Source organism: Mastacembelus armatus, chromosome 8 (assembly GCF_900324485.2).
Source record: "Mastacembelus armatus chromosome 8, fMasArm1.2, whole genome shotgun sequence".
Lineage (NCBI taxonomy): Eukaryota > Metazoa > Chordata > Actinopteri > Synbranchiformes > Mastacembelidae > Mastacembelus > Mastacembelus armatus.
This window is the reverse complement of record NC_046640.1, coordinates 5,632,463-5,865,851: the sequence shown is the minus strand read 5'-3', so window position 1 is coordinate 5,865,851 and position 233,389 is coordinate 5,632,463. Positions and strand designations below refer to the sequence as shown.

The following is a 233,389-nucleotide window of genomic DNA, read 5'->3' as shown; positions in this document are numbered from 1 at the left end:
AAGAGATATCTTAAATATGTTTTTTGATATAAAAAAAATATACTGCTAATATATTAGCAGTCACAGTTCCATTGTAGATATCTTAAGTGTGAATTCTGACAAGTCAAAAATGCATTGTAGACTTAAATGTGAGTTTTGACTAGTTAAAATGTCACAAAGGCTAAACAGACACACTAGTGCCTGTGATGTTATCTTGAATATCTAAAAAGGAGTCCACTAAAGATATCTGTAATTCAGCTTTTGACTAGTCAAAATGAAATTATAGGTATCTGAAAGTCACATTGTGGATAGTCATAATTCTGTTGTAGATATGTCCAATTTTGTCCCCCATTCAAGTCAATAAACAATTCTTGCTATAGTCAAAATGTAATTGCAGATATTTGAAATTGCAATTTTGACTAGCCATGAATACATACAGATAAATGTGAATCCTGTCCATCTATATAATGCTAAAAGGGCTTGCAATAGGCAGCAGCATTCAGCTGAGCCAGCTGGAGCAAAGGGTATTTGTATGTGCATGCCTGTGTGAGTAGTAAACTTCAAGTAGACACAGTCAATACATACAGCTTCCCTCTTTCCAAGGTGCCTAACTTTTCATATTTTTTGTATAAGAAATAATTGTCTGTTCATCCTTCTGTGGCCACACAATAATTTGCAATGGGAGGGAAATGGTTTTACTGGTAAGACTTATGCCACGTTTCCATTATACAGTTTTAGCATTACACGGCTCTACTCTACTCTACTCGACTCGCCAATCGCTGTTGGTCATTCTCCATTACAATTGAGTACCAATTGACTGCAATGAGCAACTTCTTCCTGCTTCATCCTTCATGTACTTTGCTAAATTACTGCCGTTCTCTCCGACGCTGTAATTAATTCTGCTTCGCTCCAAAACCAGTCCGTGACCTTAGAGTTAACTTAGTGTTAGTGTGAACCTTTGATAGGACCAAATATGTTCGGAGGCTGAGCCCAAAATATTCAGGGCTAAAGCCCCGAATGATTATGCCTAATGACGCCACTGGGTGGGATTGTTTAAAATGGATAGTTAAAAATAAACTGTTGCAAATATGGTATACCTATATGGTTCACTTACACTTCACCACCCATTCCCACAAAACATGCACACATACACTTAAAAAACATGGCTTCCCCTCCCTCATAGGTTCATTCGTGCAGACTGGTTATGTAAGGGAGTTACCCTCCTCTCCTGACAGACATGTCCTTGCATCACCTTTATGTATCAGAGCAGGACAGAGATGAAGAAAGAAAGAGAGATAGAGAAAAGCATTTTAAAAAATTCATAAGAGGGCAAAAACATGGAGAAAATGTCAAGGAGAGGAGAAAACATCAAGGACGTATGTGTCATGATTCCCTCTTGGGACTTCCTGTCAGGAACCTTTAGGTTATATTGACTTCCTTTTTCCCTGCACTGGTCCCCGGAAGCTTTGCGTTGGTTAACCCTTATTAGTTTCACCAGGGTTCAATTACCCTTTTGTTCCTTCTCCCCATATGTGCACTGCTTCCCGTTGTGTGTTGTGGAAGTATTGTTAATGGTTATTGTGAGTATTGGTTCTCTGTTGTTGTGAATAATAAACTATATTTATTTGTATTTTTCCTGAGCCCTGGTGTTCCCAGGAGGAATAAAGCCTTGCTTCTTGTCCTGCATTTGGGTTCTACGCCTCTCTTTCACTTCTCTCTCCAGCACACCACTGTCACATAGCAGAATGCTTCTGCCTGATAAGGACCCAGCAGACTCGACCCCAGAGGACCTACTGATCTCTGGTTTCCTGAAAACCCTGGCTGATATCATCCAAGACGCCCAGGGATACACGTTGATATTAGAATTTTGCTCTGTGTTAACAAGGAGCTTCCTGCACCCGGCTAGGTGACAAAACAGAAGGCTGACCAAATGTTATCCCTCGTGGCCATTGTTTGCTTGGTGATGGAGGAGTGTCAGCACCAGTGGTTTTCCATCGGCATAGCCTGGGGGCTGTGTGCTCTCGCTATTTTTCAGGCTTCCCCGCTGGCTTTTCCAGCCTCACCACCAGCTTCCTGGGCTTCTACCCCAGATCCTCGATCACTGACGCCGGGAGAAGCGCATCTGGCAAGAGTTGAAGGCTCAGCCCCTGGCTCCATGGGACTTCGCTCCCGTCGCTGCTGGTGGCACACCTGCGGCTCAATGACGCTGGCGACACCCTCAGTCTGAGTTTTCTGTCGCTCAGCCTGAGTTTACTCTTTTTCAGTCAGGGTCCTCACTCCCTCAGCCTGAGTATCCTCTCCCTCAACCTGAGTATCCTCTCCCTCAGCCTGAGTATCCTCTCCCTCAGCGTGAGGTTTCTTCCCCTCAGCCCGAGATCTCTCTCCCTCAGCCCAAGTCCTCATTCCTGTCTCCCTCAGCCCGAGTCCTCACTCCCTCAGCCCAAGTCCTCACTCCCTCAGCCTGAGCACTTGGATTGCAGCGTTGCCACCACCAGCGGTGCGGTCAGAGAAAGGTTGCCGCATCCCCGGTCCTGCAGCCAGAGCCCAATACTGTTTCCTCACCGGAGCCCTGTCCTGCAGCCTTGACGAAAACGACATCGCCGGCATCCGAAGAAGCAGGTTCCAGAACCTCAGTGTGCCGACAAAGCCGTCCCCGTTGTGGTCCCTTCCTTTCAGCCACATGGGAGCTGGTTCCACAGGAGAGGAGCTTGATAGCTAAAGGCTCTGCCTCCCATTCTACTTTTGGAAACTCTGGAACCACAAGTAGACCTGCACTCTGAGAGTGAAGTGCTCTATTGGGATAATATGGTACTATGAGGTCTTTAAGGTATGAAGGCGGTTGATCCTGAAGGGATTTGTATGTGTGGAGAAGGATTTTAAATTCTATTCTGTATTTTACAGGAAGCCTATGAAGAGAAGCTAATATAGGAGAAATATGATCTCTCTTGCTAGTTCCTGTCAGGACTCTGGCTGCAGCATTCTAGATTAACTAGAGGCTTTTTATGGAAATACTGGGACACCCAGATAGTAATGAGTTACGGCAATATAGCGTTGAGGTAACAAATGCATGGACTAGTTTTTCTGCATCATTTTGAGACAGAATGTTCCTAATTTTGGCAATGTTGCATGATCGTATCTAAAGTAGCGATAATTTTAGAAAAGCTATTTCTGAAGTTTTTAGGCCCAAATACAATAACTTCTGTTTACTGGTCATCCAGGCCTTTATGTCAATTAGACACGCTTGAAGTCTGGTTAACTGGTTTGTGTTAACAGGTTTAATAGTTAGATACAACTGAGTGTCATCTGCATAGCAGTGGTAATTAATAGAGTGCTTCCTAATAGCACTGCCTAAAGGAAGCATGTACAGGGTGAACAGAATCGGTCCTAGCACAGAGCCTTGTGGAACTCCATAACTAACTTTTGTGCATGTGGAAGGTTCATCATGGACATGAACAAACTGGAATCTGTCCGATAAATAGGACTGGAACCATTTTAATGCTGTTCCTCTGATAGTAGTCACATGCTCCAGTCTCTGTAATAAGATGCTGTGGACAGTAGTGTCAAATGCAGCACTACGGTCTAGGAGGACAATTATAGAAACAAGTCCATTATCTGAGGCTAAGAGAAGATCATTGGTGACTTTTAATAGTGCTGTTTCTGTACTATGATGTGCTCTAAATCCTGATTGAAAATCTTCAAATAGTTCATTCCTGTGTAAGTGGTCTGATAGCTGCTTAGCAACAGCTTTTTCAAGGATTTTAGAAATAAATGGTAGGTTGGATATTGGTCCATAATTAGCCAAGACTCCTGGATCAATACTAGGCTTTTTGAGTAAAGGTTTGATTACTGCAGTCATAAAGGCATATGGTACATATAGCCTGTTCTGGAGATAAATTTACGAAGTCTAATAAAGGTGAGCTAACTAATGGCAGGGTGCCCTTAAGCAGTCTAGTCAGGACGGGGTCTAAGAGACACGTTGATGATTTAGATGAAGCAACTACTGATGTGAATTCAGAGAGATCTACAGTGGGTACGGAAAGTATTCAGACCCCTTTAAATTTTTCACTCTTTGTGTCATTGCAGCCATTTGCCAAAATCAAAAAAGTTCATTTTATTTGTCATTAATGTACACTCAGCACCCCATCTTGACAGAAAAAAACAGAAATGTAGAAATTTTTGCAAATTTATTAAAAAAGAAAAACTGAAATATCACATGGTCGTAAGTATTGAGACCCTTTGCAGTGACACTCATATTTAACTCACATGCTGTGCATTTCTTCTGATCCTCCTTGAGATGGTTCTGCTCCTTCATTGGAGTTCAGCTGTGTTTAATTAAACTGATTGGACTTGATTAGGAAAGGCACACACCTGTCTATATAAGACCTTACAGCTCACAGTGCATGTCAGAGCAAATGAGAATCATGAGGTCGAAGGAACTGCCCAAGGAGCTCAGAGACACAATTATGGCAAGGCACTGATCTGGCCAAGGTTACAAAAGAATTTCTGCAGCCCTCAAGGTTCCTAAGAGCACAGTGGCCTCCATAATCCTCAAATGGAAAAAGTTTGGGAGGACCAGAACTCTTCCTAGACCTGGCCGTCCAGCCAAACTGAGCAATCGTGGGAGAAGAGCCTTGGTGAGAGAGGTAAAGAAGAACCCAAAGATCACTGTGGCTGAGCCCCAGAGATGCAGTAGGGAGATGGGAGAAAGTTCCACAAAGTCAACTATCACTGCAGCCCTCCACCAGTCGGGGCTTTATGGCAGAGTGGCGCAACGGAAGCCTCTCCTCAGTGCAAGACACATGAAAGCCCGCATAGAGTTTGCCAAAAAACACATGAAGGACTCCCAGACCATGAGAAATAAGATTCTCTGGTCTGATGAGACCAAGATTGAACTTTTTGGCGTTAATTCTAAGCGGTATGTGTGGAGAAAACCAGGCACTGCTCGTCACCTGCCCAATACAATCCCAACAGTGAAATATGGTGATGGGAGCATCATGTTGTGGGGGTGTTTTTCAGCTGCAGGGGCAGGACGACTGGTTGCAATTGAAGGAAAGATGAATGTGGCCAAGTACAGAGATATCCTGGAAGAAAACCTCTTCCAGAGTGCTCAGGACCTCAGACTGAGCCAAAGGTTCATCTTTCAACAGGACAATGACCCTAAGCACACAGCTAAAATAACAAAGGAGTGGCTTCGGAACAACTCTGTGACCGTTCTTGACTGGCCCAGCCAGAGCCCTGACCTAAACCCAATTGAGCATCTCTGGAGAGACCTGAAAATGGCTGTCCACCAACGTTCACCATCCAACCTGACAGAACTGGAGAGGATCTGCAAGGAAGAATGGCAGAGGATCCCCAAATCCAGGTGTGAAAAACTTGTTGCATCATTCCCAAGAAGACTTATGGCTGTACTAACGCAAAAGGGTGCTTCTACTCAATACTGAGCACAGGGTCTGAATACTTACGACCATGTGATATTTCAGTTTTTCTTATTTAATAAATTTGCAAAAATTTCTACATTTCTGTTTTTTTCTGTCAAGATGGGGTGCTGAGTGTACATTAATGAGAAATAAAATGAACTTTTTTGATTTTGGCAAATGGCTGCAATGACACAACGAGTGAAAAATTTAAAGGGGCCTGAATACTTTCCGTACCCACTGTATCTAGGGTAGATGATGGATGGATGGATGGATGGATGGATGGATGGATGGATGGATGGACCGACCTTTCTACTTCCTGGGGACATTACATCATGGTTAGACTGCCATCTTGATAACAATGTCATCTACATCCAGTATGATGGTTATGATTGTTGTTTTTTTAATTAATATACAATAATGGTTATGACAAATATGACTTATGGCAAATGAGATTAAAATAATAACGTGATGACTTCCTGGATGTCATGGTGCATATAAATGTGATTGTTTTGATATTTGGGATAGACTGTACAACTAGAATGAATGTTTGGGGTTTTGTCCATAGTCCAAATCTGCCATCTAGTGGAAACTGTTAGTATGTAAGAATACAAATATGCTGTACAGTCAGTTGGAAGGTTGGTAATGTGGTAATGTCAGCATTAAATATTCAGTTATGTCAGTAAAGTCATATAGGACAATAAAACACTCCCTTCAGTCAATATTATGCTTAGTTTGCCTGGAACTCATTTCATGCTAAATGACACCTCAGTAATTGTTTTAGACACTTATTAAAATCAGTCACGTCACAGTTTATTACTGAATGCATGAAAAAGAGCAACAAAAATCACCAGGGTCATTAGATAAAGTGCACTTCATATAAGCAGTGTGATGATCTGTAAGACTCAGGAAAGCCTACTGACAGTTATTCTCCTATTCAGTAATGCACATGATGATTCACATCACAGGCTCAGAAACATACATTGTGACATATAATGTACACTATGACTCAATGATATACAGAGCTGTGCTAAAGGAATGTAAACAATTTGACTCACGTATATTACAGTGCATGCTCCTGTACAATTTGCAAAAATATATACTGATAAAAACACTAATGTGCAAAAGTGTCAACTGAGAAGTTTTTCCAATAACATTTAAGTTATTGGAAAGTCTGCCTCACATTTTGAAGTGTTTAAATTACAATCAGAGACTTTTGGTTCCTTACACTAGATGGTTTGATGTAAGACCTCAGGTTATTCACCCTCAACAACCTGACAAGGCATTTGTAAAAAGTAATAAAATGCTGCCTTAGTGTCGACATGTGAGACACATAAGCTCCAAAGATGAAATTAATTGGTGAAATATGCTTATTTATTTTCTTGCCAAGAGTTAGATGAAATAATTAACTCCACTCTGATAATTAGCATAGCTTAGCATAATGACAGGGAAAAGAGAGAAACAGCTAGTCTGGCCACGTAATAAAATACATTTACAAATACAGTGCGTCTAAAGCTTAATAATAAGCATGTTAGACCTTGTTTGTACAAAACAGGAGTGTAAAAACTCTATGCTAAGCTAATTTAGCTGGTTATTACATTGTCTCTAGTCAAGAAAGTGAATCTGCATTTTTTTCCCTAAAATATCATTTTTTTACATTTTCTTTGCTGGTCCATTTATATCAGACTAGATTAACAGTTTTACTAAAATCAACCTATACTGTAGTTTAAAATTGTGTAAAAGTCCTATAAAACAATTACCGCAAGACATATTTTTGACTAAGACACACTTCTGAGGCATTTGTCTAGACATGAGTGCAATATAGGTCACTCTTAGGGCTAAAATTGAATAAAATAGGTAGTATGAAATATACTGAGGTCAGTATAGGTCAATGATTATGCTGGTTTCATACAGATACTAAACACATTAGACCAATATAATATAACACTTTAACTTGAAAATATGATTTAAAATGAAAAAAAAAACAGTGTCTACTTTAAATCTCTAGTGGCCACAGCTGGTACTCAGAGTCTGGCAGTGTTGGTACAAGTGAGGTCAAGATAAAGGGCATAATGCCAGGAGACAGGAAGAGTGGAGAAGAGGGGAAAATGAGGGCTAAATGAGACGAGATAGTAGCAGTATTAGAGCACAGATCATCATCAGATTACAATATTTTTTAACCACTCAATGAGGCACATTAACATCCCTGTTATGTTCAGATATTGTTCTCTAGAAGCATGAGCAGCAGGAAAACACACTGAACTATACAAAGCATGACAATCTGATTATTCAGTGTCACTTAGACCTGACCCAAGATAAATATTCAGAATCTAAGTGATAGTATTGTATGTATACATGTTTTATGCAGTGTACCTGAATTTACACATTACATTGTATGATCAGCAAATGGTATCAGCAGTGTCTCTTGAAGAATTAAAATACTGTATCTGCGTGTTTTAGTGTAAGATGTGTTACTGCGTCAGCTTCAGTTTACCACAACATTCCCTCACAGATCTGCGGCAGTGATGTGCATTTTAGCAAACTTTTGTTCTGCGCTACAGTCTGTGCACTTCATTTTTCCCAGAGCTTTCCATCTGAAGCCAGCTTCTGGTTTAGCAGACAGAGCTGCCGCAGGAAGCCATCATTGGGTCCAATTTCTCTTTTCTGCCGCACCATGGCCAGAGCAGTGTGGACATCCATGTTTTGGCGAAGCATCAGGTAGGCTATGACTAATGTTGGTGAGCGGCTGTAGCCTTCCCTGCAATGAACATACACTCTCCCTGCAGGAGAAAATAAAAAGTTTTAGTTCCCATAAAATCAGAACAGGCAAAGCTGGTATATTACCCTTTGAGTTTAAAGCTACATTAATTGATTTTTGGTTATCTTGTGCCACCTGTAGCTAATATTGCTGCTGAATTCCCTGCTGTCTAAGAGCTAGTTGCTAGATAGTGCTTGACAGTGGCAGCTGTAGCTAAGGTGAATAAAACAAAGGGTACCATTCACTGTTTATCACCTTAAAAGGTGATAGCTATTATTTTTATTCAAGCTGCTCACCTGACAAAAGTAAATACAAAATTCTCTTTATTTTTAGGTCTGGACAGCCACTTTTTGGAGTATACGTCACTTGTCGAGTGCAGACATGCAACATATTCTAAACCTACTTAGCATTACAGTATACTTACCATAGGTGCAGCTACAGTACAGTATCTTTCCTCCACATTGTGTCTTAATACATCTTGATATAATAACAAGGCTTAATACATTTGGGGTTTTTGTAATGTCATCATCACATAAATTAGTTTTATTTTTGAAAATGTTTTTTGAGCGTGCTTTAAAGCTTAAACTTTAAATAGTAAATAAGACCTCAGAGAATGAATGTGTTTTTTCAGAGCCCACACTACCCAACACACAGGATTTCAGCTTCACTTCATATCAGCTCTGCTATCCTCTGACCTTTTCCATTTTTGTATGCCAGCGCCTTCTCGATAAAGTCTGCTGCCTCTTCAAAGTAAACGCTGATATCGAAGTGGTCGGTGTCGCTGGCTGGTATTCCATGATATGTGATGCCTGTGCCTGCGTAGAACTCAGCGTTGGTGTTGACATGCATGAAGGAGTTTCCCTCAGCTGCATTCAGGATGTGGGTGACACCCAGACGCTTCAGACGCATCACGTTTGTCGCCACAAACCTGCATTATGTTGGTAAGCACAACAAATACTCATTAGCAACCTTTCAGTATATCTGCATTTGGACAGAACTCTTGACTACTGCTTGGGTCTGTTAACAGATCTTTGTGAAATTTCTGATTTAGTGCTAAATTCAGTGAATAATTGAATTTTAGCTGTTTAATTTAGTCGCTCACAGATTGGTTTTAGAGGCGAAAAGTGAAGGGTGATTATAACATAAAGTTAAATCACAATTTTTCTGAATATTTAAGACAATGTTGAGAGAAAAAATATTTTAATGGTCTGGAATATCTAAAATTGACAGTGCACAGCATTTAATTTCACATGGCTGTACCATGATGATTTAATATTGCACATCCATAAAGTTAGGGGACTTACAAGAGACATTTTTAAGAAAACTGTAAAGTCGCAGCACTGGCTGAAAGTTTCCATCCATCATAAGAGTATATTTTTTAGAAAGCTTCTCCAACACCACAGGAGACTATATACACATACTGTTATAATTACAATTCAGCCTCACAACCTCTCCAGAGCCTTTGTATTTCCAATCCAGATAATCATTCCACACCTTTCTACCAGCTGCCCTCACAGTTTCCTGCCTTTTCCAGCCATCTCACTCTGCACACCTGTCCCTCATTCCCTGTTAACCCCACAGTATACATACCTGCTCAATTACTTCTGGCTGTTGCCAGATCATTGTGTATCCTTCTCACCTCCAGCCTGTGCTTTCTGACTGCTTTCTGCCTTAGCAGTTGTATTTGTTTACTGACCACTTATTCAATTATAGTACCTTTAATTCTATTACATATAAAACATTTATTTAATAGCCCCACATTACACAGTTTATAATTAAATAAAAATTATCCATACAAAGAAATGCAGTTTCATTGTAAATATTGATTGCCTTTGTGGAGGACATTATTTCTGGTTTAATGAAGTGATGAAGCGTACTTTGAATATGAATTATGGTGGTGGGGTATGATTGTGGCGAGGATAAAGGGGGGAGCTGTGGAGCAGCGGCTGTTATGGTATATGGGTGTATGTGATGAAGAAGGAGAGGAGAGGACCCAAGTTCAGGACACAGCTCTTTATTATCAGCCTGGACTCACCAGGCTCAGGCACATGCATAAAACTCCACCGCTCAGCGTTACAGGCAAGCTCTCTTCCTTACGACTACAGTGAACATAACGCAAATGTAACGACAAGGAACAAAGGAATTCAGGGGGTATAAATAGACACAAAGCAAAGGATAATTAAACAAAGTTGGAACTGATCATACTAACGAACATAAAGCTACCCATGATCAACACAGGGGATATAAAGGAACTCAGATACCAAAATAAAAGTCCAAACCGGAAATCAAGATTCACTCCATGACAGCACACATATATAGGAGGCGGAGTTACGAGGACAGGTAGACAACCTGGAAGGAGAAGGTGAGGAACACTGCCGCAGAGCAGGGAACGTCCGACGGAAAAGATCTCTAAAATAAAGTATTGAACAGTAAAGGCTGTGTGAGTTTGTGTGACTAGATCAGCTAGGGATGGCTCAGTTTATCATGACACTGGATTTAACCAAGGGCTACTGGCAGATTCCCTTAACGCCAGAGTCCATGGGAAAAAAAGACCTTCTCCACTCTGTACGGACTGTACCAATTCGTCATGCTTCCATTGGGGTTGGTCGGTGCCTCCGCCACATTCCAACATCTTATGGATGGGGTGCTGCAGCTGCATTCAGAATATCTGGATGACATCATCATTCACAGGGACACCTGGGCCGAGCATGTACTGAGGGTGGCTGCGGTGCTCGAATTGCTGAGGCAGGTGGGGCTCACCGCCAACACACGGAAGTGTGCAGTTGGATGGAGGGAGGTACAGTATCTGGGGTACCAGTTAGGATGCGGCCATGTGCAGCCACAAGTAGAGAAGACCGCAGCCGTTGCATCCTGTCCCTAGCCCAAGACCAAAAAAGAGGTGAGGCAGTTTTAAGGATTGGCTGTTTACTACCGGTGGCTTGTTCCAGGGTTTGAAGACCTAACCGCCCCATTGACCAACCTCACCTGCAAAGGTGCCTCAGATCTGGTCCAGTGGACAGAGCAGTGTCAGGTATCGTTTGAGAGACTAAAGAAAGCTCTCCATGGGAAACCGTTGCTTCACACGCCTAATTTTTCTCTACCTTTTACCCTGCAGACTGACACCTCAGACAAGGGGCTGGGGGCTGTGTTGTCCCAGCAGGTCAGGGGGGTTGACCGCCTGGTGCTGTACCTCAGCTGGAAACTCTCAGAACGAGAATTGAGGTACAGCACCGGAAGAATGCCTGGCCTAGAAAAATGCCAACGTGCAGATCACCCATTGGTATCTTGCTCTCCAGCCCTTTAAGTTTAAAGTGGTCCATAGGCCCAGGGCACAGATGGTGCTGGCCAACTTCTTCTCTGGCAGTCGCCCACTCCCCCTGAGTGGGCGGGGCCGGTTGGCTCCCTGGCCTAAATCAGGCCTTGGGGGTAAACTAAACTTGGGAACAAATCTTCCTCTTAAGTCTGTCTGCATTTAAAAGGAAAATATATTAGTGTTCACACATGGCCATCCTTTTTTCTATATATAAATATCAAAACTCTAATGGAGGAAACATTTCAAATGTTACTAGTATATTATACATTACATTACACTACTGACACCAGCTTTGAGAAAGTGTCTGTTTTGGCACTACTGTGCTAAAGACAGTTGTGCTGCTTCTCACTGTGAGTCTCTTGGTATTGCTGTAACACTTAGCACCTCCTGCCATTGGACATGTAGAGCTACAAATCAAGTAGATGCCCATTGGTGCTAATAGTGAATGCAGCATCATGCCTCCACAGAAAGTTTGCCAGGCTTTCAGACTACACATAGGAACCAGAAGAGAAACATGGGGGGAATGACGTGTGGGTGTATGATTTCTTCAGCAGGCTTCAGAGTTTGTTCCAACTGCCTCTCTATAGGTTCTCTCCTTCAGAGAGGCAAGGGAGGTTTTTCTAACCAGAAATTCACTGACATGACATCACTGATAAAAAAAAATAAGGGTTTCCTTTGTAAAACTTTTAGATCTGACCTCACTTGTTAGTGAGCATGATCTCCATCCATCCAGGTTACACCCTGGACAGGTCACCAGTCCATCACAGGGCCTGAAATACTCTCTTCCCAATTCAGAATACTCTTAGCACCCAACAGGGGTGTTTTTAGCAACAGAAATGATCAGGGGCTTATACAGTGTGAAGAAAATTATTTTTTGTGCGGTAAGCTCTCTTTGCGAATGCATATTCCAGCTTGAATGCAGCTATTTTGGTACCTCTGTCTTCCAGTTTAACTTTGGTGACCAATATATACTTTCATACACAGGGTTTCTTCAGGGTTTGTGAAGCTCTGCAAACAGCAATTCATTAAAGACTGAATATTTTCTCCTTTAACAGCATGTGTTTGTTATATGATATGATGTACTTTTGTGATGCAATGTATGACAAATTGCAGGATTATCTGTTTAATGATAGCATCATTACAATCTGGGGACTAGGACATTAACAGAGTTGTCCCTAACCCACTCCTGTGTGGTGTTGTCTTGGCTTGTGCTTAGGGTTGTTGTAACTTTCCCTCAACCCTGATCAGTCTCACAGTCCCTGCTGCTGAAGACTAAAATTCTGTTTTCACTTTGTCATTATGTGGCACTGAGTCTAGATTAAAGAGCAAAAAATGAATTTAAACAATTGTAGTATCAGGCTGCAACATAATACAAGTTTAAAAAGTGCAGGAAGTCTGAATATTTCCTGAATGCACTGAATAACAGTTGATATTCTGTAGCCTGCACGTATGTTATGGATGTGTCAGTGGGCTGAACATATGTTTATTTTCAGACTGACTCCCCCCAAAAGTTGCCAGGACACAAAGATGTCAGTAGTGTTAGCTGCCGAGACTGACAGCATGCCTCACAGGATATTTTAATTCAGCACGGGGCTTATTCAGCAAAGGCTATTTTCAGATCTTCTATTCCTACCTCCAGCTTCAGTTCACTACATGCCTGTGGGCAGATCTTTTTTCTCAAACAGGAAAATAAATTGCTATTATGAACATATATAACACGAATCAAAATACCCCCTATGAAGAATGAGTGGTTAATAATGGCAGAGCAGCAATAATCTTACTGTGAGCCATGGCGCTCATTTTCTAGGACAGAGATTGTTCTGGAGCTCATATCATATTCTTTAAAACAAACAGGCGCAGTGTGTCTAAACAGCAATGGAAATGATTCCAGCCACAATCCCTGATTTTAATCCGTCTCCTTATGGCATTGGCCACCAATCCAAAAACAGATTCTAAGAGAGTAATTATAGGCGGAATTGTTAATAAGACAGAAGACAGTATAATGTAAATCATACTTTAACATCCCTAGGTGAAAAATGAGGATTTCAGACTGTCAACACGATCACAACAATCACTCACGCATTGCCGACGTAAATCCTCGGGTAAACCTCATGGAAGTGTTTTGTCGGCCAGCTGTAAAATCCGCTGTCGTCCGTTAACAGGTCATTGAGCTGCTGGAGAGACACTTCGAAGCGCGACATGTCGAGCCGCTCCCAAGCCGCTGTCTTAACCTGCTGATTGTGTTTGCCCTTCATACCCGCCGAGCGACCACTCAGCCTCCAGCTGACAGACAGGGGGGAGAGGTCGGTGAATGTAGCGGAGGCGTCGGTTCACCGGGCTGCCACAGTGAGGAGGGATCTCCCCTCAGAACGACCAGCTGCTTGGTGCGACAGGTAAGGGGACCCTTAAGGAAAGCTTAAGTTAGATTACAAAGCCACCTAACCCACTCTGTTTCCTGGATCTTTCATTGCTGTTTGGAACCCACTGTCAAATCTGTGAAACCTTTAATTTATTTATGATTTCATGATGAATGATTTTTTTCCCCCCCAAAAAAGACACCAGGTCAACCTACAACGTCAGGTCCAGACAGCGTTAAGGGTTTTAACAAGATGCGAAACGCTCGTTTGCAACAGTAAAGTGCTGTAGTGAACAGGGTAAGTGGATCTCTAAGGCAACTTAAGTTTCCCTTAACCTTCCCCTTAACCTTCCCCTTACCTGTCGAATCGGGCTTTAGTGTTGTCTGAAAACCAAACTCACATCCAAGAAAGATGTTGAATCATAGTTTGTTTATTTGTCCTGTATGGAGCCAGAACAGTGACAGTTAAACACTGGCAGTGAAAAATAACACTTGGCACCAATCCAATTCTAGGATCCATCTTTAGGGGGCTCAGCCCTTCAGTAGGTGACAGTGATCCTTAAGATGAGAGATGTGGTGACCTGGTATAAAGCCCATATTAACAAAAAAAATCTAATTGAACAAGGATCTCTGATGATAAGTGGATGAATCTTTTTTATGGAGTCTCTGTCCAGCTATACATATGGATGAACTGCACTGGTATTCAACCCCCTGTGAAATCTGTAATTTCTGTGGCTTATATGTTTTTACACTTCTACATAGTGGTTAAGAGTGAGCAATCACAGATAACAGTAGTAGACAATTGTTTTAGAAAGGACCTTTTCTAAATGTTTGTGAATGTAAGATGAGAGGATTAAGTCATAATGACTCAACTATCTAAACTAAGTAAAACATGAAATTATCAACTTACTCATTTATTCTGTGTGTATGTCTCTGGGTGGTGATACACCTGGTTCTTCCAGGCCTTGCTCTCTCTCTTTGTCCTCTCCCTCTCTATCCTTCTCGCTCCCTCTGTGCACTGACAATCACATACAAATATATTGTAATCAGCTAGAAAATACTCATTAAATAATTAAAGCAAACAGACACAGTAGGACAATTTATGAGTTAAACAAATGCAAGAGGTTGGAGAGAAATTACATTTATACATTAATAACATGTAAACACACTGCTTATGTAATGTTAGTAATTTACTACACAACACCTCAAAATCTCATAGAGTCAGCTGCAATAAATGTGGGCAAATAGGTGCTTATGGCATTAGTATCTAAATGTTCCTGACCATCTATCCACATTCTCACCTGGTTCATCCTCCTCTCTCTCTCCCTCCTTTTCTCTGTCTCCATCCTCCCCTCTTTGCACTATCATCCAAAAAGCAAAGGTAACAACCAAACGGAGAATTCATTATTGCTGCTCAGTGCACTGCGGTTATGTTATTATAGGTTGCCTTACTGTCTCACATGAACCTGTCTGTTTTTTTTTTTTGTAAAAAATAAACGGATGTCCATCTGTGGGGGAGAAAAGAAATTTCAAATGGGTCTCGGTTTGTTTTTACAATATTTCAATTCACTATCTAAACACGATGGGCTATCTTCAAGCCTCATACTGTCAAAATAACGTACCTTCAAACTCGCTGTAGGCTAATCGTCAGTAAGTCACTGTAACTAAGTCTGCAGAAATAGACTACATAATAAATAAGATAATCAATAAACTGTTTACAGAGATGTTCCTTTACATTTTATTTTGCCATCAGTTCTGATCCTTCCACATTAACTCAAAGTTACAAGTGTAGGCTAACAATTTGAATTTTGAACAGTCAGTTGCTCAGACACCCACCAATCAGAGACACATCCGACTCCTGTACATAATCTCATTTATTTTATTGGTCCATTTGAACCTAAAAATGTTTATTCCATCTCTAAAAAGCAAGTCTGCATAATCTAAGGTTTTAGGACTACACAAACTCACAAAATCATGATGATCACTTTATATTTCAGGGGTGCTGAACTGAGATTGGGGGGCTTTAGCACCCCTAAAAATAGCTTCTTGAATACTGTTGGGTGTTCCTTTATATATTCTGATCACAAAAAACCCATCCAGATATGCTCTCCATGTACTGTTTTATTGAATGTTTTTTCTTATATTTGTGTATGAACATTTTTGTTTCTGTAAGAGACCTGTCAACAATGTTTGGTGCAGTCTGGGCATGTCCAGGTATGGAATCAGTAAGCTAGATGCTATAGACGTTTTACAGGACAATTGGTGTCGGTCGATATGTCTCATCAATGTCGTAACAGCTGCCATACTTTCTGCTATATCTGTGCCTCAGAGACCCTCAATGGCTGATCATGAGCATATCATCTGTACTTTGGCTATAAAATTGGTGATCAAGACATTTGTTTTGAGACGTGCTGTCTGTCTGTCTGTCTGAGAGCCTGGCTCAGAGCCACTCAAAAGACAATGCCGTCTGGTTTCTCTGCCAAAAACAAGTCAATTGAATACCCTAATCTGCCTTCAGCATTGAGACCCGTGCCACATGATGACAGTCTTCCAATTCCGAAACCATCAGAGGAATGGACCTTTGATGAACCAGATGAAGAAACTGCAATGTAGGGAACTGGCACTGACAGTGATCCGGATTTTGAACCATGCTCATCAGGTGATCCACATAACACTCAGAATTAAACAATCTGGTCAGAGATGTGGGTCTGTCAAATGCAAAAGCTGAACTGCTAGGATAGAATTTCTGTTTTTCAAAGCCGCCAAGATTATATAACCAAATTTTTTGCACAAGCTGACAGTCTTAGTTTCTGTGTTGACATTGAAGGAGTATTCTCTGCATTGTGACCATGATCCACAAGAGTGGCGTCTCTTTATTGACTCATCAAAGTTAAGCCTCAAAGCTCTTCTGCTACACAATGGCAGCGTTCACCCTTCAGTACCTGTTGTCTATGCAGCACACATGAAAGAAACCTATGAGAACATGAAAATGTTGCTGAAGCACATCTACTATAGCAAGTACAACTGGATTATCTGTGGAGACCTGAAAGTCGTTGCTCTGTTCCTGGGACTGCAGCTCGGCTATACAAAGTACTGTTGTTTCATCTGTGAATGGGCCAGCCATGCCAAAGAGTCACATTATTCTAGACAGAGTTGGCCACTCCATAAAATTTAGTTCCAGGACAGAAAAATGTGGCGCAAAAATTTGCTGAAGTAAATGTTGCACTTGCTTTTCTTGGTAGACCATTATTGCTGAATTGTGTACTGGACAACAAAAAGCAAAACACAGAGAGAACTTTACTGTGCAAGAGAAGACTTTTACTGACAAATAGATTTTAAAGAAATATTTCAGCTGATAGATTTTGCATTCATAATACATTCAAGAAAGTGTAATTAAATCTAAAGTGCAAATGCTGCTGCTTTTCATCACTCACGTTAGCTAGAAAAAGAAAGTCATTTTCCATTGAAGCCCTGTATCCCTGTGTTTAAAATGACTTGAAGAGAAGCTGGTTGCACCGATTTCATCTGTCACATCACAGCTGGACAAGTCAAAGTAAGAACTACCTGCCACTAAAAAAGCTCTTTTGCAAACTTGGCTCTGAGGGGATGCTGCTTCAGTAGAAGGAAAACATGAGGAGGAGTTACAGGATATATACCTCACAAAACTTACCACTTTTTGTGGCCACAGTGTGGTCAGTTAATAATAATAATGCCAGACCAGCTGGAAGCATCTGGGGAAGTGTCCAAATATTCATTTCCATGAGTGGAAAACAGTATGAGCCTTTATGCCATCTGGACCACTCTCTTATGTCTGTCTCACTTTATTTCAAGATGAAGCTGTTCAAAATGTAATCCATGTTTGGGCCACAGTGATGGCTAAAAGTGGTCTCATAAAACAAAAGATCATTTGACGTATTCTCTATGTAACTCCACCTCATCTTCACCCTCTGGAAGCTCAAAATGCATACTACTTTGCACTTAGAATATTAGCTTTGATAAATTTCTCAACTGTGCTAATCTATAGTTAGTAGGAAATGCAAGCTTTCAGAGAAACATCCTCTCAGAGTCAAGCTGACCCGATCACTCTTTAGCACATCTCAGGTTGCATCTTTGCTGCCCGGCAGCGTAGGACTTTCAAGAAGCTGTCGATCTTGTGGGAGTCTCTCCGGAAACAGGACAAAAGGAAATGGAAGTTGGTAAGTTTAGAGATCTTGTCCTGACCGATGTCATTGCCACCTGTGTAGGGCAGTAAGGAGATGGTCTGAGCTAGAGGACCCATCTAGGAGACAGAAGAGTCAGGAAAATTGGAGGAAAGGGTTAGAAAAAAATGAAAACTGTTTATATTACCATTTGAAATGAAATGAAATGATTCAAAAATGTTTCATCTCACACTTGCACACCTTGCCAGATAATATATCTAGGCCCTCTCCCAAGCTCTTAGAATGCTCCTGCAGCTCCTGGATCTTATTGGATATGTTGTTTTGGGCTGGATGAGGCAGGGTGTTAGCAGAGATGGACAGGACTACCAGAGGGTCCACCCAGGCTTGGAGCAGAGAGCGAGCCAATGACAACAGTTCTGCCTCCTGGAGGACAAATGAAGATGTTGTAGTTCTAATGTTTTGTCAACAGAGATTAGTCAGTTTTGCAGATTTTTCTAAAAGTCAGTGTCACAATGAAATTAAAATACATATTCCCTAATAGCAATGTTTTCAAATCATATCATTTCAGTTAGCAATAAAGTCAAATTTATTTTCAATGTAACATTATGAAATGGGTGGCACAGCTGTAAGGTGGTTAGCACTGTCGCCTCACTGCAAGAAGGTTTCAAGTTCAAATCCTGTTTGAACCTGGGGTCTTTTGGTTCCAAACATCTCGGAATCATGTAAAGCACTACAATATGAGCTTGTTTCCCATTCAATACAAGAATTTATACTTTAGATCAGGAGTGTCCAAACTATGACCAGCGGGTCAACTGCGGCCCATGGTCCATTTTTAATTGGCCCACAGCTAAAAATATAATGAAATATGGTGCACACATGAAACTTGTTCTTAAAGACATCGTTCTAAATGCTCTATTTTCTTCAAGGACATTGAATTATAAAGCATAATTTATGAATTTCACTGAATGCTGTAGTAGATTGTTGGAATATTAGGGAGGTTGCACTGATTTGTTGTATGAGAAAGATAAATATTAGGATCAAGAAATGACTCCATAACTTACTGATACTTGAAGAGCCTGGTCCTTGTCATTGGGTGTCTGAAGAGAGGAGGTGTGGCACATCGAGGGGCGGGGCATTATCGCCCGGCCTATAGGAGGGAAACGAGAGTCCTGGGACAGGCAGACAGAAAACAGTTATCTTCTTGTACTGTACATTCACAATTAACTGCTTAACTAGCAAATAAATAAATTACAATATAAATATTAGTGGCTGGCTGGATAATTGGAAATTGATATAAAATATAATGCAAAACAGCTGGCCTGGCTCTTTAAGCAAATGAACAAGCTTTAACCAAATCAACTAAGAATCTAACCAAGAATAGTTGCTTTCCTTTGTCATATAGTTTCATTACTGCTGTTTTGACAACATATAAAAAGTAGACTTGCAAACAGGTGTAACCACATCCATGCAAATCGAACTGTATATTCCAAATAATAAGATCAACTTTATTCATCCTCAAAGGGAAATTCATGATAAATAATAGTGCTTTCACTGGAGGTTTAACACACGTTGTATGTTTGGTCAACCTGAGGATGACCTCTGACAGCAAACACTAAAACAAGTACTGACCAGTTCTTGAGTGAGTGTTGTGCTGAGAGAGTGCAGTTTGTCAGAGCGCTGAGAGGCTCGGTCAAGCAGGTCACTGATGGGGACGGCGCTGCACGCTGCCACCATATACAACACTGTGGAGTATGGGGACGCGACAGAGAAGATGCAGACTTTTAGTTTTCATTTAAGTCTAATCAAAAGTATTTGTGGATAGAGTGGTAGAGATCAGCGTTCAGTGTGTTCAATAATGCTAGCACTACTTTTACATTACAAGAGGTTATTTAATAAAATGTTAATAGTAAAATAAATAAACTCACATAACTAGCTGCTGTTAAATATTTATGAGCCTGTATCAATACAGCATTATATTTGACCACCTACTTTCTACCTCTTTTCTAATGGATTTAATGAATTATTGATTAAAAGGTTTAATAGGTCAACCAAAGCCACAGTATTGAGGTCCATGCAAATATCAATATTTTAGAGTTGACAAAATCTGGCATCCGACTTGTCTGACAGCTGAGCTGATCCGATCAACTAATTGCTTGACTTTTTTGTTGTACATAAAACCATAACCTTATTCAGCATATCAGAGTTAAAATTGATGTGCACGCTTGCTAAGACATTTCATACAAGGAAAATGAGCATGTCAGAAATCTGAATAACAAGACAATGTTTAAATGCAAAAAATGATATTTTGGTTAAAAAAAATATTCAGTGCGTGTTGAGACTTTTGCACATACCCGTCTTTTTATTTATTAGAAATTTATGAACATTGTAAAGATAATTTCTATATGTTTTGTGTCAATAATAACATTATATACATCACAGACAAAGTAATGGAAATTATTTCAGATTGATCAATAAAATAGACGAGCTGAAATCATCTCACCCATCATGAAGAGCTTGCTTTCAGTGGTTTTTCTGTGAGCCATCTCGCTTCTTTTCGTTAGTCTTCACTTCTCGTCACTGCTTCTTTTGCTTTGTTTTGCCTCCGTTTTATACTACCCTGGCTTCAACACTTTGGTTATGCAGCAGCAGTGTGAGGGTCAGCTAATTGGTTGGAACTTGTTTGGTCCAGTTCATAATGAGAAACATTTGAATGGATGCAACAGGATGCAGTAACAGGTCAGCTGTCTTCATTCATTACAGCATCGTTTGAAGGTTAAATTACTGATGACCACGTAGGTCTATAACTCACCTGACCTTTTCATGGTTACAGTGTGTGGACATTTCCCCACCTGCTCCCTTTATTTGTTTTCTGTAGTGGGACTGAGATTATAACTGTTTTCAGACCGCGTATACGGTGAATAATCCATCAATTATGAAAGAAAATGTATTTGATGATGTAAAGGCATATCCCAATCCAATCTGAAAGATAATGATGATAATGGGGCCAATCAAGGCATTTTTTTATCTGATTGGTATCTGCTTTATTGAGTTGAACCTAAGGCTGAACTTTTGTTTTTAGCGGTCAGAAATATATTTAATACTACCAATTTGAAATGACTCCTAAAAAGTAAACACTCTACATAATACTGTGAGCTTACCCATCACATTTTATGTTCTAGTTTCACTAAAACAATGCTGCAGTAAGTAGAATGGTCATAAAAACCATATAAAAATGTAGTTCTCATACGATGGACAAATGCAGCCTTGTCCATCCCAATAAATAGAAAAAAACATTCTGACACAGACTGTGTTTTCTCTTAATAACATCTGCCAAATACAGAATCCTAATTTTAACTCAAAAGCCTAAAGCATTGTTATTGCATCAAATGACCTACAAATATTTCATGTTTTATGGGCTACTGATAAGCTAATCATTTTGTTTGCCAAAAACTCATTGAGACTATGTTATACTACCTAATGACCTTAGTTTAAGTTTGGGGTCAGTTAGGAAGGTTAGAATGTGAAAAATATGTGCACCTGGCCTGCAGACATCATTTGTGGATAAACAAACTTAACGTGTGGAGGGCAGATGACTGATCAGCAAATGCACAGAGATGGGAACTCAGTAGGGATGTCTGGTGGACAGATGTGTAGTAGTCAGTGTAAAATGATATTCAAGATGGCCTTAACTGTGGAACCAGATGCTAAGAGATAGGAGAGAATTAAAAAATTCTCTAAGCTGGAAGCTGCAGAACAATTCCATCTTCAAGTTTTTTGTTTTTTTTTTTTTTATTTATGACTTTAGGAGTGAGGTTACTGAGCATGCAGAGGTAGGTAAGTTGTTCCATGATCATGGGACCACTGAGCTGAAGATCTTCACTTGAGATCTTGTGGTGTGTGGTGTAGGGATCACTAGACAGCATTCACTGGCTGAGCACAGTGGGTGAGAAGGATTGCAGGCCCTGAGAGTGTTCAGGGACGTAGGTGCTGTTAAGTTGAGGCGAGTGTCACATAAGCTGTGGAGTGACTCATGTCCACAATGGTTGATAAAAATCTCTGCTGCATTTTGGATCATCTAGAGAGGATTGCTTGCGATGATCTGATGTGGTTAGTAGTGTGTTGAGTGTGTATGTTATTATGTCTAAGTTGGTGAGCAGAGTATTTTATAGTATATGTATCCAGGAGGCGTAAAAAAGAAAAAAAGGAAAGGTATAACAAGTAAGACCCTTAATGAAAGAGAGCGACAAATGCACAAACCAAGAAATCGTTTTCTACTTTACAAAGTTTTATTCATTCAACCATCTCTCCATTCTCAACAACGCTTACTCCAATTCAGGATTGCGCTGGGCTGCAGCCCATACCAGATTTTGGATGAGACGCAGGGTACACCCTGGACAAAATATTTACAGTAAATACACAATGTTTTCACCCAATATAATAAATCAACCAACTTAACTACACTCTGTTAGACTTCTTATGAACAAACATGATAAAACATCAATATTAAAAATCCAAAATAGACTTTCAGAATTTCAACGTTTAAGTTGTGACACTGAAAAGCGAATGCTCACACTAATCGCATATAATAATTCATAGTAGTTAATCTGGTTTTACTGCCTACAGAAGTAACATACAACACCAGACTTCAGAAACATCTGAAAATCCTGTTTGTGAGCAGTTTAAATAAACATGGAAAAGTTATGTCAAGAATGAAGTTAATGAATCTGTTTTTCAGCAGTTAAACAGAGCAGCAAGCAAAACCTGAATTTCTTTGTGTCTTACAGGTAAACCTCTGCACAACCTGTCACATCAGCTCTCCTTTCAAGGTCATTGCATGTGAAGTATCTGTACATTCTTTCACTGTGAAATAAAATGTAGCAACCGTTGACACAGTCTTTCTTCAGGAGACGACAAGTCATTTATATAATGTACTGTATAATGCCCAGGACACTCTGCTTTAAACCCCCCCCCCCCACTACATTAAATCTACATGTGCAAACATGCACAAGTGAGTTGACTTTCAAGGCTCCTCCTGGAAATGACCCACTCCAACACACAGAAACAAACACACACACCAACACACAAGGGCTGCAAGCAAATACCCTCAGCTCAGGAGAATGAGTTTATGTTGCTAGGTGTCTTAAAAATAAAAATGAGGGCGGAATGATTTGGGAGTTAGAATAGTTATAGTGTAACTTGTGCAGAGCCAGCATGGACCCTGAGAGTCATAGTTATGTAAATGAGTAAGGAACCTGGTGTACAGGTTGAGTAAGGAACCTGGTGTCAGGAACAGGTAATAAGATAAGAAGACCAAACTGTCCATTAAATGTTACACATGTGGCATGACATCTCAGACAACAGGGTCTTCTTTTTTTGGCCTGCCTCTTCTTTTAAATTGTTTCTTCTTCTTTCCCCCTCCCCGCTTTGACTTTTAGCCCTGGGCTAGTGCACACATGGTGAGTGCACACATGCAGACACATGCACAAACAGCAACAAAACAGAGCTGCACACCCACATTTACTGCTCTTCTGCATTTTCTGTTGATTCCTGCACTCACTTTTTCAGCTGTCTAAGTCAGGACCAAGACGTCCCATCTGCAGATAGGTAGGAACAAAAAGCTTGTTAATGTATGAAGGCTCATGTGCTGGGTTTCTGAAGGTCAGTTATGTTACTTTGAGTACATGGTGTTCTTTCTTGTCCTGATGCCCTACATGCACTCACAGGGAGGTGTACAGTGGGCTTTATATTGAAGCACGCTTCTGAGGACTTTAAAGAAGCTTAAAGAAGTTTAAAGCATAATCATTTCATAATATCTGTATTATGTAGACATGTTGTGAATTATTTTGTTTAACTTTATGGTACCATTAGGTCACCATTGGTACCTGGTTTCTGGCTCATGTGATAAATTTTATGCATGAGAAAGTATTATTTCTGTAACAGGAGGTGAGAAGGTTTTTCCATCCAGGGAGGTAATATGTTCACATTTGATGCTAATGTAATTTAGGCACTGCACACTTCTTTCTTCTTTGTGAATAAGAATGAGGAGCTGTGCTGTTTTATGGAAGAGCAGAGACCAGCTGATGTGGATTGTCCTTGTGTCACACAGAGGTTTAAAATTAAGGGAAAGAAGAGATAACAGAAAGAGGGGGAAAAAAAACTTGCATAACTTTTTTGCCTTGGTTATTCTGTCTGAGGGTTTGAAGCTCACGCAGTGATGTACATTCGGGACTACATATCCCATGAGCCACAGTCGCGTGTCAATTATAGAGCGTTATCAGGTAGGCACCAGGCGCAAGATTAATACGCACGGATCAGGTGAGACACGACAGAGGTGCGTATTTAAATGAAGTTAGAAAGTTTATTTTACAAAGAGTTTGGGGGTTTTAAAAGGGGATAACAATGTAATCTCTGCTCAGGACAGATTTCTAGGGTCGTGTGGGCAAAAAATTCTTCAAACGGGCTAGTACGGGTAAATCAGACGGGGTGCAGAATTGTGCAGGTTGTTTCACGTCTTAGGAGGACTCGTTACATGATAATATGGCCTGTACCTGCGGCTATAATGTTATTATTATGAACCAGTATTTCATGATGATTTGCTTCAGAGGGGAGTAAAAACTAAACCGCTTTGTGGCTTTTGGCTTGATAATGTTTTTTCGTGGATGATGAGCTCAGATGAAAAATCTGGAATTTGTAGGTTTAATGGAAAAAAAACTTCAAAAGTAAAAATTCTAGCCAATTGCTCTTCCGCAGTTATCTGGATTTAAATTAGAGCTGAACCAATGAATTGACTAATAGATAACTAAAACTGGGAGAAAGACAATAGGATAATCAGCTGAATCATTTTAAAGGCAAAACAATGATTAAAAGCCAATGAATCTGTAGCTCCTGTTTCTTTAAATGAGAGAATTTCCTGTTTTCTCGGTTTTATTTACTTTTGTATTTTTGCTCATGGTAAACCCGAATGTTGTTGAGTATGTCAAATAAAACAACTGGTATAACAACTTTTTACTTTTGACTTTCGACTAACAATCAAAAAGTCTTTGGGTTAATTGATAGCAGACATAAATTTGCTGCAGCCTCAAAAGATAAAAGTTAAATTATATTGAGCTCTCACTGTGACCTGAAAACTTTGTTTCTGCAAGGACATATGCCTCAGTGTTCACTCACTTTTCCTTGTCTGGATGAATAAAGATATACAGTATATACTATATGTATAATGTTTACAGATTATAAAAGACACTAATAAAAGATAAATGTCCTCTAACTTCAGCCCCCAAACATTTAGTTGCTATTCACGTTACATTCCTTGACCTTGAAAGCATCGCTGACGTGCTGAAACTCAACAGGCTACAAGTTTCTGTGACTTTTGCACAAAGTTGCCACTAGGTGGCACAATTTAATAGATGTTTTTAATTTAATAGATGAACTGTCTGTCATTATCCCTGTTGCACACAATGTGGCTGCTTTTCTGTATATCTAAACTATGCAGTCATCTATAGTTCCAGGAGGAGGAGCGCTATTTCAGATGCCCATTATACTTTTTATAGTCTGTCTCAACTGTTAGGTGCAACACTTTCATTGCTAAAAAGAAGAAATGCTGCTCACTCAGAAAAGACTAAGGGCTCCCTTGAGGGCTCTCATGTGGGTTAATAATCACTGCAACATCAATAACCTGCTGCTTATTTTGCAACTGTGTGGTTCATTTGCTTGCACTGCTGTGTAACCATCACATATAACAGGTTACATTTGTTCCATGCAAACATCAACATGTGATCCAACACCGAGGTATTTCATAAACCCTTGGATATTATAAGCCATCCAGTGGTCAGGAAGCCTGTAAAGATGCAGTGATCTGCACTTTAGATGTCACTGATCTCCTGAGCCAGTGTATTTAGATTATTTCTATAAGTTATAAATCCAGATGTTTGCTCTTCAAAAATATCACACTGTACAGTTAAGTCCGTATATACTGGGATAATAAGCTTTTGGCCATTTGGCCTCTGTACACCATCACATTGATTTTGAATTGAAACACTCAATATGTGAGCGAAGACTTTCAGTTCACTTTAATTCAAGGGGTTTTACAAAAGTGTAGCTTTAACTATTTAGGAATTAAAGCCACTTTTATGCCACTTTTATGCACCCAAATTTTTGGTGGCTCATAAATGAGACATAGCTGACAAGAAGTTTCATGGCCAGGTATGGCCTGTTCCCCCGTAGTTCAGGACAGATTAAAAAGACAGAAGTTCTAGAGTTGGTTCTGAATGTTACATTGGATTTGGTAGTCACTGAAACACTCAACGTGAGGTCCAACAAGGTGTCTGTACAAGTACATGAGGCTGAAAAAACAAAATAAACCAAACAAGGAGATACAGCAGTAAAACATTGGGAGTGGCCAAAACAACAGTTTGGAACATTCTTAAAAAGAAGAAATTCACTGGCAACCTCAGCAACAGCTAAAGGTCTGGACGACTACCGAGGACAAAGAGATGACTTCATGATATAAATATGGAGGCTTCACAAGGTGCAAACCACAGGTAATGTTCAAAAACAGAAAATCTAGATTGATCCAGGAAACACCTAAAAATGCTCAGTTTTGGAATAAGATTCTTTGGACTGATGAAAACAAGATTCATTTGTATCAGAATGATTCAATGGGAAGAGAAAAGTATAGAGAAATGAAGTAACAGCTCATGATCTGAAGCAGACCACATCATCTGTCAAATATGGTGGAAGCAGTGTTATGGCATGGACATGTGGAACTCAGCCACTGATGACTATATGTAGCAGAATGAATTCAGAAGTGTATGGGGCTATAAACTACCCAGTCAGCCAACTCCTGCAAATCTGAAAGGACACCACTGTCCTGCAGAGGGATAATAAAAAAAACATATAACATAACCCAAGAGTTTTTCAAGGCAAAAAATTAGATATTCTGCACTGGCCAAGTCAACCACCTGATCTCAACCCAATAGAGCATGCTTTGCTTTTCTACTAACTGAAGGCAGAAAGAAACACAAACAAGCAACAACTGAAGGGAGCTGGGAACTGCACTAAAGACATGGCAAAGCATCTCCATCCATCCGTTATCTATACCCGCTTATTCCTAACCAGGGTCACAGGGATCAGCTGGAGCCTATCCCAGCTCTCTTTGGGTGAAAGGCAGGGGTCCACCCTGGACAGGTCACCAGTCCATCACAGGGCCACATAGAGACAAACAACCTCACACACTCACACTCACTCCTATGGGCAATTTAGAGTCACCAATCAACCTGACATACATGTTTTTGGACTGTGGGAGGAAACCAGAGTACCTGGAGAAAACCCACACAAGTACAGGGAGAACATGCAGACTCCACACAGAAAGACTGTGAAGTAACGGTGCTAACCACTGTGCTGCCTGGCAAAGGATCTCAGAGGAGAAAACTTAGCATTTGGTCATGTCCATGGGTTCCGGACTTCAGGCAGGTATTGACTGAAATGGAGTTTCACAATTAAAAGTATTCAAAATAAGCCTTATATTTGTAATTATTTTACTTGGTTCCATTATTTATGAACCACCAAAAATTAGACTGTAAAAATGGCTGTAATCCTTAAATGGTTAATGCCACACTTTTGTCTAACCCTTTGAATTAAAGCTGAAAGTTTTGACTTCACTCACATATGAAATGTTTCATTTCATATTTTGTGTAGTGGTGCACAGAGGCTAAATGGCAAATAACTCATTGGTCCAATAATGTATATGTGAACTTAATTGCATGTCATTTAGCCACAGTGTTGTGAGTGACCTGTAGTGCAACAGGTTATGCTGTGTTAGCAGCAGCAGTGCTAACAAGTGGTCATTTGGCATCTGTTTCAGCAACATTTTGCACAGAAACACAACTTAGCATTTGACAGAGGTTAATGCTGAGGTCACTGAGTATTGGATCTGACCTCCCTGCCATAACAGATTCAGACTGAAGGTGCAGACATGACCCTGCACATACTAGTTAATTCATTCCATCTCACTGTTTCCCACTGTTCCTCCTCTGTATAGGAGCCCAGGTCACTGCCCCTTCGCCCTTGTGCCTCTCTACCCCCACCCATTCTGTGCACATTTGCTGCCCTCTCACATGTTTTATCTCCTCCCACATCCTCTTGTGCTCCCTCCCCTTCCACCAACTCATCTCTAATATCTCTCTGTGTCTCTCTCTCTCTCTCTCTGTCTGTGTCTCGGTCGGTGGCTCTGGGATCCATAGGTGTTCAGAGGACAGGGACAGGACACACAGCAGCACCATAGACATGTCAGACTCAGAGACCACCACTGCCCCCGCCGAGGCCCCCGTCCCCGCTGCATGTGCCAACATAAAGGCTAACCTGGATAAATGGTAGGTGTTGGTGTGCATGTTGGAAAGAAGTGTGAGAAGAAAGCATAAATGTGTTTCTTCTGCATTTTGTACAACCTACAGATGTGAAGAACAGTTGGTCATCACAACACTTAGAGTGACAGTGAGCATTGCAGGGAGATCTTACAGCCATTGGTCCAGTCGTGTATTTTCAAGATCTCAACATTCCTACATGAAGGGATATTATTTTTATTATTATTATTATTATTATTATTATTATAAGATACAAGAATCCTGAGCAATCAAGTGATTATTTGAATCATCTGTGATGTGCTTTAATTATACCCAATGAGCTGCCCAATGGCTGCAACCATCCAAACTTAGAACAAAAAGTGCTCTAGCCTATGAGTTGATATAACCTTGCATAGGTCTAACAGAGACAGCAGCATCCTAAAGTGCGCCATGCTAAAATGGAGTCTTTTCAGAGGAGGCTGTGGTTAGCAATGAAAACTGCCAGCAGAGAATGAAGTTGAAATGTGACTGAATTCGACATCTAGGCAGGGAGCGAGGGGTGGGGGGTTATGAAAACTTGGGGTTCCCTGTGTGGTGAAGAGAGATTTGGAGCTTAATGATGTGTGGCAGGAGGTAAATGCTGGATGCTGATCCGTATGCATGGATGAAGACTGGGAATCTGCTTGCGTCACTAGCCTTCCTTTTCCCACAATGCTTTGAGTTAGCATGTCCGGTTTGTCCGTGCTGTGTCCTTTTGCCTTTTATTTTCAAGGACATCTCATATTTTGGTAGGTTTTATTACTTGTTTCAACAGCAGACACAAAGCAACATGGATTAACGGTGTGCATGTGTGAGGCTGCGCGCACATGTGGGTGTACATATGCATGCACGTGCACATATGTGCACACTGTTCCGTAAGAAATGAAGTGACACTTTGGTACTAATCTTCTTGGCTTCTGCACACATCTTGTCCTGACAGTCCATTCTGACAGTTGGGGATTTGCTGTGAATGTTTGTCAATTTGCCAATATAATGAATAACTATGTTTTTGAAGTTTAGTCATTTTGTGTTGTTTCTTAGAGTAAATGCATTTTAGTCATAGTTAAGTCTCTTCTCAGCCAGAGTGTTGGGTCTTGATAAGGTGGTGCAGGGTGCATGAACCCTTTAGATAAGACAGCCAGGTTGAGGAGGAGGAGGGTGGGCCTGGCAGGTCAAGGCTTGGGAGGTTTGCTAGTCCTGATACAAGCAGGACAAGTATTGTGTCTGAGGACAGTGTTGTGTCTTAAATTAATTTTCATAGTTGATAGTACGATATACAGTATTAAATTTTTTTTTCACACAGTTCTATGTTTAGGTTTTATAACAATAGTGTAAGTCTGCCATCAACAAACAGCTTGCTTTTGTGTTCCAGGGCCCAGTGGAGCCATGTTTTTTTTTTTGTTTTGTTTTTTGTAACATCTGGGTCTATGCTGGGTGCAGGTGAGCATTCTGCAGGGTGTTTTAAAACCACAATAGACATGTAGTGATGATGCATTCTTTACACATGTGTAACATCTCATGGTTTTGGGTGTTCTCTGATGTGAGCCATTGCATTCAGCGGAACCTGAACCCATGATATTGAATGTCAGCTGTCGTCAGCTCTTGGCAGCTCTTAATCAGAGGTACACAGTGACCCCTCAAACTATACACAGCATGCCAGTCTTTTATCCTTCAGACAGACACAGTTAACAGCTCACTAGCAAACACAGCTAAAGAGGTACTACAGAGATCATGACTACAAGCAGCCGAGATGACTTTCCTTTATCGGGTGGCTGGGCTTAGTCTCAGCTGAGGTGGTTTAAGCATCCTTACAGAACCTGCTGCCACCACAACCCAGTTGTGGATAAGTGGCAGAAAATGGATAAATGGATGGAAAGATACTTCCCAGATTAAGAGACCACAACAGGAGATTAAGAAACCAAAAGCAGAGAAAAGATAGTGAATACTAGACTAACATCTGCAGGCCAGATCAACAACTTCAAATCAACGCTGGATGTGTAAATAAGAAACTGTACAATAACAAGTTTATCATATCAACGGAAATGGTCATGTCAATGTTGAGCTCACAAGTAGTTTTCACTGCCCACAAGTAGCCTAAAAAATAATGATTGCACATTCTGCAAACAGACCGTGTGTAAAAGTACTGCAGTTTCCCTTTGAAGTGGCCAACTTAAACGTTAAGGTCCACTTTTCATCGTTGTTCACATAATGCCAGTCTAGTCAGAAACACCTGAGCTACACTTTTTCACTTTTTCACCCACATTTTCAAGCGGACTATGTTCCCAATATTCTTTAGTTACAAGTGATTGTTTGTAAATTGATCATGCTGTCACTGACAAGTAACTTGCCTGAATGTTTTAATCCAGGCTTTGTTTCTCTTCTATTATTAGGTTTTCTTAAGGGAAGGTGTTCAGATTTCACTTAGCTCACTTGTGGATTCCTGTCTCTGTATATGGCCATAAATATGACAAATGCTACATATTACCAGCTCCTTCAGCCTGTCTGGATGACCCATCGAATACAAAGCTACACTTAAAGCCAGCTGTAGGTTCAACATGGCAGTCTGTGTAAGGACCCCAGACCCTCTGTTTATTAATAGATAGAGATGTGTATAAGACATTCTGTATGTGCAGGATGCCATGCCATGTTCCCTGCTATAGATCACATTACTGTGCCACCTGACACCTGCTTCAGACAGCCAAATAAGTCAAAGCAACAGCTCACATTCACTCAGTCAGAAGCACATGGAGGTGTCCATGTTGGCCCTCTGTGGTGATCTCTGCGTGCAAGATCAAGATCAGATCAGAACAAGATTTCTTTATTGTTTAATTAGATATTTTTATTTTTTTAACACATTGATACACTTTCTCATTCAGTTTCACAAGAAAATGTTTCCAAACATTTTACTGGAGCTATACAGTGTGTACGGAAAGTATTCAGACCCCTTTAAATTTTTCACTCTTTGTGTCATTGCAGCCATTTGCCAAAATCAAAAAAGTTCATTTTATTTCTCATTAATGTACACTCAGCACCCCATCTTGACAGAAAAAAACATAAATGTAGAAATTTTTGCAAATTTATTAAAAAAGAAAAACTGAAATATCACATGGTCATAAGTATTCAGACCCTTTGCAGTGACACTCATATTTAACTCACATGCTGTCCATTGCTTCTGATCCTCCTTGAGATGGTTCTGCTCCTTCATTGGAGTCCAGCTGTGTTTAATTAAACTGATTGGACTTGATTAGGAAAGGCACACACCTGTCTATATAAGACCTTACAGCTCACAGTGCATGTCAGAGCAAATGAGAATCATGAGGTCGAAGGAACTGCCCAAGGAGCTCAGAGACAGAATTGTGGCAAGGCACAGATCTGGCCAAGGTTACAAAAGAATTTCTGCAGCACTCAAGGTTCCTAAGAGCACAGTGGCCTCCATAATCCTCAAATGGAAAAAGTTTGGGACGACCAGAACTCTTCCTAGACCTGGCCGTCCAGCCAAACTGAGCAATCGTGGGAGAAGAGCCTTGGTGAGAGAGGTAAAGAAGAACCCAAAGATCACTGTGGCTGAGCTCCAGAGATGCAGTAGGGAGATGGGAGAAAGTTCCACAGAGTCAACTATCACTGCAGCCCTCCACCAGTCTGGGCTTTATGGCAGAGTGGCCCGATGGAAGCCTCTCCTCAGTGCAAGACACATGAAAGCCTGCACAGAGTTTGCCAAAAAACACATGAAGGACTCCCAGACTATGAGAAATAAGATTCTCTGGTCTGATGAGACCAAGATTGAACTTTTTGGCGTTAATTCTAAGCGGTATGTGTGGAGAAAACCAGGCACTGCTCATCACCTGTCCAATACAATCCCTACAGTGAAACATGGTGGTGGGAGCATCATGTTGTGGGGGTGTTTTTCAGCTGCAGGGACTGGACGACTGGTTGCAATTGAAGGAAAGATGAATGCGGCCAAGTACAGAGATATCCTGGAAGAAATCCTCTTCCAGAGTGCTCAGGACCTCAGACTGGGCCGAAGGTTCACCTTTCAACAGGACAATGACCCTAAGCACACAGCTAAAATAACAAAGGAGTGTCTTTGGAACAACTCTGTGACCGTTCTTGACTGGCCCAGCCAGAGCCCTGACCTAAACCCAATTGAGCATCTCTGGAGAGACCTGAAAATGGCTGTCCACCAACGTTCACCATCCAACCTGACAGAACTGGAGAGGATCTGCAAGGAAGAATGGCAGAGGATCCCCAAATCCAGGTGTGAAAAACTTGTTGCATCATTCCCAAGAAGACTCATGGCTGTACTAGCTCAAAAGGGTGCTTCTACTCAATACTGAGCACAGGGTCTGAATACTTATGACCATGTGATATTTCAGTTTTTCGTTTTTAATAAATTTGCAAAAATGTCTACATTTCTGTTTTTTTCTGTCAAGATGGGGTGCTGAGTGTACATTAATGAGAAATAAAATGAACTTTTTTGATTATGGCAAATGGCTGCAATGACACAAAGAGTGAAAAATTTGAAGGGGTCTGAATACTTTCCGTACACACTGTAGTTGCTATGGTTATGGCTATGGTGATGGCTATGTTATGGTTATGGTGATGGTTATGGTTATGGTTATGGTTGTTACACTTGCAAAGTCACACAGGGGTGAAGTATGAGCGACAATATGGACATGTACACCAATAAAGCATGCTAAGCCTTTTAAATGTTACATGTTGTGCTTTTGTACCTCCATACTAGTTGTTTAGATTTGTAATTACTTACAGTTTTGTATCTTCACACCACAGCCACACATTTTTAGAAATTCTTTGAGAAATTCATTTATATTGGTTTAATTTAAATATTGTCTTTGTAGTTTTTTCACGTGTTTTAAGAAGATAGAATGTTATCACTAAGGTGTAATCAGAAAGTAATGTAGAAAATAAATATGCAGTGTGTTAATGCTTTCTTGCGAAGAGTAAACTTTCTTCTTCCACTTCTTTTATGAGAGCATGTACCCCCCTTCCTTTATAGCTGTGACATTTGTTGTCACAAAAATACACAAAAAATACATTACCTGACGCTTTACCCTAAATTAAATGCCTAACCCAAATTAAATGCCTAACCCAAATCAAATGCCTAACCCAAATCCGTAACCAAACCCCAAACCTGATCAAACCTGAACCCTGAAACGAAGTTTCAACCCTCAAAAAACTTTTTGAAGTGAGAATCTGGCAAAATGTCATCGCAAAGATGAAATCCATCTAACATTTGTCCACAGAAACACACACACTCACTATCTTGTGTCTTCATACTGAATGCCTGTGCAGACATGCATGTACATTCTCGTCTGTGGAAACCGGACTGGTTTTCATTTTGGAATTTGGTGACTGCGCAGAATTCAGTAATCTGAGTGCTGTACTGTTGCGTCAGACCGGGCACCGGCCCCCTTCCTCTCTACTCGCCTGCCCCCCCCCCCCCACCTCCCCCGTGCACCATCCATCACAATACTTTGATCTTCTTTACTTACTCATGTGACACTTGAGGAATTTTGTCAACATGGAAAGAAATCATTCATAGGAGATTTACAAAAGTTCATAATTGCAAAAAATTTCTCATACGTGCAAGAGACTCCAGTCCTGACTTGAATATTATACTCCCCAGGTCTTTTAACAAATTATTCAAACCTAGCAAAGACAAAATATTTTTGAGCTCTTCGTAATTGCTAGACACAGTATTGTTTTAAGGAGTTGCAAACCAAAACCAAGGGGAAACAAGTCAAGGCACCCAGTGGATACTTTAATAATTGCTGCATACCAAGGAACATGACATGTTCAGTCTATTCTCTCAGCTAATGTCTGGCCTCTAGCTATAGCTTTGGCTGCTGCACCTGCTTGATGATCCGTTATTCATGTTTGTCTCAGGGGACAGTCTACAGCCAACTCCACCTAAATAATTCAGCCTTCATTTCCTGATTGTGTCCAAGATGGTCGGATGATGTCACTCTTCCAACCAGCCTGAGTGGCGATCAGTCAGACGTGGACATGTTGAGATCAATGCATCAGGATGTTAACTAGTGCTTGACAGACAGAAGTTTGTTTAGTTTACAAAGTGTGCTGGTCATGCTACTGTTTCACCAAGTAAATGTACTGCTTCATATACAGAATATTAGAAACTTTGCTTTTATGTTGCTGTAATTGTATAATATCATGTAATATATGCATAAAGTGTGGACTGGCCCATGTTCAGGCCTGAGATGAGAGATGTGGCTGGTTGCCGTGACAGCCCAACTTTGCCCCATGACCCTGTAACATGACCTCACTCAGAATCATGCTTTGTCTCAGGAGATTGCATAATGGTTGCCATGGTAGTATGCCATTGGTCCTCTCCCTCCTCTGCCTGTGCATGATGCTATCTCTAACCCCTCTGTTTAATGTGATATACATGTATGCATTCTTATCAAGTCTGTGTGGGTTTAAATATAGAACAATTTTATAGCATAGTCAAGTAATGAATGTGAATGATATTGCCTTTAATTTAAACAGCCATGATTTTATTTTAATGGAGTACAGTACAGTCCCTCCAATCTCCCTCAGTTCAGTTGGCATTTTCTTCCTGCTGATATTGCATGTTGTGGTGAACTGATGGTGCTGTGGTAGAACAACATGTCCCCCGGGTTTAGATACTACGTCGCTCTGATGTCGGGTCACCAGATCAGCGCATCAAAAATATGCACTTATTGACTCTGTCAAAGCAGTTATACACAGTTCCAGTCCCCTACTAGTATTGCATGCTTGCAGTGGCTCACATTTCCTCACACACCCTTCATTTCATCCATCCTGGCAAAGTAAAGTGCTGTCTGATAATCTCCAGCAGTCAGCTGTGTGTTACATCACTAATAGGCAGCCAGCTTCAATACAAACAGATAAAGCAGCAGAGAAGGCCCTGGTCAACTGCTATATTAAAATCGATGTGGCACTGTGATTTCCAAAATAAATTCATTCCACTGAATAGTCTTTATTTGTTGTTGTTGGATTACTTAAGTAGTCTCGGAGTCTTGTCGTCAGAGACTTCAGAAGGTCACTGTTCCTGCTCCTGCATGCACTTAGCTTAGCATAAAGACTACACATATCATTGTAACTCGACACATTTTTGGAAAGATAGAGTTGTTTAATATTAGCTTTACATAGTTTCTCAGTTTACTCTTCACAAGAAAGCTAAATTGCATAGTTGTTAAGACAAGCTACCATTAGCATGACACACTATCATAGTCTCAGGTCTGACTTGGTCAAGTTGCATTTTTTTTTTTTTGTTTTGTTTTTTTTTTTTTTACTCAACGCATGTAGTAAAAATTATATTATCTCTGACTATGCTCTGTCAAATCAGATGTTTTTTGTAAGGCTAAACAGAGTACTATTAAGATTGCAGCCCTGGTTGTACAGAGCATCCTTGACTCCTCACCTTTTCATGTGATGCAGTAGCAAATGTTCAGTTTCAGTTTTATTTGTATAGTGCCAAATGACAATTCAATCATCTCAAGGCACTTTACAAAAAACAAAAAAACCCAACCTGGTAGGGTTTTTGACCACTTTAATAGGGTGATCACTAAACAGTGATACTGAATAAAAATTGAGATAATATTACAAACAGTACAGCTGTACATGAATACATAGTTTTCCTTCAGTCCTTCTTGCACTCGCATGTAATCTGAATGATGTGCAGGAAATGTGGGCTCTGATATTAGCAAAGAAAACTGCTAGAGTGAGTTAATATCAGTGTTGGGTTTGCTATTGCTTATTGTGTAGAAAGGAAAAAATACTGTCTTCAGAAAAATTAGACAGGAAAAAAAGACGGGTGGTGAAGGTGATGTTGAGGGGATGAGTTGAGGAGGAACTGGAGGAAAATCAGAACAGACGGGATGTTAGGACGTCATGAAGTGAAAGGAGGAGTCAGAGGATAGGTTTACATTTATGTAACGTGAAACCCCGCCTCCTGTGAGCTCAGCCTCTTACCTCTGCCTTATCATCTCTGCATTATCACACAACCAGCCTCCCTTGTGTCCTATCAAACAGATAGGATCATCCACATGGCTTTCTGGATCCTTCACTCTGCCCCCTCTGTTTCTGTGCCTCTTTTCTCTCCCTCACTCTCGCTCCATCGCACTAATGCACTGTGGCACTGTCGGCTGCTACATTTGCTCCTGCATGGAACCCTGAAATAATTTGTTCTCTCTCTCACTTTATTCTGTCTTTGCAATTATGTTATTGTTGCTATTTTTTGTTTCTACTAAAACCAAGCATATTTCTTGTCAAAAGAATTAGATGGACTGGGACTTAGTCCACTACTAACAAAGGCTCACTAAAACCTCTGTCTCCCTCTTTGTGTCATTCCTTTTTCTGTTTTCTATTTCAGGACACCTGACGTGTGTGAGAAATTGACATACAGATACCACCATGCTTTGAATGAAAGTTATTAAATTGTGGAGTTTTTTAAAACTGTAATCTAATTGTCATTAATGTTTCCTCCAGTGTGGCAGAGAAGGGGGCCGAGGGCTGCAAAGATCTGATGGAGGCCTTTGCTGCTTGTGTGAAGAGTGCAGCTGAGGGGACATTGTGAGGAGTCTCCCTCCAACTGCAAATGTAAGTATGTTACATAATCACTCATGGCTTACTGGGACAGTTGAATCTATCTATCACAGAATGACTTCTAGTCATGTAGTTTCCACATTGTGTCGCAGTTTTCCAAAAATACATGTTAATACATGTGGAACACATTGTGGTGTGGCTCTTACTGAAATAATAATATCGACTAGCTCTTTCTTTCTACTAGCTTCAGCAAACCCAACAAAAGCTACAAATAGCAGCAGTGGTTCCTTGCTAAAAGTGATTTTAAAATGGCCTGAGCCACGTTTTGATAACCTGCCAGCCATGCTACTTTGCATACTGAGATCCAATCATAAGGCATAAAAAGAAACACTTATTTATATCAGATGTAAATAAACCCTAACTTCGATCCCTGCCTTCCTCTATGTCATCTCTCCCTCCTCTCTTCCAGGTCCACTGTACTGAGTCCTCCAGTTTCCAGCATTTCCCTCTTCATAGCAGCACTGGACTGAATATGGTGTGACAAACTGTGTTGATTTGGGCTGAGATTGGGATCTGGCAGCAGTAGCCATTGTTTTTTCCCCTGTCCTCCCCTGTTTTAGACTCATCGGGTATCCTTCAGTCTTACCATGATTCTCCTTTTTTCCTATAAACCTGACATTAACTTGTAGACAATACTAGTAATCCGATGGGCTGTATTGTAAATTGTTGACTTAAAATGAATACTTATAAATGGAAATAAAGTCTAAAATAATTCCGTATAAAAACATGACTTTTGAACTTGTTTGTTTTGATCAGCTGTGTACTTTCTTGAAGTATAACTATATGATTCCTCATGATCATAGTTTTACCTTGCACTGGAGTACACATAGTAGCAATGGCTGAAATATTCTTTTAAAGTCTAAATGACCAAAAGTCTTTATTTAATCACATTACTAGACAGTGATCTTGAAGAACTAATGCCAACAACTGACACTTGAACAATTTGACATTTTGTGTTCTGAGAAATAACATCAAATAACTGCCAGACATCTCCTCAACAATTTGTTTTCTATCTGCTTCTTTCATATTGGAATTTTTTTGGCAGTGCTAGAAATTAAATTTACACACTTACAGTAAGTGCATATACAGTATGTTGTCTTTATGAAGGAGCGTAAAAATAAGTCTTGGTTATATATTATGTATTGGTTTTTCTCCTTTTCTTATTTTGTTACATGTTTGCGGCTTGAACAGTTTGAGATATGTATGCTGTATGTTTCTAAAAATCTTAATCTGAAAAATAACTCCCAACTTCAGCTGTAAAAAATGTTTTAAAATGAAATATTATCCTCAAATTAGAAGAGTAGAAGTATAGTTTGAAATGGAATAACAGGAAGTAAAAGTTTTACTTGGGTAAATGTATTTAGTTATTTTCCACCAGTGCAGCTCAGCAGGCTTTCGACTTTATACCGGCAAAAATTAAAAAGCAGTCTGCATAACATAATGATTATGTTTAACAGAGAAAGACTGAATGTACTGACTGCATTACTAATAAAATGTCAAAATAAAGAGGAAAACAGCACCATCATGTGGTTAGCAGTTACATTAGCAGCTGCCACTACTTCAGTAATTCCTCTTGGGAAAATGAAAAAGGAACATGAGATAGCATTTTAATTTTGTAAGACTATAAACCATCCCAGACATATTTTACTATCATTGTTAAGCTTCAAGTAACAGTATTAAACAGTAATAAAATATATAAAAAAACATCTTACATCCCTTGTTCCAAAGTGTTCACATTTCCACACCAAACAGACAGAGCAGAGAGTGCCTGTTATTTCTAACCAGGATTTGAATGTTTAAGGGGAACACCTAAAATATAATCAAAAAATATGAAAAGAGAGCAAAAAAACAAGATCAAAATCAACAGTTGTGATATGTATACTGTATACCAAGTGGACTAAATGAGCCTATCCCAGCCTTCTTTGGGCAAAAGTCAAGGGTAGAAACCTTACATAATAATAGACAATGGGCCCAGCACTGAGCCTTGATGTAAGCCCTGATGTAATTTTTGCACTGGTTGAAAACTCCTATGCTATCTCCATATTTTCTTTAGGATATAAGATACAAGTGATTCAAAGTTTGGGCAGCATGGTGGATGAGTGGTTACCACTGTTGCCTCACAGCAAGAAGGTTCCTGGTTTGAAACCCAGCAGGGACCTTTCTGTGTGGAGTTTGCATGTTCTCCCTGTGCTTGTGTGGGTTTTCTCCAGGTACTCTGGTTTCCTCCCACAGTCCAAAAACATGTATGTCAGGTTGATTGGTGACTCTAAATTGTCCATAGGAGTGAGTGTGAGTGTGTGAGGTTGTTTGTCTCTATGTGGCCCTGTGATGGACTGGTGACCTGTCCAGGGTGGACCCCTGCCTTTCACCCAAAGAGAGCTGGGATAGGCTCCAGCTGATCTCTGTGACCTTAAAATAGGAATCAGTGGGTATAATGGATGCATTTGCAATGCTGTCCTAGAAAAAATATTTATGTAGTATCTTATCACTTTGTCTTCATGAATGGATTTTACCCATTTTAATTCAAATCCACAAAAAGTGACAACTAAAGAGACTGTGTTTGTGGTACCCCCAAGTGTTAAAATATAGGAAGCCTAACTCTGTATTTTTTATTCTTACAGTGGGTACGGAAAGTATTCAGACCCCTTTAAATTTTTCACTCTTTGTGTCATTGCAGCCATTTGCCAAAATCAAAAAAGTTCCTTTTATTTCTCATTAATGTACACTCAGCACCCCATCTTGACAGAAAAAAAACAGAAATGTAGAAATTTTTGCAAATTTATTAAAAAAGAAAAACTGAAATATCACATGGTCATAAGTATTCAGACCCTTTGCAGTGACACTCATATTTAACTCACATGCTGTCCATTTCTTCTGATCCTGCTTGAGATGGTTCTGCTCCTTCATTGGAGTCCAGCTGTGTTTAATTAAACTGATTGGACTTGATTAGGAAAGGCACACACCTGTCTATATAAGACCTTACAGCTCACAGTGCATGTTAGAGCAAATGAGAATCATGAGGTCGAAGGAACTGCCCAAGGAGCTCAGAGACAGAATTGTGGCAAGGCACAGATCTGGCCAAGGTTACAAAAGAATTTCTGCAGCACTCAAGGTTCCTAAGAGCACAGTGGCCTCCATAATCCTCAAATGGAAAAAGTTTGGGACGACCAGAACTCTTCCTAGACCTGGCCGTCCAGCCAAACTGAGCAATCGTGAGAGAAGAGCCTTGGTGAGAGAGGTAAAGAAGAACCCAAAGATCACTGTGGCTGAGCTCCAGAGATGCAGTAGGGAGATGGGAGAAAGTTCCACAGAGTCAACTATCACTGCAGCCCTCCACCAGTCGGGGCTTTATGGCAGAGTGGCCCGACGGAAGCCTCTCCTCAGTGCAAGACACATGAAAGCCTGTATAGAGTTTGCCAAAAAACACATGATGTATGTGTGGAGAAAACCAGACACTGCTCATCACCTGCCCAATACAATCCCTACAGTGAAACATGGTGGTGGGAGCATCATGTTGTGGGGGTGTTTTTCAGCTGCAGGGACAGGACGACTGGTTGCAATTGAAGGAAAGATGAATGTGGCCAAGTACAGAGATATCCTGGAAGAAAACCTCTTCCAAAGTGCTCAGGACCTCAGACTGGGCCGAAGGTTCACCTTTCAACAGGACAATGACCCTAAGCACACAGCTAAAATAACAAAGGAGTGGCTTCGGAACAACTCTGTGACCGTTCTTGACTGGCCCAGCCAGAGCCCTGACCTAAACCCAATTGAGTTGCATCATTCCCAAGAAGACTCATGGCTGTACTAGCTCAAAAGGGTGCTTCTACTCAATACTGAGCACAGGGTCTGAATACTTATGACCATGTGATATTTCAGTTTTTCTTTTTTAATAAATTTGCAAAAATTTCTACATTTCTGGTTTTTTCTGTCAAGATGGGGTGCTGAGTGTACATTAATGAGAAATAAAATGAACTTTTTTGATTTTGGCAAATGGCTGCAATGACACAAAGAGTGAAAAATGTAAAGGGGTCTGAATACTTTCCGTACCCACTGTATACTTCCGTTATATTCCTGTTGAAAGTCTTCTGCTCATTTGGAGTGTACCTGCCTTATACCCTGGTGTTTGCTGGTGTATCCTGATCTGTTTCTGTGGCTGCAGCCAATCACAGAATGGGAGACTGGAGTTTAAAAAAAAAAAAGAGAGAGGGAGAGGAGGGAGGTAGCGGAACCCGGATGCTGATGCTGACCGATGAGGAGAAGGAAGCTAGAGAGGAGGAGGAGGACGAGGAGGAGTGAGAGAGGTGTGGAACAAGAGAAAGGAAAGGGGAAATTAGGGGCAGGAGCGCAGCGGAGGAGGTCAACCCGTGAATGCGTACAACTTCTGACCAGCAGAAAGATCATTTTACCTAGACGGTTTCAAACAAAGATGTTTGGTTGTTTGTGCAGCCTGGCGCCAGCTGAGGGAGGGGATGCGGTGATATGAGCATAGCCGGCCAGGGACAGAGAAAGAGAGAGAGAGGAAGAGAGGGAGGGAGAGGGAGCACGGGGAGGAGAGGCGGGGAGTCGGCTACCACCAGGCCAGCTGAGGATGCCTGTTGTTTCTAGAAACTGGATTCATCACCGGTCCGAGTGCTGATCCTCCCCCCGGCGCACCGGGCACACCTCTCCCCGCTGCGGCGGTCCTAATAGAGGGCGCATTTCGCCTGTCTGGTCGGTCTGCCGAGGCTGTTTGCCTTTTTGGTGCCCCCTCTCTTCCTCTATTCCTGATGCAAGCCCGGGGAGGGGGTGAGCCAAAGTGTGCACCGGATATTGGAAAACCCATTCTTCTTGCTGATGCTGTTGTGATAATAGATTATTATCTGGACAACGCGGTATTTGCAGATGAAAGGCAGATCCTGACCAAACGAGGCCTGGCCTGAGAAGATAAGGGAATGTATGAGCTTGGGAGAATTAAGAAAACATTTTTGGACGGTAACAGCAGCGAGGAGGGGGGTCCCTGATATCGATCAGAGAATGGATGCGAGCAGGGCATTCTGACTTGGGATATTTGAGCCTCTGCTCTTACAGAAATCAATTCGTGGCAAATGTAGCCTTCCCGTCTGAATGAGATTTTTCTTTTCTGCTCCACTTTAGGCCAGCTGTATAAGCTACAGAGAATCAGTCATTAAACTACTGTTATTTACAGCAGGGCATGGGATTATGTGACTATTCACACTATTGTGGACGTCTCCCGTCAGTGGCACCGGCTAAACCTTACACAGTCCCTCCTTTCGGATCTTTTCTACCTTACCTCTGAATGATGATGCAGTGGTAAAGGAGACACAATCCGACAATAGATAAGTCTTTATTCTAGGCCTTACAGAGTGGGTAAGTGGGCCGGTTCTCAGTCCCAGTACGGAGCTGACCGCATGACAAACAAGTGCATGGGAGTAGCCTGCGGGGCCCGGCTTTAGATCACGACCAGCCCTGCGCACCTCCTCTCCCGTATAACCGTCGCCGTATAACCGCCTGTGATGCACGTTTCAGTATTACGCACGGAGCAGGACAGAGCGCTAGCGTGATCTTCCTTATATCAGGACCAGAATTCAAGGATGAGCAGCAAAGAGCGGACGGTGGGCCAGTCCAGCCAGTATGTGGGGCCTTACCGACTGGAGAAGACTCTTGGGAAGGGACAGACAGGTAGGAACCTCCTCTATTACCTCGAGTCTTGTCGTAGGAGTGCATCAGCTGATTTCGGGGTGGTGCACCCAAATTCATAATCGCTTTGACATTCCTAGATCGTCTGAGGTTTAAACCTTAATCTTCTTGTATGTCTTCTGAGATTTTATTGCGCTTCAATCTTCTTAAAGGCTCTCTTAAAATTCATTACAACATATCGATTGTTTAGTATTTAGGGAGGGAGAAGTCATCATAGCAGGCTTTTTGGTCAGTGTTTGTGACTATGACAGTAAAGCTTTGTGAATTATTTATGACAGCCCTTCCTTCCAGTTTTCACACTGCATGATTATTTTCTGATATTCAGACACTTTCCTTCTCCCTCTGTCTACTGCCCAGGGCTGGTGAAATTGGGTGTCCACTGTATAACAGGACAGAAGGTGGCCATAAAGATTGTCAACAGAGAGAAACTCTCCGAATCAGTTCTAATGAAGGTGCAGAGACTATGATCTACCTTTACATATCCACCTGTCTATCTGTTTTTGTGCCGTAATTCCTGATTTTAGTTAGATAGTTATAGTGTCTATGTTGCTTAAAGCAGGTAAGTTTGCACAAACTGCAGGAATAGCAACAGAAACTGAATCTTTATTTATGTCAAGAAAATAGTTTTGCAACTTGGAGCTGCTGAGTGTGTGGGCACTGCTTCTGTATACCAAACAATAGACAGGATTTCATTTTCTGATGAAAGCTACTGCAGCTGAAACACACAAGACTGAAAACTGCTTTTCATGTTGGGGTTTCGAATGTGGCTGAGTACTGAAAGAGTCACCAATCAACCTGACATACATGTGTTTGGACTGTGGGAGGAAACCGGAGTACCTGGAGAAAACCCACACAAGCACAGGGAGAACATGCAAACTCCACAGAAAACCTGGGACCTTCTTGCTGTGAGGCAACAGTGCGAACCACTTATCCACCGTGCTGCCCCCCCTCTGGTTTTTCAGTCATTTTAGCTCTGGAAAGTTGCCATTGCCCACTGCGTGCTGAATATCAGCAACTGCATTGCCAGGATGCTGTCTGCTAGCTTTAAATGGAAATGCCTGCTAACACACAACAAACTGCAAGTAACTTAAGTAATCTTTTCTCTTGAACCTCCACAGATTCCTTCACATTTTTAGCTTTCTGCTCTATGGCTACAACCTGATACAAGGGCAAAACTTAAAATGTTAACTGTTTCCACTTTTATCCTCTTAGACATTTCTCACTTCATCAGATCATCACAGTGCCGTGCTTCATTATCTTATGCACAAATGGAAAAATGGAAAATTGTTATACATGTCTTCTTAGTTTAGCCAAAGCTAATATGAGGCTATTTCTCTGCTGCTATTCAGCCAGAAAACACTGCCGGAGAAAACCCAGATTTTAATTTTGGAAAATTCCCACTTTGTTAACACATAATCATGATAGGAAGGTATCACTTCATGGCTAACTTCAGAATGACCACATCACTCTTTAAACATATATTAGCATATGAAAACATTAATTTATTAAGCTAGAGTTGAATAATATTGGGCCTGTCCTTTAATTAAACAATAAAATATGTATTTAGCTTAGTTGTAGAGATGCTTGCTACTTTAGTATAGTTTAATCCTCGAGTAACATAATGTCTGTGTAAGCTGTTATAAACAACATTGTTGGAAAGGTCCCATTTTAAAGATAATAAGGTAAAGCAAGTTAGCATAGCAGACAGCTGCTTATTAACATGGCACAAAGAAGCATTAGCATTCATTTGATGTTGTGTTTCTGGGAAATTTTGTTCTCATGTTCACACTTAAATTTCATTCTATTGGGCAAGCACCAGTACTTGGCATAAATATCTGCTAAATGCTCCACTGTGTAAATGCTCCACTAGCCTTTCACTACCTGTGTCTGTTATTCGGTGATAGGTGGATAGTGCACAGTGCTTTTGCACCAATTTGATAAACGTGGTAGGAGTAAAGGAAAACAATAAAGTAGTGGGCAGTCAAACTAAAGCAGTTAGCTAACAAGATGCCAGGATGCTGAGTAAAACTAAGGAGTATTCTCTGGGGGTTTGTCTCTATAAGTGACAGATGTGGTATTACACATACAATAGTTATTTGATTCATTGTTTATTTAAAAATAGTGATTGTGTAGCTGGGTCTGAGCTAGTACACAGTAGGCCATGACCTGCCTTGATATGGAAAACTAACAATGAAAGGGTGAATTTCATTCATAATATCTAATATTATTTATCCTTTCTTACTTTTTCTATTTCTTTTTTATACAACTTGTTCCTGCCTTTAAGTGAATACTAAAGAATTTATTAAAACGTTTAATAGTCTGTCCCTACTCCATATTTGACCTCTCAAATTTTTCCTTGCTCCTTCCCTCACTCCCTTACATCATATTTACCATTCTCTTCCTGCTGACATTTCCATCTCCATCATCTTTAACCTCTCTCCTCCTCTATTCTCTATCATAACCTTTCTCCACATCTCTCTCTCCCTCTGTCTATCCAGGTGGAGAGAGAAATAGCTATTCTTAAACTAATAGAGCACCCTCACGTTCTGAAGCTGCATGATGTCTATGAGAATAACAAATACCTGTGAGTATGTCTTTATGTTTCTCTTTTGTGCTGTTTTTTCCCCTTCTGCCTCTGGATCTCTGCCAGAGCAGAAACGACTTTAACTCTGAAAGGCACGAATGCAATTGTTAGATTTTTTTTACATTTCTGTTACAACAGCATTTCCATTTTGTCACCTTTTTCACCTTTCTGACCCTGTGCTCCCTGTCTTCCAGGTACCTGGTGTTGGAGCATGTCTCTGGTGGAGAGTTATTTGACTACCTGGTGAAGAAGGGCCGGTTAACACCGAAAGAGGCCAGGAAGTTCTTCAGACAGATCATCTCAGCCCTGGACTTCTGCCACAGCCACTCCATATGGTCTGTGCATGGTTTTTTTCTTATGTCTTGTTTAGTTCATTTATATGTCAGTGTGTATGTAAAAATACACACACAAGCACAGACACGTTTTTCTATCTTTTGAGCAATAGTAGATCCCTATTTTGTGTAAATATTTATATGCCATTTGGAAGTCAACCAAATGTACAAACAAATACAGTTCAGTTTTAGTTGCTGTTTATGGTCTGGAAAAAGACCTCAGTACTCACTGAGCATGTGTGTGTGTTTTCAGTCACAGAGACCTGAAGCCAGAGAATCTTCTCCTGGATGAAAAAAATAACATCAGAATAGCAGACTTTGGCATGGCCTCACTACAGGTTGGGGACAGCTTGCTGGAAACCAGTTGTGGGTGAGTACGGAGTGCAGTGGGTTAAGGAGTTTTTGGAGATGAATGGTTGTATTTATATGCAACATCATATTAGCGCATATGTACAGGACATTAGAAGCATCCCATCAATGCCCTACTCTTTTGATGTAATTCATGGCTTTGTTCATTAACAGCCTCAGCATTTTTAACCATCTTCCCATCGGTATAAACATGGATTTAAGATTACAATTAGTAAGGGATTGCAGCGTTTAGCTCTTTAGTCTACTCCATGGATAAAACAGCAGGTGTTCTCAGTTTTTTTATGCTCATGCATAAATCAGTATTCTATAAACTCACTGGGCCTTGTATTTCTGTTTATGTTGGTTAAATAATTTCTCCATTCTTTTTTTATAGATCCCCACATTATGCCTGCCCAGAGGTCATAAGGGTAAGTTATTTCCCTCACTGTGTGTATATGCATCTATATTTTTACATGCCTAATGCTACTCTGTCCTTGCATTTGTGTATTAGGGTGAGAAATATGATGGTCGCAGAGCGGACGTTTGGAGTTGCGGAGTCATCCTCTTTGCTCTTCTTGTGGTAAGAACATCCTTTTATACAGTTCACTATCTTTTTTGTCTTTGTGGAGCTCTTGTCTACCTGTGTCCTTATGGATGAGAATTTTGACTAGTGAAGTTGGTGGTAAAATGGCAAATTGTCACTTTAGACTAGAGGTATTTCACAGATTAAACATATAGAATATAACGTGTTAGTCTGTGAGTTTTCGAGGTGCTTGGGGGCATATTGTGTTACTTTTTGACAAACACTTTCCCTATTTTCAGTCTCTATATTAAGATAACCATGTAGATATAAGAATACGAAAAAGTATTTGATGTAAGTACTCTACGTTGAGGGTGCTGCAAGAAGTTTCTTGAACACAGAAAACATGGGTATATGAACTAAAAACACCTATACTTTTTCATAACTTTGTATATGTTTCATCTTCTTCTATCATTTCACACATTTCAATTTCTCATTTTTTAATCTTCTTCCTTTGTCTGTCGTCTCTCATCCCTGCCCAGGGTGCTTTGCCCTTTGACCATGACAACCTGCGACAGCTTCTAGAGAAAGTGAAGAGCGGGGTGTTCCATATGCCCCACTTTATACCTCCGGAGTGTCAAGCTCTGCTTAAAGGAATGATTGAAGTCAACCCCGACAAGAGACTCACGGTGAGGAAGAAAAGATCCCGGGGTAGAAAAACAATCCTTAAAAGCTGTGATTCAGCTAAATCATTGAACAGAGCTGATGAGTAGTAAGTAGTAATAGTAGTAGTAGTAATGTGTGCTGTATATTTAGAATTAGGAAGGTGTCTATTTTGTCAGCCTTTCCAAAACTAAAATGAGCAAATGTGTAAGGAATAGATTTTCTGCTGTAACATAGCTGCAAACATTAGCAAATTCAGCTAACTAGCTTACTACATACAGACGCTTTGCTTCCAGGTTCAAAAAACTGGAGTACAAACATGAATTAGTCTGTGAGTTTACAGGTTACATTAAGAAAAGCTTAATCTATGGTAGCACATTCATTGTGACCCCACTATGCCCATGGTCTTATGTTAAAGTCTGTTATCCCCTTGAACAGTGTTTCTTGCACTGTTGTCTGTCTGTGGCGCCGGCTCTGGGCGTTAGCAGGTCTCTACTGCACTATTGGATTTCAGAAGGTTTTGTAACTCTAACAAGTCCAACCAGCGCTGCCCAAGATAGCGACACATTAATCAGCCTACATCCTAAAAGCCTTTTCCATTGTAATGTTAATAGTACTTATTATAATACAATCAAGTATATAAGGTAAGCAGACAAAGAGGATTATGTTAGAGTAATATAAGACTACGGTTTTACATTTTTCTTTTTTAATACTAGAACAAACTAGCTAATGCAATAAAAGAACAATGCAATGTTTTTTTATTGCACATGCAGCTTTAGCCTCAGTCTTTTAGTGCAGTATCATGTATGTAGCCAAGACCGTTCTAGAGGGTTCTCATTTTAAAACCAGTGTGCTTGAACTGCAGCCTATGGCTGGGCCCTTCTCATGAAGCTAACGTTAACTTAATGAGCTAGCTACAGCTATCTGCTACAATTGATATTTCAGCAGACAATATCAGAAGTCACTAGCTAGAAATGAGCAGTCTGCTTTTGCCTTAGCTAAAGAGCCAGTGGATTAATAAATTACTAAGACTTTTAAGTGGTAAATCTGCCCTTATTATCAGTGTAAACGCTTAAGCTTGACAGGTGTAGCAGGAGTAACAAAGCGAAACGGGTAATTGTTGCTGTTTATTCTGCACATGAACCATGAACTTGGGATGTAAGAGGGAGGAAGGAAAAAATATCTAGCCCAAGGCTTTGCTTCAAGATAGAATTGACAGAAACGGACCCTGACGCACGATCGTACAAAGAAAGGACAAGGTGGAGAAAATGAACAGACCAGAAGGATGAACGTAGGATATTATTAAAAGGCAGGACAGGACTGCCCTGAGTGGTCAAAGGCAAATTAGTAGCTCATTAGGAGTCTCTCTGAAACCAAGATGAAGGGAGGAAGAAAGTTATATGGATGGATAGAGGGATCAGTGGAGATACAGGAAAAGACAAGACCACTTTTTCTTTCCACTGAAATACTAGCTTCCGATCATTTAAGCAAGATTTGAGAATAGACTGACAGTCCATTCAGAGAGAGATAGAAGGCAGAGGGTGAGTGAACAAATAAATGAATGAATAAAAGAGTGAATGCTTTTACTGCAGTCCGGTTATAAAAGGAAGCTGGGATAAAGCAGGCATGTGGGATGGAAATGAAGTCATGGTTATGAGGCAGAAAGACAGAGACAATGTGATAATGTCATTCACGTGGGACTGTAAGAGAGACCTAAAGAGTCTGGTCAGTTAGTCATTCAACTACAGCAGAGCTGATTTAATCAAAGCTGTGGGCTTGCCTGATGAGCTGTTGATTAATGGAGCCTGAAACGGGGTCAGACTGTCTCTCCCTGTGTCTCTGTCTGCCCGTTGAAAGCAACCCACCATGCAAGCTGACAGATTTCAAGCAAGTTTATCCGTAGTTATCAACCTGGACATTAGGAAATGAATCCACACCCTTTCTCATCATACTTATATTATTTAAAAATGGGCATGTTGTCTCCTCTGTGCAGACTTCATGAGTTAATAAATGCAAAGCTCTCATTGCCTGCAGCTGCAAGCTACTTTCCTCTGTGGAGATGAGCAAATGATTTTCAAAGTGGCCCACTTCTGACTTTTTATATGCTTGTAGAACTGCAGCTGTGCCATTACTCTGACCCCAAGAGATACTGCACAGTACTGATACAATGGCTACAACTGTATGCAGTCCTAATGCAGAGTATATAGTGTACTAGGGGAGGTAGGACTGCTGCAGGGAAACTTTTTTTAGGTTGTGAAAAGTAGAAACTAGTTTCGGGGCCTGTAGTTAGTGGCGTTCCTACTCTGCTTGGAACAAGACTCACAGTAGTAGTTTGTGTTTTCTTGTGGTTGTTTTGTTGTTGTTGGCTGTTTTATAGATCTCTTACTAGTCATTCTTCATTTATTTTACTCGTTTTGTGCTCCATTTAGTGACTTTTTCTGTTTCTTTTTTTTTTTTTTTGCATCTATGGGCCACTTGACCGTTGGGCCATGGGCCCTTGGGCCTGTGTCCGGTAGGCTGTTTAGTAATCCATCCACGGCTAGCATGCTAACATACTCAGAATGACAATGTGTAATGGTGTAATATTTTTCATGCTCACCACCTTAGTTAATGTTTTAGCATGTTAGCTTTTGTTAATTAGCATTAAACATTAAGTACAGCTGAAAGTGTGAGGAACATAATTAATATTGTGGGAAGAAAGTATTGGAAAAATTTAAACCTTCACCTTTGCCGCTGAAACATATTTGCTGCTTTCCAACAACTGGTGAGGATAGGAGCAGCTAAACTGAGCATTATGTGTGTAGCTCTGATGCTGATTTCCTGATGGTTTGACCCATAGTAGGATTATAGTTTGACCCATAGCAGGATTAAATCAGCTGTAAAATCAGTGCTTTAATTTTGTGTTTGTTGTTCACAGCTAGAAGCAATACAGAAACACCCCTGGTACCAGTAAGTACGACATTTATTTCCTTTTTACATTTCGTGTTTCCTTTTCTCCTGATTTTTCCTGTTTCTTTCTTCAACCAAGTGATCCCCATTAGCATACCACTTGTTATATTTAATAATTATTTCACAATGTACCGCTTAAGTACACTCATATCTGATAAGGGTTTAACAATTCTCTATTTGAGCTTGATAGTTTAAACCCAGCAGGAAGTACAGTTTCATTTCTCTTACGGAAATTTCTAATATGTCTAATTGCATATATTACCAACATGCCCCGATGTTTTCCTACCAGGGGTGGCCGTAATGAGCCTTGCCCAGAGCAGCCGCCTCCTCGCCGTGTATGTTTGAAGAGGATCGTGTCTTTAACAGAGCTTGACCCTGACGTCCTAGAAAGCATGTACTCTTTAGGGTGCTTCAGAGACCGGGTCAAACTCACACAGGACCTTACAAGTGAGGAGTGAGTAAATATAACCCATTAAACATTTCTGATTTGATTACATGGCAGTATATCAGTGTGCACCACTGCTGAAATGCAAATGTCCTGCAATATATGTACTGTCCAGACACAGGTATTACAAGCCTTAATGAAGTTTGTGCCTGCTGAGTAAACAATGTTGTGTGTATTTAGTTGATTATTGTATATAGTTGTGGCCACTCAGTTACTTAGATCATTATTCTGACTGGCATGGCAAGAACAAGAGCAACATTATAAACAATGTCTCTTTTATTTCTCTTGCTCAGCCCTCTCTGCCAATCTAAAGAGGCTTCAGACTACTAGCAGTAGTAGTGCATTTAGCATATTGGACTAGTTTTCCAGTCCACAGCCTTATTGTTCTCTCACTGCTCTTACAATATTTCACATTCATCCAGAGGTTGAGTCATGGCAACTGAATGGTGGAGATACGGGGGGTGAAAAGAAAAGCATCCATCATTTAAGCAAGACTTCAAAATAGACTGACAGTCCATCATGGCATGTGACTCAACCACTCAAGTTCACCTGGATGACTGAGAATCTTCACAAACATATTTCACATTCATCTTATTTATAAACAGCTTATCAACAACTACTTACTATATGAGTTGATTAGACCAGAAAGTGTTGCCATTATTTACATTTTCACATCCAGAATGATGCCAGACATGCAATACTTGTGAAAACGCTGAAAAGACTCTTTGTCTCTTCTTTTTGCTTTTCTGATGTTTAATTCTGCTTCTCTATGCCTTTGTCTGCAGGGAGAACCAGGAGAAGATGATATACTACCTCCTGTTGGACAGGAAGGAGCGATACCCCAGCTGTGAAGATGAGGACTTGCCACCCAGAAATGATATAGGTGGGAAGAGTTGCTTTTTAACCTTTTGATAGTCTAATCCAGAAACCATATGATAAAAACCTTTATTATGAAAATGTATTAGTTTTCTTATGAACTTACATTTGAACACAGTATCTTAATATTATGTGAACTGCACACAGAAATGCACACTTTTCAATTTCCAGTTATCAATTAAAAAAATAATAATTGTTTTCTCCAAGACCCACCCAGGAAGCGTGTGGACTCCCCGATGTTGACACGTCATGGCCGTTGTCGCCCTGAGCGGAAGAGCCTGGAAGTCCTCAGTGTCACAGAACAGGGGTCTCCCACACCACCTCGCAGGGCCCTGGACACTAATGCACACAGCCAGAGGTAGACACCAACTAAAATCTGACTGAAATTGTAGGCAGTGGCCAAGTTAGATTATAAACTACTGAATGGGAACTTGGATCGTTGCTCCTGAAAGTCCCATTAAGCTGGATAATTCTTATCATTTTTTGCTGTCTCCAAAAGGTCTCGTTCGGTAAGCGGAGCATCCACAGGTCTGTCCTCCAGTCCTCTCAGCAGTCCCAGGGTAGGAACTTGACTCTGCTCTATTCTGCTTTGTACAACTGCACTTTACATGATGAATGTAACAGCTAAGAAGCTCCAATTTAAGAGCTCTCTTTTCTTCTGGTCTCACCCACATTTCAATCACATACAAACAACAACATTAATAACAGGGTGTATGATTTAAAATCAATCCTAAACTTTAAAATGTGATGTTCTCTACATCAGTGGTTCTCAGTCCTGTTCCTCAAGGTACCCTGCCCTGCTTGTTTTCCAGCTATCTCTGCCCTTCCAACTCCTGATTGGCTGAGCACACCTGATCCAGGTAATCAGGGGTAGGGTAGGGCAGGGTTAGTTGGAAAACAAGTAGGGCAGCGTGCCTTGAGGACCAGAATTGAGAACCACTGCTCTACATAACATAATTGATCTATACTAATGTATAGTATAACTAATGCATGTTATACTAATGAGAATGGGTGACTGACTAGATGCATGAAGATGCATTCATGTACACATTTTGCCCTATTCATTTTCAACATAACTTTTCAGCAACAGAGGGAAGAGTATTTCTAACAGTACCAATCAAAAGTTTGGACACAGTTTCTTATTTTATTCAATGGTAAAGTGTGTCCGAACTTTTGATTGGTACTGTATACTGTGCTCTGTATTCAAGTAATTACAGCTTATTTACAGCTTATTATAGCTAATAATATAATGTCCAAATATATGTAAACAGCATAACTTGAGATGCTCTAACATGTGGTGAAAATATAATTTATTATCTTCACTATATACATATAATTTTTTGCTCTCAAACACACCAAGCCAAATTTCTTGTGATGCTGTTTCTCTAATAATTCTGTCTCAGACTGTCACTGGTAGTCATGCCTTTCCATCATACTGTCACATTCTCACTCATGCACATTGTCATTTCATGGACACACCAAGCTGCCTCATGCAAGAGTCTGTTTACACATTCTGACATAATGAAAAAATGCACTAAAATTCACACACATAGCTATTAGTGCCAAGATTAGTGCTCACCAAAGCCATCTTCCATTTGGCGCATCTGATTGAGGCTTTTTGAAGAGTTGTGTCCATGAACCATTATTCATGATCATTACTTTCTCTCATTAGTCCATCCTTCTCTTTCCTTCCTTTTCCCCATCTCTCTCTGTCTGCCCATCAGAGCCCGGTCTTCACTTTCAGCCAATCGGAAGTCACCTCCACCTCCACTTCCTCCTCCAAAGACCCCAAACCAGGAAGTTCGACCACCCCTCGGCCTACCCGTCAAGCGCCTGATCCAAAAACCCAGACCTTGCCCTCAAAAGGCCCCACTGACCGGCCTCCGCTCCACTCCATGAAGTCTCTTCCTTTGCAGACTCCACGCTCCCCTTCTCCCTCCCCCTCCCCACTCCTATCGCCCATCCCACGCTTCTTTAATTTCCCTTCTCCTTCTGTCTTCAAGTCCAAGAATGTGCACTCATCCTCTAATTCCTCTGGCACCCCTCCTCCTGTGTCACAGGTCACACCACAGGGCTCACCACTGCCCACCCCGCTGGGCACTCCTGTGCACCAAATCCAACACCCTTCATCTACCACCCCTCCTTCCTCTTCGTCCTCGTCTTCTTCCTCTAGAGCAGATGGGGCTGGCGGGGCCTCGTTGTCACTGACTCCACCCTCCAGCCCAGGGGGCAGTGGTGGTCTGGCTGCTTCAAGCTCTGCCCACTGGAGAACAAGGCTCAACTCGTTCAAAAACAACCTGTTGGGCTCACCACGCTTCCATCGACGCAAACTCCAAGGTGAGAGAGGCATAAGCACACAAAGTGAATGATGACTGAATTTGGTGTAATGATCTCCTGTCATTGGTTGTGATAATATTATATCCTATAATTAGTTTTCTAGGTGTTTATTAAAGCAACATTTTTCCTTTCACTGTGAGCTTGTTGCTCTGCTAATGGTTTACACTATCAGAGTTTTCCTGCTTGAATATGTTATTACCAAGAAACAGCCTGGGGCTGTGTTGAGTAGTTTTGATTCTTTGATAATCTGCAATTAGGGAAATTGAATTAGGCCCTGTCATCAAGATTAATTGCCCTTTTGTCTATTCCTTTCTCTTGCCTCTCTCTCTGTTTCCCTTTTTTTAGTCCCCACATCAGAAGACATGTCTAGTTTGACTCCAGAGTCCAGTCCAGAGTAAGTGCAATGGAAAATTTCAGTTTTGCTCCATGTTTAAAGCTCCAATTGATATTTTCTGTCCATTTTTAAATATTTCTATGCAGATTGGCCAAGAGGTCTTGGTTCGGTAACTTCATCAGTCTGGAGAAAGAGGAGCAGATCTTTGTTTTAATCACAGACAAGCCACTCAGCTCTATCAAGGCTGACATCGTCCATGCCTTTTTGTCTGTGAGTACAATCGATGTTAGATCAGCCTCGAATGCGTCCAGCACTACTTTATATTACCATCTGTGGTGTTAAAGGCACTGATTTCTTTTTTGCTGGGCATCACTCTTGTCTTTTGCCTCTATAGATCCCATCTCTCAGCCACAGTGTGGTGTCTCAGAACAGTTTCCGGGCAGAGTATAAGTCCTCTGGTGGCCCCTCTGTCTTCCAGAAGCCCGTCAAGTTTCAGGTGTTATTTCACTTTTAATCTTTTCAGCCCTGTCAGAGGTTTAGGCAAATTTCTAAGTGAAGACTTAATGTTTCATTGTAAGCATTACGTACATGCAGATTCACTGGTGCTAAACTGAATTTACATCTCATACTGGCATACCACGTTTTTCCACTTTCACAGAGCTTCTGATTTTTCATTTTGTCAGCTTAAAGTAGAAAGCTGTCGCAAAACCAAAAAAACAAGAAAAATGACACAGGTACCTATCATCTATCACTATTGAAAAGTCCAGGTTGTACAAAAATAGTTTCACTATTTCTACACACAGCAGAGGACTGTAAGAAATCAAACTATAATACAGTCTTTTTACATGAAAGGTAATTTGATCCTAACTTGTTTTTGTAGAAAACATAGAATTTTACTATAACTCATGTAAACAGAGTATTTTAAAGGCACTGCAAACACATAGTGTTTATTCAGAAAACTATTTGCATGGGTCCTTTTCTCTTGTAGGTGGACATTGCTTTTTCTGAGGGGGAGCGGGAGCGAGAGAGGGAAGGGGCAGAGAGGGAAGGAAGACGAGAGTTTGGTATCCACAGTGTCACCTTCACTCTAATAACAGGTAGGAGTAATTGTTTAGAGTGAGATCAACAGAGAGAGAGAAATAAAGCTAGTGGGTCATTAACCAGACGTGATTAAATAGAAGCATATGGATGTTTTTAGAGAGCCCATAATTTTATATCTAAACCATGAGTTATGATAAGTTATGGAAAATAGAAAAATAGAAAACGTGATAGCTAGTAGATTGTAGAGTTCAGAAGAGCTTCCAGGTGATTGTGTATGTTTACAGTATTTAAAGTTTGTGATTTTATAGTTATTACACTTGCTGTATTCTGTGAGTGGTGAACGTGAGATGAGTTGATCGTCTCTCCTCTCAGGTCCAAGTCGCAGATTTAAAAGAGTGGTGGAAACCATTCAGGCTCAGCTGCTAAGCACTCATGATCAGCCTTCTGTGCAGGCACTGGCTGGTGAGTAACACACACAACATAACCTTAAACCAAGTCATCATCATAAAATTCAGTGGGGTTCCACCAATTTGCCACAATGCAAATGTGTAAATAGATTTTGGTCCCCATAATGTGATAGTAACAAGCACACAAACCACTTGTACATCTGGTTTGTAGAGACAGTGCATTCGACTTAACTTGGATTTGTTAATAATGACTAATGAACATTAAGGGTCTTTGAAAGATGTGTGCAACACTGAATCTTTCTAAGAGATGTAGTTAACATATTTACTTAACATATTTAATTCTTCTCCATATTTATCTCTGGGTTTACAGACTTTTAAAGGGGAAAAAGTTAAGTGGTTTTTTACTTGCTCATCTCTGCCATTTTGATTAACTTCTTCTCTCTCTGATTTTATATCCTACCCTCCAGATGAGAAGAATGGTCAGCTTTCCCGCCAGCCCACCACTCCTTCACGTCAGAACTCTCAGCGTTCCGAAAGTGGATCAGATCGGGAACGGGGAGAGAATGAGCATGCAGCGGATGGAGGCAGTGGAAGCGGAAGCAGCAGCAGCACCGTCTTACAAAGGCACGGGTCGGGTAAAGACAAGACCAGACTCCTCTCACCGTCCAATGGGACACAGTCTCATCCGTGAAAAGAATGTTGTGGAAGAGAGGTGATGGTCTTTCTCTCTTCCTTTCCTCTGTCCTTCCTACATTCTTTCCTTCCTTGTTTCCTTACTTCCTGTCTTCCCATCATTATTCTCCAGCAATGTGATGGAAGAGGGAAGTTTTTGCTTAAAGCTGATCTAAAGATATGATAAATATTTGTTGGGCTGGTGAAGACAGGCTAAGCTGATCTCTAGTCAGCTTCACCCTGCAGGGACAAGTCTAAAGACAGGATGTCTAGACAGTCCCATCTTACCAGAAAAATATGGGGAAATCTCACAGCTACACATTGTTTACCTGTTTCAACAAATCAAGAAAGCCCATGACCTTCTCACCAACCAATCACATGCAACACGCGACTCAACAAGAAGCCTCCCATCAGTCAAAAGTCAGTCAAAGTGGCTCAGGAAGATGCTGCCAATGACAGAGCACCTTAAATTTATCATTTCCTGACCAGCCAAATGTCACTTGGATCATCAGTTCTCCTCAGCAGCACCTAACAGAATGTGATGAGTTACATGACAGGACGCCCACCCTCCTCTCTTCTCCTCATTTTCTAATAGACAACAAATAAGTATTCTCAAGCAAAGCAACACAGGATGATGAATTACAGGCTGAGTCTTGATGTAGACTTGATTATTATAATGTAAGTGAACGCCAAGAGTATCAACAAAGAAGTAGCACACTTAATGCTCTACTCTAACAACCATGGAATCTGACAGGAAAACACACACAGAAATGATGGAGAATGGATCTGACCTGGTCTACATCATGTCGCCGTACAGCTAGGTAAATATCAAAATTAAACAGACACAACTTTACCTTCAGTGTATAAGACATGTAAAGTCCCCCAATTATGTCTGAAATACACTAATAAAGCTAAGATACCGTATTGCCTTTAAACGGAGGAGAAAAGTGGATAGCTAGTTAATTTCAGGACACTAGTCACACCACAAGTAGTATCTGTCATGGGAAAAGACAGGGAGATGAATAGGTATAGACAAAACAGAGGATAGTGAGTAGTAATTGTCTCTTTGGTAGCAAAAGAAGGATAAAAGAAAAACAAGTTGTCAGACACCTCTTAAGATAACTTAGGGATGACAATTAAAAGAGGTTTTGTTAAAGGATAGGTCAAGACATATTCTCTCCTAGTCAGTAATACAAGTACAACATTGATAGGCCACACACACAGTGAAAGGATTACCTGCTATAGGTTTCCCTGTTTTACATGCTGGTTGTGAAGCAATACCTTCCAAAAGTGACTCCACTATGGAAATTAGGGGACACAATCCACAGTCCTCGTTCCATGCAAAACTGCATAATAATTTTCAGCTGAAGCTAATATGAGGCTTTGTCTGAGTTCGACTAGCAGTTACCAAACCCTCCTCTGTACAGGAATAGTTGTCCAATCAGTGTTAGCATAGCAACCCTCACTAACTAGATCAGATCTGTTAAACTTTGGATTTTTTCAGCCATCAAGTGCATGATCATTTTAAAACAACAAGATACTTGAAATTTGCATTTCGGTCAACCAACTTATTGAGCTGAGATTAATTAGTTTAATTATCCAGCTAGTTACAACTAATACAATATGCAAGTGGTCGTTGTCATTTCATCAAGAAAAAACAACGGCCACCACCGAGATCTGAGAAGCCTGCTTCTGTTTTCCTCTGTCTAAAATCAAGGACCGACTGTTTTGAAAATGTGTGGTAAATCTGTTCCAATGTTGCGTTCATATTTTTCTGGACAGTGTTTCCTTGCTAAGTCTTGGCAGAGGATACTTACACTTCCAACAGTAATAGAGTTACTATAATTACTAGTTATAGTACAGCTTGGAAGTAGCATTTACATAAGTATCCAAGTCAGAATCACAATAAATTAAGTTTTTCTGAAAGTTCTGAAACCACTAAGTTGGTACCTAATACTACAGAATTGTCTCAAAACTAAACAAACATGGATAACTAATGCTGATTGTAATGCCAAATCGATTGGCATTAATATCACTTGTAAAAATGATCCAGATATAACTGCAAGCAACTGTGGCTTCACTGCCATGTTACCATCAGTCAGCTGACACTTACAGTTATTTATGCCAAGTGGGAGAAATTCTCAATACTCCTGTCTCAGATTTGCAACTAGAGGCTCCAACTGTAGTGCCTGTAATTACGGTCTAAAATATATGTTGTAGATGAACTGCAAGATACCCAACTAATTTGGTTAAGCCCTAATAATTGTATAATGACGTATAATTAGCTTCAGCTAAACTTTGGAATCTATTTTTGTTCTGTTAGCTTGTTATTGCTTACAGTATACTATATCAAGAAAGGATTACTTCAGGCCCAGTATGGAGTGGATAAATACAACATACAGTAGCTATTTCACTGTATGTAGACGTGAATATTGCATTAAAATGATTTGAACAAAGTCCAGATCTACCTTTTAACAAACAATTGAAATCTATGAAATTACAGTACTTTAAGATGATGGCAATGTAGAAATAAAATAAAGATGCTGGTCAACTAGGAAACCTAAGTGTGTAGTCTTTTGAGACCTACAATTTGGCAACCAAAGCCCTTGCAGACTTCCTTTTTGTTTGACAATGGATGTAGAATGTTGCAAGGCTCACAAAGCCCCCCCCCCCAAAAGCCTCAGTATAGTCTCAAAGGATAGATGGAAGAAGGATAGAGGGAGGCCCGTTTAGATGGAGAAATAATGTACTTTCCACATGAGGGAAAACAAGAAAGCAGGGAAGAAAGAAAGAGGACTCAGGGGTGTCAGTTGTCATAAGAACTACGCACGCTTACTGCCTGGAGGGTGTAAAGGAAAAATTAAGCCACATGCAAAGAATGAGAGCAGGATATTAAACTGCTTTTTTTTTTTACTTTGTATTCCTTATTTTTCTATTCTGCTCTGGTCTTTCTGTGTTGTTAAATTGTTCTGTGTTTGCCACCAGCAACATAGGGGGCAGCGCTAACATGTGAATGTCAAAAATTAAACTAAAATGTAAACATATTTTTGTTTCATACACTATATTTATTGAAAAATGTATTTATTTATTTGATATATATTTGTTGAAAGTGTGATTTTTTTTTCTTTGCATGAATGGAACAGCAGGAGACAGGAAAATGTCACATTGACACTGCAGAGAAAACCAGCTTTCCCTTACAAAAAAAAAAAAAAAAAAAAATAATTCCCTTTTTAATTTAACATTCTGGAAACCAATGCTGCAAAAAATACCTTCCTGCTTTATACTGTGTTTGTCCTGTTCATTTTTTGTTTTGTTCATCACTGTTTGCTATTCTAGAGGCTCACTACAATCCTAGATTGCCTTTTTTTATTTGAACAAAAGGATGTAACTTACATTTATCAGTACAGTCATGCACTCCTTCAGGCATTTGTTCAGTTTATTTTGTTTGTTCCTTCAGTGAGGTATTTCTTAAACACCAAGGGCAGAATACAGCAGGATGCTCAGCTGCTGGAATGTTATATAATTAGTTCAAAGACATCTATGTGTTTATGTTCATATGAAACACACACACAGACACAGACACATAGGCCTTTGAAAATTTAAATCTTTTTCCCCAGGTTAGTGGCATATCTCTGTTGATGGCAGTGATGCTTTGTCAGCCAGTCCACTGCTTCATTCCAAACTAAAGCAAACAAAAGACTGCTGGATGGGTTGTCATGAAATTTTACAGACATTCGTGTTCCCTGGAGAATACATCCTAATGACTTTTTGAAATCTATGATTTCCATTGATTCTGTTACTTTGCATGTAGTGCCACCAGCAGGTCAATGTTGATCAATGTTGTTCACTTATCCTGTGAAATATCTCAACATCTACTAGGTAGATCGGAACAAAATGTTTAACAGACGATAATTTCATTTAGGTGATATATAGGATCCTTCTGACTTTTCATCTAGCACAATCATTAGGTCAAAATTTTCCTGACCAAATTCCTACGAAACATTTTCTTTAGCTTCAGCTGCACTTTGTGTTTAGAGCCAGCTAGCATATATTAGCATGTTAACATGCTAAACAAAAAGGGTAATTTGTAAGCATTTTACCTGCATGTTAGCATTGTGCTTATGAGCATGTTAGCATGCTAACAAATTTGCTCAAAGAACCACTGTGCCTGTGTACAGCCTCTCCCAGCTGCTAGCATGGCTGTAGACTTTGTCTTGTTCATTCATGAACAAAGACAGAGAACAAAAATATACTTGTGATTTTCATACCCAGTGAAATATCATAATATCCTGTTTATTCCTCCAAAGCAACACTTCACAGACACCATTACACATTCCTAACTGACTTTCAATAGTGTCTTCACTCAGTTGGCGTACATAACTGAAACAAGTATGGCAGGAAACAAACACTTTCAATGTTTGATCAGTGTCCATACTTTCTACTATACAAATACTTAGAAAGCTGAAAAATTACATTATGTTTGCAAAGTGTATTAAATCCGAATGCAAACTGAGCTTCAGAATATCCATCCTGATAAGCATTATGCCCACAGGTTAGGTTTTGGCATGGAAGAGTTTTAAAAAATACTGGGAAATGAATTGCCTGCTCTTCTTGACAGTTTTTTTTTTTTTTTTGTTTGTTTGTTTTTTGCTTTCAGGTGATGCATAAACCTCAGTAGACATTATCAAGAAATATTTCTGGTCTTTGTTGGGTTTTCACATTAGATATATATATATATATATATATATGTTTTTCCACTCTCATGTAATTGGAGGCATTCTTTTCCAATTGAGGTGCTTGTAGAAGGCACCTTAGGGGTGGCTGTAGCTCAGGAGGTAGAGCAGGTTGTACATGAACCAGTGGGCTGGTGGTTTGATCTTTGAATTCACTGGTCCACATGTCGAAGTGTCCTTGGACAAGACACTGAACCCCAAGTTGCCCCTGGTGACTGCACTCATCGGTGTATGAGTGCATGAGTGATTGTGTGTGTGTGAATGGGAAGATAGTGTAAAAGTGCTTTGCGTGCACTTGAGTGCAGACAAGACCATTTGGTCCAATAGTGAGATGCATACACTGGAAAAGGCTTATGAGGATGTTTAATGTCACACACACATGCAGAGTGTTAAGTTATAGTGACTTTTTTTTTAATGCAAGAGTCAAGAAAAGAACCTAGTTAAAGGACAGAAAAGGGAAGAACATAAAAGACAAAAAAGCTGCTCCAGATTTAGTGCTTATCTGAGCAAACTCAGCATCAAAATCATATATAGACACGACGGGACCCTTGACACATTTGTGACTGAGAGGCTCCCCTGCTTGCAAAACTCACCTACTCAAAGAAGTCTCACCCCTGCCTTCTTCATCCCCCCTTTTACCCCACCTCACCCCCATTCACTTTATATTTTCTACACCTTTCATTCCTCCTCTTTGTATATCTTACTCCATGCTCATCCGTGTCCCAACTGCACATATCTCAGCCCCTTATATAATCAACACTCCCCCTTCCCTTATAGACATTTTATACACTATACTTTAATTCAGATGTATACATTTGTATGCACTGTCTCTGTCTTTATTGTATGCCATTCATATCTATGTAGCATTCACTATCTTTTATCTACACTGTAGTCATGTACCACTCTTCTTCTCATCATTATTGCTCATCCTTCTACTGCAGTTAAAATAGTATGACTATAATCTCATGCCTCCTGCCCATATTCTCCTCCATCCATGCCCCACCACACCACACCACACCACACCACACCACACCACACTCATGACTCTCTCCAGCTTGTGATCCTCCTCTCCACCACAGTAGAAAAGGTTTCTTTTTTACTCTGGAGAAATTTGTGATGTCAGAATATACTTAAAGGAGGAGGTGTGTGGGGGAGGGTGGGTCAAGAAAACCACTACGACGATTAATGATGATGACGACAATGACAAAAAGAAATGTCTGTAGTATAATTACAAAAAAAAGGAAGTGCACTATAATGACAATGATTATTATTGCCTGTGACAAATACTGACTAATAAACAACAATGGAAATAAATGTGGCTGTTTGTGTTCTGCTTCATACAAATTGGTGATTAACTGTATTTGGACTGCAGGTAATATAACCATTTAGATTATTATGTAAGGTAGAATATGTACAGCATTGTTTGGCTCAGACCTTGTTGCTTCTCACAAGGAAACTAGTTCACAGAGTGACGATGTGAACTTCCCCCCTACAGACTTTGCTCAAGTCAAAATCTGCTGGTGGATGCTGAGCTGGAGATAGTGATTGTGAGGGGCAGCAAGCGGCAGCATAGCTTCTAAGTGAACAATGTAATAGCAAGCATTATAACATTTTGGGGAAGTTGCATGAAACCATTGATTTCATTGTGTCTCTGGGCTACAGTAAGCATGACGTTACAGCAGGCTTAGCTTAACATAAGCTTAGTTTAGCATAAAGACTGAAACCAGGGGGAAACGACTCGCCTGGCTCTGTCCAAAGGGAGCAAAATCCACCTGCAGTATTAAGCACTTCTAATACTCACTGACTGAGATGTTATAGGTGATTTGTTTAACCTCTACAGCAACCCAAATAAAACAAGAGTAAAACAAGAAGGCTGCTTTAAGTCTGCTGATTGGCAATTTCACAGGGGATATTAAACAAACAACACATAAAATGTTAATTTAAGAACTTTGGAAGTGCTTTGGAACCAGTTTGGTTTCTGAATATTCAGTGTTTTTGTTAATCTAAGCTAATAGGTTGCTTGCAGCTTTATATTTACTATACACACATGAGAAGGCTAAGGCCAGGGTCACAATATAATACCTACATTTAAAGAAGAAATTCAGAAAGTAATAATCTGAAACTTTTTAATTTTTTGGGAGGTTAGCCAAATTTGCTCAGTGGTGCAGGATGTCCACTGGAAGCTGGACTCCAACTTCAGTAAAATTCTAGTTATGACCAGGCAGGTCTCTGTACTAGAGAGGTGATACTTTGGATATCTAGACCTTTCCTCGCAAGCTATTTTAAGTGGAAAATGTTGATATTGTGGCACTATGAGCAAAATTTCCAAAAAGGGTAATTAAAGATGACGTTAGACATGACTGAGCTTTTTCCTTCTCTCTCTTAACTTTAATTTTAAACTTTGCCCGCGACCTGTTTTTAAAATGCGTGTGCAGACCTGCGCTGACGTAACTTTTTGGCGTCCTGCTAAAAGGATTGAAAAGGGAAGAGCTCTCACTCTGACAATAATACATTGTCCAGAGGTGCTTTTTGCGTGTAATTAAAAACATTTATCAAGCAAATTGTAGTGCAGTCGTGTTTTGTCCTTTGCTACGATTTGCTTTCACGTTAATTACAAAACTTACCTAATATTTAAAACTAAACTATGATCTCTGTAGAAAGGCAGCAGAAGGAAAGAGTAGCATTGCAAAACAGCACCATTGATGGTTACTGTTATATTGTTATTTTTACGCCATACCACAAAATACGAAAATACCTTTCTGTACAATGATACTACATACTGTCTTTCCCTGCTACGTAAACTATGTGTACCGTGAGTACGTCTGCTGGGAGTGGCGCTTCCTGGTGTTATTGCAGTGAACATATCTTTGAGGCAGTGATCGCCTGGCGGGCTCAGGGAGGGACGGCTGTCACCGAACCGGAGTGCGCTCCTGTTAAGCTTTGGGAAGAAGGGAGCGGTGTAAACAGTTGCGCATAAAACTTTTCACCGTGAAAAGCCCACGAAAGACACTTCAGGTACATTTTGAATTGTGTTTCAGCAACTTTCATGGAGCTACTGTCCTTTTTTTCCCAGCCTAATGAGTTCTGTTAATTTTTCTCTCTGTTGGTTTTGGTACAGGGGTGGGGGATGGTGCTGGGAATGAATCGACCACTGTGTGGTGGTTAGCGGTGACCGCTGAAGTCAACATGCTCTCACCGAAGCTCCCTAAATGAAGTGCGTGTTTAAGGTGTAGCTGTGGGGTGTTCTGTCCGCTCATACAGGGACATGGTGAAGCAGCCTAGGCTAGTGATGGAGAGCAGCACGTGACTTCCCTGTAAGGAAACTGGTTTGGGCTCCTAGTTGGGGGTAAACGATAATGTTGGCTTACTTGTTAACGTCTCTTGGTAGTTATGTTGCCCAGGGGCAAACACTTCTTCATGGAGCAGCCCTTGTAAATAAAACATCTATACATATGTGTGCCAAATGCAAACATGAAAGGCTGTTTATCACAGTGGGAGCTAAGCTAGCTCATTATGACTTTGCACGCACTAAGGTAGAAAATTAAGTTAGTTAACTAGTTAAGCTAGTTAACTTATTTTTGTTACCTATGGCAATCAGCGGGGGAAAAAAAGCAAAAACTGGACTGAGGTTTAGGTGTTTTGTCTGTTTAATTAACCACCTCATTGCCATGTCTCCATACATGGCACCGAGGTTTAGTCCAGCCAGCCTTAATTTGTGGAGATTTTTATATACAGTGAGCGTGAACGTGCACGCGCTTTTCTTCCAGCCACCCTCGTGTTCGCGCGCTGAAATAGCTGTTTTGTCAAACAGGTCAGACCTGTTTGTCTGCAGTGTTTGAACAAAGTAGGCCTAAATACCAAATTGTAGGCAGAATAAAATAAATAAGTTTTCTTTCTAAAGTGCTTTAGCAGAATTAAGGCCTTATAACTTGGGATTATTATTGCAGCCTTCTATCCACGGTAGTTTTGGACACGTGCATTTATTTTCTTAGATGATTTTTTTATTTCCTTACTGCTGCTTGCTCTTCCAGTATCTAAAGTGCATAGTAAAACTTTAGGCACAACCTACTGATTTTTTTCAAAGGCAAAGCAGTAAACTCTTCATGTGATATCAAATTCCTGCTTGGGTCTGTGTATATCTGGTCTGTAAAATTCAGGTGTGTTTGTTTGCTCAAGTCAATAAAACATGTTTAGAGTTTTATGTTTATATACAGTATCTTGACAGGAACAGTTTTGACCTCTGCTGACACCTGCGACCTCGTCTTTAACATGTTGTATGGACCTTTAGTCAGGCTGATCATTGTACATATAGTGTGGTCTTTAAAAGACAACTGTCAAATAATAACCATTACATTTTAGGAGATACTTACTAGTTTATTAAATTTGTTTTCTAATTAAAGACATGCTAAGCTATCCTCAGCCTCTGTTGAGAAAGCATGTCTTTAATTAGAAAACAAATTTAATATATCCTGATACCCAGTATAGTTTTCTTTCTTAACATAATCAACCCTGAAGAATGACTTGTTGATCTGTTGGTTCAGCTATTACTTCTGCACAGTATATTCCCAATGTCAGTTTAGAGTTAAGTTAAATAAGTTTGTTAGAGTCTGTCACCTGTTGTATGCAGCAACAATGAAATAGTTTTTCCTGTCAGCCTTAACGAACCAACTGCTGATATGCAGTATAATTTTTTATATAGGCTACATGGCTTGTAGTCACTGTTTGCTTGGAGTGACTTTCTTGTTTCCTGTCACATTTCACACCCTAAATATTTAATGATTTTTGTGTTTGAATAGGTTAGATTGCAAAAAATGATGGACCTTTGTTTTTTAATATTTGGGTGAAGTCGTATGTCTACTAAAAAAAACACACAGGTCACTTGACGAAACAGCATGCTATGGGCAGAGCTTGGCATGATTGGTTCTGCAGCTGGGATCGTTGAAATAACATTCCACTGACACATTAAATTACTCAAGTATCGTCACACAGAGTGCTTGTTCAAGAGTGGCAGTAAACACGCAGCCCTGCCTGCTGGCTTATAAAGCTAGCTGGTATGGACAGTGAATTTCATGAAACTCACTAAAAACCAGTTGTTCACAGTTTATTAAAGGTAATGTGTAACATTTAGAGTGGTCTGTTAGCAGAAATAGAATATATTGTTCATTATTGTGTAATCTCCAGAAAATGTCATTGCAGTTTCTTAATCTGAAAATTAGTGTTATGATTTGGAGAGAAGGAGAAGGATCCAAAACTTTGAAACAGAAGTCTCTGAAGTGATGTACTTAAGGCGTCTCGAACCAAGAGACAGTCAACTAGAAGGGAAAGCAGGTAGCGCTGGATCACTGCAGCCATAACCTGTGAGGAGAGTGCCCTGAATTCAAAGAGGCAGCAGCCAGGAGAGAGAAGCAGGACGCAGACAGCAGGTAGCCGTGAAAGGGCACTGGGGTGGTAGGTACTGCCGCCTCATGACAATTAGCCTTTTAAAGCTATATAGAGAGAAGGCCCCCTTTCATGGAGGTAGACATGGTACGCCACTGTGTTTTTACAGTAGCCCAGATCAGACAAACCAAACCAAACGCTGGCTCTAAACATTGATTCACTTTCTGTTTTAAAGGTCAGGGTCACCGTACTCTCCTTTGTCCCTGAAAGAACACTATAACAAAGGAAAAATTAAACTGATCTCTTTTTGAAAATTAGCAGTATGTTCTGCAATGATGAGTTACACATAAATGGTTTATCATAATTCTTATAAACAGTTTATTCAGGGGCCCCATTCTTCAAAGGCTGAAATTTTAAGACCGATTGTGCCACAGCGTCGCAACATGGCTGTGCCATTTCGAAGGCTCTTTCAAATGCAGGACTCTTTCCCCGGCAAATTAAGGTTTTAACTGTTGTATCCTTCGGCCCAACTTATTCCAGCCTTTTTTGCGTGCCAGTGACAAAAAGCTTCCGTGGATCAGGCTGAGCTAGAGTTCACTTTTTTACACAAGTGTAAGTAAGGGGTTACAATTAAACCAAACATATAATGATACAAAAGTTAAAAACAAGGGTCTTATGAATCTTAAGCTGGTGGCGAAGCATCTTATTTTGCCCCGATAACAGAAAAAAACCCACTAAAACCTAAATTTCTGGCTCTTTCATTAGTGATACATTTTTCAGTAGCATTGTGCCGCTCTCGCCCACCAAACAAAACACATCCAACATGAGTTTGAGAGATTAAAGCAGACTGAGGAGGACTACAAAAACAAAACAGAGAGAAATCTACAGCACAACATCTGAGAGGTGTGTAGGGGAATTAACTTCACTTGCTACAAAAACAAGAACAGCCAGGCACCATTGTGTGATGTGGGCAGAGCCAATGAATCCAACAACTTGTTGAACAAAAAGAAGATTGTAAAACAAAAACCTGTCTGCCTTCCCTGAAAAAAGTGACCATTCCAAAACATGAACAAAGTATGAGGCAACAGCCACAGCCACTATACAGCTAAAGATTACCTCGGCCAAACCTTCCACACCTCCAATTCAGACAACGAGGCTCTTAATCAAAATACAGATACACTAGAATGACAAACAAGCTCTCAGCTGTATAAGCTCAAAAAGCCCCGCTTCATCCTCTCCCTTGCTCCGGGTTTTATACTCTGCCTTATGCAGGACCGGGACTTCAGAAAACAACTACCCAATCAGCAGGCTCACCATGGACGTGGACCAGATCACCACCTGCAAATATTCAACACACTTGTGACTTAAAGAGAGAAGGAGAGAGCAGATACCCCACTTTACACTGTTGCGTAACAACACTACACAATGGACTTCATGTACAATTCTGTGTGCCACATTCAGAGGTATTCTGATGATACCACGTATGTGCATGTATCAGGAATGGACAGGAAGAGGAGTTCAAGGGTCTGATAAAATTCTTCAGTGACTGGTCTCACAAAAACTGCCAACTAATGAACATCTCTAAAACCAAGGCGATGGTAGTGGATTTTCGAATGTCTAAACCTCCTCCTTATCCAGTCAACATCTGTGGTACAGAAATTGAAGTAGTTCCAGCCTACAGATATTTTGGTGTGCACCTGGACAATACGTTGGATTGGTCACTGAACACAGATCTTCAACATAAAAAAGGGCAGAGAAGACTTCTCCTCCCAAGGCGGCTTAGGTTTTAGACGTCTGCAGGAAGATGCTGTGCATGTTTTACCAAATGATGGTAGCAAGTGTGCTGTTTCATACTGCAGTCTGATGGGGAGGCAGCATAAAGCAGAAGGATGTAAGGCAGCTGGACAAAAAAGGTGCACAAAGCTGGTTCAGTGACTTGAATGAGGCTCGTCTCACTAGAGGCTGTGGTGGAAGGATGCATACAGAAAAAGGTAGAGGCCATCCTGGATTCCACTGACCATCCCCTTCACAACATCCTGATGGACTAGAGAAGCATCTGCAGTGGACGACTAACCTAACTGTACTGCAGGACTAAATGATACAGGAGCTTGTAGACCATGTCTTTCGTAAGATGCTGCCCCTGAATTGAAACATGAGCAAGGAGTGATATTGGTGTTTAACATTTTTGCTCTTTGGTGTTTCCATAGTGATGGCGGAGGCCCACCAGGCAGTCGCATTCCAGTTTACCATAACGCCAGAGGGCATTGACCTGCAGCTGTCCTATCAGGCCCTGAACCAGATCTACCTGTCTGGACTACGATCGTGGAAGAAACGAGTCAGCCGAATGAGGGTGAGAATAAGAAATCCTTGTGTGTGTACGACTGTATATGTGTCATGTTGTTCCTCATTTTCCATTTTCCAGCAGCTAGTTTGTTTTTCCAGTGTTTAACAATATCCCTTTTTATTGATGATCAGTGAGAGTTCGTATTGTTTTCAACAGGATGAAATTTTTTAACCATTTTAAAGTTTTCAATACTTTTGCAATGCAATTATGCATATAAGGTATGTCTAATCCTTTGTTGTAATTGTCACAGGTAACTGGATATGTCGTTTTAGATATTTAGCTTAGCTCAGCCACAATGGAATGTGCTAATAGAGAATTTCTGTGTATTGTGGAAAACCTGCAGTCTTATTCCCCAGTCCTGGAAAAATCATGGAAAATAAGAAACATTTCCTGAAAACACACTGTGTCATCCAGGAAAATAATTTTGACATTGTGCTTTTTTAATTTTAAGGGAACTGTCAGATCTCCACAGCTACAGCTGAAATTATTGTATATTTAAGTACCAGATTAGGTTAGAATGGCAGAGAGGGCACGTTAACAGAACAGTATTTCAGGTCAAGGTAGTTTGACTTTACACTACATACTTGAAAATTCCATGTTTGTCTCTCAGAATTTTAAATGTGTACATCATATGGCAACACTGTCATTACACCCTTAGAGTTAACCAGATGTCTCTGCCTATATTAGCATTTCCTGCTTGTCTAAATCTTTGTGCATCTGTGTGTTAAGTTGGCTGAGGTGTGAGAGGCCTGAATGCCTTATTGTAGGGTGTGAGTTCTGATCTGTAGTTTAGGAATGATAGGCCTTTCCTAACATGTACTAACATGCATATTTTCCTCCTGCTGTGGTGACAAAGACATAGCTGTTAATGTACACATGTTTGTTGTGGTGTTGAAAACAATTTTCATGAATTTCGTTATCTTAAATCTCAATAGCAGGGGCCCATGCAGGTCAATGTTATGAGGAAAAGCATTGCAATCCACAAAAACAGATTTTTTTCATTCCCACTCAATATTATGATACCAAAGGTGCTTATTTAAGGAGCAATCTAAAGTGACTGTCAATTTTTCAGATGTTGCCATCAATAGTAACAACATGTTTCTAAAATTATCTTGTTTTCTGCAGCTATTGTAACTTAAAAAAAAGAGCCAACTGATATACTAATTGTAATATCGGTTGTTTCTTCTTCTGTGGTAACAGAACAGTGTGATTAAGGGAGTGTACCCTGCCAGCCCTTCCTCCTGGCTCTTTGTTGTCATAGCAACCCTGGTCACCATGTACATGCATTCGGATCCCAGCATGGGGCTCATCGCTAAGATACAGCAACACCTGCCGCTAAGGTACACAGACAAACACACACATTTTTTTAGGGACCAAAAATTTGTGCTACCTTCCTTAGTTTGCAAAGACTGTTTAGTATTTGATTAATTTAACCTCACATCACTCTGACAGTCGCAGGGTGCAAAAACTGTAATGTCTAAAGTAACATTTTGGCCCTGAAATTGACATCTTAATACTAGATTAGAGGTCATTTATCAGTGATGATATATTTTGATGATTATATTTGTAGATATAATCTGTGACTCAAATTCGGCTTTAGCTAAATTATATAAGCCTTAACAAGACAAAACTCAAGTTGCCTTACTGTTGTCTAAATTAGCAATGCAGTATTTTTTAAATCTCCCAAATATCAATATCAACAAACCCTTAACAATTCAGTGCTGGTCATACAGCTTCACTTTAGACACCAGTTTCATATGTAACAGTAACAGTTAAAAGGGAAAAGTGATGGAGTTTGGCTGATTCAAACAAATAATGTTAACAACATATAAAGCTGATGAGTCATTTTGAAGCAGTGTGGGTGTGGTTCCTGCACCTGAACTTTCCTCTATTTCTTTGCTGATCCATTTATTAACTGGAGCTTCAAACATACAGCATCTCTGACTCACCGTCTACGATACATACACACTTATGCCACCTACAGCCTGATTTAAACATTCTTTGATTGAGTGATTGCATATTTGATTTTTGTGTCATTATTTGCATTAGCATGTTGACTCATGTCTTATGACATGCCCCACAATATGAGCGATTGGTAATGAAACATGGTAATAAACTGGCTCCGGGGATAAATTATTAAAGACTGTGGTATCCAAAAGCGTGTGCAGACGGGGGTCCTCTAGGTGTTTGAGCAGGTGTTTTAATTATAAATAACTATGTTGTAGTCAACATGAACATGTAGAAAACAGTAGCAAATGCTAAAGTCAAAGAATTTCCGTGTTTATTTGCTCCAGCCCTGCCACCAGAGACTGGTATCTTAAAATAATTGAGGTGTGGACTCATAGCGTTTAGAAAACACAAGTGATCTACACGCACTATAGCTCCTGAACGCCACCACAGCAGACACAGGTGCTACAGCTTCTGCAAGGTGAACATGGTGTGCACCATGAGCTATATTTAGATATGCGTGATTTCATGTTTATCTAAGAGGATGTTCTGGTAAGTAATGTATGTAATATGGAACAACTGTAATAGTGTAACATTAGTTCCATACATAAATGCCAGTTAAGCTATTATCGTATAGTTATCTATTTGTAACGTTTTATTGGCACAGAATTATTAGGATTTATATGAGGGAGGAGTAATAGAGAGATACTTATAATTGATAATTGGAATAATTGTAAACAGGCTCAGTGCTGAGGTTCCATTTTTTAAGTAAACTGATTTACTATTTAGTATCGCTACATAAAAGCTATCTTACACATTCTCAGCAACTCCGTTTCTGCAGAACTCAGACTGTGCACTTGGTGACAATGGCAGAGAGAACCAAATGTACAAAAGTAGAGTATACCAAAGATTTGCATGGTATACTCTACACAGCTGCAGTTTCAGAGCACTTAGCGCACGGGTGGGTTTAGTGGTTTGGTGGCTGCACTACTATAAAGTAAAAATGCTGTCAAAGTCATTTTAATTTTTTACTTGAGTCGAAACACAGTATTATCAGCACAATGTACGAAAAAATAAAGCAATGTTAATTTTGTTCTCAAGTTGTTGTTTTTTTTTTCATTTCCTAAAAACAAAAACAACCAATAAGAGTACTGTAACATGATAAGCAGTATCAGTACGAGCAATAGTATTGTTAAAATGTTAATGATACCCTATATAAAACATTATATATGTGTGACATGAAATGACTATATGGAGGTGATGGACCTTGACAGTGGCATTTTGTTGAACTCACACTGCTGTTTTAGAAGACCACTCGCTGCAAATGACAGTGCATAAACTGTAAAGGAGAGGTAAGAGAGGAGTAAGTTGAAAACTTGTAATTTTTTTTCAATACTTAAATCAGTATTAAAGTACTGAAGCAAACAGGAGGCTTCTGTTTAAGGATTTGGACGTGGACACCTGCAGTTATGAGTGCAGTCATGGTACTCAGTAATAGCATACATGGAACAGTTTTATTTATTTATTTACTAGTTATACTCTTAAATAACACCTCCCTCCTGTTCCTATATTTAGTTGATTTTTATTGCATACATTTTTTTTTATTTTTCAGTTTATTAAATTCTGAATGTTTATTTCTGTTCTATTCATGTCATTGTGTCCTGCTGCTGCTGTTCATATGGGCTATTTTTTATGGTCTGTGTTTCTTTTCCCTGCTCTGTATAATTATGAAAAAAAAATGATTTACTTGCTCGTTGACCCAGCAGATGTTGCTGTTGTACACTCACATAATTTTTACTTCCATATCCTCACAGTGTGATATGACATCACATATGTGAAATAGACATGCCTTTTTCCAGTTTGACTAAAGAAATCGTTATTTCGGGGATAGGTTCACCATTTACAAATTACTTCTCCTGCATCTGAACTGTGTTTGGTGTTTTGACGAAACATTATTTGACGAAAGTGTTACCCACTGGACTTATATTGTCCTTTTATTGTCTCTTGGAAGTGGTATGTTGATGATGTCTTCTTACTTTGGAAGGGGCCAGCCTCCTCTTTAGTAGCATTTTTACAGTTTTTAAATTATGGCTTTGCAGGCTTGAGATTCATGCATAATTATAGCAGAGAAAAAATGGAAATACACTTCGTCACACTATAACCTGCCATCCTGTTTTCCTTAAAAGTTTTTCTGTTCTCAGTGTGTTATATGGGATGATCTAGGAGATTATGTGAAAAGTAATCCTGTCTTTGTCTGGTCAATAGGAAGCTGATTAACATCAAACATTTTATTTTAAGATATGTTACAAATCCTGTTGCAAGGCATTTTTTATAATTTAAGCACCATATTCATCGTTTTTTATATAGGTATTCAGGTGATCATACCTGGAATAGTAAGAGATAATGTAATTTCTTTAGAAAAAGAAAACCAAAACATTTTCTTCTATGTTAGAACTTTGTCCACAGGGTGTGATTGAGGATTTCTCAATTGAGTTTCTATAATGTGACCTTTGACATTCAGATTGGCTCTGTCTTAAATGTTTTTGAACATGAAGCGGGTTCAAGACTTGCATTCATGTCTATACTGGGCATTTAAAGCTCTTTGTTTAGAAAGAGCTCAGAAAGGAGCCTACAGGAAAAAAGGGAAAACTGACAAAACTGCAAAATATTTCTGTCTCGTGTGTAACTGGATCAAAAAACACATGAAAACAAATGAAAAAACACAGCATTTAACAAGAATGCTATGTTCAGTAGCAAATGGCCCAGCAAATGATTTGTTTGTTTGTTTGTTTTGATCAGTTTTTCCTTCAAAAGAACAGGATTAGGCTAGTAGTAGGTTATTGTCTGTTGAAAATTAATGTTTTGAGATTATTGTAATATTATCATTTAGGGACAGAAATAATGTTTGTAATATGTTTCACATTAAACACGTCTGAACAATGTACTTAAGCTCCTCCCTTACAGTTTATATTGAACTGATGTTAGTGTGTTTAGTTGGAAAGTGCATTTTATTTTGGTAGCTTCTATTTCCATCACAAGTTTGGTCTTAAAGGTCTTAAAGTATTAAATTTAACTTGTTTATACCTGTAGATATTGGAATGTATTTTCTGTCCTCTGTTGCCTTTTGTTTTTGCATTATTGGGTTGTCCTGCTGTTTTGACTGGTTGTGCCTACCACATATATTTTCTGCAATAGTTGACTAAATGCTGCCCATGCCACATATCAATGTTTCAATTTTTGCTTTAAAGCTAATTTGAGAATGCGATTGGCCCAAAATTGAATGACCATGTACTCTTCCACATAAATGCAGATTGACATATATGTACATGTGTATGATTGTTACTGTTGTGCACACATTTTTTTTTAAAGGTGCAGTGTGTAAAGTGTGAAAGATTTAGTGGCATCTAGTGATAAGACTGCAAAATGCAACCTTCTGAGTGCTCCCATCCTGGCTCCCTGTTTCCAGGCTCAAGGGATGGTACGGAAATGGCCGTTTTAAAATAAAATGTGATTCTAGAGCCGGTTTGGGTTGCTCTGGGTTGCTTGTTCTGGGCTACTGTAGACACAGGGCAGCACAACATGGCTGCCTTCGAGAAAGAACTGCTCACTATTTAAAAGGCTCGTTCTAAGAAGTATTTTCAAGTGATTGCACTCTAATGACAATATATTTATGGATACTAGATTCCATTTCTGTGGATAGATCCTTCTAAATATTACACATCGAACCTTTAAGCATCATTTGTAATGCACTGCACACTGACCCCAAGGAAGACCACAAACCTAAACATTTAGATTATAAAATAAAGTTGTTCACTACTCAGCAAGTGTTGCTGTGTTAACAAATAGTGAGTTTTCACCTTTTTAGATTGATGTCCCTCCTCCAAACACCTTAGCAGTGGGTGAGTTTATGCCAGAAATCCTGATTCATATGTACTGTAACAGTAATTGTTCTTTCCCCCTCTGCCTGTCCAGTCTCAATGTCTCACTCAGTGCCCAGGGTCAGACTGTGGTATCAGCGCTGGTCTTCAGCACTCTCCTGTGGCTCTCCCTCATCCTTGCACTCAGGTTCTGCCTAAAGCTGCTGCTTTCCTACCACCAGTGGATGTTTGAGCGGCACGGCCAAATATCCAACACCACTAAAGTCTGGGTGGTAAGACTTCCTTCCAATTGGTTTCACAGTGTCAATGTGTGGCTTGCTTGCTCTGCAGCTGACACAGAATTATTACATCAAGTCATTTTGGTTGACTGAAAGCTAAAACAGCTGGCTAGTAAATGTAAAACCATGCGTAGGAAGGCAGGGATTATAGTCCAAAGAGTTTAGAGACAGTCTTCAGTTTTTGGGCTTTCATGTGTTTTGCACTGAGGAGTCTTCTGTACTCATATTAAACCACTATAATATGTTAAAACATGCTTTCATGTACACATTATTTTAACTTCTTACTACAAATGTAACAATTCTGTCTTGCAGACTTTGGTACGGTTATTTTCAAGCAGGAAGCCTCTGTTGTACAGCTATCAGACCTCTCTACCCCACCTACCTGTTCCTGCCATCAAAGACACACTGAGCAGGGTGGGTATATGCACATATTCCTGTGACATATTTTCATGGGTACATCTTGCATTCAGTTCACACCTTTGCTTTTGTGTTTCTTCATATGAGTATCTATTAGCGTATATAATATAATATATATATATATATATATATTCATATAAATGAAGTAACCCGTACTCTAAACAAAATGATCTCTCTCTCTCTCTCTCTCTCTCAGTACCTGGAGTCTGTGCGCCCTCTGTTATCTGATGTGGAATTTAAACAAATGACCGAACTGGCCAGTCAGTTTGAGTCTACCCTGGGCAACCGTCTCCAGCGGTATCTGAAACTCAAAGCTCTGTGGGCTACGAACTATGTAAGTGTATTTACTCAGACAAGTACAGCTGAAGCAGTTAGCCTAGTAAGCAATTAGTTGTTCCACATCAAAATTAACCAGCATTTTACATTAACACAAATATAAGTACAAATTCTCTAGCCTCAGTTTTCACCTATTATTGGATGAAACGGCAAATTTTAATATGCCAGCTGTGTATTTGTGAAAATGTCAAGGTAATTTTTCATCTTGATCATCATCTTATAAAACAGATGATTACATGATTAGTCCTGCAATAAATTAACCCTTCATTAAGGTGATAATGTTTAAACTGTGATGTTGATTCCATTTAATGATCATTTAGAAGAATGTATCATTGTCGTGTATGTCAGTGGATTATATTGCCTTACATTGAAAGGTGTCTCTATCACATACTGATCCAGGTTTGGCAAGTGAAACTTAACTCAGCTTTCCAAAAAATATGGTTAATCACAGTTCATTCATGATTTAGCAAGGGGGTTCAATTACTTTTCCACATAAGGCCAGACAGGTTTGGACAAATTTTTTCCCTTAAAAAATGAAATCATCAGTTAAAAACTTCATTTTGTGTTTACTTAGGTAATCTTAAATTTGTTTGATCTGTGGCAAATATGGCAAAACATAAACATCAGGAAAAAGGCAACTGAAATAAAAACTGTATTTTGTGTAACTATAGTTTTGTCTTTAAAAACACCAAGCCACTGTTTTCCTTTGCTTTTATTGGCGACTGGAAGTAACGCAAATTTGAGGTCAGTGTATCATTTTACCACAGTGCCAAATACAAATAGCAGAAATGTTCTAAGACTACAGCTTTCAAAAAGTTCTGTGTACAGCGTCTTTAAGAAAATAAATGAAAATGAGATACTGTGCAACCTCTGGCAGTTTAAATTTAGCATATCATAAAGAAAGAGAGAAAGTATGCTGCGGTCCCATATTAATGGTAAATGGCATATACGGTAGACCTTTTACACTTCGTCATCATGTGGTACTGAGTGTAGATTAATGAGAAAAAAAAAAGAATTTAAGCAATTGTAGTATCAGGCTGCAACATAACAAAATTGAACAAAGGGAAGAGGGTCTGAATACCTTCTGAATGCCCTGTACATTTTCATGACAACTGGAAAATTGCGGTGACCCTTGACTTTTTATTGTTATGAAACTGTAACACTTTCCAAACTTTGCACTCTTTCTCAAGTTCTCTAATATTTAGAAGGAAATTTGGTGTGATAATTACCATACCATTTAAATAAATCACAGTTTTTCTGCTTTCACAGAGAGCTCTGCAAAGATTTGATATTTTCTACAGTTTTTTCGTGTTTTTGTCATTTTATTTTAAATGAACAGTGGAAGAAATTTTGTGTTCTCTTTTAATTCCAGGTGAGTGACTGGTGGGAGGAATACGTTTATCTGAGGAGCCGGAGTCCTATCATGGTCAACAGTAACTATTATGGCATGGTAACTAGCTGTCTTTTCAGTTTTACAACGAAGACAAGGACCACTAAATCTTTGAAATGTTTCATATCTTTTTGTACTGTGAACATTTTGGAAGTAAGATAAAAGAGGGAAGCATCTTTCTTTTCTATTCTTGTAGTAGATTGTTTTAATGATTTTAAAAAACTTTCATACATGTATGAAATTTAATAATTTGGAAATTTAATATCTGCAATCTTTTGTCTGTAAAAAGGGGCACCAGATTTCTTCTGGAAATTAATATTCCTTAAAGTTATAGCTTGCAACTTTGACAAATTAATTAACTGAAAGTACCTGCATAACTTTGACGTATCAGTTCTTCAGAAGCAACTTCAATCTGAAACGAGTTAACTATAATGTTAGTAGCCACACTGCCCCAGGGCAGCAGGTTAATCTCCTTCTCAATGTCAAAAGAAACTGCGGTTCACATGTTGCAGGTCCAACAGGAAAACAAAAGATAACATTATAATAAACTATTTCACCAAACCAATGAAAAAATAACCTGATCACAATTAAATAGTCATAGCAACCTACTCAATTTTACCTACATTTTCAGTCTTGATATCTGTTTGTGATTCCTTCATACCTGCCTTTCTTTCCATATTTAAACATCATTCCCTTCTTTAATGTACTCTTAAAATCCTCTGCTCCCACCTCGCTCCCTTATTGTTTCTTTGTTTTTGCTGTTAGATAAATGGATCATATCACAGTTGGCTCTCCTTCGGTTGGTCTTCACCAGCATGAATCTTGAGTACCTAATTTCGTTTTAACTTTGTCTTTTCTGTGTGCCTGTCCAGGACTTTCTGTATGTCACCCCAACCCCACTGCAAGCAGCAAGGGCAGGCAACACCATTACTGCCCTGCTGCTCTACCGTCGCAAGGTCAACCGTGAGGAACTTAAACCGGTAGGGCCACATATCTTTCTGCAGAGGGGATGGGTTAATAGCTTGAATTGTATGTCAGCTTGTGTGTGTTTTGTGGGAAAGATGGCATAGTTACAAGGGGTCAGACTTGGGGGACTTGCTTGTTTGTGTGTGACACGTGTGCTCCCTTCAGTCTGCGCTAAAAATGGCTTAGTTAACCAAGTAATATCATTCTCAGCATGGACATGCACAGTACATCATTTATACCACAAAACAACACAGGCACACACTCAATAGCCTTTAATTTAGACTGTATTACACTCATTCCACCAATGTAGGCACATGTACTTTACTGTTCAGAGTACAAATTAAAAAAACTAGTTCCTCATACTGTATATCTTACAGAACGATCCTCACCTCTTTTTTTGTGACCACTTAAAAAGAACTGATCACTATGTATTTCATAGGTTATGGCCTGGGAGCAGTTCAACAACCTTGAACACTTCACGCTGTTTTGGTATACAGCACTGTGCAAAAGTGTAAGGCACTAAGATACACAGGGGATGCTTTTAATACAAATCCCATCAATAGTTTTTTGTTTATCAGTAACTTAACGCAAAGTACAGTGAAGGGAACAAAATGGAACTGAAAATGGAATTGTTTGCGGAAACCCCCACAGTTTTGTGGAAACCACAAATATCCTCTGCAATTTTCTATGGCTTTTTTCATGGCAATATATAAGTTTTTATGCATTTTAATGCCAAAATTATTAAGTTGTTAATAATTATTAAATTATTAGGTCACTAATTTAATTACTAATAATGTATTAAGCTGAGTTTAAAATGAAATGAAATTGTTTTGGGAGCATATCTGGGGGCATATTTAGGGTTTAAACCATAAAAATATAGTAAACATCCAAAATTCATGCTTTTTCACAATTCGCAGGTGCTCTAAGAACGTAACCCCTACGAATTTCGGGGGTTTACTGTATATCTATCAAATTAGTTTCAGTATGAAATACATTATTGATTTTAATGACATGAAGTTTATGTTTCCTAAGCACCTAAAAAAACCAAGCCAATAAAAATGTTTTTCATTTAACATTTTTGAAAAACATAATAGGTTAAACAAAATGGGTAAATATTATAAACTGGAAAACAAAGGCAAAGGTAAATTTATTTGTATAGCACCTTTCATACACAGTGCTTTACAAGGCATATAATTACATTAACAGCATTGAAAAGAGCATTTAAAAACAAAGACATTGAACATAAAATAAATTTAAATCAAATAAAGTAAATTAAAATAAGATGTAAAAGCACATTAAGAAAACAAGGATGAACAGTTATTTGAAGGCAGCAGTAAACAACAGTGTTTTCAGTCCTGATTTGAATGAGCTGACAGTTTGAGCAGACCTCAGGTGCTCAGGAAGTTTGTTCCACAAGTGAGGAGCATAGTGACTGAATGCTGCTTCACTTTGTTTGGTTCTGGTCATACATCAATACATCTTGAATATATTTTGGTCCACAACCATTTAGTGCTTTGTAAACTAGCAATAAGATGGTGTGAACTGGTGTGATATGGTCCAGTTTCCTGGTGTTTGTAAGGACTCTGGCAGCAGCATTCTGGATTAGCTGCAGCTGCCTGATTGACTTTTTGCTAAGACCTGTGAACAAGCCATTACAATAATCTAACCTACTGAAGATAAATGCATGAACAAGTTTTTCTGCATCCTGTTTCGACAGAAAACCTTTTATTCTAGCAATGTTTTTCAGGTGGTAATAGGAAGATTTAGTGATGGAAAATATGTGGTTGTTAAAATTCAGGTCTGAGTCAGTGATTACACCAAGGTTTCTGGCTTGATTTGTAGCTTTCAGTGACATGGAGTCAAGGTGAGCAATGACCTTTGACCTTTCATTTTTGGGGCCAAAAACTATCACTTCTGTCTTGTCTGTATTGAGCTGGAGAAAATTCTGGCACATCCATTCTTTGACTTGAAGTATTAAACAAAAACATAAATCCCTGTATATGTGTGCTGTGTAGAAAACATACTGCCAAAGCGAAACTAGTATTAAAATAAAAATGTTACACTAGATATTAGTATTAATAATAGATGTGTGTCTGTGTCAGAGTCGTGTTCCAGGTACTGTCATCCCTCTGTGTGCAGCTCAGTGTGAGAGGATGTTCAACACAACACGCACTCCAGGAGCTGAAACGGGTACAGCGCATACACACACATACACTTGAAATTCAGCTGTAAAGCAGAAACCAAATAGGTAACAAACACTTATGGTGGACTCACACCATAAAAGTCCTTTGGTTCATGTGCTTTGGTCCAGACCAAATGCAGACTTTATTTTTTTGGTTTGGTTCAGTGTGCTTTCAGATTACACTTTTTGCAAGTGAACCATACATTGTAAGCAAAATCACAGATGTGATGATTGTTGCAGTCACTGGACAGAGATATGGGCAGGGCAAAGCAATGATGCGGATGTAAAGGAAAACATGGAGGTTTTGCGTGTTGCACGTCTTGTTGGCATATTTATGTTCTTGCAGCTGAAAATGTGTGAAAGCCATTTTGAGCATCAGTAACAGCTCATTTGACACTTGGTGTGTGAGGGATTCTGCAGCTGATTATATTGCACTGCAGCTACAGCAACCTGTAGGCTTTGTGGAGCTGAGCCTGATCGAGGACGGTTCATTCATACCATAAATGAACCAAACCAGAATCTGTTTCAAAATGGTCCGATCACACCTCTTCAAATGGGTCTTGTTTGGTCTGGACCAGAGTTCGTAACCAGACCAAACAAAGCAGATGTGAGTACACCCTTAAATAGCGTCAACCTTTAATTAATTTCTAAAAGTTGTAGCGAACCAAAGGCAGGATAATATGGTCACATTCCTGATTGAGGCAGGAGTGATATCCTCTGACAATTTATGACTATGAAACTCTCTGTGAACCACTAAGATAAACAGCCGGGGATGGTACAAGTACTGCAATGTCAAGACTCCCCTTTTGACAAAGAGCAGGCCAACGGCCCTCACAAAAAGAACCCCTCTTAACAAAAAGACTCCCCCTGCTCACCTCCTGCCATAAATACCTTAACCCTCTGGGGTCTGAGGGGGTTTTTGGGGCCTGGACAAATTTTGACATGTCCTGACATTTGTGCTTTTTTCAGTGTTTTTTAAACATATTAATGTCTAAAGTCTAATAACAGTGTAATCAGCACAAAATTGGCTACAATAATATGTGAGCAGCAAGTTTATACAGTATTGTGTTTTTGAAGTGTTTATGCATGGTTAGTGAAAAACTAAAATTTTTTACTCCCTGAAATAAGACCATAAAACACAAACAGAACATTGGTTCACAAGACTTTGGAGACCAGCATGTTGTAGGCTAAAGTGTTTACTTCAGAGTGCTGTGAATGTCATCTTGTTCACACATTCACAGTAAACAATACACTGATTTAAATTTTCTAAGACACTTTTTGTCCAGAAAGGCCATATGCAAGAGGGTGTGTCTGAGGATGAATAGTCATGTGATTTACCTGAGAACACAAAAGATGCACTGAACGACCAGACAAAGACGCGCATAATGAGCCTTTCAGTCGATGTAGATGGGACGGATTAGTGCAGCACAATACAACACAATGAGGAGCCAAACGATCCTCATTTGAGTTAAAATCAGTGTTTTTATTCTGAGGACAAGCTAAACTATTTGTCTCTGTGTGGAATATAAGAAGCGCTACTTCACGTGCTCTATCATCCAAACGCGCCGAAAAAGTGAGTAAATTCAACGATGAAGTTTGATGTTTTATGTCATTTCTCGGGGGCGTGCACATATTTACCTGGTTCACCTGAGATTATTTACATGTGAACAGTGGACAGTGTACAAGGCGGGACCGCATTACCTGTAATGAGGTGAGACAGGAAAAAACGGACTTCTCCTTACGTTCATACGGATTAAATCAAAAGTGGTGATTTGTTTTTGACTTGAATTGTTTCACTAAAAAGAAAACATTTCAAGCTTTCTAGCCATATAATTCTTATTTTTATGAGGCAAGTATTCGCTGAGATTCTGGTTGTTTTATTTACGCGTCTGTGAAGAGAAATGGCAGAGACAGAAAAGTCCGAGAGCGCACCCTGTCGGCTTTCTTTATTTAAAAAAAGCACAATGTTTTGTTGTTATTATGATGGTATACCACTAAAACTAGACCCTTTACAGATTTGAATGATATGCTTCTTTTATCTGTACGATCAGAATTGACGGAGTAATTTAAGTTTGTTTCGGCCTTATCAGGAAAAGATGCGTCAAAACGCGCCGGCGCGTGCGTCGACCCCAGAGGGTTAAGACTATTCACTTTTCAGGCGAAACCTGAAACCTATACAATGACTTATGAACTTGTCCTTATATCCTGTTCTTGTTATATTTGTGCTTTGGTTGATAAACATGTCAAGACTACAGTGTAATATAGAAGCTGTGCTATTGTTTTTGTGTTATTGCCCCATTTATGTTTTTACTGAACTATTCTGACTGACTCTGATTAGTTACCAAGTTTGTCATGTATTTAAATTGCTGGGTGGAAAAAGAAATTATATTCCCATCTTAGGAAACAGTCTTAACCCTCAGGGGTCGATGCATTTTGTGGCATTTCTTTCTGATAATGCCGAAACAAACTTAAATTACTCCATCAATTTTGATCGCACAGAAAAAAGCAACATATCATTCGAATTGAGGGTCTAGTTTTAGTTGTATACTCTCATAATAACCAAACACGGTGCTTTTGTAAAATAAAGAAAGCAGACGGTGCGCTCTGTCTTCTCTGTCTGTCATCTCTCTTCACAGACACGTAAATAAAACAACCAGAATCTCAGTGAATACTTGTCTTATAAAAATAAGAAATATATGAATATATGTATGAAATGTTTTCTTTTAAATGAAACAAAACAAGTTGAAAACAAATCATCACTTTTTATTTAATCTGTATGAGTGTAAGGAGAAGTATGTTTTCTCCTGTCTCACTTCATTACAGCTAATTTGATCCCGCCTCACACTGAGCGCACTGTTCATATGGAAGTAATCTGAGGTGAACCAGGTAATTCTGTACACGCCCCCGAGAAACGACGTCAAGCTTCATCATAGAATTTACTCACTTTTTATGCACGTTTAGATGATGGCATGTTATGCGGGTGAAGAAGCGCTTCTTGTATTCCACACTGTTACGCCCCAGCCTAGGGGTTGCCGGAGCGTAACACAATTGTGGAGTTTTCCTCCAAACCTCTTCCACTCTCAACAAACATGAACTAGACGAACTACAATTAACAAGAATATTTATTCTGTCAAAATACAGAATACAATACAGAATGTACAAAACAAACAAAACGCTAATTTAGCCCTATTCAAACAAAAACGCTCCGTGAGCCCTACGATATCAAACAAACGAAAATCAATAACAGAAACGCTACAATAGCCCTACGATCTTAAACAAAAGAAACAACACAAAATCACAGGTCGCTAGCCTGGAAACTCCTAAAACAAACAGGAGAAAACAAAACACAAACGTAGCCTAAATCTCTAAGTATTTCTAATCTAAATAACGAAAATCCTATCAATACTAAACCTACAAAATCGAAACAAAAATCTAATCACTAACTAACTAATTGCGAAAACGAAGTCTTTATCAAATAGCTGGGAATGGCAAAGGTGGGAGAATAGCTCTCTCGAACAGCAGTCCGTGGGCTTCTTATAGTCCTTCCGGGAAGTGTTGGACTAATCCCGGAAGTCCAATCCACGGCTTCCTACGTCCATGCCCACTTCATCCTCCGTCACACCCACACACATACACACACACGTAATGGGGAGGGCCAATAACCCACAACACACACACACACACACACACACACATAATGACCCTAGGGTCATAACAACACAGAGACAAATAGTTTCGTTTGTCCTCAGAGTAAAAACACTGATTTTAACTCAAATGAATGTTTGTTCCACATTGTGACGAATGTTTGTTCCATATTGTTTTGTATTGTGCTGCACTAATCCCCTCTCAGCCACATTGACTGAAAGGGGTGCTGTCTTTGCCTGTCGTTGAATGCGTCTTTTGTCTTCTCGGGTAAATCACATGACTATTCATGATGACACACACTCCTGCATATGCCCTTTCTAAACAAAGGGTGTCTTAGAAAATTTAAATCATTGTATTGTTTTACTGTTTTCTGTGAATGAGTGAACAAGATGACTTTCACATCATTTTGAAGCAAACACTTTACACTCCAACATCCAGTTCTTAAAACTCTTGTGAACCAATGTTCTGTTTGTGTTTTATGGTCTTATTTCAGTGACAAAAAAATTATAGTTTTTCCCTAACCATGCATACACACTGTTTTCTCAAAAACACAATCATGTATAAACTTGCTGCTCACATGTTATTGTAGCCCAGTTTTGTGCTGATTACAGTGTTATCAGACTTTAGACATTAATATGTTTAAAAGACACTGAAAAAAGCACAAATGTCAGGACATGTCAAAACTTGTCCAGGCCCCAAAACCCCCTCAGACCTAGAGGATTAAGATGTTTTATGATATTCATAAACTTGACATAATAAACCTTCATGTTCAATACATGTATATATTTAAATTCGCTACAAAATGATAATCCGCCTTACGTCTGCAGATGTGCTGCAACACTGGCAGGACAGTGAGTTTGTGGCAGTGTACCACAACGGGCGCTATTTCCGCCTGTGGGTGTACTGCGCAGGCCGGCTACTGTCTCCCAGGGAGATCGAATACCAGATCCAGAGGATCCTAGATGACTCTTCACCACCACAACCTGGGGAAGAAAAACTGGGAGCTCTAACTGCTGGAGACAGGTGTGTAGGAGCAATAGGGTGGTGATATCTTGTGTTTAGGTATTATGGCAATTTTAAGAATATTCTGGATCTATTTGTACACTGCCACTTTTCAGGAATATAGATTGAGCATGGTTTAAAGGTCAGTTTAAAAGAAACTTTTACATTGGCCAGTGGCAGATCTAGAAAATTTCACAAAGGGTTGCAGAGTGGTGGCAGGAGGATGATGGCAGTATGTGGGACTTTGTGAATATATCATTACGTATTTAGTAAAATGTCTTTGCATTACTCCCTACGTGTAGCCATATATCTGATTGAGTTTGTCCTCATTTTCATCCCTCACAGTTGTTTCTTCTTTCCTCATTTCCTCATTCCTGCATCACTCAACTGAGCCACTTTTTAAAACAGAATTTTCTTTCAAAATAAGTCTTTTGGCTAAAATCGTACAAAACATGAAGGCCTGCTGGGTTTAGAAGTACTCACAAGAATAAAAAAACTGCAAGTACTGTACCCAGTATGGGACCCAGTGTCTTTCATAGTAATTATTCTTAAACAAAATATTTCCTCCTCAGAGTTTTTGGGGTGAGCCCAGAAAACATGTCTGAGGAGACCCTCACCTGATTTATATTGTGTCACTTGTTCAGTCAGGTCTTGAATGTGTAGTCTACTAGCAGTACTGACATCTTTTGATACTGTGACCAACACTAGACGAGCTAAATATACAGTTGAAATTTGAATTTGACCTAATTTAACCGTCATGTACTGTTTGGGATGTTCTCATCCACCAAGGGTCATTTTTCACTCTTAAAATCCTGGAATTTTCTTTTAACATTTAATAGTTTTGATTAGAACTAAAGTTGATTAACAGATTTATGAAAAAAAAGGGTGGGAAAAAGATTTACCTGATATATTTTTACAGCAGTTTATTTTAGTGGATGTTTTCATCACAAACATAATGAAAGGGTAGTATTTTCAAACCGTGAACAAGGGATAACCCACACTTTTATCAGTGTTTTTCAGTCTAATCTGGGTCATAAGAAGCTTGTAACCAATGTTATCAATGCCATATATATATATATATATATATATATATATATATATATATATATATATATACACATAAATAAAATGTTTTGGTTTTGGTTAGTGGTGATAGGATTTGTACTATAGACACAAGTTGCAGTGTGTTTCTCTGATCACTGGATGGCGCCAGAGTACAGAGTAATACTGTTAATTGAATTATGCCCAAGCTCAATTAACTCTTAACACTTTAAGAGGTGCATAAGCTCACAAATAATGTACCCAAAATACATGTTGCTCTTCAGTGATTTTGGTCACATTGATGAGCACATGGGTAACATGGATTTTGGGCCTGCTCCCTTTTGAAAGGTTAAAATAGATTTTGTTTGTACGAAACATGGTACTTATGTACGTCTTGTTTTGTTTTGCCTTGTTTTGGAAGACATTAAAAAAGAGATTTTTGGAGTGTATCACTGCCCTTTCAGTTTCTGATTGGCTAAACACACCAGATCCAGGTGGGCAGTCACCAGTGGGTAGGGTAGGGATACCTGAAAAACTAGCAGGACATTAGATCTCAAGGACCGGGTTTGGTGAAGAATGAATAGAATCATCAGACCCATTGCAGTCCATTGTCTCTGTTGCTTGCACTTGTGTTCACATCTACATTATGCCAATTATCTGTAATTCCTACCATCTCGGTAAATATGATCATATTACACTACAGAACATTACATTAATGGGGCCATTAATGTAATCTCACTGTCTGCAGTTGCATTATTAATGTATCCTGTTTGTAAGTCATTGTGGTCATGTCACTGAAAGCAGAGTAAGAATTACTGGCACAGTCTGAAGAGGTAAGACCTGAAGCAACACAGGCAGTATAAAGAACAACTTTATTGTTAAACCAACACCTTTTGCTTATGGCCTTCATCATGGTCAGCATAAAACACAAAAGGAACATTTAAAAAGCTCAGTTTGCATAAGGTAGGTGGAGATAGACTGGAGAAGGGCCTCAGATTAAGGTAAGATGAACCTTTATTTGTCCCACAGTGGGGAAATTCCAAAAGTTACATAAAATATAAAATAGAAGAAAGAAATAGCAGCAATATTTAAAAAAGTATATACAATAAGAATATATAAAATAAAGTAATAAAAGAATATAAGTATATAAGTGTTTTCTGAACATATTGCACTCTGGTCTATTGAATATTTTTACAGTTTTGGTCTAATAGAGATGTGGGGAGTTATGTCTGCTGGGAGCAGTGCTGGTTGTATAGGAAGGAAGGACTTTCGGTGGTGCTTCGTCACACATTTGGGAGGGTGCAGTCTGTCACTGACAGGGTTGCCAAGCGCTACCAGTCTCATGCATAGGGTAGGAGTCATTCTCCAGCAGTGATGTTAGCCTGTCTAACATCCTCCTGTCTCCCGCCACCTGCACTGGGTCTAGGGGACTTCCCTCATGATCAGTTTGTCCACTCCCTTTCTGTCCTCAGTCAAGGTGCTGCTGCCCCAGCAGACCATTACATATGGCTGATGGCACCACAGTGTCAAAAAAGGTCTTCAATAGAGTCCCCTGTACTGAAACCTGCAGTATACAGGGTGAAGAGGAACGATGCCAAAACTGTTCCGTGTAGGGCCCCTATACTGCAGGCTACCATGTTAAGACACACAGTTCCATGCCCTGACATACTGTAGCCAGTTGATGAGGTTATTAAAAATCTAGTCTGATAGATGGAAGTCCACTCCCATGTGCTCCAGCTAGTCCCTCAGAAGCCTTGGCTGTCGGGTGTTGAAGGCACTGAAGAAATCAAAGAACATGATCCTCACAGTGCCATCTGGACCTGCAGCTTTCCTTGCTTTGCTCTTGCTGAGTTAATTTCTCACCTGGTCTGGTGTCAGAGACAGCCTGGGGCAGGAAGACAGTGTACTGGATCGCGTGGGTGGGGGGATTGAGCTGTAGGTAGCTCAATGTAGCGGTAGGACTGCTAGGTGGTGGCAATGAGCTCAGAGTCCTGCAGATGAGGGTAGATGTGGGGGAGACAGTCCGCTGGCAGTGTGAAAGAGGCGGACTGCATGGGCAGGGGCAGGATGATTTAAGTCTATTGAAAAACAAATTGACATCATTCACATTGATTTCTCGTCCTCCACACCTGGAAATTGGACTTTATGTATCTTGAGGAGGAACTGGGAGCACATTTTTGACACTCGACCATAACATCATTAGTAAAATGTTAGATTTTACTACAGAGAGCATCATTCGATAGGGTAAATGGACTGTCAAATCATGTTACCCCTGTAATACTGTATTAACTAAATGACCTCTGTAATTAGATTTTCTACAGGGAGCATAATTCGATAGGATAAAATGGACTGTCAAATTATGCTTCTGTACAAATTTCACTTCATATTTAACTGTAAGAATTTGGGCATTTGATAGGTTTTGATAAAATATTCACTACTTAATAAAACCTGTCTAATGGTCTTTGAAAATTATTTATAGGAAATATGTCAATCAATAGCAGACCAGCTTTGGACACAAAAGAAAACAATTTTGAAGACAGTCTGAATCTGGCAGAACAGTATATTTATTTTATTTTTTTTACATTTTTTTTAAAAATATATGGTGCACTACTGTCTTTGTGAAGGTCCACACCACTACTAAATATTCTCCATTTCTTCTGATGTATGGGAGGGAGGCAGTTTTCCCCTCAGATGTTCCTGTTGACACGCCTGTTTGTTTGTTTCTGGAGTCCTTTAAAAACTGCATTCAAAATGTGCCCAATATCACAACTGGAGCATCACAACCGGAACCCGGAGTTGTGCTGTGCTGTAGTTGTTTTTGTAGTGTCCATTGCTTCCTTCTATTTTTCCCAAAATGTACCATAAGCTGTCTCCACGGGAAGAAGTATGGTGGACAGCTAAAAAGAAAACACAGTAATAGGAACTTGATTACATGCAAAAGCATTAATACCTGAATACTTTCCGCCCAAAGAAATAACCAAAATGAAAATGTGCTTAATTTTAGCCAAGTGTATATACAGGTGGCTGGTGAAGCAATTGAACTCATCTTAACACAAGCTCTCATAAGCAGTTTTTAAAAAGCAAGGTAGCATGGGTTTATAGGCGTGGAAAAGCCGACCCAGATATTGATTCAAATCGCAAAGTAGCACTCAATAGGTAGTGTGACTCGACAGGACACCACCGGCAGCGAGCACTGGAGAGAGCCAGCTGCAGGTACATAGGAAACAGCATGGAAGACTGGATAGCTGGCATGGAAGACTGGGGAGCCGGCGTTGGAGACTGGTGAGCCAACGACAGGGACTGGAAAGCTAGCAGAAGAGACTGGAGAGCTGGCATGGAAGACTGGGTAGCCAGCTGGGCTAGGCAACACTGCCTAGCCTCGTGGAGGGGAAGCCACAGGTTCTGGAACTTCTCCAGCAGGGTGTGGAGAAGAGGGAGGCTAATTGATCTGTCTTCACCTTAGCTGTGTAGCACCGAGGGTGCAGGAGCACCCGCTCCAACTGGGAACACAAATCGATAGTCATCAGAGGCTCAGAGGAGGTCATGGAAGACGCGGAGGACCCCAGAGATAAACTCCTCCTTGAGCATCCTGACATCCCTGTCTGCTGGGCCACTCATGGCTCGAGCATTCTGTTATGTATCTTGAGGAGAAATTGATACAGGGCCCAGGTGCAGAAAACTCAGTCCTTTATTTTCAAACAGGAACAAACCTAGGAAGGTTTTCATTTCACTCTTATGCATTATAGTTAAAACCTTTCCAATCCACTGTTTAAATCTAGAGTCAGGCCTCCCTGGTTTAAATTTGTCACTGAAATCCTTTATACCGTCGGAGATCTTATATTCCCCTATACCTGCTTGGATAATTTGTTGCTGACATTTCAATGTCCTTCCATCTTGCTAAATAATTTGCACTGCACCAGCAAACAACTGGGCACAGTTGTGCTGCGTGAAAGTATTCCTTCAGATTTGGAAGTGACAACTAGGGATGGAGCAGTGCTCTGGATAAAATTGAACCATACGGTTCATCATCCACGGTTCAATATGCACTTATGAACTGGGGGTTTTCGGTTTTACAATTTAATTGTGCCTTATTATGGATTTGCCTCCCGGGTGACCAAGCTCCTCACCCTGTCTCTAAGGGAGCGCCCAGGCACCCTGTGGAGGAAACTCATTTCGGCTGCTTGTACCCGTGATCTTGTCCTTTCGGTCATGACTCAGAGCTCATGACCATAGGTGAGGCAAGGAACGTAGATTGACCGGTAAATTGAGAGCTTCGCCTTTTGACTCAGCTCCTTCACCATAACAGAATGGTACATCATCTGCATTGCTGCTGCCACTGCTATCTGTCTGTCAATCTCCCGCTCCATTTTTCCTTTACTCGTGAACAAGATCCCGAGATACTTAAACTCCTCCACTTGAGGCAAGATCTCTCCTCTGACCCGGATAGTGCAAGCCATATTTTTCTGGTTGGACTTGGACTTGGAGGTGCTGATTCACATCCCAGCTGCTTCACACTCGGATGCAAGCCACCTCAGTGCATGCTGAAGGTCTGGCTCGACAAAGCCAACAGGACATTATCTGCAAAAAGCAGAGATGGAATCTTGTGGTCCCTGAACTGGACTCCCTCCGGCCCCTGGCTGCACCTAGAAATTCTGTCCATATAAATAATGAACAGAAGTGGCGACAGAGGGCAGCCCTGCCAGAGTCCGACATGCACTGGGATGCAAACCAAACTTCAACTCCGTTCATACAAACCGGATAACCCTTAACAGAGTGCCCCAGAGCCCATAATCCCAGAGCACCTCCCACAGGATGCCATGAGGGACATGGTCAAATGCCTTCTCCAAGTGCACAAAGTACATGTAGACTGGTTGGGCAAACTCCCATGAACCCATGAAGAGGGTATTGAGCTGGTCCAGCATTCCATGACCAGGACTAAAACCTAATTGTTCCTCCTGCATCCGAGGTTCTACTATTGGCCGAATTCTCCTCTCCAGTACCCTGGCATAGACTTTCTCAGGGAGCCTGAGGAGTGTGATCCCCCTGTGGTTGAAACACACCCTCCAGTCCCCCTTCTTGAAAGGAGGGGCCACCACCCTGGTCTGCCAGTCCAGAGGTACTGTCCCCCATCACCATGTGATGTTGCAGAGGCATGTCAGACAAGACAGTCCAACAATTCTGACATGGATTGTTCCCTACTGTAAGTGTAAAATATATGTTAATATGTTGGAAACAAGTTCACTAAAAAGGTGAAACAAAAAAATTGGCGATCATTTTATACCTCATGCTTTATAAGCAGTCAAAACTGAATGGGTATATTTGATCCAGGAGGACAAAAGGTGTGTCGTATTGTCTTCAAATTTACCCATTCCCCAAAACTTTGCCGGATGCAGCACTCTATGATAGCAAAATGTATTTTACACCAAAATAAAGCAAGTCATGCCCAGACAGCCAGCAATCCTACAGGCATTGTACAGTGTAAATGCGTTTTTTTTTTTTAATGGCCTTTTCCCATGTTGCACTTATTAGTGCAACATGACATTACTACTATACTACTATGAGTACTATTACTACTATGAGTACTAAAGAACTTTGGGATTCAATGAAATTTATAACAAAGGTGCATCCTAAAGAAAATCCGCTAAAGATAATGAATTGAACATCTTTTATTCTAGGTTTGAAACAGGATTTTCTAAAAGAGCAAAAAGCTGCATTGGATTTTAGAAGGTCCTGTTGCAGGTACCATACCTGCAACAGGACCTTCTAAAATAACCAGTGACCATAACATGGTGGAGAGACATTACTGTTTGGATTTGATTATATCATTCTTTGTGGCTGTGGCATGGGAAAAAGACGAATTTCCCCTTGTGAGACAATAAAGTTTAAATTGAATTTCATTGAACTGAGGTATGCCTGGTAATTGACAGATTACACAATGTTTGGTCTATTTATTAGAAGATAGACATAAAGTAAATGGGGCTAAACAGTCAGAATAGATATTGGCACTGATCCATCTACATGTGTTAATTACAGCCTGATCTCTGCAGACAGCTGGTAGGTATCATTTGCTTCCTGTCAGTAACAGTCTGAATAACACAGAATCCACATATTTTGCACTTCCATTGCCTCACATGTCATAGGCAGAGATAGTAATACCCAAGCCAGAGTGAGAGTTTAAAATCATTTGTTTCGCTATGTATTTCACTTGCAGAGATTTGTCATTTACTTACTTATTACTTACAAATTTTAGCAAAATACCAGTAAAAGACCATGCAAATCATTAAGCACCTTTCCATCCACCTCTTTGATAGGGGGTTTTGATATTAATGCAAAACGTCAATGTCACATAGGACTTTAACTACTCTGTGATGGAGAACAGGAGAGCATTTTATAAGTGAAACTGAAAGGTAAGGAGAAAAGAACAAAGTGTAATAAAGAGAAAATGAAAGAAGAAATTGAAAGAAATAGAGAAGGGGGAGAGACAATGAAAGGATGGTTAGGGAGGACGTTTTCCATCCCCTTTTTGTTTTTAACCTTCATTTTTAAATGTTTTTATTTATTTTTCCAATATTAATCAATGCACATAATATACTGTTGAAAGGATATGTATGTATGAAAAAATATACCTTGAATTAACGATTCATTGTATTTTATTAGCTTAAAAATATTGTTTGTTGATCTTTGTGACTTTAGTGATGATCAGATCACTCATTACTTTTTCTTGCAACTGTAGTGTTGTATCCAGCTCCTTGATTAAGAAATGCCAAATAGCTTCAACATTGCAGTTTCAGCTTCCATGATCTTCCTGAGCTCTTGAGAATCTCTTTTCACTTTTTTTTTTTTTTTTTTTTTTTTTTTTTGGACAATTTAAAAATGTCTTTCATCAGCTTTCATGTTTGATCACAACTGTATGTCCATTTGTTTGCAATCTATATGAACAGATCATTCATAATGACGAATGATCACGAAGCTCAGGTGTCTAACTGTTGTTATGTACCACCCTCTTAGGATTCCTTGGTCTCAGATGAGGAAGCAGTACTTTACCTCTGGTGTCAACAAAAGATCACTGGATGTCATTGAGAAGGCAGCCTTTTTTGTAACCTTGGATGATGAAGAGCAAGGCATGAGGGGAGAGGACCCAGTGAAAAACTTAGACTGCTATGCGAAGTCCCTGCTTCATGGGAAATGCTATGACAGGTGAGAAGAAAAGGAAGTAAGCCAGATTATTTGAATTTGTCATCCACCAGAATTGCAAAACAATATAGAATGCTTACATTGCTCAGTAAACAATATATAAAATTCGTATACTGAAAGGAAATAAAACAAAATTAATGAATTCAATTCAGAACCAGAATCAACTTTGATTGATATCGGTTGATAAGTATGTTGTGCATAGTCACTCTGAGTGTGCTTTATAGTAAACAAGAAAATGAATTTAAATAGAAAAACAAGGTAAATATACAAATAAATATAAATGTATTATTTAGAGGAAGAGCTTCCAGTTAAATGTTGTTATATTTACAAGTATTTACACATTTAATTTAATTGTTAATTTGTTGCACTGTTGTATATAGATGTAGTGGTTGTATGCTGTCCTCTGTTGTACAGACAACATGGATTAACTAATCAAACATTTTGTAATGAACATGTGGCGTTGCCTAATGGCATTGCTACAAAATATTCTCTTATTAATTTTCCTTGATTTGATTAATTTTACTTTCCCTGTGTTATGAAGTGGTGGTGTGAAGGCTGATGGAGAGGCGTAGGACCCAAATGCAGGACACAAACAGTTCTTTATTTTACCTGGACTCACCAGGGCTCAGGCACACACAAAGTTCCTCTGTTCTAAAACAAAACACCACTCGGCGCAGACAGGCAAAAACTCGCCGCTCGGCATACAAAACAAATCTCCTTCAGTAACAAACGAACAGACGTTAACATTACCTACGTTAACTAGCTAATGCTCCGACAAGGAACAAAAGACACAAAGAGGTTTATATATAGACTTGAAACAAAGGATTAATTAGACACAGGTGAAAACTATGAACTAATCGAGAAATAAAGCTACCTATAACACATAGGCATGGCACAGAAAACTAAAACACCAAAATAAAAGTCCAAACCAGAACTGTCACGGTGTGGTGTTGGTGGGATGGTGAAGGAGGAGAGGAGAGGACCCAAGTGCAGGACACCAAGAGGCTTTATTAGCCTGGACTCACCAGGCACAGGCAAAAAAATCACTAATACCACTCGGCGTTCGGGACACAAAAACAAAGACACTGGAGACAGGGCGAAAAGCTCTCCTCGGGCAAACCTGACACATGTACGTTAATGCTCCAGCCGAGAACAAAGAAACACAGGGGGTATAAATACAGTCAAAACCAAGACGAATGACAAACAGGTGAAAGTAATGAACTAATGAGACACAAAGCGACCTATAACTAACCTAAGTAACACAATAAACCAGACCACCAAAATAAGAGACCAACAGGAAACAAATCTCATACCATAACAGTACCCCCCGCCCCTCAAGGGCCGGCTCCCAGACGGCCCAGAAAGTCTGAAACCCAAAAGCTAGTGTGCGCGGGAGGGAGCAGAGTCCAAGTCCTGGGATCCTCTTTAAGGACCCCCACAAGACGACATGAGCCACCATCATGGCTCTAATGGGGCAGAGTCCTGGGTTGCCCTCAATGTCGGACCCTTAGACAAGCGTAGCTTCGAGGCCGTTTGGGAAGACGGCCCATCAGATGAGGGGGAAATAGGTGCGGGTCAGGCTCTGTAGCACTGACTGCAGTGGATTTGGGCTCCGCAGCTCTGGACTCTGGCTCTGGCCCTGGCTCTGCAGGGCTCGGGTTCTGGCTCTGACTCTCTCGCCGTGGGTTCGGGCTCGGACTCTGGCTCTGGCTCTCTCGCCGTGGGTTTGGGCTCAGGCTCGGGCTCTGGCTCTCTCGCCTCGGGCTCAGGCTTGGGCTCTCTCACCGCGGGTTCGGGCTCTGGCTCTCTCGACACGGGTTCGGGCTCCGGCCCTGGATCCGCAGCCCTGGACTCTGGCTCCCTGGTCGGGGACTCTGGTCCGGGGGCGCTGCTACGGGACTCGGGCAGCAGGCTAGTCGGCCGAGGGCACAGGAGCTACGCTAGGCACCTCTGCCTAGCCTTGGGGAAGGGGAGAAGCCGGGTTCGGCACGTTTCCAGTAGCGTGCACATTATAATGTTCAGCCTATCAGACTACTGGGGAGCCCTGAGGCCCAGTGGGTTTCCTATGGTGAGCACTCTTAGTCTACTTTTAGTAAATATAGCAGATATCTGATGATCATTATGCAATCCAATATGTAATGCCCTGAACACAAAAAACTTACTATAAGTGAAATTTTACATTCAACATTAACAATTTTACAATAAATATAAACATATATAAAGTAATGATAAGTAAGCAAAATAATCACCTATACAAAAGTAACTAGCATTTGGTTTGATGCCCTTATGACACACATACTTCTGGAACTGCATAGACATCCCCTAGGGCCTCGAAGGACTCAAAGCAATGTCCACATGAAGCAGGGAACTTGTTCCTGATCCTGTAAAGGCAGCAGCTTGGGATGACAAGTCAGTTTCCCTGGCCAAGAGAACCATTCTGTCAGTAGACTCCATGGTATGGTGTAATTAGCAAATCGTTAGTGCTGATTGCGGCACTCACACTGTTGTTCTCTTTGCACTTTATTATTAGTGGAAGTACTGATAGAGCAGCTCTCCCACTTATGTTATCTGCACTCTTTATTTTTTAATGAGAGCGGATGGAGCAGCTCTGTCTACTTATGTTATCTTCACTCTTTATTTTTTAATGAGAGCGGATGGAGCAGCTCTGTCACTTATGTTATCTTCACTCTTTATTTTTTAATGAGAGCGGATGGAGCAGCTCTGTCACTTATGTTATCTTCGCTCTTTTTTTTTTTTTTTAATTTCACCCTTTTCTTTGGTCTCATTCTAGACACTTTGGGCTAGAAACTCATATCAAGCATCAAAAAGGGCCTCTTCATGGGGTAGTTGCTATTACTTTTCTTATTGTTAACTTTTATACTTTTTTTTCAATGGTTTCAATGGTAATGGTTTTATATGGGTTAAAAAAATTCAACTTCCATTGAACTTTCCTCTATGAGATAGGACTTATGGGCTTTCCACCAGGTGGCAAAAACCACCAACTTCAAATCTCTCAATCACTCCAATTATAAGAGGGGTCCAGAAGCTCTGGTCAACAACACAGATGATGGTTGTCTAACTCAACAATAATCCTTCATTTTATTGAATATCTTCAATATGTATCAGTCTCTTCGATGAAACCTCCTGGTGCTGTTTGTGAAGACAAATTTTTTTATAGGTATTATAATTTTTCTGTAGTCCTCCATTTTTTGAGGTGAAGTTTTCTCAGCTTCTCCTGTACTGTGCCTGCTTAAAGTGCTGTTTCACTGTCACTCCCCCTCCCACTCTGGGCTCAGGTCACCATAGCAACAGCTCACACAGCAGTAGCAGGGACCACAGCTGCCTGTGGTTGGTAATTAGACTGACTGGCTGCCTAAAGTACACATATGCTGCATACTTAATTACTGTATAATATGTGAAAAACAGTAAGTGAAAAATACTGGGTATTTGACCTACTACTTTGGCTCGAATTCTGAACTATGCATATGATGGACACTTTGCTATCCCATGTGGCCACAGGAGAGGAGTCGTCATATTCAAAAATGGCGGAAAGCACCAACATACCTCTATTTAACTAAACCTCAGGGAAAAACGTTGTTCAGTGATTAAATTGCACTTGTTCAATATGATCTAAGTAAACAGCTGACTTATTGAAAGTTTAAACTGTAAATCAATGAGATGATTTTGTGAATCAGCTGTAAAAAGATGTTTAATCATTATTAGATCAAGATCAAGCTAATGAACAGATCGAGCTAACATCAATGCTGGACATCAGCTTGTTAACACTGCTTTTTTAACGGAGACGTTCATTGTTAGGCAGTTTAATGAGATTAGAAAATTTAACAGAATTGAAAAATTGCTGTGCATTAGAATGGGCTCTTTAAATTAAATACTTCCGCTGTTGTGGTGACACATGACACATGATAACATCAACACGTGGATGCAGTACCTCTGAATTCCATTCATACTACCCTTATTCATACATTTCGAATGGTCGGGAAGTACATTCTTATTCTTGGCAACAGTAGCCGGCCAGTAAGAATGAAGTGCAATAACAGTCACTCAAAAGTAACTGACCAATGAGGACACGGTCCTGTGACAGTCACTCTTAAACAGCAGGCCAATGAGGACACGGTCCTGCAACGCCACGAGACTTTTGTGCCAGAACTGAAACTGAAAAAATGAGAACTGAAAAAAACAAAATTGAAAAATGGAAAATTGAAACTGAAAAATAAGACTTGAAAGTGAAAAATGAATTTACTTTGAATGTCCTCATTTATGTTCAGTTCTTATAGACTCGTCTCATTCCATACTTCGCAGACACAATTTCCCTTCCAGTCTCTTTAGCAATGCTCATCAGGTTTTGTTTTTTTTTTTTTTATTCATATTCCTTCAGTTCTTCCTTATTTCAGGTTTTACTTGCTTCTTGTCTTCTTTAAACATCTACTTGATTGATTGGCACAAATTTTGTACATAACCATGACTTTGGTTGACCCCCTGACTTGTTTTAGTAGACTTATATTTCAGATTTTAGGTGGAATTTCTCAACAGCTATTACAAGGATTTCAATAAAACTTTATCCACTGTATAATGTTCCCATTAATTTGGTTTGAATAACTTTGTAAGTTCATGCAAAAACTGTTCAAGGCCTATCTATTTACTTTACCTATAAGAAGCATTACTTATTTTTAGCAGTGTTACATTTTATTCAAGAAAATTTATAAATGTAAAAAGAAAAGAGTAAAAAATGTTTTTCCTAAGCTGCTGATTTGCATGAGTACTGACACACATCTATTTTAAATTCAAATAGAACATGAGTGCTTGAATATTTAAGACAGTTCATCAGTTTATTAGTGGTTTTCTTAAATACAGCATAATGCCTTCTTTCACAGGTGGTTTGATAAATCCTTCTCCATTGTGATCTACAAGAATGGTAAGAATGGACTGAATGCAGAGCATTCGTGGGCTGATGCACCAACTGTGGCTCACCTTTGGGAGGTATGTGCAGCTGTGTGTGTGTGTGTGTGTGTGTGTGTGTTTGTATGTGTTCATAACAACATTGTTACTGAACGCTCAAGTACTGCCACCCCAACAGACCCTCCCTGACAGACCGTTCTTAGATAGAAAGCGAAATTCAGCTAGTCTTGTAGTTAAGCATGTCAGTAGTAAGAGTAGTCAGTAGTCACTTGTCATCTGCCATTGGCTAAGGTGTTGTATAGCCTGATAACAGTGGGGATGAAGGATCTCCTGTATCGTTCAGTCCTGCAGCTGCTTCTAAGGTCCATCACGATGTTGTGAAGGGGATGGTCAGTGTATTCCAGGGCTCTACCTGTTTCTGTGTGCATCTCTCCACCACAGCCTCCCGTGAGTCCAACCTCATTCCATTCAGTGAACAAGCTTTTTCCACCAGTTTGTCCAGCTGCCTTACGTGTAGAGATGCACCGATTGACCGGCCAGTGATCGGTATAACTCTGTTAGTTACGGGAATTCATTTTTGTCATGGGATGGATTTTTGATTTCCGGTTTGGACATTTTGGCATTTTGTCGGTTCTATGTTTTGTCGGTTCTATGTTTGATTATGGGAATGAGTTTCACCTGTGTTTCATTAGTCTTTGCTCTGAATGTATTTATACCGCCACTGTTCCTTTGTTTGCTTTTGGAGCATTAACTTGGGTTACATGACTACGTATGTTACGGAAGGAGAGAGCATTTTTTGTTCCAACGCCAAGTGGCGTTTTCGAGTTTAGTGTGTACGGTAGGTCACACTTACTAAAAAAAATGGAAATTGGAAGCAAGAAAATTCAATCTCTAATTACATCCTTCTGCTTTATGATGCCTCCCCAGCAGACTGTAACATAAAACAGCACACTGGCTACCATAGTTTGATTTAAAAAAAAAAAAAAAAAAAAAAAAGTGCAGTGCAGGAGGAAATGGCGACTCTACCCTTTTTTATGTGGATTTTTTGTGTTCAGTGACCAGTCCAACTTATTGTTCAGGTGTACATCTAGATATTTGTAGGCAGGCACCACTTCAATGTCCATACCACAGATGTTGACTGGGTAAGGAGGGGACTTAGACTTTCAAAAATCCACTAACAACTCTGCAACTGAACTAATTCTAAAATCTAAGCTGCTTAGCATGCTAAATATAACTTGTAGAAGTGAGAAATAAATGTCATAACTTTCTGTCTTTATGGGAAAACAGTCATCACATCACTTTCTGTAGGAATTTTCAATGTTGGAGTCATTCATGCCTTACAGTTCAGAAGTTAAGACAAATTTATCATAGTCGGTGAAGGTCACTGTCATGTCTTCTTTCATTCGCTCTGAAGGAGTTTCAAGGTCCTGATCATCCTGTGAAATGGACTGATACATTTGTTTGTTATTGCTGTATCAATAAGGCGTTGACAAAGGCCTCTAATACATGAATGCAACAGCAACCACAGGTAACTAAAATATCAGTGATCACAGCCATTGAGATGAGTATGGACTGGATCAGACCGCTCCATTTACCAAACATTCCTTCCAGCCAGGAAGTGAAGTTGTTGTCAATACCAGCATTCTCAGCGAGCTCCTCAGATAAGGCTTGGAGTCCTTGTAAAGCTCGAGTGGCAGATCCATCTGGGGAAGTGTTGTTAGGAATAAAGGTACAACAGGCAGATCCAAACATTTTACAAACACCTCCCTCCTTAGCCAGTAACAGGTCCAATGCCATCCGGTTCCGCCAGATCATAAGACTAGTTTTACCTAACTGCTCTGCTAAACCTCTGACAGCATCTCTAGTGTAGTTAATGAATCTCTGCTGGTTATAATACAAATAATTTATCCAATCAACATTTTATAAATGGTTGCCCACCAAAACAGAAAAGATTCAAACCCTGCTGCAACTTGGTTTCTAGCTTTGTACTCGTCAGGGACTCCTCTGGGCTCTGATGGCATCAATGTACACTCTGTTATCAAAACTGCTGCAGTGTCTCTTTTCACACGGTGTGAGCTGTCTAGGGAAGAACCAGACAGTGGCAACACATAAAATGGCATCATCAATTGTTTAAAAGCACAGGTTCCCTGCCAATCAGGTGGGAGCACTGATCTCAATTGGTTTCCCCCACAATACCACCACAGGTCAGCACGTGCAGTAACATGGTCCATGAACCAGGAAGGGTTATAGCCTGCCCCTGGAGTGGTCACATTGGTGGTAGAGCTGCACCAGTGGAGATCACTGACCTTTCTCCCTGAAGTGGAATTTCTCAAAAACAGGTATTAAGGTGTAAAGAAAGGTGGAGTAAGAGCAGGAATAGGTGGCATCAAATAATGTAAGGACTTTGTTTACTGGCTGGAGGGCAGGTGGAAGTAAACAGCTGCAGTGTGCAGTTCAAGCCTGTTGGATCATTGTGTGAATCAAGTCTTATCAGTGTAACCTATTTCTACATATTTTAGTGACATAAATATACTTGTCTGCTCATGTCACCTGTTCCTGTCACACATTACCACAGTTAACTACTTTACAAAAATCAAACTGGGCAGTTTGAGTCTCATTGGCCCAAAAGATAAAAGTGGGCACATCATTAGGTCTCTTTGTCCTAGGTTTGGTTTTGGTGTTGTTCATGGCATTACCTGGCTGTAGCAATTCCTTCTCAAGGGAGGAAAAGATACCAGATGTACTTCTGAGCAGTCTTCTCCCCAGGTCACTCTACTCCTCACTCACCTAATTCCCCTGGGTGTGGTTGGATTCTTCACTGGTTTGAGACGAGTGGTCCCTATTGGTTCCACCCCCCTTTGTAGCCAGACTTCACCACAGGTTAGTTGGAGTTTAGAGTGAGTCCCTGCTGGTTTGACAGAATTACTCAGACAGTACTTTTACCTCTTTACAGTGTGTTAAATGAATCCAGGAAGGTCTTTCAACAATTCTCACAACCATGAGTATAGACTGCAGTACTTGGTAAGGTCCTTCCCAGCACAGAGAATACCAATACTTCCTCTTGATCATTTTTACAAAGACCCAGTCTCCTGGATTCACTCTAGAGTCTGGTTCAGGCTCAGGACCCTCCTGTTGTGCATTAATACAACATTGACAACAGTTTTATTATTCAACATTTTTGCCATGTAATCAGCAATGGTCTCAGTCATGTGAGCATCATCCTTAATGAATGGTTTTAACTGAGGTAGATGGTAACACTGCAGTAAGATGTTTAGTTAACCTGGTTTTCAAAATATTTACCATTATCACAATAGATTTTCTCTGGAATTCCAAATCTGGGAATAATAGTAGTTGTCAGCACTTTGGCTACTGTTAGTGCATCAGGATGCTTTGCTGGAAACACTTCAGTCCATTTGGTTAATGCATCAATGATCACTAAACAGTATTTCTTTCCCTCACAGTTATTTAGTTCAATAAAATCCATGCAAATGTGTTGAAAGAATATTCAGGTAGTGGAAACTTTCCACTATTTCTTGTCACAATCTGTCCCTGTGGATTATTTTTCCACATATTTCACATTGTTAATAATTTTTTTTAGAGTAGTTTGTAAAACCATATGTTGTAAACACTATGTTTACTAATCTACCATCCCTCCTGCTGACATATGCACATTAGCATGCGTCAGTACAGCTGCATATCTAAATAAACTTCTAGGGAACACTACTTAGTTATCCTTACATTTCCAAATATTGTTGTCCTATATTTTACACTCATTTCTTATCCATAAGTCTTTTTCATTTTGAGGTTCACTATTCTGTATGTCTTTAAGTATCTGCTCATCAGGAGGTTCAACTGTAACTGTAGCTTGTAAAGGCAGTGGTTTCTGTGCTACTGATTTAGCAACTTCGTCAGCTTTACAATTACCAAAAGAAATCATGTCTGTTCCTCACATTTGTGTCACACTTACAATTAGCAACCTCTTTAGCCAGCTGCACAGCATCTAACAGCTGTAAAATAAGATCTTTGTGTGTGATGGTCTTACCAGATGATGTGATCATTCCTCTGTTCTTCCACAGCTGAGCAAACACATGTACAGTTGAAAATCCATAATTGCTGTCAGTGTAGATATTAACTACTTTTACTTCTCATAATTTACAAGCTTCTGTTATGGTAATAAGTCTCACTGCCTGCAATGATAAATGAGATGGTAGTGATTCAGCTTTAAAACATCTTTAAGGGTTATAGCAGTATATCCTGTAGAATTAGATCAGTCTGATTTCTCTTGTTTTTTTTTTTTGTTTTTTTTTACAAGATCCATCTACAAACATTGTCATTTCAGCATCTTTATAAGGTGTGTCAATTTGGTTAACCCTGGGCAACACTCTATTCTCAGTTTCAGCAATACAATCGTGGCTCACCATCCTCAGCTATAGGCATTAATGTAGCAGGATTAAAGGTTGTACATCGTTCAATAGTGAGATGTGGCTGTGAAAGCAGTGTAGTCATGCAGGACAGATGTTTAGCTGGTGACGTGTATGCTAATCTTGTTTTGCAACAACAGGACAGAGACTGCGTGTGGAACCTTTAGTGTCAGAGGATGGACCAACATAATGCTTGCTGAAGCCTGGACTGTCATGGAGGCCGCAATAAGCCTGTTTTTGTCCCCATAAGGCTGAGTCAGCACTGAAGTCATGTGACCATTTTTACAATCTACAGTTTGCATAAAAACATTTTTCATGGTTAGGGAGTCCTAAAATAGCGGTGCTGGTCAGGGTCTTTTTAAGATTTTTAAGAGAGAAGGTTTTTTTCTGCAATTTCAATCATTTTATTTTATCGTGAGCTGCCATAGGTGTGTCATAAATCAATTTCAACAATGGACTAGACAGCTCTGAATAGTTTGGTATCCATGCTCTGCAGAGGTTTGTCATACTTAAGAAAGACATCATCTGTCTTTTAGTTTGTGGTTTTGGTGCTAGCTAAGAATTGATTTACAAGCTTTTGTACCACAAAGGAATCTTATCTTCAGGCCTTGTACCAGCAATGTTACTTTAGCTTTTTTTCCTTAAAACATAATTTAAGTTACTTCTTCATGGCTCAGATGTTATCTTCAGTCAGATGTGAGTCTTGTAACTTTTTCCTGCTGTTCAGTTTGTGTATTTTGCATCTGACCTTTCTTTTGCTGTCTAGTCATGCAGAGTAGCCTGCTCCTCCCTCCTGCTGCGGCGTGTCTTTCTCTGTGGGCAGCTCTTAGCCCAGTGGCTAAGTGTCTTTTTACAGACATAGCAGTAGTCATGTTCAACTATCTGCTGTCTGCCAGGGCTCCGGCCGTGACCTCGTCACAGCCCCCTGCCCCGGCCATCAATCCATGGTTTGTCCCTCTGGAAATAACACTCAGAAACCATTTCATTATCATAGTATTTCTTTTGTGCTTTTGCACAGTAGCTTCATGCACAGCTGCATGCAATTTTCAGTCTCTGTTAGGACACAAGTTTGCCAGTCAAATTGATGCTTCCAAATAAATCCTGAAATTTCAGGTTTGAAGCCATTAAAGAAGGCATTCTTTAACTGCTGTGCATAAGGCCCATCCCCATTCTGTGCAGTACCTGAAGTACCTTTACCTGAAGTACCTTCTGATAATGTTCAAAGTTGTCCTTAGTTTTCAACGATAAGGGCAAACAGGCTGGCAGTGATCGGCAATAAAGTTGCAACACCTCAAGCAGAAGTACAAAAATCCAGAAACTAAATTTATGTATTTATTTATTTTGAAGGGTCTTGGTATAAAAGAGAAACAGGTTCGTGGCTGGTGTAATTTTTAGTGTCTGTTGTGTAATAGTGTGTTTTTGGATGTAAATATAAGCATATCTCTCCTCTCCACCAGTACACCTTGGCAACAGATGCCTTCCAGCTGGGCTACACTGAAGATGGCCACTGTAAAGGTCAGGTGGATCGCTCACTACCCCACCCCCAGAGGCTTGTCTGGGACATCCCTTCAGAGGTACATACACTCCGCAAAATATGCGTGTGCGTGTGTGTGTGTGTGCGCGCGCATGTGCGTGTGTGTGTGTGTGTGTGTGTGTCTGCTGAAGCATTCTGTGCTTAATCACATTTTGACCCTCTTCACTTGACACTGAGGTCCACAAATGTCGTTCCTATTATACAGTCATAAACCTGCCTAGGGCACTTTGAATTGCGTAGTGTATGAAAGGTGCTATACAAATAAATTTGCCTTTGCCTTTGCCTTTAGGGCTGCAACAAATAAATATTTTAATAATTGATTATGTTTTCAATTAATTCGATTTGAGAAATGATTAAAATTAAACATGAAACTATATTTAAGTGTGATAACATTTAAACAGACCCTAAATTTTATTAGATTAAAAAGGCACTTACTTTACTAGAATTTCACACTTTAACCCTAATGAAGCAACATGTTTTCAGACATGTGCTTGACCATTGGTAGACATTATCCTGGTGAGCTGCATGTAAAAATGTAGTGGACCGAGGAACATGGATATAGGCTTATGTAGTAGTTAGTTGGTTAGCATTAGATCGTGCTGAATTTTTGGGCTTTTTCAGCACTATTTCCTATTTTGTCAACAGTACTCATTAAAGTTAGATTTTTTTGCTTTGGGATTAGAAGATAAAACACATTCTGCTCCACTGAACAATGATATGCAACCTCATCCTACATACAAAGCAATGATCAGTTTCCTCTTTTCATTTTCTATCTCATGTGAATTACCAGATGCCAACCCAGAAATATGAAATTGTTAACAATCAAATCACTTTTTCAGTCAGTTGGTTTTACTTTCTATTCTATTTTCAGTATACTTTTGGATAGTAGAAGTGCTGATTGTTCTTCACACTTCACCTGATTTAGCAGTGGTTGTGGAACTTGCTTTTCTAGCTCTGCTAACTTGGAGTTCTGTTCTTATTCTCAGTGTTAATAAGCTATCACGGTGTGGGTTTTGTTGTTCCTGTATGGACTTTTATTTTGGTACTTCAGTTCCTGTTTGTGTCCTATGTTGATCATAGGTAGCTTTTTGTTCGATTATTCACCTGTGTTCTGTTAGCCTTTGTTTGCAGTGTATGTTTACTCCCTCATTTCCTTTGTTCTTTGTTGGAGCATTGATGTGCGCTTACGCTAGCACCATGTTGTGAGGGATAGCCTTTGGTCTCGGTGAGTGGTGAGGTTTGTGTATTAGTTTGTACGCCAGGTGGCAATTAGTTTTGGATCAGCGAGTGCTGAAGAGTTTTTTTGTTTTTTTTTTTTAAAGGCTGAGCCAGAGCAGGGTGGTCAGTATGATTAGGTGATTCAATATCACCTAATTATGTTTTTGAACGTTCAGTGCCAGCTTTATAAAGTTACTTCTACAGCATGCACACACCACTGCTACACAGTTAACATAGGGATTTAAGTTATTCAGCTAAAACCTGTGAACTCTGTGCCATTAAAACTGGAACAAAACACCACCAAGACTTTTTCAATTCTGACAAACCAATAGGTTTATTAACATATATGTTTATTTGATTTCTGAGTTTGTAATATGTAATACATTTCTGATTTTTTTACCATTAATTTACAATAAATCCCTAATGGCTTATGTCATTAATAATTCATTAATTGAAACATTTCACTTTTATTGGATTTCCAGAATGAAATTCAGCTTAACATTATATACATCCATTTTTTTATTGTTAGCAATTAGACTGTTAGCTTACAGATAACAAAAGACATGGTTAGCTTGCTAGTTAACCTTAGCTAACATAGTCAACATGAGCTTAAAAGTTGATTTCACTTTAAATCAGTGTGTAAATCAGGTTCGTTAGTATACTACCTGGCATGTGTTGGAACTGGAATTTTCTCCCTCAGTTCCGCGTGTTCGTTTGATCGATAAAGGGGAGGCGATAAATATGGTCTCAAATAGTCCGTTTATTAAAACACACTGAATAAAGCAGTTGCAGAGCTCTGGGTCAGACTGTCCCTAACACCAACAGTGTTCTCTGTCAGTTCACGAAGTCTGACTGACTGTCTTTCCCTGACCCAGTGATAATATTACAGAATAAAATGTGCAATCTTTAGGAAGTTGGCGTGTTCTGCTCCCATAGGTTGAGAACGGTGGGATGACCTGATGTATCACTGTTGCTCTGCCTCCAGGCAGAGGTCAACTTGTCCTGCAAGACAGAATACAACAACAAAAACAAAACAGGCACATCCTATCTGGTCTTATGTCTAGTTCACTTCTTGCACTGTGAGAAGCATTGCAATTACTGGTAAACATGTTCATGTCATGCTTGCTGCTGTTTTGCACAAACCAAATGCTTCATAACTATAACTGTAATAATGCCTTATACCTTCAGCTATAATGAAATAAAGGTAATATTTCCCACACGTTACACTCTAAATGGTGAAAAAACTTCTCTCTCGTCTCTCTTTTTGGTGGCCTATATATAGTACAAAAGACAAGATGATCACATACAAAATTTTGTTATGTGTTCTTCTGTGTGAAGATAATAAAGGAAAAGGATGAAGTATTTCAAAAAAATTTTCACCCATGCCTGAGAAGCCCCAGTGACCTACCTTTGTCAGCACAAGCCAGCTGTTTCCACCTCTGGGTCTGTGAGTGAATATGCATGTTATGTAAGCCTTCAGGTAGCTCCCTCGTTTTCAGCCAAGCTCTAGCACACCTAAATTAGTGGAATCACAGTCCAAACTGTATTTCTTCAGGTTAATAGAGTGGCAGAGAGCAGTTTTAAAACAATGAACTGTTCAACCCTGGACAGTCCATCTTTGCCCTCATTTCAGTCCTTGTTTTCCCAAATTGTGATGATGACATTGGCTGTCCATTGTTGAATGGTCAAAAATATTTTTTTCATTACAAGGCAAACAATGCTAATGGAGTGATGCAAGCTTAAAGCTATTTCCTGGCAATAGTGCAAAGCAGAAAGCATTTCATTTTTCCAATTTGAAAAAGAAACTCAGTCTGACAATTGAGATAATGAGAGCAGGTATTTCCATTGCAGTGAGAGTACTGGTTTCTCAAAACATTATTCAGTGACGCAACAAAGTAAACAAACACTGCATATTGTGCAACTGTAAGGTGCTTTCCTCTGCCAAAAGTCCCATGAGTTTCACTTCTGCTGCATGCAATCTGTTTAAACATCAAAAGACATTGGCTCTAATCAGAGGGAAGACCGGAAGTGTCCCTTTGAACTTTCTGGGTGGTTTGTTGATTTTATTCTTCAACACCGGAATGAAATCGCAGAAGAGGAAACCGGTCAGGGAAACCTTTTGAAACATTCTGTTAGCAAGACTAAATGACTAGTTGCATTTGTGTTCATATACTGTGTACTTTCTCCTTTGATTGTTTTGCACTACTTGTAACCACAAGGTTAAATACATACATATAATTTTCAGGCCTGCAACAAACAACTATTTTAATAATTAATTGGTCTATTATGTTTTCGATTAATCAGATTTTTACAAAAGAATATAGAGAAGTCTGTTTTCAACATCTTATTGTCAAAATATGAACCTTTTGTGTGATGACATTTGAACAGATCTTAAATTTTATTACATTAAAAAAGGCACTTGTTTATTAGAATTTCACACTTAAAAGTGGCTGGCACATTAACCCTAAAGAAGCAACATGAAGAATGTTGTCCAAGATAACATCAATATCGGACAACTCTTCACACTCCTCTCTATGATATGCTGCTCAACCAGAGACTCATTCCCCCACGATGCCACACAGAGCATTCCTACTGGTGGCCATCAAACGGTTCAAAATCAGTCTTGAGGCTATACATACATGCTATATAACCTCATTCTGCTCAATCAGCCTGCCCTGTTCATCTGTTCATAGTTTCAATCTGTCTAGTCTGTTCAATCTTAAAATATGTAAATGTGTGTAAAATACTATCTTTCAGAATTTTCTTGTATTATTTTCTGTATTTTAAAGATATCAGTTTATTTTATTTATTATTGTATTTTATAATGTATTTTCATTTTTTACTTTTTTTTCCTATAACATATGTTGTCGTATGGAGCATAGGAACGAAACAGTTTCAAGGTATTAAGCAAGGGATTAACAAAATATTCTGATTCAGATATGCACTTGAACATTGATAGACATTATGGTGAGGAGCTGCATGCATAAACAGAGATCTCGTCCTAGAGCCAGTGTGGACCAACATCAGATAAAACAGAAGTCTGTCTGCTCAGTGAGATGCCCAAGTTACTGTGTCATTTGGCGTGAGAGCCATAAACATTTTACTGGATGACTGATTATCTGAACACATAACAGAAAAAGTGGAAGAAGGCACCACCACTAGTGTAAAAATGGTTTAATGGACTTCCAGATACAGACCGACAAACTGGTGATGGCTAACCAACCAGACATAGTAGTGGTGGACAAACAGCAGAAGAAGGCCATAGTGGTAGATGTAGCAATCCCAAGTGATATCAACATCAGAAAGAAGGAACATGAGAAGCTTGAGAAATACCAAGGGCTGAAAGAAGAACTAGAAAAGATGTGGAAGGTTAAAGCAACAGTGGTCCCCGTGGTAATCGGCACCCTCGGGGCTGTGACCCCCAAACTGGGAGAGTGGCTCCAACAGATCCCAGGAACAACATCAGAGCTCTCAGTTCAGAAGAGCGCAGGAACAGCTGAGATACTACAAAGAACCCTCAAACTCCGAGGACCCGAGATTGAGGAAGACACATACACACCACCCATAGGGGTGAGAAGGGAATTTTTATTTTTTTTTAAACAGATATTTTTACCTGTTTTTTTTTCTCTCCTAGTAATTCTACTTCAGTATTAAAATGCTGAATGTACTCAACAAAAACATTTTCCATAAACATGTAAAACAGAAGTTACATAGATACTGAACAGTATGTATGTATGTAACTTCTGCGATTAAAAAACGGCGCTAAAAGTTGGCGAATGCTAGGAATTGTTTGCAGCCCCCGCCGGCTCTGCGGGCATGAGTCTGGCGCGACTGAGCTGCATGGGCTCCCCAGGTTCGGTTGGTGCTGAGATGGGAAGGGAGGCAAGGTGAGGAGCGGTGCTTGGCGTGGGTGAGGATTTTGTCTGGCTAATGCTGACTTTCTCTGCTCTCTCCCTCCATCACTCCCATAGTCTATTGTTGAGGCGAATAGTTAAAAAGACAAGAGAGTTCAATGTGGGCTCATCCTCCCAGCACACCAATTCATCCTTCAGATGATAATTAAGCCCCCTCACAAATACTTCTTTCAACACTTTATCCTCCCAGCCGGCGTCAGCAGCTAACGTCTTAAAGTCTGTGGAATATTCCATCACAATTCTGATCCCCTGCCAGAGAGCACGGAGGCGTTGAGCTGCTATGTGGTTAGGGTGATCAAACATTTGGGGAAAGAGCTAAAAAATTGTCCAAGATAAGGCTCGTTAGGCCCGAAAGTGGACTCGGTCTCTGCCCATGCTAACGGCTTTTCCTGGAACAATCCCACAATGAATAGGATGTGTGACTTATCTGTAGGAAATATTTGGAGGTGTTGCTCAAACATGTTGGTGCACTGGAGAATGAAACCTCGACAATTCCTGGCGTCTCCATAATAGGGTTCGGGGTCCAGGGTGTATGAGTCCTGTCGGGCCGGAGGAGCTGGCGAAGGGACTTGGCTGGGAGGCTGGGCTTGAAGCCCAGAACGTGGAACTGCGGGCGAGAGGAGATTTGAAAAAGCAAGCACCCGTTCCATGAGCTGGGAGACCTGAAGAAGGAGTTGGTTGTTTGTGTCGGTGAGGGACCTGAGCGCATGGTCATATTCCCCCAGTAGGGCCCCCTGTCGAGTAAGTGCTTCGTGGAGGTCTGGGACACTGAGGGCAGATTCAGGTTTGAGATCCATTGGGTCCGTCGTTGGCCAGTTGTGCATGTGCATGCAGGTTGTCTCATTTAAACTGGAAACTGACACTAGACCCTGTACAGCCCACCCGAAGGTGCTCTCCAGTGCTATTAGGCTCTCTGTCAGCCTCTCAACTTGGTCTGATGCAATTTGCCAGTAGTAATCTGAGCCAATCAGAAAGAAAGGTCAGGTTTGTCATTTCCAGTAAGACCTCTCTTCTTCATTTACTTCTGTATATTATCTCCAGGAACCTGCATTACAGCTGTGCAGATTTAAGGGGTCACAACTGCCACTATTTCAGTATGGTGTTGTTTATCCTACACATTTTCTATACAGATTTTCACAACATTGCACTTAACTGTTGTTGAAGCAGGAGAGCCAAAGGTATGGAGGTTACATGTTTCATGTCTTATGACTGGCAGTTTCAGTGCTTTAACCACATTCACAAGTACAAACCTCCCTTGCGTGCCTCTGTCCAACAGGCATCTGACTAATTTTCTTCCTGCATAATTAGTGAACCAGGCAATTCAACCACAGGGGGGCACAATCCAGTGCTTTCATGTGCTGGTCCCAAGTCCGGGTAAATGCAGAGGGTTGTGTCAGGAAGGGCAAACTAGATCGCTGATATGGTATATGGAGAGAAGAAAGGTGGATATCTTGTGTGTTCAGGAGACCAGGTGGAAAGGTAGCAAGGCCTATGGATTAGGAGCAGGGTTCAAGCTGTTTTATCATGGTGTGGATGGAAAGAGGAATGGAGTAGGAGTTATCAGTTTTTGAGTGTTTCAGTTTTAAAGTCTCTTTTTCTCTGTCAGGTTCAGGCTCAAGTACAGAGGTCCTTGGCTGTTGCCCAGGCACTTGCAGATGACGTGGACTGCCATGTGTTCCCCTTCAGAGACTTTGGAAAAGGACGCATCAAGAAGCTTCGCATCAGTCCAGATGCTTTCATACAGATCAGCTTACAGCTGGCATACTACAGGGTAACAGTTGGCAAACATTTCCATATTGCAGAATGGAGTAGGATAGGTGGAGATTGTACAGCGGCTCAAATGTATGTATTTATTAAAATCTATATTTTTACGGGACACCACTCAAACTATTTACTCAATTCAACAGGATGTATCTGAAACTGACAAGCAAGGTCTAACTTAAGGTTCAGCTGGGCACGGCAAAACGGAATCACAGTAAATCTGAAATGATTTGCTTAAATATTGTTTGGCACTGACATAGTAAAAAAGTGTTCCTTGTGGATCTGAATTATAGATTCTTGAGAATAGCAACGCAACAAGGAGGACTTCTTGTATGGCCAAATTTGCTTATAGTTAATGGTATGACTTTTTTAACTTAAGAGATTTCTTCCTTTGTCTTCCATCTCTTCCTTCCAGGATCGAGGTGGTTTCTGTCTGACCTATGAGGCATCAATGACCCGTCTGTTCAGGGAGGGCCGAACAGAGACTGTGCGATCTTGCTCCAACGAAAGCTGTGACTTTGTCAAAGCTCTTGAAGGTGGAGAGGTACTGATTTTTTTTTTTTTTTTTTTTTTTTTTTTAAATCTTACGTCCTTTCAGGTTTTAATAGTAAAAGGTCAAAATTTTAAACTCCTGCTGAATACAGTTTCTAATCAAAGGACAGTCCAAAATTGGTTCAGGTTTCTTAAAGAGAAACTGAATCCAAAAACTATAGAGCTAGAACAGTGACAGTGGAACTTTGGCAGTGAAAAGTAACACAAAAATAAAAACAAAATCGTAACAAAAAAAAAACATTGACATTGAAACATTTGTAATGAAAAAGAAAGCTTTGGCATTGAAAAAGTTAATACTGAAAAAACAATTTTCACAATTTTTGTTGATGTAAATTTTTTTTCAGTACCAATCCTCTGATTTTTCAGTCGATGTCAGTGTTTTGAGATGCCTAAGATTTTTTTTTCTGTTTCACTTCACTGTCACTGTTTTGGCTCCATAAAAATCCAGTAATCCCAAAAATGAAAACTATCATTATCAGACTGAGGAACTTGTGTTTATAGGCTAACTCTGGACAGAGCTTACATTCTACATGATGTTCTCTAAGAGATAATCTACTGCAGAGCCAAAACAGGAAGGCCATTACTGGCCGCCATTGTCCACCACTACACTGCATGCCTCAGGGCATCATCGAGGTGAAAATTCCTATGGCTCTGAAGACCCCTCTGTAGCATAGCTGCCCAGTAATTCTTTGTTGCTCCATATTATGTGTGACCAGGGGGTGTTACACTGACTAACTGCTTCCTCACATTAAATTGTCATTTTTCGAAATTATACGGTGGGTGGAGTTAGCTTCAGACCTTAGGGGGTATAGTTACTCTGTAATCATCAGTCTATGAAGTGCTGTATGTCAGGTAAGCTTAAAGTTTGCGATTTGGATTGACAGGCAGAGGAGCAATGTAGGCGACTCTTCCAACTCGCTTCAGAGAAGCACCAGAACCTGTATCGACTGGCTATGACTGGAGCTGGAATTGATAGACACCTGTTCTGCCTGTATGTGGTTTCCAAATACCTGGGGGTTGAGTCATCCTTCCTTAAACAGGTAATCTTTTGGAATTGAACTTGTCAGTGTTACTGTGTTATTTTAACCTTGTCTGACTGACATATTGTACACATGCCATATTGTACAGCATTTTGATGTTTGGCAGGTATAATTTTAAGTGTTCACCAGCTTTAGTTTATCAGTTTAGCAGATAGATAGATATATAGATAGATAGAGAGAGAGAAATTTGTGAGGTACAACACAAATTCTACGTCAAGAGGGAGCCAGGATCTGAAAGCTCAAGAGCTGCTGATCTAAGATTGAAGATCATGGCACGAATGGATAATGAGATCCTCCAGTGCTGGTTACCAAGACCAAATCAAGTACCTTCAAAAGTCTGCTAGAAAATGTGAATGCAGCACTACAAACAATGCAAATGGCTACCATCACTGAGGCCAACAAACCCATATACATTACAGAAACAATGATCTTTGAGATGCTTGGCCATGATATGAACAAGATGAACTACCATGAGAGCAGTATCCTCCATGGAGAACACTCAGCGCTGTGACCCCCAAACTGGGAGGGTGGCTCCATCAGATCCCAGGAACAACATCTGAGATTTCTGTCCAGAAGAGCACGGTCCTAGGAACAGCTCAGCACAACAGGGCCCTCAAGCTCCCAGGCCTCTGGTAGAGGACCTAAGGTTGAAAGAGAAAAAAGACCACCCCCATGGGCGAGTGGGGAATTTTATATATGTATATATAGAGAGAGATTAACCAATACGGTTCAAAACCACACATAAGCAAATTTGTTTACAAAATGGTTTTAAATTGATATAGATGGAAATAACCGATCTCTGGCAAATTTCATGTTATTGTACTTTTTCTGTGCTGCAGTCCGTATTGTCTCTGCTTGCGTGCGTGCGTGCGTGCGTGCGTGTGTGTGTGTGAGAGAGAGAGACGCAACCAAAAAGGGTGTCCAATCACAATCTTACTTGTAGCAACCCAGGTCCTGGGGAAAGGGGGGGAGAAAACTTTCTCACAAAACATGATACAACAGTGGATACAGCAGTATACAACACACTGGCTAACTTGAAGTCAAGTCTTGAAGGCAACACGGTGTTCAGGGCCATACGCAGGGATTAAGAAATACTGATGTCCAAAACAAAAATTTTTTTGTACTAGATGCGAATTTCAAGTTTTCAACTCTAGTTTTCATTTGGCACTGGAAGACAAATTATTGAAAGACAAGAGAGCTGTAAATTTTAAAGTTGATTATTGCTGTCGTTTCAAGTGATTTTGTTTCGATGGTTGAACTAAAAAGCTCTTGTGCTAATTCTTTTCAACTTACAAAAACTATACACCCCAATTAAGCTGTAGAGATCATAGACCATGTATAAAGATATGTATTGAATCCTGTAAGAGGGAGAGATACACACCCCTGATGCAGTGGATATAAAAAGTCTACACACCCTTAAAAAATTGAAATATAAAGACAGAAAAAATGACAATGTCAGACTCATTACATCGTTGTGATCTTCCAACAAGCAAAAAAAATTTTAAAAAATTAAAATAAAAAACTTATCCCTCATTGCTCAAACAAATAAAGGCACACACTAAGTACTGGAGTAAAAACAAAGATCTACCATACCTTTTAGAAGTTTAAAATAAAAAATAAAATTCCACACAGAAGTTCAATTTTTGAATGATTTATCTTTTTACCAGCAAAGCATTTTGACCACAAATGTGACAGCTGTTGTACAAATATAGAACACAGTATAGAAAACCTGTACAAATATTAATCACTGCAGTTTCTATTGGCTTCCAGCAAAAACTGAAACATCATGTCTAGAAAGAATGACATACCAAAACATTAAAAGACCAATTAATCTGTAAGTAGAAAGTGCAGTATTCAGAAATTGTGAGAGTGACTGCATGAAGCTGAACGCGATTGCTTAATAAATATGAAGGCATGAAAGAGACAAGACTTGAAAATATTTTAAATGGATGCAGTCAACACAATGAAAACCATGCTACAGAAAAATCCCACTACATCTGAATGCATCATCCAAAAAAAAAAAAAACAAAAACAAAAAACATGAAGGCATGAACTACTGACAGCAGACAAAACCAGGCTCTTCTGGTAAAATTCGGCAGATTATATGCGGCGTAGTGCTGAAAATTTGATTGGCACACCATTGAACCAATCTGTTAAATGAAATATTGGTCTTATGGCAAACATATTTGCAACAGTGCTCTGATTGTTGAAATAGAGTAAATAATTCTTTACTCTTAAAGATCTACTTTAAATGACGTAAAGATCGACCTGTTGATCGTGATCGACGGGTTGGCGACCACTGCCTTTGGCCAACCCAAGGCTCAAGGCACTCTAAGAGGATGGCAGGGTTATTGTATCAAAGTATACAGATATTGTGAATGAGTCACAATATTCTGTAACTGAGAGGGGGCAGTGGCTAAAACTGTACAAAAGAGAGAGAGGGCACATGTGAGAGAATGGGTTGCCATATAGAGCAGGGCTGAATTTGGGATTTGATGCCTTCTACCTTCTTAACAATGGGAGAGAAACTGTTCTGCCAGCTCCGCATGGGCTGGAGGGGAGAAGATGGATGCAACATGAAACTGGAATTGAGACATGATAACTGTGACCGGCAGTGGGCAATCTCGGTAGTAGCATGATGCATACTCATAGCAGAGGAAGAAGTAGGGTGATAAATCATGGAGGGGGTGTGTGATGTAAATAGTCAATAATGTGTGCTTGTTTGTACTGCATGCTGAATGTTAACTGACAGCATGCGACTCCCTAACCTGTTTAGATGAAGGCGATCTTCACAGAAAAAAGAGGAGCGGTTTCAAAATAAGTTAGAACTGTCAATGAAGCTAACATTATGGAAGCTGCAGGTTGAGTGGAACCAGGTGTTAAGTATTCTGCTTAACCGAAGCCGTGCCACTGCAAGCTAAGCCATCGCAGAGTACAGTTGTACAGTCCGGGGCACTCCTTCGCAGCACAGGGAATTTAGCCAATGACTCCAAATCTGGAGGGGCCTGGGCCACTCAGACATCAGCAGGAGGGGCTGGGGCGTCAACAGCCAAGGTCATGAAGCGATTTGAAAAGCTCACCGGGGGGGCACTCGTGATGTATCGTGACGTGAAACCCTCATTGGTCCGCGGGCTACTACATCTTCCTCCAACAACCCCTGCTTAGGAGTTGAGCAAGAAGAGGGCCACGGACAGATGGAAGGGTCCCTTGGAGTGGTGGGGTGCAGTGCTAACCGAGGCTAATAGCTTTGATTGTCCACAGGCCACATCCAGTAGTTTGTGGAGCATTGCATGTTCCTTCTCCATCTCTGCTTTGAGTCACTGATTACGCTCTTCAATTCAATTCAATTCAATTCAATTTTATTTGTATGGCGCCAAATCACAATACAAATCATCTCAAGGCACTTTACAAAACTAAAACTAAAAACCCAACAATTCTCTATGAGCAAGCACTTGGCAACAGTGGAGAGGAAAAACTCCCTTTAACAGAAGAAAAAACCTCCAGCAGAACCAGGCTCAGTTTGTACGGCCATCTGCCTCGACCGGTTGGGGTGAGTGGATAGAGCAGAGAGAAAACAACAGCAACAATAAAGCAGCATAACTAAGGGATGGTTCAGGGTTGCCTGAAGCCAGCCCTAACTATATGCTTTGTCAAAGAGGAAGGTTTTAAGTCTAGCCTTAAAAGTACAGAGAGTGTCTGCCTCCTGAACCCAGGCTGGGAGCTGGTTCCACAGGAGAGGAGCTTGATAACTAAAGGCTCTGCCTCCCAGTCTGCTTTTGGAAACTCTGGGAACCACAAGTAGACCTGCACTCTGAGAGCGAAGTGGTCTTTTGGGATAATATGGTGCTATGAGGTCTTTAAGGTATGAAGGAGCTTGATTATGAAGGGATTTGTATGTGAGAAGAAGGATTTTAAATTCTATTCTATATTTTACAGGGAGCCAATGAAGAGAAGCCAATATAGGAGAAATATGATCTCTCTTGCTAGTTCCTGTCAGGACTCTGGCTGCGGCATTCTGGATTAATTGGAGGCTTTTTATGGAGATATTGGGACATCCAGATAGTAATGAGTTACAGTAATCTAGCCTTGAGGTAACAATGCATGGACTAGTTTTTCTGCATCAGTTTGAGACAGGATGTTCCTAATTTTGGAAATGTTGCGCAGGTGAAAGAATGCAGTTCTAGAGATTTGTTTTATGTGTGAGTTAAAGGACATGTCCTGGTCAAAAATAACTCCAAGGTTTTTTACAGTAGTGCTGGAGGCCAGGGTTATGCCATCTAGAGTAGCTATGATTTTAGAAAAGTTATTTCTGACATTTTTTGGCCCAAATATAATGACTTCTGTTTTCTCTGAGTTTAAAAGTAAAAAGTTACTGGTCATCCAGGCCTTTATGTCAGTTAGACAGGCTTGAAGTCTTGTTAACTGATTTGTGTTAACAGGTTTAATAGAGAGATATAACTGAGTGTCATCTGCATAGCAGTTGTAATTAATAGAGTGCTTCCTAATGACATATCCTAAAGGAAGCATGTACAGGGTGAACAGAATCGGTCCTAGCACAGAGCCTTGTGGAACTCCATAACTAACTTTTGTTCGTGTGGAAGGTTCATCATGGACATGAACAAACTGGAATCTGTCCGATAAATAGGATTGGAACCATTTTAACGCTGTTCCTCTGATACCAGTCACATGCTCCAGTCTCTGTAATAAGATGTTGTGGTCAATAGTGTCGAATGCAGCACTAAGGTCTAGGAGGACAAGTATTGAAACAAGTCCATTATCTGAGGCTAAGAGAAGATCGTTGGTAACTTTTTATAAATAAATGGCAGGTTGGATATTGGTCTATAATTAGCCAAGACTCCTGGATCAAGACTAGGCTTTTTGAGTAAAGGTTTGATTTCTGCAGTCTTAAAGGCCTGTGGTACGTAGCCTGATACTAGAGATAAATTTACCAAGTCTAATAAAGATGAGTTCATTAATGGCAGGGTGCCTTTAAGCAGTCTAGTAGGGATGGGGTCTAAGAGACACGTTGATGATTTCGATGAAGCAACTACTGATGTAAATTCAGAGAGATCTATGAGAGAGAAGCAGTCTAAACATAACTGAGGTCCTACAGATGATTCAAGAGCTACTGTAGTAGAAGATTCATTTATTGCAGGTATAGGAAGCATCTGCTGAATTTTATCTCTAATAGTTGTGATTTTATTTGTAAAGAAACTCAAAATTCATCACTGCTGAGAGCTAAGGGAACACTGGGCTCAACAGAGCTGTGACTTTTTGTCAGCCTGGCTACAGTGCTGAAAAGAAACCTGGGATTGTTCTTATTTTCCTCTATTAGTGATGAATAGTATGCAGTTCTGGCTTTACGGAGAGCTTTTTTATATGTTAGTAGACTGTTTTTCCAGGCTAGAAAAATTTCCTCTAAGTTTGTGGAACGCCACTTCCTTTCCAGCCTTTGTGATGCCTGCTTTTAAGGTACGAATATGTAAATTATACCATGGGGCTAGTCTTCTCTGATTCACTAACTTCTTTTTTAGAGGGGCTACAGAATCAAGCGTTTCACGCAGTGAGGTTACAGCGCTCTTCAACGTCAGTAATAATACCAGCAGCTTTTTCAAGAGGTGCGGCATCACTAGCCCTGATGCATTTGGGTCAGGTGCCATGTTGGTAAATTGCCAAAGAAACAGACTATCAAGAGGCCAACAGCAACACTGAAGGAGCTACAGGAGCTTCTGGCAGGTACTGGTGATTCCTTGGATGTGACTACCATCTCCTGTTTCTGAACAAGTCTGGGCTGTAGAGTAGGGTGACAAGACAAAATTCATTTCTTGCAAAATAGAAAATGCAAGCCCATCTGAATTATGCCTAAGGACTGATTCGTGATTCAGTCACCCCTAACCATGTGGGGAAAATGTGTTATGATCTGTCGAGAAAAAGTTTGAACTTTTGGCCTTATTTCCAAAAGGTATGTTTGGTGCATGGTGGCTAAGTGGCTAGCACTGTTGCCACACAGCAAGATGGTTCCTGGTTTGAAACCCATTAGGGGCCTTTCTGTGTGGAGTTTGCATGTTCTCCCTGTGCTTGTGTGGGTTTTCTCCAGGTACTCTGGTTTCCTCCCACAGTCCAAAAACATGTATGTCAGGTTGGTTGGTGAATCTAAATTGCCCATAGGAGTGAGTGTGAGTGTGTGAGGTTGTTTGTCTCTGGGCCAGGAGCACATATGGGAAAATGAAAGATCAAGTGACCCGAAGCACATAAAAATCAACCAAGACATGGCTTCAGAAAAGGAAAATCGAAGTCCAGACTTCAGTCCCCCCCGAAAACCTATGGAATTACCTAAAAAGAGCCATAAACAGGAGATCGCCTCACAATTTGAAGGAACTTGAACTTTTTTGCAAAGAAGACTGGGAAACATTTCCAAAGTCTAGATGTGTGAAGTTACTAGCAACTTATTCAGAAAGACTTGATGCTGTAATAAAGGCAAACGGTGCGTCCACAAAGTATTAGTTGGTAGTTTTTTTTATTAAATATTCCCAGTAATTAAATGGGGTTTTTTTCTCTTTGTTGGGATATTACATTAAAGATGTAACAAGATTGACATTTACAGAAAATCTGCGTATATAAATCAGTCATCCGTGGAAATGAAAAGTCTAGATCTATGATCATCTATGATTTATTACTTGCATAATTATTAGTACTATATTGTAAATTCTTCCTGCAGGACGGATATATCATCACATGTTCTGCTTCGCCCCTTTTATTATTTGATCTCTGCTACACAAATTACAGGTTTTGTCTGAGCCTTGGCGTCTCTCCACCAGTCAGACTCCAGTTCAACAGATGGAGCTGTTTGACTTGAAGAACCACCCTGACTTCATATCGCTTGGTGGAGGGTTTGGACCGGTGAGTAACACATAGTAGTTACTAGTGCTGTTAGATGGTTAAAAACTTTAACTGAGTTAATCACGATTAATCGCAAATGTAAAATGATAGGATTTACCAGTAAATGTATTGAAATAAAGACAAACTAGTGTTTGGGAAACAGATCCAAACTTCCATCTGGAAGCTTTTTATAACAACACTTGCTGTTCAGCAGACCAGACGTCATGTCTCCTATCAAACAGTGATATATATCCATCCGCGCTGCGATGACAGAAAGAAGTTGGGGTCAAACGATAAAAAAAATATTAACGCATTAAAACGTTGAGATTAATCACATGCGTTAACGCGTTAATGTTGACAGCCCTACTAGTTACACAACACATAGTTGTAAGTACAAATGTAGATGACAAAATGATACTGTGTACACATTTTTACAGTAGAAATAACGCTGTGTTAGTACAGCCAACACTAGCTAAGTGCTAGCTTGGAGCTGGTGCTAGAGCCAGTCTGGAGTTGGTTCAACTTGCAAACCTTCTAGGAATTGATTAACTTTTCCACAGGCTAGAGAGCCACGACAAAGCCACCAAATTACATATATACACACTGTATACGTTGCAGTCAAATAAGCTCCGCTGCGTCTGTGTCTTTTAAAGTGAAATATTGGCACAGCAGTTTTGTTACAGTGGCTATAAATAGTGACCTGTCTCTTCAGTGTGATACTTGCAACCATGTGACACACAGGCTAACTGAGCAGTGAGTACAGTGTGTAGATGAACAAGCTAACACTAATGTTAGTAATTACACTGCTCCAAGACAGTATGGTTATCTGCTCCAGAAGAAACTCTACTTCAAATGTACCAGGTCTGACAGTAAAACAAAAGACAAGTAACATTATTATAATAAACTACTTCAAACCAGTTAACAAAAAAACCCTAATCACACCAAAATAGTGTAATAGCAATGTACTCCATTTGACCCATATTTTCAGTCTCTGTTGTCTGTCCCCTCTCCCCTAATGTCTTCCTGCACCTCACACAGAACACAAATACACAGCAGCCTCACTGACCAGCTGTTTAATGTCTTTTGACATCTGGAAAACAAATAGTTTTAACAATATTGTTCACAATAAATTTTCATAATAACCCAATATTTGTGCTTTGCCAAATACCCTATTTGGATTTGGCTCCCTAAAATAGCGGCATCCAAACACAACCACACCTGGTCTTGTTGGACACAATAATTCTGACCCCAGCTCCTGACATAAGCAGTTCTTACTTCTACACCAGCAGAGAGTTGGTGCCATGTTAGAGCCGGTTCTTTTGAAAGCCACAATTAGGCACTGGCACTGAACCAGCCTTAGAATGTCATTAGTTGAAAAGGTGTACAAACTGTGTGAGGCCTTTAAACTAATATTATACAATCCCTGTGGTCATGTTAGGTTGCTGATGATGGCTACGGAGTTTCATACATCATTGTTGGTGAAGACATGATTAACTTCCATGTGTCATCCAAATATTCCTGCAGTGAGACTGTAAGTAAAATCTTTATTTCATTAGTGTGTATTAAGATACTATGCTATTATGCTAGATGCTATTATGATGCTGTCTTGTTAGAATAAGTGGTGGAAACAAACAAAGCAAAAACACAAATAAAAGAAGGGGGATTATTCTCAGTTCATGAGTGAAAATTCATGTCTGGATCCCCTATGGTGATATCAGAAAAAAGGTGCCGCTATCTTGAGAAATCTGTGCTGCAAGTTTTTGTTTTTTTGTTTTTTTTTTTTTTTTTCAAGCTGAATCTGTTCCATCTTAGCAGAAGACTTGTAAGGGCATGCAAGACAGTAGCCTACATGCAGCTTAAGTAATTACTTGTAATATTCAATGGATTGTTAAATATTAGCATTTCAGTATCTATCTTAGTTGCATTTTTACTGGACGGTGTGGGCAGTATATGTCAGTATGGAACTTTGCTGTCTATTTTCAGTTCCCTTTTCATATTATTCCTTGGAAATATGAAACCATTAATAATAGTAAATATCTATATTTTGGCCCATTGGTAAAGAAACAATGCAGAACAGAAATTCTAATCAAGGTTTTTATGTCATTGTTTTCTAAAACTTTCAAATACAGATATTAATATCAGCCTCCAAAAATCCAGTCTCTTTTATTCTGTCACTCTCTCTCCCTTCTCTACACAGTCATTTCTCTGTTCTTCTATAGTCTTAATTTCTTTCTATGTTTTTTTTTTTTTTTTTTTTTCCCATTAAAGGACTCCCACAGGTTTGGAGCTCAAATAATTAAAGCGATCCAAGACATCATGACTCTCCTCTCTGTTGACTCCAAAACCTCCTCGTCCTCCAAAAGCACAGCCCAGCCAGAGACCAAGAAGCTCTTGTGAATCCTGATGAGGACCAGTATTCTGCAATGAGTTTAGAATCAACAATGCAATATTTAAATGGTCTGGTCTTATGTAGCGCTTTTCAACACTCAAGTGCACTTAGTGTTTTATACTATGTTCCATTCACCTATTTACACACAGACATTCATACACACTCACACACCAATGGGGGCACTGCCATGACCTGGCCCCTGTGATCAACATGGGATTCAGTGTATAGCCATGTGGACGAACCACCAGTCTTCTAGTCATAACACAGCTACTCTACCACCTATGCTAACATCCACCACCAGATATAGAGCACAAATTGTAAAACCGATGACAAAAAAATCATCCATTACATTGACACTAGTGAAACATAACTAAGGACCCTCTTGAGACAGAAAAACAAGGTGCACTGAGGACACAGGGTTCATCATGATCTATTGCTTTAATCTTTTGTCATTAAGCAACAAAAAATGCATTTCATTACAGAGCTGCCACAGCTTGCCCTGTGACGTGCATTCCTTCAAGAAACAAAACACGCCTTTCATCGTAGCCATGCATGCCAAATGTTTGACAGCTAAAATGCAGACTTTTTTATTACCAGCTTGTTCTGTCCAAGTCCAAAAATTCTGCTATTTTCTCAGACAATGCAAAACCTGGGATTTCGTGAGTTCTTCAGAAAGAGGGAACAGAAGTTACCACTTAAAAGGGAAGTTTTAAGAAGAAAGAAGCAGCTAAAGTTACCAGGCCAAATAATCTCTACGAAAAGTGAAGGGGAAACCCAAGTCCACCCGTAGCTGTGAGAGACTCCATAAAAATCTCTAAAAGAGATTGGATTGCTTAAGGAAACTGTATTAAAATTCTCTGGCCTTTGTTTTAGTATAGCAATGAGTCATGGTCATGACAGTGTTGTGGAAAACACAAATATTTACTTGCCAAAAATTACAATTGTACAGATACTGAAGTGATATGAGCAGGTTGAAGTTTCATTTTTCAAAAACGTAATTACTGATAGCTTGGTCACAGCATGTTCTCATGGGCAGTGATGTAGTGGTAAAACAAAATTTTAGCTCTTCAGACACAGTTCTGTTTTCCATGTCGGACATTTGTCCTTTGTACTTTCTTTGATTTATATTCATGCTTCATCCAGCTGAACAGATGCTGTGCCTTAATCAACTCCATTATGTGGCTTATTTTATTATCAATTAAATTGTGATGGATTAAACGATAATAATAAATGTCCTGTGGCTTGGTTTGGACAATGAGCCGCTCAAAAATAGTAGCAAAGCTGATCTGCTGATTTACTTTTAGGACTAAAGGTTAACATTAGAATTGGTTTTATTTGGGTTTGGGATACACTGTATTTTATATTTTTGTACAGCTACTGTTTGCTATTAGTTACTAGTGGTGCTTGAATATTTGTGAATGTATGGGTATTATAGTTTTAAATCAGATAATGTTGACTGATACACTCACTTATTACTGTTGTGTTTCTAGTCAATATTTCTCATAATGCCAGGTCCAGACTGCACAATTTAAACCACAAAATGACCCAAGTCGTTGGCAATTTCAATCCAACATAGACATCTGAGGCGACAATCAGTTCTTTTGTTTCTTATGGTGTGTCAAACTAAACAATTGCTGATGCTGCATCTGGGATGGCTTAAGACAGAGGTAGCCAACAAGGCATGTTCTATAAACAGCACTAGTCACCACAGAGCTCTGTCTGAAAAATGTAATTAATTGTGTTGCTGTTCTTTATGAATCAATAACACTTGTATTGATGTAGATTTGAAAATGACGATATTCAATATAAAATTTAAAAAACAAAAATGTTTTTGTATATAAGAACTCTGACCTTGTCTGGGGTCAAAGTTCAGTATCGTGCACAAAACAATCCGCCATCTCACTCATTGCCGAGACAAGAATACGGGGAGCCACATGCTGTCCCCTCTTACACACACGCACACACACACCGAAAATAAGGACAAATATGGCAGAAAGGCGAAAGAACACTTACCATTTTCACGGTGATTGGGGGGAAGAGTTATTTTTTACGACAGTTAAAGAGAAGTGCGTCTGTCTCATTCATGGAGCGACTGTGGCGACGGAAAAGCAACACAGTGTGGAGAGACGCTTCGGTAAAGGCAGCTGTGGGCAAACAGTCTTCTCTCAGCTTCATTTGGAGCTGCGAAGTTTTTGATTAAGAAATATATATGTGTGTTTCAAAAACCATTAACATGTGATCAGCCAGTCTCTTCACATATATGAATGTTACTATTAATAATATTGAAGGTGAGCCGTGCCACATTATGTTAATCAGGAAGTTTGTATCAAACAAGTAGCCCTTCCTATTACTCAGTTCCCATAGTACCCTCTCAGTTTCTAGAAGGCTGGTGACCCCTGGCTCAAGACGTCCCGACATAAAGTCTTAACATGTCTGATGCTTGTCTACTAAAAGGACATGTTGATAAATAAAGCACATTTTCTTTTGCTCACAACAATCTTGGCATATACAACCAGTTCATCAAACATTTGTGTTAATGGTCAGCTGTTATACAAGAAGTCTTAAAACAAACTTTAAGGCAGTGCTCGTAAGTTCCTTCCTCAGGGACTACTGCCCTCCCTGATTTTAAATGTAGATAAGGTGCCATTCAGCGATTACAGTCTTGTTCCCGGCCCTGGGCTGTGATTTGTTGGGTACCACGTCTGTCATACACAAGAACACAGCAAGAATTTAGGATTGTGTCAAACATAAAACTGTGTACTGTGCACCCAAATGTAAATTGTAGACTTTGTGGAGAAAGCCTTTGAGAGATGGTATGTTTACGGTTATGGCATGTTTATGTAAAATTTTAAAAAGGCTATGTACTGACCCAACAATGTGTCTGCTTCTGGTCCATTCTATATAAATATATTCACTAACTCGATCACTATTAAATAGTTTTGTACTTCTTAGGATTTGTTTAAGGGTCCCATTATCTCATATTATTTGCAGAGAACTAATTAAGGCCTGAATCGCAGTCTTTATTAGATTAGGTCACAGGAGGCTCCCTAAATTTCCAGCTTCATGACTTAAGCAGCACCGTTTGGACCCAGCCCCTGATCTAGAAACTCCGCCAATCTAATGTTTGAAGACCAACAAAGAGGAGGAGAGATGAAGGATGAAAGTGAAAGTAAAACAGTGAAACAGAGAATGAGCAATTCCCTTGGTCAGAGCAGAGATCGACTGCCGACAGCACAGCACGGTAGGATTATATTTCCCTTGCAGACAGTTATTGCCTTTTATTCAGTGGATAACCTGTTTCCCTGCACACGCCAAAAAAAAAAAAAACCCACTGCTTTGCTGGGATATGCAACAGGAGAAGGTGCGAATTTCTTCAGTGCTCTCGACTAGAGGTGTGGGGGGGCTACAGGGTTTGAGCAGGCGGAGGGACAAACCTCAGCCGCAGCCTTTTTAGGACTCGGTGTGTAGTCACAGGCGGACCGACAGTCCGGCTCATCACAGCTTGGTCGTGTTTACCTTATTCCTTATCATTGCGCAGGTTTCACTGCAGTCTTGCATGTGGGATGGAAGTGAAAGGCTTCTTCGTTATATAAGCTTCTGTACTGTTATGTCAAATCATCTTTGGGAGCCCAATAAATGCTATGACGCTCTAACTTTTAATTTGTTTAGCGTCGCACATATGTATCATGAAAAGATGTGAGAAACTGAATATGCATGAGAATATCACAGAAAATTTCGAACTAAAAATATTATAGGTGTTATTAATTACAGCTAGGGGTAATTTTCTTTAATATGAACTCATGAAGGCAGCACGGTGGATTAGTGGTTAGCACTGTTGCCTCACAGCAAGAAGTTTCCTGGTTTGAAACCCATCAGGGGCCTTTCTGTGTGGAGTCTGCATGTTCTCCCTGTGCTTGTGTGGGTTTTCTCCAGGTACTCTGGTTTCCTCCCACAGTCCAAAAACATGTATGTCAGGTTGATTGGTGACTCTAAATTGCCCATAGGAGTGAGTGTGAGTGTGTGAGGTTGTTTGTCTCTATGTGGCCCTGTGATGGACCCTGGACAGGTCACCAGTCCAGACCCTGGTTAGGAATAAGCGGGTATAGATAATGGATGGATGAACTCATGAACATGAGTTGAAAGTATATATTTAGGCCTACACAGTGAATTAATTAACTACCACACATTCATTTAGCTGTGCAATAGGTTGTTTTTTTTATTGGTTATTTATTTGGATGAAAGCTCGCTGTGTACACTGCAGATCTTGTTTGAACAGTAGATCGTGATCATCCTTCACTATTTTCCGACCTTTGGTAGGTAGATTAAGCTAATCAAGAACTTCAGCTGTTCATGAAAATTATTAGGTGCTGACCTGTTTTTTCCACAGCGTCAGAATGATTGATTCAAGCCCAACTTCAAACAGCGTTGTTTTTAGGTATACACCATATAGGCCAGCAACTAGAGGGACACCAAAGAAATGTTCTGCTTTTAACTCAGTGGGTCCTAAAGTGGGGCTGTGGAGCTATTCTGTGTCTTTCCCATGCGGAGTTTGGAAGCAGAGACGTGTACGTGTCAGAATGTGTGTGTGTGTGTGTGTAAACAGGCTTATCTAAAAAGGGGGTTCTTGCAGGAAAAGCCTGGGAGCCACAGTTGATCACTGATGAAGCAGAATCAGATATTAAAGTAAGATCAGAGTAAACACAGACAGAAATCTGAAGAGGTCAGAGCCACAGAGCAGAAAAGTGAGGAAAGAGGAAAAAGTTAAACACAGAGGTCTGTGTGTATGTTTATGATGTTGTAATGTTAATGATGTTAACTTGTTCAGTAACTTCATGTAGCTCACTAAGCTACTTTATCACCATCACAGTGATACACAGAGTTAGCTAACACCAACTGAATTTAATGAATGAATTCAATGAGCAATGAATTTAATGAATTACATGGTGAAACAGAGAATATTTAGGCCTGTTTCTTAATGGAACATGCCATTTAGGGTTTGTGCTTCATGTATAAAGTTCACAGAGAAGTATTTGCACAGTGCTGAAGAAGAAGCTGCTGCTGAAGGACAAGGGTTGTCTGCCAAAGTCGGACTTTCCAAGTAGGAACATCCTCCTTTCACTGCATCTCTGTGCACTAATTGTGTTTGGTGTAACAGTTGTGATGTCTTTTCATTGCTTTATCATAGTGTGTTCACAATTAAGCTGCGCTGCCTTTGAGACGTCCATATGTGACCTGGAGCATGGGGACAGTTTCCTACATGTTGGGCCTGCATTATAAGGAGAACTATCCAAACACATTGAATAAATGAGTGAATGAAAAAAAAAAAAACAGAGGTGTTGGTGTTAAACCTAAAAACTGCTGGGATCCTCGAATGAAAACAGATGAAAACGCAATGTTGGTTATTTCAGCACTTCAGCCTCGCTGATTCTGGCACGTCAACGCAGCACAAAAGCGACGATGCACGAACGTGTGTCACTTCACCCAAAAGAGCCCGTGGGCGTAGATAAATATGTGGACCTAGTGTTATTGCTCTTGCTCTTGTGTTGAGATGTTCTGTGTGGCCAGTAGGCTTGTGCCAAATACAACTGAAGGAATGATTAAGCGCCTTTGGGTCAATGGAGCTTTAATACACGACAGACATGTTTGAACTGTAGCTCCTCTGCTGTTTACATTTTAATCTAAACATGAATTCATCATTCATCGACACTCAACAGCCGACTCCACTATTGACTTCAAAGAGTTCTATGGGCATGTCATCATGGTTGTGTGTGTGTGTGTGTGTGTGTGTGTGTTGCTTTCATTTTCCCACACACACACATAAACATGATTTTTGAATACATTTATAGATACATGTGAAATTTAAAAAATATTTTTTATCTGTGATGACATTCAAACAGATGTTAAATTTGATGACATTAAAAATGACACCTGTTTATTACAATTTCACACTTAAAGCAAAAATCATTAACCCCAATGAAGCAACCTGTGAGCCAGTGGCAGACAGACATTTCCCAGAGGCCTGCGGGCGATAACAGCATCAGGATAAGTCGAGGACTTTAACTGTGGCTCTGCGGTGCCAATAAAGTGTCATAGCGTGTCCTGGTGACACACGTAGTACGAGATGTTATCCTTGTTTTTAACGTGCTTCGACTGTCAGGGCAGTCTTCCATCCTTAACAGTCGAAGCATGTTAAAAACAAGGATAACATCTCATACTTACTGTATGAGTAAAAAAATTTAAAAAGCTGTTAAGGAAAAGAAGACAAAATAAACTTGTTTGTGCCACATCGACTCCGTCCAGTGTCAGTCATCAGCGTGTCGGTGTGTGTTTTCAGTGTGCATTTATACAGAGCTCTAGTGGTCTCTCTGGTGACTAAATTCTGCTCTCCCATTGTCTCCATCACTGACCCCCTCTCTCCTTCTCTGTGCTGTCAACCAAATAGCAAACTTAACATCCAGTCCCAGAATCTCCAGTCTTATAAACGGCATGACTTGAACCATATAGATTTATAGTACTCTAATTGAATACTGGCTTGGTTCTCAGGCCAGCTGACACAGTAACCTGTGCATCTCACTGAGCAGACAGACTTCTGTTTTGTGTGATGCCAGTCCACACTGTCTCTAAAATACAGACATGAGATGTATGACACACTTAATCTCTGCTGGAGCGGCTGACTGTCTGTTCTGTGCATGGGGCTGAAAATGACATTAAATGTGTCGCTAACAAGAGGATCGGTCACTGAATTTCCGTTTTTAAATTGGCAGGTAAATGATCTGTTTGTAAGCCACTTGGATTAGTGGTGAGACATTTCAGCCTAAGAACTGTTGCCATGATTCGTCCTCTAGGTAACTTCACCTGGGTGACTGAGAATCTTCACAGACTTTGAGAATATTTCTTTGTTAGGGACACGTCAGACCGTCACAATATTAAGCCAATCATTGTCTGCCTTTCATTGTAATTTGCAGAGTACATACTGACAGATGAGAAATGAACGGGAAGAATCATCTCAGTAGATTACTAGTGAAGTAAAAGAATATCCTGGCATGATTAGGTTACATTTGGTGTTGATTCAACAATTTAATTTAATAATTTGAAATATAAATCATTTTGTGTTGGTTATTACTGTACTTAGCCACTGGTTAAATACAGGCAGATGATTCGCTGTGGCGACCCCTGAAGGGAGGAAAGGAAAAGAAGACGACACTGGCTAATGATAAAACCTGTGATAAATTAACTAAGACAAGGAAGTCCAGTGAAAACGTAGAGCACGTGGATTCAGAGGGGATTTTTATTTCCTTGTTTTACCATGATTGGACTTAACTCCCCTGGACAGACAGCCCGTTTTATTTTATGGTAAATTACATGTCTTTAAACCAAATGTATAAGTAAGCAGTGACAGACCCAACAGCACACCCTAAGACTGAAATGATTCCCTTCTCTCAGCTTTTTCTTCCACAGTGGGATTGTAGATGGTCATGCTGGCAACATGAAATCATGGAGATATGTGACCAGCCTGTTCATTTTTGTAAGTTTCACCTATTTTGTCTCATAGCTCGATCATCAGCTGAGTTTTGATCTCATCTAATGAGGTGCAAATTATAAAGTGTGTTTTTCCTGATGTGGAGTCAGTCATCAGTGGTTTCAGAAGAGACTAAAAAGCATTAGCATTTCTGCATCTTTATGAAGTCTCATACAAGCTGTTTTCTAAAAGATCCTTCCTAACATTACTCAGTTCAGTTTATTATTATTATCACTCTGTCATGATTATTATGTTTTCTGTCAAAATATTTAAAAACTGACTTTCAGTGCTACTCTCTTTTTTTTAACTGTTAGGTGTTCGTGATTAAGCTGTCAAAGGAACACTGTGAGGAGTATTTTAACATGGAGGATTGGGTATGTGTCCATTTTGTATTATGTGGTGCTAATTTAGTATTTTTGAATATGTGTTTCACACAAACACACACACAGGCTTCATCTGACTTATATGGTAGTAGAATATATATTTCAGGCCCACAAATGCTCATTGGTCTGAAACAAGTGAACTGGTCCAGAGTCCTATTTGAACCAAAACTCAGAGAGCAGGATGAGACGAATTCAGAATGTTTGTTGGAAATGGCCAAATGTGGCCTTAAAAGTGGTACAATGTCAAAATATACTTGGTCTCTGTGTAAGCTAAAAAAAACAACAGTATAAATTATAGCTCCTTAATTTAATAGTCCAAATATTCAGTTCTGAAGTCTTAAGAATTCTTAAATTCCACACTCTGAACATGTTAGAAGGACCAAGAGCACCCAGTAACATTAAGATCACTATAAAATGATTAAATTAATCATGTTTGGGGCAATGCAGGGTGACCTAGTGGTTAGTACTGTTGCCTCACAGCAAGAAGGTTCCTGGTTTGAAACCCATCAGGGGCCTTTCTGTGTGGAGTTTGCATGTTCTCCCTGTGCTTGTGTGGGTTTTCTCCAGGTACTCTGGTTTCCTCCCACAGTCCAAAAACATGTATGTCAGGTTGATTGGTGACTCTAAATTGCCCATAGGAGTGAGTGTGAGTGTGTGAGGTTGTTTGTCTCTATGTGGCCCTGTGATGGACTGGTGACCTGTCCAGGGTGGACCCCTACCTTTCACCCAAAGAGAGCTGGGATAGGGTCCAGCAGATCCCTGTGATCCTGGTTAAGGAGTAAGGGGGTATAGATAATGGATGGATGTTTGGGGCACAGTAATGACTAGCAGAGAATGAAAAACTAAAAATGCAATTTTAAATGCTCATGTTCTGGTGCCCCTTTAGGACCCCCAGCACATTATTGTTTTGGTTGCCGTTTGTCTACAGTATTTAATGTAACAACTGGAAGACTGATAATCATTAGCTAATACTGATCCAGAGATTAACAATTAATAATATCTTCTGTTTTTTACTTCCCTGATCCACTTTAAAGCACCCAACGAATCTGATACAGAACTTCACGGTTGTAACAGCAAATACTTCTATAGTAAGTGAATCAAAAACAAAATGAAATTTTGCACTGGTATATAGAAATGAATGTTGTTACATGTGTCCTCTTCCCAATACAGGACATAATTAAATGTACTCTGTGCCATAAGCTTAAAAAGAAAGAAAATATACAGCTATCTTCAATACTGTACAACTGCTTCAACCACGTGAGTGAATAAAAGAAACTTTTTAGTGTCACTTTCTTCAATTAATGTCATGTTTGCTTTTGTTGACCTGCTTTATTCCTTAAACTGAACACTAAACTAATGAATTATTGATCCTGATTATTTTTCATCTTAGAAATGTTCTGACGTGTTAGTGTGTGGAAAAGAGACTTCTCACACTATCTGGTTCTATCACATGATGTGCTTGATGGCCCAGGCTACAAAAGACATTGACATAGCACCAGGTCAGTCGTCCCAGTCCCCGGGTCAAGGGAGGGCCCAAAACTTTGACATCTTCTGCAATAATTTGTCAAAAACATGTATTTGTGGACACTTTATTATAGCTTACTAGATGTGAGTCACAAAAAAAGTTAATTTGTATCTTCTTATATATTTTGATTAGATGAATTAGAAAAGAGGTTGGCTAAAGTATAAAGATTTATAATTATCTATACGCAGGCAAAGATATTTGCCTACAAGGGAGGAGGGTGTCTGGTGATCATGATGCCTTGTAACTTCTCAAAGTATGGTAGAACAATGCAAATGGTACCACATGAAAGATTATAGATTTATCTTCACACTGATACTAAAGATTATTATCTAACTGTAATTTTTTGGTCTTTTTTTAGCAAACGTCACATTATTGGTGGCACGATTCTCATTGCTACATCACCTTTTGCAGTAAAGTTATGGAGCATAATTACACACCTCCCCTCCGAATTTTGAAACAATTAGTGACACAATTCTGGTCAAATTTAGCTACTTTAATTTCTGAGGCTTTCTACTTGTAGACCAGAGCAATCATTAGCCTACCTGTGTTACACATTTAAATTTCAAAGATTGATGAAAAATAATTGTGGATAATGAAAATGAATGAATAGGCTATATTGCTTTATAATGGGTGTGGCAGTTATACACGGAGGTCTATGTTTGGTCCCAGTAGGATTTTTTCCATGTAAATTGATGCAAAGTGGTCGATCATTAAATGAGTTTCTTAGTTTTCCATATCTATATTATCGAATTTCATTTTTTGTTAGTGTGTGGAAGATAACTAAAGCTCTTTGATGTGTGCAAATGGACCAATCTTGTCCTGGGTATAAGCAAGACAGCAGTCGCTGTAGTCCCTAACAGTGTCAGTCACACAGACACTACTCTCAATCTGGGGTGTCTGAATTTCCTGGGAGGAGCTATGCTTCTGCTGTTGCTACTAATAACTACTGGATTTTGTTCCAATATGTACATATTTTGGAAATTAACATGTGACACTGATACAAATTATCATAAACTCACATTTTAAAAGGTTTTTTGGACTGAAACTCTGTCCATTTCTGACTCTACTTATTATCACAATTGTAGCAAAGTCATTATGAAAGCTGTTGTTAAAGTTTAAAATACATAATTACCTTTTCCTTTGTTTTTGCATTACAGGCTGTCAGTATGGTCAATATGGTGAGTGTGCATAGTAGCAGGTGTCTGTGGATGGTATGTAAAAAATGTGTTTACACTGGGTGTGTGCAGGTATGTGTATTGTGTATCTGCATTTGCTGTTTGTGTGTCTGCTTGTGTGGACATGTGAGGTCTGGCTACAGATCCCACATTCGAGCAGTATATTGGAAGTGTTTGCAGTTCATTGGCTAAACTAATGTCATATTGTTCTACTCTTTTTTAGAATATATATACAATTTTCATCCAAAAGAAACTAATGGTGAGTCACACATTTTATTTAAAAGTGCTTGAGAAGTGTATTGTTGATGGTCTCATAGGAATTTCATAATTAGAATGTACTAAGTACCACAGAGCACCACCATAGTGTTTTTATCCTGTGAGGGAAAATCTGTGTTTGATTAACAGCTGTATTCTTTGGAGCAGTGTTGCTTTAGACCAATCTGCAGCTGTATATATAGTTTGTATCTACTTCTGGCAGAAATGTGTACTGCAGTGTTAAGTGATCTGGCCAAAAATGTAGCAACTCTCGATGTTTAGCCCTTAAAGTCATAGTTGTGTTTGTCTGATGAGTCTAAAAATTGTTAGTCAGGCATCCGGTTGAAGGAACACTGCCTAACTGATTTCTTATCATTTCTGTGAACTCCAGAGGTCAAACCAAGAAATGTAGACACTTATATTTTAGGTAAAAGAAATATGGCATTTCCTACATCACCTACATAATCAACACATAAAAATACAAATTTAGTATTTTACAGCTGCTGCTAAAATATTGTGTACTTCACCAATACTGATATATGAAAACTTACATTTATTTTAATGTCCATATCGTAAAATGTTAATACTGACTAAGTTGTTTGCAATTTTAGATCGGACAACACTGCGATCAGCACCAACAGCAGCAACAACAGTAACAACAACAACAACAACAACGCTGTCACCAACAGTAGCAGCAACACTAACAGCAACAACACTGTCACCACCAACAACAGCAGCAACAACAGCAGCACCAACAGTAACAACAACAACAACGCTGTCACCAACAGTAGCAGCAACACTAACAGCAACAACACTGTCACCACCAACAACAGCAGCAACAACAGCAGCACCAACAACAACAACGCTGTCACCAACAGCAGTAGAAACACTAACAGCAACAACAGTAACAACAACAATAGCAGCACCAACAGCAACAACAGCAGCAGCAACAACACTAACAACAACAATAGCAGCACCAACAGTAACAACAGCAACAGCACCAACAGCAACAACAGTAACAACAGCAGCAGCAACAACACTAACAACAACAATAGCAGCACCAACAGTAACAACAGCAGCAGCAACAACACTAACAACAACAATAGCAGCACCAACAGTAACAACAGCAACAGCACCAACAGCAACAACAGCAGCAGCAACAACACTAACAACAACAATAGCAGCACCAACAGTAACAACAGCAACAGCACCAACAGTAACAACAGCAACAGCAACAACAGTAACAACAGCTGCAGACCCACAGAGCTCAGGTAGAGAAAGCATTATGTAAGCTGTATAATGGCCCCTTAGGTGATTAGATAATTGCTGTTTAGAATTGCTGCTCTTGAGAATTTTATCAGAATCAGGAGTTTACCCTGCAGTCCAAATTAATACAAAAAGCTGGTGAATAGCCATCTGGGAATGTCTCATCCACGGTATGTGTGGAAGAACTGGGTATTTATCAGGGAGAAGCTGCAGAAGACTATTTATCACCAGACAGCGATTCATCAAACCAGCTATTCTTGTCTATGCATGTGAGACTATGCATATGAAGTTCCTCAGGTTCAATATTGCTGAGATGTTCTCAAACTGCTAATATTTTTTTTTTTTGTTCATCCAGACAAAGGACCGCCTTCAAAATATAAATCAAGTAAGATTTTTTTTCTTCTTTGAGCTAGAACAGATGTATGTCAGAGAGAAAAACATGGCAAATAGTGTACTCTCGTAAAGATCTGATCATAGATTACAGCAGCTTATCAGAGGACATGGGGTAGGTGTGATTTTCAACTTAAAACTCCCAAAAGATATAAAAGATGCTATGGTACTATAGGCTTTTCAATGCATGTTCACAGTGATTTCCATTTTTAGCAGCAATACAGCTAGCTTTGTTTTAGGAGCCAGCAATGCTACCACAGTTTCTCTAGAAATTGCATTTTCTAGTTAAACATATCATAAATCATAATGAAAAGCAAAAGTTTTACTAAAGCAAGTCATTGAAGTAATTGATTAATATATCGTGATGCTGCTGTTCCTGTCATTCATTTGGTAATAGTAATAGGACTTCTCTCTCTCTCTCTGATCTCTTCTTAACCAGGCAATCAAAACATGAGGAATTGTCTTATCTTTTCTGTGATCCTCAACATTGTTCTTCCACTTGGTGTTTACCTCTACATGCGCAGTAAGACACAGAATGGGGCAGTGTGTGTGAATGAATGAAATGAATGAATGAAAAAAAAAAAATGTCCTTGTGCTGAATGTAACCTCAACTCCTGCTCAGGAGCTCAGGTAATGATAGTGTTACAGGTACTATTGGAGACTGAACAAACTGCAGTTGTTGTTTAACTGCCTTCATCACTGGGCCACTTTAAAAAATGTAATAACTAGTTAGAGTCACCTTAACTGCATATTATTATTAACAGACAGGAATGTAGAAGGTCAGCACTCAAGTTCTTTCAAATCATTAAAGAAAACACTACAGGAGGGTAAAATGTCACCAGAGAGTATTAAACCAATTTGTGTGATGGATTAAGTGAATCTGTCTTACAATCAGACAGATTAGTTTATTTAGACAAGAAACACTGTCTAGGGTTGGACAATAAAGCCATAGGATTTATTTCCACTGTGGTCCCACAGTGTGCACACGAAGATCCAAAGCAAAAAGTCCTCTGTTAGCTGTCATGCGTTGACAAGGTTAAAGTCACTCTGACACTGAGCAGCTGATCGTCTTTGAAGCTACAATATGCAAGCTCTGGATGCAAAATATCGCTGCCAGGCTAATATGGCAGTCTGTATCACAGAAAAAATATGTGCGTTTTTCAACTCAAAAATATTAGAAAAATGTATGGTAGCTTTAAGAGATAACATCATACAAACAAGTCTGTTAGAACTGTATATTTCTTAATGTAATGCTGCTCTGGATAACATGTGTTCATCAGAATTGAATTGATGTGAGTTATTTATCTCTGTTTCAGAGAGACACACCACTAAATGTGAGAGCAGTCAAGCAGTAGAGGCCATGCTTTTATTACAGGTAATTCTAAGTACAAGCATAACATACCATACCATACCATACCATACAGTATCTCATATACTGTTTTTCATACACTGTGCTTTTTCCATCAGAGCTTTTTTCACACTTTCACTAGTGACTAAATGCATTGTACCAAATACTTTAATCTCACTGGGCTTAATACCAAATCAATTCTTTCACAACATCTTTAATTTGTCATTATTTGCCTTTTACTGAGTTGCTAATGTGCAGTTATAGGGAACCTGACTGTGTGAACAAAAGATTATACATATAGGCTGTAGATAAAGATGGACATATCAACACTATGCACACTGTGGTTTCAATCAGGCTGTCAATCATCTGAAATACACCAATTTCTATAACTTATAAAAAAAACAAAAAAACAATCATATCAGAAAAAATGTCCTTTTATACAAAAATCAGCTATGGAAAAAATCTGTACTTTGAATGTTTAGTTAGGCTCACGTACCATCTGCTAACATGGAGGGGGCAGGGCTTGTGATATGTATTGTCACTTGTGGGAACTGTCACATCGTCCATTTTGATATATTGTCTATGGATTTCTAGAAGAATGTTTAAAAAATTATACATCAACCATCTTGCATGCATTTGCTAATGACTACATCAATAATAGAAGTTAATAAGAGGATGAATGGATAGATACTTATCTCTGTTGTGCCTCTCTTTGCCACACAGCTCCAGTGCCAATCTGTCGTCACACATTCAGCTGATGCAGCTAACAACGGATGCACTGTTGCACATGGATTAGCAACATAAAAGTCATATGCACAAAACTGCCTTGTTAGATTCATCATGCATTGCTGTTGTATGATGTCAAAAGAAAATATCACAATGCCATGATCACACTCACTGGTAATGTGGAATGACTGTGGTTTGCAAACTCCTTGGGCTAATGTTATAGAGATGTTATAGAGACTCTAAAATGAAGTTTCACTTAAAATGTGAAGAGGCGCAAGAGTGAAAAATCCACAGCATTCTGGGTTACTCAACTGTACAGTAACCTGACACAGCTTTAACTCAGCAAGCCAGAAGTACACCAGGACCACCAGAGCTCATCAGCCCAATCTTGCGTAACAAGCTGTTTTTCTATCTTATGCTGATCCAGCTAAAAGGAAACACATTGGGACATGATGCAGGAGACAGGTTTTAGAGACTTTAGATGATGGAATTTTGTATTACCAAAGTCAACAGAGAGGGATATAAGCTAAAATAGGTATGACATAAAACAAGCAAAACACTGTTGGAAAATGTGTTTGAGCTTTATTACATTTGATGTTGAAGTTTTTTTATCCTTGCACACATTGTGTTTGACTGTGATTCAGAGTCAGTTGCGTCTTTGCTTAAGCTGTCCATGAAGAGACATTATATGTATCACTGTGTTAGCGAAATAATTACTTTTAGTGAATTACCTAGCCTGAGCCACTAAGCTAACACTATTATTAATATAAATATAGTACAGCTCTCTATGCAGTTTTTATTCCATAGATACATTATAACTGGCTCTCATACATAATGTATATTTGATACCTATACAAACACCTATACAATAGGAAATGATATATCGACCCATTTTTACCCATTTCCAGGGACTTTTTGTCACAATATGCTGACAGCTAATAACATAAAAATTTCCCTTCATTGTCATGTCATTGTGTTATAGCCCTTATTATATTGGAATGGTGTATTCTGACTTGTACCTGTGTGCCATGTACATTTTACAGTGTTTGCATATGAATGAAATAGCACATACAAGTTTTTGCTTTTATGCTGTACTAAAAAGGAATTGTGTTTATTTATGGTGCTTCAAAAGTAGAGAGAACAGAATTACATGTACACATTACACACAGTGTACACATTACATTGTGTGTACAGGTGTGGTTTTACACACTCAACTAGGATTTGTGTACTCGTACATTGTGGAGCTGAGCTGGAACCAATAATAATCTCACTATTTGAGATTGCAAATCTCAAAAATTTCCCTATTCCCTATTTTGATCTACTAAATAGGCTCCACCAATAAATCTCTGGATTTAATCGATTTGAGATTTGCAATCTCAAATCGATTAAATTTGAGATTTATTGGTGGAGCCTATTTAGTAGATCAATTACTAAACAACCTCAGTTAGCTAGCTCTCACACTGAGTTCCTGTCCTGTAAGGTTTAACTCTGCTGCAGCTCATCATAACAGAAAGTATTGCATACACTTTCATGAACAGCATATTCATGTGCTGACAAAGATTCAAAGTTAACTTTGTGTGAAGACTGTAAAATATGAATCACATTGGCACTATATTTCCGACATATACAGTAAAAGCAAGTGTTTCATCATTTGTATTTTTAAATGTGTCGCATATATGGTCTGGAATACTGTACAATTACTATCACTGGGAGATAGTGGGGAATCAGAACATTTAAAATGTGTATATGGATGACACTGACAAATAAAGCAATTCTGTCTGAGAGGTGCTCATTGATTTTCTCTCAACAGTGCTATTTTAACTACAGTATATTTTGTGTTCCTTAATCCTGTAATAACTGATTTTATTGGTCAAGTTGTGTACACAACACATACAGTATTATCATTTACATGGCCTTTTCTGTGAATATTAATTACTTAGTTAAATCAATCATTATCAAATATAATACCATTATGGATTATTGGCTGCTTAAAGTTCCTTTTGAAACTGACATGGTTTCTAATTAGAATCATCATTGGAGACAGCATGTTCCAATAAGTAGTTTTTCTAAGTGCATTAGTTCTGGGCAAAGGTAGCATAAAGGCAAGCATGGAGGATCATCTTTTATTATAACTATGTCTGTTACTGGTGGCTTGAAATTAGTAGCTGTGAGAACAAGCTAAAGAATTTAGGTGAAGTCCAGAGTTTATGTAAGGACAGAACAAGACCTCATGCTAGTCTGTCATTAACTTTCATCCACGACAGTTTTCATGCACAGAGTGGACGTTTGTTCTAAAAGGGTCAGCCAAGTGCTAGTCTTGCAGCCTTGTTTTGAACCGTCTGAAGTTTATCAAGCTCTTGTTTGGCAGCACCATACCAAACACCTTGGCAATAGTCGACTAAGACTAAAGACTGTATTACTAGTTTCTGTCTTTCTGCAGGCGTGAAATGGACATTACATCTGATTATTGAGATGTCTCTAGTCATTTTAGTCACAATCTTATTTATATAGATAGATAAACTTCATTCATGCCCAAAGGGAAATTAGTTTGTCTTAGCAGCAAACTCACAGAAAAAGAAAGAACCCAAAACACAAAAAACAACAGAAATATAAATAGATACATTAAAAACACACAAAAGTTCAATTCAGTGCACACATCTGGAAGCTACATGTGTTATATGATCTGGACTTGCAGCAAGGACTTGCTGTAACTCTCCTTTAAACATCTGGGCTGCAGCAGTCTGCCCAGTGCGCTAAAAAGGGGGTGAGAGACATTAATGTCATTATCTTTGGTAATACATCTGGAAATACACCCCAAATGCAGTTTTTGAAAGACAGGTGATCCCGGGGTTAAGAAGGTGTTTTAAAGCTTACAGACTTGTCCCGGAGGCATATCGCTAGAGGTTTAGACACTGGGAAAAGATAGGGGCATAGACTATAGAGGGATGGTATATTGAATTAACATATAAAATGTTTTAAAATGCCCTATGACAGTCCTTGATTTTACAGGTTAATAATAACAGTAAAATATAAATAATAGGACTTTATTTTACACTACACTTGACAGTGTTTTTACTTTAAAGTGGTACAAACATAAACATTTAACAATGTGGCATCCAGCAATTGTACAAAATTATTAAACTCCTCTACATTTGTCTGACAGCTTTAGCTCCTTTTCAGATGAAGATTTTTTCATCCCCTTCCTGTCCAGTGGAAACCATGCATCTCTAAATGTGTTGATTTTGAATATGTTTGACAAACAGAAGGATTAAATATTCCACTTTATGTGTGGAAATTATCCTACTTCACAAGTTAAATAAAATACAGTAGCCTCCTGGACTAGCTACAAACACATTGTGTTTTATGAGCTGATGAAAAGTTGATTTTTTAGAGATACAAGGTTCTTACAGAACAGCAACACTACAAATACGTGATAAGGCAAGGCAAGTTTATTTATATAGCACAGTTCATACACAGAGTAATCCACAGTGCTTTACAGAAATAAAAGACAAGTTCAAAGTACATAGGCAAAAATCAAAATAAGAAACAGTAAATAGAAAATGAACTTGAAGTAAAAATTAAAGGAGAATGCATGCAGATAAAACACTTTAGATAAAACACTTTCAGTAGTCATATGCAGAGCTAAAAAGAAAAGTTTTTAGCTTGGACTTAAATGCTACACTCTGCCAGTGGTGGTGTTCTGACGACAGGAAGTCAGTGCAGAGATCTGAGATCAGGAATAATGTGGTTGTACTTCCTGGTTCAAGTCAGGACCTGAGCAGCAGGGTTCTGAATGAACTGCAGCTGCCTTACAGCTGGTTTTGAGAGCCCTGTGAGCAGGCCTTCATAGTAATCTAACCTGCTGGTGATAAATGCATAAGTGAGTCTCTCCAAGTCAGGTTTAGACATTATCCCTTTGATTCTGGCAATGTTTTGAGATGGTAAAATGCTGATGATGTTAATGATTGGTTGTTTCCCCCTGCAACTCTCCCCTACCCTCCTCTACTTCCCTCCCAGACGAGCTGAACCACTTTTATGCTCGATTTGACCGGGAAAGAGAGGATCTATGAGTTTTCACGAAGGCGATCTAAGGCAGGCTGCGTGTTAAGACGTTTGAGGGATAGCTGCCCCAACCAATGAAATAATAACATCAGAAAAAATGCAGTGCATAGATTTTTGGTGCCTATGAGGAAGCCTGTTAGTGGCTCCAGCAGCTGTAATGCTGCTACTGTTATTTCACAAACTCCATCTTCTCCACCTCCATGTTCAGAAATAAATCCATCTCCCTCCACCTCAACCACCCAAGTTCACTTTGCCGGTGGCAGCGAAATATTACTGAACCTAAATTTAAACGCACCGTCCCAGACATTGTTAAATAGCTACGACAAACGTACATTTGGGTCCATATTATTTAATGCTGGGTGGTACGGTTGGATGCGTGCTTCTCTTTCCCTTGTTGTAAGTTCAGTGTTGCTAACGAGGGAGATGTCGTTTTCACCTCACGTGGTTATACCAATTGGAAAGCAGCACTGGAACGCTATTTTTAATTTTTAATTTTTTTTTATTTTTTTTTTGCATGTGCGCATTCACATGAACTCTTGTGCATGCGCATTTTCACACGCACAGCTACCAGGGCCAATATATTATTACTCACACCCATTCATGCAGCAGCAATAATAATCCAAAAACATCATGTTAAATATGTCTGAGGAAGTTCTTAGCCATCCAAGTGTTCACAATCAAAACAAGGTTCAAAAGCAAATCATCTGGGTGTGATATTAAAGGTGGAAAAAATGTTTCATCTCCCATCAAAGAGACTTTGTCAATTTCCGAATTGCAAGCTCTGTCCCAATTCAGGGTCTGCATCCTTGGAAGGACGTGGTCGAAGAACTTCCTGATTGCATCACCAACTCTTCCTGCCCCTACTGTTGAGTCGTGAAGCTCTGCTTCTGGTGCTTAGCAACATTCACAGCTGTGTTAGCTAAATTAATCACTAATGATGGAGCCAAAAAATGTATTTTCTTGATTTACAGTATTTTGGTAGAATTAGATGCTTCGCCGCCAGCGTCAGAGATCAATGTATCTCACTGTGTAACTTTACTTTTGGCCAACAGAGACTATTTAATAGCTACAACTAGATGCAAAAAGTCATCAAAGCTCTGTCGTGAACCTTCTGAAGCCTTACTATCAGCAGACAATTGGTGACAGTAGCGGAAGAGGTGATGTGTTTCCAGCCCTTGCTGTGAATATACACACTGAAGTGCAGGAGTCAGATGGTGTCCCAGAGCCTGATGATGGTTTGTTGTGTGGCAGACTGAAAAAGTCAGTCTTTGCGAAAACTTGTTTGGGCATTTAAATGAGGCACAGTTGACAGTTAACGTGGCAAAATGCTAATTTGCTAGAGCTAAAGTAACCTATCTGGCACGTGCATTTGGCCAAGGTAACATGGTCACAGTACTAGCCAAAGTAGCAGCGGTGGCTGAATTTCCTCAGCCCACCTCCAAAAGAGCTCCAATATTTCTTAGGCATTTGCCGACATGGTGTTTTTTCTAGAAAATGTCTTTTCTGTCATTAAGAAGGTAGCTTTAGCACTCATGTGGGTCTCATTTGAAGTTTACATGGGAGGAACAGTCCCCCTAGTGGTTTATGCCAACCGTAACCCTCTTACCTACCTGAGATCTCTCTAGACTCCAGATCAGAGGTTGATAAGGTGGTCTTTGTTTCTAAAAAGATATGACTTAGTCATCCACCAGATTAAAGGGCAGGATAATGTTTTGGCAGACACTCTATCCTGTGTTCCATTGCCTGCCCTTTTCCCCGGTTTCCGTTTGTTTTGTCAGGGTTCTCAGAGCCAGTGTTGACAAAGTCAAAAATGTTTTATCCATATATAAGCATAAAATACATGTTTATTTATAGCATTAATGCCATTTCCACCATGACCTGCTGCAAATTCCTTCAAGTAAACTATTTATATACTACTTCTACAGACATGCAAAGTAAATGCAAACAATCATTCACATAATCAGATAAGTAAGTCTGTACTTCCCTATTGTTCTACAAAGTGATTCCCTAATAAGGCTGTATCCTAAAACTCTATATTCTCATTCAACAGTTAACCCTCCATCCTGTGCGTGCTCTGTTAGACTTGTCCCTTCCTCACACCTAGTGTCCTAAGGAACCCTTCTCCCAGATACTCCTCAATAACATCCTTGAAAACACTGTGTCCCTTAGAGTCAGACTATACTAGGTCAGGAAGAACATAAACATCAGATATGATTATGAAAACACATTAGCTCCTTGGTGAACTCTATGAGTCAACCTGTGAATCAAAACCTGTGAAACCTGAAAAACCAAGAATACAGTAAGAAACAATAACAACCATAATCAGTAAGAATAATCAATCATTGAAACTATTTTTTCCATTACAGTGCCTACTGCCATCATGGTTACAGCCAGTGGCTGTAGCTACAGTTGGAGCTTGGTCACTGTTTGAAATGTTAGGTTTAATGAGGTCAGACTGATATGAACCAGCATTCTCTTTTAGGACTTTGTATCTGATTCGTATGTGACTTAAAGCCTGATCTGACACAGACATAGAGCCAATGCATGACAGCTAAAATTGGTGTAATGTGGGAGATTGTCTTCCAGTCTTTTACTGCAGTGTGTCTGATGTCCCTTTCTCCAGACAGAACAATTAATTTCTCAGTAAATAGGCTCCATTGTGAGCTCAGTGATGATGATGATGATGGATGTCCTCACATATTTCACTTAAAAGACCTTCTGATCTTGGCCACAGATGATTAATCATGCAATAACTACAATAATAACTTTATTGTAGATTTAAAACTCAATCTTGACTTTCAATTTAAGCAAATTTACAAAATTGTGATCATATGCTAATTAGAAAAATAGATAGGCATGAAGCTACAATAGTTTTCTTGCTTATTTGCTTATCTAATGTTACAACAAATAGCATATCAGTGCACATGACACTGAACTTCTGTAGTGAAGTGTAACAAGGTATTTTTGTTCCATTTAGAAATAAACAGACTATTCTTTCGGTTATGGACCACTAATGAATTTAAACATTTTCTAATTTCCTGTGAGAACATTGGTGATGCAGCAAGCTGATAAATGTAGTGTGTGTGTTATATAAGAGAAAATCTGTTCACATAATTGGTTCTTGCATATTCTTTAGTAGGAGAAAGTACAAGTGTCAACAAAGCTGTTTCATCAGCCTTTCACTGATGACGTGAGACATTTTTGACAGAGACAAATTGACAGTGTGTATCATTAACACTGGTGAGGGCTGCCAGAATGCATTCCATTCATATTGCCTAAAGTGAAAGGACAAAAAGTGTAGAAGAGTCAAGTCTACTTACGCAATATCACTGTTAAACAATAGAATAACCAGTGGCAAATTGATATGTCGGCACCACTAAATTTCTGTTTGAAATGATGAGCATGTTAGTTCTCTCTAAAACCTTTTTTGTTTAATATGTATGGATAGTATGTTATATCAAAATGGAGAGATTGGTCAGTTCATTCATCATGGAAAATCTTTTAAGGACAAATAAAATTGAGAAAATCGAGATTTGGCTTGGAATGGATGATGTTGACAGACAAATGCTTGATGTTCAGAACAGAAGACGTTTAAAGCAGGACAAACACCCTAAGCACATGGTTTTAAAGTAATGACACTTCAAGATTAAAGCACTACAATAATGCAGAAAGGTAGTCACAATCTTAAATGTTACAAGAATATATAGATTTTCCCTGGACCCCTCCCCAATCTGCCCAACAATGATATGTTTAGCTGCATGTTGTTATTCCATCACTGGCTGTCTAGGTGGTGTCCAGCAAGCAATGGGGGCTTCATAGACAACTGGACAACTTTCTGAGGAAAACCTGGTCTGATAGCGAGGAACAGCATCCATCCCACTTTGGATGGTGCAGCTCTCATCTCTAGGATTCTGGCCGAGTTTTTTAGCCAAAAAAAAAAGTTTGACAATCCAGAGTGGGGACCAGAATGCAGAGACTCAGTGTAAAATGCCTCTCTGCAGGTTCCTTAGTGACCCCCAGAAAACTCCATATAGATTGTCTGCTCCTTGAACATCTAAACCATATAAATTAACACAAGAGGAGTTATTCATAAAAACCTAATAAAAATGAAGACCACTCCTCTTATTGAACAGAAAAACAGAACAGTCAAATGTGGATTATTAAATATCAGGTCTCTTTCATCTAAATCTCTCTTAGTAAATGATTTGATAACTGATCACCAAATTGACTTTCTCTGTCTTACTGAAACCTGGTTACAGCAGGATGAATATGTCAGTCTGAATGAATCAACCTCCCTCAGTCATAAACATTATCATGTTGCTCGAAGCACAGGTCGAGGTGGAGGAGTAGCTGAGTGTGGATGGTTGACCAAGAGAACCCAGGATAGTAGCAAGGTCTCTAGGACCGCTCCATGGAGTTGGATCGGGGTGGACCGGGTGCTTTCATGGTCCAGTGCCGCCTTAAACCTGTGCAGGTATATTGAATAATTGAGTGCTCACCCCTCTCATCTCCTTTATCGCATGTGGAGACACACACATATAGAGGGAGTGCACCTACACACCAAATCAGTGTGAGAGAAAGGATGTAAAGTCCTCTCAGACTGAGGACTATCTGAAAGGATTGTGACAGACCATTGCCTTGAACAGGTGTTTCTCTCTTTTGTCTTTGATAACTTTTGAATTCAAAATGGCTCATGCATTGGAGAAAATTCCAACTCAGCAAATATTTGTTTTTAAATTTGGGGAAATTTTCACGTTTTCTCTAACACAAGGTAACGCTCAAGAGTGCAGACAGATCACATGAGGGCAGATCTGGTAGAGAAACAAGCAGTTATTTAATATCAAGAACATATTGAAAAAACTTAAAGAGTCCATGAAACAATGGGAGAACAATACAAATCCAAAACATGCCATGAGAGAAGAATCCAGATATAAAAAATAACCAAATAACAAACTCCAACAATAGTGATCAAAAAAAGCGGCTATGGAGAGAATACAGCTCACAGAGGGACTACCAGGAAGAATAACCAAATCATTTGGAAACCAGACAAAGAACATAGAAGGGTATAAATACACAGGGAGAACCAATGGAACACAGTTGAACACAATCATGGAAAATGAATAGTGTAAAGCAGAGACAGGGAGAAACAGGGAATAACTGAAAAATAAAAGTCCCAGACCGGAAGTAGCTCAGCATCATGACAGAAATGATTCCTTCATTATTTACCTCTGTGCCTTTGGCCTCCAGTTTTACTGTGAAAAACCTTGGGGTTATTTTAATTTACACATAAAACAAATCTCTAGAATTAATTTCTTTCATTTGCGCAACATTGCCAAAATTAGGAACATCCTGTCTCAAAATGATGCAGAAAAACTAGTCCATGCATTTGTTACCTCAAGGCTAGATTACTGTAACTCATTACTATCTGGATGTCCCAGTATCTCATATCATATCATAAAAATCCTCCAATTAATCCAGAATGCCGCAGCCAGAGTCCTGACAGGAACTAGCAAGAGAGATCATATTTCTCCTATATTGGCTTCTCTTCATTGGCTCCCTGTAAAATATAGAATAGAATTTAAAATCCTTCTTCTCACATAAAAATCCCTTCATGATCAAGCTCCTTCATACCTTAAAGACCTCATAGTACCATATTATCCCAATAGACCACTTCGCTCTCATAGTGCAGGTCTACTTGTGGTTCCCAGAGTTTCTCCGAACCACCCCTTAGTTTCACTGCTACTGGCCTAGACTGCTGGGGGACTTCCCATCTCTCCTTCTTCCTGTAATAGGAAAATTATTTTTACTTGTTCACATTTTATTCTCGAGGTGAATGAGGACACCGTAGGTGCATGTCTATGTTTTATGTTTTTCATGTCTCTGTTTTGTGACAGTGATTGTTTATGTGACAAAACACTGAACACTGAACTGTGGCCAGAGGTGGGAAGTAACGAAGTATTTGTACTTCGTTACTTCCCAGTACTTAAGTAGTTTTTTCTGGTATCTGTACTTTACTTGAGTATTTATTTTTCTGATGACTTTTCCATTTTATTCCCTACATTCAAACGCAAATATCTGTACTTTCTACTCCTTTCTACTTTCTACTCTACATTTCAGACCATGTACTTTTTTACTTTTACTTGGGTAAAGGAGTTGAGTTCTACTTTTACCAGGGTCTTTTTTCACACAAGTATCTGTACTTCAACTTAAGTGTAGAATGTGAATTTTTTGCCACCTCTGTCAGTGTCAAGACACAGCTCAAATAACAAGCGGTTAAATGGGCACATATCAAAAAACAAACTAAAGGTGCAAGACCTAAAAAGCTATCTCATAAAACTTCATATTTTAAATTAAATATAAAAATGAATAATTAAAATTTCATGCTAATGTGACAAGCTATGCACTGTTTGAAAGTTAACACTAAGAAGATTCCAACAGTACAAGTCCTATTTCTCTAAACTCACTGAAAGCCAGCTCAAGAATTGCAGCAATAAATGTTGAAGCAATGATTAGGCATTTTGCCTTACCTGTTCTCTGATTATAAGTTGTTTTTATATAAACAAAGCTTAAATGGCCCAGGGTTTACAACGAAGTATCTGTGTTCTTTGTACTGCTCCTTTTCTTGCAAGAAAATAAAAGTCAAAAGACAGTTTGGGCTGTCATTCTTTTTATTGCTCACCTCAGGTTTTTTGCCACAACACTCCTCACATGTATATGCCACCACCGAATGTCACTATTCCTCCTCTAGTTTGTCCTTTCTTTCACCTTCTTCATTGTATAAATGTTGTTGCAAGCAAGGTGAAATTGCTCATTCTCCTTTGCTCTTCTGTGTTGATTGAACCCAGGTGTGCCTGTAGTCATGAATCATTTCTGATTGCATTCTACTTATGATTCATGCATAGTTGAATTCATCTGAGGAGAACCCATTCAAAAAACAAAAATGTACCCAACCATGGCTGTTCTTTTCACTCTCCTCTATCCATGTGGTTGACATGTTGGAAAAAAAAGTGCACTAACAAAAAATGTTTTGAGAAGTGATTTAATAGGTGTGACTCATTCTTGCAAATCTCAGAGTGTCAGGAACTCTGACTATGAAAGTCTTGAGCCAGGACTTAACAAGAGTCAACAGAGACCCACCTGATGGTCTGAAGCTACCGTCTGAGGAGAAAAGGAGCGAATTGTTAATGTTAATGTATCTGAGAGCTCAACCATGAAGTGCTTCAAATGTAATCAGTAACATCTTGTTATTAGTTGTAAAACCTGCTGGTTTTAGATAGAGAGGTGTTCATTCAGATTTCAACCATGTTTTCCTATTGGAAACTACAAAGCAACAATAAGTGGTTTAAATGAGATTCCAAGGACTGTATAGTGAATATTTATCCCTGTGAGTCACTGCAAGTCCACCTCCAACCTGGAACTCCAGGCTGGTGTAAAGAATTCAGACATGCTTCAGTTAACACAGCTCCATTGTGAGGTTGATGACAACAACAACGATGTTAATGAATGTCTTCCCACGGAATTAAAAGACCTTGGCAAAATTTACATATGTGTCTTCTGATTTGGCTGCAGACTATTAACAGTAACTGTACAAAAGTAATTTCTTTGTGGATTTCAAAATAAAAGCTCAATCTTGACTTTGAAAAGAAAATCAGGGAAATTGCAGTGACCCTTTATCCTTTTCCCTTTCTAACGTATGTATGTTTACGTGCCGTACATGTGTGAATGAGATTCACTGAGGTTGTGTGGCTGTATGGTTTGCCTGATAAGTAATGTAGTCTCATGAGTCATGACTTGATTTTTCATGCAGCTTTTAAAAAAAATGAAATAATAAAATTTTGAAAAAGCTAATTTCTATTTTGAACGTTAAGGTGAGTATATAATATAGACCAGGGGGCGAAAGAGAAACTTGAAGTACAATATAGCCTTAATAGTCAAGAGAAGCCATACAGACGTCAGTTATGAATCGGTTTAAGTGGTTGCATAGTTCATAAATAATACAGAGCGAATGGTGATGAGAGAAAGATGTACGGCCTTTTTTGGATTGTTTTGACAGTTTTTTCAGTGCAGTGAAATTTTTTGTGCAGTCTATTTAAATTCTCTGGACGCTTTTATTGTGAAGGAGTGCGATGGGAAGTGTTGTCGTTCCTGTGTTGAACACCGGATGTCACCTCACAGTCGGCAACTGTACGCCTGGGGAGGTAAAGGAGCGCCTGTTTAATCTGTTTGGAAGAGTGAGAGGAGCGACACAGCAAACAAGGTACTGTGAGCAGGCGTGGAAATCGTTTCATGTCGAAAACAACGAGCGAAGTCACTCGGCTAGTACACACTGCATAAAAGCTAAAGCTAAGCTAACGGCTCTAGACTGGAAACGGCGTGGGGGAAAACCTTTACGAGACCCAGACAGCACCGCGGTGAAATTGGTTGAAGTTAGATATTCAAAAGACTTCCAGCTTTGGTAAACGCTGGGCAACCCCCAGGCACCAGGCCGGTGTCCAGTGCTTGCTGATGGGTTACGATAGTACCTCAACCACCCCAAACACTTATTTAGGGACCATCTGTAAATGAATGCCCCATTGACATGGTACATGGCTGTTTCTCAGTACATCTATGTTGACACGCATTAGGATTTAAAACAAACAAAACACCGTTGATTCATTTTGCATTTATAAGTCTTCCTTTACGTAGATATCAATCTTGAAGGTTTTTGGACAATAAACTGTTATTAGAATAGTACTCATGATATTTGATAGAAAACTCATACGTTTCTATCAATAATTTCTAGATTATGTAACCTACCAGTTGAAAATCTATATATATGTAATATATTTGATGACATGTACTTCTGAGGACATGCTCCTTTATTTTGAACATTAGTTGCAAGTTGCATACTTCTTAATAATTAAAAATATATATAATGTTTCAATAGTGTTGAAGCCATTTGACATGATTGGTTAAAATCCATTCTATCGTATTTGCCCAGATGTCCTGTATAGTGGACACATTTTGAATATAAATACTTGAATATAAGTACAAAGTTAATAAAACAATTTAAAATAGCTTTTGACCTAACAGGTCACATGGCTTGGATGCTATTGAAATATTGGCATTAGGACAAAGCGATAAATTGCTAAAAATAATTATTATGATTTATCTTTATTTTGATAGAAATGAAACACGTGTTCGATACAAGAATGATAGAACTAATTTTGTCCATGTCTTGATTGAAAACATGAACAGGCAATGATATTGAAAATAGTGCCGTGCTGAACCAATCAGGTGGCTGGAAGAGAGTTAGAACATGTCAGTTGGGTTGACTATAGAAGGGGTGGACATAGCAAACCCGCTTCTGGGTTTGAAACTATATTGGAAATAGCTGCTGGCTCCAACAAGCCATTGACTTCCATTGAAAAATCAGCACCAATTATTAAGTCACTACAGAGCTATTTTTCATATGATATTAAATTCAATGTCACTTAAACAGTTGTAAGTATTGCAAAATGCAAGTGTTGATTTACAAGTAATTTATAGCCACTGGCAGAATTTCCACACTTTAACTACAAATATTGAGTATTTTGGCTTTTAAGGTTAATCAGTGTCATCTGTCAATGTCATTTGTTCCAAAATTTTTCCGCTAGAGAGGTAAACATGCTTTGAAATCATATAAAAGTTCATAATGTGTTAAGTGTCCTTCTTTATTATCATTATGTTATTAATGCAATATTTTATACATTTTCCGCAAATTTCAATGTTTTACTGTATGACACATTTTGTCTTACCAAGTGACGTAGTGCAATTGCAATATGCACTACATAAATCTATTGATAACATAAATATACATAAATAAGTCTCTCTGTGGTGAATGAATGTGGGAGGAGGGATGGAATAGTTGTGTTTCTGGCAAGCATGTTTTGATTATAATTCTGACCCACACAAAAGATACAAAAATGTCAACCTTTCATTCTCTTTGTAACATTTTCTAACAATTTTATAATGTCCTCCATCTTACAAACAAAATGATAATACTTCTAAGTTTTAGCATTTTAGATTCAGTCCTTAAGTAAAACAGCCCTCACTTAAAGTTAATGTCGACAAATGCTGCTAAAATGATAAAAAATATTTAAAATCATTGTTTTCTCTTTGGGATATTTTTTAAAGTCTTGAGATAAGCCTGTAAAAGTATTTGCATGATGGACTTTTTAAAAACATTTTTAGTATCTAATGAACATTGTTCTGCAAAGATCTATTTCCTTCAGTGTCATTTGGCAAAACAAAGATATGGGCATGGCACATTGTTAGTTTTTGTGGAGGATGAGATCTTAATTTTTTCTGACTAATTTACTGTTCATGGATGTTTTTGCCCCATTGACTGGCATTATGATGATGTTTTTTGACTGCACACCCATGACACTATATAATCATGTATTCTTGGTGGTTTCCCCTGTTGGAAGTCATTGGTTTTTACTGTTGACACCCAAGTAGGGCTACAGCTATTTATCATTTTTGATGTATTCTACCGAATACAGTGATTTCAGTGATTATTTGAGTAATTGGATAAAATAAGACTTTTGCATTTTTAAACAATAATACTATTGTGTAATGCATGACAGAGATGACAGGTTACTGTCGTGGAAATTTCTTTAAGTTTGAGAGTTGCTAATTCTCCGAAACAACCACAGGTGTGATGAATCATCTCAGGTTTAATCACAGGCCTGGAGAGGAGTCTTTGCAGGAATCTTCTGATTCTGTGTTACCACACCAGGTTTATATACACTTTGTCACAAGGGTTGGACTCATTCTTGTATAAGACCCTACATGTTTATTCAGGTGTCCTCTATCTCCAGGCCTCTACCAGAGGCTACAACCATATCTACAACCATAAAACACTAACCCAATAAAACAGACAGAACCACATACCAGGAATGGGTTAAGTAAACATTCAAGTGGCCCCTTGACATGGAGTAACACCCCCACATTACCTTGCAATGATATTACTTGTGTCGGCTCTGCTGGGTGAGCCAGTCTGGTTCACAACTGTCTGTTTTCTGGTCAAATATCGAAGCATTGATGAAGTGCTGTTGTGGCTTTACAACACACCCATTGTATCATGTTGTCATCTTTTTTATATTTGAAATGATCGCAAACTTTGGACATTTTCTACATTTTATGGACGATTTCGCTCTCTGCCATACCGCCAACTTTTGATACTGAAATGTATTGTGCAATAGTGATTACGGCCCGTGTGGAACAATAATCCCTAGGCAGGATTATTAAATGATAATGGAAATGAGAGTAAACAAATCCTTGAGGCAAAGAATGAACCTCCTCTAGAGCACATAAAATTCAATACTTTACTGTCCCAGACAATACTAGGGGGTGCAGTATTTCTTCTAAAAGTGTGTAGGATATGGTGATTCAATAAGCTAACGCTAGTGTTATCACTACCTCAGATGTAGACGTTAGAATGATGTGACATTTGATGTGACCATCCCTCGGTAAATGCTTAGTGCTCAGTGAAAGCCAGTGCTTATGTTGCTATCATTAACATTACCTCCAATATTTACAGTTGGGGAAACCAGAACTGATGCTATACAGTGCCATAAATGGCATCGGTGTACACATTTGAGTGCTGGGAATCAGCGGTTATCAAATTGTGGGGCGTGCGAGATCGCTCTTGGGTGTTTTTTTTCCCCTTTTATATCAGAGCATGTAATGTTAGCACACAGAACAATTGTTTTGGTGTCGGAGCACCAAAAACAAAAAATCTGCTGCCATGGTGATTTCTCACCAGTCTCTGGTTCTTATTAACTAGACACATAATGTATAGGTCTTGACAATGGACAAATATCTGACTGGGACAAAAAGAAAAATATGCATTGTTTCAGAAACCAACAGGACAAAGACGGCCAATGTAGATGACGATTTGCCCAAACGAAAGACGAGAAAATACAACAACAGTGCAAGAAACCACACACAATTGCAGAGGAGCTTATATGACACACTGCTCTGGATGTGGTGTCAATTACGATTGATGATAAAGCACTGCTAAATTGAAATCTGTCCCCTTATCCAATGACACTGTAGCAAGGCGTCTATGTAATATTTGACAGGATCTGGAAGATCAGCTCATAGAAAAAGTGACACCCATGTCACCTTGCAAGTAGATGAGGTCATTAATAGCAATGAAGACTCTCTGCCTAATGCTTACATTTACTATGTCACAACATTGTTGGTCAATGAGGATTTACTGTTTTGCAAGTATGCCACAAAGAGAGCAACTGCTGACCAGATCTTTAATATCATTGATGGTTACCTAACAAACCACAGGCTGAAACTGTGTGGGTGTTTGCACAGATGGAGCACAGACTATGGTAGGAGAAAATAAGGGACTGCGTGGACTAATCAAGACGGTCTTGCCAAATGCATAGATGAGATTATATCTGACTCCTTCCCCAAGACTAAAGTTTGCATCGCAGACACTGCAAGTTCTGGATTGGTGTGGAGAAAGAACATCTGCTCATCGGAAAGAAGCCTGTGAACATTCCCTTTGCCACTTCCCACATCTGTGAGATTGGCTTTTCTGCTGTAGTCTCTCTGAAATCCAAGTACAGATCTAAGATGAACATTGAGCATGAATTGAGCGTCAGTCACAAGCCTGCAGCCTCGTCTTGAAAAGATCTGCAATAAACAACAGGCTCACTGCAGCCTCTAATACAGCCCAGATGCAGTGACTAGAGCCTTTATTTTTGTATTTGCATTATTAGGCCCGAGCAGGGACCGAGGTCCCAGCGCAGGGACTATTATAATCGCTCAATTGGCAAGGGATGAAGAAGCGTTTACAGCCTTATTTGACCCCCTGAACGTGTGTGAAAACTCACCAAAATTTGCACCCCCCTCAGAATCGCGTCACAATTTGATATTTTATGGGTTTCATAAACGACCTCAAAAGAATGGCTCTGCGGCGCCCCCGACAGAGGTCGAGATACATTGGGCCTATGGGAGGTCAAGTGACACTTTTTTCATCGTACAGTCGCAAAAACTGGCACACATCTTCTTCATGTCAGGCCAGGCAAAAAAGCTTATTGTCCACCAGCTGGGGGTTTATCTCGAGGTCATTGAGTTCGTTGATTTTGCTCACCTCGTATTCTTTCGAACTCCTCCTTGGGCTTTTGACCGATCGAGCTCATTTTTGGCCAGCGTCACCTAGACCCATGGGGCTGCAAAAGTTATCCAAATTCTTTGAATAAGTATTACGGTTTTCCTTTGGCGGGCGCGGCAATTTGGCCTAGGCTTTTGGCTCGCCGCCGTTTCTTCAACTTGTAATAACTCTCACACGCATTGTCGGATTGGAATCGGACCAATTGATAAATTGTAGTCCCTGCCGCCCTGGACCCATCTGATTAAACTAAATCCAAATAGGCCATATAGCGCCCCCTGTATAACGATTTGAAAATTGCCATTCAAACCAAAGCATTTACTTTGTCAAAATTGTACCAGATTTGGCACACACATCCTTTAGGGCGTCCTGATCATAAAAGCCGATCGGACCCATGCCCTAATTTGCATGTGGTTGCCTTGGCGATGACCGGATCTCGCCATTCGTTTCCTATGGGAATTTTGCAAAATGTCCAGATTTTGTCAGAACGGGTACCAGATTGCACAGACACTCCGTGGGTGTCCAGTGAAGGATGTGTCTACTTGGGGTGGTGTGGGGGGGGGGCGGATAGCGCCCCCTATGCAGTTGCACTTACTTTGTCAGAACTGTATCAAATTTGGCACAGACCTCCGTGGGGCTCCGCGCCGGGGGAGGCGGTCCGCTCGAGGCGAGGGCCAATCATCGCCGCTTGCGGCTATATTCTGTACTTGTTTTTGCTGTTTGCACTTTTGTGTTATATATGTTCAATGTATAATGGGCTCATTGCAGCAACTGTTACTGCTAAAATGTTCATCTTTATTTGCTAAAAATTTGCTTTTGTTTTGTTTTTTAAAATATTTAACTTTATCATAATAATTTATAAAAAGATAATTGCACTTTTCATCTTTTTACTTGTAAAAGTTTTTTTTCCAAGGACTAATCTTTTCTTTTTTTGCATTGTTTAGGCAAAAAATTTAATCGTTTTTAAGTTTCATAAATTATTCGCAAGAATGGAAAGGAATGATCATAATATTGATATTTCATTGAATAAAAGTTTGAACTATTGTTACAATTTTGTTGGGGCTGTGTTGGGCTAAACATGTTCCTGTTGTGGACTTTATCACAGCCACAGAATCTGGCTTATGTAATACAGAAGCAGAAGAACTCTGGCTAAAAGTCACTGAAGCTCTCTAGTTCTAAGCCAGCACCACCCGACCTCACCACCCAGGAGAGCATGGCCCCGTCATCCCTGTCTAAGGACAAGACTATTACCATCCTGCCTGCAGACAAAGGAGATGCACAGTGGTCTTAAACACAGCAGACTATCATGAAAATGTAATCTCTCTCTTGGAAGACCAACAGACCTAGGAGAAGGTAAGAAGGAACCCCACCAGCACCTACAAGAAAAAGGTGATTGACTCTTTAAAACATCTGGAAAAAGACACTGCAGACAGGACCACCTACTACAGGCTGTATCCAGGGGTGACCACCCCCTGCTTGAATGGGCTCCCTAAGATACACAAAGAAGAAGCCTCCCTCAGGCCCATCATCAGCAGCATAAACTCAGTGACATATTACATTGCCAAACACCTTGCCACTATCTTAGCGCCACTGTTGGGTCACACAGACCACCACATACGAGTCAGACATCTAAAATAGAGATGAAACTATGGTATCCTTTGATGTGACATCCCTCTTCACCAGCATCCCCACCACTAATGCTTTCACATCTATTAGGAGAAGACTAAAAGAGAACAGCACCTTCTCTACCAGGAGCAGCCTCAACCCCGACCAAATTTGCCTGCGATTAGACACTGAACACCACATACGTCTCATACAGAGGTTTTAGATGTTTGACTTTGGAGTCCAGATGTGGTGGTCTGTGTGACCTACCAGATTACAGGACACTCATTTGAAGACACACACATATTTTGAACAGAGAAGATGGGGGTTTGAGAGAGGAGTCAGAGAAGCTATATATGTTACAAGTGGAAAAAGTAGAAGTCCTCTTGTCATGACTCAACCTTTAGGTAAGGCTTTGGACTGTTCAGATTAAAGATTTTAGTTTATTATATCTAACTATTTAATTTATTTGAAATATAGCTGTGTGTCATACTATGTTTGCCATGTTCAATTTAAAAAAAAAATGTTTTAACCAAGATTAATCTTATATGATTAATCTTATATCTTTACATGTTACTTGGGAGTAAAAAGGAACCTTTAACCCTCAGGGGTCGCGGTCGCTCATTTTGATTTGTCTTCTTATAATGCTTAAACAAACTTAAATTACTCCATCAGTTTTGACCGTTCAGATAAGAGCAATATATCATTCGAATCTGTAAAGGGTCTAGTTTTATTTGTATACACTCATAATAACAACAACACGCTGTGTTTTTGTAAAATAAAGAAAGTAGTTGGTGCGCTCTCTGTCTTCTCTGTCACCTCTCTACACAGACACTTAAAAAAAAAACAACCAGAATCTCAGCGAATACTTGTCTTATAAAAATGAGAAACATATGGCTGGAAAGCTTGAAATGTCTTCGATTAAATGAAACAATTCAAGTCAAAAACAAATCATCTCTTTTTACGTAATCCTTATGAAAGTACGAAGCTGTACGTTTTCTCCTGTCTCACATCATTATAGCAAATGTGATCCCGCCTCGCACTGAGCACATTGTTCATATGGAAATAATCTGAGGTGAGCCAGGTAATTCTGTACACGCCCCCGAGAAATGACCTAAAACGTCTAACTTCATCATAGAATTTACTCACTTTTTCTGCACATTTGGATGATGGCGCGTTACGTGGGTGAAGAAGCGCTTTGTATGTTCCAGACAGCGATGAAGAGTTTACTTTGTCTTGAGGAAAACGCGACTTAGATGACAAACGTTTGCATCTGCATTGCATTGCGGGTCTTTGTCTTCTCAGGTGAATCACATGATTATTCATGGTTAGACACACCTTCCTGTCTTTTTTTAAACAAAAAGTGTTAGAAAATTTAAATCAGTGTATTGTTTTCTGTGAATGAGTGAACAAGATGACTTTCACATCATTTTGAAACAAACGCTTTAGGCTACAAGATGCAGTTCTCAAAAGTCTTGTGAACCAGTGTTCTGTATGTGATATATGGCCTTATTTCAGTGACTTATTCAGTGACATTATTTGATTCCTTGTTATTATCAAAAATGAGTCAATAAAAATTATACTTTGTATGCGAATAATGGATGATTGATCTGTTTTTCTGCCCATAGCAATGACAACGGACTCCTCACTCCTGAGCTCTGAGCTGGAGCTACAGCAGCAAGAAGAGCTGTATCAGCAGCTGCTGTTAGAGGTAATATTGCTCTAAAGTGAATTCTGTGGCCTGAAGAATTCTTGCCCAAGTAAATTGGAGTTAAGGGGTAGTACGACTCATGAGCCCGGTAAATGTGTCTTTTTTAGTAGAATGTATTACACAAATTTAAATTTAAGGCAAGGCAAGTTTATTTATATAGCACAATTCATACACAGAGTAATTCAAAGTGCTTTACAGAAATAAAAGACAAGTTAAAAATACATTAGCAAGAAATAATAATAAAAAGTTAAAAATTAATATTAAAAGAAACTGAGTGCAGATAAATCACTTTGGATAAAACACTGTCAGTTGTCATATGTTATATGCCACACTAAAAAGAAAGGTTTTTAGCTTGGACTTAAACATTGCCAGAGATGAGGCTTGCCTAACATCATCAGGAAGACTATTCCAGGTTTTAGCTGCATAGAACTGAAACGCTGCTTCTCCCTGTTTAGTCTTGACTCTGGGCACGAGCAGAAGGCCTGTCCCTGATGTTCTCAGAGTTCGAGATGGTTCATATGGCATCAGCATGTTAGAGATGTAATGTGGTGCTGAGCCATGAAGAGACTTATACACAAGCAGTGCTGTTTTGAAATCTATTCTCTGAGAGACAGGAAGCCAGTGCAGAGATCTGAGAACAGAAGTAATGTGATTGTACTTCCTGGTTCTAGTCAGGACCCGAGCAGCAGCGTTCTGAATGTACTGTAGCTGCCTTACAGCTCATTTTGAGAGCCCCATGAACAGGCCATTACAGTAATCTAACTTGCTAGAGATAAATGCATGGATGAGTCTTTCGAAGTCTGGTTTAGACATGATCCCTTTGATTCTGGCAATGTTTTTGAGATGGTAAAAAGCTGACGATGTTATCGATTTAATGTGGCTGTTAAAATTCAAGTCTGAGTCCATGATTACCCCTAGATTTCTAACTTGATTTTTAAATTTTAGAGAAAGAGACTCGAGGTGACTGCTGACACTTTCTCTTTGTTTCTGAGGCCCAAAGATGATTATTTCAGTCTTGTCACTGTTTATTTGGAGAGAGTTGTTTTGCATCCACAGAGTGATCTGTTCAATACAGCTGCACGGTGAGTCGAATCGTCCATATTCACCAGCTGTGAGTGAAATGTAAATCTGAGTGTCATCTGCATAGTTATGGTAGGACACATTATTGCTGTGTATTAACTGGCCTAAAGGAAACATGTAAAGATTGAACAAAAGGGGTCCCAAGATGGACCCTTGGGGGACCCCACATGTCAGCACCATTTGATCTGAGACAGAGTTACCAACTTCAACGAAATACTTCCTTTCTTCAAGATAGAATTTAAAGGGCAGTACCAGAGATGCCTATCCAGTCCTCTAGCCTTTGTAACAGGATCACATGGTCCACTGTGTCAAAAGCAGCACTTAGATCCAGCAGTACTAAGACAGAGATTCTGCCAGCATCAGTGTTCAGACGAATGTCATTTGTCACCTTAATGAGGGCAGTTTCAGTGCTGTGATGGGGCCTAAAACCTGACTGCAAATCATCAAAGCAGTTGTTTAGCATGAGAAAGTCAGTAAGTTGTTCGTAAACAACTTTTTCAATTATTTTGCCTAAAAACAGCAGATTTGATATGGGTCGGTAGTTGTTCAGTACCATGGCATCAAGACTGCTCTTCTTCAGGAGAGGCTTGATGACAGCAATTTTCAAGGCCCTTGGAAATGTTCCAGACTGTAATGAGTTATTGACTAATTGAGTGAGTTGTGGTAACAAACTGCTTAGTACTGATTTCAGAAATCTAGTGGGTAAAACATCAAGGCAACAGGTGGATGAGCTCAGACTTGAGATGGTCTCTTCAACTGTTTCAGTTCTACCAAGTGTTTCCTGGATGGCTGCAGAGTTGGTATCTGCCTTGTGCAATTTATTGTTTGTTTAATACCCTGAATCTTGTCATTAAAAAATCATGCAAATTCATTACATTTAGATGTTGAAATTAGTTCCAGTGGCAATGGAGATGGAGGGTTTGTTAACCTACTCACTGTAGCAAACAGGACACGTGAGTTGTTACTACTGTTGTTGATGATTTCAGAAAAATACATTTCTCTCTTTCTACGTAGAGTTTCATTGAACACACACAGCATCTGCTTATAAATGTCATAATGAACCTGGAGCTTTGATTTACGCCATCTTCGTTCGGCCTTCCGGCACTCCCTTTTCTGTGCCCTGACCGAGTCATCATCTCTCCACGGTGGCTTTTGCCTATTCCTGATTTCTTTATCCTTAACAGGAGCAATCACATCTATGACATTTAGTACACTAGAAGTATATGAATTCAGCAAATCTTCAACATGAGAGAAAGTGATATTTTCAAACCTAATCATCTCTGTAAACAGTTTCCTGGTGTTATCATTTATGTGTCTTTTCTGAACAAGTGTAGGTCCAGTTGCATCTTTGGGAATTATGGACAAATCAAAAAAGACACAAAAATGGTCAGACAAAGCAACATCAGTCACAGTGATATTAGAAGCGTTAACACCCTTAGTAATGACAAGGTCCAGAGTGTGACCTCTGGTATGGGTCGGCTCCCTAACGTGCTGGCTAAGGCCATACGTTTCAAGGACAGCAGAAAGTTCTTTGGCATATCTGTCACAGGCCTTATCCATGTGAACATTAAAATCACCTGTAATAACCAAACAGTCAAACTCTGTGAGGACAACTGAAAGCATCTCAGTAAATTCATTCATTCATTTTAAAAGATACATACTCAAATGATAAAAACTCCCCAAATGACAACCTATGGGTAACCATATTATCCCTAAAAAAGGCACAGACGCCACCACCCTTTTTGTTTTCTCGTGTTTCTGATAGAAATATAAAATTAGGTGGGGTGGATTCAATAAGAACTGCATTTGCTGTCCTGCTATCTAACCATGTTTCTGTTAAAAACATAAAATCAAGATTGTGAAAGGAGTTAAAATTATTGATTAAAAATGATTTGTTACATAGAGATCTGACATTGAGCACTGCAAGTTTCAAATTAGTTTGAGTAGAACCTGAAACTATCTGTCTGCAAAAGATTTGAATTAGATTCCTCTGATTGGACAGTCTAACTGTCACTCTTTTAGCCACTCTGCGTGTTTTGACTGGAGCTATAGCACTAGGGGAGAGTATTCTCTCCCTGGGCCTCAGGTCGATAAGTGGTTTATTATGGCTATAAGTCCTAGAACAGCAGAGGCCCTGGGTGTCCTAGTTGCTGATAGCAGCATTGATGCTAGTCAGGATCTTTGGTCAGGGAGCAGGTGGGGGGGGTCTGAAAGGGGTGCTCTGAGGAAAGACAGGTGTAGGTGTTGGCCGAGGTGGTCGAGATGGTGGAGTTTTAATTGATTGAGGGACATAGGTCATGCTCCTGGGTGGCAAAGGGGGTGGTGTTTGCTGGGGGGATGAATTCACTGGCGTTGATGATAATATCCGTGATCTTGCCAGGTTAGGGGTAAGAGGCACCATTTTAATTCCTGATTTCACCAAGGTTTCCAAATGATTTGGAAATCCCATTGGTGAAGCTGGGGATAGGATGGTCAATGATGAGTCTGCAGAGGATGTGGATGCAGCTGGGGGGGGCCCAGGGCAGTGGAAGGGGCACCATTGAAGGTGCTGTTGAGGGGGGATCCTTGGCTGATGAGGGGTCCATTGCTGGTGTGGTGTGAGTGTTTACTTCACTCCTCTCTTCTCTCAGAGGAGCCTTTAGCTGTTCAGACGGCCATCCAGACCCAGTGTGGTGTCTCAGAGAGTGGAGGAAGTTATCCGTTAGCCGTCTCACTCCACTCCTGCTTAGATATGGGCCCTTTCCCTCGAACCGGTCGTCGCGTTGCCAAAACAGGTTGAAATTATCAATGAAGTGCACTCCTCTTATCTCACAGGCCTTGGACAGCCATGTGTTCAATGCAAGCAGCCGACTGAATTTATTAATCCTCCTGTTGGTGTTTGTGAGAGGTCCACTGACAAATGACTGGATTTTCAGTTTGTCAAGTTTCTCTAATAATTTAGAGAAGTCCTCTTTTAAAACCTGTGATTCTCCCTTTCTGGTGTCCACGGCACCCACATGCGCAAGATCAGCTGTTTGACTCCATGGTGTTTTGAGATGACTTGGGGGAGGAGAGCTGCTATATCAGTGACCATGGCACTTGGGTAGCTGCATGTAATAATTCTGCTGTTGTTTATGTCACTGATAGCACTGTCTCCAAGCAGAAGGATATCTCTGTCCTTCACATTTGTCACAGATTCTTTGTCTCTGTTTCTCTGACTGGCTCCATGGCTCCTGTTTTTAAAGTTATTGCTTTTTTGGTTTTCAGGCACAGCAGACATTTCTTGCTCAATAAGATTTAGTTCAGTTTAGGTGCCAATAGGGAGACACTGTCACCTTGGGATAGAGCTAGACTGGATGTTTTTATTGCTCTATTTTCCATGTGTCTGCTTGAAAACATTTGTCTAAAGAGAGTAATAACCCACCATACAAAAACTCTTTCAAACACCCAGACCCGTATTTTGTAGTTTAGACTGCTAGCATTGCCACATCATTGCAACACTGGTGTGCATTAGTTTATGTTAATTTTAGTCTCTTCAATACCTTATGTTTTTTGTGCATGACAACAATTTTACCTGTTTAATTGATTAGGTTTAAGTCTTTCTAATATATGTGGGAAGTATTAATAAACTGAAATAAACTACTGTTAATGTGTTTAGACAATGGGAAAGACGCAGACTGAAAATCCAGAATCCAAAGTAATCCGGCCACAACCTGGTAGGCATCTTATACAAGCTCTATCAAATCACACACACACACACACACACTATACATTTATCCAGCAAAGTCAAAGGCAGTGCCACAGTTAGCATGCATATGGTTTTTTGTCCTCTCTCCCTTCTGTTTTTGCTTGTTTTGTCTTCTCTCTTCTCCCAGGCATATGTGTGAAAACAGTCTCTGAGCCAAGCAAGCAGAAGGTCTTCCTTAACATTTGTCAGTCAAACTCAGTCCCGCCGCCACCCGAACTTTCCAAAGAGGAGCTTGTGGACCTGCTTCAATCAGAAGATCCCAGTGGCTACAGAGTTCCCATGAGCCTTGGCGAGCCACATGCAGAAATAGACAACAGTATATAATAGCTAAAATATTGATTTTCCAATACAATATTGATTTTGCATGTTAGCTAGCTATTCTGAGCTCACCCTCTCTGTCTCATGTTGTCCAAATAAATAAACCGCACACAAAAATAAGAGGAATGTTAGACTTTTTTCTTTTGCTTCTCATACAAGCAAATTGAATATTTTTGAATTGGACTTATTTTCCAATGACCTTTCAGTATCTTTGAAGAGCTTCCAGTGTTTAGTAGATTTAATTATTGTGGTGGTCTCTGTTTCAGGCTCTCAGGGCTGCACAGCTTATGACGTGGTCATCAACCAGGAGTTTTTTCAGAGGTGCCAGGTGAGTTTGTGTAATCTTTTTTTTTTTTTTTTTCATAAAATGGGAAATAGTAGCAGTGTTACACGGTGCCCATTTGAAATGATGAATATATGATGATGAAGAGAGATTTATTGCCTAGCAGACTACAGAAGCCGGCTGAATTTTAACTGCCAATTGTCTTGGCACATCCAGGGTTGCCTGCAATGATTCCAGCTGACACTAGGTTAGAGGTGGGGTACGTACTTGACGCATCACCAGTGTATCACAGGACTGACATTGGCACCTATGGGCAATTCAGAATGAGCATTTAACATATTCCCACACTCTGTGTCTTTGGACTGTAGGAAGAGACTGAACTGCCTGCCTGTGAGGTGATCGTGTGCAGCTTTAATAGGCATCCAAGCCAATTTATATGTTAAAGTCAGTGAAAATGCAAACAGTCAAAAACAAACAGAAATCATAGGTGTACTGGCTGTTGGCTAGACCTCCATCTCCCGAACATGGATCATTGGATTGCCAAATATGTGCAGTTTTCAGTTCCCTTCACACCTTTTTATATAAGCAGGGTTGAGTGAAGAATATACCTGCAGTGTGGTACAAAATCAAGAGGCTTTTGAGGTCCAGACATATACACAATACTGCCATAGTCAAGAGCATAATTGTAGATTGGTCTTCCGACTAGCTGAAGAGAAAGATCATTTCTTTCTATACCAAAATTTAATATTGACTAACGTACAGTGTGTAGCTATTAAGTGTATATTTAAGAACTACAATTTGGAAATACTTCAAGGGCTCATATCTAAACAAGTGATCAAATCACATAGTGACAGTTTTGATTTCAGTATTTGACGAAGGATTGTCCAGATTTTTTTTTTTTCTTAAAAAATGCTAAAATATCAGGTTAATAAAAACTTTGAAGGGCCCACCAGTACCACTACTGTATAATCATATTCTCTTGAAAGTGTAGACTGGTGATTTTCTATATTATGTTATTTTTCTGCAAATTCTGTGCAAATTCCTTTAAATGCTCAAAATCATTTTGCCCTGACTTTGAAACAGCCATGACTGCAGAATCAGTGCTGAATACAAACAATGTGTCTTTATGGTTATGTCTTGTAGAAGGATCCCTTGTTCCAGCAGTTTGTCATTCTGGTGTCCATAGAGGGTTTGGAGAACAAATACAACTTGGAACTAAGTAGAGGTGTGAGTGTGAGTGTGTGTGTGAGTGAGAGAGTGTGAGTGAGAGAGTGTGAGTGAGTGTGAGAGAGTGTGAGTGAGAGAGTGTGAGTGTGAGTGAGAGAGTGTGAGTGTGTGTGAGTGAGTGTGAGAGAGAGAGTGTGAGTGAGTGTGAGAGAGTGTGAGTGAGAGAGAGAGAGTGAGAGAGTGTGAGTGAGAGAGAGAGAGTGAGTGTGTATTTGTGTGCATGCGCATCCGTGTCATACTGGGAGAAGCAGCTTTCCTGTGTTTCTGCAGACTGGAAGGTGCTGAAGAACAGGAAGTTTTTGGGTTCAGTCAATGATCAGAACATCCGGACAAAGAGCAGGCCAGTGATTCAAGAGCTAGAGCCACAGTACGTTCTTCTCTGAGGGGCCGTTAGTGACATTATTCAGAAATTATGCTCTCTCACACACACACACACACACATGAAATAATCTCTCACACACGTGAAATACACACACACGTGAAATGGTTACACAGTTTCACATGTGAAACACTCTTACAATAGTGTGTGAAAGTGAGTTTCTGAATAATGTCCCTTACAGCCCCTCATACTTACCAATGAACTATACTTAACAGAACAGACAAGACGTCCTTTGCAGGGTTCTTATTTACTGATAACACTTTAATTCTTATTTAGTATCTGAAACATATGTTTCTCTAATATTCTGATATAATATATAATCTCCCAATCTTTGTCCCTCTAATTACAGGCGGAGCTCCACTGCCTCATCCAAACGGTAAACCTCTTGTAATAGGCCTCTTATGAGTTTTATTAAAGTCAGAGCAACTTGGTTCCTTCCTGACCTCTTTCACTGTCTTTAGACCAGAGTTCACTTTGCTTGTGGAACCTTCTGCTGGTGACCCTGAGTACCTCATCGCAGAAATAAAGTTACCTGGGGTGGTGAGAAATGCACTGCACACACATACAGTGCATGAAGTCTGTTCTCTGTTGCTGTCTTTTACCTTGTGTTTTCCTCATTCGTTTTCTGGTTCAATTAAAATGGATGTGAATGTACTGCTCTGTAAGAGAAATATGACTTACAAGCAGAATGTAATGTCATGTAATTAAAACTAGTACCACATAATAGTACAATAAGGCATGAATAAGCCAGTTGCAGGTGTTTAGTAATTTAAAGTTTGATAGAGGCCCACAGTTTGACACCTATGTAGTCATTCTCATGAATGTAACTTTCTTGCTATACATAGCTTTTGTGAAGAAAAAGATTTTTTTTTAATGTTTGTTTTTTTTATTTGTCAGTAGGACACAATCTGTTGAATAGCCTAGACCATGGGGCACTACATTTGCATAAAAAATAGTTAGAGCACTCAGTCTGTTCTAACTTGGCTGTGCTGGAAGGTTTTAGCTGTGTAGCAGATGTACAGAGCACTCTAGCGTTCGTGGTAAAAACTAAAATTTAGATGACAATCCAAATAGATTGTGAATAAAAAAAGATTCACACCACACATGTTTAACATCATTGCATCAGGGTTGTCACACTTTAAGAGAAAATATAAGAGAACAGACAGTTTTCTTATAAACAGAATCACCATGATTGGCATTCTTATATGCTTATAAGACTAAAGTGTACTGGGTTTATGAATGAGTAGACAACATTATGTTAGTCTCCAACTAGTGTACACCAAAAACATATGAAGCATGTATGCAGTGATACAATTTCTCTTCCATCAGTGATATTTAATTTTGTACTTTCTAACACCACTGGCCAAAAAGGTTGCAGTAGGTAAAGTCATGGCAGTTACAGCTGCAAAATAAAACCACATGGTCAGAATGTTGGAGAGGTCTAGGGAGGCCAGGAAGAATGAGTTTTGCAGAGGAAGCATCTGGCTCTACACCACTGTAAATTCCGTCTGTCTGTTATGTCTGTTATGACAGTATAACTGATGAATGGCCTCCGAGAGCTCCAGTATTATGGTGATTTTTTTTTTTTTTTTTCCCCCAGTTCAAAGTCCAGTGTGACTGCTGCTGCTGCTGCTGCTGCTGCTGCTGCTGCACAAAATCGCATAAATGTGCTGACATAACATATGTGGAGGCCACATTAATTAACGCTCAGTGTTTGTACTTGTTAATCCTGATGGTCATGTATTTGCTCATATGGATTTATTTCCAGAGGACCTCTGCCAAAACCAATACAACATTATTAGGTAGATTAAAATGTCAAACCAGCCCTATTCTTTTCTTGGGATAAAGACAGACTTGTTTGCAGTCTGGGAGCTCGAGCTGAATTGATGCTGTTCTACAGTCATGCTAGGCAGTGAAACTGTTAAAAAACTCTGCAGGGGCAAGGCTTTAGGGAGCAGATGATATTCATCCAAGATTGCTTTTGATGTTGTTGAAATGTCAGGGTGACGCAACTGTGCGACATTGCATGGACTTTTGGCATAATGTTTTTAGACTGACAGCCTGAAAGGCAGCCTGAGTGTGTGTGGCAGTTACTGGAGTATTAGACTCCTCAACTTCCCTGGTAAATGGTGTGCTGAGGTACTGAAAAAGAGGGTTAGGTGGATAGTCAAGCATCAGATCCAGCAGGAACAATACACATGTTTTGGACATGGAGAAGGCTTATGACTGGGTTCCCTGATAGATTCTGTGGGGAGTACTTTGGTAGAACAGGGTATCAGGGTTGCTTTTGAGGGCCATCAAGTCCTTGTATACCCAGAGTGAAAGGTGTGTTCATGCATTACGTCAAGCCTGTTAGTTGTGGATATTGGTTGGGCTTTGCCAAGGTAGCTTTAGCTTCTTCAGTACGGTATTTTGTGTGAAGCCATCAAGTGGGGAAATTAAGGGAAGGGAAATTTAAACAGAATCAGCTGAAACATTACAAAGTCAGCTGGTTTTCAAGCAACTCATGAACTCTGTCCCTTAATATCCAGCGTAACAATGATAATGACATACAGTATGCATTCATACTTTTGAAAAATCCTGTGTAATTAACCTACTTTCTGTTCAAACCCATGCTTTGGTGACCTGTGTAAAAATATAGTCATCTTATTGTTATGATTGTTGCCTCATCACACCATGTATAGTAGATCATGTAGAACATGTGAAATCCCAGTATGGTTGAGCCTCAGCTGGGTGTATTTGTCTCCTGTGCAGTCGTCATCTCGCTCTCTCGTTCTTGATGTTGGAGAAGACCGACTGGTGTTGAGTGCTCGGCCCTCACTCTTCCTTCTCGACATCTTCCACCCGTACCTTGTTGACCAGGACAACAGTGTGGCACAGTACAACAGCAGCGCTCAGGTACGAGACACACATAGTATACTATACACAGACAAGCACAGACTGTAAGACTGCTGGCTGTGTACACTGACACTTGGTTAAAACACAAAAGTTCATACATTGTAATGTACACAGCAATGGTGTGGCTAGTTTCATTAGTTTGTTTTTTAAATGCTTATTGAACCATTATTCAAAAGCGATGTCTGATTTTTATTCGTTAATTTTCAGTAAAATTCTCTCTATTGAAAAGAGAATATACACCTGGCCCCTCCTAGTGTCTAACCTACTTGGAGATCATGCACCTGTTACCAGTTATTGAGTAGGACACAACAAATGCTTCTACATTTTATGACCACTCCAAACATTCACACATCCGTGGTGTCTCCTAACGTCTACCTTTTCTTCTTTCTTTTTCTCAGATCCTTACAGTCACTATGCCTGTTGTGTCATCGTGAACCTAGGAGACGAATGTGTAGTTTTTGCTAAATGATGCCGTGATAATAAATGTGTTTTGATAAAGTCATATGTCTCTGGTGGTTAATTGTTTGACTTAAATCCTTATACACTGGGACATGTTAAAACTCTTAAAACTCTGCAGATGCTTTTTGTCGGGGGGGCGGTACAGTGTGTCATTGCTTGATAGACAAGTAGCGAAAAGTCTAGGCAACACTAGTTTAACCCAGCATAATTTTGCTGATAAAGGACATTAAATATCAAGTTGACCTTAAGATATGGGTTTTTAAGCTGAAGAAATTAACTCTTTGGAGTGAGGCGTCACTGCAGTGCTTTGCATTAAGTTTAAGAACAAAAAAACAAAATACTTGTATAAATTTCAGAAGTCACGGAAAGAAGAGTTCCTGTTTATCATGGAAAGTTGTGTTAATGGTTTGTAAAGCAGGAGACAACTTGACCTTAGTTTACTGGACTGGAAATAGCTTTACTGGTCTACTTGATTTGGAATTGGTTATATAGGCCTACAAAGTAAAATGAGTCTGATACCCCTGAACAAAAGAAAACTGATTTTTATTTTTTGTGTTTTGTGGATTTTAACTCCACCACTATCGTCCAGTTTCGCAACATTAGCCTTCTGAACGTTAAGGGAAAGATTTCTTTTCATGTATTGGTTCGCAGACTGGCAGCCCTACCTAGAGATGAACGGTTACATCAACACTGTGCAAAATGCAGGGATTCCAGGCTTCTCAGGATGCTTGGGGCACGCGTCGCTGATCTGGCATCAAATCCAAGCTGCAAAAAAAGGCTGGGAGAGATCTGCATGTTGTCTTTTTAGATTTTGCAGATGCCTTCAGATCTGTCCCACTGGATTGCTTTCAGGGGCAGTAACTGCACATCAGCAAAATACAGCTCCAGGACCAGGGACAAGAGAGAGAGAGTGAGAAATATGATCTCTCTTGCTAGTTCCTGTCTCAACTCTGGCTCCAGCATTCTGGATTAACTGGAGGCTTTTTATGGAGATATTGGGACATCCAGATAGTAATGAGTTACAGTAATCTAGCCTTGAGGTAACAAATGCATGGACTAGTTTTTCTGCATCATTTTGAGACAGGATGTTCCTAATTTTGGCAATGTTGCACAAGTGAAAGAATGCAGTTCTAGAGATTTGTTTTATATGTGAATTAAAGGACATGTCCTGGTCAAAAATAACTCCAACATTTTTCACAGTAGTGCTGCAGGCCAGGGCTATGTCATCTAGAGTAGCTATATTATTAGAAAAGTTATGTCTGTGGTTGTCAGGCCCAAATACTATAACTTTAGTTTTCTCTGAGTTTAAAAGTAGAAAGTTACTGGTCATCCGGTCCTTTAAAGGTTAAAGTTAAAGTTAGACATGCTTGAAGTCTGGTTAACTGGTTTGTGTTATCAGGTTTCATAGATAGATAGCTGAGTGCCATCTGCATAGCAGTGGTAATTAATAAAGTGCTTCCTAATGTTGGGAAAAATGTTATTAGCAGTTACATTCCATTTATCTTGCTAAATATTGTTTATGCACACATTGTTGCAAAGAGTTATGCAGACCTGACACGCTAAAGCAAGAAGGTTAAAAGCACTGTCTCCGCGGTGTGAAGAGACGCACAAGGTATTGAAAAGAGCGTATGTTTCTGCAGACGGAAGAAGAAGAAGAAGTACTTTATTATTCCCCAAGGGGAAATTCAATAAAAAGACACCACTTACACTCACACTAATATTGCATACTAATATACCTATGTAGATGTAGATATGAATAGCAGGTTAAGAATGTGTTGTGACACTGAGTAATTAGATACTGACAGCTGGAGGCAGAGAAGAGACTGTACCTCGATACTGCTGAGTGGTGAATAACTCCAAATAAGGGAGGGACAGATAAGACTGTAGGAATGACAGATAAGACTGAGGCTTCTAACTTCCTAGTTCTCACAACAGGGTGCTGGCCCCCAGGGATTGGAGGAGACAAGTACCAAGGACCAGGACTAAGCCTGAGCACCAACGAAGGGGAGTCAAGTCTAAAAACGCGACTTCCCCCACCTGTAGTTAACCAATGAGATGTGATTTTTGGCTAACATATAATGTCATGTTTTCCTTTGTTTTGCATCTCTTTCCTGCAAAGTTGGTTACAGCTAACTGCTAGCAGACTGAGATTTTCTGACCAGGAAGGGGTCCTTGTACTTGAGTTTGGAATTTTAATTAAAACTCGTGTGTGAACTAAAAGAATTTCTCCTCTGCTAATTTCCAATAAACGGACACGCTGACACTAATAACATTGCCTAAAGTAATCATGTACAAGCTGAACAGAATCTGTCCTAGCACAGAACCTTGTGGAACTCCATAACTAACTTTTGTGCTCGTGGAAGGTTCATCATGAGCATGAACAAACTGGAATATGTTTCTGTAGGACCGTCACCCAGGCTAATTCTCCAGGCTGCTCCGGTGTTGCCCTTGAACAGTTAAGAGACCCTTAGCTCTGTGGCTCCACACCTGGTAATGGGGCTAGGTTAGCTGGCTTTTGTTCAAAGGTGTGGAGCTGTGCTTCCAAATCAGTGATCCTCGCTTCCAAAGCTAGAAGAACCTTCCACTTATTACAGGTATCATTATCACTAAAGGAGGCAATGGAATTACTAAACATGTGGCACACCGAGCAGGAGAGCGAAGGAGAGGGAGAAGCCATGTTACTAGCTAGCTAAGCTAACTGGTAGGCTAACGAGCGCTAAGTCTGGAAATAGCAATAAATCCTAGGTCAAAATAGAAAGGTACTTGACTAGTACAGGAATGTGTAGCGGTTATTGATTTGTTTGGAGAAGTTAGTTAGTTTTTAGGTATATTAGACTAAAGCTAGTCTGTTGCTAATTCATAGATGAGCTATACAGCATACACAGCACAACGCGCTTGCAACAGGAAGTGAATTCACTTACCTAGAAACAATTCTCATCAGGGTTTGCCTTACAACAGAGGAGTAGGCATTATGGCAGGATGCACCATCTCCCTATTAATTCAATTCAATTCAATTTTATTTGTATAGCACCAAATCACAATACCAGGCTCAGTTTGGGCGGCCATCTCTCTTGACCGGTTGGGGTGAGTGGATAGAGGAGAGAGAAAAGAACAGCAACAAACAACAAATAGACACTGCAGGTTGGTGATATACAGCTCCACGACCAGGGACACCTGCAGAAGGTACAGAGAGAGAGAGGGAGAGAGCACAAGGTTAGTGACATTCAATGGTGGCATATACATGTGAGGGGGGAGGAGAGGAGGGTAGTGGAGGGGAGAGAAGGGAGGATTAGGGTAAGGGAGCTCAGTGCACCGATGGTCCTCGGGTAGTCTAGGCCTACAGCAGCATAACAAAGGGATCGTTCAGGGTTACCTGAAGCCAGCCCTAACTATAAGCTTTGTCAAAAAGGAAGGTTTTAAGTCTAGTCATAAAAAATACAGAGAGTGTCTGCCTCCTGAACCCAGACTGGGAGCTGGTTCCACAGAAGAGGAGATTGATAGCTATAGATCAAGGGTGTGATTGAAACCGTGGGTGGGTTTATTAACATTTTGAATGAAACCAGTTTAATCTAATATTGAATTAAATGCAATGCTGAGGCTGTTATTTTCAACATCTACATGAATGTTAAAATCTCCCACTATAATGACTTTATCTGATCTAAGCACTAAATCAGACAGGAAGTCTGGAAATTCAGTTAAAAACTCTGAGTACGGGACAGGTGGACAGTACACAGTGACAAGTAGAACTGGTTTTTGTATTTTCTAGTTTGGATGTGAGAGACTAAGAGTGAGGCTCTCAAATGAGTTATAACTGTTCTGAGGATGAAAGTTTAATAATAAGTTTGAGTGGAAGATTGTAGCTACTCCTCCACCTAGACCTGTGCTTCGAGGAACATGATAATGTTTATGACTGAGGGGGGTTGATTCATTCAGACTGACATATTCATCCTGCTGTAACCAGGTTTCAGTAAGACAGAGTAAGTCAATTGGTGATCAGTTATCAAATCATTTACTAACAGAGATTTAGATGAAAGAGACCTGATATTTAATAATCCACATCTGACTGTTCTGTTTTTCTGTTCAATAAAAGGAGTGGTCTTAATTTTTATTAGGTTTTTATGAATAACTCTTCTGTTCATATATGATTTATATGTTCGAGGGGCAGACACTATTTTTATGGGGTTTGTGGGAGGTGACGGCTCTAAGGGAACTGCAGAGAGGCGTTTTAGACTGAGTCTTTGCATCCCAGTTCCCACTCTGGATTGTCAGGCTTTAGGTCGGCTAATAAACTCTCAAATTTCTAGAGATGAGAGCTGCACCATTCAAAGTGGGATGGATGCCGTCCCTCATTACGATATCGGGTTTTCCCCAGAAAGTGGCCCAATTGTCTATGAAGCCCACATCGTTTGCTGGACACCACCTAGACAGCCAGCGACGGAACGACGACATGCAGCTAAACATGTTGTCGCTGGTCAGATTGGGGAGTGGTCCAGAGAAAGCCTTTACAATGGCTATGGACGTTATCATCCAGCCCTCGCAGCGGTGGTCAGAGGGAAGTTGACAAAACCAGGTCTTAGGCTCCCCCCCAAGAGCAAGATACTATCAAGTGGGCCCAGATGAAGATAAAGCCTAGAAAATCCAGGAGTATCTCAATCGTGAAGGGGACGCTGGCAGAGCACCATTTCTATATCAATGTCATACTGACAGTGGCAGAGAAACCAATCACGAGTCTTGGACTCTTACTCTTAAAGGCAGGTGGACCACGTTAGGGAGGACACCACCATTGGCCCAAAGACCATCGACAAGACTGTATGAGAAAGGAGTCTTGGAGCTACCCGTGTCCAGTCTCACTGAGGAGTTCAAGGGCTCTAAAGTAATGCTTCCCCAGTGAGATCACAATGACAAACCTTAGACCTGATCTCGTGCTTTGGTCATGCGCCTTACTAGTGGAATTGACCATGGGAGGATTCCTTTGGGGAGGCTTGTGAATGAAAGAACCTTAAGTACTCCGAGCTGGCAGCTGATGGTGCCCTGAAGACCCCAATGAAGTCTGATCCTCTACACTCAGCTGAAGATCCTTATCTATAGTATGTAGATCCCATCATCTCATGATATTACCTTTATAAGGGACTGTGTCACATAGTCCTTTCTCCAAACTGTATTTACTGAGAATTAAAGGTTGAATTCAGTATTTTACATTTTACATTTTGCATTGTACTTATTATTTTTTCATCCTTTAAAAGTCTCCAGAATGTGGGCAAACGTGTCTTTGAAGCTCAGAATTTTCTGTGAGAGGACCTCCAGTCTCCCTGCTTTGGTTTTGATGAAATTTGATTTTGATTAAATGACTTTGTTGAAGAATGCATGTGAAACCCCTTTAGACAAAGGAACTTTGTGATGCCGTGAAGAATAATGAAAAGAAAAACAGATGACAGTAACTGGTGTTTTGTTATTTCTTTTCCATGTGGTTGACCAGTGACTTCCTTCTTGCCTTTGCACCCTTCTGGTTCAGTGTGGATCATGTGTGTCGTGAACAATGACATGAACCAATGTCAGAAATGTCCTTACTGTCACCCTGACATTCTTTATTGCTTTCGTGAATTATTAAATACATTGTCCTTGAAAGTATTTTTGTGGGCCGATTTATATTTCAGGAGAGTAACAAAAGAATTTGTCTGTGCACAGCCTGTTCTCTGTTTTGTCATCCCATTCTCCACCTGCTCTCTGGCAGTGGCACCCATCCATTTGTCCAGTGAGGTCATTCCTTTATTCTCCCTAATCCTGCGAGGTGCTCATCTTTCTGCCTCCACATAATCTGCCTGTGGCCCCCAGCCCTGATCACACACACACACACACACAAATCTGCACATTTGCACACATGAACTCACAGTTATTCTTGTATTGTTTACTTGGACACTTAGTAATTCTCCCAGCATGCATACACACATAGTCATTCAGCACATACATACACCAACGCACACACGGTGCCCCTCCACTTCTCTATAAAACTCCCTCTGGCTCTGTGTGATAGCCAGTCTCTTTCCTGACTGTCCCTCTGTCTGTCCCTTGTGTCTGTTCAAACCACACCTTCATACAGGTACGTTTGTCTGTCTGTTCTTTAATGTGTCCTTCCTAGGTTTTGCTCCCACAGGATGACAGTAGAATGAAATATTACCAACAGTTGCGAAATGAATGTGTGGCTTGTAATTTTTTTCCATTCACTTTTGTAACAAACTGAGTCAGAGGTCAAGTAAGTTTGAAGTCTCAGCGATTCAAGTTTTAAAAACATTTAAAAACATGTAAAATATCAAAACACTTGGCTGTATTAAAGCACTTTGTGTCCAGTCCAGAGTTAAGTGGGAATTTCATCCATGTTAACAAAACAAGTAGTTATTAGTTTTTACTTATTAAAAACAATATATAGATATTTCTATCAACAGTTTTTACTTGAAACTACTCCCCATTGAAAACATACCCCCTTTGTGGCAGTATGTTGGATTATCTAGAGTGATTTTATACTTGCATGCATCTGATTCTACACTTCCTGTGTATCTGTGTCAGTGTAGCAGGCACTCAGACTGATATGTAGACCTAAAGATACGTGATGTCCGGTTCTTTGTGGTCATTTTGTTGATTGTTGTTTGTCTATGAGATAATTTTGAATGCTGTCATTTACTGTCTTACCATAGTCATTTAGTGTCTTTTTTAATGTTTCGGGGCTCTCTGCGACATTCTGATCCTATGTGCACCAGTCCCGTGCCTGGTGGACAAATTCAGTAATCCATCTATTGTCTGTGCACATAGCCTGCCACCACTCACTTTGTTCTTTTAAGGTCATTGATAACCACATTTACAAATGTTAACAGCTAACTTTAGCACTCAGAGGAAAGGTACCCAACCAATGTCTGCATTCACAAATGTAAACTATGGAGTATGGAATATGTGTGTGTGTGTGTGTGTGTGTGTGTGTGTGCGTGCGTGCGTGCGTGCGTGTGTGTGTGTTAAAGTGGCTAGTTCAAGTCTGTCATACTTCTGGTTGCTCTTATTAGCAAGTCCACTCTTTCATTGGGTCACACACATCACAGTGACTACTTTCCCAAATTACCTTTCCAAGCACTAAGTAAACACTTAACATGATTCTGACATCAACATAATTTATTCACTTGCTAATAATAAAGTCCAGACATAATAAAGAAATGTCCTTCTCATTTGGTACGCTGGAGTTTTGTTGCAGCTGGATTATTTTTCAGAAAGATTTTACTAATTTTACCAGTTTCCTTCTCTTGACTGATCTTCTTTCCTGCATCAAGCACCTATTAATAGCCTTTTTTTAACACTAATGTGGGTTGTGGCACACCCATTCTTTTTAACCCCCCCCCCCACAACACACACACACTGTCCTTGACTAAAATTAACCCTGCTAATGCCGAAGCCTGTTGCCCACTGAAACCTAACTCTTCTCCTAAAGCCCCTGGTTCCCTCGGCCCCCACTCCTCTCTGTTTAGCTTCAAACAGGCAGTGTCCGACTGTCCTGACAGAAGTGTTGAAATGTGCACCTCTCCTTTAATCACACATCTTTTCACCCCACCCTCACACTCTTTCCTCCCACTCACCACTTTTTAGGTTCCACATTTATGTAGCTTTTGTCTCATATCAGGCCCACCTCCCCATTTCAGATAAGACTAACAGAGCCTCTGAGCAAGGCACTTCAATTGATTCTTGCAATTAAGCTCCCATTAAGTACTGAATGCATCTAGATACCTTGTGTGATCTATATGTAACATGGTGTGATTGTAAAGCAAAACATGCTTAAATTAACAGCTCACTTTCACCACATTTCAGCCTCTAACGATATTAAAAACTGACTGACTTCAGTGTATTTGCTCACAGACTGGCAGCCTACCTAGAGAATAATGGCTACATCGACACTGTGCAAAAGTCTGACAAGTCAGTTTTTCTTAAGTTTAAGTTTTATGTGATTTTAAATGCAAATTTTAAATCTTACTGTAAATCTTAAATTTAAATCCCAAATACTTAAATCCTTCTCATTGGGAACCCTGTGGTGGATATTTGTTAGGACTTATATTTAGGTTTATTTATTTATATTTACATTTAATTTTAAAATTTTACATTTAGATTTACATTTTGTTTAGATGTAACATTTACATTATATTTAATATTTTTTATTTTAAAACAGTGGAGGTCAAGATAGGCAGGAATTTTCCAATTTTAAATGCACTTTGTGAGTCACACGTCAGTTGCTCAGTGCAGTGAAACCAGTTAAGACGGAAGTGTTAAGTTTCATTAATACATGTACATAGTAAAATCCAAATAGTGTAATAGTTACCAGCGATGACACTGGTACGGAGGTGGGACAGAACAAGACTGTGAGTGAGGACAAAGCTGAAGAGAAAGGGAGTGATGAGGGGAAAACTAGAAAGTGAGAGAAACTCTATCCATCCCTAGTCTTTCTGAGTTTAACCTTCGTCACATTCTCACCTGTTGAAGCTGCATCAATCTCCCCTGCCTCCTGCCAGGAAGGTGTCAGCGCTCCCCCCACTGTCTGTCTGTCTGTCTGTGGTTTTATGTCAGGACAATGGCAGCTCAAAGGGACAATTTATAGCCAAAACTATCTTAATGTGCATTGTCTTTGTGTGTGCTCAAATAGAACAGAGGTCACCTATGATTTAGTAATGATGACTCACTCATGTACTTATGCACAGCCTGTCTCTTCAAAAAACACCTGGTATGGTAGAAAGTCTTTTCTTAATCTGTATAACGTAACCAGACATTCCTTTATGTTGTAGTCAGCAAAGCAAGACTTTAAGGCAAGTCCCTTAGGCAAGCAGCCATTGGAGAGAGCTGTTTATATTTTCTGGAAATGTTCCTCTATGTGTAGATATTCCAGCCATCCCATCCCGTGACTAACATTATTTAGTTATTCCTTCAATGATACAAATACATGTAAATAAAGCAATGAATAACATGATTATCACATTTCCTGAGGCTAAACTGGTGCCTTTACAGTGGACTTTGTGTAGTTTGTTTATACTACAAATATAAAGCCATATTCTGCCGCTTCATTCATGGTTGTCTTTCTCTTTATTGCAGCCATGTCAGATGTAGAAGAGGAGTATGAGTGAGTACAACAGCAACCATCACACTTTATCATTTGTTGTCACTTGATCATGTTTCATGATAAGATGATTTGACCCTTTCCCTTTCCCTCGTCTTTTCAGGGACCAGGCAGAGGGTAAGTTGAGTCAGATGTGTCCACATTTCTCACGCACTGTGTCTCTCAGGCACAATAACCAACATCCCTGAAGATTTTTGTAACGATTTGTTTCTATCTTTATGTTTGTCATTTTCTTTTCCCAGAGGCTGAAGAGGAGCAGGAGGCCGAGCCTGAGCAGCAGGAAGAGGATGGAGGAGGTACGGTCAGAAAGACGCCCAGAATGCAAAGCACACAGACAGGATGGATAAACAGGATGGATGCCATACCACAGATCTGGGAATTGAACTTGTATGATACTATATGTATATAGGCAGTGCAAATGTAAACAATGAAACTAGATATGTTGCAGTTATGATAAGATGTTTTTTCTTGTTAGAGCCCAGTGGTCATTCCCCCTCTCTCTCCTTCTAACTGTGTGAATGTTGAGTGACACTGAACTAACTCTGATCTATCAACTTCCCCTCTATCCTGCTTTCCCATTGGCTGACAATGCTGGTCCGGGCTATCAGAGCAGCAAGAGTACCAAGGTAAACCAAGACCACATCATCATGAGCCACTCTTTGAGACAGCATACATAGCTACCCTTCAAATCTAATGCAAGTTAAACATGTATCTAAATATATCCTTAAATTTTATTTGTTAAACAGAGGACAACATTAATAATTAGAGATTTAGCTCTCATAGTTTAGAGCACATCTGGATTCCTGTGGAGAAAGAATCTAGATACAACTTTTACCTGCATTTTATTTTAATGTTAAATGTGGAAAGGTGTGGCATACTTTTCCATATATAAAGGTTAAATAATGATATGGGAGCATATAGTCATTATCATGTTGTTCATGTCTTTGTCAGTATTGTGAACATTTCTCTGCATTTCTCATTGCCAGTTGTTGCAGTCAGTGTTATAAAGGTATAAACAACCAAAACAGAAGTGATCTAGATTGCATCAGCATGTTCTATTCAAAAACGAAATATATTTATTAAATTATCATAATCTCACGACCCTCATTTAAAGCTCATACAATACTTCACTGTTCACTGCCTCTGTCTAGTTTCATTCCAGCAAGCAACTATTTTCAGTGAGAAATTTTAGCAGCTAAAGATCCAGAACTTTTCCTCAGGAGTAGGTGGAGATTAAATCAGCTGAAAAGAGAGTAAATATTGGATTTACATTCTCCATACGGGTAAATTAATACTCCAAATGAATGCTGATGTTGCTGGATATGTACATAGGAAGCTGTTTGCTCAGATAGCCATAACAGTTTTATGAGGTGACAATATGTCAGTGGTCTATTTTCAGCAGTTCTAAGTGGCCAAGAAATAAACAAATATTTATGGGCTCTTTAACAAGCTTACTCTCTTACTCATTGTCAAACGAGACAGATTCCCCTCTCAGAAAGTCAGAACTGTGTTCTCTAACCAAGCCTTGACTAGAAATAACATACTGTTATGCAGCCTCTGTTTTGACATGTTTTACCTTTCAAAATTGTCCAATGTTGAAATCATTTCAACAGCTGCAATCATTTATGTGTTATCACATTCATTATTATATACATGCACACACAGTGAATGACGTGAGATGCGGTTCTACAAGATGTTTTTAGAGGATTAAAACCTCAGTGGGCAGGGCTAAAGTACCACCACTTGAATTTAGGGGTGGAACAGTACATGGAAGTCACAGTTCGGTACGTACCTCAGTTTTGGGGTCAAGGTTCACCGATTCAAAACAAGCAGGCGGGTCTTCGAGCTTTTGTGTACTGTCTGAACTTGCCATTCTTGTTTTGGATTGGTGTGTAGCAGATCTCTTCTTGTGCTTTTTCCTGTTGTGACAGTTAGCGTTGCATTATCACTCGTGCCCCCTTCTGGGACTGACTGTATTTGTCGTCAGAGTACATGAACCAGACATGACGCCTGTACCATTCGGGACTAATACATGTACCATTCCACCCCTATTTGAATTTAATTCAATCAATAAGATATCCCTTTATATAATGTTTGTATGAGTAAAACTATTATGTATGCACATGTACTTAATTCTCTGTATATGCATTATGTAATAATGAATGCATGTTGCACAAAACTGAATTTCCCTACAGCCACAGTTGATGCTGTATATCAGCAAATAGTGTGTCCTGACCTGCATGATGGGAAAATCATAGTTTTAAAGCAATAGTTGGACATTTGACATTTTTGAAAATGTGCTCATTCACTTTCTTGCCAAGAGGTATATGAAATGATTGATACCACCCTGTTCAAATATGCAGCTAGAGTCAGCAGCCAGTTAGCTGAGCATACTGGACATAAGGTGCCTGCTCCAGCTTCATATTTACTCTACAGACATGTAGACATGTATTAGTTCCCTCATCTAACTCTTCGCAAGAAAACCAACAGTATTTTCCAAAATGTCACTATAACTATTTCTTTAAACTTGTTACATATATGGTATCAAACATCAACTACAGCCTTCTTTCAACACCCCATGCTCCTTCTCCACTCATGTTTTATCCTTAATTTTTCACTGTTTTCACATTTGTCCCATTTTTATCTCTTGATCTCCTGTCTTCCTGATTTCCACACCCTTCTACTGGTTCTTTACACTTTCATTTCTTCATTCTCTTCTGAACTGTCTTTCCCACATTCTTTGTCACATTTTCACTTGCACATTTTTCCTTCCATTCTTCCTTCCATACTCCCTTTCACCTGCTTTCTTTCCTCTGCCTTACCCTTTTTACTCCAATGCTTATACCCATCATAATGTTGCTACATTTTCTGTTACCATTCCACCATCTTTCACTCTGTCTCTATGTGGCTGGTCCATCAGATCAAGATGCCCAGGAGGAAGGTGAGAACCAGTTGAAGTTCGGTTTCCTGAGGTGCTAAAACTCAACATTCAAACCCATCACCACTTTGGCTAACTCAGACATCTCTTCCCCAAATAATAGCATTAAAATAAAATAAAAATCTATCTTGACGTAACTGTTTTAACAGTGAACTTGTAAAACCCACATGTAGGAAAAGACATATTGAAAGCAATATTTCATGGAGTCATTCAGTCAGCCACATAATTAAAAGCTACTCTTGATAGAATGATTTAGAATGGCCTACTAAATATGCTCAAAATCTAAAAGTGAAGTCGAGTGTAACCAAGGACTGATAAAGGACTAATGAAAATGGTTGAATGTTTTGTTGCCTTTTCTCTTTTTGGTTCCCTGCTTGCTGTGCTTCATTAACAGCTTAATGGTTTTTTAATTGCCCTTTCACATATTTCAGGGATTTTTATGATCAATTTTTGAATTTTTGATCTTTCTCTTTTGCTTCAACAGAGGAGGAGCGCCCCAAACCCAAGTATGTTCAGTCCAAAATGTCACACTTCTGTCATCTTTCAATGACTAATTATTATTAAAGTTTTACTCTTTCTTTTCTCCAGACCAATGATGCCTCAACTTGCTCCTCCAAAGATTCCTGAGGGAGAGAGAGTGGATTTTGATGTAAGTTATGAAAATAATGCAGATTAGTTTGTTTTGTTTTGTCTTTTGAACCTGCTGTAAATCATCAGGGGATAACAGCTGTCAGTGCCGTGACATGAGAAGTCGGCTCAGTTAACCTAAACAGTTAGTTCTCCATATACATGACATGGGCTTCTGTTTTGGTGGCCTACATTTCCAGGTGGTTGTCTCTTCAGTAGCAATGTTCAGTTAGGATTAAATAATTGCTATTAAGGATTAAATAATTGCTATTGTGCTATTAAGGATTCAGTTGGTTCAATCCATGGAAGAACTGGATACTGGATTACAATCTTGTGATCGTGTTATTCCTCTTAAAGTTGCGCAGCACCTCATTATCTGAAAAAATTCTTTATGTTTCCAAATTGAAGCCATAATTATTACATGGATGTTTCATATCCACATGTGTTTTTGGACCCATAGAATATGTGCACTTGTGTCGAGCCAAGACTCCTGTTGTTCATTGTGCTGACTTCCGGTCAGCTCATCGCACACACAAATGGGATGAAATAAAAAAATATAGCTATAGCTTTGCAAGACTTTCTCTATTAAAGCACTCTACTGAAACTGTGCTGACCGCCCCTCCAGATTATAACAAAACTTTAGTGGCCGGTGTTTAGTGGCGGAATACAATACATGTGGCAGTGGTAAAAATAATCTGTTTCAATTTGACCTTATCATTTATGTGATGCCCACATGAAAATAAAAACTCTTTTTTTCCACTAGGACATCCACAGAAAGCGTATGGAGAAGGACTTGCTGGAGCTGCATACTCTGATTGATGCCCACTTTGAGCAGAGGAAAAAGGATGAGGAAGAACTTATTGGCCTCAAGGACCGAATTGTGAGCTGAATCTGCAACTAAAACCTCCTAGGAAGATAATTGTTTCACCAATCAGTGAAACAAGATAGTGGCCATACATTAATTAGATTCACTACATTTTAGTGATTTACTTAAGTTAGGTTAGTTAAACACGTTTACCTAATAAATACTGTTCAAATGTTTTATGGATTTTCTTGCTTTGCTTTTCATCAGGAGCGTCGTCGGTCAGAGAGAGCTGAGATCCAGAGAGTTAGAGCAGAGAAGGAGAAGGACAGACAGAACAGGATTGCTGTAATACTCACACACACACAACACACACACACACACACAACACACACAAATGTACATATTATTCTTCAGTCTACACAGTTTATTTTAAAGAGGCTAAAAACAGTATGTTGCAAGTTGTAACACTGTAACAAGGGTACCCTGGTCTAGTATTGTATAAAAAATCAAAATCATAAAGTTTGATGACTAAATTAATTATTACACAGTTTTTTCTTTATTTTATCAAACTATGTAAAATCGCTGTCTATCCACTTACTGTATAAATTTAGCATTTACTATATATATTTAGTATAAAACAAAAAATGTCCCCATTAAAATATAATTTAACACATAAACATGGTTTTCTTGCTTTCTGTTACATCATCTGTCTTCATTTGTCAGGAGGAGCGTCACAGAAAAGAGGAAGAGGAGGCAAAAAGGAAGGCTGATGATGAGGCCAAAAAAAAGAAAGTGCTGTCTGGCATGGGAGCAAACTTTGGAGGCTTCCTGGCCAAGGTCATACAGCTGCTGTTATTCTCTGTAATAAGAATGATGAGGAGATTCTCCAGAGGGTGACTGCATCTGTTCTTTCCCAGGCTGAATCAAGGAAGGGCAAGCGTCTGACAGGCAGGGAGATCAAGAAGAAAACCCTGGCTGAGAGAAGGGAGCCACTAGCCACTGACAATTTGAGAGAGGATGCACTCAGGTCAGTCTCCTTCAAATATATTTTATTTCAGTCTAACCATGTTAGACCATTGCAGCAACTTTACACTGGGCATCGATAACTGAAAGGTGATCGAACAAGACAAACCCACTCTTTCACCGTGTAGGAAATCAAGGAGACACTGTTCACCCGAGAATGTTAGTGAACGGTAGTGGGAAACAATTCACAACAATTCCATTTTTTGACAGGACCCATTATCATTAGCATGACTCCACTTCAGTGCACACAGACTAAACAGTGTTTTATTACTATATATTTACATATGGAGTGCACCACACAAAATGATGATGATGATGATGATTACAGTGTTGTATCTCAACATAGTGCTAACTACTGAGTAAACGTCTAAGCTTTTATTATATGAGTAGTAGTGAATCAATCAACAAGGATCAACAAGGGAGTGATTTTGGTCAGAGTGACTAGTAGTTGTCCTAGGGGCAAACTGTTGTAGTTGGCTAGTAGCTAGTTTAATTTTCTTCTTTCCTCCTTCTCTTTCTTTTAAGGCAACGGGCCCAGGAGATGTGGAACTGCATCTACCAGCTGGAGTCTGAGAAGTTTGACTACATGGAGCACATGAAACACCAGAAATATGAGGTACTATGGTGGCTGCTCACAGAAATGAACATGATTGGAATTGTACTTGCTGATTCTTATTTCTCCCTGTTGCTTCTAAACAATTTGGTTTGTCTCCGGTAGATCATTGTTCTGCTGAACAGAATCCAACATGCACAAAAATTGTGAGTATTTGCTTTAATGAAAAAAAAAAAAGTTACATGCATATCCTTCTTTAGGTGCCAGGCTATCCAAATAACTTGTCTGAAGAAAGGTAATGCCTGCACACTCACTTTGAAGCCAGAATTTAATTAGGTAACAACATCTGATGAAGATCCAGAAGGGATCGAAACAATGCTATTTAATAAAATTCTGGCTTCGGATGAGTGTACAGTTGTTTCTTTAGTATTTGCTTTAGTACAAAATTGACATATCTGCTTTTTAAGTGATTATAATCTCTTACATCAATTCTCTTGTCTCCCGTCTTCCTCCTACAGTAAAAAAGGCCATGGCAAAGGGAAGGTGGGTGGTCGTTGGAAGTAAAGGGTGAAAAGAATGAAAAGAAAACAGTAATATATATTAATTAGAAAAAGTAGGAATCAGTGTAGGAATGAAAGAATGACACATTTCCTATTCTTGTGCCAGATCCACTCTGTAGGCCTGTTTTGGTTGTGTCGAAGATAATGTTTCTTGATATGTAGTATTAATAATAAAACGACATGCCTTCAGTTTTGAGTCTCTGTTCTAATTTTATTTGGTTATAAAGCTGATGTTGTGGATATGCAGCATAGAAAACAAGGTAAATTAAATGCAGATATGTTTGATGCTTCTCCTCTCTTGGGATTTTCATCTAAATCTGGAACCAGCTGGGAGTTTTTGAAGGCCTCAGTCCGAAGCTCCACTGATGGAGGTCAGGTATATATACTTACCGGCCACTTTATTAGGTACACCTGTTCAATTGCTTGCTTACACAAATAGCTAATCAGCCAATTGCATAATAAAACTAGCAAAATGTTTCTAGCTTCATATTATGGAAGAGGATAAAGGCAATAGTAAATTACTATGGAAAAACATTAATTGTCTTATAAGAAGAGACTCGAATATTGTAGGAAATCTTCAGCCTTAGGAATAGGGACAATGATCGAAGATAATATTGAAATTGCTTTTTCCCTGGAGTCAGTGTACGAGTAAGGAAAAAATAAATAAAAATGGGGATATGAATATTCCTTCAGTGCTGGACAGATTTTTGATTTGACTATTTCTAGTGAAGTTCAGGTGAATAGAGTCACCTGAACTTCACTAGAAATAGTCAAATCATCCTTTCTTAAAGAAGTTCAAGACGTAGAGATTTCTAAAAAACCTAGATACCCTAACTCCTATCATTTTAATAATTTTTTAAAATACAGTATGTTTTTGAGTGAACATGCTAAGTGTCACTCCTATTTTTAAATCTGGATTCCCATAAACCCAGGCCATGAACTGGCATTCGCCAGTATTTTCCAAAGTTGCTGTGAAAGTTGTCACTGAACAACTAACAACTTTTCTTAACACAAGCAATTTTGGCTTACATCATTTACAGTTTGGCTACAAAGCAAATCATTTTACTAAAACAGTGGATGTACACCTAATTTAGCAAAAAAAAAAAAGCTTGACAAAGGAGGAGTAGATAGTGCTCTATTTTAAGCTTTATGTAAAGCATTTTCTACAGTAAATCATAATGTTCTTATTTCAAAACTTTCTAAATTTAATTTTTCATCTACTCTATTGGCCTGGATGTCTTCAGATTTATCAAATAGGATACAGTGTCAAAGTTGATGTGCTGTGTGAGATGAAGTGTACAATAGGTGTTCCTCAAGGATCAGTGTTAGGCCCCATGCTGTATTGTTTATATATAAAATGGTCTCTCGCAGGAGTGTTATGGCATAGAATTTCAGATGTATGCTGATGACACACACACAAACTGAGCTAGCAGCTTGAGCAATCATGTTTTAGTTCGAACACTGACATGACAAAAGGTATGTTCTTTTCTAAAATCAACTAATAGCCCTCTGGTGTGGATATCCTCATCAGGGGTGAATAGACTGAAATAGTTACTTAAATATAAGTAACTATCTTTTAAATATCTTGTCATTATAATTGATTAAAATCTTAATTTTAGAGAATACAAAACTACTAATATAATTTGGCAAATTTTCAGCAACTTTGAAACTGTTTATGGATGCAACAAAGACCTTTATGCATGCTATGGTCCTTTCCCAAATGTCTTAAAAATATGTTAACTGACTCAATTTAGCCCTCCATCAGAGCTCTCCTCCCCAGGTCAAGACAGTGACAGAAAAGTGAAACTGAAAAAACACAAAAAAACTTTGACATTAAAAACACTGACACTGGCTGAAAATTAGAAGACTGTCACTGAAAAAAACAACTTTGGTATTAAAAAAAAAAAAAACTTCTTTGATGCTATTTTTTCCCACACAGATACTTCAGTGCCATTGTTTTATTTATTTTTTTCAGAATTTGATTTGGTTCCAGTGTCAAAGTTTAATTGTTATTGTTCTGGTGCCATACACGTCCCAGAAACGGGTGTATCGTGTTAAAATTGGCCGATATAACTGCTGTATTACATTAATAGCACAGAAGAGGACATTGTTATCCAATTTTAGCCTGCAGCTCCCGTGAGTTTTGAAATTATGATTTCTGCAATAGGCAGGCAGCTGTTTTCAATGAAAAATCTGATGAAACCACTCTAACCAAACTGCAGAATGATAAATCTAATAACTAGCTAGTAAACACAGTGAAAGAATTAGCACAAAAACAGTGCGTGGAGTTCTAAGTGGCTAGAGACCAAAACACACCTTAAGTTGAGTAAATAGCTGCACAACTCTTAATAAATTATACTGTAGCTCCATAACTGCAGAATGTAACTATTTGCTCACCATATCAACTTAAAAGGTGATAATATCACAGTGTTGTGTTCACAAGTTGTTTCAGCCTCACCCAGCTGTCCATCAGTCATTCCCAAGACTTTAGTTGACCTGGCTGAGAATGTGTGAAATGGTCCCACCAGTAGAAAACAAGTCATATAACATCTAAAGTGTCTGCATCTGGTTTAAGTTTGTTTGTTTGTTTTAGTTCAGATTGAGCACCAGTGTGTTAACCACTGAGGTTTAGCAGAGTGTACTTTTTTTATCACAGTGCCAGAAATGTGAAGCAAACACAGATGCTGCTGTGAAGAAGTGAGAATGAATAAAAACAGGACAGATGTATATACAGTGGTGTGAAAAAGTGTTGGCCCCTTTCCTGATTTCTTATTTTTTTGCATGTTTGTCACACTTTGTTTCAGATCATCAAACAAATTTAAATATTAGTCAAAGATAACACAAGTAAACACATCATACAGTTTTTAAATGAAGGTTTTTATTATTAAGGGAAAACAAAATCCAAAACTACATGGCCCTGTGTGAAAAAATGTTTGCCCCCCATGTTAAAACATAACTTAACTGTGGTTTATCACACCTGAGTTCAATTCCTCTAGCCACACCCAGGCCTGATTACTGCCACACCTGTTCGCAATCAAGAAATCACTTAAATAGGACCTGCCTGACAAAGTGAAGTAGACCAAAAGATCCTCAAAAGCTAGACATCATGCTGAGATCCAAAGAAATTCAAAAACAAATGAGAAAGAAAGTAATTGAGATCTATCAGTCTGGAAAAGGTTATAAAGCCATTTCTAAAGCTTTGGGACTGCAGCGAACCACAGTGAGAGCCATTATCTACAAATGGCAAAAACATGGAACAGTGGAGAACCTTCCCAGGAGGGGCCGGCCAACCAAAATTACCCCAAGAGCGCATCAACGATTCATCCAAGAGGTCACAAAAGACCACACAACAACATCCAAAGAGCTGCAGGCCTCACTTGCCTCAGTTAAGGTCACTGTTCATGACTCCACCATAAGAAAGAGACTGGGCAAAAATGGTCTGCATGGCAGAGTTCCAAGACCAAAAACCGCTGCTGAGCAAAAAGAACATAAAGGCTCGTCTCAGCTTTGCCAGAAAACATCTTGATGATCTCCAAGACTTTTGTGAAAATACTCTGTGGACTGACAAGACAAAAGTTGAACTTTTTGGAAGGTGTGTGTCCCATTATGTCTGGAGTAAAAGTAACACAGCATTTCAGAAAAAGAACATCATACCAACAGTAAAATATGGTGGTGGTAGTATGATGGTCTAGGTTTAGGGGGCAAACACTTTTTCACACAGGGCCATGTAGTTTTGGATTTTGTTTTCCCTTAATAATAAAAACCTTTATTTAAGAACTGCATGATGTGTTTACTTGTGTTATCTTTGACTAATATTTAAATTTGTTTGATGATCTGAAACATTAAAGTGTGACAAACATACAAAAAAAAAAGAAATCAGGAAAGGGGCCAACACTTTTTCACACCACTGTATATGTGACTTACATCTTGTACTTCAGATGTCATTCTTCTTTTCCTTTCGGCTGCTCCCTTCAGGGGTCGCCACAGCGAAATATTCCACCTCCATTTAACCCTGTCCTCTGTATCCTCCTCACCCACACCAACGATCCTCATGTCCTCCTTCACTACATCCAAGAACCTCCTCTTTGGTCTTCCTCTAGGCCTCCTTCCTGGCAGCTCTAACCTCAGCATCCTTTTACCAATGTATTCACTGTCCCTCCTCTGAACATGTCCAAACCATCTCAATCTGGCTTCCCTGGCTTTTTCTCCAAAACATCTAACATGAGCTGTCCCTCTGATGTCCTCATTCCTGATCCTATCCATCCTCATCACTCCCAGAGAGAACCTCAACATCTTCAGCTCTGCTATCTCCAGCTCTGCCTCCTGTCTTTGTCTCAGTGCCACTGTCTCTAAACCAGACAACATTGCTGGTCTCACCACTGTCTTGTCCACCTTTCCTTTCATTCTTGCCGACACTCTTTTGTCACACTCTCACAATGCAGCTCCTTCTGGCCTTCTCTGTACTTCTCCATCAGCTTTCTCAAAGCAAATATTGCATCTGTGGTTCTCTTTCTTGGCATGAAACCATATTGCTGCTCACAAATACTCACTTCTGACCTCAGCCTAGCCTCCACTACTCTTTCCCATAACTTCATTGTGTGACTCATTACTATCTGGATGTCCCAATATCTCCATAAAAAGCCTCCATTTAATCCAGAATGCCGCAGCCAGAGTCCTGACAGGAACTAGCAAGAGAGATCATATTTCTCCTATATTGGCTTCTCTTCATTGGCTCCCTGTAAAATATAGAATAGAATTTAAAATCCTTCTTCTCACATACAAATCCCTTCATAATCAAGCTCCTTCATACCTCAAAGACCTCATAGTACCATATTATCCCAATAGACCACTTCGCTCTCAGAGTGTAGGTCTACTTGTGGTTCCCAGAGTTTCCAGAAGCAGAATGGGAGGCAGAGCCTTTAGTTATCAAGCTCCTCTCCTGTGGAACCAGCTCCCAGCCTGGGTTCAGGAGGCAGACACTCTCTATACTTTTAAGGCTAGACTTAAAACCTTCCTCTTTGACAAAGCATATAGTTATATGCCTCTCTTCCTCTCCTCCCACCTCATGTATATTCCACCATTGAATGTCACTAACCTTGTGCTCTCTCTCTCCCCTAGTTTGTGCTCTCTCCCTCTCTCTCTCTCTCTCTGTTCTCTCTGTACCTTCTGCAGGTGTCCCTGGTCCTGGAGCTGTATATCACTGATGTGCAGTTACTGGTCCCACCAACCTGCAGTGTCTATTTGTTGTTTATTATTGCTGATCTTTTCTCTCTCCTCTATCCACTCACCCCAACCGGTCGAGGCAGATGGCCGCCCAAACTGAGCCCGGTTCTGCTGGAGGTTTTTTTTTTTCTTCCATTAAAGGGAATTTTTCCTCTCCACTGTCGCCAAGTGCTTGCTCATAAGGGAATTGTTGGGTTTTTAATTTTAGTTTTTGTAAAGTGCCTTGAGATGATTTGTATTGTGATTTGGCGCTATACAAATAAAATTGAATTGAATTGAATTGAATTGAATTGACTCATCAGCTTTATTCCTCTGTAGTTTCCACAACTCTGCACGTCTCCCTTGTTCTTAAAGATGGGCACCAGTACACTTCTCCTCCATTCCTCAGGCATCCTCTCACTCTCCAAGACCTTGTTAAGTAGGCCAGTCAAAAACTCTACTGCCACCTCTCCTAAACACTTCCATACCTCCACAGGTATGTCGTCAGGACATCTCTAACATTTTCCTCATTCATCAACTCTTCAAAGTATTCCTTCCATCTTTCCATCACACTTGTGGCACCTGTCAACACATTTCCAATCCCTGTCCTTGATCACCCTAACCTGCTGCACATCCTTCCCATCTCTGTCTCTCTGCCTTGCCAACCTGCACAAATCCACCTCTCCCTCCTTAGAGTCCAACCTGTACAAATCCACCTCTCCCTCCTTAGAGTCCAACCTATCATACAACTCCTCATACGCCCTTTGTTTAGCCTTGTCACTTCTACTGTCACCTTACGCTGTATCGTCTGTTCTCTTCTATCCTCAGTGTCCCACTTCTTCTTAGCTAACCTTTTCCTCTTAACACACTCCTGAACTTCCTCATTCCACCACCAAGTCTCCTTATCTGCTTTCCTCTTTCCAGATGACACACCAAGTACCCTCCTACCTGTCTCCCTGATCACTTTAGCTGTAGCTGTCCAGTCATCTGGAAGATCCTCCTGACCTCCCAGAGCCTGTTTCAGCTCCTCCCTGAAAGCCACACAACACTCTTCCTTTTTCAACTTCCACCACTTGGTCCTCTGCCCTGCCCTTGTCCTCTTCATCTTCCTCACCACCAGAGTCATCCTACACATCACCATCCTATGCTGTCTGGCTACACTCTCCCCAGCCACTACTTTGCAGTCACTGATCTCTTTCAGGTTGGAACATCTGCACAAGATGTAATCAACTTGTGTGCTCCTGCCTGCACTCTTATATGTCACCCTATGCTCCTCCCTTTTCTGGAACAATGTGTTCACTACAGCCATTTCCATCCTTTTTGTGAAGTCTACCACCATCTGTCCTTCTGCATTCCTGTCCTACATACCAAACTTACCCATCACTTCCTCGTCATCTCTGTTTCCCTGACCAACATGTCCGTTGAAGTCTGCCCCAATCACCACTCTCTCACCACTAGGGAGATCCTGAATCACCTCATCCATCTGCCTCCAGAATTTCTCCTTCTCTTCTAACTCACATCCTACCTGTGGGGCATAACCACTGACAACATTCAACATCACACCTTCAGCTTCCAGCTTCAGACTCATCACCCTATCTGACACTCTCTTCACCTCCAGAACATTCCTAGCAAAATCCTCCTTCCGGATAACTCCTACTCCATTCCTCTTTCCATCCACACCATGATAAAACAGCTTGAACCCTGCTCCTAATCTATAGGCCTTGCTACCTTTCCACCTGGTCTCCTGAACACACAAGATATCCACCTTTCTTCTCTCCATCATATCAGCCAACTCTCTAGTTTTCCCTGACAAAGTCCCTACATTCAACGTCCCTACTCTAAGTCCTACACTCCTGCCCTTCCTCTTCTCTCTTTGCCTACGAACACGCCTTCCTCCTCTCCTTCTTCAACCAACAGTAGTCCAATTTCCACTGGCACCCTGTAAGTCAACAGCACCAGTGGTGATCGTTGTTAACCCGGGCCGTGACCGATACTGGATCGATATTTGTGATTCTCATGTTTGATTTGGCTGAAATTTTACGTCGGATGCTCTTCCTGACACAGCCCTCTGCATTTACCCGGACTTGGGACAGGCACATGAAGACACTGGCTTGTGCCCCTTTGTGGTTGTTCTGCAGTATCATTAATATATCATTAAAGCTGTCTAAAAACAGAAGGCTGCCAAATAATTTCATCCTTCTTGCACAAAGACTTGGCTGGCACACAAAATCTGTTCACCACTTCTAGTCTTTTTTGTTTGGTATGTTCATTCCTAAATGGCTTGCAGCTGCCCTGCTGAGTATAATTAACCATACCAGTGGCTCTTTAGTCAGCAGAATGGCCAGCACCTTTCTCATTCTTTTGACTGATAATCACTAAAAATATCACACATTGATCTGTATTTCATCATATTCATTATAAATATATCACACTAACTTGCTTTATAATTGTTCCAAATGTTCAGTAGATGTATACCATATAACTTTGCCCACTGCCCAGTAGTACTAAAATAATAATAATAATAATAAATTGTTTACATATGATGTTTACATTGTTCACAATACATTATAAGTTTGCACTAAAGAGCTCTCCCAGGAGGGCAGAAACTTCTCAGTAATGGGTCAGTATTACACAACTCAATAGAGCAAAACAATTACTCTGTGCACAAGCAGAGGCCTCTGAATAACCAATACAAATGCTTTATTTATTTCCTAACCTTAAGAACTCAGTGCTGCATCTGTTTGGAGCCAGTATCATGTGGGAATAGAAGTCTTTTAATTCCTGCCTCACATGTTTGGCTCACTGTCAGGCACAAGGACTAAAGAGGACACACTGTTAATCCAGCCTTTCACTCTATTGAATCAGAACACACACTTGTATGAAGGGATTAGTTACCCTCATGTATTTAATTAGTATGTATGGAAAGTTAAAGCAAAATCACCTTTCCATTTATATTATGATAGTCCAATACAACACACACAGATCAGGCACAATCTCCTCTCATTCAAACACAAGCACGGAGGGAGCCACAAAGAGACAGCCCAATAATTATTAAAATAGGTCTCAGTAAAACAAGTTTCACAGGAGGAAACAATTCTGGAAGATGAGTGGGTAAACCTAAGAAAAATACACACATTTCTTCCTAATAGAGTGGTCAAAATACTATAGACTCCAGTGGTTCTGACAGCCCAATACACTCCAACAGCCGAAAACACAGACATGCAACCAAACGGGCAAACTAAATTAAGAAAACAACTTCAACAATTTGGCAACAAAGGTGCAGTATTTAGAAAAAACAGAAGAAAGAGAAAACAACCAAATACAGAAACGTGCTGCAAAACATGCAGTATTTAGCTGTGTTGTCTCATTCTGCTGTGCGTTTTTGCATTTAGTTGCGTTTTCTTTTTGCAGTGTGTTCGTGCACTCGGTTGGGTTTTTTTTTTTCTGCAGTGTTTTTCTAAATGTTCTGCCTATTATCAAATTGGTGTAGTTGTTTTCTTAAAATGACTGTGTTTTGTCTATTTGCCTGTGTTTTGTCAAGTTGCAGTACATTAAGTTCTAGGTGCCACTGTAAAATATGCCCTCTTTATGCCAATAAAAGCATAATTTCTCAGAAAGGTGTGTATTATGTTGAATTTGGCCAATATATCTGCTGAATTGCAAGGTACTCACAGTTCCAAACTCTGGGAGGAATGGGAAAAAAGTGGTAAAGGCCGTTACATAACCCTGCCAAGTGAAACAAAAAAGCTAACAAGGTAAAACATTCAAGAGACCAAGGGCAGAAACAGGGTTTCTAAAAAGTATAGTCTTGTAGAGACTTGACACTAATTTTCTAACAGAAAGACTATGTTAGGAACCACATAGGGAAAACATTTCCAAACTCATCATTTATGGAAAATGTGGGATCCGAGGTTTGTTTGGACTAAAGGTTAAGACATGCTGGCTCTGCTACACTGATTTAAACCATCGTTTTTTTTTTTTTAAATCTACTGATTGAACGTCTGCCAATTTCATACAATTACCACATTAAATCACTGGGTTTTAATTTTGAATTTGTATCTCATTTAACTAGTCAGTGTTAAATTGCACTGTGAGCATGCGTGAGCCATTTTACATACACACAAAAAAGCACATATTCAGATTAGGTGGGGATCGATATGGACGGGTGGCAGATTCATGGTGCAGAATTCTTTGGCTGATATGTTTTTGGCTGCAATGATCTTCTTTTACTGGGCATTTGCATTTTCTGTCTAAACATCAGGGGCAATTCTAAGATTTTACGTGTGATCAGCTCATAAAAAAAAAAAAAAACAGATTTCCACTTAGTGAGGGCTTGTCCAATGCTTCAATTCACACTTTGTTGTGTAATTACATAGTGAATATGTGTATCAGCAATTGTGCATCATTTATAACTAAGTCAGCTAACACTGTTTGACAATATTCACACAGTGAAATTGTAACCACACACTTTCTAAGTCATAGTAATATCGACCCAATGTTAACAGTAAGAACATTCAGCAACTGTATTTGGTAACATTAACCTTCAACCTGTGGCTTTAATCTGCACCATGAAATGCAATGTGATCTTCTACTTCTTCTGTGTTTATATGACCTGCGTGGCAGATTAAAAAACAACTTCACAAAATTAATACATTTGCAAAATGTTAGTGAATAATAGGCCTAATGATAAATCATGTAGGTGTGCTTGAGCACCCTTAATAAGGGTCTATAAACACCCCTGTTGTAACAAATTAAAAATAATTGGTTTTGAAAAATAAGATTTGAAGCCCTGCTGTTCTCCCATGACATTTTTCTTTTCACTTTTCCAGATTTTAGTTAGCATCTACTTGGTAACATCCACTGATGTCTGGTAAGAAGGCAATTTGATTGACAGAAGGGGCAGTGTCACACAAGTCCCTCAACAACAACACCGGGCCGCCCGTGGATATGCCCGCCTGTTAACTGGGCTAATATGCCGATGCTGAAATGTCAAAAATTGGCTGATTAATCAGTCGACCTCTAATTCTATGTATAAATCTGAGTGTATTGCAAGGGCTCTGATGTGTTTGTATGTGTGTATTTAGTACAATATAAAGCACACAATGTAGATACAAAGAGATCCCTAAAATGAAATATTACAAAATAAATACAGATGTGAAACTGACACACATTAAAGATTACTATTCAAATTATCGGTCATTTTATAAAACCTCTGGTTGTTTGACTTCAAATGAATGAATACAGCTCCCATGCAGATGATGCATGTGTGTGTTTAACGAATGGGGGCCTTCAGAGCAGCATCCACCTCCTCCTCGGGCAGCAGCGTGTGCCACTGGGCCACAGGCCGCCTGGGATTGGCCAGCATGTCTGACCAGTGGCGCAGCCCAACGCCTGAGGCGCCGTAGCCAATCCAGCACTTGCCGATGGGGTCATTGCTGCCTAGTTTGTCATAGTCGTACACAGTGATCAGAAGCTGGACTTTCTATGAGTTGAAAGAACAGAGGAGGAGAAGATGTATTTAAAGCAAATTTTACTAATGTAAATATCACCTCCAGCTACGTGAGACATAGGAACATTAAACTTAGTAGTGTAATTTGCCTGAAAAAGATTTTTTCACAAAAAGCAGGTTACAATTACATTTTTTAACTTTATCCTTTTTTTTCCAAAAACTGAGCTGTTAACTACAAGGCTCTAGCATTCTCGAGTCTCCCTGGTCCTGGCCTCCCTGCACTCATTTCAAGACCTACAATTTTTTAAAGACACTTCTCTGATTTGTTTTCCTTTATTAATCTACACATTCATGTGCTTTTGTATGTTTTCATTTGCAGCTTTTGAAGCGCTTTGATTCTCTGCATGTGCTATATAAATAAAGAGATGAACTTGAACCTCATCCTGAGCACCATGAACGTCTTCACAGTTTATAGCAGTCAAATTTGAGATATTTTTGGAATATCTTTGGAAATTTTATGTTGATATTATGAAACTGGTAATGTCTACTCAGGGTACTTTCTAAATAAATGCACCAAACCACTCAGTTTAACATCTGGTTTACCAACCTGGATCTGGGAGAAGGGGATCTCAAAGCTGAAGCTCTCGTTGAAGTAAGGGTTCAGAGTGTTTTGTTTGACTGATGTCTTCTTCTTTTTGAGTCGCTTCCCATTGTGCTGCAGCACCACTTTAACGAAAGGATCTGAGATACAGAGACATGATATCAGATGGTGGAGATATTGTAACTGCTGTCTATTCCCAGTCTGGGTATCTAGTACATTCATGCATCTGGATATGCGAGTTCACCTGACAATCCGCCAACATCCATCTTCTTCAGGTTCTTGGCTTCCATGATATTAACTGTTAGCTTACCAGCTGTGGGGACGTAACGAAGGGAAATACAGATATCACCCAGCTTCTCTTGCTGCCAGGGGAAAAAACACATCACACTGATGAGTCGTCATGTTGTCATGTATTTCCCTTCCAGTGTTGGTAAAGTCCAAACATCTAACATGTAAACAAGCATGTACTGTACCTCCTCTTTCTCCCCTCCAACTAGATCCTTCCATTCATGTATGGGCTGTCCGAGGTCTATTGTGTTCATAGGGATCTTGATCTCGCCGATGACATCATGTTTACCAAACCTGTCAAAATCAAACACCTGCAGCACCAGCGTCTGACCACCCAACTCACTATAGGGTATCTAGAGAAGGAGGATATTGGGAAATGTTAAATGTATGTGGAATAGTTTAACAATGCTACTGATAATATGATTGAAGCTGTTACTGTTTAACACAAACTGCAGGATCAGCGTAGGAACCTTGAATGTGAAGGTTTCATTGAAAACAGGACACAGGTTCTTTCGCTGAACTTTAGTCTCAAACTTCTTCTTCTTGTCAGGCAGCATGTAAACTTTGACGTAAGGATCCGAGGTCCCCCCAATGTCCATAGCTGGAAGGTCCTGAGCCTGGAGTATGCCAACTATCAGCTGGAACAGGAGGGGCAGGCAGAGGGGGAGATACAGCAGGTTGAAGTGTGGTGTTAAAGGTATTGTTAGCTCCCAGACGGTGAAAGAGAAGAAGCGTAAAGTAAAGGGCATCATCAGAGCCCTTCAGTTTATTGTTGATTCTTGTTTATTCTTTCAGTTGAGTCTTATGCATGTGTACCTGGTTGTCAGTGAAGTTATAGTCCAAGGTGTACTCCAGCTTGCCAAAGGACTCCTTCTCTTCATCTTCCTTTCCTTCTTCTCCTTCCTGGAAGAATGCAGAATGATTTGTTATTGATCTTTATACGGTTTAATGTTGTTTAATGTTGCTTCCGACTGTCAGATGAATGGGAACCTGTTGATCTTGCTGTAATCTGTCGACCATGTAAATGAAACATTATCTTTTGATGTTTTGGACACATTTTGATTTTTGTTTGAATCAATGAGTTTGACCAGTCTCTCAGACTAAAGTATAATGTAGCTGAGTTTTTTTCCTGTTCTGCAGCGCTAGTGTAGAACTCCAGGAGAATGTTATTTTCCTTTCTGATGCACTGATGCTCTTTTGGACATTGGTGGTTTCATCGCACCAGAATCAGGCATATCTCAGGTTTTGCGGGTTTTTAACACCTGATGTGTTGGTTTCACACAGGTGAAACCATGGCTGTTAGGAAGACATTGTATATATTGAATTTCTATCTTTGTCATTTCAGCTATGTTATTTGCCACATGAATATGCACAAAACCCCTATGCCTATGTGACCATTAGTGTGCTGTTCATTTGGTCCTCATCTATGAACCAGCCCTGAAGAGGAACAATGAAACAATGAAAGTTATTTAGGATTGGCCTGATGACTCTATACTGGAACTTAAGGAGCGTTTTGTCTGTTTTAGGGGGGAAGTGTTTTAGGGTAACAGGGTTGTAAATAACTGCCAACAGTTTGTTTTCTTTGATGGTAAGAAGGCTGAAGATAGATACCTGAACAAACATGTAGGGTCTGTTCAAGATTAGTCCACCCCTTTCTTGTCAAACATATATAAACCTGAGTACTGTAACACAAAGGCAGAGAATGCTTAGAGAAGTCTTCTCTCCATGCACATGACATCAAACCCGAGATGATTCATCACACTTCTGTTTGTTTCTGAAAATTAGCAACTCTCAATTTACAGAAATTTCTACGACACACTACAGTGCCATTATGTTTGCCTAGGCTTCATGTTGCCTGAATATATAAATTCATGAACATGTTCTGCATCTGCATTGAAATCAGGTCATCATACAGTATATACTAGTATACTCATCAGTATTCTTGTCTCAGTGCTCACTGTTAAATTTACCATTGTTCTACTTTATGTGTTAGTCCTTACCTGCATGTTGTCTTTCCTTTCACTCAATTTCCACATTTTTTAAACAGGATGTGAAAACTGGAAAATATGTTTATGACATCAGAAGGACTGACCAAAGAATCTGAAATAAAACACTTCTTCCATAGCTTTTATTCAGATTTTGCATAGTTTCTAGCTGATTTGATTTGATAATAATATGCAATAATATGATACATAACAGAAGTTTTTCTGTTTATCCCTGATTTCCACACCTGCCATTATGAAGCCTATTGAACGTATTGAACCAGTCTCATTAAATTCATTTGAGGGTCGTTAGGATCTAATGGTAGACTCATGTGACCCTTCAGATTCACCAACTGGGTGTAATGTGTGTCCTCCCTGCCAGACATTTGATGTGTTCCTTAATTTCCTGGGAAAGATGAAAAGGCAGCCTGGTGAATTGAAGATAAGCTTCTATGTAGGCCAAGAGAAAGGACAATACACACTTGAAGACAGCCCTCAAAACCTGTGGCTGCCCTAAGTGAACTTTCAACAAGGCAACACCCACATCAGGCAGAAAAACAAGAGACACAGATGAGCCTCAAGAGCCACAGAAGAAAAACCTGGTCATTCCCGATGTAGCAGGGGTTTCAGAGAGGTTTAAAAGGATTTTTGGGACACATCAGATACCAGGTCACTTCAAACCCACCAACACACTGAGACAGAGACTGGTTCACCCTAAAGACCAGACACCAAAACAAAAGAGGAGCAATGTAGTATATATGCTGTCCAGTGTAAAGAAGAATGCTCAGAACTCTACACTGGAGAAACCAAACAACCACTTAACAGGAGGATGGTCTAGCACAGGAGGAGCAGCTCCTCAGGACCACAGTCAGCTGGGCCCCTCCATTTAAAAGAGACAGGACACTCATTTGAAGACAGTGATGTACATATTTTGGACAGAGAAGATAGGTGGTTTGAGAGAGGGGTCAGAGAAGCTATATATGTTCAAATGGGAAAACCCTCCCTTAACAGGTGGAGGGCTCAGACATAACTTATGTTCAATCTACCAGGCTGCCCTTTCATCTGTTCCCAGGAAATTGTTAACTTAATGAGCCTATTCAGAGCAGGTGTGAAGTGAAACCAACATGAAAGATAAATTTGAGGTTCCATACCAGCTTTCTCTTATACTGATTAAGCTACTTGGATGAGAAGTGAAAGTGGCCTAAAAACTAGAAGTCCAGTTGCCATGACTCAACCTCTAGATAACTTCACCTGGACGACTGAGAGTCTTCACTCTGATGCCACTCTCTCATCTGCATAAATATGTAGCTACAGCCAGCAGGTTGTGGCTGGTAGATGTGTGGTAGATAGTTAGGGCAGGGTGGTTAGGGTAGTGTGCCTATGTAGGTGAGTGTGGCAAAGACACAGCTGGAACTGTTCTGTCAAGTTTTTTTGTTTAATATATGGGAATTGTTTTGTTTAATATGTGGGGACTGATGACATTTCTAGCTAGAGCACAAGCTGCACACAGGAAAAAGCTATAGTGGAAGGAGAGTGGACAAAAAGCTGGAGCTGGAAAGCTGCTGGTGTGTGAGGAGAGGGATAAATCAAATAAACACCACACCTTAGTGTCTGTGTCTGTGTATTAAAAGAGTGAGAACCCATAGTGTCTCAAAAATATGTCACAGACTGTTGGCTCAAGCTGCATATTGCACAACTTCAGGTTAATTTCTTTAAACTTCAACTGCTTTTCAACTGAAAAACAACTTCAACAGAATTTAAACAAGCTACAAAAGTGAAACCATATAAGTCCTGCTTCCATCTAAAAATCTGTGTAATAGACATTTTGACATAATTCTCCTACAACCGTATTGGTAGCAGAATTACCATGTCAAAACACAGAAATACCAGGGACAAGCACTTTCTACCTCATTGTTTCTTACCTTCTTCTCCTCTCCATCCTCTGCCTCCTTCTCCTTCCGCCTCCGCCCTTGTCCCGCTTTCCTCTCGCGGACCTTCTTGGGCTTCTTGCCCTTGCTGAAGCACTTCTTGTAGATGCAGAATCCCAAGCATACAACAAGGACAAGGACCACTACCACAATGGCACCCACGGCCCACATGGGCACTGGAAGAACGAGTGAGAATAAGGACAAAGCAGGTGGTGTAAAAGAGAAGAGCGGTGACACTGCATGATACTGAAAGAAAACCATGTAAGATTGGTGTCATGTAAACACCTTGTACCACCTTGTTTTCAAATAATTTGAAGTTTAAAGCTTTTATTGTGGCTGAAAGGAAAGGAAATCTGTTGGTCTGTCAGTTCACTACTTTGACCCAGACAAAAAAAGTTTCAAGAATTGTTAAATGAATGGACATTCAATTTTATACAGACAGTCATGATTAAAAGATGATGACCCTAATCTGTACTTTGAATTTAATGCTAACTAGCAGATGTTGGCATATTAGCATCCTAAACTAAGACAATAAACGTATTGTACCCACTAAACATCAGCATGTTAGGCCTATTTTCATTGTGAAAATGTCAGCATTCATATAAATCATTGTTATTCCTAGTATAGTCAGCATGATTTTAGATCTGGTCCATAGCCTACTTTATGCCCAAACTAAAATATATACAACTGTGTAACTGCAGCATGTGCACAAACCAGCATTTGTCCTTTAAAAGTCAAACTTCACTGCCTGTGCGAGTACCAGCTGCTCTAAACTCCTTGTTGCTGATTGTTCTGTGGAGCCCCTGACCAAAGTGCTTCCTTTCTAGGCCTCACACTGATTCCTGTAAAACCTACGTATGTGTTTGTTCATTGGTAACATACAGCCAATGTTTTCAGCTTTTCCAGCTTTCTTGTTTTACAGCAGCTTTCCCATGTGCTTGTGCAAATTGATCCACAGTGCCCTCTACAGTATCAGAGACCAATGGCAATTTCCTCAGAGACAACTTCTGTGAGCATGTAAAGAATAATTGTGCACACACCCAAAGGAAACTGTGCACAAGTTGCTAGAGTCTCTGCTGGATATCTTCTAGATCATGCTACACATGAAATTTTTTAAATTATTATCTCTGAAAGGTTGACAAAGGTGAACAAGGTCTTCACCTCTGAGGGAAAATGGAGCTGTGAAAGACCAGGCCTATTTAAGCTTAAAATTGGACTTAAACTACACTTTTAAAATCAATTTAAATCTCAGCTGTTAATGTCAAGCTGTTTTTGCCACCAGTAGAAGGATTAACATACATTTCTTTAGAACAGGAAACACACAGTGGTACAAGAAATGAGATGCACTTACACTTGAGTTTATGGTCTTGAAAAGCAGAATAGAGTGGTCACATGAGGAAATGAGAGAGGACAAAAAGAAAAGAAAGAAATGAAACAACACATGATGAGAAAATTAGATAATAGGATGTTAGAGGGTGGTATGATATGAAACAGCAGGGACTGAGATAATCGGATTTATTTCCTCCTTCTTTGTAATGTAAAAATTGTTAGCCCAAGAGTTGTAGGGTTATTTTCTCAGACTTAACAAGATCTGACACAGACCCACAGCAAACATACATACAGCTGTTTTCCTAGCTGAGTAGCACTATTATGACAAGCTAAGTGACCTTTACATTTTCAATCCTCTCCTTTCATTGGGCTACCTAGGAATCAGTTGCACGCTGTTTAAATAATTCAGATTTTGAATACACGTGTTATTTCAGTTCATTTGTAATGTGCATGTGTGTTGGGGTTATAAGGACAAAAGTTCAAATTGTTGCCATTGTGGAATTAGATCTGAAGATAGGATGTTTATGTGAGAGGTCTGTTCCTCCAGCTGACCTCCATAACCTTATGACCCATGATGAACTGAAGTTTTATTGCACCCAAGTATCCTGTGTCTGGTTTTGTTCCCCACTATACAAATAAAGGACTGCTAAGTGAAAAGGGGGAGAAGGGTGAAAGTCGCATGGGGAGAGAGGACAGTCTCTTCTCTCCGTTTGCAACTGAGGCGTTTTCACTTGCAGACAGATACTCGGTACAAAGTTGTCGTGTGTTTCATTGCCTTCAGGGAAAAGAACCATGTCAGTGTAGCGTAAACCTGACAATGTGTATCAACAACATAAGCGCACAGATGAGTTTGCATCTTTTTCTTTCTATTTTGTGTGTATTTTGCATATACAGTATAGTGGACTTCTATGAGTGTCTGTGGGTGTGCATACTTGGCAGGTGTGTAAGCTCGTTGAAGAACTTGTTCTTCATGCTGGTAAACTGGTGGTTGGAGTGGTGAGAGGCTGGAGGAGGAGGTGGGGGCACTTTCTCCTCCTCCTCTTCAGCTGCTCTGCGGAGCCGTGCCCCCGCCATTCTGATCTGTCCTCTGTGAAAATGAGACAACAATCAACAGCTTAGTATGGTCCAATTTGGAGACCACCATGAAACACAACAAAATAATTTTAGGCTTTCTATTGAAGTTAGCTAATGTAATTATTTCTACCTGTAGGATAGAACAAAATCAACTTTTCAGGCACAAACTGGAGTAAACCCAGCCATTTGTTTGTCGTTGATTATTCTCATTATGCTAAAGTCCACACATTTTCTGTCACATTTTCTCCCCGTTTCCCTCTTTTAACAATATGTCCTTCTTTCAAATGTCATCCTGTTTGACCTCTGACCTGACTGTAATCTCTTTAATCCGCTTTCACCCGCTTCACTCCGCCTGCCTCTCACATCCCATTCAGTCTTCACTCTCAAACATTCATAAAGAACAAATTATGCACAACAAAGAAAAGTGCTGAATCACACTGTCAGAGTCAAGTGGTGGAGGACGTACTTACAGTAGATCCTTAAGAAAACAGCTGTAATGTATAATCTGTTAACATTATGTTGATGTTAATGTTACTGCAGTAATGTTTGGTGCTTTATTCTTTAACACTGAAATCATATATTTTATAGAAAACAGTTAAATTGCAGTAATAATGACCTTTAGCATTCTCCATAACTACGACACTTAGGTAAATACTTTAGCCTACCACTAGTGTAAATTAGGATACTCAGTCTTCTTGTCCAAAATCTTTTATGAGAAAATAATCCAGCATCTTCCAGGTTATAAACGTTTTTTTAATTGAGTTTGATAATTTATTCAATAAGAGTTTAAAAAAGAAAAATACAGTAGCTTATTAAAATTACTTGCCCAACACTGTGTTGATGTGCAAATAGCAATATGACAAGCTATCTTATTAGCAAATTGTGCAGCAAACAACCAGCTGATGGCTGCATAGCTTCATGCCTAATATTTGCTAGAGGTCTGAGGTATTAGTACTTACCTGAAGTTAATACTTTTACAATATTTTCTGTTATGTGCAAAACATACAGTATAAAATTACCAGTCAAGGTTCACACTGAATTCAGTGGGAAAGTCTGCCCAGACTTTTTACTCCAATAATAACGTAAATGAAACATACATATCATAAGGTAAGCTCCAATTTGACCTCAGTATAGGCTAAATCAGTCTAGTGCTGGTCTCCTTGCTGAGTGCTTTCAAAAAGTCACTCAATTGCAGCAACAAAAGGACTAGTTCACCAAATTGCAGATTGCAGTTTAGTGTTAATGAAAACAAACACAGTAAAAAAATATCATGACCCCGATACTTCATGTTTGCTCTAAAGACATGACAATCATTTAACTCAGAAAGAAAATAAGCACATTTTTACTCTTTAATTTTAGATATCTGATTTCCAGATTTTCTCTGCCTTTTCTCTTCTTCTTTTACCAGTTGCTCTCTTCCTCTTTCTATGTTCTTCTGTATTTTTGTCCTTGCGCCCTTGTTCCTCCTCTTTTACTTTCTTTTTCCCCTGTTTCCTTTAGGGAGTGTGTCTAACATAGAATGAAATTCAGCTCCATTGCTTTTGCTTGCACATAATAATCCTTCTGATTTTGTGACAGCAAAAGAGCTGGATGCACACACACGGAAACACACTGTACATGTGTGAGGGCAGTTTGTCTTTTACACAGCACACGTTCAATCCACTTTCACTCTTTGAAGAAGCATATTCTGAATTTAGCTCAGTCAGAGATCAGCTGAAAAGGTGTATAAAGTGGGAACAGAAAGCTGAGTTTACCTTCTAACAAATGCAGATAAATGAAGCAACAAAATTAGAGAAAAAAACAGTTTGGTGACTTTCTGATGTACAAAACTTTCTTATGGACTATATTATAAACTTTTGTGCCCTGTTAGGAATCCACTGTCAGTTGTGCATTGACATTTAAACACATAGACACAGACACACAAACCTCACCCACACCAGACAGCCTTGTGTCGCTGTGCAGCAGCATAACAAGATTAATTGCCAAAGGTAATCCAAAAATCCCTCGGCTTAAACAAATTAAGGACAGTGTGGCTCTCAGCGTCTCCACCCCTTTCTCCGCCTATTCCACCCTCATTTCTCCTTCATTCCTCCTCTCTATAGTCTCCCTTTGTCTGTCGTTTATACTCCCTCAGGGCAGCTGGTACACCTGACCCATAGCTCCACATAAACACAGGCGCAGACACATTATGTTTCCATAATGAGATCTGTTTTAGCTGCCATGCTGCATTAACTTGTGTACTGAACCTTAGCCCTCTGATTGCATAAGCAGGGGATTAGAGGGAGAGACCGCCATGTGTGTTCTGTAGATAAACAAATGGATAGGTAAGTAGATACCACTCATAAATGCATGTAGAAATCATGGTAATTAAATCTGCTGGCTCAGTGAACCATACTTTACATTGAGAACGGGTCCCAGTTGACCTATGACTGCAACTTCTTGTTAGTTATCCCATTTGAAGTAGACACACTGAAGTGGTCCTCAGTGATGATCACTATTGATATATGTTGATGTAATTTATAGGTTTGATGCTACATACAATGATGCTATATCATGGAGATGTGTGGCAGATGAAACCAAAATCTATGTTCCACTACTGCCCTGAAGGTTAGGGTTTGGCTCAGATAGAATAGCCTGTACTGATTTTTCTATTCAGTTAAATAGTATTTTGTGTCTAAATGCAATATATATATATATATATATATATATATATATATATACACAATTTATCGTCAAATAAATGTCAAATATCAGACCATGCATACTGATGGTAATATGAGTAGTTTGGATATTTTGTGTCACTCTAATGTCCTGCCAGAACTCTGTATGTTGTACAATTACATTTTTTCTTGGATTTCACCCCAAACCTTCCTGAAATCAGTATAATAACACAGCAGATTTATTCTGGACTGTTGCCACAAACTGTCATCATTCAGTCTGAAACATGGTCAGGTTTATATAGAACGACAAGTCTCTGTCCACAGATTGCAGGTTCAGGATGCGATGCTGCTGATACAAAAGACTTCACACAAATAATTTTGCCCCCTGGTTCATAATGTGGGGAAACTAAAAACTAAAAGACTCAAATTTAGTTGGAGGATTGTGGATATTATCTGGAAGTATTATTTGTTCTGGGATGATATGATATGATATATGACTTACCTACTTAAGTTTTGCATAATATTCTTCAGTGGATCAATGCAGTTGTTTTTAAGACAATAGTCCTATATTACTTATTGTGAATCAGCAGCTTTGTAGAAAACAGACTCAAAATCAAGTCTATTTGTATTTACAACAGTTGTAAAGATGCAAAGTCCAATCAGTGATGGAGACTCCAGCCTCCACAGCAATCCTAATCCAGAGCCGTATTGTAGGTGGTTTCACGTGAACATACACACTATAAATAGATGAGCGTTAGCCTCCTATAATCCAGTTAAAATAACTTTTGTCAGTTTTGGAAAACATTCTTCAGCATGAGTTAGATGAAATGTTTCACTCATTAGAGAACTTTCTCAGGAGACTTTGTTAGAAAGAAGACAGGGGATGTCATAAAAATGAACACAGATAAAATCCAATGAGTGAATATTAACTTTGCTGTTAATGGCAGCTTCTTAATGAATTTAATTAAAATAATAGTAAAGCAGCTGCAATAAGTTAAGTAATGGATTTATAGAAGATTAAGGTTCATGATTCATTCATTTTTAAGTAAAAGCAAAAATCAATAAACATAAAACAAAATCCTTGCTGCTTTCATTTGTTGTGAATAGAAAACATTTGGGTTTTCTGACTAGTGAATTTAAATTTTTTTTAAAACACCAATTGGCCATGTTAACTAATGAAGAGCATGGCTGTAAATCAAAGATATGCTAAAAACAGAGGAAAAACAGAATATAACTCACCCTATGTAGTGTCAGCTCCTCTCAGTTCTTCAGCTTTTATTATTATTTACTTGCATCCAAATGTTCCCTAGATAAATTCACCTACTGACTGAAGACAAGTCATTGTGCACTGCTCCCTCTCTGTCCAACTCTTCCCCTCCCCCCTTCTGTGTTAATCTCCACAGTAGCCATCCCTCCATCCCAACTGCTTACTGTCCACCTACACTGCAAAAAACAAAAATCTGTCTTGAAAACTTACTTTGTCTAACACATTTTCAGTACTTTTCACTCCCTCTCCTCTCCTCTCCTCTCCTCTCCTCTCCCCTCCTCTCCCCTCCTCTCCTCTCCTCTCCCCTCCTCTCCTCTCCTCTCCTCTCCTCTCCTCTCCCCTCCTCTCCTCTCCTCTCCTCTCCCCTCCTCTCCTCTCCTCTCCTCTCCTCTCCTCTCCTCTCCTCTCCCCTCCTCTCCTCTCCTCTCCTCTCCCCTCCTCTCCTCTCCTCTCCTCTCCTCTCCTCTCCTCTCCTCTCCTCTCCTCTCCTCTCCTCTCCCCTCCTCTCCTCTCCTCTCCCCTCCTCTCCCCTCCTCTCCTCTCCTCTCCCCTCCTCTCCTCTCCTCTCCTCTCCTCTCCTCTCCTCTCCCCTCCTCTCCTCTCCTCTCCCCTCCTCTCCTCTCCTCTCCTCTCCTCCCCTCGCCACTCACATGTATATTCCACCATTGAATGTCACTAACCTTGTGCTCTCTCTCTCCCCTAGTTTGTGCTCTCTCCCTCTCTCTCTCTCTCTCTCTGTACCTTCTGCAGGTGTCCCTGGTCCTGGAGCTGTTTATCGCTGATGTGCAGTTACTGGCCCCACCATCCTTCAGTGCCTATTTGCTGTTTATTATTGTTCTTCTTTTCTCTCTGCTCTATCCACTCACCCCAACCGGTCGAGGCAGATGGCCGTCCAAACTGAGCCCGGTTCTGCTGGAGGTTTTTTCTTCTGTTAAAGGGAGTTTTTCCTCTCCACTGTCGCCAAGTGCTGCTCATAAGGGATTTGTTGGGTTTTCTGTTATCGTTTTTGTAAAGTGCCTTGAGATGATTGTATTGTGATTTGGTGCTATACAAATAAACTGAATTGAATTGAATTGAATTGAATTGAATTGAATTGAATTGAATTGAATTGAATTGAATTGAATAAGTTGTTTAAAGGTTTTGTTAGTGTAACTGTCATTAGTTAATTAAATATGAAACAAGATCAATCTTAATTTGACAAAACTTTTTCTAACTACTTAATTACTTTTAATGATCTGCTTTGCAGACTTGGCAAATATTGATTTAATTCATATAGTAACCTGTCTTTATTTTACAGTGCATGAGCTCAGTCACTGCTTCTCCCTGTGTCTTCTAATCTGCTGAAACACTCATTTCAGATTTAAATTCAAATAGATCTAAAACTAAGCAGTCCAGTGGTTACAATTGCTGTTTTTTTATTGCAGAATTAAGCAAAACTAAAGACAATGTGAATCTAAATCTTTTGTGGATTGCACAACAATGACTTCTCTGAACTGCTTACTTTACTTGCAGGTTTTGGCTGTGTGTACATTAACTCTGTGACTCTATCAATGCTTTTAGTTCAGCCGCTACACTCACATTCACAGTCAACCTTATGTGCATGTGTTTGCACTGTGGCAGTAAGGTGGAGCAGCCAGAGGAAGTCCACACAGATAAAGGGAGAACATGCAAACTCCACACAGAAAGGGTTCAGACACTGCACACTTCAAAGCAGGGAATTACACAGAGACCCTTCTGAACTACAAGACTTGAATTACTTTATTTGCCAGATGCATCCACAAATCTGCCAAAAACTGAATGTGTGAGAACGTTTTCTATTTAATGACTTTATTAAATGCTGAGAAAAACTGGGCGAGGTATGTGTAACATTTAGTTTCTTTCTGGCCTAAAATAGGCCAAACGCAGGCTTATTCCAGTGAGTCCACGCTGCAGTGCGCTGTGCAGTCGGAAGGGGGCGGCAGCACGCCATCGCTTCATTAGCCTGCAGAGTTTCAACAGAAGAAGAAGCCTTTGTAGCTGCATGTACATTTAGTAGTTCAGTCCATGGTTCAGTGTTAGTTTTTTTTAGAAGTGGCGCCAGAGCTTTTTCCTTGTAGTTTGTTGTAGGTTTCATCTGACAGCCGTGGTAAGAAAGGATTTTCTCCCTGAACGCCTCCCGGAAAGGAACACAGAGCGCTAGGAAGATTTGCCTCCTCACTGGCTTGTAACTATTATGGCTGGTAGCAGCACCAAGACAGTGTACGATATCTTTCAAAGCATGGACTACGACCCAGCAGCGAGCTCTAGCACTGCCACCGCACAGGTAACAGTACCAGCCGAGTGTACAAGCGAGGAGAGATGCTGACAAATGGCACCATGTTTTTCCTGCTCGCTACACGACCAGCGGCTTCCTGTTAGACTGTCCCCCGTGTGCACCTCATTAACTTATTTGACTGTAACTCACAAGGCGAGCGTGTGACCTGGACTGTACTGAAGGTGGTGGTGAAATGCGAAGGGTGGGGGGGGGCAAATGCTGAGACACAGACTTCTATTTAAGGGAAACTCAAAGCAATGATTTTGGTAAAAGTCTAATTGTTATTTGCCCCCAGAGTCAAACCAGAACATTTAGACTTGAACTCCTAAATGAAGGGATATATTTTGGACAAATGGTGTCTGTCCCTCCAGTACATTTCGCTTTGATCCTACATATACACAAACATACACATGTTTTTTTGGTGTCAGTTTTAAGGGAGATATTTATTGGGTGCAGGTGCAGTTCTAGCCTGAGGAAATAGATGACAGACCTTTGCATTGAACTGATGATGCCACTGGGACGTAAAATACAATTATGCTCCATAAATAAACAAATTTCATTGTCAAGCTTCATTTGACAAGTGGCATTATAAAACACAAAATACGAGGCTAAATCCATTTAAAAAATCAGTTGCTCTACTTTCCTCCCCCTGTACTTTGCTCTTCTGTCTGTAAATAGTTGACGTGTACTGCCTGGTCTATGCACTTTTAATTAGAAACTAGCTAATAATATGTGAATGTAGGTTTCAGTATGGCTTACGTACATTGTAATATCTTTTAGAAGCTCATCTTTGATATGTATCATCATTTCTTTCAGCTCTGTTTACATTTCCAAATATGTCCCCATGACTCTCAACAGTTTCTCTTTCCTGAGCATCTCAGAATGTGGTCTGAACAGGTCCTAATGTTTTCACCTGATTTGGTTGTACCGATATTAAGAGCTGTTTTATTACCTGTAAATGATGGTTTTGTAAATCAAAAAAGCTGGACTTGGTTTTGGGTGCAATTTTGTACACTTTCTCCTCAACCTTGACTACAATCTCTTTATTTTCTTCTCCATTAGGCGTGGCTGGATCATCATTCCCATTCTCTCGGCTTGTTCATTGATGGCAAGTTTGTCCAACCTGCAGACAGACAGGTTCACTCCCTGGTTGATTCTAAAGGTAGGAACAGCCTGAGTGTCTGGACAGCTTAAGTAGAGCTCCTATATAGTTATATAGTCTTGTTATAATAAACAGTATGAAAGTGCAATACATGGGCAATAAGTGCAATAGATATCATTCACTGGTATATCTGCATAGAAATTATTTTAGTCTTGTCAGTGATATTCACATTGCACATGTACAGTTTTTTTATTTTGGACTTCTAAGTTATGTGCAATGTAATCCTATTCAGATTTTATTCATACTTTATTTCATCTATTATTTTTATTCTATTTAGTACTTTCTATTTCTATTACATATTCTACCTCTCTGGTACTTATTTTACCTCTCCTCTACCTTGCGAATAAAGAAAACATAATTTCACTCATATGCGTACTTGTGACATAAAAATGAATGACAAAGTTGAATCTGAATCTGAATCCTCGTCAGCTTAATCCAATCTCCAAGAATTGTTTGGCTAAAAGATGGGAATGAAACTAACCAGGTGCATGTTATTTCACATTTCTACTCTCCAGGTGGTAATATATGTAACACAGTGTGTGCTGTGGAGGAGGATATTTCCCAGTGTGCCTCATCTGCTATTAATGGCTTTAAGACCTGGAGTGGCTTGACCTGCTACCAGAGGGCCAAAGTGCTGCTCAGGTACTACAAACACCTCAGAACCCTCAGCACTTTCTCTCCATTGCTTTTGGCCAGTTTACTACCAGTCATGAATGGTTTGCTGCTCCACTCTTACGATGTCTGTGTCTGCTTGTGTTTTGCTTGTCCTTCAATAACAGGGTGGTGAATGTGCTCGGGCAGCATGGTAAGTGCGTGTCTGAGCTGTGTAATCTGTGTGAGAACTCCTGCTCACCCTCTACCCTGGTCAGACTGCTGCAGTATTACAGCAGCTGGGCTCAGCTCAGAGACACCCTCATCACTAACTGGACACCACTGGGTGAGGGAATGGGGATGAGTTCCCAAAGACAAATGCTTCATTTTTGTGGAAGTGTGTTTAAGGGTTTGTTTGTGTGTTTTTGATTTCTCCAGGTGTGGTTGAAGTGGTTGTCTCTGATGACTGCTCTCTGTATTCCCTTGTCCTCAAAGTCCTACCAGCACTGGCCATGGGTAAGAGAGACACACAGTGCACAAATACACACCAACAGGGTTGTTGTGAATTAGGATAAATAAAATAAAATATTTTAATTATCAACTAATCTGCAAAGTATTTAGCTTACAAATGGTTGCGCTTCGGTTGATGGTAATTGAATAATTGTTGTCAAAGTTAAAGAAAGTGTATATTTTTGTTCTTAGATTTTTATTTAAAACTGCTTTAAGAGCTGTGGTCAGTCATAATTAAGTTCTGCTGATTTCTAGGCAACTCTGTGATCGTTGTTCCTGGTCAAAGTACTGCCCCTCCAGCTCTCCTGCTGGCACAGCTTTTTGTGGGAGCAGGACTTCCTGCTGGCGTTCTAAATGTTTTAACAGGAAGGGACATTTCGCTGGGTGCCAAAGTTGCCCAGAACCAGAGCATCAGATACGTCACCTACAGTGGTAACAAGCAGGTGTGTGTATAAGAAAAAGATGTTACAATTCATACAGGAGAATTAGGGACCAACATACATGTGTTATAAACCCTAGAAAGTTACCAGGAATTTGTCCTTTTTAAAATAATATGACAATGTTTCCTTTCTCTTAAAGGATGGGGTGACTTTATGTAAGGCCACAGCAGGGATGGGCGTGTCTGTCACTGTCTCCCCCTGCATCGGAGCTACGTGTCCATTCATCATCTTTGAGTCAGCTGACATTGACAGCGCTGTGGATGAAGTGATAGAGGCTGCTTTCAAAAAAAGGAAAGAGGTGATTCCCCCACAAAATATCCCTTATACAAGGATAGAGTGTTTCATATATGACATGAGAACAAATATTTAACACTTACTTCTGTCTCCCCTCAGATCAATTGGGTGTTGTGTGTGCAGGAGAGTGTGGTGGACAGTGTTGTGGTCCGTCTCCAGCTGCGTATGGCAGGGATGAAGTGTGTGGAGTTGCACAGTAATGCAGACAGGGTCCTGGTGGATGCTACAGTACAGGAGGCTCAGCAGCAGGGAGCCACGGTTAGTCCAAACACTAAAGAAAAGCTGCGCTAAGGCACAGCAATGTTGAGTTTTAATTTTTTATTGTAAAGCTAATGAAAAACATTTGAGCTTAAAATTTGAAACAGATGGTACTATAAGCAGTAACTAAAACTAAACAGTGAATTTTAACCAGTTAGAGCTGCAACTAGGGCTGTAGCAACTAATTCATAAAAATCAATTATTAAAATAGCTGACAACAAACGTAATTATCACATAGGTAAGTCTAATGATGTAGTCGCGACAGCACAGTGACAGGTGAACAGTTACAGAGTTGAAAATGGCAGAGGTGGGGAAGAGCGAACTTCAGATTTTCCATGATTAAAGAGTTTTTACACTGTTATGTGGGTAGTGGTGGTGCCATCTTGTTCTAGTTTTTTTTGTGGCCAGATAGTCATCCAGTAAAATGTTTACTGTTTTCAGGCCAATTAACACAGTAACTTCCAGCTTCTCACTGGAATCAGTAGACAGACTTCTGTTTTATCTGATGCCAGTCCACACTGACTCTTAAGACACGGCATGAGACCTATGTCACCATTAACCTCCATGTTTTTTTAGGTTTCATGTCTATGTTTCCCATGGTGCATTTAGTAAATTTATCTCAGTCCTGCTGACTGTGACAACAGCGCACACACACCCACACCACTATTCTGATGCCTCTGAACGCAGATCAGCATTGGTGTGGATTAAATGTTAATGTTTTCACATATAAGCTCTGGACACATGCAGTGTACAGCATGAGATTGTTTGAGTAAAACACTTCTCAAATGGGAGGACATCCAGTTGAGTTCAGCGAGGAGCAGTGTTATCTTTGTAGTGTAAATGGGAAACACACCAGACTTTGAGTAATGTCTGGTCCTTGTTTCTCAGAGAATTGCGTTTTTACGTGCGGCTCGCCAGGATCTTTTCTAGCAATTTACAAGTGCATGTCTGAAACCATGTCGCTTTATAAGGGTTAATATGCCACAAACTTTTGCTTTCAGTGTAAAATTCTAGTAAGACTTTTTTTAATGTAACAAAATTTAAGAACTGTTTAAATGTCAACAATCATAAAAACTGGGTTAGTTTTTTAGTGTAGCAGAATAGTTAAGGTTCATATTTTTATAATAAAAGGTTGAAAACAAACATCTTAATATTCTTTTGTAAAAAGCTTATTAATCAAAAACATAGTTTACTGATTGATTAATCAATTTTTAAAATAGTTGTTTATTTCTGCCGTAACCACAAACAATGATTTTTGTCTTAACCTGTTTACTTTTTCAAATAATCATTATGCTAATTAGACATTTTGTGCGCCTATCTGTATTAGCATAATTTTATCTGCAAGTGCATGACTTGACTTGTGTCATCCTTGACACTTTGTAGATGTCACTTTTCTCAATTTGTCAAATAAATTAAACTAAAAAGAATTTCCTTACTAGCTAAAAGTAACATTAGCTAACTAGTTAAATGTAGCATTCACTAGGCAGCTGATATTGTCTTGTTACCTTATATCTGGCCACAAAAAAGCTATAAGGGCACTGGGAGTTTATCTTGTGATGCTACAGCAGTGTGCAGTCTGGGATATAGGCAGAAGACAGCAGTGGTGTAGTTTTATGCTGAAAGCTAGCTGCACCTGGTTAGCTAAATGACCTGACAGAGGACACAAGGTAGGTTTCAGTAGTTTTTCACACACTTGGCACTTTGACAGGAGACACATACAGAACCTGAAAACAGACTGAAATGTGTGAAAGAAAAGAGACGTGTTCAAAGGGTAGAAGCATGATGTCTGTGAAACTTCAAGCAGTGTCTTCTCTATTACGAGTTAGCTTTGCCAACAAAAACACTTTAGCTGCTGCTTCATGAGTTTGCACTTTGCTGCATTATATTACATCACATCTAAATATTTTGAATTTTATTACATTTAAGATGGCATTCATTGTGCACTAGCCAGATTAGTCTTTATTTAACATGTTCACTTTACAGTGTTACAAAGCAAACAGAAAACATGCAGCTCTTTATATACTTAATGAATAAATAACCAGATTTTTCTCTCTGTCTGTCCTCAGTTGATTCAGTCCTGCCCTGCCCCTCCTTCAGATGCCCAATACCCTCCCACAGTGCTCTGTCGCTCTGCCCCCTCCTCTCCATGTGTGGTCAGCCCCTCTCCCGGGCCACTGCTGCCTCTTATGACTTTTAGAAGCAACACAGAAGGAGTGACCCTGGGTAAGGGTGCTGCTGTGGATGCAGATGTTTAAGGGGTGGTGGCTGAAGCAGTGAAGAAGTTATCTAATGATTTTTACACAGTAATGGCCTCTTTTCTACCTAGGAAACCACAGTCCTCATGGTCAGGCAGCCTCCATCTGGACTGAAGACCTGACTCTGGCTCTAGAGACAGCTAAGAGGTGCACACATCCACATACATTTGTTTTTCATCTTTTTCTTTTGTTTTTCACTCCCATCTTCCATGTACCATTCTTGTTTTGTTGCATCTATCTTCAAAATAACTTTCATTTTCACTTGTAAACTTTATATTAGTCATTCTAATCTCTTGCTTGTGTGTTTATTAAGAGTTGTACTGATATTTTCTTCTTCCCCTCTCCTCAGTCTGTCTGTTGGGTCAGTGTGGGTAAATTCCCACTCTGTGTCTGACCCTTGTCTGCCTATTTCTGGTCACAAAGACAGCGGCACCTGCACAGACGGAGGCCAAGAGGTGGGTTTCATTAGATTCATACACAATTAAAAGTTTGACAGACAAATGATAAGAAACAAATTATGAGGAAAAAGTAAGGATTTTAAAGATAAATGAAGCTATTGAGTAGTAAGAGTATAATAAGGTATATGTCAAGTATTTTGTTAAAAGCTGATTTTAGCTGATTTACTTACTACTTTGAAATTATGTGTGTTCTTTTTACACTCTTTTATTTAACAACAAAACTAACAATATGATTTAAATTTAGCTGTCTGAAAACAGGTTACTATGCTTTGTTAGTTCTGGAGCTCCAGAGACACCAGCTGCTGCAGGGATAAACTAGAACTACCACTAGCAGTCTCCTACTGTATGTTGCTCTCATCTCTGCTTTCTTCCAGGGCCTGTACCAGTTTTTACACCCATCCTCTACTTCCTCAAGTCTTCCTCGCTCCGCCCCTCTCTCTATGGACTACATAAAATTTGGAACAGCAGCATCCCCGGCTATTATTCCTGATGATTCAGACCCTGCCAGGTGGGTTCCTAATCCTCTTTCCTTTAGGTCGTGTACATAAGGCATCATAGCTGCACATATCAGTTTATTATAAATACATGGTAACTGTCAGTGTAATGAGGTAAGGAGATGGTATTCTCTGCTTTTGCCTCGCATCTGATTTATTGAGCGCATATGTCTGGTTGCATCACACTTTCCTTCTCTTCTCTCAGCGCACCTAAGCCCTATCTGCAGTTTGTCAACGGCAAGACTTGTAAATCTGAGTCTGGGTGCAGTCTCACTGTGCAGCCACCTGGGGGCAGCGGTGTGTTAGCCTATTGTCCAGATGGAGGCCGGAAAGATGTCCGTAATGCCGTGGAGGCAGCTATCAAAGTCCAACCTGGGTGAGATGTTTGTAAACTGGAGTATGAAATTCCAGTAAAAAAAAAAAAAAAAAAAAATTGGGGGTTCACAACAGCTGATCCAAATGATTGCAATCAACTGAATTGAATATGTTCATTTTGAGCTGAGTGTGCTTATTGATGGGGGAAAAAAAATCAACAGCCACAGGTAGGTTTTAATCCAGTGGAGTTATTCATGTGTAGTCTGACCACTGTTAAAGTACATTTAACAAACACACCACCAGAGAAGGAACGAAACTGAGAATGGGGAAGGAATTGATAAGTTAACACTTAAATTCTATTCAGGGTGGTCCACTCTGTCATTTACAAGGCTTGGGTTTCCTTAATGGCTATAGGTGAACTACAAAATACAGACAACTGTTTGTTTAATCTGTACTTAATCTAGTTTTAAAACGTTATCTCATGATATGATATTATAACTATGATATTGCAAATCCCTTCAAATTAATGATCTTGGATCAACTGGAGCAACAAGGGAATGAAAGAGTATCTCAGAGCTCCTGGTGACCAGATAGGAGAGAAAGGTTTGTTGAAGAAAACCAACAAGTAGTTCATGTTTAACATACTGAGCTGCCACAGGAGTCCAGAGTAAAAGTGATATCTGTTTCTTGAGCAGTATTTCTCCTCATATCAAGGTTAACAAACTCAATAGATAGTCATTAAATGTGAATTCTGGAACAGACTCCGACATGAATACAGCACATACAAACATTGCATTAAGTTTTTAATTACATTTTTTTTTTTTTTTATCACATCTGACCTAGAGTGCTTATTCCCCCCTTCCATCACACCTTCTCATTCCAATCAGTGTTATTAGCTGCTTGACTAAGGCTGGCTACATGCTAGACTTTTAAATCTTCACCAATTTCAAAAAAGTGCAAGACAACACATATGGACATTTTCAGTCAGTTCCACAGGAGAGGAGCTTGATAGCTAAAGGCTCTGCCTCCCATTCTACTTTTGGAAACTCTGGGAACCACAAGTAGACCTGCACTCTGAGAGTGAAGTGGTCTATTGGGATCATATGGTATTTTAAATTCTATTCTGGATTTTACAGGGAGCCAATGAAGAGAAGCTAATATAGGAGAAATATGATCTCTCTTGCTAGTTCCTGTCAGGACTCTGGCTGCAACATTCTGGATTAAGTGGAGGCTTTTTATGGAGATACTGGGACATCCAGATAGTAATGAGTTACAGTAATCTAGCCTTGAGGTAACAAATGCATGGACTAGTTTTAGTTTTTCTGCATCATTTTGAGACAGGATGTTCCTGATTTGTGTTGTGCAACTGTGCAGTTTAGTCCAGGTTAAAAAAAGCACTCCCTCCTTTGTTAAAATATAACTACTTTCAATGCTAAACAGCACAATAAACCTGTTGCCAAATGTTTTACATGTGAAATTTGGCCCCCATAAGATATTTATTCACGCTATCAGAATTTAATGAGGCCATGTGGAAAGGTATTTCACAAGTCAGAGGAGTATGAGCGTTTATCGCCAGTCAAAGTCCAACTTGACTTTGGGAGCTGATTAAAAAGAGAGAGATTTCTCATACACATTATGTCAACAGAGTATGGTAGAGCTCCTGCTGTTTACACATACAAACAATTACAAGTACAGTACATGTTGTCCAGTTTGCCTGCAGGACATTCATACTTGGTGTTTTTTATTATCATTTCTAGTTTATAGGTTTTAACCAAAACAATTAAAGCATCCTGGCAAATAAATACATGTGTCGATCATAACTTTTTTTTATTACTTAACATCTTATCCCTCTTTAGCTGGATGAAAAGGAGCCCCTCTGTGCGTGCTCAGTCCCTCTACTCTCTGGCCAAAGGCCTAGAAGCAAAGAAACAGGACATAGCTTCATCAATCCACATCCAGACTGGTCTCTCAATGGTTGAAGCTGAGAAAGAGGTGGACCTCAGCACTGCTAGGCTCAGTGATTGGGCGGCTTACTGTGACAAAGTCCAAGGAGGAACTCCAGTAAGGTTTTACGTATTATACAATTTTTTTATTAAAATCTTCTATAAAAGAGAGCAAAGATGATGATTGTTAGGAAGACTGGTGACATTTCCTGCATTTACACACTGTCACACCCCTCTTCCACAGCCTATGCCACATTCTGGCTCTGCTTTCTCCCTCCCTGAAGCCCTGGGGGTTGTGGGGATTGTTCTTCCAGACAAGAATCCTCTCCTCTCCATGGTAACACTTCTGGGAGCAGCCATCACCACTGGCAATGCTGTTGTCATGGTACCCAGTCAGAAGTATCCCCTGCCAGCTTTAGCTTTCATCCAGGTAAGTGTGAAGATGTTCACTGCTCCAACAATCAAGCTGGTTTAAGGAGGAAGAAACCTACTTTTCAAAACAAAAATTAGAGAATGCTTTATCATAAAAGCATATAAGGATAAAAGGATAGTAAGAAACTTGAGATTAGCAAGATAGAGAACAGGAGTAATGTCAGCAAAAGTGCAAAACATTTGGTGCAAGCAAGGAAGTATGAGTCTTTGTTTTTTTGTCAATAGAATTATTTGGTAGTTTTGTCTTGAGGACAGTTCACCAGGTTTTGTTTGCATGGAGGTGGAAATTACAATAAAGCAATATTTTTAAGAGGCTAAATGTTATCATATACATAGAAAGTCAAAAGGGGCTAAGAACAGACCCATGAGGCTCTCTGCATGTCAGGACGGCAACATCGTCACTTAAAACACTTGTGTGCGCCTGATTAAGCATCTATAAACACTCATGTTCCTGAGTGTTATTAATCTTCTTCCACCTCTTCCCCCTCCTTAGGTGCTCCAGTCTTCAGACCTGCCAGCAGGTTTGGTAAATGTCATTTCAGGAAATAGAGACCAGCTGACTGTGGCTCTTGCTAATCACAATGTAATTAAAGCCATCTGGTACTGGGGCAGCGCTGAGGTGAGGACATAACACCAAGACATACACTAGTTATCAGATTTTGTCATAGCTCCCCCAAGATGAACATCATGAAAGCAGGATTAATTGAAGTCTTTGCTCTAAAATCAAAAATATCTATTAGACATTTAAAACCCTTGCCACGAATATCACTCTCAGTCCTGCTCTCTGATTCTGCTGCAGGGTTGTCAGTACCTCCAGTACACCTGTACAGTCCCTCTGAAAATGCTGTGCCTGTTCTGCCAAAAGGATGAGGAAAAGGACTGGACTCTGTCTCATCCCACACACCTGGAGGAAATGTGGAGAAATGCAGTTCAGTGGAAGAGTGTGTGGATTCCTAGTGCATAGCAAGATGAGAGAGAGGGAATAAAAGATGATGGTGACAAGACAGAGGATGGAAGCGTTAGATATCCACTTTGACAATGAAAATCATAAGAGGTCAGTAAAAATAACACTGACAAATGTCCCAATAATTATGTGTTGAGCACTGCCCTCTTTAGCAATGATTGCTACATCTATCAGTCTTTGTGTTCTCGCGCAGAACCCATACACTTCACATTAATAACAATGGTGATTCATATTATTTTTAAAACAGATCCACATAAATGTAGGCAAAAGCAGCTTCCTATTTCTAGCTAACAACAGAGAGTTTTGTTGGCTGTGACAATTGTAGCTAGTTAAACTGGCAGTAGCCTCAGGATTTGGTTAGAAATGGCTGCTTTGCTAAAGTGATTAGTGTTAGAGTGGACCTTGTTAAAGTGCCTTGAATATGTATTTCATTCGACATCCATGATGCTATGCTAAAGGATGTGCCTCAACTCATCATGCAGGACTGGCTTCCACATAGACAAACAGTGCTATACAAATGTTGTCAATTTTACAATATGCGGTACAGTATTACATTTCTCAGGTACCTCCAGTAGCTTTCGGAGTGTTTCTTTGGCCCATGGTCAAAGTGAAACAGTCAAACAGGAGAAAATGATGTCATTGGTTTTAATATTTTAGAAGATTATATCTGAATGATGACCTGTCCAGGGTGTACCCCTACCTTTCACCCAAAGAGAGCTGGGATAGGCTCCAAGCAGATCCCTGTGACCGTGGTTTGAAATAAGCGGGTATAGATAATGGATGGATGGGTATTTGAATGAACACGATGACAAATCAAAAGATTTATTTCTCAGGTGATGGCAGGTGCAGGGCAACAGATTTTTTTTTTTTTACAACGATCAGACTGGATTGAGCTTACAAAAACCAATAAAAACACTTAAAACAGACACACAAAAAACTTAAAATTACTTATTTTGCCAGTCACATACACATTGCTTATGTAAATTATTCCTTTGTTGTCATTAGCATGTTTAAATTGTCACTGATACCAAAAGAGTAAAGATCTCCAAAATGTGTATTGTAGAATGTATTGTATTATACATGTATTATTCCTTTATTTTGATAAAGACGTGCTGTGAGTATTCCTGTCAAACTAACAAGGTGACTTAAAAGCAAAACGACAGCTGCATGACAATTTCGACTCAGTTACACACAAAAAACATTTGCATAAAGTCTGTTATTTACAATAAAAGAACATTTCAGAAAATGGAATAATTTAACTGTTTTTGTGTTTGATATGATCTGAAAACAAAATTATACAGTGGCAACTGTATCAGCTTTTTTTTGTTGTTTGGTGTTTTTTTTTGTTTGTTGTTTTTTTTTTTTTTTGGTGTTTTAAAAAAAAAAAAAAAAAAAAAGAAACGGGTTTAGACTATGGAGTTTAAACTATCAAACCCTAAGTCAGAACAATGTTACAGCCCAATCCTCAGTTTGACCTTTACTTTACTTTTGTACTCTAAACCTCTGCTACGTGACACAGCACCAAGTAAGGATGGCAGAGGTGCTGACAGAGTGCTGCCCAAATTGCTGAGTCATGTTGGTAGGAGAATATAACAAACACACTGTGCTCATATGGAAATGGGACATAAATTTTTATTGTTTAGTTAATGGGATAAGTAAATTTGTGACAGGTTATGGTGCTTTTTAGGGGAGAGTGTTAAACTGTATATCTTCTCTCCTTTTGTCCATTGGTCTGTTTTCACAGTGGGATACTCTGTATTTCACAGAGCAACAAAATTCTCATTGTAATTGAGGTAGGATGAAGCTTGCTAATCAGTCAACGTGGTTAGCTCAAGAAAAATTAAAATACAAGACAGAATAAATGGTACAGATCCAGTGTCTTTGTGTTGCTGATGGTAATCACCTGTCCAAATGGGCAGGCCCTTAAACCTGCATGAAACCTGAAACATAAAACAGCTGTGCAAGTGGAAATCTACTGGCTCTGTGTCAGTGTCTGATAAGGGCAAACATGATGGTATTGTACTCTGTTTGGCAAAAAACAGAGAAACAAGGATTCAGGACTGACCACCCTAAAAATCTCCATAAAATGTTCAGTCACATGACCCAAACAGAGACTGACAGCACTGAAGCAAAACTGACGCAGGTAAAAAATGTTCATCTACTCACACAAACAAGTTGTTAGCAGTTATTTGGCTGTTACAATATTGTATCTGAGTGCTTGTCTTGGGTTTGGATAAAAAAAGTTTGGATAACTGTTTCACTATAGCTAGATAAAGTGTACAATGAAAGTACGTAGTCAATGTTTACACTGTTTATATGTGGAAAATGGAAGCCCATAGCTCACATGTGCCCACCCAAATGGCACTATCACACCCATTCTACATTTACATTTTTAGATTTTTTACATTTCAATTTTAGTCCAGATATGATGCAGTTTGATGTTTGTCTCATGAAACATCAAAGGTGCTTCGTCATTACAGGTAAGTAGCTGTCAGCAGGTAAGAAACATTAAACCTCCAGAAATCTGGAGGTAAAATCGCCATTTCATCCATTACTCCCAGAGCAGCCGTTGTCATGTGACACCTGAGCTCAGTGATTGGTGCACGGTGACGTCAGCACTGTCACGAGGGCAGCTGAGGGGTATAAATACACGGAGCGACTCCATTTCACACTAAGGGAGAAACGATCGAGAAGTTCTTGCTTCAACAGTGATTGAACGGAACTTCTTTCTTCGTCCCAGCTACTCTACACTACTAAAATATTCACCGTAAAGCTCTATTTTTGTACCGTTTGCTAAGAAACGCAAAAAAAGCCAGCCGAAATGGAGTCCCAAGTGCGTCAGAACTACCACCGCGAGTGCGAGGCCGCCATCAACCGGATGGTGAACATGGAGCTGTTTGCCTCCTACACCTACACTTCCATGGTGAGGAAAACAACGCGTTGAAGGCTGTTTCTAATGGTGTTTGTGTACACAGTGTACTTCATACACTGATGGCTGTTTTCAGTAGAGCTTGACTTCTGGTTGTTTTTCGCTGAATGGCGGGTTGACACAATAGCTACTGTCTGTTTTCCATCCAGCTACTTCGGTGTATGAAAAATGCTGTGTCATGCTTAGGCGTTTTATTTTGTCTAGGCCAGCTACGAGTTCTTGTTTGACTGTTCTGACTCTTGTTCCCTCACAGGCCTTTTACTTCTCCCGTGATGATGTGGCTCTCCCAGGCTTTGCCCATTTCTTCAAGGAGAACAGTGAAGAGGAGAAGGAGCACGCCCATAAACTCTTGTCCTTCCAAAACAACAGAGGAGGACGCATTGTCCTCCAGGACGTCAAGGTCAGTACAGTTGTGTGTTTAGTACAGAAAAACAAGCGTTAATCGCTATAAATAGCAGAGCTCATTCCTGAACGTTTTATGATGTGGGATGATGAGTAGTTATAGGTATTGTTGTGGAAAGTGATTCAAGTCATTTGTTTACTCTGTGTAGACAAAGATCAGTGTGCTATAACTTAATGTTTCTTCCACAGAAACCAGAGCGTGATGAGTGGGGAAGTGGGCTGGAGGCCATGCAGTGTGCCCTGCAGCTGGAGAAGAAAGTCAACCAGGCTCTGCTGGACCTGCACAAACTGGCCTCCCAGCATGTTGACCCTCATGTAAGTGTGGCTACTGATACCAGACAAACTTGTATATTTAGATTCATTACCATGTGTTAAATGTTATTGTCTTGACCAAACCAGTAATTGTTTTCATCCTGTCCTCAGCTGTGTGACTTCCTGGAGACCCACTACCTGAACGAACAGGTGGAGGCCATCAAGAAGTTGGGTGACCACATCACCAACCTCACCAAAATGGATGCCCAGAACAACAAGCTGGCAGAGTACCTGTTTGACAAGCACACCCTGGAGGGCAAGAGCTAAACACAAAGGCCCAGTGTCAAGCCTAGTGTCTCTATCACACAGGCTTCTGCTTCACTTTATTTTCTGAACATGCTCTTTAATCTGCTTAACCTACCAAGTTTCTTGTATGTTGTGGTGAGTTTGAAATGTCATCTGGAAGGGTAGATGTTATGAGGTTACAGCTTTGTTCATAATTCATGTGAAGCCTCCTTGTGACATTTGCAACAAAGATTGTTTCTGGTCTGTGATTAAACATTTGAAGCTGGATATTGTGTGTCTGCATCTATTACTCGTCTGTGTTTACTGTGTTTACACAATGTGCACAAATTCAACTTAAAACTGACACTTGAGCTCTTCAGATTTAATGACAGCATGTCCGGTAATTATGAACTTGAATGTGTAATGCTATATTACACAGCTGACATTCTATGCAGGGATGGCAATGGCTTTTTTAGTCTGACTTAGTTGGTTTGGTTGCTAACTAAAAATGTCTGAGCATCCATCATCTATACCCTCTTATTCCTTAACCAGGGTCACAGGGATCTGCTGGAGCCTATCCCAGCTCTCTTTGGGTGAAAGGCAGGGGTCCACCCTGGACAGGTCACCAGTCCATCACAGGGCCACATAGAGACAAACAACCTCACACACTCACACTCACTCCTATGGGCAATTTAGAGTCACCAATCAACCTGACATACATGTTTTTGGACTGTGGGAGGAAACCAGAGTATCTGGAGAAAACCCACACAAGCACAGGGAGAACATGCAAACTCCACACAGAAAGGTCCCTGCTGGGTTGTGAACCCAGGACCTTCTTGCTGTGAGGCAACAAGGTAAAAATAAGCTAGTTCTGACTAAACTTCACAAGTAAAATGAAATTCCAGCAACTGTTATTTTCACCATGCTCCTAATATGCATCCTGAGCTGTTGGCTGGGTCACCGTGTTGGTCCAGATTGTATTCTAAATGTATAGAACAATCATTGGATGGGTTTCTATAATTTGAAAGAACATTTGTAAGTCCCACATTGGTGTGTATCTTAGTCTTCTTCTAGCACCACCATGAGGTTCACATTTATGGTTTAAAGTGAAATGTCTCAACCAATATTGCACAAATTGCCACTAGGTTTGGTAGAATTACCTTCACCTGACAATGAAAAGCAAGGTTACAAGATATAAACCTTTGTTTCACAATGGGAAGATTCACAATCACAGCAGTGTTCAACACAAAAGAATAAAAAAACTGACAAGGTATCAAGAAAAAAACTACAGTATGTATGGTCAGTATTTATAGTTGTACATTTTTACAGTCAATAGGTGTGTGTAAGATCAGCTGGGTGATCTACTGGGAGCACTGCTGGTTGTACAGTCTGACAGCAGCAGGAAAGATAAATGCATGATTGTGTAATGATGAATCTTGACCATGAATAAAAAAACTGGAAGTGACCTTCAGCATCTTACAAAGTAGAATTTGCTTTCTAGGACAAAGACAGTTTTGACAAATTTAAAGTTCTCTCCACACAAAAGTATATTTTCTTGATGTTTTACTTAACTTTTTTTATGGAAAAACATACAACACATTTATTATTGCTTAAGGCAGAACCGGTTATGGTTGCTGGAAACTTTCTGTCTTAGACTTACTGTGTTTAAATTCCTGTTCCTGTGAGTTCCCATCTACCCATTCTCTATACCACTTAATCCAGTAAGAGTCATGGAGCTGAAGCCAATCCCAGCTGACACTGGACAAGAGGCAGGGTACGCCCTGATTACCAGTCTATCACAGAGCTGACTCATAGAGAGAGCCAACCACTGACATTCACACTTTAAATTTCAAGTCACAAATTAGCGTAAGTTCAAACTGCATGTCTACACTGAGGAACCCAGGTACCTGGAGGAAAACCTTTGCAGACAGAAAGGACACGTGCAACTGCCAAACAGAAAGACTGCAGGTTGAAATGGGATTTGAACTCTGAACCTTCTTGCTGTGAGGCAACAGTGCTAATTGGTTTCTCTAGTGCCCCATTGGTTTATTTACAGTATTTATGCCAGTCACTTTCCTCATTTTCAGATCATGTATGTTGTTTACCCTTTTGTCTGACTCCATCTTTGATTGCTGCTTCCTTTTGCACATTCTTTTGTATTGAAATTTGTTTCCCACTCTGTTATGTGGGTAGTTGACTTTGTTACTTGTGGTTTGTAATGTCCCTTTAGATTACAATTTGTTCCATACTTAGTTTGGGCAGTTTTTTTGCAGTTGTACTTTAGTGTTAGAACCATTCTTTAAATTAGTTTTGTTCCCGTGCACAGTGGTGCACATGATTGCCTTTATTTTACTTGACTTGTTTCGTGTCTGCATTTACATCCACTAGTCTAGCTCCTTAAAAACAGTATGATCTGATCAAACATGGACCCAGCAGACAGCGCATTTGCTTGGGAAGATTTCATCCAGCCAGAGTCAGCTGGAGCCTATCCCAGCTCTCTTTGGGTGAAAGGCAGGGGTCCACCCTGGACAGGTCACCAGTCCATCACAGGGCCACATAGAGACAGACAACCTCACACACTCACACTCACTCCTATGGGCAATTTAGAGTCACCAATCAACCTGACATACATGTTTTTGGACTGTGGGAGGAAACCAGAGTACCTGGAGAAAACCCACACAAGCACAGGGAGAACATGCAAGTGTTACGCCCCTGTAAACAGGGGAGAAAGAACCACGAGAGTCATATGTAGCATTTTCCTCTTGCAGTGGTTTATTGCCATGCGGGAACGGCATGATTTTTCTCGAAGTGGGCCGAGCCCTGACCAATCTATCCCAGAGCAGAATACAGACTAAGGCTTAGCAAAGGATTACCAACATACAAGATTATCTTTCCCTTGAATGAAACGAACAAATATTAATACAATATAAAATATAACAAAGAGTTTTACAGTTCTTAAAGTATTTAACATGTTTTAACCCACTTTTAACTGCATATCGAATGTTTTAGAGGCTTGCATGAATTAATATTTATTGCATTTTTTTAACCCATTTCCCTTTTATGAAATCATACTGACTAAATCATGTTAAGGAGTCATGTAATGCTATTTTAGCCTATCACACAAATTCCACACAGAAAGGCCAGGTTATGAACCCAGGACCTTCTTGCTGTGAGGCAACAGTGCTAGCCACTCAGCCACCATGCTGCCCCCAAATAACTGGTCATGATTTAATATATTTTACCCAAAGTGTGTCTCTTCCCGTGCTTGTGTGGGTTTTCTCCAGGTACTCTGGTTTCCTCCCACAGTCCAAAAACATGTATGTCAGGTTGATTGGTGACTCTCAATTGCCCATAGGAGTGAGTGTGAGGTTGTTTGTCTCTATGTGTAAAATATATGTAAGTATATTTTTACAATCCAAGACTGATAAACCAAGGAGCCATCTAAATGAGATTTACACTTCTGCAATGGACTGATGACCTGTCCAGGGTGTACCCCTGCCTTCCACCCGAAAGAGAGGCTCCAGCAGATCTGCAGATCCCCGTGACCCTGGTTAAGGAATAAGCAGGTATAGAAAATGGATATGCATGTCTATCTCTGTGTCAGCATTGGATAGACTTGTGATCTACCCAAGGTGTATCCCGGCTCTTTCCCCCTTCCAACCTTTATGGTATCAGCAATATAAATACTGGATGGTTCCGTCCAGCAGAGCCATGAGGTAAACTTCAGTCAGACATTTGTTTGGTCACAAGACTCCACCCTCACACTGCTATTTGAAAAAAAAAAAAAAAAAAAAACAGGAAGTATGGCACTGACACTGTGAAGTGCTGTGTCATTGTTGTGACTCAGCACTTCACAGTGTCAGTGCCATACTTCCTGTTTTTTTTTTTTTTTACTGTGAAGTGCTGAGTCACAACAATGACACAGCACAATCCTTAGATGAACCCAGTACTGCTTTTGTACTCTAAACCTGTCCTAAATGACATAGCACCTAATGATAAGGGTGGAGGTGCTATCTAAATTGCTGAGTCATGTTGGTAGGAGAATATAACATAAACACACTGTGCTTTAAGGGCATGTGCTCATATGGAAGTGGGACATAAATTTTTATTGTTTAGTTAATGGGATAAGTAAATTTGTGACAGGTTATGGTGCTTTTTAGGGAAGAGTGTTAAACAGCAGATCTTCTCTCCTTTTGTCCATTGGTCTGTTTTCACAGTGGGATACTCTGTATTTCACAGAGCAACAAAATTCTCATTGTAATTGAGGTAGGATGAAGCTTGCTAATCAGTCGATGTGGTTAGCTCAAGAAAAATTAAAATACAAGACAGAATAAATGGTACAGATCCAGTGTCTTTGTGTTGCTGATGGTAATCACCTGTCCAAATGGGCAGGCCCTTAAACCTGCATGAAACCTGAAACATAAAACAGCTGTGCAAATGGAAATCTACTGGCTCTGTGTCAGTGTCTGATAAGGGCAAACATGATGGTATTGTACTCTGTTTGGCAAAAAACAGAAAAACAAGGATTCAGGACTGACCACCCTAAAAATCTCCATAAAATGTTCAGTCACATGACCCAAACAGAGACTGACAGCACTAAAGAAAAACTGACGCAGGTAAAAAATGTTCATCTACTCACACAAACAAGTTGTTAGCAGTTATTTGGCTGTTACAATATTGTATCTGAGTGCTTGTCTTGGGTTTGGATAAAAAAAGTTTGGATAACTGTTTCACTATAGCTAGATAAAGTGTACAATGAAAGTATGTAGTCAATGTTTACACTGTTTATATGTGGAAAATGGAAGCCCATAGCTCACATGTGCCCACCCAAATGGCACTATCACACCCATTCTACATTTACATTTTTAGATTTTTTACATTTCAATTTTAGTCCAGATATGATGCAGTTTGATGTTTGTCTCATGAAACATCAAAGGTGCTTCGTCATTACAGGTAAGTAGCTGTCAGCAGGTAAGAAACATTAAACCTCCAGAAATCTGGAGGTAAAATCGCCATTTCATCCATTACTCCCAGAGCAGCCGTTGTCATGTGACACCTGAGCTCAGTGATTGGTGCACGGTGACGTCAGCACTGTCACGAGGGCAGCTGAGGGGTATAAATACACGGATCGACTCCATTTCACACTAAGGGAGAAACGATCGAGAAGTTCTTGCTTCAACAGTGATTGAACGGAACTTCTTTCTTCGTCCCAGCTACTCTACACTACTAAAATATTCACTGTAAAGCTCTATTTTTGTACCGTTTGCTAAGAAACGCAAAAAAAGCCAGCCGAAATGGAGTCCCAAGTGCGTCAGAACTACCACCGCGAGTGCGAGGCCGCCATCAACCGGATGGTGAACATGGAGCTGTTTGCCTCCTACACCTACACTTCCATGGTGAGGAAAACAACGCGTTGAAGGCTGTTTCTAATGGTGTTTGTGTACACAGTGTACTTCATACACTGATGGCTGTTTTCAGTAGAGCTTGAGTTCTGGTTGTTTTTCGCTGAATGGCAGGTTGACACAATAGCTACTGTCTGTTTTCCATCCAGCTACTTCGGTGTATGAAAAATGCTGTGTCATGCTTAGGCGTTTTATTTTGTCTAGGCCAGCTACGAGTTCTTGTTTGACTGTTCTGACTCTTGTTCCCTCACAGGCCTTTTACTTCTCCCGTGATGATGTGGCTCTCCCAGGCTTTGCCCATTTCTTCAAGGAGAACAGTGAAGAGGAGAAGGAGCACGCCCATAAACTCTTGTCCTTCCAAAACAACAGAGGAGGACGCATTGTCCTCCAGGACGTCAAGGTCAGTACAGTTGTGTGTTTAGTACAGAAAAACAAGCGTTAATCGTTATAAATAGCAGAGCTCATTCCTGAACGTTTTATGATGTGGGATGATGAGTAGCAATAGGTATTGTTGTGGAAAGTGATTCAAGTCATTTGTTTACTCTGTGTAGACAAAGATCAGTGTGCTATAACTTAATGTTTCTTCCACAGAAACCAGAGCGTGATGAGTGGGGAAGTGGGCTGGAGGCCATGCAGTGTGCCCTGCAGCTGGAGAAGAAAGTCAACCAGGCTCTGCTGGACCTGCACAAACTGGCCTCTGAGCATGTTGACCCTCATGTAAGTGTGGCTACTGATACCAGACAAACTTGTATATTTAGATTCATTACCATGTGTTAAATGTTATTGTCTTGACCAAACCAGTAATTGTTTTCATCCTGTCCTCAGCTGTGTGACTTCCTGGAGACCCACTACCTGAACGAACAGGTGGAGGCCATCAAGAAGTTGGGTGACCACATCACCAACCTCACCAAAATGGATGCCCAGAACAACAAGCTGGCAGAGTACCTGTTTGACAAGCACACCCTGGAGGGCAAGAGCTAAACACAAAGGCCCAGTGTCAAGCCTAGTGTCTCTATCACACAGGCTTCTGCTTCAATTGTTTTTGAGCATAATCTTTAATCTGCCTGACCCACAAAGTTTCTTGTATGTTTTGGCTGTGAAATGTCATCTTGAATGATATTGTTACAGCTTTATTCAATTTGTGAAGCCTTATGACATTTTCAATGTGTCAGTTTCTGATCTGTCACTGAATAAACATTTTGAGCTGGATATTGTCTGCATCTATTACCTGTCCATGTTGACTTGCATGCTGTCAGTGTGTTTACACTGAGCATGAATCTGACCAGAAAATTTGCATTTCTAACTTTGGTTTTAACAAAATGTTGTGCATAAATGACAATGAATTTTCAAAATAAGCTCCATCAGATCTAACAAGGCCACATAGTGCAGTGGAAGGGAGCTTGTCTAGAATTTGTGCCAGTTCAGAGTAGATGGGGGGGGGGGAAATGAGTCTAAATAGTACACTTTATTTCAGCATGGTATCATATAGTTTAAATTACTATGGAAGTATTGCTCAGCTGCTAGCAGTCTGTTTAGAAACAGTTTTTCAAGGTTAACAAAGCCAAGATAGGGTGGGATTACATCAGACTGCACATTTGTTACTATAACAGTTCAATTTGCACATCTGTTACAGTTTATCATTACCATATGTTCTCAAATTGGTAGTTACTGTTTTTATCACTTGTTTATTCAACTTGCACATCAGGTACTTTGCACATAAGCCAGTATTGCACAGTTACCTTGCACTACAATTGTGCATAGCCTATATTTCTTTTATATATATATATATATACAATGTGCTTTCCTTATATATATCTATATTATGACAATAAACCCTGTGAATCTTGAATCTATGGACTGATGCTTTAGATAAAATCTGAAAACAAATTGAAGGTGGGTTATTGTTTTATACTGACCTGGTAGTTCAAATGTACTTATCTGGAAAAGTTAAAAAACAGCTCCATGCCTTAAATTGGAAATTACAGTTTTATCCGATCATTCCAAAGCTCTTCAGTACAATGAGACAGACATTTTGACCTTAAAACACAGGTGTCACTAAGTAAGTATGTGTCATTGTAAGGATTACTTTATATGTTACACACGTCACAGATGGAGACAATCAATAGTGTGGAAGTGTTTTTTCCTTCCTTATTGCTCACCTGTAGACATACATGGATACAGCATTGATGAGTGATGGCTTTCACTGAACTGCTTCCCACTTAAGACTGAACTGATTTAGTTTTGCTATAAGAGCCTTGTTGTCAGTCCTCTCAGCGCCTTTACTGCCATCAAGTGGTGTAACATATGTATTATACTATGATTTACATTAATTCTACAGGTGACTTATTCCCTGTATAAATGGCACAATGCATAACACAACAGTAACGACCATAAATTCAACCAAATAGCAATGGAACAAACAAAACAAGAGTTGTAGGGGGGTACCTTTTATGTATTACACACAGTGAAAAAATTGAATGATTCATTTGGGAGCAAGTTGCAGTTTACTAGGGTTTATCCACAAAGAAAAGCACAATATTAAGTACAGAATTACTGAAACTGAATTTAAAAACATGCACACACATACACACACACACACACACACACACACACACACACACACACACACTCAACATGAAGTTACAACCAAAATCTGACAAAGCCCAACTTTCTGTCAAGCTGTGCTGCAGATGAACATTTGTGTCTTTTGTATCTAAAGGTTTCCAGTACCTTTGGCAAAGTTTAACTTGAATGTCTCACCTTTACAGTATAAAGTCATGAGAAATGTGCTAAAAGAAACATATAGTTTACATGCTTGATACTGAAACATGTAAAGGTTTACAGAAGATTGACACACTTTGACACTTTTTTAACATGGTCAAATTATTAGTTCCTTCATTCACTGTCTAAATCCTCTTTTTTATTCTCCAAAACTGGTTCCATCCGGCAGAGCCCTGACGTGAACCTTAATCAGATGATTCCTTTGTCACAGGACTCCTCCCTCGCGGTGCCACACTGACGAAAACACAGCAAAAAAAAAGGGAAGTATGGTGTTGAAACTGTGAAATGCTGACTCACAACAAGGACCAAGCACAATCTTCACTTGAACCTCATGCTACTTTTGTACTATACCTGTGCTATGTGACACAGCACTAAATAACGATAGCAGAGGTACTGACAGGGTGTTGCCTAAATTGCTGACTCATGGAGACCATGACATATGAACTGGGTATAGCGCACACGTTGTGCTTTAATGCCAAGTGCTCATAGTGCTAAAGTGTCAAATTCAGTTTTGTTGTTCTTTGGTTCATTGGATAAGTAAATGTTCTTACAAGACTGAGGAGCAGAGTATTTGCTGACAGTGTATCTTTGGTCTGTCCAATCTGACATTATTCTATGCTGTGTAAGTATTTTGAACAGCAGCCTTGAGGTATAGACTTTGTGGTCATCTGTTTTTTTTTAGAGTTGGTCTACAGTGACAACAGTTTTTAACAAGTTTCCATGATAGTTCAAAGCTTTTAAATGAGAGTGACGTAAGTTAATGGAACATTGTCTTCCAAGAAAGTGCAGACACACCTGCTTCTAAAGATGAACATCATGTGTTCCTAGAACAAAACCTTCTGGAAAATGACAGCGTAAAGTATATGCGTAACACAAGATGGGGTGATAAGAGCGGTTAAGGTGTTGCTCTACATACATCTACAAATCTACATAAATGATTTAAAGTACAAGTAGTTTTTAAAAATAAAGGCAGGTTTACGGTGATATGGAAGTTTTCACTTCTTTATTTACTTTGTAATTTGGTCATGCAATTTGAAAATACTTTCTGCAACTGACAATTTAATATGCAAATTGCTGTGGGTTTTTGGTCTTTTTATTCAAGTGTACCAGTGAAACAGTACATTGGTGTCAAATTGCAAATGGAAATGCAAACTGTCAGTCCTCTCATGAAGGTGGGTCCCCATCTACATCTGCTATGACCCACTCATACTCTGCCTCGAATTGGCTGATGGTAAATTTAACCATAACAATAATATTTAAAATATTTTAAATAATTCAAACTCAAATGAGTATTGAATTGCCACCTTACATAATGAATTCTCAATTGTGGAATGCATCCTCAAATTATACACCGAATAACCAATTGCAAAATGAACTCCATATTAAAAAAAGAAACAAAGAAATGTCCATATGTTCAAGTTCAGGTTTAATGACTTTTCTTTATATGTACATAGAGGGAGACGAAATGTAGTTATTCATAGATCCTACTGCAACACAGAACAGACACAAGGATCAGTTAAAAATCCAGCAAATAGGTGCCATAGGTAAAATAACTGTGTGCTAAAACTTAAAATTGTAAACTTTCTACAAATAACACTCAGTCTTAAGGGTGAGAGTGAGCACTCTGCTATTAACAGCAACAATTTCATTAGTTCTTTGGATAAACTGAAGTCATAGGCCTACTACAGTTTCAGTGCCATGAACCCCGTCCTGATCAATTCTATAAATAATTCATAAAGTAAAGTCATTTAAAATACAGACTACAAAGATGAATGTAGAAGTACATTAGTAAGCTTCAAGCTCTGGATGCAATGCTAACTAGTACTAATGAGACAGCAAGGCTGCAACTACTTGAAAATCTGTGGAAATGTTTTAAACTGAGATGATTAATCGGTGAGAGATTTTTGGAGTTCATAGGCAGGGATTGCACAGTACCATCAGCCATCTTTGGACAACATAGCAACATTTTTAGTACAGTTTTATCACTAAAGGTTATACTAAGAAAATTTGCACATTAAAAAAGAAAGCTCTTTAAAATGCTAACATGACTACAAAAAATCGATTCATATAGACAAATATTAGTTATTACATATTTTGCTGTTACAATGTTTCTCATAGGCAGGTAAGTAATGTGTTAATGTGTTTTGAGATAAGGGACAGTTGACTAAGATAGATTTTTAATTATTAAATTGAGGTAGCTTAAAGACAATAGCAAATATAAAAGATGTATGAAATCTTTACATTTTGTTTTGGGGTATTTGTTTTGTTTAAGAACTTCTTTTTCTACCGTCTTTTACTGCTTTTAAGTCACTTGCGCAGGATACATGCAAAGTAAAAAGCAAATGGGAACTATTACACCATTAAACATGTTCCACATTTAATGTTATTTATGATGCAGTTTAATGTCTCTTGAAATATCAAAGGTGCTTCGTCATTACAGGTAAGTAGCTGTCAGCAGGTAAGAAACATTAAACCTCCAGAAATCTGGAGGTAAAATCGCCATTTCATCCATTACTCCCAGAGCAGCCGTTGTCATGTGACACCTGAGCTCAGTGATTGGTGCACGGTGACGTCAGAGCCGTCGCTATGGCTACCGCGGAGTATAAATACACGGAGCTCCTCAGTTTACGTTTCACACTAGGGGAGAAACGATCGAGGAGTTCTTGCTTCAACAGTGATTGAACGGAACTTCTTTCTTCGTCCCAGCTACTCTACACTACTAAGATATTCACCGTAAAGCTCTATTTTTGTACCGTTTGCTAAGAAACGCAAAAAAAGCCAGCCGAAATGGAGTCCCAAGTGCGTCAGAACTACCACCGCGAGTGCGAGGCCGCCATCAATCGGATGGTGAACATGGAGCTGTTTGCCTCCTACACCTACACTTCCATGGTGAGGAAAACAACGCGTTGAAGGCTGTTTCTAATGGTGTGTCTTACAGAACGGTGTTCAAACCAATGCGCCAATAAGGCTTACTGTGGCGCTTGAGTTTCTCCTTTTCTGCTTTCACAATATAGAAAATGCTGTGTCATGATTAGCTCTTCTGTTTTTGTCCCCCGCCCACAGACCATCTAGACTTTCCGGTCGTGACTCACAGGCTTGACTGCATGATTACTGTTTGTCTTAATGTATTTTTGTGAAATTACCATGGGTGACATTTTCCAATAACAGTTCTTATTACTCTTGTTCCCTCACAGGCCTTTTACTTCTCCCGTGATGATGTGGCTCTCCCAGGCTTTGCCCATTTCTTCAAGGAGAACAGTGAAGAGGAGAAGGAGCACGCCCATAAACTCTTGTCCTTCCAAAACAACAGAGGAGGACGCATTGTCCTCCAGGATGTCAAGGTCAGTACAGACTGGAGAACTGGGCCTGTTATGATGCCTAGTGTAGAAAAACAAGGATGAATGTGGGGTGATGACACTTGTTCACTCCCATTTTCCTGTTTTGTTCACATCTGCCTAATTTGCAGGCATAAGAGACATATTTATAATTCTCATTAATATAAATAGCAGTGCAATTTGTTTTGAGATAGGATGAGTAGTTATAGGTATTGGTGTGGAGACTGATTCAGATCATTTGAAAGATCAGTGTAACTGTATTCAGTGTGCTATAACTTCTGGTTTCTTCCACAGAAACCAGAGCGTGATGAGTGGGGAAGTGGGCTGGAGGCCATGCAGTGTGCCCTGCAGCTGGAGAAGAAAGTCAACCAGGCTCTGCTGGACCTGCACAAACTGGCCTCTGAGCATGTTGACCCTCATGTAAGTTGAAGTGTGGCTACTGATACCAGACAAACTTGTATATTTAGATTCATTACTATGTGATAAATGTTATTGTCTTGACCAAACCAGTAATTGTTTTCATCCTGTCCTCAGCTGTGTGACTTCCTGGAGACCCACTACCTGAACGAACAGGTGGAGGCCATCAAGAAGTTGGGTGACCACATCACCAACCTCACCAAAATGGATGCCCAGAACAACAAGCTGGCAGAGTACCTGTTTGACAAGCACACCCTGGAGGGCAAGAGCTAAACACAAAGGCCCAGTGTCAAGCCTAGTGTCTCTATCACACAGGCTTCTGCTTCACTTTATTTTCTGAACATGCTCTTTAATCTGCTTAACCTACCAAGTTTCTTGTATGTTGTGGTGAGTTTGAAATGTCATCTGGAAGGGTAGATGTTATGAGGTTACAGCTTTGTTCTTGAATGTTGAGTCAAGACATTTTAAGGTTGTCTAACAGAATGTTTCAATGCAAATAAACATTTTGAGCTGGATTTTGGTGTCTGTATCATCTGTCCAAAGTTACCCTGATGCTGTTGGTGGCATAAAAGCCAAATAAGCTTTTTAAATGTGTGAATTTGACAATTCTTGACTGCATATAAACAGGACAAAAATATCCAAGAATTTAAGGATGACAAATGATAGTCCAGTTTACTGTTTGCCTACTACAAAGGTAAACCTACTGGTCAATTTCACGTGCATCAG

General features: G+C 39.8%; 12 protein-coding genes and 1 long non-coding RNA gene across 25 annotated transcripts; 10 read left to right on the top strand and 3 right to left on the bottom strand.

The window, feature by feature from the left end:
- Nucleotides 1–6,242: 6,242 nt before the first annotated feature.
- LOC113140875 (dual specificity protein phosphatase 3-like) lies at nt 6,243–13,950 on the bottom strand. The gene is made up of 3 exons (XM_026324956.2): nt 13,544–13,950; nt 8,847–9,079; nt 6,243–8,173 (listed from the first exon to the last, which is right to left on the bottom strand). Exons 1-3 carry the CDS (start codon nt 13,717–13,719, stop codon nt 7,965–7,967), a joined length of 618 nt encoding a protein of 205 aa, XP_026180741.1. The 5' UTR covers nt 13,720–13,950; the 3' UTR covers nt 6,243–7,964.
- A 3,957-nt stretch (nt 13,951–17,907) lies between these two features.
- prl (prolactin) lies at nt 17,908–20,523 on the bottom strand. The gene is made up of 5 exons (XM_026325223.1): nt 20,481–20,523; nt 19,610–19,722; nt 19,042–19,149; nt 18,221–18,403; nt 17,908–18,099 (listed from the first exon to the last, which is right to left on the bottom strand). Exons 1-5 carry the CDS (start codon nt 20,521–20,523, stop codon nt 17,908–17,910), a joined length of 639 nt encoding a protein of 212 aa, XP_026181008.1.
- Nucleotides 20,524–23,438: 2,915 nt separating this feature from the next.
- LOC113141544 (uncharacterized) lies at nt 23,439–37,711 on the top strand. 3 transcript variants are annotated; one of them, XR_003296749.1, is made up of 4 exons: nt 23,439–23,584; nt 28,219–28,347; nt 36,865–36,975; nt 37,391–37,711. It is a non-coding gene; the product is annotated as an uncharacterized LOC113141544 (long non-coding RNA). The 3 variants fall into 3 exon arrangements; XR_003296750.1 differs by lacking the exon at nt 23,439–23,584 and adding an exon at nt 24,275–24,311; XR_003296748.1 differs by lacking the exon at nt 23,439–23,584 and having other exon boundaries at nt 28,172–28,347.
- A 4,331-nt stretch (nt 37,712–42,042) lies between these two features.
- Nucleotides 42,043–58,859, top strand: LOC113141653 (serine/threonine-protein kinase BRSK2-like). 2 transcript variants are annotated; one of them, XM_026326198.1, is made up of 20 exons: nt 42,043–42,660; nt 43,036–43,130; nt 45,177–45,262; nt 45,457–45,597; nt 45,848–45,964; nt 46,337–46,370; nt 46,454–46,522; nt 47,005–47,151; nt 50,043–50,074; nt 50,364–50,528; nt 51,305–51,402; nt 51,603–51,753; nt 51,895–51,955; nt 53,456–53,732; nt 54,078–54,126; nt 54,213–54,336; nt 54,461–54,562; nt 55,055–55,163; nt 55,480–55,569; nt 55,982–58,859. In XM_026326198.1, the coding sequence occupies exons 1-20, from the start codon at nt 42,573–42,575 to the stop codon at nt 56,203–56,205; spliced, it is 2,259 nt and encodes a 752-aa protein (XP_026181983.1). In that variant the 5' UTR covers nt 42,043–42,572; the 3' UTR covers nt 56,206–58,859. The 2 variants fall into 2 exon arrangements, with proteins under 2 accessions (XP_026181983.1, XP_026181982.1); XM_026326197.1 differs by having other exon boundaries at nt 53,120–53,732.
- A 4,929-nt stretch (nt 58,860–63,788) lies between these two features.
- On the top strand, nt 63,789–122,813 carry cpt1a2b (carnitine palmitoyltransferase 1A2b). Its single transcript, XM_026325931.1, has 19 exons — nt 63,789–63,934; nt 68,506–68,648; nt 69,843–69,982; nt 74,562–74,739; nt 75,058–75,159; nt 75,359–75,496; nt 76,871–76,948; nt 77,761–77,868; nt 79,957–80,044; nt 84,509–84,704; nt 92,733–92,921; nt 97,811–97,916; nt 103,714–103,830; nt 110,529–110,693; nt 111,099–111,227; nt 112,120–112,275; nt 119,062–119,175; nt 120,593–120,685; nt 121,423–122,813. Exons 2-19 carry the CDS (start codon nt 68,508–68,510, stop codon nt 121,549–121,551), a joined length of 2,367 nt encoding a protein of 788 aa, XP_026181716.1. The 5' UTR covers nt 63,789–63,934; nt 68,506–68,507; the 3' UTR covers nt 121,552–122,813.
- Nucleotides 122,814–122,965: 152 nt separating this feature from the next.
- LOC113141491 (uncharacterized) lies at nt 122,966–137,434 on the top strand. Of its 4 annotated transcripts, none has more exons than XM_026325935.2 (12): nt 122,966–123,677; nt 128,987–129,068; nt 129,377–129,436; nt 130,480–130,533; nt 130,616–130,702; nt 130,836–130,944; nt 132,128–132,148; nt 132,369–132,404; nt 134,022–134,051; nt 134,496–134,579; nt 135,373–135,431; nt 136,128–137,434. In XM_026325935.2, exons 2-12 carry the CDS (start codon nt 129,030–129,032, stop codon nt 136,206–136,208), a joined length of 660 nt encoding a protein of 219 aa, XP_026181720.1. In that variant the 5' UTR covers nt 122,966–123,677; nt 128,987–129,029; the 3' UTR covers nt 136,209–137,434. The 4 variants fall into 4 exon arrangements, with proteins under 4 accessions (XP_026181720.1, XP_026181719.1, XP_026181717.1 ...); XM_026325934.1 differs by lacking the exon at nt 122,966–123,677 and adding an exon at nt 124,655–124,784; XM_026325932.1 differs by lacking the exon at nt 122,966–123,677 and adding an exon at nt 125,557–126,641.
- Nucleotides 137,435–148,313: 10,879 nt separating this feature from the next.
- pih1d1 (PIH1 domain containing 1) lies at nt 148,314–167,072 on the top strand. The gene is made up of 11 exons (XM_026325362.1): nt 148,314–148,449; nt 156,576–156,658; nt 161,376–161,433; nt 161,593–161,781; nt 162,050–162,111; nt 163,210–163,291; nt 163,564–163,660; nt 164,022–164,048; nt 164,134–164,212; nt 166,427–166,570; nt 166,969–167,072. The coding sequence occupies exons 2-11, from the start codon at nt 156,578–156,580 to the stop codon at nt 167,002–167,004; spliced, it is 855 nt and encodes a 284-aa protein (XP_026181147.1). The 5' UTR covers nt 148,314–148,449; nt 156,576–156,577; the 3' UTR covers nt 167,005–167,072.
- Nucleotides 167,073–173,012: 5,940 nt separating this feature from the next.
- Nucleotides 173,013–182,860, top strand: tnnt1 (troponin T type 1 (skeletal, slow)). 4 transcript variants are annotated; one of them, XM_026325941.2, is made up of 15 exons: nt 173,013–173,126; nt 176,141–176,168; nt 176,269–176,282; nt 176,408–176,461; nt 176,774–176,791; nt 179,086–179,106; nt 179,588–179,609; nt 179,692–179,752; nt 180,494–180,610; nt 180,803–180,880; nt 181,259–181,372; nt 181,453–181,562; nt 182,084–182,174; nt 182,277–182,317; nt 182,630–182,860. In XM_026325941.2, exons 2-15 carry the CDS (start codon nt 176,143–176,145, stop codon nt 182,673–182,675), a joined length of 813 nt encoding a protein of 270 aa, XP_026181726.1. In that variant the 5' UTR covers nt 173,013–173,126; nt 176,141–176,142; the 3' UTR covers nt 182,676–182,860. The 4 variants fall into 4 exon arrangements, with proteins under 4 accessions (XP_026181726.1, XP_026181727.1, XP_026181729.1 ...); XM_026325942.1 differs by lacking the exon at nt 176,774–176,791 and having other exon boundaries at nt 173,014–173,126; XM_026325944.1 differs by lacking the exon at nt 179,086–179,106 and having other exon boundaries at nt 173,014–173,126.
- Nucleotides 182,861–192,186: 9,326 nt separating this feature from the next.
- syt5a (synaptotagmin Va) lies at nt 192,187–204,546 on the bottom strand. 2 transcript variants are annotated; one of them, XM_026324222.1, is made up of 10 exons: nt 204,424–204,546; nt 200,383–200,537; nt 199,473–199,487; nt 198,116–198,297; nt 195,028–195,114; nt 194,682–194,849; nt 194,397–194,564; nt 194,168–194,285; nt 193,930–194,063; nt 192,187–193,355 (listed from the first exon to the last, which is right to left on the bottom strand). In XM_026324222.1, the coding sequence occupies exons 2-10, from the start codon at nt 200,522–200,524 to the stop codon at nt 193,146–193,148; spliced, it is 1,224 nt and encodes a 407-aa protein (XP_026180007.1). In that variant the 5' UTR covers nt 200,525–200,537; nt 204,424–204,546; the 3' UTR covers nt 192,187–193,145. The 2 variants fall into 2 exon arrangements, with proteins under 2 accessions (XP_026180007.1, XP_026180009.1); XM_026324224.1 differs by lacking the exon at nt 199,473–199,487.
- A 1,878-nt stretch (nt 204,547–206,424) lies between these two features.
- Nucleotides 206,425–218,128, top strand: aldh16a1 (aldehyde dehydrogenase 16 family, member A1). Of its 2 annotated transcripts, XM_026324179.2 has the most exons (17): nt 206,426–206,753; nt 207,807–207,906; nt 208,422–208,548; nt 208,686–208,843; nt 208,936–209,013; nt 209,263–209,450; nt 209,587–209,745; nt 209,841–209,999; nt 212,066–212,222; nt 212,326–212,401; nt 212,604–212,709; nt 213,087–213,220; nt 213,412–213,582; nt 215,378–215,582; nt 215,709–215,894; nt 216,390–216,515; nt 216,696–218,127. In XM_026324179.2, exons 1-17 carry the CDS (start codon nt 206,664–206,666, stop codon nt 216,858–216,860), a joined length of 2,385 nt encoding a protein of 794 aa, XP_026179964.1. In that variant the 5' UTR covers nt 206,426–206,663; the 3' UTR covers nt 216,861–218,127. The 2 variants fall into 2 exon arrangements, with proteins under 2 accessions (XP_026179966.1, XP_026179964.1); XM_026324181.2 differs by lacking the exons at nt 208,422–208,548; nt 208,686–208,843 and having other exon boundaries at nt 206,425–206,753; nt 216,696–218,128.
- A 1,383-nt stretch (nt 218,129–219,511) lies between these two features.
- LOC113140443 (ferritin, middle subunit-like) lies at nt 219,512–221,016 on the top strand. The gene is made up of 4 exons (XM_026324240.1): nt 219,512–219,783; nt 220,043–220,189; nt 220,381–220,506; nt 220,615–221,016. The coding sequence occupies exons 1-4, from the start codon at nt 219,682–219,684 to the stop codon at nt 220,768–220,770; spliced, it is 531 nt and encodes a 176-aa protein (XP_026180025.1). The 5' UTR covers nt 219,512–219,681; the 3' UTR covers nt 220,771–221,016.
- Nucleotides 221,017–225,872: 4,856 nt separating this feature from the next.
- LOC113140444 (ferritin, middle subunit) lies at nt 225,873–227,223 on the top strand. Its single transcript, XM_026324241.2, has 4 exons — nt 225,873–226,124; nt 226,384–226,530; nt 226,722–226,847; nt 226,956–227,223. Exons 1-4 carry the CDS (start codon nt 226,023–226,025, stop codon nt 227,109–227,111), a joined length of 531 nt encoding a protein of 176 aa, XP_026180026.1. The 5' UTR covers nt 225,873–226,022; the 3' UTR covers nt 227,112–227,223.
- Nucleotides 227,224–231,535: 4,312 nt separating this feature from the next.
- Nucleotides 231,536–233,178, top strand: LOC113140445 (ferritin, middle subunit). Of its 2 annotated transcripts, none has more exons than XM_026324242.2 (4): nt 231,536–231,800; nt 232,106–232,252; nt 232,541–232,666; nt 232,781–233,178. In XM_026324242.2, exons 1-4 carry the CDS (start codon nt 231,699–231,701, stop codon nt 232,934–232,936), a joined length of 531 nt encoding a protein of 176 aa, XP_026180027.1. In that variant the 5' UTR covers nt 231,536–231,698; the 3' UTR covers nt 232,937–233,178. The 2 variants fall into 2 exon arrangements, with proteins under 2 accessions (XP_026180027.1, XP_026180028.1); XM_026324243.1 differs by lacking the exon at nt 231,536–231,800 and adding an exon at nt 231,819–231,836.
- The last annotated feature ends 211 nt before the right edge of the window (nt 233,179–233,389 follow it).

What these genes read in the sequence shown, in the direction of transcription:
- tnnt1 (XM_026325941.2), top strand. Translation starts at nt 176,143, where the DNA reads ATGTCAGATGTAGAAGAGGAGTATGA. An exon ending in GAGGAGCGCCCCAAACCCAA is followed by an intron (nt 179,610 to 179,691) that starts GTATGTTCAGTC and finishes TCTTTTCTCCAG; the next exon opens with ACCAATGATGCCTCAACTTG. An exon ending in ACAGACAGAACAGGATTGCT is followed by an intron (nt 180,881 to 181,258) that starts GTAATACTCACA and finishes TTCATTTGTCAG; the next exon opens with GAGGAGCGTCACAGAAAAGA.
- aldh16a1 (XM_026324179.2), top strand. Translation starts at nt 206,664, where the DNA reads ATGGCTGGTAGCAGCACCAAGACAGTGTACGATATCTTTCAAAGCATG. An exon ending in CTAGCACTGCCACCGCACAG is followed by an intron (nt 206,754 to 207,806) that starts GTAACAGTACCA and finishes CTTCTCCATTAG; the next exon opens with GCGTGGCTGGATCATCATTC. An exon ending in CACAGAAGGAGTGACCCTGG is followed by an intron (nt 212,223 to 212,325) that starts GTAAGGGTGCTG and finishes TTTTCTACCTAG; the next exon opens with GAAACCACAGTCCTCATGGT.
- LOC113140445 (XM_026324242.2), top strand. Translation starts at nt 231,699, where the DNA reads ATGGAGTCCCAAGTGCGTCAGAACTACCACCGCGAGTGCGAGGCCGCC. An exon ending in CCTACACCTACACTTCCATG is followed by an intron (nt 231,801 to 232,105) that starts GTGAGGAAAACA and finishes GTTCCCTCACAG; the next exon opens with GCCTTTTACTTCTCCCGTGA. An exon ending in CTGAGCATGTTGACCCTCAT is followed by an intron (nt 232,667 to 232,780) that starts GTAAGTTGAAGT and finishes TCCTGTCCTCAG; the next exon opens with CTGTGTGACTTCCTGGAGAC.
- syt5a (XM_026324222.1), bottom strand. Translation starts at nt 200,524, where the DNA reads ATGGCGGGGGCACGGCTCCGCAGAGCAGCTGAAGAGGAGGAGGAGAAA. An exon ending in ATAACTTCACTGACAACCAG is followed by an intron (nt 194,850 to 195,027) that starts GTACACATGCAT and finishes CTCCTGTTCCAG; the next exon opens with CTGATAGTTGGCATACTCCA. An exon ending in TTGGAGGGGAGAAAGAGGAG is followed by an intron (nt 194,286 to 194,396) that starts GTACAGTACATG and finishes TTCCCCTGGCAG; the next exon opens with CAAGAGAAGCTGGGTGATAT.
- LOC113140875 (XM_026324956.2), bottom strand. Translation starts at nt 13,719, where the DNA reads ATGAAGGGCAAACACAATCAGCAGGTTAAGACAGCGGCTTGGGAGCGG. An exon ending in AGGATTTACGTCGGCAATGC is followed by an intron (nt 9,080 to 13,543) that starts GTGAGTGATTGT and finishes AACATAATGCAG; the next exon opens with GTTTGTGGCGACAAACGTGA. An exon ending in GGCATACAAAAATGGAAAAG is followed by an intron (nt 8,174 to 8,846) that starts GTCAGAGGATAG and finishes TTTCTCCTGCAG; the next exon opens with GGAGAGTGTATGTTCATTGC.
- LOC113140443 (XM_026324240.1), top strand. Translation starts at nt 219,682, where the DNA reads ATGGAGTCCCAAGTGCGTCAGAACTACCACCGCGAGTGCGAGGCCGCC. An exon ending in CCTACACCTACACTTCCATG is followed by an intron (nt 219,784 to 220,042) that starts GTGAGGAAAACA and finishes GTTCCCTCACAG; the next exon opens with GCCTTTTACTTCTCCCGTGA. An exon ending in CCCAGCATGTTGACCCTCAT is followed by an intron (nt 220,507 to 220,614) that starts GTAAGTGTGGCT and finishes TCCTGTCCTCAG; the next exon opens with CTGTGTGACTTCCTGGAGAC.
- LOC113140444 (XM_026324241.2), top strand. Translation starts at nt 226,023, where the DNA reads ATGGAGTCCCAAGTGCGTCAGAACTACCACCGCGAGTGCGAGGCCGCC. An exon ending in CCTACACCTACACTTCCATG is followed by an intron (nt 226,125 to 226,383) that starts GTGAGGAAAACA and finishes GTTCCCTCACAG; the next exon opens with GCCTTTTACTTCTCCCGTGA. An exon ending in CTGAGCATGTTGACCCTCAT is followed by an intron (nt 226,848 to 226,955) that starts GTAAGTGTGGCT and finishes TCCTGTCCTCAG; the next exon opens with CTGTGTGACTTCCTGGAGAC.
- pih1d1 (XM_026325362.1), top strand. Translation starts at nt 156,578, where the DNA reads ATGACAACGGACTCCTCACTCCTGAGCTCTGAGCTGGAGCTACAGCAG. An exon ending in ATCAGCAGCTGCTGTTAGAG is followed by an intron (nt 156,659 to 161,375) that starts GTAATATTGCTC and finishes TAATGTGTTTAG; the next exon opens with ACAATGGGAAAGACGCAGAC. An exon ending in AGTAATCCGGCCACAACCTG is followed by an intron (nt 161,434 to 161,592) that starts GTAGGCATCTTA and finishes CTCTTCTCCCAG; the next exon opens with GCATATGTGTGAAAACAGTC.
- cpt1a2b (XM_026325931.1), top strand. Translation starts at nt 68,508, where the DNA reads ATGGCGGAGGCCCACCAGGCAGTCGCATTCCAGTTTACCATAACGCCA. An exon ending in CAGCAACACCTGCCGCTAAG is followed by an intron (nt 69,983 to 74,561) that starts GTACACAGACAA and finishes CTGCCTGTCCAG; the next exon opens with TCTCAATGTCTCACTCAGTG. An exon ending in ACACCACTAAAGTCTGGGTG is followed by an intron (nt 74,740 to 75,057) that starts GTAAGACTTCCT and finishes TCTGTCTTGCAG; the next exon opens with ACTTTGGTACGGTTATTTTC.
- LOC113141653 (XM_026326197.1), top strand. Translation starts at nt 42,573, where the DNA reads ATGAGCAGCAAAGAGCGGACGGTGGGCCAGTCCAGCCAGTATGTGGGG. An exon ending in TCGTCCATGCCTTTTTGTCT is followed by an intron (nt 54,337 to 54,460) that starts GTGAGTACAATC and finishes TTGCCTCTATAG; the next exon opens with ATCCCATCTCTCAGCCACAG. An exon ending in TTCTGTGCAGGCACTGGCTG is followed by an intron (nt 55,570 to 55,981) that starts GTGAGTAACACA and finishes CCTACCCTCCAG; the next exon opens with ATGAGAAGAATGGTCAGCTT.
- prl (XM_026325223.1), bottom strand. Translation starts at nt 20,523, where the DNA reads ATGGCTCACAGAAAAACCACTGAAAGCAAGCTCTTCATGATGG. An exon ending in AAGCAAGCTCTTCATGATGG is followed by an intron (nt 19,723 to 20,480) that starts GTGAGATGATTT and finishes CATACTCCACAG; the next exon opens with TGTTGTATATGGTGGCAGCG. An exon ending in ACCAGGCTCTTCAAGTATCA is followed by an intron (nt 18,404 to 19,041) that starts GTAAGTTATGGA and finishes TTTGTCCTCCAG; the next exon opens with GAGGCAGAACTGTTGTCATT.
- LOC113141491 (XM_026325932.1), top strand. Translation starts at nt 126,526, where the DNA reads ATGCCATTTAGGGTTTGTGCTTCATGTATAAAGTTCACAGAGAAGTAT. An exon ending in TAACAGCAAATACTTCTATA is followed by an intron (nt 130,534 to 130,615) that starts GTAAGTGAATCA and finishes TTCCCAATACAG; the next exon opens with GACATAATTAAATGTACTCT. An exon ending in CTGTCAGTATGGTCAATATG is followed by an intron (nt 132,149 to 132,368) that starts GTGAGTGTGCAT and finishes ACTCTTTTTTAG; the next exon opens with AATATATATACAATTTTCAT.